Source organism: Amaranthus tricolor, chromosome 2 (assembly GCF_026212465.1).
Source record: "Amaranthus tricolor cultivar Red isolate AtriRed21 chromosome 2, ASM2621246v1, whole genome shotgun sequence".
Taxonomy (NCBI): domain Eukaryota; kingdom Viridiplantae; phylum Streptophyta; class Magnoliopsida; order Caryophyllales; family Amaranthaceae; genus Amaranthus; species Amaranthus tricolor.
Window position 1 is genome coordinate 37,183,857 of NC_080048.1, and position 260,371 is coordinate 37,444,227.

General features: G+C 32.5%; 23 protein-coding genes, 1 long non-coding RNA gene, 3 other non-coding genes and 2 pseudogenes across 36 annotated transcripts; 17 read left to right on the forward strand and 12 right to left on the reverse strand.

The window, feature by feature from the left end:
* Positions 1 to 647: 647 nt before the first annotated feature.
* Positions 648 to 14,448, forward strand: LOC130805725 (uncharacterized). Its single transcript, XM_057670510.1, has 18 exons — positions 648 to 1,299; positions 1,562 to 1,645; positions 2,260 to 2,464; positions 2,568 to 2,676; positions 5,119 to 5,211; positions 5,293 to 5,374; positions 5,677 to 5,736; positions 5,817 to 5,869; positions 7,427 to 7,593; positions 8,930 to 9,143; positions 11,158 to 11,215; positions 11,303 to 11,359; positions 11,439 to 11,684; positions 12,910 to 12,974; positions 13,069 to 13,125; positions 13,211 to 13,304; positions 13,686 to 13,826; positions 14,005 to 14,448. The coding sequence occupies exons 1-18, from the start codon at positions 847 to 849 to the stop codon at positions 14,089 to 14,091; spliced, it is 2,325 nt and encodes a 774-aa protein (XP_057526493.1). The 5' UTR covers positions 648 to 846; the 3' UTR covers positions 14,092 to 14,448.
* A 1,212-nt stretch (positions 14,449 to 15,660) lies between these two features.
* LOC130806749 (cyclin-dependent kinases regulatory subunit 1) lies at positions 15,661 to 19,212 on the forward strand. 2 transcript variants are annotated; one of them, XM_057671948.1, is made up of 4 exons: positions 15,661 to 15,775; positions 15,926 to 16,017; positions 16,105 to 16,165; positions 18,781 to 19,212. In XM_057671948.1, the coding sequence occupies exons 2-4, from the start codon at positions 15,965 to 15,967 to the stop codon at positions 18,901 to 18,903; spliced, it is 237 nt and encodes a 78-aa protein (XP_057527931.1). In that variant the 5' UTR covers positions 15,661 to 15,775; positions 15,926 to 15,964; the 3' UTR covers positions 18,904 to 19,212. The 2 variants fall into 2 exon arrangements, with proteins under 2 accessions (XP_057527931.1, XP_057527929.1); XM_057671946.1 differs by having other exon boundaries at positions 15,678 to 15,775; positions 15,931 to 16,017.
* Positions 19,213 to 20,953: 1,741 nt separating this feature from the next.
* On the forward strand, positions 20,954 to 24,165 carry LOC130806853 (uncharacterized). 3 transcript variants are annotated; one of them, XM_057672074.1, is made up of 3 exons: positions 20,954 to 21,066; positions 23,188 to 23,308; positions 23,382 to 24,162. In XM_057672074.1, the coding sequence occupies exons 2-3, from the start codon at positions 23,226 to 23,228 to the stop codon at positions 23,512 to 23,514; spliced, it is 216 nt and encodes a 71-aa protein (XP_057528057.1). In that variant the 5' UTR covers positions 20,954 to 21,066; positions 23,188 to 23,225; the 3' UTR covers positions 23,515 to 24,162. The 3 variants fall into 3 exon arrangements, with proteins under 3 accessions (XP_057528057.1, XP_057528056.1, XP_057528058.1); XM_057672073.1 differs by having other exon boundaries at positions 23,163 to 23,308; positions 23,382 to 24,161; XM_057672075.1 differs by having other exon boundaries at positions 20,974 to 21,066; positions 23,193 to 23,308; positions 23,382 to 24,165.
* A 983-nt stretch (positions 24,166 to 25,148) lies between these two features.
* On the forward strand, positions 25,149 to 38,859 carry LOC130805957 (serine/threonine-protein phosphatase 5-like). 2 transcript variants are annotated; one of them, XM_057670818.1, is made up of 14 exons: positions 25,149 to 25,399; positions 28,237 to 28,371; positions 28,514 to 28,683; positions 28,908 to 28,979; positions 29,528 to 29,678; positions 31,574 to 31,732; positions 33,558 to 33,666; positions 33,889 to 34,006; positions 35,889 to 36,036; positions 36,595 to 36,843; positions 37,374 to 37,499; positions 37,575 to 37,675; positions 38,278 to 38,352; positions 38,438 to 38,859. In XM_057670818.1, exons 2-14 carry the CDS (start codon positions 28,293 to 28,295, stop codon positions 38,495 to 38,497), a joined length of 1,617 nt encoding a protein of 538 aa, XP_057526801.1. In that variant the 5' UTR covers positions 25,149 to 25,399; positions 28,237 to 28,292; the 3' UTR covers positions 38,498 to 38,859. The 2 variants fall into 2 exon arrangements, with proteins under 2 accessions (XP_057526801.1, XP_057526802.1); XM_057670819.1 differs by lacking the exon at positions 31,574 to 31,732.
* A 1,998-nt stretch (positions 38,860 to 40,857) lies between these two features.
* LOC130806892 (non-functional pseudokinase ZED1-like) lies at positions 40,858 to 47,673 on the reverse strand (annotated as a pseudogene).
* Positions 47,674 to 68,767: 21,094 nt separating this feature from the next.
* On the reverse strand, positions 68,768 to 76,277 carry LOC130806894 (citrate synthase, glyoxysomal-like). Its single transcript, XM_057672118.1, has 13 exons — positions 75,798 to 76,277; positions 74,474 to 74,654; positions 74,132 to 74,217; positions 73,901 to 74,005; positions 72,817 to 72,879; positions 72,190 to 72,299; positions 71,953 to 72,072; positions 71,788 to 71,863; positions 71,214 to 71,287; positions 71,014 to 71,134; positions 70,197 to 70,294; positions 69,912 to 70,035; positions 68,768 to 69,302 (listed from the first exon to the last, which is right to left on the reverse strand). The coding sequence occupies exons 1-13, from the start codon at positions 76,050 to 76,052 to the stop codon at positions 69,171 to 69,173; spliced, it is 1,545 nt and encodes a 514-aa protein (XP_057528101.1). The 5' UTR covers positions 76,053 to 76,277; the 3' UTR covers positions 68,768 to 69,170.
* Positions 76,278 to 79,322: 3,045 nt separating this feature from the next.
* On the reverse strand, positions 79,323 to 80,243 carry LOC130805787 (uncharacterized). Its single transcript, XM_057670573.1, has one exon. It carries the CDS (start codon positions 80,241 to 80,243, stop codon positions 79,323 to 79,325), a length of 921 nt encoding a protein of 306 aa, XP_057526556.1.
* Positions 80,244 to 83,242: 2,999 nt separating this feature from the next.
* Positions 83,243 to 86,040, forward strand: LOC130806751 (uncharacterized protein C24H6.02c). 2 transcript variants are annotated; one of them, XM_057671950.1, is made up of 2 exons: positions 83,243 to 83,526; positions 85,331 to 86,040. In XM_057671950.1, the coding sequence occupies exons 1-2, from the start codon at positions 83,448 to 83,450 to the stop codon at positions 85,846 to 85,848; spliced, it is 597 nt and encodes a 198-aa protein (XP_057527933.1). In that variant the 5' UTR covers positions 83,243 to 83,447; the 3' UTR covers positions 85,849 to 86,040. The 2 variants fall into 2 exon arrangements, with proteins under 2 accessions (XP_057527933.1, XP_057527934.1); XM_057671951.1 differs by having other exon boundaries at positions 83,301 to 83,508.
* A 422-nt stretch (positions 86,041 to 86,462) lies between these two features.
* TRNAN-GUU (transfer RNA asparagine (anticodon GUU)) lies at positions 86,463 to 86,536 on the reverse strand. The gene has a single exon. It is a non-coding gene; the product is annotated as a tRNA-Asn (tRNA).
* Positions 86,537 to 90,008: 3,472 nt separating this feature from the next.
* On the reverse strand, positions 90,009 to 103,236 carry LOC130805933 (actin-related protein 2/3 complex subunit 1B-like). The gene is made up of 15 exons (XM_057670777.1): positions 102,936 to 103,236; positions 99,268 to 99,353; positions 98,715 to 98,791; positions 98,464 to 98,558; positions 97,173 to 97,242; positions 96,130 to 96,199; positions 94,946 to 95,019; positions 94,808 to 94,850; positions 93,316 to 93,397; positions 93,043 to 93,131; positions 92,866 to 92,951; positions 92,551 to 92,614; positions 90,698 to 90,804; positions 90,555 to 90,613; positions 90,009 to 90,458 (listed from the first exon to the last, which is right to left on the reverse strand). Exons 1-15 carry the CDS (start codon positions 103,003 to 103,005, stop codon positions 90,397 to 90,399), a joined length of 1,134 nt encoding a protein of 377 aa, XP_057526760.1. The 5' UTR covers positions 103,006 to 103,236; the 3' UTR covers positions 90,009 to 90,396.
* Positions 103,237 to 105,225: 1,989 nt separating this feature from the next.
* On the reverse strand, positions 105,226 to 112,238 carry LOC130806652 (synaptotagmin-3). The gene is made up of 12 exons (XM_057671811.1): positions 111,887 to 112,238; positions 110,830 to 110,928; positions 110,692 to 110,742; positions 110,500 to 110,623; positions 109,786 to 109,904; positions 109,599 to 109,700; positions 109,449 to 109,523; positions 109,265 to 109,341; positions 108,509 to 108,758; positions 107,528 to 107,896; positions 105,924 to 106,052; positions 105,226 to 105,836 (listed from the first exon to the last, which is right to left on the reverse strand). The coding sequence occupies exons 1-12, from the start codon at positions 111,995 to 111,997 to the stop codon at positions 105,708 to 105,710; spliced, it is 1,635 nt and encodes a 544-aa protein (XP_057527794.1). The 5' UTR covers positions 111,998 to 112,238; the 3' UTR covers positions 105,226 to 105,707.
* A 1,046-nt stretch (positions 112,239 to 113,284) lies between these two features.
* On the reverse strand, positions 113,285 to 117,588 carry LOC130806209 (protein trichome birefringence-like 43). The gene is made up of 5 exons (XM_057671205.1): positions 117,213 to 117,588; positions 115,879 to 116,050; positions 114,993 to 115,168; positions 114,703 to 114,861; positions 113,285 to 113,776 (listed from the first exon to the last, which is right to left on the reverse strand). Exons 1-5 carry the CDS (start codon positions 117,578 to 117,580, stop codon positions 113,467 to 113,469), a joined length of 1,185 nt encoding a protein of 394 aa, XP_057527188.1. The 5' UTR covers positions 117,581 to 117,588; the 3' UTR covers positions 113,285 to 113,466.
* A 3,421-nt stretch (positions 117,589 to 121,009) lies between these two features.
* Positions 121,010 to 132,917, forward strand: LOC130805920 (probable sugar phosphate/phosphate translocator At1g06470). Its single transcript, XM_057670759.1, has 12 exons — positions 121,010 to 121,700; positions 123,157 to 123,326; positions 124,395 to 124,480; positions 124,610 to 124,659; positions 125,857 to 125,924; positions 126,363 to 126,463; positions 126,667 to 126,679; positions 127,121 to 127,305; positions 127,421 to 127,507; positions 129,809 to 129,903; positions 130,401 to 130,533; positions 132,489 to 132,917. The coding sequence occupies exons 1-11, from the start codon at positions 121,297 to 121,299 to the stop codon at positions 130,510 to 130,512; spliced, it is 1,371 nt and encodes a 456-aa protein (XP_057526742.1). The 5' UTR covers positions 121,010 to 121,296; the 3' UTR covers positions 130,513 to 130,533; positions 132,489 to 132,917.
* A 1,194-nt stretch (positions 132,918 to 134,111) lies between these two features.
* LOC130805061 (aspartic proteinase 36-like) lies at positions 134,112 to 139,561 on the forward strand. Of its 2 annotated transcripts, none has more exons than XM_057669673.1 (10): positions 134,112 to 134,684; positions 135,432 to 135,561; positions 135,832 to 136,082; positions 136,420 to 136,647; positions 137,500 to 137,662; positions 137,951 to 138,024; positions 138,145 to 138,241; positions 138,703 to 138,769; positions 138,884 to 138,955; positions 139,084 to 139,561. In XM_057669673.1, exons 1-10 carry the CDS (start codon positions 134,443 to 134,445, stop codon positions 139,239 to 139,241), a joined length of 1,482 nt encoding a protein of 493 aa, XP_057525656.1. In that variant the 5' UTR covers positions 134,112 to 134,442; the 3' UTR covers positions 139,242 to 139,561. The 2 variants fall into 2 exon arrangements, with proteins under 2 accessions (XP_057525656.1, XP_057525657.1); XM_057669674.1 differs by having other exon boundaries at positions 134,159 to 134,679.
* Positions 139,562 to 141,066: 1,505 nt separating this feature from the next.
* Positions 141,067 to 149,228, reverse strand: LOC130805060 (protein argonaute 5-like). Its single transcript, XM_057669672.1, has 22 exons — positions 148,402 to 149,228; positions 145,978 to 146,174; positions 145,727 to 145,876; positions 145,507 to 145,637; positions 145,326 to 145,435; positions 145,138 to 145,241; positions 144,467 to 144,599; positions 144,258 to 144,374; positions 144,035 to 144,145; positions 143,873 to 143,944; positions 143,675 to 143,794; positions 143,461 to 143,602; positions 143,250 to 143,371; positions 143,022 to 143,159; positions 142,789 to 142,931; positions 142,645 to 142,707; positions 142,490 to 142,553; positions 142,134 to 142,260; positions 141,879 to 141,952; positions 141,671 to 141,765; positions 141,543 to 141,574; positions 141,067 to 141,443 (listed from the first exon to the last, which is right to left on the reverse strand). Exons 1-22 carry the CDS (start codon positions 148,954 to 148,956, stop codon positions 141,265 to 141,267), a joined length of 2,979 nt encoding a protein of 992 aa, XP_057525655.1. The 5' UTR covers positions 148,957 to 149,228; the 3' UTR covers positions 141,067 to 141,264.
* Positions 149,229 to 154,878: 5,650 nt separating this feature from the next.
* Positions 154,879 to 158,834, forward strand: LOC130806583 (uncharacterized). The gene is made up of 4 exons (XM_057671718.1): positions 154,879 to 155,392; positions 156,483 to 157,415; positions 157,867 to 157,914; positions 158,028 to 158,834. The coding sequence occupies exons 1-4, from the start codon at positions 155,201 to 155,203 to the stop codon at positions 158,454 to 158,456; spliced, it is 1,602 nt and encodes a 533-aa protein (XP_057527701.1). The 5' UTR covers positions 154,879 to 155,200; the 3' UTR covers positions 158,457 to 158,834.
* A 2,328-nt stretch (positions 158,835 to 161,162) lies between these two features.
* On the reverse strand, positions 161,163 to 170,496 carry LOC130805271 (protein TPLATE). Its single transcript, XM_057669966.1, has 7 exons — positions 169,195 to 170,496; positions 168,261 to 168,857; positions 167,048 to 167,409; positions 165,452 to 165,755; positions 165,245 to 165,367; positions 163,379 to 163,831; positions 161,163 to 162,010 (listed from the first exon to the last, which is right to left on the reverse strand). The coding sequence occupies exons 1-7, from the start codon at positions 170,314 to 170,316 to the stop codon at positions 161,468 to 161,470; spliced, it is 3,504 nt and encodes a 1,167-aa protein (XP_057525949.1). The 5' UTR covers positions 170,317 to 170,496; the 3' UTR covers positions 161,163 to 161,467.
* A 1,828-nt stretch (positions 170,497 to 172,324) lies between these two features.
* LOC130805382 (exocyst complex component EXO70A1-like) lies at positions 172,325 to 180,653 on the forward strand. The gene is made up of 11 exons (XM_057670155.1): positions 172,325 to 172,644; positions 172,722 to 172,817; positions 174,700 to 174,905; positions 175,208 to 175,420; positions 176,344 to 176,482; positions 176,565 to 176,777; positions 177,500 to 177,705; positions 178,173 to 178,370; positions 178,450 to 178,549; positions 179,465 to 179,709; positions 180,289 to 180,653. Exons 1-11 carry the CDS (start codon positions 172,474 to 172,476, stop codon positions 180,404 to 180,406), a joined length of 1,905 nt encoding a protein of 634 aa, XP_057526138.1. The 5' UTR covers positions 172,325 to 172,473; the 3' UTR covers positions 180,407 to 180,653.
* Positions 180,654 to 181,122: 469 nt separating this feature from the next.
* Positions 181,123 to 184,893, forward strand: LOC130805383 (uncharacterized). Its single transcript, XM_057670156.1, has 4 exons — positions 181,123 to 181,411; positions 183,001 to 183,180; positions 183,507 to 183,566; positions 184,231 to 184,893. The coding sequence occupies exons 1-4, from the start codon at positions 181,229 to 181,231 to the stop codon at positions 184,522 to 184,524; spliced, it is 717 nt and encodes a 238-aa protein (XP_057526139.1). The 5' UTR covers positions 181,123 to 181,228; the 3' UTR covers positions 184,525 to 184,893.
* A 1,231-nt stretch (positions 184,894 to 186,124) lies between these two features.
* Positions 186,125 to 186,197, reverse strand: TRNAR-UCU (transfer RNA arginine (anticodon UCU)). The gene has a single exon. It is a non-coding gene; the product is annotated as a tRNA-Arg (tRNA).
* Positions 186,198 to 189,216: 3,019 nt separating this feature from the next.
* Positions 189,217 to 195,833, forward strand: LOC130806519 (BTB/POZ domain-containing protein At3g44820-like). 2 transcript variants are annotated; one of them, XM_057671640.1, is made up of 4 exons: positions 189,217 to 189,740; positions 190,538 to 190,607; positions 192,793 to 193,992; positions 194,377 to 195,833. In XM_057671640.1, exons 1-4 carry the CDS (start codon positions 189,691 to 189,693, stop codon positions 194,950 to 194,952), a joined length of 1,896 nt encoding a protein of 631 aa, XP_057527623.1. In that variant the 5' UTR covers positions 189,217 to 189,690; the 3' UTR covers positions 194,953 to 195,833. The 2 variants fall into 2 exon arrangements, with proteins under 2 accessions (XP_057527623.1, XP_057527624.1); XM_057671641.1 differs by having other exon boundaries at positions 190,552 to 190,607.
* A 1,019-nt stretch (positions 195,834 to 196,852) lies between these two features.
* Positions 196,853 to 202,252, forward strand: LOC130806723 (protein RETICULATA-RELATED 1, chloroplastic-like). The gene is made up of 7 exons (XM_057671917.1): positions 196,853 to 197,483; positions 198,469 to 198,567; positions 199,157 to 199,377; positions 199,633 to 199,702; positions 200,239 to 200,318; positions 201,117 to 201,181; positions 201,595 to 202,252. Exons 1-7 carry the CDS (start codon positions 196,989 to 196,991, stop codon positions 201,786 to 201,788), a joined length of 1,224 nt encoding a protein of 407 aa, XP_057527900.1. The 5' UTR covers positions 196,853 to 196,988; the 3' UTR covers positions 201,789 to 202,252.
* Positions 202,253 to 206,673: 4,421 nt separating this feature from the next.
* Positions 206,674 to 214,619, forward strand: LOC130805788 (DNA repair protein RAD5A-like; annotated as a pseudogene).
* Positions 214,620 to 221,984: 7,365 nt separating this feature from the next.
* On the forward strand, positions 221,985 to 223,567 carry LOC130806787 (uncharacterized). Its single transcript, XM_057671988.1, has 2 exons — positions 221,985 to 222,578; positions 222,982 to 223,567. The coding sequence occupies exons 1-2, from the start codon at positions 222,200 to 222,202 to the stop codon at positions 223,149 to 223,151; spliced, it is 549 nt and encodes a 182-aa protein (XP_057527971.1). The 5' UTR covers positions 221,985 to 222,199; the 3' UTR covers positions 223,152 to 223,567.
* A 938-nt stretch (positions 223,568 to 224,505) lies between these two features.
* LOC130806788 (uncharacterized) lies at positions 224,506 to 226,712 on the reverse strand. Its single transcript, XR_009040373.1, has 3 exons — positions 226,661 to 226,712; positions 226,110 to 226,519; positions 224,506 to 226,027 (listed from the first exon to the last, which is right to left on the reverse strand). It is a non-coding gene; the product is annotated as an uncharacterized LOC130806788 (long non-coding RNA).
* Positions 226,713 to 228,320: 1,608 nt separating this feature from the next.
* On the forward strand, positions 228,321 to 231,629 carry LOC130806740 (histone deacetylase HDT1-like). Its single transcript, XM_057671936.1, has 9 exons — positions 228,321 to 228,482; positions 229,467 to 229,537; positions 229,627 to 229,835; positions 230,076 to 230,134; positions 230,219 to 230,361; positions 230,605 to 230,691; positions 230,780 to 230,864; positions 231,123 to 231,240; positions 231,327 to 231,629. The coding sequence occupies exons 1-9, from the start codon at positions 228,461 to 228,463 to the stop codon at positions 231,385 to 231,387; spliced, it is 855 nt and encodes a 284-aa protein (XP_057527919.1). The 5' UTR covers positions 228,321 to 228,460; the 3' UTR covers positions 231,388 to 231,629.
* A 3,154-nt stretch (positions 231,630 to 234,783) lies between these two features.
* LOC130806306 (splicing factor U2af small subunit B-like) lies at positions 234,784 to 239,110 on the reverse strand. 3 transcript variants are annotated; one of them, XM_057671324.1, is made up of 6 exons: positions 238,737 to 239,110; positions 237,328 to 237,414; positions 237,148 to 237,229; positions 236,913 to 237,039; positions 236,325 to 236,778; positions 234,784 to 235,053 (listed from the first exon to the last, which is right to left on the reverse strand). In XM_057671324.1, the coding sequence occupies exons 1-5, from the start codon at positions 238,971 to 238,973 to the stop codon at positions 236,340 to 236,342; spliced, it is 972 nt and encodes a 323-aa protein (XP_057527307.1). In that variant the 5' UTR covers positions 238,974 to 239,110; the 3' UTR covers positions 234,784 to 235,053; positions 236,325 to 236,339. The 3 variants fall into 3 exon arrangements, with proteins under 3 accessions (XP_057527307.1, XP_057527306.1, XP_057527304.1); XM_057671323.1 differs by having other exon boundaries at positions 234,784 to 236,216; XM_057671321.1 differs by having other exon boundaries at positions 234,784 to 236,778.
* Positions 239,111 to 239,189: 79 nt separating this feature from the next.
* TRNAL-UAA (transfer RNA leucine (anticodon UAA)) lies at positions 239,190 to 239,272 on the forward strand. Its single transcript has one exon. It is a non-coding gene; the product is annotated as a tRNA-Leu (tRNA).
* Positions 239,273 to 246,435: 7,163 nt separating this feature from the next.
* LOC130806679 (uncharacterized) lies at positions 246,436 to 250,251 on the forward strand. Its single transcript, XM_057671844.1, has 2 exons — positions 246,436 to 246,671; positions 248,938 to 250,251. Exon 2 carries the CDS (start codon positions 249,038 to 249,040, stop codon positions 250,085 to 250,087), a length of 1,050 nt encoding a protein of 349 aa, XP_057527827.1. The 5' UTR covers positions 246,436 to 246,671; positions 248,938 to 249,037; the 3' UTR covers positions 250,088 to 250,251.
* Positions 250,252 to 260,371: the final 10,120 nt, after the last annotated feature.

Sequence of the window (260,371 nt, forward strand, 5' to 3'; positions counted from 1 at the left end):
CAATTTGTTTTTTTGACAATGTTCATTAAATATTATTACTTTGTATTTTTATTTGTAATATACTTCTTTCATATCTCTCATTTAGTATCATTTTGCATTTTGGATTGTCTATTTTCATTTTGCGTTATTTCTATTTGGAAATAAACCCACTATTTTCTTTTAATCTCATCTGTACTATATTTAAACTTTTTTTTTTTAATACTTTCATTCATACAGTTCAATCTCTCTTGATTTATTATCAAATACTTCTATATAGTTTTCTTTAAAAACAACTCACATTTTCTATGATGCTAATTCAAGGGGCGGTGGAATATAAGATAAAAAATAAGTAATTGAAAATTTATTTGATTTATTTGAATGTAAATTTTATTATTATTAACTTTTTCTAATTACTTTTAAACAATCATAATTATAGAAACTTAAAATTAAAATATTACATCGAGAAATATGTAAAATTAGAATAATACGTTGACAAATATACAAAATAGTTATTCTTGTGAGAGAGCACTGTCTCTTAAAGAGACGGCTTCAAAATAAAAAATTTACATTTTAATTTTTTTTATCTTTAATTTGTAAAAGTTAAAGTTTTTTTTATTTAATGCGATGTCTCAAAAAGAAATATTTCAAAATTAAATGGGACATTTCCAATATGAGGTTAATATGGTCTCTAACAAGAAAACCCATAAAATCCTTTTTTAGGAAACAAATCATTAAAGTTTATCCTTCTTCCCCAAGAATTCTTCATTTTCCCCATTCTCTAATTCTAAAAACCCACAAAAATTCTCTCCTCATTTCTAGGGTTTGTGAGAATTGTTGTCTGAAATCATCAATTAAGTTGATATTGCAATGGAGATTGAAGGTGAAGAAGAAAATTTTGTGCTATTATCGAAGATTAGAACAGGGCTTAAGAGAGAGTTTCAGTTTGCTTTGAAATCCCAAAACGAAGTCGCTGGTTTACTCACTCGTACCCGAATTCGAAAGAGTCCAATCACTGAGTTGAACGAGTTTTCGGCAATGAAAAAGATGAGAAAGAGTAATCAAGTTTTTATGTCTCCTCATCAATTAGTGGAGAGTGAGGATGAACAGAAGAGTGATATTGTGGATTTGACAATTGATGAGGAGAGTAATCGTCAACACACTGTGGAAAGTCAAAGGAAAGAGAATGATAATGTGGGTGGAAATGAAGATGACCCTATTGTTGTTGAAGATGATGTGAAGAAAGTTCCTACTAGATTGAAGGAGCTTCTAGAAACTGGGTTTTTGGAGGGAGTTTCGGTTAGGTATATTCGCGGATGTAAGGTACAATACCAAAATAACAAATAAAATTCCATTACCCTGAATCCTGATGCTAAGTATGTGGCTCCCACCTAGGGTTTGTGATCATATGTACCCAAACTTACGCTTATTAAACATCCTATAATCCATCATAATGGAAAACCAAAAACCTACAAAAAAAAAAAAGCATTTTGAATGCTTGAAATGGGTTGATAAATTTATGCTTCTGTTTTATTCATATTTGAATTGAAATGGGTTTAATTTATTTTTGGTGGGAATTTGACAGAAAGTGCCAACAGATAAAGGGCTTGCTGGAATAATAAGAGGGTGTGGAGTACTGTGTTTCTGTGACGAATGCAAGGGTGATCAAGTAAGTTGTTTTTATCACTTTACTTCGTATGTTAAAGAGTATTGTTTGGATGTGTAGGAAAATTTTTGTTTATTTTAATGGAAGGAATTTATGATTGTTGCTTGTGAATATTTAAGTATATTTGATATTTTAAGTGAGTTGAATAATTAAGTATATTTTATTTTGAACATGGAAGGAATTTATGATTGTTGACTGTGGTATTGAAATTTTATATAGTAGGAACCAGGAAAGCTGGAAGTGAATGAAGATAGTGACACTTTTTCAGTTATTTCTGTTAATTGCTTGGTATACCCAAGCTATGTTATATGGATTTGGGTATTTGTGTTGGATTCTGGTATGGGCCCAAGTGCCCATTTTGGGAGTATTTTTATAATTTTGGCCAAATTGTGGTATTAATTTTCATATCATATTAGTGTTATGGATTCGAGTCGACTTCGGTACTTGAGGTTAAAGGAAGAGTTTAAATAAACATAGAGCTCAACTTGTGGGAACCTAGCTGTGGATGGTGTTGTTAGCATTGCTCTATTTATTGTTCTGTTTCTTTTTGCAATTTGCTCATCTTATGGGTTTTTTGATTTCTTGTTAATTTTTTCGTCTTGTGCTTATTATGGCAGGTTGTGACACCTAATCAGTTTGAATTGCATGCGGGTAGTTCGAATAAACGTCCAGCAGATTACATATATTTGGAGAACGGAAGGACCCTTCGGGATGTTATTTCTGCTTGCAAGAATTCCAATCTTAAGTGTTTAGAGTTCATAATTTTAAATGCCATTGGCTCTCCAAATGAGAAGGAATCCTCATTTTGTGTTGAATGCAAAGGTAGAAACATAGATTTGTTGGATAAAAATTACTTATTAGCTATTTTTTTTTATGAACATTAATTCAGATAATTTGATAGAAGTTGGACTTTTTTCACATTCAGAGCCTACATCTGATGCTAGTATTGGGAGGAAGACACAGGTTTTCTGTTCATGCTCGGAATTGGAAGCCTCTCATACACCCCCATTTCGAAGGACTGAGAATTGTGAAAGGTATGCCGTATGGAAGCATTTTCTTTGGAACATGACTTCGAATTTTTTTATATTGTTCTGCTTAGTGTAGTGTGTAAACTTCTTTATTTCCTCTTTCATTTTACTATTTTTTTGTTGCTTTCTTGATGCAAGCTTATTTCGAAGATAGTGTGTTGACTAATAAAATTAATTTTAAATATCGGGCTTCCTCCAGTGTATGTTAGCAGAACTTTCACTGTTTTTGAATTAAAAATAAGGCTGTAATTTTGTGTTCGAGGTTCTTCGTTATGTGTCTGCATATTTATTAAACCATATGCAGTCTTTGGTATTGCATTGTAAAATTTGTGCACTTGGTTACTAAGAAGTGGGGAGACACTGGCCTCATGATTTTTTTTTATAGCAAAAGTTGTGCTTAATTGTTGAGATTTGAGAACATTGTATTGAGGTTGGTTTTGGAATTGAATGTTATTGTTTACATTATTACGATTAGATTCTTTATATGATGGTAATTGGCATTTGTTTCCCATGCTGGTGAAACCTAACATCTCTTAGTTCTTCACTCTGGTATCACCCGGTTCTTACTTATTTCTTTATATGATTTTTTTCATATATGAAGATGGCTGAATTTGTTTCCAATTCTTTATTTATGAGTATGGCTTTAAACACTAAAACCAGATTGTTTGCTGAGCCACTATATATGGTTTCTCATCTTGTCTCATTTGAGTATTGCACTTTTAATATACTGGATCTCTTCACTCCATATTTTATGATTTGTTTGGTAACAGCAAGGTCTTAGTGTGATCTTACTGGTTTTATCAATGAACCATGCTCATCCAGTAGGGAATTTTTGTCATTGAGGTTCTTTGATATTCTTGAAATAAGCTCCTAGTTCTACTTGATAAAATCAGCTTATGGTTACCCTGATTTAGTTGCTCATCTTGTTGATAAAATCAAGTGATTAACTTATGGTTATTTACTTACATAATTTATAATTTTTATTGAGTTCGTTATTTACCTTTTTTTAAAAAACTTTTTTCATATTATTAAAACAAAGTAGGAGTCTAGGACACATTTGTGAGGTTAGGATTCTTAATACGAGGCCCTTTATTGTAAGTAAAGCTTAAATTTTTAATATATTAGCATGCACATATATATTATTTGGTAGTCAAAACAAAAAATTCCATCCATAAGAGCATATAAGATTTCTTAATTTAACTAATACAGCTTTTTTTAATTTAGTATAAACTGCGTAACTTAATGATATCATATCCCACTAATCCTATTTCCAAGATATACCCTCTATGCATAATTAATAACTTAATACTTATTACAAGTTAACACAAAAGTCCAGTAGTAAATAATATTTCCAAACCAGATACTCAAGTTTCGTTTATATGTGACTTGCACAGGTACAAACTACAACTCCCACTTCTTATCAAACATGATTAAAACATTGTCATAAAGGTCTTGATTTCCAAAACTAGTCCTTACCCTTCAAACTAGACTTAACACACAACTAATACATGTAAAAAAATATCAGATATTATTAACAGTAGGAAAGAAGCAAAAATCGAGCCCTAAATGGGTTGTTATGCAGCGCCTGTTCAGTGCACACTGGACAGGTTTGCTGTGTTGTTTTCTTAGCGAAACCATTTCTATTTTCATCAATTTTGTATACTATTTAGACTTCCTATAGCATGTATATACATGTTGTCATCAAATACATATTTAAATGGGAATGTATACCTTGGTTTATAGTGAACAACGACCCAAACTCGATGTGGTTATGGCCTTCGATATCACCTGAGTATTCACGTATTAATACAAGTAAACAATATTATAAGTTATCTTTTAGTTATTCCAGTTTTTATGCTCGATGAAAAATCATCCTTGTCCCTAGAAATAATGCTACAATTTATGTGTTTGGGCCTTTGGGGGTAATTGAGAAAATGAGATCATAACACATTAACACATAAATTAGAAACAATAATCTTTACTGAACACAATAAAGGTAGTAAGTGACCTCCCATTCTTGACCCTCTCACTTCACCGCTTTGGTTTTGCTCTTCAGATAGTGCACAAAAGTTCTTGACCAGTTGTTTCTGGGCATCTTATACTAGCAACATGGAGTGTTTTTGTAAGGTTCATGTCCTTGGTGAGCTGTTGATGTGCCAGAAGATTCTTATAAGTTTTGCACTACTACCATCTGTAGTCTTTACATTTCATAGCTCTACTTCTGTATGGTTATCAACTACCATTGTACAGAGCTATGAATATCAATGATTTTCCCTATGTGCTGTGGATATGTATCTGTTACCTATAGTTTTCCTGTCTTGCAGCTATTGTATGAATAGAATTCATTAAAATAATTTTGAGTCGATTACCCGTGATTTCATATTTCTTCTATTTCAAAACTCAGATATGCTTGTTTTAGTATGCTGAAGTACCTAATTAATGTTTCAGATCCAGTGATCTTGTTTCTTTAGGAAAATCGTACGCAAATTCTTCAAAAAGTTGCTTGCAATCTGCCAAAAGTCAGGGCAAGGTTACACTTAAGTGAGTGTTTTCAGTTTTGTGAATTGCCAAGTCTTTTGAGTTATTAATCTGTAGTTCACAATTTTTGTTGCTTTTTTCCAGGGACCTGCGGTTGCATAAATTGGTTTTTCAGGATGATATTCTGCCTGATGGTACAGAGTTGGGATACTATGGTCATGGAAAGGTCCGGATGGTGTTGATCAGCCTTATGGTTCTATAGAATAATTGTTTCAGAATAGTGGAACATTTGTGACTACCTTTTAGTAAATCCACTCCATGAGTTTTATAATGTGTGCTAGACTGGTAATGGAATTATTAGAAGTTTAACTATACAAGTACAAATAGTGATAGCATTAGCAATATTGTTCTTATGGTATATAGTATTGCAAATTTTTTATTAATCGATCAGGGCCTTTATGTTGATATGCATCTTGTGTTTCTGTAATTATGCTAAAGTTTTCTGAATCCTTATCCTTCTTTCAACAGAAGCTTTTGTCTGGCTACAAGCAGGGTTCTGGAATTTACTGTTACTGCTGCAAGTCAGAGGTAAAATTGTTAAGCTGGTGTAAGTTGATGTAATTGGAATCCTTCATGGGTACTTAATATACTTTGTAAACAATGGACAGGTCAGCCCCTCTCAATTTGAGGCACATGCTGGTTTTCCATTCCGCAGGAAGCCGTGAGTTTATATAATTATGAATTTACTTTTTTCCATAATTTCTGTGCGTTGTTCATATGCTTTCTATTAACAGTACTATTGCGTTTTATTCCATTTTATTACCCTAATGCCATATAGTGGCTTCCACTTAGGCGAGATTTTGAGGGTTAATATTTGCAACTATATCCTTGTAATTACAAACAAAGTTTGTTTACAATTAACCCTTGACAACAAACATAAATAAAAACAACCCTGGGCTAGAAGACTTCACATAAATAAAAAGTGCACATAATTTAATGAGTCATTTAACCATTGTCCATTTATAATCAAAGCTTCAAAAAATGATTTTATTTCATGCATGAAGTGCTGAATAACTTTCATGCTGATAGTGACAAACCTTTTTTTTTAACTTTAACTATGAACTGTTTATTTTGTATTGAAAAGTCGTCATTGCATTTCACTTGTTAGGAGTAAACTTTAATGTACAACAACGACAACATGCCATTACTTCAATGCCAAATTGGCTCCCTTTTAGGTGAGTTTGAATGTGCATAACCTCACACTGGTAATAACAAAGAGGTTGTTTTTGATTGACTATTGAATACAAATGTAATCAGTAACTTCATTTAAAAATGAGCGCAAATAATTAATGGTGTTTAATGGAAAGTCATGATAAAACGACTTATCGAATCGTGTTCATTTATAATTTTTGTAAAGTTGTATATGAATTTTTTTTATCCAGTGTTGATTAAAAAACAAGGGTAAGGTTGTGGATATACGACCCCTTGAAACTCTACCTAGATGGGATTCACTTAATGACAATGGCAATGGGTAATGAATGAAGATTGATTTAAATATGTATTTTTATATATTCCTTAAAAATTTGAAACCAAAGAACTACAAATTTTTTGCTCCATTGAAAACAGACTCAGGGGTATTAAGTATACATAAATGTAATTTTTATTTATTTATGAGGAACCTACCAATATAGCTGAGTGGTAAACCTCAAGCCAAATAGCTGAAACCCACACTCCATACAACCAAGTGAGTCTAAAGGGTAAGACGGGAACCACCATCGCATGGGATATATTGCTACGGCCTCAAGGTCTCCATTATCATATGTGGTCTCATAATCACCTTCCATTGGCTAGATTGGTTGACCGAGGACTCTGAAAGGTGATTAAAGAAATTTCTTCCAAGTATCCTCACTAGGTGGCATTTGAATTTCGAACTCTTGACCAAGTTTAGGGTGGATTTTCTACCAAGTGAGCCCAAAGTACTTGGTTATTTTTAGTTAGCAATTAATTATGATCTTTTGGATAATATGATTAGCCTTAGAAGGAGTTTCGAGTTTGAATCAGAATCTTTAAAGGCATGCTTGCTGCTGTGGTGGTTAATCCGAGTTTTAAGCTTTTTTTTACTTATGGTGTAAAATATTCTAGTACAGCTCAGTAAATCAATTTTCTGTACATACTAGGAAAGTATATACAAGGCACACAAAGTTTTCAACCTATATTAGTACTTGTAGCATCATTGATTCATTTTACTTATGCTGATGGTCTTCAAATTTTCTGACAGTTACGACAATATATACACTTCCAATGGTGTATCTCTGCATGAACTGTCACTCACTATATCAAGAACAAGCCAGTTCTCTACAGATGAGAATGACGATCTGTGCAGTGTTTGCCATGATCCTGGGGATCTTTTATGCTGTGATGGCTGTCCAAGATCTTTTCATTTAGGTGTGTTGTGTGTGTCTAATACCCTGATGTTGCTTAAATGTAAAATGCTACATGCTTGTCTTGTTACTCACCTATGAAAATTGTCTACCGGAGTTTTATACTTTTATTTCTGTCGCTTGGGTGCATTTTTTAGTAGTTTAACATAATAAGGCAAAGTTAATGAGTAGGAATATACTGATGAAGGGAACTATAAGAGTTTTTTTGTGAAATTGTGATGAGTTGTGTAGCATCTATGAGTTTAAATTCTAATTTGTTGATTGATCTAATACAATTTTTTTTGAGGAATTAGAGAGGTCTCAGCTCAAAATATAAACCGTGTGTTTCTGTGGGCTCTGGTAGACAATAATGTTTTGTAGTAATCTTATAGCAAAATTAAAATATCTCTATCGTTGCTATAAGGAGTATATGATATCTTTGAGGAAAATGCAATCCTCTTAAATTTAAGATGTTTAATTCGTAAGGGTCTGGCAGAGACTGAGGCTCTATATTTTATGGTAATTGCTAGTAGCTTTCTTGTGTTTAAAGGAAACATTATGAATATTACAGTAGCTCTTTCGGCTTTTGAGATTTCTTTTTTCTGTCATATCTTTTGAAATTCCACTTGTAATTTTATGATGTGGATAACTTCGTAAGCAGCACTGGAGCAGACTTCTAGTCTAAAAATACTTATGGTTAATGTTGCAATTAAAATTAGAGAGAACTACCCCCTTCATGAAAGTTTTGCTATGTCCTGTTTTGTGAAAATAATTGAAATGTTAGAGGGACTGACAACAGAAATACGAAGGCCAAAGCCTTAGTCCCAAAATATTGGGTCGGCTACATGAACCAACAAACTAGTCCGTGCTGGTCCACATTAACTTTCTTTCTCCATTCATTTCAATTATCTACCATCTCAGTCTATAAATGTAGATCCTTCATATTCTTTTTCACCCCTTACCTTTTGGCCATCTTTGGCCATCCTCTCTCACTTTTTAGACCCCCAAGTTTCAACTTTCTACCTTCATTACCGGTTCGCGAACTCTCCGAGTTATTGAAAGATATATCCATATGTAATAATGCAACTATTTGGGGGGGGGGGGGGGGGTTTGTGCTGTTCTTTTCCTTCACATTTGTGTTGCATATGTTCACTTCTGCTACTTAATTTTCACAAATTATTTGAATACAGAACTCTCAGATTCTATCTTGTGTGTTTTTAAGTTAATCAATTTTTGTTGTAACTTTCAGGCATATAGTTAAAATTTTGGTCTTTGAATCTTTCGGATCATGTTTGGTGCATTTGTCTGCGTTCTTTAGAACTTTATGCCTGACTGGTGCTTCTCTGTGTTCATTTACTCAGAATGCATCTCAATATCGGAGATTCCTCCAAATAAATGGTATTGCAAGTACTGTGAGGATAATTTTCAGAGGGAAAAGTTTGCTGAGCGCAATCCTAATGCAATAGCTGCAGGCCGAGTTCCAGGAGTTGATTCGATAGAACAGATAACCAATCGGTGTATTCGAATCGTTAAAATCTCTGATACTCAAGATGTTGGTGGGTGTGCTATCTGCAGGTAAATCATGGGGCCTTCAATTTATAGCCTTGATGGTTTTTTTGCTATCATTTTCACTTTTAATTGTTCAAATATGTATAGCTGCGTGGATAGTTGTAAAATGCTCTTACATATGCTGCTTCATTTTAAATATGAACTGCCTGATGTTGATTTTTGAAAAAAAAAATGCTGATACCTAGAGGTGGCCATGAGGACTGGTTCCTGGCCAACTCAACTAAACATGTCCCTGGAATCCGGCCACGCTGGTTCCAATTCAAGACTGTCCAGCTTTTATTTTTTATACTTAAAAAATATTTTAAAAGAGAAAAAACCTGTATACTATAAACCCTACTATCTACCCTGCCATTTCAGTCCTCATCTTGTTACTTTTTTCTCTCTCCTTTGTCCCCTGGTTCCTTCTCTCAGATCCAGAAATTTTCTCTCCTTATTTTCATGGTTGTCCCTTCCAATTCTGTCAATGTTTTTTTTGGTAAAGAAAATTTTAATTTAATTTGATTAATAAAAAGTAAGAATACAAAAATAGGGATAAGGAATCCCCACGATAATCACTACTAAATACAATAAAATCTGCGATTTACTCCTACTTAAATCATCTAAAGTAAAGTCCTCAAACAATCATTTTAATTCGTTTGTTTCTTTCGATCCATATTGCCCAAAGAATAGCAAGAATGCAACAACTCCATAATATTTTGAGGTCTCTTTTAACCCCAAATTATAATAATTAATCTGAAAAAAGTTCCTGATTTTCACATCCCCTATCCAAGTTAGTGTGCTTAGATTTGGGTACTTGTTTTATTTTGACTTGTAAAATTTATACACGAGAATTGAGTTTTTTTCTAGCACTGAAACTAACAACATTTGGGAATTGGATTTATGTAATTTTCTACTCTGGAATTAGGCGTTTTTTTTAAAAAATATATATGGACTGAGGTAGTCTTTCTAAAACTATAGTGACCCTAAATCGGATCGACCGTTTCTAAACTGTTTTTTGGATGGCAAACCGGTGTAGTTGTTTTACCGGGCCGGTTTAAGTTTGGTTTAGGGCTGGGTCCATTGGCCACGCCACAATGTCTGTTATTGTTGGTTTTGGTGTTGGTTTAAATTACTACTTTATTTGGACTCTTTATTTCATCTCAAGTACTTGTGACGGTCCTTCGACTTTTCGACATGGTACGGATAATTAACACTATTTTGAACCAAACTTATGAAAGTTTTACACATAATCGCCAAGTTGGGCACTTGGTTATTTATGCACTTGACTTGGGCTCACGTACTCAAGTCAAAGAAGCAACAACAATGCTGAAGCTTTAATCTCAACAATATGGTGTGGTGACATTAACTTAAACAAGTCAGTGTGAGGGATCGTCACTAAAAAAGATTATACTTTATTTGCTTTTCTTTAATACTGATCTAGAACTTAGAAAATCTATTCTATGAAGTATGAGAAACATGGGTTATAATCATAATTTTTGATAAATTTAGTTCTATGTGGTACATATGATGTATGAAATATATTACAAATAGGAGCTGCAATTGATGATATTGCCGATTGTGGCAAGTCATTATGAGTTTAGCAATGTATAAAATAGGCAGCTGGACACTGAGGTCTGAGGCTCAAACTGCAGCCTGTTCTAATTCTTAGAAATGCCCTATTGAGATGTTTTGGATCTGGTGATGGCTGCAATGATTTCATGTCCTCAACTTCTTTCTAGACACTATTAAATAATTTTAACCATTTTGCTTCAATTAGATTAGACGAGAGCACCTAACTTGTATGACCCCCAATTGCCTTAGAACACCTTCCGCCTTTTAATACATTGGTAGAAACTGAAAAAAAAAATTGATCTAAGGCTGATATATATGATGCTTTTTTATTGATTAGTTCATTCTAGTTAATTCCTCTAGTTATGTAAATCATGCCATCATAATCAATAACATTGTATGGAACATCGTATGTTACAAATACAGATGAATGTAAATTATGTCCATGGTTTTGCCTTGTTATGGTTTGCAGAGTCCAAGATTATTGCAAATCTGGATTTGGACCTCGCACAGTCATTATATGTGATCAGGTATATACATCTTGCTCCATGAATAAATTTCTTTATGCAGTTTGCGATATTTATGGACTTAATGTTCACTGAATGTGTTTTCTACAGTGTGAAAAAGAGTATCATGTAGGGTGTATGAGGGAGCAAAAGATGCAAAATTTAAAGGTCTAAACCATACCTTTCTTTATTGCCTTAGCAGAACTCTGAAGGCTGTCTAGCTTTTTAAGTTATCTTTCTATTGCAGGAGTTGCCAGTAGGGGATTGGTTTTGTTGCTCAGCTTGTGAAAGGATCAATTATTCTCTTAAAGAGTTGATGAAAGAGGGGGAGAAAACGTTGCCAGATTATCTCATTGATAGATTAAAGAAAAAGCTCATAGAAAAAGGTTCAAGTGGAGTCCATCTTGATGTAAGATGGAGGGTTTTGAATGGTAAGAAGTCTTATGTTGATGAGATACGAGCACAACTTGCAAAGGCTGTTTCTGTATTCCATGTGAGTTTTGTCTCCTTGTCTTCCCTTGTTCTTTCTTTTAAATCGTTTTAGCACTTATCTGCTCTTTCCTTTGTTTTCTCAACTTGTCAAACGTCTAAATGATACATACTTATATGTAAGCACTTGAAACAAATATATCATAGCCATCTAATTTCCATTTGTTACAATACATCTAATTTATATGTGAGCACTTGAAACAAATATATCATAAAACATGTAGTTTCCATTTGCTTTATCATAAAACATCTAGATCCATTTGCTTGTCTGCTTTCTAATTTGGCTTGTTAATATGTTTCTATGTGATCTTTGACATTTGCACCTTATAGCTTTTTCCTTAATGTTTTCTTCTGTGGTTATGTCTGACTTATGCTTCTAGAGGTACAATAATGCCACAACTTTAATCCCAAAAGATTGGGGTTGGCTACATGAACCAAAATATCATATCTAATGGTCGTCTATATGGATTCTTTTTTTTTTTTTTTACATTTGTTTCGATTTTCAACCATCTCAACCTGTAAGTCTCAATCCTTAATATCCTTTTTTAGCCTTGCTCTCCAAATCATCTTCGGCCTTCCCTACCCTCTTATTAAGTCCCTCAAGTTTAACTTTCTATCTTCCTTATCTGGTCGTTAATACCCCGTCTTTGCACATGCCCATACCATCCCAAACGATTCGCTTTCATCTTTTCCTCAAAATTTGCAACCCCTAGACCCTTATATCTTTGTTTCGAATTTTATCCCCTTAAGGTATGCCCACTCATCCACCGAAGGTTTTGCATCTCCGCTACTCCCATCTTCCTACTATGATCCTTTCTAAAAGCCTAATATTCCAATCCATATAGTAGCGCTGGTCTAATAGTTGTTCGAAAACTTGCCATCTAGCTATAGGGGCACACCTCGATCACATTATATCCCAGTAGCTGCTCCCATTTTTAATACCCACACTTAATTCTATGCGTTACATTTTGTTCGTATCCCCGACGTTATTTGAGCATCCATTTGGAGCGGTTTTTTCCTCTTCAACTTTAAAATGTCTCTACTTATTTCATTTATGCTAAAGTGACACTTTCATGTACTTTGTCTTACTCTGACTTAATTTAAACCCTCGTGACTCTTACTCTTGTCTCCGTTGTTTGAACTTAGTATTTACACCCTCATTGGTCTCATCTACCAAAACAATGGCGTATAATAGAACTATAATAGCTGTTTCATTGTATGTATCTCAGGAGCAATTCGACCCAATCTGCTATGGTGAATTAAAGCAAGATCTTATCCCACACATGGTATATGGGTGAGTAAGATTACCTTCTCTTTGGCTTCTCTTTTTTCTCAAAATGAAAAAAAAAAAAAAAAATCAGTCTTGCAACTTGCTTCTGTTGCTGCAGGAGAAATCTGAAGGATAAAGAGTTGAGAGGCATGTGTTGTGCAGTGATTAGTGTGGAGTGAGTATTTTTTTTCTCTTTTTTTTTGTGATTAGCCCTTTAGATGTTTTTCTTTTATTAAATCTCTTATTGCCTTTTTCTGCAGCTCCAAAATTGTCTCGTCTGCTGTTTTTCGTGTATTTGGAAAGGAGGTTGTTGAAGTTCCTTTGGTCGCAACAAGTAAAAATAGTGAAGGAAAGGTGAGGACGCTATTCTCTGTTGAAATGTCTGATGTACCCAACCTTATCCTTGTTAATAACTAACAAAGCATTTTTTTCCGATTAACCTTTGGTAGCAAACGTCATGTGTAACTTCAGATAAATACATAGTGCACATGATATAAATCAAGCATAAATTGTGTATTTTGCCAAGATCTTATGACCTTATCTCTTCATGATATTTTGACATGCCACCTTATTGAATGTATGACTGGCATAAGTATAATGGGGCTTGTGATGTATAAAGATGACTTATGAAGAGGAAACAAACGATCACTGAACTGTACGGATTTTAAATGTGGGAGGAGGATGTTGATTGCCTATGTACTTGTGTGGTGAATTATTTTTTTCTCAATTTTGTAGGGCTATTTCCAATGTCTATATTCTTGTATGGAGACATTGTTCGAAGAGCTGGGTGTAAAGAAAATTCTACTGCCAGCTGCTGAGGAGACGACATCGCTGTGGATGAACAAATTTGGTTTCAATGAGATACCAAAAGTGGAGGTTAGGTTCCTAAAAATTGATACTCTCAAGTCTCACCCATCCGTAAATAATGTTTTAACTTCAACGCCTAGAGTAAAAATGCCGTAACTGCCACTCCACCAGTATATACACCGGCTATATTTTGTCCCATGTTATTTTTCATTCAAAACAATCTTACCTTTTGCTTGTTTTCATACAGTTTGCTGATTTGAGTAAGCGTTACACTGTGATGAATTTTGACGGAACATCTATGCTGCATAAGCTGGTCCCTAGTTCTCAAACTTGATCTTTCGAGAAAGGCTGCTCGAGGATCAAAATCGAACTTTTGGTGGATATTTTTGTATACATTGTATAGTTTTGACTTTGCACAGGCAAATTAGACCCCAAGAATTGGGAAGATTGAAACTACAATCAGTTAGAACAGTAGAACCGAAATATATGCACTAGCAAGTAGCAACTAGCTAGTTTCAGAAAGATATAGGATTACATTTTTTCCGCGGCGAAGCTCCTAAAGGCGTTTTCGTGTAAAACTTGCAGCAACTTTTGAAAGGCAGTTTTGCAAACTGCCACATATATTTGTACATAGTAGATTTTTAGTTTCTTTTGATAGTAAACTTTTGTGATGGCTTCCTTGTCAACTGGATTTCCGTTGCGTAATGCTGCATTTGGTGCTTTTTTACGTGGTATGTTTCGATCCGACTGATTGTATGATTTTTCTGGTTCGTGTGAGCCATCAGGACTTCCTCCTGAAATTTTTTTACTCATCACCGACCATTTATTGCGAGAGAAATTCTCAAACCCATGTCTGTTCACGAGGGTATGTCTCTATGAGGAGTTAGGATCCTCTCCATTATTCAATCTAGTGGCTAGAATTGTTTGATGGAGGTTAAAATGAGGGATTTAAACATTTAGTTTTTTTTATTTAAAATAGGTGTCAAAATCCTAATATGAGTAATAGAGAAAAGTAATAGAGAGGATCCTAATACCTCTATAGGGAGTATCTACTAGCCTCTATAGGGAGTATCTACTAGTATCGTTTATATTCATCATTCAAGTGATCGTATTTATGACGCTTGTACTTGCCTTCTATCCATTTAATTTCCACCTTGTAGACTAGTACTCCCTCCTATTAGAATTGCAGTATTTACTTTTAAAAACTCTTACATTAATTTGTGTAATATTGCAATTTCAATGGAATAGATGAGTATGTTTTATTATGTGTGTTTAAATTCAATGGAGTTTTACATTTATATCTATGCTTACAGATTTTAGCCAAGATGGATTCAATGATGTGATGAGATAAATAAAATAAGATTTAAGGTTCTCTCCATATTATTCGCAAATTTATTATATTCTAACCGATTAAACATTATTAATTTTCATAGATAATTAAATCGCTACATATCAAACTACTACAATAGTATACTCCTTCCGTTTCATGATGAAGTTTTCACAAGGAATGTTTATGAAAATAAAAAAAAAATCTTTTAGATAATGGAAATACTATATTATTTTATATAAATTTGATGGAGGTAAAGAAAAAATGGGAATCATAAACATTAAAAAAATATTTAAAAAAAAGGTAAAATATGGAGATCACAATTCACAAGTAATAAAAAAACATATTTAAAAAGCTACTGGAAAATATATGAGGACTTTAAGGAATATAAAAATATTTAAATAAAATTAGTGGATGACATGTGAAATCATAAACATTATTATGAGAAGATTAATTGAAGCACTAAAGATGGGAAGTAAAAATTTGTTACGGTGGTAGTAAGGGTCATATATAGGAATCATTAAAGTAAATTCAAGCAGCTTCATTTTCAAATTTCAAATAGGATTTTCTTTATTTAAATAGTTTACGTTGCAAAACCGCCCTTAAATCCTACACAGACCATCCGAATCCTAAAATAATTCGTACAATTTCCAACATATTTCTCCTCTTGCTTTTCTCTCTCCTCCTTCTGGTACGCACCTCTTTTCTCTCTCTTAACTTTTTTGATAAATTTGATTCCGTTATTCGATTGCTTCTTTTCTTTACTTCATTATTGATGTTGATTATTGTTTTCTTGATCACTGATATATGATTTAATTTTGTGTTTGATCGAAAACCCTAGTATAGAAAGTCAAGCTTAAAGATTTGATTGCTGAATAACATGGTTCAGATTCAGTACTCCGAAAAGTACGTCGACGATACTTATGAGTACAGGTTTGTTTTCATTTTTCAATCTCTTGAAAAAAATTTCGGATTAGGGTTTTTGCAAGGAATTATTTGATTATGTTTTCGTAATTTCAGGCATGTTGTTCTTCCAGCTGAAGTTGCCAAACTTCTCCCAAAGAACCGCCTTCTTTCTGAGGTTTTTTTTTTTTTTTTTTTTTTTTTTTTTTTTTTTCCTGATTTTGATTACTATATTTTCTTTTCCTTTCACTTCATTTGATGCTATTTTTAAATTGCTTGTTTTTCAAGGTAATTCTTGAAAACAATGATATATTAGAGTTCAAACAATGCCTTTCAAACTCCAATATTGCCAAGATCGAGTGTATGAAGTTTAGTGACAAACAAATTACGCTATCAATGATATCGACGTTTGTAAGAGAAAGTAAAGCAATAAAATGACACAAAGATTTAACGAGGTTCACCCAACTAAGGCTACGTCCTCCGTTGTGTAGTATCTCTTATATTATCAAAAGGAGTTCAAAGAACTCTCAAATATAGAGAATTAAGAAGAGATATGAGATATAGGCTAGTGTTTGGCTTGGGGTGTATTTTGTGGATCATTACAATGTGAGTATGAGAGCTCTATATATAGTACTAGATACAAGAATATCAATAGCTCACTTGAATACATAGTTAATATTGAGTAATGAATAATATGAAATAACTCCAATAATTTGAAAGGTCGAAAATCAGCATTCCATGCACGTCAGACGATCCCCTCGACCGGATCAGAAGCTCGCTCGGTCGAGCAGCTGGGTCGAGCGAGCATCAGCTGCATTCTGGAGCATTCTGTCTGACCGCTCGACCTATCAATATGGCTCGCTCGGTCGAGCGGGTAGGTCGAGCGACCTCTCTGCTTCCTCTGTCAGAATTCTGATCGAGCTACAATAAATCAAACCCTTTCTACTTCTTCATTAATCTTCATTAACACCCATAATTCTTCATGAATACTCTCCACATAATTACACCCATTTGGTTTCCACAAAATCAAGAGTCACACACACGAATACACACTTCAATTGTGCACTCAAGTCACACCAATCACAACAATTCTGATTAAAAATTGGATTTAAAAATGTCACTTGTATCATCTCCAAACAGCTAAAGAGATTGCTGCTTATCTTTTGAGATTTTGTTGAAAGAATGATATTTGACAGTGAGATTATTCTCTTATACTGAAGCATCCATATGAGAGAGGTTTGATTGATTTTGAATATGTTAGGGCTAAGTAGCTAATAATCTAGAGTTTAGGTGCCACAAACTATATTTGCACATAAAGTCAAGGCATGAACAATTTGAGCTGTAAACATGAACAAGAAACAAATAAAAATGAACAATAAAAGCAAAGAGTAACAAAAGAAAGAACACAACAATTTGTGAGATGGAAAAATCTTTCAACTTAATCACTTGAAGACTATAAAATATATCCAAACAAGGGGAAGCCTATCCTATATATGGATGCTTGAGTATGAGAGATTACAAAAACTTCTTTCTAATCTCACACTCAAAACCCTTAAGAGTCGTAGTGTTTAATCTTATTCCAATCTTCCCTTTTGTGGCTATTGATCCTTTTATACAATCGCTCTCCAAACCCTAAGTGAAGCTCTCTCCAACTTTAAGATATAAGGACTTAATGTATGTATAGGGGATGAAGAGAATCGGGACTTCGCAACGTTTCCATAGTCATTCTCACTTGCTCGCTTGAGCAAGCTCAACAAAGTACATTGCAACCGCTACAAATCTCTTATACACCCCATCCTATTAGATACATCAACCATAAGATAAGATCACCAATGCATACTACTCCCTTCAAATTGCCCCATTTACATTTTGCACTTATCCAAAGCATTTTCAATTCGAAATATCTCTAATTGTGCATAATTATAAATTATAATAAATTGATATTGATAAAATTTCATTGAAACGAATCAAATAAGATATCTTTTGACAATGTTTTAATTTATAGATTAAGTATAAACTATATATTTAGAATGATCGATGAATAGTGTAAAAAAAGCAAATGAGACAATTGCTCTGCATTGGAGGGAGTACAATGCATCCGGCCAATCTACCAAGATAAATTATTGAGTCACACTCAGAATTGGTAGCACTTTGTATTTTGTTCATTTGATATTGGACTGGTTTGAAGTATGAGTTGATGATTTGAAATGAAATTTTCATTTTTTTCAATTATAGAGGACTTGATTATCCAAAGAATGTAATTGAGCTGAATGATGTGAATGAGTTGAAGAAGTTGTGTTTATTTGAGTTATTTTCATTATTTCACGCGTTGCGCCTGGTGCGCCTCCTCATTGGTCTGGGTAATCAACAATTGTTTTTTGTTTGAAAAAGAAATAGAACTTGAAACCCAAATTCACTTAAATATGAAGTTAGAGAAGCCCTTGCTTATGGGCTATAGTAGTGTTCATTGTAATAATAATTAATGTTTTGAAGCTTGTTGTTATTATAATATGATTGTCATGTTGTTTATAGTATTATATGATTTTAAGCTTTTTACAGAAAAAGTGTGCCTAACTAGAACCAGCTCGCCCCTTCACCCTGCACTTTGTGCCTAGAGTCTAAGAACCTTTTGTGCCTTAGTGCACCTTGCGTTTTTTAAAATTAAGACTTGAACTGAATGATGTGTGAATGAATCAAGGAATTTTAGTTTGTTTAAATTATTTTTCATTCCTGTTTTTATGTGGATAAGTTTTTGGTTGATTCTAAATTGTTAATACGTTGGGTGATTTCTAGAATGAATGGCGTGCAATTGGAGTTCAGCAGAGTCGTGGTTGGGTGCACTATGCCATCCACCGCCCTGAGCCACACATTATGTTGTTCAGGAGGCCACTCAACTACCAGCAGCAGCAACAGTAGGGGAATCGAGCTCAAGGCATCATGGCTAACCGAAAAGAAGAAGCCACTACAACACTGTTATAGATCATTTCTAATACTCTAGAAATGATGCATTAATGCACTTATCATGAAGCATAGTTCAAAAATATTTAGGTGTTGTGAGTTAGTAACAATTATTATGGCATCAAGCAGTATCCTTTCAAACAAATTGGGCCATCTAAAACTTGATAAAAATACATATCTTTTTGCTCTCTTTTCTGAAAATGTTGTGCAACTGTTACTAGCTGTTTACCCATCAATGGCTATCGTCTTATATTTGATGTTGGTGTAGTTTTTGTGTTATTGTCACAATTCTTTCCGTCACCTTTTGGTTGGCTGTGTCCGAATCTGCGTACGCTTTTGTCATCAAATTTGAGTTTGATAGTTTGGTGCGGTTTTACTTGTGACTGCAGGGTGGACATCTCTGGATTACCTGAATGATAGCGTCTTCTTGATTCTTATGACTTGCTAAGGCTGTGTTTTTTCTAAAGGAGATACTCTGCGGATTGTTTATGTTTTCTTGTTTTCAGCTGTCCAGTCGTATAAATCTTGCGTGCTGCAATGTCTTGATGTTAAATCCCAACAAGAATAGACTTACAATAATAATAATGTCAAAGTCTTAATCTCAAGAGATTAGTGTTATGAACCAATATAACTTGACCTGTGTTGTTGTGTTCGTTTCCTTGTTCTTCTACAATCAAGCAATAATATATAGGCTGTATGTACTCAGAGAATTTTATTATGGAAAAAGCAGTTGGAATTTTTTCAATTATTATCTTAAAGTGATCAATTAGAGACATAAGTTAATTACATTGGCTCGTCTTATGGTGAAATAGTCTTATACAAGACTTGTTGGTTTATTTTTGACATAGACTAAGGAGTTGGGTATAATGGATTAACTTAGTGCGGCATTTTAAAAATAAGAAAGAATTTAGTGATAAAAGTGGTAGTATCATATCTAAAAATAAAAATGAGGTACATTCATTTGAATAGAATAAAGTAAAAATAGGAAAGATTGAGTGGTACGAGAGTATTTAAAAAGAAAAAATTACCATGGATAATATAATTTTTTGCTTATTTTCCTACAATAATACCAACTTTTGATTAACTATGAATAAAATCAAATTATAGGAGATTATATGACAAAAAAATTAGTAAATTAGCTAATAAATTAAAGTTGGTACTATTATTCTAGGAAAAAACGCCACTAAGTTGATGTTATTCATAATTAATTAAAAGTTGATATTATTGTAGGAAAATTAATAAAATTTTGTATTATTCTTGATAATTTTTCCTTTATATTATAGCTCGTAGATTATAGTTGATTAAGTATGTCAACAAAACACTTGTTAATTGTGATAGACCATGCTTTCCTTTCGTAAGGTCTTACCGAATGGAACTTAAATCACAATTTCATATTGCATTGCATAAAGTTTAGTTTAAATTGCAAAATAAATCAAACTTCCATAACAAAAAAGATATCGATCAAAATGTAAAATGTTAGATTGTTATGCATATGATACAATTTAAGTGGTTTAAATGAAAAATTATGCCCGAAATATTAAACAATTGAGATATACCACTTAAATGAAAAATTCTACTTATATTAATGAGAAAATCGACTAATGGTACAACACGTCAAATTAAATTGTATTAAAACGATTTGGTCCAATCGAATTTACATGCCAGAATGGTTTTATAGGTTTGATTAATTTAGGTGTCTAACCAAACTCAACATGAACATTTTGAGCCCTACTTTCATTCTTCCAAAATTTGAAGTATTTGGCAATTAGGTTTTTTTATTGACTTTTGATATTTAGTTTTTTGATTGATTGAATAATCATAATAAATATTTGATAAATGACTTTTAAACTAGCTAAAAAGCTAGTTTTTTATTCAAAATAAAAAATAAAATTATTCATAAGTAATTTTTTTCATTATCTTTTTACTTTTAATTTATAATTTTTACCAGATATCTTCTTACAAATTTAATTATCGACTAATAATTTTTAGCCGATCAAACCAACAAAACGTCCAACTAACAACAATTTGCGAAATAAGCCCGTGTATCCCCATTTGTGACTAGCTAGTGTACGAGAGTTTCTTCATTCAGCTATTGAGCTGCCAGAAAGATAGTAAATTAAGGTAAATCCTTTCTCCCACCATTTTTTTTCCAGCTGAATAAAATCGATTTCGTCTGCATTTTGCATTCAATATATCTGCTCTACTCCTATTTCATGTTTTGTGCTTTTTTCCATTAAAATGATGGATGTTTTTTTTACAGGGGACTGGATGTGGATTAGGGGTTTGTTTCTTCTGTTATTAGATTCGCTGTGCTTTCTTTTGTTTTTGTCATTTGATTATGTCCAAATGAAGGATTAAAGGAGAATTTTAGCATTGATTATAGGTTTGCTAATATGAGTATGTGTAATTAGATGCCAACTTAAAGGTACTTTTGATTTTCGGAGTAGCAAACAACCAAACAATATGAAACCCTAGTTCGTTAAGTTAAGGATGAGAATTTTGTATCAGCAGTTGGGTGACTATGGACATTTTCATTCAATGTGGAAAGAAGGTTATAGTTATGGCATTGACCCGTGTTATTGGGACAAGGATAGAAATAATTTGTTTGCGTTCATTTAAAAGCTGAATTCGGAGTTTTAGGTCTCATTTGAAGTGAGTTAGTTTTATTTGTAATCACATATTGGGTGAGTGCTCGTATTGGTACATCGGTGTGATCGGAAGAATTGAAATACAAGGATTTTTTGTTAATTACTAGGGTAATAGAGACTGAGATTAGCTACATAGTGCCACAATGTATTTGTAGTTTTAGTACTTTCCTTATTGATTGTCGTTGTGAGCACCACGCACGGGTAGTTTTCGGCCTCTTTTATCATGGATGGAAGATCTATGAAAAATACAACATTCCAATCCCATCAATTGTGAATCATGGATACAACCATACAGGATTTGTTGGGCTAAAATGTGTTTTACTTTGACTGTGAGTATGTAACTACTTGTTGAGTTTTGTCGGTGGAGTAAATTCTTTTTGGGTACAAAAGAAGTATTAATTTTCCTTTGAATGAGGGTTCCTAGTTCAGTATTAACAAATCATTTTGCTTTTATTTTAATGAGTGAGCCTTTTAGGTATATCATGGATTTTTAAAATGAGGTATATGTATGTGGAGTGCTTTAATGGATCATGACCTATCACTTATTTTAGGTCAAGAATTCGAGATATTGGTCTATTTCTAAGCCAAAACTATGCAGACTTGATTGCTGATAGGAACTGAGAGGTTGTCATTCTGAAGGTTATCCTCCCTCAGATAAAGCTTTAAAAACCCTTTCCCTTGACGTTTTGCTGGTAGATTATAGAATTCGATTTGCAACAATGAAAAGCTCATGTTTATCTAGCTACTGTCAAATGTCAATCTTCCTTTTCTTTATAGTTTTTGAGTAGAGAAAAATCACAAAGCTTGCCTATGTTTGAAAGCTATCTTTGACTAGGACCAACCCATTCATTCATAGCATAAATGTCAATTCAAATGTCAATTCAAATTTCAAATTAGTTTTCTATACATGTTTCTCTGCTGGTTCTGAAGAGAAGTAAGGGATAAGGACACTGCAAACTCCTAGATTGCACTCATACCTATGGTTGTCCTGGCTTGCCCTTATGTACACTCGGGTTAGTGCTTCTTATACCCTTCTCTGTTGAAGACTTGCAATCTACCATCTATCATAAGAAAAAGAATGTTAGATTGAATTTCTTAGGAAAATGGAGATTTTTCTTTCAAGTGGTGCCTAATTGGGCTACAATGAATTGGCTTGTCACTTGTTCTGGTTTTTCCAGTGAAAGGAAATTTTAGTAGTATTTTGATGCTTCAGATGATAATTCTTAGTGACTAGGAACTACTGTGGTGGAAGAAGTTTGCTTAGATTGTTTTTTTTTTTTTGAAAATTGGGAAATATATTGAAGAAAACACTGAAAGCGGGAGAGCCAAAAACCGCCGGCATAAAAAAACCCTAGGGAGTGAAAAAAGCCATTGGAGAATGGCCCCCGAAGACAGGCCACTCAAATAAACAACATAGGAGTGAGCTATGCTACAAACACCAATTCGTTAGAAGCTTCGAAAAGCCGTTAAGCCTTGCAAGGCTAAAACCACCAAAATAGACCACCAACATAATAGTTTGCTTAGATTGATATTAAGATAATTAACCATGATTTATGTTTCCAATTTCAGTTTCCTCATTTCCGCATCTTTGCAGAACAGGGACATCACGATTTGGTGCGGAGCAGGTAACTCATGTCTCGAAGGCGTAACGCAATTGTAGCTGCAGGATTAATAGCTTTTGCTGCAGCTGGCTTGGCGTTTCCTTTTTACATGGCGTAAGTTTAACATCATATACACAGTTTTGAATACATGGATTCTCTGGAACTGATGTGTGATTTGTTTTTTTAGATCCTCGTCAAAGAAGCAACCTGTCATCGATTCATCAAAGCCCTTGCCACCCCAAGCTACCTTCCGAGGACCATATATAAATACTGGTTCACGCGATGTTGGACCTGACGATCACATTTCTCCGAAGAAGTGATCGTAAAATGTGCTTATATTTTCTCCTTGAACCTCCCTTTTTTATTTTTATCAGAGTAGTATCTAGAATGTGAATACAGTAGCTTGGAAACTTGTTTTTCAGACTGACAGGAAATATCAAATTCCAATCAATTTATTACTGCATTGTAATTCCAGTATGAAATTTTAAGCATAAGTCATTGTTTTTGGTGCTTAATTAAGCATGCAACATTGGTATGTCAATTATACACCGAGACAATGTCAGAGTCTTAATTCCAATAATACAAATATTGCATATTGCTATATTGAATTGTTCTGTACACATTAAAATAAAATGGAGAAAAAGAGAAGAGGAAAAGGAGGAAGGGGAGATGGGAAAGAAAGAGAAAGCAAAATGAAGGTTTGAGCCTTAAGCAAATTCTACCTTGTGGGGTTAGGAACGACCCTGACTCAATCCTTATATAAATGTAGGAACTATTTACTTCAGCGCTAAAAGAGTGAGTCCATCACTGACTTGTACTCAACTTTATTCGTTAACGTTTTGATTTAATCACGAATTCAATGTTTCATCGATGATAAATTTAGAGTGCTAAGAATCTCCAATAAAACTTTATCCACATTTTGTAAGTTTATTGAGCTTAAATGTACCTAATTAAATTCAATTTATTACTATCTATTTCTTTTTATTTATCCATTTTATTTTTACACGCTTTTTAAATTAAATTTGTGCGTTAATATATATAAATAAGCATCACAAATAATTATTAAAACTATGTAATAAAAAATTTGCATTATAAAGAATCTAATAAGATCTCACATGAATATACTTTATCTTCAATATATACTAAAAAAAACATTGTTAAATTTATCTCTATTAAAGTGAAAAAAAAAAAAAAGAATGTTAGAGTTTTTGGTCAAGGATAAACTACAATCTCAATAGCAGTTTAGTTAACTAAACCCCTTACACTGATAAATTGTCCATTTGAATTTTTGACATTATTCATTGATTATTCTTACTTTGTATATTATTCTTAATTTAGACGTTAAAATATAATTAAGTGAAATTCTGTTTGATTCATAACAATGTAAATTTTATTAATATTAATTTTATAGTTTTTAATTATGCACAATTAAAGATATTTAGAATTAAATTAATGTATCAATTAAAGTGAAAAAAAATCAAATAATGCAATTAGTGTGAATTGAAGGGGATATTATATTAAGATTGCTAGTTGAGATAGCATTTTATATTATTTAGTTCAAACAATTGGGGTGTTCATCGAATTTCGAATATAATATCATTAAATTTTTACTTATTTGAGTTAATTTGATTTTTTTTTTTTGAATCAGGGTTATACTAGAGATTACTATCAATAAGTGGAGACATAACTATTACTTATTATATGTAATCGGAGAATCACACCCAATCACTAGATTAATTTATTATAATTATTTAATTTTAATTATTGAGTATAAATAAATATTAACGTAATTAAATTTTAATTTTTGTATACATATATATTAAGTCAGAGGATCATCTTCAACTTTAATTATTGGTCAATTTTAGACAATTTTATCGATACTAAATTAAATAAAAAAAAATTATCATTTAAGAAAAAAAAAAAGCTCGATGAAAATAAAACCCATAAACTCATACGAAAAACACGATGCATGCTTCAAATGAAACAAAATCCTACTCTCATTTAGGGGTAGAAGTTAGTGTGAGGGTAGTTTGAACGTCAGTTAACCCTGAGCAGTGAGCAAGCAGCCAACAATCTCAATGAACCCTCCTTAAACCTTAATTAATGATTAGGGTTCTTTTTCTTGGCCTTCTCTTTCAATTCATTTCCCTCCATTGAATTCTTCTTGTGCTTTTGGTTTTGTTGAATCCACACCTCATCTTCCATGTAAGTTTCTTGCTTTATTTTATTTTCTTCCTCAATCGATCAATCGTATTATCCATTGTTATTGATTCATTTTGAATTTTCTTCTGTTTAAATGTGATTGTGAATCATTGCGTATCTCTTTAGCACACATTTTATGGTTCTTCCTATGGGTCATCTTTCAATATTTTATAAGTAATCCAGATCTTTATGAGTAGAAAATCAATGTTAGTTTTTATGTGTTTTTCCATGGCTTTTTTTTTTTTTTTTTTTTTATTTTTTATGCTGGGATCAAGTTAACTATACTGTTTTTGGGTTTATTTTTTTCATTTGTATTGATTTCTGATATTGTTGAGTTTTCATTTGTAATCTGCATGTCTGAACTATATCACGTTAACGAATAATGATCATGTAGCCATAGGCCATATCACTGTTTTGCTGGCCTACAATCAAAGTTTAGAACTTTCTTGTTGATTATCATAGACCCTCAGTCTTATGAAACTTGCTATGCCCTTTTTTTCAGTATTCCTTTTGTCCCTCTCATTTTGCACCTAGTGTAAAAGTAGTGAAATTTAGTGGAATGGAAAGTTGAGTTTGAGAATGAGACAAAAAATAAGTGGAGGATAAAATTGAGGGGTTAAGATGGAGAGAGAGAGTATGTTTGTGGATGAGATTAAAAGGCAGTGGGACTGTGTCCATTGCCAAAAAAGAAAGGGTCAGTGGACAAATTAAATGGAAAGTGGTGCAAAATGAGAGGGGCAAAGGGAGTATGTTGCTCTAGCATGTGTGGCCGAAGGCGAGTCAGAATTCGTAAAGTATCCACTATCCAGGCTTTAGAATTTGGTTCTTTGGGTTTCAGTTCAGTCCTATATTAGGATGGTGAAGTCTTTGAGAAATGCATGGTTAATTTGACATGAATCATCAATAATTTCTATTGAAATTTTTTTTTAGTGTTGTATAGATTGGAAACATTGTTAAGTTAGCTGAGACAAGTGTATGAATAAGAGATGGTTTCTTTGTTTGTTTAAGTTTGTTGTATCTCGTTGTGTTCAAATACTGCGTAGAGTTTAATTGGATAATAAACATTTTCCACTGATCCTCTTGGCTTTTTTCAAACAATTAGTATATATGTTTTTCAATACAATATGCTTATCCTACTTTGGGGTTAAAACTTTGAAATAGACCATGACAATATTAGTCATGCAGTTATAGTTGGGCATAAGTTAGCTCAGTTGGTTAAGATCTAACCTTCAAAGGTGACATGGAGGTCATAGGTTCAAATGATGTACCCAAACTTGAACCTGATGGTGCTCCTTTAAACTTCTTTTTGAGATTATCCTTCTATCTGTACATGGTCTAGTACTTGCATATACTAAAGGGGAATCTTGACATTGAGATGGATTGGGTTATGGCATTAGAAGGCCAAAGGGAAGTGGCACTCTAGGTGTTGATGGCTTAACTATGTTGATCACACCCCCTTGTTGCAGAGATTTGTTGAGCTATCCTTTCCATCCCATTGTAAAGATCATTTTGAAACACTTATAACGTTTAATATCTTTGGCCAGGATAAATGTCTTCTTGATTATTTTTTAACGTATAGGATGCGCCTCGCAAATCCATGGGGTAATTGGGTGACCTTACGTCATAGGGTGCAATATATGGTGGTTAAACATTAAAGATTTGCGTCACTGCCAAAAGAACCATAGGAATGAGTTGGGTCTGAGATGGCTGTGAGCCTGCCGAACAAAGTCATGAAATTGCAATTTCCCTGGATTTAGTCTTGAAGTGATGTAAATGATCATCTACAGTTGGCTAGGTAAAACAATAACAAAATATAGTTCAATGCATAATCACTGAAGAAGGGGGGATATCCGGTGCACGGTCATTGACCCCCATGGGGACAACTTTAGTAACCTTTGCACTATTATCCACAACATTAACATTATCACTGGAGACCCCTTTAGTCTCATAGTCCATGACCTTGACGGCAGTAGATTCCTTCTCATAGAAAGCAGCCTTGAGGCCATCAAAGAATGTCCAAGACGATTTTTTCAGGGGAATTCAGACAAGATTCCCTTAAGGTCAATATATCGAATGTGATTGAAAAGAATCTTTATAGGTTCCCTAAATTGCCCGATCTCCTTCTTTGATGACACTCCGCTTCCACTTGCACCCTTTCCTTTCTAGATTTAGCAAGGTCTATCTTGGCTCAACCTTTGGATTCATGTGCTGATTGATGTTCTGCTTGAACCTTCTTCAAGCTCTTAGTGCGATTGATTACTTCCATCAGCTCAACCCTTTCCTTTTCATAGTTCTCCTTCAAGGAAAGCATATCTTGTGGTGATGAGGAACTGCAAAATAGAGAAATTTTTTACCAAAGGATCTGAAAGATCAATCTCTTATTTTCAGTCTTGCACATCCACTGGTAACCACTGGAAAGCAAAGTTAGGGGAAGTGCAAGATGGTTTCAACATTGGAGAGACTAGCAACCTGTCGAGTTTTTGGTAGTAAAGAGTCTGGAGCCTTTGAATGATGACTAAATGAAGGTGAAGTGGAATAAAATGCTGAGAAGGGGGATTTATCAATGAAGTGGGAAGAACTTTTGTGATAATTTTCTTAAACTCTTTTCATATTACCATTAATCTTTCCGCCTTTCCCTCTCTCCTTTCTTTTTTTTTATCTGGGCGAGGGTTGATAATATGTGTTGATACTTTTGATTACACTCCTTTCTGATTAGGAATGTTGGCTTTGTTGGATGCTTGAAATTGTATCATACTTGCAAATCCTACTTTGCATTAGATTGAAGTTTTCACTTACAATGTTACTAGTTTTGACTTTTTATTTTTTGTTCATTGTTCTAGCGGGATCAGGACATGGAAGCTGTCTTCTAAATTATTGAAGCCCATATCTAACTTCTATGCCCACTATGGAATCAGAGAGTTCAATAGGATCAAATGCTGAAGAACTCAAGTCTTTAGCTAATGGAGCTTTTAAAGGTACTGTATATTTCTGTTATAAATTGCTTTAATCTTTTGAACTGTGCATGATATGTGAAATGTGTTGTGAAATGTTCGAGGGATGCTTTTAGGCTGTGTTTTTCTTTTTCCTTCTCATTCTGATACGATTTTGCGTTTTCAGCTCACAAATATTCTCAAGCTATTGATTTGTACTCTCAAGCTATCGAACTGAACAATGAAAATGCTGTGTACTGGGCAAACCGTTCATTTGCACACACCAAATTGGAAGAATATGGCAGTGCTATACACGATGCAACAAAGGCTATTGAAATTGATTCCAAGTATTCAAAGGCATGTTGCTTTACTTTCCAAATTTCACTTTAGACATCCTTGTGGTCCTGTGGCTGTTTTTTTTTTTAATATACATGACAATTTCTATTATATTCTAAATTGATTTTTGAAAGACTGATACAAATATCTCCGTGTTTATTTGTTTTGAAAAAAGGTATAAAGCATAATTATATTTGTCCTTGTAGTGATGGGATAGCTAATTTTGTTTCTGCGGTGTAAAACAGGGTTATTATAGGAGAGGGGCAGCTTTGCTTGCCATGGGAAAATTTAAAGAGGCCCTTAAGGATTTTCAACAGGTAATTTTGTTTTGAAGGTCATTGCTTTCATTAATAATGTTCAACCATATTTTTAGGTGATGCCTTCTTAGTTTTAAAGCGCATCAGGGTTGTGCCTTGGCGCAAGAACTCCATGTGCACAAGGCACACAAGCCAAGGCGCAAAATATGTATTTTTTAAAATTTAAAACTTGCATGTTTCGGCATGCACCTTTTCCCCAAAGTGCAATAAGGCGCTCAGAGGCTCATGGAGGTGAGACACAACCCTTGCACATCCTAATATTTTTTTTATATCTAAGGCCTTTTGCTTTACCTATTACGTATTAAGTAATTGAACTTTGTGATTTTTTAATGGCAAGTTTAGTTGGTCTGCTTTCTGTGTTTTTTAAAGTCCCTTTTACTTCATTATTTTGGTAAATATATGTATTATATAATCTTTTTTGTTTTATGCATAGAGTTTCGAGACCAGGAACTAACTCTTCCACTAAGGCATTTTCCCTTGTCTTCTGTTACTTCTTGGTTGCTCTTTCATTGAGTGGCTTCACTTGACCCTCTTTATTGCTCATTCAGGTAAAAAGATTATGCCCGAATGATCCTGATGCTGCAAAAAAATTGAAAGAATGTGAAAAGGCTGTGATGAAGCTAAAATTTGAGGAGGCTATTGCTGTACCTGAGGCTGAAAGGCGATCTATTGCTGATTCCATTGACTTTCATTCTATTGGTAATCCCCTTGACAAGTAGTATCATACATTTCATTTTTATGAGTTTCTTCAGTACTATATTGAAGTTGTGTGGCATTTGAAATTCTGTCCTTTTGGTATCTTAGTTGTGTCTTTATTTCTATCATTATTTGTGAACTTCTGATTTGTTTGAGGAAAGCCACTCCAAAGATCTATTTGCATATTTTTGATTTATCAAGCATCTGAAATCTCTGAAATTATTTTTTCCAACCGCTAAAGGGATCATAGGAATGAGGAGATATTACTTGGCTGGTCTTACATGGGTATGGGAAAGAACAAATTGTAGGATTGTATTAGGTGTGATTAGCGGAATTTCAAATAATAATTATTTAACATGTAATAATAGGATCACAAGGATAAGTATACTATGAAATATAAAAGTAGTCGAATTACAACCTTTGATGCATGAGGAAAGAATACTTTAAAGTATTATCTAGTCTAATGATTTCTTCCTGTATCACCAATTGGGATTTCAAACCTAGTCCCTCTAATGAAGCCATGTACGCTGAATTGATTCCCACGTATGCTAGTATGGACAAAATAAACGATTCACTCTTTTAATTTTATGGGAGATTAGGTTTTCCTTGTCCTCCATCAATACCCTTACTATGTATAGGAGATATTAGACTAGAAATTAGAAGGTCCTAATTATAGCCCAATCTATTAGTAATTTTAGTCAATTCAACGTACTTATGTGTGACTTAGGAATTGAAAACTTTAGTTATTGTCCAATCTTATTGGTCCAATTATAATATTTATCCTCTAACAAGTAAACATTAATTAATAAAGTATCACCAATTATTATCTCTAAATATATTCCCAACTATATTTAGTGATTCCGGGAATGTTTTACGACACAATTCCTTCCCAAATAACACTTGATTTCTATTATTTTCTCCGACATTAGTCTCATGTATCTTTTTCAGTAATCTAAGGACTACAAAACAGCTTATTCCTTAGATTTGAAACAAATTAAACATCTTATCATCTATTTTCAGGATGAATACAACCCATATTATTGTTGGCTCATTGTATTTTCATTTGTGGCTTGCAATACATAATGTGCTTGTGTCCTTTGCACTTCAGTTTTCCATTTGTGCGTGGTAGACTGTCAGTGTTTGCTTGAGTGTGTATAGAAGGAATGCATCACTTATACTTAAAATAGGAGTGAAGCTTATTCAATTTTCATATCATGTTGTCTATTTGGGATATGCTGATTTGCTTGAATGGAACTTAAGAAAGCCATTTCTCATTCTTAAGTTCCCATTTTAGTATTGCATATACGAAGCTAAGAGTGGAAACAATGGGTATTAACTGACAATTAACTACACCAATTGACGTGTGATTTCGTTGTAAAATCCTAAATTAATACTCTATTAGTAACGTGTTTAGTGGCTTGTCACTTAAAGAACTTTTCATATGTGACTGATGTGTTATGATTTGGGAATCCAGAAGAAAAAAGGTGCATTCCCACCTTATCTTCATCCTTTTATCACCATGACATTCCAGTTCTTAGCATTTGTATAGTGGTCTATCACTTGATATGATACGATTTGAGAATTCCAGTAGAAAAATGGAGTAACTCTCGGTGATCCTCTTTTGTGGGAAAATTTTCTGGGATTATATTTTTGTATTTAATGTTTAACCACCTATTCTCATCATGGTTAATTCATTAATTATCATACGAAATCATCATTCAAGAGATATTGGCATTCCTTTGCTGTAAATGTGAACAGTTAGAAATTGAAATGTAGTGTTGTGTAGTGGAAGAGTGTTAAGTGTTAACAATATAATGAATGGGTTATAATGATTGTATTTGTGTAAAAAAGTAATTCATTGTAGTATATCTCAAGTTATAGTGGTATTGTTGTGGCAGTGGCAAGAATGACCAGCAGTTCAATTTTGTTGACTGCTACTGGTGCAGTAGTGGTTCTGGCTGCTGCATTGATGGCTGGAAAGTTTATGTCAGTTGGAGCAGTGTTAGCAACTATGGCTTTGGCAGCATCTATCATGGTCATTGTTTTCCCTTTGGCACGTACGATTTCATTATTTGGACATATGCCCTTGGCAGTTGAATTATTTTTATTTAAAAATGTTGATTTCATTGAGGTCTTGTGTGCAAGCCATTCTTATATTTTTGGGGTGAAAGTGTGAAACTCAGGTTGGCAGCAAAAGACTTTGAGCAGTTTCTATGTGGTGCTTCTGTGCTGCCAGATTAAGCTTTTGGTGAAAAGTTGTTTCTTATATCTTTCTTATTCGCAAAACCAATCTAAACCAAGCCAGCCTTTAACGACTTAAAAGCTCTGACATAGTTTTTGTGTGCTTGTTGGGTTTGAAATGCAGCTTTTCTTAACGGAGTTTAAGGAGTTCTAGCTTCCTTGATGTTGGGTTTTCCTAGTTCTTTGTCTAGAGGTCCTTGATCCATTCTAAGATTGTATCATGCACATATAGTTCAATTAAAGGAGTTCTGCTATGTAAACAAGATTTGTTTTTTTGCATCCAACAAACACTTTCTTTTTATTTTTTCGATAGTTTGTATCTACTAAATGTCATTTTGGATATGGAAATTGCTTTCTCTTTGATGTAGTTAAGGAGAAATACAAGCAAAGGTGTCTGTGTGTAGTGAGTGTTGTAAAAAAACTGCAAAATAACAAGAACATTGTTACCAAAGTTTAGTTGAGTAGCAAACTATGTCGCTCTCTTTAGAGCATTCTCAATACTGCCCAAAATTTGTGCTAGCATATTGTCACAACCCGATCTCCCTAGGCTTAAACTATAGAAGAAGGAAGAGAATGATTTTTTTTTTCTTTTTTTGTGTTATGTTTAATATTGAGTTGCAAAGATGGTTTATATAGCCAAAGAGATGCAAATAAAAGGTTTTGCAAATGAAAGATTTTCAATTGAAAGGTTTTTAACTTTCGTTACGTACTATGATACAAAACCAAAAGACTTTGCAAATGAAAGGTTTTATACCAAAAGTTTTTGTAAATGAAAGTTTTCTTTACATAACAATACCAAAAGACTTAGCAAATGAGAAGACAATCATTTGACAAAATTCACTTTGTTCCAACAATGAAGATTACAGTGGAATGCTTGATGGGTCAACTGTCCTTAGTAAATACTACACAGTTATATTAGTGATGTGATGAAACATATAAAAAGAAATATAAGTTGGGATTGCAGTTCTATTGCTTAAATGATAATAAATTCATGACTCACCCAAGGAATGTATTGTCATTATTTGTAGTTATTTGGCATAGATGTTCAATTTTCAGGCTTGTAAGGGTGTTTCATTGTTTGACATTATTATGTGTTTTTGCTTCCGATGTTATTTGGACCTTAGAGGGGTTCATTTCTGTGCTGTCAAATCTTAAAGTTTCTAGGTTTCTAATGAGACAGTCATGAAGATAAATTGGTGAAAGATTTGTTTTTTGGTTAACTTGTGGAATCTTTTCAGTGTTCTACATTTTTAAAAAAATGTATTCTAATATTTTCTGTTCCTAATTGATGACTTCCTGTGTCCAAAAGGAAAATTGCTGCTATTATGTGTTTATGCGGACAAAGTTGTGCCACTGTTCATTCTTTTCAATCCGTCCACCAGTACAACTTGAACTTACACACACACATAAGCATATTTTGAATCCGAACTACTATCAGATGCTTGTGAATTTGATCCAACATTTCTAATCTTCAGTTTTCACCCACCATTTTTGTTTACCTATTGCCGTTCTTGTTTGCATTGCCTGCATTTTTACTAGTTAAAACTTGAAACTAGGTTAGGAAATTAAATATTGAACTTTATCATTGTTTTTTGTCTTTTGGGCATTGAAAGATATAATTCTTGATCTTGATTGTCTCAGAGGTTGAACCACAATATTCTGGGGCTAAGATTGAGGAAGATACAGTAACATTAGAGTTCATCAAGAAGATGATAGAGGATTTCAAAAATCAGAAATGTTTACATAAGCGGTATGTTTAAGATGCTGATATAGTTGGGTTTTTACTTTTCCTTTGCTTTTTTCCTTCTTTCAACAGTGCCAAAGCCTTAATCCCAAAAGATGGGGTTGGCTACCTTCTTTCTTTCAAAAAATTTAGTATGCAGTATGGATAGTGTTAGAAGACGATGAACAATCTTTTTTTGTTCTTTGTTTGGCATTGAACTTTTTGATGGTTTAATGATTTGTGCTCTAGATATGCATTCCAGATAGTCTTGCAAACAAGAGAATTGCTACGTGCCTTGCCTTCTCTTGTTAATATAACTATCCCAGATGGCAATCGTTTTATCGTATGTGGTGATGTACATGGTCAGGTAATTTAGACATTCTGACAATTACCTTATTATATTTTGTATGAACTATTTACATATTATTTAGAATGCTTTCCTTTACTCTTACCAAGGGAACCTGATCCTCCGATGTTGTCCATGCACTAGTTCTCCAGTTTTATTTATAATTAAATACATGCTTCTTCACTAATTGAATGACTATCATAGATGGAATCCTTTTTACCCCTTTTACTTTTTCCTTTTCTTTGTCATTTTTTCTTTAACCGATTAACCATTCTAGTACACTTGTGTTCTCCGAACACCCAAAATGAACGGAATTAACTGTGGCCACAGTTAAATCTTTTTATCTTTTAGATGTAGACCAGTTAGGGCCTGTTGAACGTCTTATTTTCAAGGCCATTAAGTTGTAATGAGGGTTGACTCCCAAGTTAAATTAACAATTACAATAAGTTTAAATAAGGACCAACAAGCTCAGATTAGGGTCATTAAATAAGATAAGTCATATAGAAAATAGCCTCAGTTGATGCCTATATGTTTTAGGACATTTGGATCAGACTGTTTTGTCTAAAGCTTGTCAAATTGGGTTTTGCACCATTATGTTTATTTCAGTGTATAAAAAGGTCCTGCTGTGTAGTTTTTTTTTAAAAAAGGATAGTGCTCTTTTTTTTGTATTTGGCTTTTAACAAGATGAAAGAATGACATTTTTCTTGGACAAGCTAACTTAAGTTTCATTTCTGTACATTTGAACTATCATCTTGGAAAAGTGGGTATTTTTGGAGACTAATATTTTTCATATATGGGTGTGTCTGAGAGTAAGATAACTTTCATCGTGGAAAAATGGGATTTTTGTCAGCTGCATGATTAATAGCAGGATCGTTGCCTAGGCTATTAGAGTCTTGTATTTTCTCTATCACTGCATAGCTTCTTTCTTTACTAAATGAGTTTAACATATGTTTAGACTAGACTTTCCCCAATCTGGACCTAGATTGGGATGAGAAAGATGGCTCCAGGCCTTGAACTATTTCTAATCTTCTACTCTACCCCCTTCACCATAGATTTAAGGTGATTCGAGGATTGCTTTTCCTTCGAGTCACCTGATTTTTTGGAGGCTTCCTGAATAGAAGCTTTTTCCAATAAGTTTTTCAGTTTAGTTTGCTGATGTTTATGAGCTGCTCCTGTAATACCCCAAGATGAGATCATAAAGTCTAGAGGTCCACGTTTGTTTGTGGGCTAGTCTACAAGCCCCATGAGAAGCGTCTCCAAATCGGTCGAGGTTGGGGCATCACAGGGCCAATCTCTAAACTGCATCTGCATTAGATGGTTGACTGTGATACATTTCTTGTCTGTTTTTCCTGTTTATCCCTCTTGAATACAGCTTTACTCTTTGATTCTCCCAAGTCTTAACTCCCAAGTAGTCAGGATAATCAAAATTAAAACACATGGGAAAAGATTAAATCATTACTCTTTAGCTTATGCTTTTTTTTAAAAAAAAAAATCTTCTTTTTTATTTATCAACTGCATCTTTTTCTAATTTTTTTGCAAATAATTGACACTTCTATGAGTATTGCAAGTAGCTAATACACTCATCATACATACAAAACGTTGGGCATACTATTGTTATACTTTTAAATTGAGACTATATGTAAACAATAGTTGCTTTTTTGTCTAATTCTTGAAATAAACTGCAAATAGTATTTATTGGGCTATGCGACACTTGAGATGAGTTGAACGCATATCTAAAACTTGGTCTACGCTCATTTGATTGTATCCCTGTACTTGATAATAGGATCTCTACTTGTTCCCGACATTTCTAAACAAGTTTGAGTAATCACATCAGTCATCACATCTATTATGGACTCGCTTCCCTTGTATGTATAGTGATTGAGATATTTTCTTCATGTTGCAGTTTTATGATCTTCTACATATATTTGAGCTCAATGGACTCCCTTCAGAAGACAATCCTTATTTGTTTAATGGTGACTTTGTGGATAGAGGCTCCTTTTCCCTGGAAGTTATCCTAACGCTTTTTGCATTTAAGTGCATGTGCCCTTCAGGCAAATCCTTAGAACCTTTTTACTTCTTTTTTGTTATTTGTGCACAGTGTTATTAGTTACCCCTTCCGTTTTGTAATGAATTTCCCACAAGGAATGTTCACGGGAACTAAGAAAAATAGAATCTTTTAGATAGTGGATATATTATTAAATAATAAATTTGATGGAGGAAAAGTGGGAACTATAAACATTTAAAAAATATTAAAAGAAAGTGGAAAAAATGTAGGGACCATAACTAATAAAAAAATATTTTTATAAAGTTAATGGGAATTATGTGGAGACCATAAGGAATATAAAAATGTTAATATGAAGTTAATGGAAGATATATGGAACCAAAAGCATTATTAAAATATTAAAACGATGATGAATAAGATTATTTTTGTCCAATGTTCAGTTCCCGACTAGTACTGCTTTAGCGCTAGCAATAAGCCTTGACATTAATTTTTTTTTTTTGACGGAAAATTTTGCTCTGGGACGTCTTGTATGTTTTGTTAAAGCTTAGCAATTTGACAAGAGTAATACTGTTTCTCCATTGACTTGATTTCCTTTTTGACTAGCCAGCTATGTATCTATCTAGAGGGAATCATGAGAGCAGGAGCATGAATAAAATATATGGTTTTGAGGGGGAAGTCAGGTCCAAGTTGAATGAAACATTTGTGGAGCTTTTTGCGGAAGTCTTCTGCTGTTTACCGTTGGCTCATGTCCTAAACGAGAAGGTATTTGTGGTTCATGGTGGTCTTTTCAGCGTAGACGGTGTCAAGCTTTCTGACATTAAAGCAATTGATCGATTTTGCGAACCTCCTGAAGAAGGTAACTTCATGGGTTTGTTTAAGTTGTTGTTTCCATTCTTTTTGTCTTGAACTTGTTGAAAATTCAAAGTCTCTCAGTTTCCACTGTTAAATTAAATATGGAATTTGGACATTTTTTGAAATGCTAATCTGAAAATGCAACGCAAACAAAAAAACTATTGTGTTTTAAGACATGTGTGATCTACAAAGGTAATGGTTCCCTTTAAAGCTTTGAATTTAATGTGCACTCCACCAACAAAGGGGTTTTGGTCTTGGAACACAATAATAGATCTCGACAAGAGGCCATCCTACTGAGGATGGAGCAGTGTAACATAATTCGCCAGTTAATTCGTTTTTTTAAATTCGCGATTCACTCAAAATGACCCTAAAATAGCCAAAACCGACTATAATTCGCTTTTTTTTATTCGCGATTCGCAAGGAGATTAGTGAATCATGTGACAGGCAGATGGAGAAAGTGGTGGGCTTGTGAGTTGCGATGCTTTACTTATTATGTGATTCATATATGAACAATTTTCTCTTTTCGATTGACAGGATTGATGTGTGAAGTATTGTGGAGTGATCCGCAACCCAACCGTGGGAGGGGTCCTAGTAAACGTGGTGTTGGCCTTTCATTTGGTCCTGATGTCACCAAGAGGTTTCTGCTGGACAACAATTTAGGTACATTTTAAATTTTGGATAGTAATTTTATATGTTGACTCTGTCTTATATCTGTTGTCACTTATACTCTTCCAGATCTAGTTGTGCGATCTCACGAAGTGAAAGACGAAGGGTATGAAATTGAGCATGATGGCAAACTGATTACCGTTTTTTCTGCACCAAATTATTGCGATCAGGTAACTCACTCATTTTTCACTTGCATAAAGTTCATAAAGTCAATATATATATATATATATATATATATATATATATATAATATATATATATATATATATATATATATATATATATATATATATATATATATATATGTGTCGCAACCTTCCACCTTTTATACGGTGGATGTTTACTACCTTTGTCGCACATGCTAAAACGATTGAAAACGAACAAAAAATTATTGTACTTAGTAATGTGATTATTTTTGTCCATTCTCTTGAACCAAAGATTTAAAGTTCTTGATGACACATCCGTGATCCATCCGTACCTGGGTGAGAGCACAAGTGGAGTCACTTAATGGCATCAGAGTAATGAAATATTGTTAAGATATGATCATTTGTTGATTTTTCTCTTTCAAACAGGTGTTATTTTAATCGTTTAATTTCATCGTACATGCGCGTAAATTCTCTCTTGATAATAAAAATCAAAGCTTACTTTTAGCTTTCCACGCTGGTTTGATACAAATTTAGAATCTACAAAATCGGTCTAGATTGGTTACTGTCCGGGCTGTTGGTGAACTTTTGTTCGCTCATTCTTCATTGACGAAATTTCACCTTTGCAGATGGGAAACAAGGGCGCATTCATCCGATTTGAAGCCCCAGAATTAAAGCCAAACATCGTTACATTCTCCGCAGTGGTTAGTAACCTTTCCTATTTTGTACTGACTCATCCTGTGTGTGCTCAGTATACACATTCATTCTCTTCCGTGCACTTCATTGCAGTCTCATCCTGATGTCAAACCAATGGCGTATGCCGAAAACTTCCTTAGAATGTTTTCGTGATTATCAAGGTTCAACTACATTATCATGTACAATATTCACACAAAAAGAATATGGTACGCCTGAATCAGGAACCAGTTTTCTGGGCAGAACTCGTATTCCTTCGACATTTTGGTTCAAAATCACTTTCCCTGCATGCTCTGGTGAAGAAGTTACTAGTGCCATGTAAAATTTTGTGGCCTTTTTTTTCCTTTTGATTTATTTGCAGTTATTTTGGATAGCTTATTAATTCTCAATGGAAAAATAACATTCAAAAATAATTTTAAGGCGAAAAATATTCCATTGTATTTCTTGGATTTACTCGTCTAAGGATTTATTTTTTGTATCCAAGTCGCAGTATGAGCATGTCGGGTTTTCGTTTTTCCATGTGAATTTGCTTTATACATTTTGATAGGCCGTTTTTCCATGTGAATTTGCTTTATACATTTTGATAGGCCGTTTTTTTAAGTTTGCCCCTTTTTTAAGCAAATTGGAAGAGTATCCGGATGGGTCGGAGAAAGTCTGATTGAGCCTTTGATGCCTTGCTACATTGTTAATAGGAGATTTTGTTATGAGATAAGCAAAAACATGGAACCTACAAATTATGTCATATTGCATGAAATATGGAAGTATAGAAGGGCACGTAGAATTGAAATGCTGTTATACTATGTTTGGATGGAAGAAAATACAAGAAAAAATATAAGGAAAAGAGGATAATATTTCCTTGATTTAAATACCAAAAATAAAAGGGGACTGAGGGAAGAAAGTTTGATACAATAATACAAGAGTTCTATATATTTTATGTAGAGCTGTTTATGGGCAGGCTTGGGCGGGTAGTGGATCGAGTAATGCCTTAAAAATTTATCCGTAGATTTAAATATTCAAAAACTCGCCTGCATTTGCTGGCATATTTTTTTGTCGCTACCTGCCCGTTTCCTTAGCGAGCGGGAATTCCGGGTAAGCAGGTATTTTTTATATAAAAATTAAAATATAATATAAATTATAAAGTTAAGTCTTAATAACAATTATAATAATACAATACATTGTCCAAAATACTCTAAATACATAAGAAAAAATCTCAAAATACTTGAATTACATAAATGTAAAGGTAGGAGATTGGAAAATGGGAATTAGGTGGCGGAAATTGAGAGTTGTAGAGAATATATGAGAATTGAAAAATAAGAATTATTGAGAAATTAGAATATTAAAGTAAGTTGGATAATATAGAGCTAACATGAAAAATAATATAATTATTATTTAATAATTAAGATATTAAACTAAGCGGGTGGGCAAGTATATGCGCAGTTTTTTTTTTTTTTTGCATCACTATTCGCCCAATTATCATGGCGGGTGGGTATTACCCGTCTAAATTTTAATTTTTTTTCAAATATGTTGTCCATATCTACCCATTTTCAAGATGGTGGGTCGAGCTTGGGAAGTAGCCCGTCTATAAACAGCTCTAATTTTATACGAAACAAATCCTTTTAAGTTTCGGCAATGTAAATTGATGTATTTTTATTTCACTGGCATGAACAAAATAAGTTTTTGATCTCAATTTTAATTGGCGTTAGCTATATACTTTTGATAATCGTTTTATTTAAAAATTGAAATGTTATTAAAAATCATTTGTTAAAAAGCCTTAAAGTTGAACTTTTACAAATTATAGCTGCCAACTTTGTTTTTCATTAGTTATAATCACTATAAATATAAAAATGTAAGCATTGTAGCCAAGTTATTGGAATATGATGGCTTTGACCGAAAATGAACTGTTTGATTTGAATATTACCTTTGACTTTACATAAGTGACCTTTAACTTATTTTAAAAATTATACATTTTTTAAAATCAATTTCTTATTTATTTTGAATTTAGTTATACGTATTTAATTTAATATTTAAAATAATTCTTCAAAATACTTGTATTTTAAAAATTCGTTTACAATGGGTATAAACAACGTCAATTAATTTCTTGATTAGCACCAGTTAAACAACGTTAAATATCTTGTCAGTCTGCATATCAAGATCATCACCATATGAATACTTGTATAAACCAAATTTTCAAACTAGATGCCTCACAAGAATGATCATAATTTTCATTTATCGTAAACAAACGATTGATACTGGTAAAAACATCGTTGTATATCTTCTTAGTTTGCATTTCAGGAAAATCAAACAACTTAGTTATAGAGCTATAACTCGTAAAACAAACTTTGCAACTATATTTTCAAAAAGCCTCAAAATTCTAGGCTGTTTTTTACCAAATAATTCTTAAAAAGTTAAATTATAATGTTACTTCTTTGAACATTTGAATTTACTACATAATGCATATATGAAAGGTTTTTGGATGTTGTTTAGGGAATTTAAAGGGATGAAGAGAATAAATGTTATGCAATCGCAAGGTTCTACATATAATCAAGTGGACTCTGCTCAGATGAGATACATGAGACTTAGGTGAAAATCGAATTCCATGGCATAACATCAGATAGCAGCATAACACAACATTTCCCACTCCATTCTCCACCTAATACGAGCAAGAAAGAGATACTCTGCTTCATCATTAGAAATTCCAAGAATTTATGTATCAGTACAAGAGGTCAAGTATGCAGCCTTTCATCAAACAGTTGTTGAGAACGGTATACAGACTGTTCAAAAAATAACTGTGATCCCACATGAAAGAATTAGAGAGTTTGACTACATATAAGCAGTTGATGGGTTACTCTTCCTATAACCAAATGGATTTGGTTATAGGATGGAACCTCATCGGGCTTGTATGCAGTCAACTCTTCTCTAGCACGAGTCCTATTGTGTACAAACTTAATTACAAATCTATCACAATCGGGTGGAAGTCCCCAAGTAAAACGATCGAGAAAATGTCAATTTTAGTGATCATTGTTACTTGCACATATACATTCAGAGAACCTGATCATGAGATCATCCCCTTGAGTTGAGTTGCCACTTCAACCATAGTCGGCCTGCTATCTTCTTCCGTTTCTGTGCACCCGAGTGCAAGCTGTATCGCTCCTCCTAGTTTTTTTTCGAGTTCTTCATTGTCCGGCAGTCTATCTCCAGCAATCGCAGGGTCCAAAACCTCGACTGCACACTTGTCTCGAGAACTGTTTCTAACCCAATGGCGCAGATGCGTTTCTACTCCACCCTCCTTAAACACAACTTCTCTTCCTGTCAAAAGCACAAGAAGAAGCATGCCAAATGCATAAACATCTACACTTTCATACACTTTCCCACTAAAAGATTCAGGTGCCAGAAACCCACATGTCCCCACAATAAGATCTAGATGACAATACTTTTTACCTTCAGGAACAGAAATACAAAGACTAAAATCTGACAATTTAGCAGCATAATCCCGTCCCAAATACACATTTTGAGGTTTTAAGTTTCGATGGATTATAGGCCGGGGAAAACCAGTGTGAAGATAAGCCAACACATGAGCGATCTCCCAAGCAATCCTTAGCCTTTCGGTCCATTCTAGTGGCGGTTTTCCTATCTCCTTTCGGAATACTAGATCATGTAGATTAACATTTTCTACTCATTCGAAAACAAGTACTGTATATTTTGTCTCGAGACAACATCCAAGAAGATTATGGACATTCTTATGAGTACTCATTTGTGCTGCGACAAGAATTTCTCGAAAAGTTCCTAGTGTAAGACTAGGATCCCACTTATCAGATTGTTCCTTCACCAATACAAATCTTCCATCCCAGAATCCTTTGTACCATTCAACATTGGATTCCTTAAAAGAAATTACATGTTGTTCCAAATTCATGGTGTTGAGCTCATCGACTGAGAAGTATCGAATGGGATTAGTCCTACCACGAAACAATGAAATGCTTTCCCGTAATACTAGTGCGCCATTCTCCACAAAATTATCGGTGCTTCCTTTGAATGATATCGCGTACTTGCCTTCTTCCTGTACACAACATTCCATTCCATTATCCCAATTTCATTCGTGACTCCTACCTAGATGGGGCTTGATTGGTCGAATCTACATGACCTTACCCTTGCTAGTGATAGCAAAGAGGTTGTTTCTGATCCACCGAACCATTGAAATATAGCAAACTCATATGCTAGATGTTTTACACCCCAAAAATGTGTGTTTGAAGCTAGGTGCTTAAGGAATTCATTGTTATTCATACCATTCCATCTTTCATTAGTTTTTGACTTGTGCTCCAAATCTTTCTGAATGAAGTAGATGCCATATGAAACCTTCTTGGTTTATCCGATGCTTATTGAAATTCCCTAGTTACCAAATTATATAGGATTATGCAGGAGAGAATCCCACAACTGTGAACACCATTTTACCCTGAGGTGTTCAAAACAGAGTCGATGATCCAATATTTACACAATCCTTGTAACCGAAGCCGATTTGACCCGACATAAAAAATAGACTAGCAACTATGTAAAAACCAACATGGACACAAAACCCGATTTTGAAACGAACCAAAATATTTTACCCAAAATCAAATCGATGACCTAAATAAACACCCCTACCTTATACTCTATAGACCTCCTATTTATTCAATTTTTTTAGTAAAAATAACGACAACATTATGCCTAAATAGTAGACATAGGTAATGAATAAGATAACACTAAAGATTCGAGTCACAAAATTTCTCAATTACAACCCAACGTGTTGATTAAATCAAATAGAATGATTTTGCTTTATCCAGATTAAGACTAATACAAATCCACCCATTTCATAAATATTGGGAATTAATCTTTTTTCACGCGAAAATCAAACCCTTATCACATATATAAAATGTTTGCCCTAAATTTTCAAATATTCAATTAAAGGAGTTGAATTATGTTGGGTTATTCCCTCCTACTTGGAGGAAGAGCACATTTAGTATTTAATATTGGGCTTTAATATATTATGGGCTAATATATTAATCAAAATAAAAACAAAAAGTTGGAAAACTATAAGCAGCAGCATATTATATGACATAAGACACACACAAAAAACAGGAATCAAGAATATTGAGAGGTACGTGACATTGCGTCGATTTGATCGAAGGCCATTCGTATTCCGTTTTGCGTCAAATTTTGACACGGTGTTTCTATCTACCCAACCTACATAATCAACGTTTGGATTGTCGTTTTGTACATTGTAAGTAGGTGATTTGTATTTTGCCCTAATTTACTCTAATTGTTATTTTACAACTTTTGAGTAATGTTTTAGGGTTATTTGGTGTTTGCATTGCCTATAGTATTTTCTAGAGAGTATTTTGGTTGTACCCATTAATCTTATTGATGATTAGTAGAAGAGTTTGGTACCACTTACGGTCCCGTGGTTTTTTCCCGCATTGGGTTTCCACGTAAAATATCGTGTGTGCTTTACTTTCCGTATTTTTATTTTGTTGTACTTGATTGTGGGGTTATTATTGTTTGTTTGATTGGATTGATTATTTTTGTTCATCTAACAACACAAAGGGAGAAAATGTGTGCGCTATATTGCCACTTTTCTCAACATAGTGGTATCAGAGTCGGGTTTCTATTGACATTCTTGTGTTGTGTTTATGATGGATGATTAAACTAGTATGCATGGTATGATTTATTTGGACTCGACTAATTATGTTGTGTGGAAAACGAAGATGGAGGACGTTCTTTATGTGAAAGATTTGTATGAACCAATCTTAAATGAGTCTATGCCCACTGGTTAAGATGAAAGTAAATGGAAAATTTTGAATCGAAAAGCGGTAGGAACCATCAGACAATTTGTTGATGTTAGTGTGCTCCAACATATTGCCAATGACACGAATGCTTATGAATTGTGGATGAAACTTGAAGCTATGTATGAGAGGAAGAATGCCTTAAGTAAGCGTCATTGATGAGAAAATTGGTAAAGTTAAATTTCACGATGGTATAGCATGGTAGTACATTTGAATGAATTTCAAGGTTTGATTAATCAGTTGTCTGCAATGAAAATGTCTTTAGATGATAAGTTGCAGGCACTCTTGCTACTTTCCTCATTGCCAGAGAGTTAGGACGCACTATTTGTATCACTTACCAATTTTGCTCCTGATGGTAAGTTGACAATGGATAGTTTCAAAGCTAGTTTATTGAATGAAGAGACTAGGAGAAAAGAGATGGGTTCCTCTAATCATTCTGAAACTCATTATGTTGCACAAGAGTCTAGTAGGGGGAAAAGCAAAAGTCGAACTTCTTGAAGTAGAGTCAATCCCAGAGACAAGTCTAAATCCAAGAGTAGAATTATTTGTCATTACTGCGACAAACCGGGTCATATTTAAAGATTTTGTAGAAAGATGAAAAAAGACAAGTTAAAAGAAAGAAAGGGTGATTCCTCTGAGTCGAAGTCTAAAGAGAAAAATACTACAGCTCTAGCTATTAGTGATAATTATTTGCTCTTCATTGGTGATAAAGAATGCTTGAATGTAGCATGTCATGATTGCAATTGGATGATTGATTCGGGTGCTTCATATCATCTTACTCCGCATCAAGACTACTCGTCCTACACTAGTGGTGATTTTGGTAGTGTTAGAATGGGGAATGATGGGTCATCCAAGGTTTTCGGCAAAGGCACTATTTACTTGGAGAGTTCCACCGATTGCAAGCTGATTTTGAGAAATGTCAGACACATTCCTGATATCAGATTGAATCTCATTTTTATAGGTAGGCTTGATGAAAAGGGTTACTTCATCCACTTCAATGATGGTAAGTGGAAGCTTTGTAAGGGGAATCTTATAGCGGCCCGAGGTAAGAAGTAAGGTTCATTTTATATGATGCAAGCTAAGGTTTGCGCGGGTGAGGTAAATATTGCAGATGATTGCTCTAGTGAGTTATGGCATAATAGACTTGCTATATGAGTGAGAAAGGTATGAAGATGCTCTCTAAGAAGCAATATCTCCCTGATGTCTTAGGAATGTCTCTTAAATCCTGTGTTGACTATTTAGTTGGTAAACAAAATAGAGTTGCTTTTCATTCTCGCCCCCATCTAGAAGAAAGTATGCTCTTGATCTTGTCCACACTGATGTATGTTCTATGGATGCTAAATACCATAGTGGTGCTCTTTACTTTGTTTCTTTTATTGATGATTATTCTAGAAAAGTGTAGGTTACTGTTTTGAAAACCAAGGATCGGGTAGTTACTGCTTTCAAGGAGTTTCAGGCTAGAGTTGAGCGAGAAATAGGTAGAAAGCTCAAGGTTGTTAGAGCTGATAATGGTGGTGAGTACAGAGGCCCATTTGAAAGCTACTACAAGAGTCAAGGCATCAAGCTTGAGAAAACAGTTCCAAAGACACCTCAATTGAAGCGGTTGCAGAGAGGATGAACATAACAATTGAAGAAAGAATCCGATGTATGCTCTCTCAGGTAAAGTTGTCTAAATCTTTTTGGGCTGAGGCATTGGTACAGCTGTGTACTTGATTGATCTTTCACCTTCAAATACTCTTGATGGTGATGTTCCACAGAAAGTTTGGACCGGTAAAGATGTCTCCTACAAGCACTTGAGGGTATTTTGGTGTCGTGCTTCTGTTCACATTCCTAGAGATGAGAGATCCAAGTTAGATAAGAAGACAAAACAGTGCATATTTTTGGGGTACTCTGAAGATCTGCTTGGGTACAAGTTATAGGATCCAGTAGACAGGAAAGTTCTCAAAAGCAGAAATGTTGTGTTCTTTGAAGATCAGACTATTGAAGATATTGACAAGCCAAAGCAACAAACATCAATCACTTTTGATCCAATCTTACCACAGATGACTCCTAGAGTTGAAGGGGGAGATATTCAGCATGATGATGACAATGTTGGTGATGGTGGTCACGATGATGAACCTGAGCTTGAGCCACCAATTGTTGAACCGCAACCACAGCCTAATGATGTGAGAAGATCTACTAGAGGACGGCATCCGTCTATGAGGTATCCTACGACAGAATTTGTGTTACTAACTGACGGAGGAGAGCCGGAAGATTTTCAGGAGGCTATGTTACATAAGAAACGCAAGGAGTGGTACAATGTCATGCAAGATGAGATGAATTCCTTACATAAGAATCACACTTATGATCTGGTAGAGTTGCCTAACGGCAAACGAGCACTCAAGAATAAGTGGGTGTTTAAGTTAAAGCCCGAAGAAGATGGTCAACCACCTAGGTTCAAGGCTCAGATTGTTGTGCGAGGCTATGAGCAGAAGAAGAGGGTTGATTTTGATGAGATTTTCTCTCCAGTGGTGAAGATGTCTTCAATCACTTAGTTTGGCTGCCAACATGAATTTGGAAATGAGCAACTTGATGTGAAGACCGCTTTCCTTCATGGTGACCTAGAGGAGGAATTTTACATGGAGCAACTTGAAGGGTTCGAGGTCAAGGGAAAGGAGAAACTTGTGTGTCGCTTAAAGAAGAGTTTGTATGGTCTTAAGCAAGCGCCTTGACAATGGTATAAGAAATTTGAGTCATTTATGGTTGATAATGACTTTCATAAGACACATGCCAATCATTGCGTGTTTGTGAAGAATTTTGCTGAAGGTGCTTTTCTCATTCTCTTGTTAAATGTTGATGATATGTTGATTGTTGGTCGTGATTCCAGCAAGATTGCCAACTTGAAGGCTAGTTTGAGCAAGTCCTTTGCTATGAAGGATCTTGCCCTGCAAAGCAAATTCTAGGCATGCGTATTTCTCGTGATAGGAAAAATAAGAAATTGTGAATATCACAAGAGAAATACATTGAAAAGGTGCTAAAAAAGTTCAATATGAACAATGCTAAGTTTGTGAGTTCTCCACCACCAGTGCATATAAAATTGAGTTCCGAACAATGTCCTACAATAGGTGAAGATAAGAAGACGATGAAAAATGTGGCTTATTCATCTGCCGTAGGTAGTTTGATGTATACCATGGTATGTACTAGGCCGGATATAACTTATGCTGTTAGGGTAGTTAGCAGGTTCATGTCTAATCCTGGAAAGGAGCATTGGGCAGCAGTTAAGTGGATTCTAAGGTATCTCAGGGGTACTTCTAGAGTTAGTTTATGTTTTGGTCCTGTCGAACCTATGTTAGATGGTTACACAGATGCTGATATGTCACATGATATTGATTCTAGTAAGTCTACTTCTGGTTACTTGATGACATTTGCAGGGGGAGCTGTTTCTTGGCTATCTAAATTGCAAAAATGTGTTGCTCTTTCGACTACTCAGTTAGAGTATGTGGCAGTTGTTGAAGCTGGTATAGAATTAGTGTGTATGAGGGACTTTCTTGAAGAGTTGGGCTTGGAGCAAAATAATTATTTGTTACATTGTAATTGTCAGAGTGTCATTCGCCTAGTTAAGAATGCTACCTATTATATTCGAACGAAACATATACGAAGGAGGTATCATCAGATTCGAGATCAGATAGAAGAAAAAACTTTTGAGCTTGTGAAGATCAGTACTCATGAAAATGGATCGGAGATGTTGACTAAGATTCTACCAAGAGAAAAATTAGAGGTGTGTCGTTTGAAAGCGGGGCTTTTCATACCCTCCAAGTTAGAGTGAGGGGGAGATTTGTTGGGTTATTCCCTCCTACTTAGAGGAAGAGCCCATTTAGTATTTAATATTGGGCTTTAACATATTATAGGCTAATATATTAATTAAAATGAAAACAAAAACAAAGTTGGAAAACTATAAAACAAAATAAGGCAGCAGCATATTATATGACATAAGACATGCACAAAAAACAGAAATCAAGAATATTGAGAGGCAGGCGCACAAAGGGGTTTTACGTGACATTGTGTCGATTCGATCGAAGGTCATTCGTATTTCATTTTGCATCAAATTTTGACACGGTGTTTCTGTCTACCCAACCTACATAATCAATGGTTGGATTGTCGTTTTGTGCAGTGGGTAATTTGTATTTTTTCCTAATTTACCCTAATTGTTATTTTACAACTTTTGAGTGACGTTTTAGGGTTCGTTTGATGTTTGTATTTCCTCTAGTATTGTGTTTAGAGAGGATTTTGGTTATACCCATTAATAATTTTATGAGTGATTAGTAGAAGAGTTTGGTACGGTCCCGTGGTTTTTTCTAGCATTGGATTTCCACGTAATATATCGTGTATGTTTTACTTTCCGTATTTTTACTTTATGTGTTTGATTGTGGGATTATTATTGTTTGTTTGATTGGATTGGTTATTTTTGTTCATCTAACAACAAAGGAAGAAAGTGTGTACTTATATTGCCAATTTTCTCAACAAATTAGTATACTTCAATCTAACCTAAATCATGAAATCTACTGAAAATTATGGATTAACCAAGTAATTGAATCCTTCTTTTTTCAACTTTTAACATAATTCGATTCCCGCCCCCTACCTCCCCGCGCCGTGTTGGTATGCATTCATTCCAATGGATTCTCTAGCATACTAACCTTAGCTTGAAGATATTCAAAAATTGCAGCTGTTTGGGTGTGTGAATTAGGTTACATTCTGCAGATTTCAGAGTGTAATGCTTCATGAAAATTGTCAAAATAAGATCAAATTAAAGATTTAAATTCAAGTATGTAACCGAAGAAATTCGAAAGTTTACTTACCGTTTTAGAAGGGATCACATTCACATCAAATTGATTTGCACTTTGACTAGCTACTTCCTCGATCCTCACTAGCATCTGATTTTTTTTGTTATAGGGTTGTAAATATGTTAATTTGTAATATGCGAATCAGATTAAAAGTGATATGAATTTATAAATGAGATTTAAAGAGACTTATAAAGATAATTACTTAAAAAAAGTGCAACACAGTATAAATTTTTAAATAATTTAGGTTAATTTTTTTCCTTAATTATTGACGATTTTATTACCTTGATTCTTATGATTTTAGTTGTTGATTTTGGGTTTTCAGTTAGGCTTTGATATTTTTTTTACTTTTTTATTGATAATACACCCTTTGTTTTTAACTGTTGTTCCCATTTAGAATATTCTATTTTGAAGTGAAATATTTGATTAAGATTTTTAAAATATATATAGATGATAAAATATATCCATGCGAAATCTCATTAGATTCGTCTTAATGTATACTTTTTTATCATATATTTTTATAATTTAATGTACACTTTTTTATCATATATTTTTTTATAATTTTTTTTATAATACGTATTTAGAGATAGAAGTTCGAAAGTTGCTTTGAAAATTGTGCAAAAAGTAAATGAAAAGAAAAAAAAAACAAAAGGAGTATTAATTAAATTTAGGTAAATAAGTAGTTTTATTCTTCATTTGTTGGTTTTTTGTTTTTTAAATTAGATTAGTTGAGCAAATCAGTACTTAGATTAATCGATATACTAGTAGTTTATCATTGTCAATTAAAAATGAAGGACGTTCATACTACAAAAGTTCATATTTAATTTCGCTCATGGCCCAAAAAAACTCGAAGACAGCCCAGAGTCTTTGTCCATTTATAATCTAAATGTACACAAATAGTATTTGAAGTGTTAAGAAGCATCTGGTTACTCCAATATATGGATATTCCACAAAAGAAAATTTGAAAACAATAAGATAAAAAATTAAAAAAAGGAACAAAATAATTCAAGTTTCAACTTATTTTCAAAAGTAAACGTGCAATTTTTAAATTTGTGGTTTGGGGCTGTTCGCAGTTAATAACTGTGAACAAGTCGAAAAAAACAAACTAGTTGTTTCCACTTAATAACTGGGAATAACTTTGACTCTTTTCTTTTTGACCTGTTCGCAGAACAACTAGAATTTTGAGAAATAGGAACACGACAGGGAAAGGAAGCTGTTACGTATTTGTACAGCTATCTGTTTGCAATTAGTAACTGCGAACATGTTAAAATAAGTCAAAGGGCTGTTCATAGTTATTAACTGCGAACAACTGTTTGACTTATCTTGACTTGTTCGTAGTTAGTAACTGCGAACAGACCCAAACTACAGATTTGGATTTTTACGCTTAGTTTTAGAAATAAGTTGAAAGATATATTATTTTGTTCCTTTTTCTGATTTTTTGTCTTATTATTTTCAAATTTTCTCCATAAAATAGACACGATTCATAATAGTTATACAAATCTTGTTGAATAGATGTTTGTCCGCAACAAACGTGAACCAATAACAACCCATATTATTGCTCCAAATATTTAGGATTTTACAAATTTTTATATGAGACGGTTTTATGGAGAGCTCATCTTTATTTAGACTAGCTCATGTACATTTAGGAGGTGTTTAGTATAAAAAAAGTAGAAAGGGAATGAAAGGGGAACTCTTAAAGAGGGGTAAGGGAAATGATTAGGGTTATTGTTGTTAGTTGTTTGGTATAATTAAGTAATGGAATGAGAGTGGAAACAAATTGGAGGAATCAATTATCAAAAGGTAACGGAAATCGTTACTTAATTATCTTAATAAACGCAAAGTAATGGATTTGCTTATCCATTTTCCTTACTTGACCCAAAAAAATGCATACCAAATACACCCTTAATGTATTAAAATGATCACTTAAAATTTTAAAGCAATCGATTAGAGAATAAGTTAATTATATAAACTTGTTTCATAATAAGGCGGTCTCACAAAAAGACTAACTGTAAGGTTTTTAGGTTATTTTATTATAAATCCCTTTCAATGACCTTCTCACTGATTTTGTACAATTTTTTGTTGATAATGATCTCACTCTATGTCTTATATTAACTTCATTTCTTTATTTTATGTACCTCAGCATTTGTACTAATGTGGTATAAATAAGGACAATCTAATTAGATCACTTACTATCAAACTAAATTAGTGATAATCTCAAATATAAACTTCTTTATTCCTTTTAATTTCCTATTTTTTATTTTGAAATATAAGGTAGGTTGAGAAAATGAAAAAAAATCGAATATCAAACTAATTAAAATTTTATCTAGTGAGAGTGATATATCTTTCAACTAAAATAAAATTCAATTGTCATTCCTTTTAGTTCCCTATTATTTACTTTAATTATATATATACTCTTTATATGTGAACTTTTTTTAATTCTCATGAATCATGATACAAATTCAAAGGGATAACGAGAGTGTCATAATAAACTAGTGTATATAATAGTATTTTGTATATCATTTTCTCCCATTTATATATAAATTTATATTATGTATAGACGTAAAACCATTTTTTATAAGTAACCATCAATAATTTCAAAATACTAATATAATAAAAGTATAATTATAAAACTCTACTTTATTTAATTTATTATAGTATAGAAATTAACTTTAAAAGACAAACCACCAAAAAATTCTCTCGAAATACGTACATTCTACATTGACAAATTTATACTTCCTTATTAAATATCATATTATATAATACCTCCAATTTATAGAAAAGAGAACATTTGCTTTTTGACACTATTCACTTATTACTCTTAATTTGTATTTTATTCTTAATTCATAAATTAAAATATAGTCAAGTGAGATCTTATTTGATTATTTTAAACTAATCTATATAATTATAACATTCTGTATCACTTTCTCCGCTTTATATCTAATTTTATACTTGCTCCGTTGTATTATGCTTCATCCACCACCACCATCATACCCAGTGTATCTCACCCATAGAAAACTATGGTCAGGATCTGGGGAAAAAAGGACGACGACAACTCATACCCATAAAGGAGAGCACGGCCAAAGAGTTCCTCGACTCGAAAAAGAATAGGAGCAGTTTCTACAACGGCTAGGGCCAAGTGAGGTTGAAGCTGACTCCGCAGGTTTGCATCATATCGCACATTCGTGACCCTTAAACATAAAATGATATCTGTTACATTATGGCTTTTAACACAATTTATCGTTCAAGTTTATTTTATGCATTGCGGCTAATGTATAAGAAAAAATATAGTCAAGTGAGATCTTATTTGAATCGTCTAATCACGTACTTTCATAATATTAACTTTTTATAATTTTTAAATGTGCATATTTCAATATATAAATGATCAAAATAACATATCAAATTGTGTAAAAAGTCAGATGTATCAAGTATAATTAATAAACGGGAGGAACTACTAGTTACATTTCACTTTACTACACAATCCAATATATTATTTTGTTTATTTATATATTAAGTTTTGTATAATTAAAAATTATAAAAATTTGATATTATGAAAATACACGATTAAACGATTCATACTACAATAAATACTAGACGTAATATAATACATAAAATAAGCTTGATTAACAAACAATATTAAAAATACTTGTGCCAGAAAGAAAGTAATTTTGTATTTCGACACAAAATTAACTTTGGAAGTAACCACCAATAATCTGAAAATATTAAATATAATATATTATATAATAATAAAACTGTAGTTTATTTTAATTTATTATAATCGTCTTATAGAAGTTGGCTTTGAAAGTCAAACCACTATAAAATTCTTCCAAAATACATACTTGTAATTCATAGAGTACGATGATAATACCAAATACAATATAAAACGTCAAAATACATACTTGTCATTTATAGAGTACGATGATAATACCAAATACAATATAAAACCTTAAAAAGTGCGGGATAATAGTTTGATAACTCTGACTTGCTCAAAGAACTTAGATGGATGCAGCGGAAGACGCATCCTCTAAAGCGACGAAAACGTCAAGAGGATAAACTTTAACATTAGCGTCATTACTGATACCAAAAACGTCACTATCAGGAAACTCATTTGATTCACCAACTTGTAAACATTTTCGAGAATCCAAACAGTACTCTAACCTATACACATAATCCCCAGCCATTTCACTATCAGAAACGCTAGCTTTAAAGAAACCCTTATAGCGAGGATTATCATACCCAGCAACCAAATAAAAAGCGTCAATAATGGATGATTTAAGGGGTTTTACGGACCATTTAAGGGGGTTTTTACAGGGCGTGTTTGGGTCATTAAAGGATATTTGAAAAGGGGATCCGAGAGGAATAAAGAGGGATTTTAGTGGGGATTGAATGGTGACGGATGTGTAAGATGGTGGGTTGAAATCGTTGAGGGAAATCGGCCAATGACCTTCGATTATGTAAAGTGGGCATGAATTTGTGGTGTTTTTCCAGGTTAGTGAGCCGGCGTCGGGAGCCATCATGTTGCGTCGGATTACGTAGCGTCCGCCGTTGATAACTGGGTTTCCGGCAATGTCGCGGAAAATGTTGTCGGCGGAGGTGGTGGGGTGAGAGGAAGAGACGAGGGATATGAGTAAAAGGGTGAGTGTAGTTGTTGGAATGATAAGGGAAGTCATTTTTTTTGAGTGTTTGTTTGATAATGTGATGATAGAGAAAAAGGTTAACAGATTGTTTATATAGAGCAATAATTGATGTGATGATAAGAATTTATCTTGCATCTCGTTTAGTAATCGGTCATAATTGTTTAGTCATTTACTTTTGGAGAGACCGTCCCTTAAAAATACGATCTTAAATCAAGAAACTCACATTCTTATTTTCTTTTTAATTTGTATTAATTAAATTATTTAGCCTATATATCATATGCGTTTCTTGGAAATACTGTCTCTCATAATAATTTGTATTATTAAATTGAGCTTGACTTATTGTTAATGTCATCATATTATTGGGAAAACATGGGGTGCATATACTCTATAAACTAAGGAGATCATACCATCCCAAAATCATATGGCAGTGAAAGATAAGGCTCAAATGACATATAAAATACGCATTATCATCTTAATTTATCGAAATAAGATAAATCATCTCAACACTGATATTGGTGATGAAATAATATTTTGGGTAAATTTTAATGAGATATGATATGTTCCATATATGATCAACCAATTAATTAATTTTTTTTCTTCACGCTTATGTATTATCACCTTGGTTGATGGATGAGAAATTGAGAATGAATTTTATAAAGAATAAATAATTATGAGAGAAAGACAAGTATAATAATGAAATTTGAAATGTATTTTCCTAGTAATTTAGCCTAAAATTTCATTATTATTAATCAATAATTCTTAATCAATAATCGTGATTTGTAAATTACCATAGAAAGACAAGAAGAATAATATTAAAATAAACAAAATCAAAAAAAAAAATAAAATAACAAAACTCTCATCATTATTTACTACTCCCTCCTATTCTTTTTACTTGTCTCATTTTCTTATTGGGTAAATTCACCTTATTTGTCTCATTTCCTTTTTTGGCACTGATTTTTTTACCTAAATGCTCTTAGTTCACACACGTAATTACGAAAATGTCCTCACTTAAATTACTTACCCAAACTGATTATTTACATAATCACTCATTAATAACCTTAATGATTCCCTCCCTTTTAAAATCAATCCCTCCATCCTCATCCCACTAACTGAAATCCTAATTCTTTTTCTATCTCATCTTCGTCCCTGATTGTGCCTCATCTTCATCTTCCTCCTTCATCCCCACTGTTACTGATTATCGTTCTTCATCTTCATCTTCATTTTCCTTCATCATCTCCCTTCCCCTCTCTCTCTCCTCTCTTTTGCTGGTGTTCGATTGCCTTATAGATCTGAGTTTTTACGGATCTGGGTTTTATTCTCCTCTGGGTTTTCGAATTTGGAGTCACCAAGTTCTTGTCTTTCTTTATAACGGACTCAAAATTCATAATTTTAATCTTCCGATTAATTATTCCGAATTTTCAATTCAAATCCCTAATCCTTTGATTATCCATTTCAAACCATCTTTAATTCCTAAACCTTTTCCGATTTTGTAATTTCTTTCAAATATTAAACTTTAAAATAGTATTTTGTTTAAAATCTTTTTATAAGCACTAAAATACTATTTTATTATTTTATAGCACAAAAAGTAAAATTTTATTATTATATTCACGATTTTGTAAAACATTACGTTTTAACTTTCTTCCTTAAACTAATATTACTACTTATTATTTTGACCTTATAATTTTGATTTAATTATTTTATACATAAAAATTAGTCATATTTTTATTATTAACATTAAGTATAGTTTAAGCAAAATTTTCTAAGTAAACTACATATTTTCATGATCAAATTTACCCATTATTTTAAAGTATATTCACTTGTACATACTAGAACAAAATTTTAATGAACCAAAATCCTTTCTATAGTAACCCATGATGTTCATCTCTTACACAAGCTATCACCATTTCCTTACACAAGCTAACTTTCTTCTACACTCCAAACTCTTACACATTCACTTACACACTCTAAATCACTTACACAAGTTAACCTTCTTAATACTCCTAACACTCTTTTTCATACAATCTAATGAACTACAAAGTTGCCCAAATCCATTATAAATACCACCTTAGCCATGAGATCACTTACACCACCATCATCAAATCTTTCTAACATTCTTTCTTATATTTTCACTTCATTAAAATCTTACTACATTAATACCTTTATTATTAATTGAAGTAATTCAAGAACATGGAGCTTTGAACACTCTTTATTTAGCATAGATCATCATCATTATGGAATATTATTGGGTTATTACTTTGGGTACTTAATGTATCATTATTTTTGGAGTTTAAATTTAATTATTTTGGGAGCTTAGAAGATCATCATTATTTTGGAGTTTAGATTAATTATCTTTGGAGCATTATTATCTATCTTGGAGGGTCTTATTTATTATTTTCCTAATTAGTATTTAGTACTAATCCTTGGTGTTAGTATGGTATAACTTCTTATCCTACTTTTTTTTTTTTGTGGAATTTTACATTATATTTACTTTATAATAGGCAAAGTATAAAATGTGCTAATATGTTTTAGTAGGAAGTTAGCTTAATGAAATTATGATCAATATTATATTAAGTATGTGTAAGCTAAAAGTATTTTTTTAGTGTGTTAATTTAATAATCTTTAAACAAGTTTAGGAAATTGGGTGCAAAATCATATTCTAGTGATATTAAGTTTGATTCATGTTATAAACTAGTGCTAGTATGTTTATAATTTATGTGTTACATTAGTAATGTTATTATATTTAAAAATTTTTAAATTAAAACTTTACTAATATGTTTATGTTAGCCTTCAAATTAGTTTATAAGGTAGTAAGTTATTTTATAAACTCATTTTTTATTAAGTATGGTTATATTAACAATATTGTTATTATACTTTATTTTAGATTTGTATTAAATTTAATACAAATTAAATTTAATACAAATTGATAGATTAATAGTGAGAAAACTAAGTAGATGATGAGTGTGTGAATTTAGTCGACATATAATTTATGTTAGTTTAAAAATTGAGTTTTATTTCATTTAAAGAGCTTTCTTTCTTTCTCGATGCACTATAATACAAATGAATGAATTAATTAATTAAAAGATTACAAAAGTAAATGTGTGATTGTTGACACAAATTAAGTAATTGCTCTGTTTCATATTACTTGTACCAAATTAACTTTTGCACTATTTATCATTTGATAGTAATTTACATATTTTAGCTATTATACGATAAAAAATATAATTATGTGAACTCTTATTTTATACGTCTCATCGCATTTTATAATATCAAATTTTTATAATTTTTAATTATGTATAAGTCTAAATTTAACATTCCGACAAAGACATTAAATTACGGGTTTGGTGTAATTAATAAGATCGTGAAAGTTGGGAATACCATTAAAATATTCATATAAATTTTGGTTTATTTCTCCTGTTCGGTCAAAGATGGCTTTCTTGTCAGTAGTCACTGAGTCACTATGCTAGTCAGTATAGTCATCACCTTAAGAATATATAAATAAAGAGAAAATAAAATTATGACGTAAGCCGGGGGCTTATGAAACGGAAGTAGTGAGAAACATGTAACACGTACTCCTCCCTCCCAATATATTAATCACTTTTGTTTTTTTGCACAGATATTAAATTATTAGGATATCTAGAAGATTATATGAATAATAGAGCGAATATTTAAAGTAAAAGTGGTGAATTATATCTAAAAATAATGAGATAAATTTATTATGACAAATTAAAATAAAAAATAAAATAAATTTATTGGTAGAAAAGAGTACAATTTATCGAACAATAGATTAGCATTCAATAAATACATATAGACTACAGAATATAATTATTATTACCTCAATTTTAAAATATTTGCAACTTCTTATGATAATACTTTTATAATCAATAATGATATTGGAGTATTATATTATATGGGAAAATGCAAGTATAATTGTAACAAGTTTTTTAACGGTGCAATTTCACTAATTATTCTCACTATTTTTCTGAATTTAAAATTTATATTTTTGAGTTATATGCTTTCTCTGTTTCATATTAGTTATAATATTGGTAAAAATGACACTATTCATTCATTATTTTTAACTTGTGATTAATTTTTAATCTATAGGTTAAAATATAGTCAAGTGAAATCTTGTTTGATTCGTCTCATTGCAAAATTATTAAAATTAAATTTTTATAATTTTTTATTATACATAATTAGAGATATTAAAAATTAAATTAGTGTATTAAATAGAGAAAAAATAAATTACCCAGCAACTCCTCGTCGAGTCCACCAATAATGCATTAAATGATGATTGATGCCTGTCATGCCTCCCAGCAAAACAAAACAATATCAAATAAATAATGCAATTCTTAAACATTGTCATCTTTTTTATTTTATCGTCATCTATATTTTAAAAAATTGATAATATTACCCCTGGACTATAATAATAATAATGATAATAATAATAATAATAATAATAATAATAATAATAATAATAATGATAATGATAATAAAAATAAAAAAAAAAATAATAATAATAATAACAATAACAATAATAATAATAATAATAATAATAATAATAATAACAATAACAATAATAAAAATAAAAAAAATTTTAAAACAAAAAAAGTTTAAAGGGGTGAGTCGCACAAAACCCGCGACTCGGCCGCGGCTCAGTCGCGGGTTTTGTGCGACTGAGCCGCAGTTGAGTCGCGCGCGACTCACCCCTTTAAATTTATTATTTTTTAAAAAAAAATTTTAAAATTTTATTATTATTGTTATTATTATTATTATTATTATTATTATTATTATTATTATTATTATTATTATTATTATTATTATTATTATTATTATTATTTTATTTTTTTAAATATTATTTTTATTTTTATTATCATTATAATTATATTTATTACTTCCTCCGTTCCATAATACTTGCTACATTTTCTATTTTTGGCAATTTCATATTAGTTGCTACATTTCCGTTTTTAGTAATAAAACAATCATTTAAAGTTCTACCTACCCCTATTTTTATCCTACTCTATACTCTATACTTTATAATAAAATATATACTATACTCTATAAAGTAACCTAACAACCAATTTTTCCTTTTCCTTTTCCTTTTTCAATTAACAATAATAAAATACTATACTCTATAAAGTAAACAATCAGCTACAGTGTAGGTCAATCACTTTTCTTAATTCCCGTGCCCATGCAAATGTAGCAACAATTATGGAACGGAGGAAGTATAATAATAATAATAATAATTATTATTATTATCATTATTATTATAGTTCAGGGGCAATATCGTCAATTCATTAAAATAGGGGTGGCGATAAAATGAAAAGGGTGACGATGTTTAAGGATTGTGTTTAATATACACTTATATTCTTAATATAATTATTTTTTATCTTAAAGCGATAACTTAAAATGATTAATTATATCTACTGATCACTTTTTATAAGTCTTAAGATGATCACCTACAATCTTAAAGGAAAAGTGATAGTTAAAAGTAGAGGTGCCCAATTGGTTTATCGGGCTAACTAAAATCAGATGGTTCGTATCTGTTCAAAATCAAGTTATATCTCCACATTAATTTTTTCATAACTTTAAATGCATAGTTAGATTTAAATAATTTAAAATTTAAGAGAAAATTCTATAAAACTACCTATTCTATACCTGAATTTGCAAAAAACTACCTTATCTAATTTTTTTTGCAAAAAACTACCTTATGTAATACTTTTGTTTGCAAAAGACTACCTTCTAACGGATTCGAGAGTTTGACCGTCAAAACTAACCTTTGACTATCACGTGTGACGCACGTGACCCTTTAATAAGCAAACCTTCCTTCTTCATTTCTGACATTCCCAGCCATTTTCTCCCTCTGCTGCTTCGGTCAAAATTATTCCCCTTCTTCTTCGATAGCCGCGTTTTGAGCTTGAAACTCGAGGTAAGGCCACTAAGCTAATTGTCCGTTTCAGCTTCGGTTGAGCCACTATAAGCTGTTTTCGAACTTCATCCGGTAACCTCAACGTGAATCGGTCATGATTCTCACCGGGTTGACTCAGTGAATTACCCGTCGAGTGTGACCTCGGTACACAGTGTTTCATCATCCTGAAACTCATTAAGGCAAATAGCGCTCTCCAGTGACTCTTTACCGAATTTCAAATCCTTCACATCGGCGTATAAAAATGTCGGAAATGTTTCTATTACGGATTGATCGAGTCCACGGATTTGAGCTCTTAACAAATTTTCATTTCTAGCAAAAGCAGCCGAATCACCATTTGAAGAATTATCGGAACATTGTTGGATGTAAATAGCAATGCATCCAGTAATGAAAAAACCTAGAACTAAAACAATAACAATTAAAGCCATGATGGACTTACTTTATTTCCATTTAACTCATAATCATCATCATCACTCGATTGTCGTTGCGCATCCACAATTTGCAATAAAGAAGTTGAGATTATGCAGAGAAATAATAGTAGTATACCATACTGGTTTGTTGTTGTGGATGTGCAACAATGGCGGCTCATAGTTTGGTGTAATTTCGATTTGAGAGGGAGAAAATCTTGCTTATTAAAGGGTCACGTGCGTCACACGTGATAGTCAAAGGTTAGTTTTGACGGTCAAACTCTCAAATCCGTTATAAGGTAGTCTTTTGCAAACAAAAGTATTACATAAGGTAGTTTTTTGCAAAAAAAATTAGATAAGGTAGTTTTTTGCAAATTCAGGTATAGAATAGGTAGTTTCATAGAATTTTCTCAAAATTTAATTCTAAACTTGTTTAAAATATACCCTTAGTGATTTAATTAAAAACTCAATTATCATTGCATTATAAAATATACTCAATTAAGACATAAGAATAACAACCTTCTATAAATTTACTGTAACACGTAGGTCACTTTTCATAACCATAGTTTTTCTATATATTTTCGACCCAATTTTTAAACTTCATCATCCTTTTTATTTTATCGTCATCCCTATTTTAATGAATTAACGAAAATACCCTTGGATTTAAAATTTTTATAAAACACTCCAATCACACTCATTAACTCGTTTCTCACTCTAAAAACACAAAATCAAAACCTAAAATTTGCATAGCTAAAGCTAAAGAATTCAAAACGCGAAAAACAATTCGAGGTAATTTCTAATCGAATTTCTTACAAAAATATTAAAAAAAAATACAAAGGAGGCATTCTTTTTTTTTTTTTTAATATTTGCGTTTTATATTATTAATTATTAATAATTAATATTTATGTTATTAAATTATGTTTGTTAATAATAATTAATTTAATATTTTTTTATTAATAATAATTAATATTTATGTTAATAAATTATGTTTGTTAATAAATTATTATTATTATAATTATTTTTTTGAAAATTAATTATAATGATAATAATAATAAAATTAAATTAATAATTATTAACTAATATAATATATTAATTAAATGTTTAGTAATTTAACTTATTAATTTAATAATTATTATTTTTAAATGTTTATTAGTTTATATTGTTTTAATCGTTCGTCAATCATGAATTAATATGTTAATTAATTATTATTTTTTTATTCATGTAATTAACTTAACGTAATATTTTATTATTTTAATTTATTATTAATAGTTAATTACCTTACTGAGATGGGACCCTTATGAGAGGGGGGTTACGGGTTCTGCTAGGCGGGTTACGCAGGAACAGGCGGCCAGACATAGTCAGACCCAACGTTCGAGTACGTTTCACCAAGTGCGCACTCACTTTGATGACCAGACTAGTCTCCAGAGTAATTCGGGAGGGTCCAGTGATGATGATAGTGAATACAAGGCTCAGTTGGACTGTCGTGCGCGGGCATGCCGGTAGTTTACACGGGCAGGCTGTAGTACTGCAGGCACTTCTGATCATGCAGAAGACAACCAGGTTGACAATGCGGCTCCACGGGGGAGAAGGTGCCCACAGTCCGCTGGAACGGACTGGCTGATCACATCACCCCAGCCCGGGGGCCCCATTAACGCTCGCTTGATACCCAGCTACGTGGGGCACATAGCTAAGGTAATTTTTGAGGGCTTTGAGCGTACGCCTCCGATTTTGGTCGCTTGCCATACATTATGCACCAACACATTGATAGTGCTTTAATTTCGGCCTTTGTTGAGAGGTGGCAACTGGATACTAACACCTTCCACATGCCCTGGGAGAGATGACCATTATGTTGCACGACGTGCAACGCATCTTAGGCATTGTTATTGAAGGTTTACTCCCTGTTGAACCCGCTGATGGTGAGTGGAAGCTCGCGTTGGTCATTCTATTTGGAGAGCCCATGTATGAGCTGCGAAGGAAGTAGTATTTCACTAGCAGGAGCATCAACATTGGTAAAGTTATGCAGATGTGCCACCGGTCCCAGGCTTTAGAGACGCAGTGTACAGCCTATTACATGGCTATTGTCGGCTAAACATTGCTGGTGGATAAGACCAGAACTAGGATGCAACCTCACCCTATACTAACTGTCAATGTCGATCAGGATGAGATCGCTTAGGGTGCAGTGAATCTGGCGTACTTGTATCGGCAACTGGGTATGGCGTCTAGGGCTGGTTTCAAAACCATTGTTGGTTGTCTTACATTGCTGCAAACATGGATCTACAAGTACTTCTCGGCCTTTCGCCCCCATCCTCGTTAAGCTGATGTGCCTAACAAGACTAGGACGGAGATGTGGTCCACGCAGAAGCCAATTCGTGAGCTCAGCAGGCTAAGAGAGTGTAGGAGTATATTGGATTCCATGAGAGAGACACAGGTATTGTACATCACATCACACTTTGTTATACATTTTATTTTAATTTTAGAGTATTTTGTTTATGCTAATTTTTCTTGTAAGTAGGTGAAATGGACACAATACAGTACTTCTCCTAGGGAATTATTAAATGAGCACCCATGCACCGCATTTATCGGGAGTATCAACTGTTTTGATATCGTCGTGGTGTATTTGCCTGAGAGGACAGTCAGACAGCTGGGGTTTGTACAGGCTATTCCCCCCTCCTTTGAGACCTACGCAAGCTCTGCGTCCGGCACCGGGTACCTATTTCGTCACCTTTGCTTCTCCGTCTATTTACACTGAGGCACAGAGTAGGTTCCCCTATTGTGCCCGCGTTAATGATCAGACACTTTGTCGGGCTTCTGTTCCATCAGAGGCTGTTCGTGACTACGTTGACTGGTTTAGAGTGTCCTCCCATCCATTTCTCCTCCCTAGCGAAGGACCTAGTGCTGGTTTTGGTGCAGCTGATAGCAAAGTTGAATACGTTAGTGTTTATATTTATGTGTTTCCTTTTATCTGTTTCCATTACTTAAATGGTGTCTATTGTGTGGTTAAAACCGTTATTTTATGTTTACAGTTTGCAAATGAATTTCCAAGTTGAATCGCACCACTGCTCAGGATGCCTGCCATCGTGGATATGACCCCCGGAAAAGACAGACTGTTAATCTTTATGTGGAAGAAGTTAGAGATTTATTTGCCGAATGACAAGCTATTACAGTGCTCGACCCTTCATAGACATTGATTTTTGTAATTATAAAGTATTTTGTTGGTGTTGTGTTGTCTTTATAAACGGCTCGAATTGTTTCCGTTAATTTACAACAATGCTCATTACATTTTTCATTAATACATTTATTTATACATGTTGAATGCTATATAAATACAAAGATAGCATAATTAATTACAAAACAAATACAAATCATAAATCAATATACAGTATTGTACTATGGACTATCTAAAGACAGTGTTGAAACGAAGTCCTACCCTCCATCTCTTCTCTACTGATTGATTGTTTTACATTATAAATTTGATTCATACTATCAAAAAAAACTAGAAAAATTTTGTTTAATTGAGGTCATGATGAACGCAGGTTGCATTTCGGTTGTACTAAGCTCTCGTATGTGCTGTCGAATATCTACAGGCAACCTATTTGCCCTTACATGACCATCTCTGTACACTAAGAACGGGTGGTTATGTCTTCCTTTTTCACCAGGACACACCCTCACCGTCCAAGGTTTTTCCCCTGCTTTACGACTACTACATACAATCATAAATTTACACCTACATGTTCTAGTTTTAGAACCAGGTCAAGTAGCATTATCTAAGCTATGCAAATCACCCCTAATATTACCATAGCAGTGACATCTTAAGTACAAACTAATTCTAGAATGTCCTTCTTTTTGTTTATATGAAGCAAGTGTAAATTTAAAACCAATTCCTATTGCTATCTCATCAGCTCAAGCATGTAATTTATCTACAGAATCAAATTCTCTATCCGTAATAAATCTACCAGAGTAATCTACATTGTCCCCTAAATTTTCAAAGTACTGCAAATGTAGAATAATTTTTCAATCATTAATAAATATTATTTAAAATATAAAATAAAACGTAGATTAGTTTAATAAAATATTATATGAATAAATATTAATAATAAAACTATTAAATGTTAAATAAACAATAATTTAGTTTAACAATTAAAATTTCAAATAAATTAACAATAACAATACAAAATATTACATAAATAATAATTAGGTAAATAAAATATATATAAAATAAAATAATTTAAATAATAATAAAATGTAGAATAATTTAAATAAATTAATACAACATAAATTATAAATTAAATAAATTACTACAACATAAATTATAAATTACTACAATAATTTAAATAAAAAATAAAAAATAATTTAAATAAATAAGAGTAATAAATTTTTTTTTAAAAAAAGGAAGACACCCAGTTGTGTGGGACTAGGCCGCGAATGAGTCGCGTAAAATGCGCGACGGGACCGCGGTTGGGTCGCATAAAACGTGCGACTGAACCGCTGCCCAGTCACACGTTTCACGCGATCCAACCGTGGCCCGATCGCGTGCGACTGGGTATTCATCACTTTTTAAAAAAAAAAAATTCGAATCGACTTAATTACTTACCGAATCATATTCATGCTTATTTTGGTTCGCCATTGTGAATCAATTTCAACTTTTAGCTTGTTTTAATTTAGAGAGTATTTTTAGAGAGATTTTAGAGAGATGTTAGAGTTTTTGAGTTCGAAAACTATACAGGAATAATATTGAAAATTTAATGTATAAGAGATGACGTTAAAATAAATAGGATAGCGAAGTTTAATAATAGCCATCATCGATGCACGTTCATGAAATACTACCGTGGGAACTCCTTATACATTTTTCTTCACTCCCAACTTTTTTTATTTAAAAATTCCATTTTTTGGTGTAATTAAATATTTTTGAACATAGGAATCAAAAAATTAAGATTAGTGGATCTCATAGAGTATAAAAGATTTTGACCTAGATTAGCCTAGCTACGCCTACACCTTAATAATTGAATTTTTTTCTAATATTAAGCTCGTTTTCTTTATTTTACTTGTTTGTAATATTAATTTAAAACATACATATAAGTTATATACATAATAAAATGGATATGATTCAATAATGTACAATTCTAGCAAATGAAAAATCAAAATAACACTTGTAATTAATATAAAATTCGTAATATTACGATAAAAAAAATCGAAAAATACATAATATAATATCAACATCGTCTCTTATTAAATTTTATTAAAAAAAAACTAATTCATACCGATACACCTTATGACATTACTCCTATTACATTCCATTAAATCATCCTTACTATAATTCAGAGTAAAAATATTTTTTATATTAAATGTAGCAAATTCAATAAGAAAGAATAGTATCCAGTGACAAATAAATCAAGTGGCCCAAAGTTGACATTAGGATTAGTAGTAATACCAAAAACTTGAATATCAGGAAACATATTTGAATTCCCAACTTGTAAACATAAGTCTAAATTGCCAAACAATACACCAATCTATACACATTATCTCCCAGCTTAATTTTTGTATTAGATTCCACAACTTTAAACGAACCCTTAAATCTTGTTTTTTCATCATAACCGGCAACTAAATAAAAGGCATTAATGGAGGATGAATTTATAGGTTTACAACCCATTTTAGAGGTTTTTTACAAGGTGTTTTTGGGTCATTAAATGATATTTGAATGGGAGAGTTTAGAGGAATGAATGTGGATTTTAAAGGAGAAGTGATTGTGACATTTGTGTAAGGAGGAGGAAGGAAGTGATCTTCTTGGAGTTGTGTTATAGGCCAATGACCTTCTATTATGTAAAGTTTGCATGATTTTATTGTGTTTTTTCAACTTAGGGAGCCCGTCTTAGGCGCCATCATTTTGTGCCTGATTGCGTAGCTCCCGTTGTTTATGACGGGGTTGCCTTGCCCGTCGCAAAAGACCGCGGCGGCGTTGAAGGATTGGGTGAGGGAGAATGAGAGAGTTGTGAGGATAGTTGAAAATATTAGGGAAGTTATTTTGTGTGTTTTGTGTATGTAGGGTTTGTTTAATGAAAAAGGTGACCTATTTAGTGGTTTATATAGGAAAAAATATTTTTTTTTTTAATTTTTTTTTGGGGGTTTTGGAAATTTTATAATTAAATGCATAATGTTAAAATGGGAAAGTTATGATTCTTAATTTGTATGGTGAGATGGTGGTTGAAAGATTTTCTTATATATTTTTTTCTTTTGTGATAAGTTACAAAATATAGAGATTAATATTCTCTTTGTTCTTTTAGGTGTATTATTTATAATTTATCTTAAGTTGAAATTAAAAAAGAAGGTTAAGATTTCATTATTTTTTAATTTAATGCATGATGTGAAAATAATTAAGAAGGTTAATAGACAATTTCAAGAAAAAGAAGGTTTATTTAGGTAAGGATTTAATTCTCACAAAATATTAGAAGATACTCAATATTTTCTTTAATTTCCATCGTAACAAAAAATTGAAAAACTCATTTAAAGTTGTTTTATTTCTTATTTTCAACAAAAATGACTCACTATTTATTAGCTTCGTCATCATCACATTATTATTAACATTAATAAGATTGTAATAAAGACGAAAAAAGTAATTACTTGGCCGACAAGAAATATCTAAGAAGTCAACTTACGCAAAATACACATCAAGATGGATATTATCATTGAATTAAAGCGACACCACCTACAGTAATGCATTAAATGATTGTTATTCTCAGTAAAAAAACTATAATAAAATAAAATTTGATAGAGTATAAAATTGTTAAGAAATCAACTCAATGAAAAGCTAAAGCTAATGGTTGGGATTCAGAATATGTTATATTTTCTAATGATTCCTTAAATGAGAGATTTTAGGTTAGAAATGTGGATACAATACATGCGTCTTATTTATATTTGTTGCAGAACACTCTACTTTAAATGAAAGTGGCTGAGATTCAAACTCGTGACCTCTTGTCATACAAGCTCTGATACCATGTAAAGAAATCAACTCTACTAAAAATTTAAGCTTATAATATAACTAAGCTCGTAATATATTATATATTCTAATAAATACGAGAAAAATAGACAAATTAAATCAAACTACTTCGGTCTTATATGTAACTGAACAGAAAATTTCAATAGTGAAAGTAAAGATACAAAATAGAGCTAATTTAATCTATATTGAAAATTTTAAGTTGAATAAATGAATTCTAAATGAATAAATTAATTCCAAATTTCCATGGATTATGTTATTTAGATCCTTATTTATTATATTTAATTGGAAATTTATATATATAGTCTTAAGGGTTGTATTAATAAGAAAGAATCTCGTATTTGATTTATGTAATTCAATATTATTTTTGCTTTGAAAACATAAGAATTTAATGATAATTTATTACTTTATTATTTATTCTTTCTTAGAAAGTTAAAATAATTATATAAAACATTAATTATTTTCTAATTTATTGATTAGATTCTCTTAAACAGTTAAAGTTATTTGTAATAATAAGAATTTGTTAATTTTTATGTACATCCCTAATTGTAAGGGCGGATTTAGGGGTTGACAATGATGTCAACTGACAACATTCAAGTTAAGTATAAAATTATATACCTATAAATATTAATATATGCGCTGAATAAGTTGATAGAAGTTTTACTATGTAAATGCATTGACCTAGCTTCAAACCTCCTTATACACATTTTTTAAATATCATAGACATCATATGATTTTGTTATAGATTCGTCACCAGGACCCTAAGGATTGTAAATATCATTACCCTATCAAATTTCATAATTAATTATTTGAATTTAAGTCTTTAATATTCATTTGTTTCTTTTTTTTCAAATAGAATATTTGAATTATAAAGTTGAACTTTAAATGTAAATTTACGTCAATTTATATAAAAATACTTTCATATGAAATTTTAATAGGTTCTTTCTAATATATAATTTCAAATATCAACTTTTAATTTTTAAAAAAATCACAATTTAAGTTATTAGACTTCTAAATTCATGTTAAATTTGCGGAAAAAAGTTAATAAAAAGAAAGGCTAAGGGAGTGTTATTAATATTATTATATATTGTTGTATTTATTTATTATCAAAGTGCAAAGATCCATTAATTTAAGTTTAGTCGTTGTCATAAAGACGTGAATTTAGATCGATTTCAAGATTCGAGAACGTATAGCATTAATGGATTTATGTATTAATTAATTTCATGTTCTCACTAATTTCCTACTTAGAGATTCAGGCTTATTTGATTGATGATTTTTTATTGGCTTATTGATTTTTTATCTGTCAAATAACAAATGAAAGTGTTTAAATTAAAATTTAAAAATTAATATATGTAGTCTTTTTATTTTCTTTTGGGTTTTTTACTCATATTTTTTTCTATTAAATAGTCAATATTTGATAATTAAACACTCTCATAACATCTGGCTTAAACAACAAATACTTATTAGCTAATACTTTCAGTTGGTCAATAATATTTATCTTGCATTATAGGATCATGTTTTTATGTATTGCCTTGTCTTTCTTTATTTTTCTTTGCATGTCTTTTTTGAACCTTGGAATTGTTTGATCACATCCTCCATAGTTTCATTGAAGGAAACATTGGGTATGATGATAATGTTGATTTTCTTAACAGAAAGACAAAACGCTTACAACTTGTTTGACCGTTGGTGTTAAAATGTGTGAATAGTAATGAAAATTTAGTGTAAATTTATTAGGAAAATCTTTCAATAAAACTTTAATCATCTGATTCACTCCAACTCATTACCATTTAGAGAGATGGTATTAGGTCAGAACCAAAATAGTAAGCGAAAAAACTTTTCACGATCAACTATTCATTATCATGGAAATGACATGGTAAATTTCATGAAAATTTACATCACATTTCATGTTCATTACCACTGTTTAGTACGACCAACCAAAAAAGCCGTTATTGAGAAATTGCTCCAAACATATTTATTTTCAGATAGGAATCAATAGATGCTATTAATATTTCTTGTTACACTAAAGTAAATACTAGCTACATACACAAATGAACATACTAAAATACCATTTCTTAGTAATACGAACATAATGTAATCAAAGCTAAGTTCAACAGAGTAGGAGAGGATAAGAGAAATGAGTATAACTTATCATTATTACTTAGACTAAGACATGCCCAAACCAAGTTTCCATTTCCAATATTGTTGGAACTCCTGACATTATTTTTCATCTTCAAAAGAAAAGCTCTCCCATTAAGCTCCAGAACCAGAAAGTCGTCGCCTTGTCGCATTTGAAACAGAGACCTCACCAAGCTTGTCTGCATCGGATGTCTCTGTGCGTTCTTTTAGAGGCGTGTAATGCCTCAACCAGACTCCTGTATACACCTGCAAGTCGAAACAACTCAAGAAAACGCTCCACCGCAACACACATTTGGTTCAAAAGAAAAGGCATGATATCACTTTTTAGTGCATTCGAATAGGCAAGTGTTAAGACATGTATTTGTACTACAATTAGCGGATTCTAATGATAGTTGAATTATATCAAAGATTTATCAATCTGCAAACTTGGGATAAGTTCCATAGGGATATTTGGCAAACGGCTGATAGCTGGTAGCTAATAGCTGGTTTGACCAACTAATTTTAAACCCGCTGCTATGATCGGTTTGTTCAAAAACAGCTTATTCATAACAATAATCAGTTTCAACCAGCTAGTTAACCAAATATTAGTATTGACTAATTTGACCATCCAACCCTCTAATTGTATCAAAATAATCAAAAATTGCCCAATAAGCTATCTTGCCAAACACCCCCCTATGATCATAATCGACGAGTTTGATGTCATTAAATAATCATGTACGAAATTAACCAAAACCGAGAATAATCTTTAAAACCTATGTAATTCAACTTTTTGGAAGCCACTAAATGCTAGCAACATTTGGTCATCAACATCCACAAAGCCAAAGAAACATGATGCAAAGCGTTTTATAATCTAACCTGTTGGGGTCGCATTATCTTCGTGTCAGGATCATCAAGTGACTCCCGCCAGTGGGCCAAATATCCAGCCATTCGAGGGATAGCAAACAGAACAGTGAAAAACTCAGGTGGGAACCCCATCGCCCTGGTTGCGACAAAAAAAACACAACTTAATAAGAAAATGATTACAACAATGCTGAAACCTTACTTTCCAAAAGAATAGGTTCGGCTACATGACCCAACAGATCAATCCTAATGGCCATATAATGATTCGATACATGAAAATGACTATGCACGGACAGCTACCTGTAAATTAACCCAGAGTAAAAATCAACATTTGGGTACAACTTCCGCTTTATGAAATACTCGTCTGATAGGGCAGCTTTCTCCAAAGCAACGGCCACCTACACGATGGTCAAATATATAGATGATACTGCATTCTATGGACGAGAACATAATTTCGTTTCATAAACTTGAAAGTCGAAAACCTCTTGTCAGATTTTACACATTAGAATACCTTTACTCCAGAAAACACGATGGACATCAATTAGTGTTTGGGAACGTGCATTTCATTTCAAATATTACAAAATCTAAAGACTATAAATCTTTTGGTAAGGGGATTGTCAAATTGTGGTCAATTCCATGTAATGGAGAAAATTGTTGACAATAAACCAACTTTTGCTCGACCAGCTGAAAATAAATTCAACTATTGTATTTTTTTAAATAAACTCACTTATACGGTATAATTGATGAAAATAAATCCAACTGTTGTTTATTTTTAATTGCTTGATCAAAAAGAAACTCCGAAGATAGTTATAAACAATAAGTGGACTTTTTTTTATGCAAATAAATCTAATAGGTAAGTTTATTTAAAAATAAACAATAGGTGTGTTTTCAGCAGATCAATTAAATGGTGGTTTATTATTGACAATTTCTCTTATTCTAAATTCTTTTGGTTTCCAATAAAGAAATTTGGTCAATTCCATATTCTAAATATCTAATTACATGTTTCCAAACACACATTTAATTAGTAGAGATTAAACTCACATTAATTAAGTATCAGGCTAGATAAGAGGGAGGGAGGGAAAAAGAGAGAGACATGTGAAGTCACAAAAGAAAGTACCTCGATGAGGGGATCTCTGCCAACTATGGAAAATACTTCATCTGCCAACTTCCTAATTACCTTTGCTCTCGGATCATAATTTTTATATACACGATGCCCAAATCCCGACATTTTCCGTTTTCTTCAAACATGTTTACTAGTAGTTAGCTTTGTGAAAAATAGAAATATAATGAATTAGGTTGTTCAACATGACTATTTACCTGCTTTTGACACCTTCAATGAAGTCCGGTATGTTTTCAACACTTCCAATCTCATTCAGCATTTTCAGCACTGCCTGCGTTCCAAAGCGAACACAATAAACTCATCAAAAACCAACAGAAGCACAATTATGACTCATGGGTAGTGACTACTTCTACGACCCGTTTGGTTAACGGTACTATTTTGTGGTAATGGAATGACTTGTAGTGTAACATTTTCATGATATGTATCATGTCATTCCCATGGTAATGAAAGTTTGATCATAAAAAAGGTTTTTTGTTCACAATTTTTCATTGCCATCTAATATCACATGTTCAAATGGTAATGCACTGGAATGGATCTTGTGAATTAAAGATTATTGAAGAAGAATAAGTAAGACCATTAAATTTTTTAAGAGATATTCCTACCAAAATTACACCAACTTTCCGTTATCATTCTTAGCATTTAGTACTGATTACCAAACGGGCTGCTAAATGTTACCAAATAATCACATGACTAGAATTTTATGCAACTAAGGTTTAACAGCATAGAACTATCCCATTTATGGTGTGAAAATTAATTGCGTATCACAGTTACCTCATTAGCACCACCATGAAGAGGACCATAGAGTGCCCCAACAGCACCAGCAAGAGCTGTGTACACATCAACACCGCTGGATGCACAATGTAAGGTTATTTCTTGATATGCTTCTTCAATTTAAATGGAAATCAGATAACCTTGTTTCACTAAAACATCATATACCTTGATGCTAAATGTCGGGCAGCAGCGGTGGAGCAGTTCATCTCATGTTCTGCATGTAGTATGAACAGAATATCTATAACACGAGCTAGACGAGGATTTGGTTTGTAAGATCTATTCCCCCTGCATATAGTTAAAGGGTTTAAATCAATATATATTAGTGATATAAAAATGGGTTTAAAAAAACACATTAGACACAAAAAAAAAATGCTACTTAACAGTTGTTACAATAAAACATACAATGAATCAAGCATGTAAAGAAAGTTCTCTGAATACGAAAGATTGTTCGAAGGAAGAACTGGATGCCTTCCCGCCAATCGCAAATAAGCTGCTGCTGCAATTGTTGGTGCCTGTAAAAGTAATCAGTCAAATCTAATAAAGACGAATCATTGATATGACACATCAACGCTTCTCTTTCAACAGAATTGGAACACCCTTACATAAAAGAAGGTCGTTTTTTATATAAAAGGAAAGGAAAACCAATATTTGTGAAGACAAGTGTCCCCCTATTATAAAAAAATGGGAAATTCCATATGGTGACCCCGAGTCTTTAGCTTTTTCACGTGGTAGACAATAAATCTACGTGGTGACCCTGAGCTTCCGAATTTTCCATGTGGTAGAAAGAATGTTAAATTTTTGATTAAATTAAGTACTCTTTTAGACAGGATTACAAAGTTTTTATTTGATCGAGTATTGATCATGTATATGGTAATAATTAGCATTATTGGGTTGTCGTTCAAAGTAGAAAAGAAACCGAATTACAAAAATTTGGTCTCGTCCCTGTATGAGTAATTGAATTGTCAAATTAAATTCCCGAGAAAATTTGAGCCAAGTAAGTGCAAAAGTAAGAAATAGAATTGTACTAACCTTCCCAAGAATTCTTACAATCTGTTTATCTCTCACTTGTTTCGACTTATAAAGATCCTGACCCTGCAAAACCGAGAGTACGAAAGAACACTGTCAATGGCCTTGCGATCAAGAGTGAAAACAGATTCAAAAACATTAATAACCACAGTCCTTAAGGCATATCTTTAAAAAAAATGTAGATGATTTCACGGGGTGGGTCGAAGACTTGATAGCCCAAAAGGCCAAAGGGTTGATTGTTTCATCACAATTAGACAGCTGCAGCAATATGGGGTTGGCTACATTAACCAAAATAAATTAGCGTGGGAAACCGAAGAACACCCCCCGCCCGACAAAAAACAAAAGCATACTCGCTGAAGGACCTATCAGAGGGGGAACAAAAAAGAATAAGCTATTTCACAGCATCAACTGTTTTCTAAGTATACTCGTCTACTAATCTTCTATTGTTAATTTATTTCAAAAGAAAAGACTTTGTGATCTTAACATAGTGATAATCGAGCCAGAATACTTCAGTGAGACAATATAATTTTTAGTTGCCCGAGAATTTATATTAACCCCACCGAAGATTAAAATAAGTTTTCTGTTGAAGGGGGAGTTCATAGAGCAAAATGCAGTTTTAGTTGTGATTGTGGTAATGGTCATGCATCTGCGGTAACGGGGGTTTTGCGGTTGATTCTCCAAGATATAAACCGAAACCATGAGATATCCCTCGAAGTGGCCTAAAATGTGGTTTGTTTACACCTCTATGATGCAGGTAGTAGAGACAGATTCTAAAACCTTAAGGACTTGGTCGTAATGATAAGATGCACCCTTGTTCTTACAGAACGAGGAAGGTGGGTCTGGAGGGAAAATCGGGCGCGGGGAGACTTCCGAGTGCACCACTATAGGGAAATCATAAATGAAATATCAAAGAAAAAATTCTTAAAAAAGCAACAGCAAAAAAACCAAATAAAGCAAATTTGCATATTTTATTAAGAGAAACAACCATAACGTCGTGGAATGATGACAAATGCATGCTTGTCTTTAAGAGAAGTTCTTGAACAAGAAAGAAAAGAATGTAGAATGAATAACACAAAATTTTACTTACTCTTAAAGCTGGATTAGCATCAGGGTGAAAAACAGAAAGAGCACTCATCGCATTAACAAGAACACCCATTGGGTGAGCATCATGAGGCATTGCTTGTATGATATCCTGTTAAAAAAAGGTTAGAATTTCATCAAATCCGTGTCGAAAGAAAATCATTACAGCACGCTCTAAGAAGAAAGAAAATATGCAAGGAAGCTACATATTTGCAGTTTGAAATGATCAATGACACACCAATACTCCCTCGGGAACAGCTGAATGTTGAGAGACGGCAAACTCCCAAGATGCCAATTGACTTTTAGAGGGTAGATTTCCGTACACTGTAAAGTACACAATTTTTTACAAATATGAATTGATACCTTCTCATCAAATTGACAGTTCATCAGTAACAATACCAAACAAAACAAATGTCAGAGCACGATGAATTAGATACCATTACTCAACTAACTTTATTCTTGATGTCATCGAAAATCCTCAAGGCCAATCTTCATAAAATATTTTAAAAAGACGCAACAAGCCAGTCTACTATAAGCCTATTATGCAACACAGACGCATATCAGGTTCAAGAGTACTTACTCAGAAGGTAGGCAACTTCAAGAAATGAACTACGCTCAGCCAACTCCTCAATAGGGTAGCCTCTATACCTAAGGATCCCTTCGTCACCATCAATATAGCAAATTGATGATCGAACAGGAGCAGTATTGAGATAACCCGGATCGTATAGTTTGAGTCCCTTGTCATTGTTTCCAGTTGTGACCTATCAGACACAAGAAATGTTAAAACACGAATATGATGCTCAAGTTCATTGACTACAACCTTCTTATCTTCTTTAATAAGGGTATAGTTCGCGATCTCCCTATCCTTCCCAGACCCTGATCATATAGCTTCTATGAGCGAAATATACTAAGTATGATGATGATGATACTCAAGTTCAGCAAGTACAGAAGAATAAAAAACAAACCACCCGCAAACAATTAGATGTATATGATAAGAACAACAAGAGATAACAACTCAGTTATAGCTTATAAGTAGTTCACATTACAAGTACACAACGCTAAGTAACAAGGAAACGCGCATACAAGCGTGACACACTAAAACTTCACGCTTCATTAATAGCGTAATTGTTTGCTATTCCACAAAAATTGTTGTACCCAACACTCATTCTGCAACGATTCAACACAACTCATTACATGATTTATCTCTATCCAGGTAAGAATATACCTCTATTTACCGTCCACTATCTAGAAAAAGGCATCTCATTTCTTGAGAGTTCCTCCTACAAAAGGCAATATCTATGCATTACAAAAATCTTTCTTTTCCAAAGCGTCCCTATATTGGTGAAAGGATGCCCTCTTAATATCCAATTGCTATGGATCCAGATTTGCTGAAGGAAATTTTACGACTGTTACCGTCAATCAGAAATAACCTCTTTGCTTTCACTAACAAGGTAGGTTACCTGAATCCAATCCCTAAACCCCGCCAAGTTAGAAGCTACCTATGACATATTGAATGACATCGAGCTAATGGAAGGTTGTTAAAAGCCTTCAAACTTATGTAGATATCATAAGAACATAATTTTTCTTCATATTTGCATTGAAATCTTCATTGTTGTTCAATTAAGCATTCAAATCATCAAATCAAACATAATTTCTCCAAAAACTAAATATCTACAACTTTCAATGCCATCAATAAAATGATGATATCAAAACTCTCAAACATTTCAATTCACCACTAATGATCATAAATCATAACAAAAAATGAAACAATTTTCGAAAAACATTAAACCCCACCACAAAATTCAACAAACCCAAATCATATAATCAAACACAACAAGATTTTTTAAACCAAAAATGGATGAATAAACAAAAATTTAAAAAAAAAAAAACATCTTGGATATTACCTTCTTCAAGTCCGTAGCTTTAACAGTCCCTTCCTCAGAAACAGGAACTTGGTACTTTTTGCCAGTCCTCTCATCAACAATAACAATAGATCCCTTCAAATTAGGAGGTGGGGGAACTAAAGATTGAGATGAAACATAACTTTTATCAAGAATTTCAGAAAAAGATTGGGGCGGATCAGCTGATGATGTTAAAAGATGAGTGGTAAGAACTGCTAATCTACCACGAGCTTTTGTGGAAAAATCTGTAGACTCCATTTTTGTTGGCGGTGAGAGAATTGAATTAAGCAATTTTAATTTATGATTTGATGAAAAATGGAAGAAAATATTTACAATTTCTTTTTTTTGGTAGGGTCGTTGTAAAAGTCTTTGTTGCTCGTTGCTTTTCTTCTCCGTCTAAAATTGGTTATTTTCCGACCTCGACCTCAACCTCAACCTCAACCTCAACCTCAACCTCAATCTCGATTTGTGTGCCATGAATCATCATGATTATCCGATTGAAATTATTTTATTTTAGTGAATTAAATATTAAGTAAAACATTTAAAAAACTAATATTATTAATAATTTTATATGTTTATAGTTTTAAATCGTCTAATTAAAAAATAATAAATTAAAAGTGTGGATGTTAATTTCTCCCCACATTTTATCTAAATATTTTTTAAACTTTATATTGTGTTTGAGTAATTATGAAATCATAAATGAAGAATTTGAGAATATAAGGTAAACAACTGATAGCGGGTAGTTGATACCTAATTACAGTGATTGATTTTATTAACTGATTTGACCAATTGATTTTGAATTCGCTGCTATTAGCAACTTATTTAAAACCAATTATTCATATTAATAATGTAACAGACTCAAAATTCTTAATTTTAATGTTTTGATTAAATTTATCCGAATTTTCAATTCAAATTTATAATCTGTTGGTTATCCATTTCAAACATTCTTTAATTCCTTCGATTTTTTTTCAATTTTGTAATTTTTTTCAAATATTAAACTTTAAAATATTATTTTCTTTAAAAATTCTTTTATAAGCACTAAAATATTAGATTATTATTTATATTACGAAACGTAAATTTTTATTATCATATTTACGATTTTGTTAAAAAGTTCGTTTTAATTTCATTTCCTTAAACTAACTTTAGTATTTATTATTTTAACCTTATAAATTTGATTTAATTATTTTATACATAAAAATTAGCCATATTTTATTATTAAATTTAATTATAGTTTTAAGCAAAATTTTCTAAGAAAATTTGATGAACTAAAATCCATTTTATTTAACCCCATGATGTTCATCACTTATACAAGCTACTACCATTTTCTTACACAAGTTAACCTTTTTCTACACTTCAATCACTTATACTCCCACTTACACACTCCAACTCTTACAAATTTACTTCCACACTTCAACTCTTACACAATCACTTACATACTCCAAATCACTTACACTAACCTTCTTCAGTACTCCTAATGCTCTTTCATACAACTTATGAACTAAAAGTTGTCCAAAATCCATTATAAATACCTCTTAGCCATGAGACCACTTACACTACCATCATCAAATCTTTCTAACATTCTTTCTTTATTTTTACTTCATTAAAAGTTTAATACCTTAATACCTTTATTATTAGTAGAAGAAATTCAAAAAGATGGAGCTTAAAACACTTTTTATCTAGCTTAATTTATCATTATTTTGGAGAATTGTTGGATGATTACTTTGGATATTTAGAAGATCATTATTTTTGGAGTTGTGTATTTATTTTGAAAGTTTGGAAGTACTAGCATTTGGAGCTTGGAGTATTTTTTTTTTTTGGAGCACTATTTGGAGGATCTTATTTTCTTAATTAGTACTTAGTACTAATCCTTAGTGTTAATATGGTATAACTTCTTACCCTGCTCTTTATGTGGAATTTTACTTTACACGTACTTTATAATATACAAAATATGAAATATGTTGAGTACGTTTAAGTAAGAGGTTGGTTTGATGAAATTATAATTAAGATTATATTAAGTATGTTTATGCTAAAAGTATTTTTAATATGTTAATTTAGTAATCTTTGAACAAGTTTAGGAAGTTGGGTGAACAAAATTATATTCTAATGATATAAATTATGATTTATGTTATAAACTAGTGCTAGTATGTTTATGAGTTATGTGTTACTCCCTCCGTTCCTTTTTGTTTTTCCACCTTACTAAAACGGGTAGTTCCATAAGTTTTTCCACCTTAGAATACTTTTCATTTTTGGAAAGTTTTTTCCCATTTATACCCCTCAAATACCCTCTTTGACCCTAATTAAATCTATTTTAACCCTTGGATTCTTTTACTCCCCTTGGGAGCAGCGTGGTCTGAGTTAATTTACTGAATATATTCTGCTTCCTCTCCCAAAAGAAGTCGTTGCTTTCTCTCTTTTCTTTGAGTTTCTTCCATGGCTTTCTTAGCTTTTATCCCCTGTTCATTCCTCATTTTTACTCAATTTTTACTGCATTAAAATGTAGATCGGAATTTGGTATGTTCGTTTTGTGAATTTTGGTTGAGTTTGATTTTTTCAAGCCCTCTGTTTTGCTTTCTTCTTCGACTTCCATTGTTACTGTTTGAAGCTTTTTTTTAAACCCATGACAACCGTCGAATCTAAGAGTGATTCGACCATACCATCATACCTTTATGACGGTTTGTGTGACCGTGGAGAATTTTGTTCTTGTTCCATTAATGGGAGGTCACACTCTTATTCAAATGAAATTCTTAAATGGACTAAAAAAGATCTTGAGGCATATCAAAAGGCCATGAAGGATGATGCTATATCTAGGTTTCGTGATTCTACCCCTTCTCCTAATGTTGAAGAAGAATTACCACAAAGTGTTCTTGAGTATTATTTGGAGTCTCCATCTCATGTTAATCATTCAACTCCATCTAAGATTCATGAAGACCAAGTTAATTTGGTTGTCCCTGACACTCCTGAGGAAGTTATTGCTTCAAGTGGTAGAAAAAAACCCTAAAAAACGCACGTGAATTATGTAAGGTTTTCTTGAATTTCCTTTTAATTGTACACTCATGATAAGTGCTGGTGATGTTTGCTGTTGGATTTGTTTGATTTTGTGATGTTTGATGTTGGATTTGTTCTGAACCTTTTTGATTTCGTCTTATTTTTTTTGGAAGTCTGTTCTTGAAATTTTTTTTAAACCCCTGTGATGTGTTTATGCAATTACTTGACTTAAAATCTGAAAAATTATCTATAATTACTTGGTTGAGTAGCAATTGTGTACAATCGACACATCATATGATTTTTTTTCATGTACAGTAATTTGCGTCATTTCTTGTTGAAATTTTACAAAACTGAGAGGTTCAAAGACCTCAATGATGAATCAGGGGGCAAAAAAACTGAAATGATCATTATATAATGACGTAAATACATATGCATGACCTTAAATTTCCATTTTGATGTTGATTTCATAATTAGTTGCTCCTAAGTTTTATAGAAACAATTTTGTTGATGATAAAAAATAAACTGAGGGGCTGTAATTTATAATCATCTTTGAGATTCTTCCACTGCTTCATCATATGCTTCAAGTATTTGTTGATTATGTTGTGCAGCATCTTCATTTTCTGTTTGTGTGCCTTGCTGATTTGTGCTTGGGTTAAGGAAACGTACACATTCCCTAACCAATTGTGATGGTACTCGCACTTGTATTCGTAACCTTCCATTGTCTTCTTGAACTTTCTTCCCTAGGTGTGGCTGAACATAGTCATTAGACCCTTTAACCTTTAGGATTTCATTTAAGTGGTGTTGTAATGAAATCCAAACATTGGTTAAAGTCTTTGGATGTAACTCTTCGAATGCATCTTCCACTGCTTTTATTAACTCATTCATGTTGTTTGGCATTTTCTTATGCATAAGTGATTGTATGCTCCTAAAAAAACCCAAATCTAGAATATTACAATCGGGACTATTTGGTGGTTGTTGAGTTAGAATGAATCTAAAGCCCCCTTGCCTATTGTTTTGTTGCCAAATTGGATCATCATTTGTTATGTGAACCCTTGCATTATCTTGTTGGATGAAAATTATCGATGGACCATCACTTGGCCATTTTCTAAGAATTGCTGGAATTAATTGTTCTATGAGCATGCTCCTATAAACTTCCTGAGTAACCGAATCAGTTGGTTTAATTTCTATAGACCCCCTTGGACGGTTAATTGAATTTCTTTGTGCTGCAACCCTACTTACGAAAGGGAAAATTCCGATTTTCCCATCAAATGTGCATTGGCCATATTGATTCCATCTAGACCTTGCAACCGCCCCTAAAAACATGGCTTTTGGAATGAATTTTGATGACTTTCCCGCCCTATATGGAATTTTTTCTTTGTGTGCTAGATAAACTCTTTGTGTCTTCTTGGTTAAGTAAAACCATTTTTCATCAATATGTATGAAGTCATACATACCTTTATACATTGGATGATGATGAATTGTATCTTTTTGAATGAGACTTAAAATCCACTCAACCCTTCTTGCCTTGTTTGCATCCGTTAAAGAAGGGTGTAATGGATTTAGATGGCTGTTACTCCCTCCATGTAATAATAATTATTCCTTCCTTTTTTTTAGAAACAAAAATGTAAATTTTCCCAATTTGGAAAGTGGTTACTTTCCTTCCATGTAATTTCTCTCTCTACAATAAAATCAGATTTTTTTTTTTGATTATTTAATTATATCTACAATTATTTTCTCTCTCATTATTCTAATACAATCATTACTTCCCACTATTATATAATTAAAATAATACCCACTACCACCAAAGATTCTCTTTTTCTTAATCTTTGTGAAATACCCAAATAGGAAGATCAAATAGGAACGGAGGGAGTACATTAGAAATGTTATTATGTTTAAGAATTTTTATTTTTATGTTTATGTTAGCCTTCAAACTAGTTTATAAGGTAATAAGTTATTTTATGAACATATTTTTTTTATTATTATTAAGTATGGTTATACTAAGAATGTTGTTATTATACTTTATTTTGATATTAAAGTTTATCCTTAAATTTATAATAAATTTCTAAAGTTTCAATTTTTTTATTGGTTATGTTAATTATTTAAATCTAGGATTTATTATAATAAATTAAATGAAGTTGTTTTTTTTAGTGAAAAAGGCCCTAAAATACTCATAGGTCATTCGACCATTATCATATTAAAAAGAAAAAGAGTTTGATTTACTTTTTAAAATTATTACAAACTGTTTTTGTGATAATATTAAAATACAATCTAAAAAGTTATTTTTGAGAATTTTTTATAAGTTATTAAATATTAAAGTGATTTTCTCGAATATATGAGATTTCATAATAAAAAGTAATTTTTGTGACATTTAATTATTATTTAGTACAAAACATTTTATTTGCTAGCTATTTGACCAAAATTTATATAAAAAGATGTAAAAGTATTTTTAGTAAACTTGCCTCTTAAACTATGTGTGAAATATTAATTTTTGTGAAATTATAAGTTTTATTTGTTTTATAACTAGAATGTTGATTTTTGCGAATCTAATGAGTTTACTTGTTTTTCCAAACTTGAAATAATTATTTTTGGTGAACTTGTTGAATTTTAATTAGAAGATTAGATTTTTTGAAGAGAATAAAGTTTTATTTGTTTTAAAGTTGAAAATGTTGATTTTGGAAACTTATTTCAAGAGAAATAGATTTTAGTAGCTACTTGTGGAAAATACTAATTTGAAGACTATTAATAGCATATTAAATTATTAGTGTGAATTTAGTGAGCTATTAAAATAAAGTTATAAATAAAATTTAATGTGTAAAAATTAAGTAATGAACATATAAAGACATAAAGGTAAATTAAACGTTATGGTTAAAAATTATATTAAATAAATGAAGTTACCATGAGGTTGGCCAAAGTCAAATTGAAAGTCAACTTGTAGTAATAAAAATGTGATGTACTTGTGTGAATGAGTATTAATTGAATGACCCTGATACTAAGGTAATGTTGAACCATGGACCGACATGTAAAATCCCGACGTTCGTGTTGGCCGGCACGTAAAATGCGGTGTAAGACAGGGGGTTCGCTACCTATCCTGTAGAGCTCGAGCATAAATATTGTATTGGAGGGGTGACAACTCCCACCACGGTTAGGGTTTAGGACTACGGTCCTCACCTAATCAGACCCTTACATATATCAAGTGTCATATTGTTATGCTTGTTGATTAGTTATAAAACTGATTACTGTTGATGTTATGATGCATGGTACGGTTATGAGTATTAACCAAATGAACTTACTTAAGTATTAAGATTACGAAATTGTATAAGTGGCAGTAACGTACTTCTGCCAAGTTTGAGAATGTTATCTTAATGACTTAAAAGTATGAAATAATAAAAGAATATAATAAAAGTATACAGTAGTATCAATTAATTATAAGTGTGTACTTAAATTATTATTTTGTAAATGTAGCGTATACTTTTTGTATTTTGAGTTGGATAGGAAGTTATGATCGGTGTTAAGCGCTGACCGATTTAATCGTCTGTCATCCGTATCATGGATGACAACATTTTGCAGGATTCTGTTTTAGGTTCCAATCTAGGCCATAACCACAATTTATTTATGCTATCGAGAATTCAACTGCATTTTTTGTATTCACTTGATGTTTGATGACTTTGATGTATTTAATTTTTAATTCTAATGTATTTTTGGAACAAATTATATGTATTTCATTTTTTTCAACCTTGATGTAATCTTTATCTTTCGCCATAAACAGTTTTTAGTTTTTTTAAAAAAGTTTTAGCAGATCGGCATTTTGAGACTTTCACATTATTATTGTAAATATTATCATTAATGTTAATTACGTATCGAGATTGACGCTTCTGCTACAAATAAGTTGTTTCAACTAGCTAGTTTACCAAATATTAAATCCTCTTTTTGTATTAAAATAGGCTATAATTACTCAATAAGTTTGCCAAAACACCTTTTTTTTTTTTATAATCTTATTACTTATTATATTATTGACAATTAACCAAAATATAATTAAAAAACAAAACATATGGTTAATGATTTGCTCAACATGTTCCATGGAAAAGATGTATTTTTCATGAGTATGTCGCATAGAACTTACTATTTTTTACTTTTTTGTCATAGTCATATTTTTTTTTTCTCACATCTTCACTTTTAAATAATTTTTTCGTTTTATTCACATTTTTTTTCACTTTTTAATAAAATATAAATTAACTTTTTCCTCGAAAAACACCAAAGTGTCCCATAAGACAAAAGGAATACAAGTAATATAAATTAACAACTTTTTGCATGCTGTAACGAAAACACCTTATTTTTTAAAGTCTTTCATATACTTTATAAAATTTGCCTATACTCTTTTCTCATACTAATTCGTATATATAACTTATTTTTTTATCTCATTTATACTTTAATGATTATAATTTGTAAAAAATAAATATTAAGACTGTAATTGAAAAAAATATTAAAGCTGTAATTAGAAATTATATACTTCTAAAAAACACCCAGGTGGTCTTTCTTTCGAGAGATTTCGAGAAGAGACGCCAGAAGAAGTTAGTGGGGCACCACAATAGTAGGAACAGCCGCCACTTTTGGTTCACACTTCCTTAGTTTCGAGAGGAGGAAGTCGAAGGAAAGCACATAGAATCAACCATGAGGAAGGCTCTTACAAACAGTGTTTCTTGGTGGCGACTTCTTAGACATCCACCTATTAGTTCTCTTTCTTCTCCTTGTAATCTCTTTTACTTATCTTGTTGTTGTTCTTTTCCATATCAGATTTCAGCTCAGGGGACTTTTATTATATATCTAGTTTCTTGATTTTTGATTGAATTTATTGTTGGTTGATTTGTCCAATTAATCTAGTCATATTTGGTTTTTGTTCTTTAAAATTATTCCTATTTTTTTTTATGGATTGATTGTATGCCTATAATCTGGTTGTTCTAATGAGTTTGTATCTAAAGAAAGTTGTTTAGTGCAAATTTTGATTTGGGTATGATTTGCCCTTAAGGTTAATGATAGGTCTCTGTGATATTTTATGTAGGGTTTTTGATTAACAAAAATGGGGAAAGAAAAGAATTTGATTTGTTTTATAGAGGATTTGATTTCAATGGTTCAAGTATTTTCAACCTGGAAATCTAGTGCCTAGTAGCTTGCTTATCATTTCACTTCTAAGTTGGTTTCTGTGTTAATTAGGGTAGTTAATTTTGATGGAAGGCTCCCTTTTTAGGATTAAAGATTAAGAGTTATGTACTTGATGCCGTCGAATGAAATATAATCATTGTTATGATGATCTTTCACGTTGATTTGTTTTGGTTTATGTATCAAACGCTATGTTTTTGGGATTAACTATTAAAGCTCTGACATCGTTTGTGTTAGATATAGAAAATGATTGATAATTTAATAGGTGTAACTGTGTAATTTAGTTTTAGTTTTGTCCTGTGCCCAATCTGGCTGTTGTTTTCAAGAAGTAGAGAGCTTTATTTGTATAATCTTGTGAATAGCTTACAATAGCCGTTTCTATTTATTTTGTGTGGTGAGGTTTTGCTGTTTTAGTTTTTTGAAATACTGTTTAGAAGGAACCTTAAATTTGTATTAGCATTGATTAACAAAAAGAACATTTTCAAAGTTCCAATGATTTCTGGTGGAATGTTCTCTGTGCTCAACATCTTATCCTTTGGTAAGACTTGTATATGCATGGTTTTTACTGTAGTAATTGCTAAAACAGATTTGTTTACTGTCTTCTATGCATGATTTTGAGGGATCACTTGCTTAATGCACTAGCTGATATTGAAACTAAAAGAGACATCGCCAATTGTATTTGATTCTTAGCACCTTGTCCATGTTCATTTGTTCTAGGGTTTAATTATGTATAGTTCATAACAGCCCTTCTATAACTATAGTAGGCGTAAGAAAAGAAATGAACACATGACTAAGAATGTTATAAACTACGCTCACAAAGTTATGATGCAAACATAAATAAGAACTATATCAATACAAGTATTATCATGTAAATTTACGGAAGAGATTGATACGAAGCCATGATGAACTAGGTCCTTATGAGTAGACTTCTTTCCGTCCTTCCGCTTTTGCGAGAAAAGTGAGTTCTTTGCTCTTTGTCTTGAGGGTTGGGATCAATTGTAATTATAAGGGTAAATGATGTGCACAAGCGGGAAATTTTAGGGTTCTTTGTGACTAGTACTCGTGTTTAGAACTAGATGACAATTTAAAGGGAGGGTAGGGAAAGGGAGAGAGATGGCAGAATAGTGAAGGCTCAACTTTTTCTTTTTGATTCGTTTGTCCTACTCTTTGGATTAAGGCTCTTTCCTGTGAATTTTTGTTACAACCAAGGTATGCAATGCCATAATCCGGTGATTCGTACTTGTTGATGCTTGTTGGCTAGGTCAAGAAGCATGAATGGCTTGCCAGCCTGCATTATGAATTGGTCTTAAATGATTTTCTTCTGGTCCCTGGAGAATGTGTATTGTGTACTTGTACCTGAATTCTTATGTGTCTCTTTCGTTTATGCTTCCTTTCAGGCTCATCTTATCGGTCTCTTCCTACGACTGCAACAATCCTAGAAAAATACTTAAATTTCTCGCGTGGAATTCAGACGCATTCACATTCATCTTATCAAGAAACAAAACCGACAGAAACTGCTGCAGAATGTTGCTCGGAGTCCACTGCCGACAAAACTCTAACACCATCCAACTTACAAGCCGATGTACAAACTGCAGACAGCAGCAAGATGAGCAACTTGAAAATATCAGAACGTCATAATCTTGCCATAGTTTTTACATGCAAAGTTTGTGAACAAAGATCAATGAAGACATGCAGCCGTGAGTCATATGAGAAAGGTGTAGTAGTTGTACGTTGTGGTGGATGTAATAATCTCCATCTCATTGCTGATAGACTTGGATGGTTTGGAGAACCTGGAAGCATCGAGGACTTTATTGCGGCTCGTGGAGATTTGTTGAAAAAGGGTTCTATTGATACCTTAAATTTGACGCTTGAAGACTTGGCCGGGAAGAAGCTGTTGGAAGACATTACTACCTAATATCATTGATAGCCAGCAACTTAGTTCCTCTGAATAGATAGATAGTTATGGTGGTTTGACGTCTTGGACCTTGTTTGTGTTGTACACTTGTACTCCTAACCTTATTTTCGAACAATACCTATTGTAAGTTGGTGCATTTCATTTTTGGACGATGGCATTTACATATAGTTGAAATGTTAGCCTTTGGTAGTCTATGTTACTTCACTCACCTTAGTCGTTAGTTTGTGGAAAACATCCATGGTGTTGGCCATTTCCATGCTAGGAAATTAAGAATCCAAACAAGTCTTGCTTGAGATAAAATAAAGAGAACAAGATCAACCAAATTTTATGAAAGTTTGTAGATCACTTTTTATGCAAGTTTTTGACTTCAAGCATACGTATATGATACTAGTACAGTCTTACAGGTCGTCGATCTGAAGTTGAAAAGTTATTTGAATCAAAAGTGACTTAACTATCTAAACTAAAATGACAAAATCAAAATGAGGTTGTAACAATGTTTGAACATAATACTACGGTTATTAAATACTTAGACTATAGATCAGAAAATAGTTTTAGTATCATATACAAATCAACCTCAGAAGTGTTCCTTGCTCTTGAAAAAAAAAAAAAATTAACGCTAGAAGGAGGGTTTGAACCTCCGACCTTGTGGTTAACAGCCACACGCTCTAACCAACTGAGCTATTCCAGCTAACATGATATTAACAAGCAATCATAATATAATAACAATAAACACATGACCTATGCCTTTTTTCCCATTCCTACTATAAAACTATCAAAAATAGCTTCTAAATCAATTTTTGCACCCGTGCTCCATATAGTATACTACACATATTTAAGAAAATTTGAAAAAAATAACATCATTTAACAACTTAATTCCAAAAATAAGCTTCGTGAACGTACATCCAAGCCTAGCCTCGGGTAAAATCGCTGTTACTAACAGCGAAAGAGGAAAAAAAAAAAATTAAAAGGCGACTTTGCCCTTAATTTTTTTTTTTATTTTTTTTATATATGAACTAAAGTAGCCATTGTTAATTAGAAAAATAGCCGTTAGGAACTTGAAAATAACCGTTGTAATGATGCTTTATAAATAACTCCATCATTTCCCATACTTCATTATATCCATTCTACATCATTCTTCTTCTTTTCAATCAATTTTTAAAGGTAACATAAGGTATTATGTTAGTTTTACTCTCAATTTATAAATGTTAATACTTTTTTTGAAAGTTCACTTACATTACTATATTATATGTATTATGTAGATGTCAAAGGAGCATTGTATTGAAGAGCTTTGTGATTGTGGTTATGAAGTTAAAATTAATACAGATTGGAGCGACTTCGATCCTGAGCGTGATTTTGTTGCTTTTCCTTTCTACTTGGTTGAAGGATTAGGATGCACATACTTTAGATGGATTGATCCGGAGGGTACCAAATGGCAGAGACACCTAATAATACGGCTTGGAAAAGAAAAACAAGAGCTTAAAGATGAGGATTGTAATCTCAAGAGACAAATAGATAATATGGCACATAGGAAAGAAGAGACTGAAAGGATTATGAGAAAGTTTAAGAAGCAATCTTAGTTAGCATCGGTGGTTTAAGTTAACGAATGAACTATGTAATTTGATATGTATTCGTTGAACATGAATGAAATATATACGATAAAAATATATACATCTACATATATATTACAATTTATACACAAAAGACCAAATGTTACAAATATTAAGTATGTACAAATGTTCAGTATATACAAACAGTATTCTAATGCTAATCCTCCTCTTGTACCCTGTCTAACTGTGACGGTTTACGACGCCTCCTACGATAGTAAGAGGCCGTCGCATGACGCTCGGGTAGTGGAGGTGATTGATAATGTGATGGTGTGGCACCCTGTGAGGACCCGGCACCGTAGTCCGGGCACGTTAAGTCAACCTCCTCAAGATGAACGTCGGGGTGATGAGGAGATGACTCGTACTCGTACGTAGTGGTGTGGGGTGCAGTCACTTCCGGAATGAAGTGTTGAAACTGCGTGCCTAGGAGTATGCCTTGGGCAATCTCCCGTACGGGCTCCTCTTGGGAGGAGCTGATGACTGATGCAATGCCTTGTGCCTGCATTAAGACTTAAGTATTAATGAAATGTATAACGTGTAAGTTGTATGGATAATAATCAATGTTGAAGAATACTTACAAAGTGCGTCATCGTCGGTGCTGCGGGAGCGTAGTGGGCTGTCGCCATGATACCTCGTGGTGTCATCCATCGACGAGTGATGGAGAGGAACCACGACATGTAATCCGCCGTAGTAGGTGCGCCTGCAGCGTCGATCGGCGCCTGCAGTGTCGCCATGATACCGTAGTAGGTGGAAGGTATGAGTCTCTTGGCGCCACCGCTCGACTAAAGCCGTGACTAGCGCCCAATCGACTCTCTCGTACGCGATCAGGTGGAAGTCATGCAACCTCGCAAGCTGAACGTACGAGACGATTCGTGCGTCAATCGCCCATGGAGCTGAATCGGGATGCCTGGTGTATATGGTATCCGTGTCGGACACCTAAATCCAAATATTATGTTAGCTTCAAGTTAAAGTATTATGAAGTAATATATTCAAAAGGAGTAAGTTCAATAACCTATACATCCCATAGCACACTGCTCCTATGATTCGCTTGCATCGTAAGGACACTAGGGTCGAGAGGGCCTGGAGCTGCTGGATCCATCTCTGCTGCAATTCAACAATAACTAGGGGTAGACCTTGAATACTCCCACATTGCATCTATAGCCTCCTCATCCTCAACCGGAAAAGCTAACAAATCTCCACTAAGATTGTACTTAAAACTTAAATTAACAGTACTTCTTGTAGTGTCAATGCCAATCTTAGAGCATATAAAATGTTTAAATTCATTCAAATCCATGTATGAGTTGCATACTTGCATGCAAACAGTTTACGTCTTCCCCCAACATACGTAACATTGTTACTAATTGATCGAATTGAACCATTCCAAAAGCATACAACAATGACACGAAATGAATCCATTTCTACAACAATACATACAAAATCAACATCACCATCACGTTCATTAATATATTACCACTATAGATGACATACATTTTAAAATCAACAACAAATTCATGAACAAACAACCTCATTATGAAGATCACTATATATGACATACATTTTCAAATCAACAACAAATAAAAAAATTTATAATAAAAACGTACCTTAATAAGTTGTAGATCAACAAGAAGTAGTAAATTGGAAGTTTATGAACCTACATTTATGTGAAAGTTGGTTAAAAGTTTGTAAACCCTAATTTTTCGAAAATGGAAAAAACATAAAAAAAAAAAAAGGTACCTTAGGGCAATGTAGGAAGATGACAGAACTAATTAGTGGTACAAACTTGGAATTTGATGAGTTTAGTTGAAGGATTGAATGTGATTTTAAAGGAGGAAAGAAGAAGAGAACTCGTAAGTGTGGCAAAGGGAAAACAAAAGCCGTGAACTGAAATGAGGAAGAAGGAAATTGGAAAAAAATATAAGACTTCAGTCGCTGTTAGTAACAGCGACTTTGGCCTTTTAATTTTTTTTTTCCTCTTTCACTGTTAGTAACAGTGATTTTACCCGAGGCTAGACTTGGATGTACGGAAGCTTATTTTGGGAAATAAGTTTTCACGAAACTTATTTTTGAAATTAAGTTGTTAAATAATGTTATTTTTTTCAAATTTTCCATAATTAACATGTTATCACGTCGCTGATGTACATGATTCTTCTATTGTAAGACGAGTCAAGCCTTCTTAATGCTTAGCAGGCTATGTTGTCGGCCAAAGAAGCTTTTCATGGGCTACATAATGAACGAATGCTAGTTAAGAGAAGATTAAGTCTTCGGAAGAAAATTCGAGCATTTCGTTTTATAAAGGCTACAAAAGCTCATAGATATGGAAGGTATCGACGACTGGGGAATAGGGAGTGGGGACTGCGGTTCTTTTGGCATGTTACTTTCAAAAGCTCACATTGCCAACCCAACAATTGCAAAATGCAACATACAACTAACATCTAAAATTCAAAGTTCACCCATCAAGTAGAGCAAGTCATAGGCACAACAACCATTAGAAGCCTTATAGTCTTAAAAATCAGGCCGACTGAATAGAGAAACATATAACGATAGATTAGTATTAGATAGGATCGAATAATCTTTCTTTGCAACGCTAATTTGATTTGATTTATATAACCTACCCCACATTATTGGGATTAAGACTTTGGTATTGTCAAGAGTCTTACAAGTCACAAATATTATAAACGTCGCGATTAGCCGACACGTTTTACATGAAAACAATAACAAAATATTTTTCTTGCAGGAACTAAACAATACTTCGAACGGTGTGACAATAATATTTACTCCTCATATAACCATTGTTTCTCAGCAATGGATTGATTATGTTGCTGCAAGTCAGCAGGTGCAGATGATTGAAACTTGGCTTCTTCAGTTAACAAGATGTAAAGAAACATCCAATAAGCTCTATACTCGTTTAACGGCCAGCCACACATCAAATGGTATCATATCTGTTTCAGAGATAGTCGGACAGATCTTGGTCTCCTAAATCCCAAATCACAACCTTACCATCAAGTCCTACAATTCGACAAAAACGAAATCCGTTAATACACCTCATCTAGCTCGAAACTTCCCAACAAGGGTTAAGGAAATTTAAGTTCGCAAATTCTCAACCTGAAGTACTGAAGCGTGTCACTTTTGAATCTCTTCCCTTTTTCAACGGCACGATGCAACTACAATCAAGTTCACTATATCAGTTTTATGTAAAAGAAAAAACTGGTAATCAGAATAATTGAGTTGTAGAGATAAGAAAATACGTAATGCAGTTTTCATGAGCGCGTGCATTTGAGTTAGAATCATTGCCATCATCGTTGGCATTGCTGTACTTTGATTGACCATATAGCTTTCCAAATGCTCCTGATATCTGAAACAGAATAGAGTTTTTTGCATCAGCTTAATGTTTCAAAAAAACTACAACCAGAAGTGTGACCTATACAAAATTACAACCCTTGCTAGTTGATATGTTAGATGTTAACAGCATTCTATCTCAGAAACGATACAAACATAGACAAACGTAAGGGCAGTTGTAGGAGAATGCACGAATGATTCGAGAAAGATTCAACAATAACAATAATGTCAAAGTGTTGATCCCAACGTTCAAGTCATGGAATATTTAGAGAAAAAAGACTTGCCAACACAACCAAAAAAAAATTATGTATTTCTTAGTAGAAACTTTTTTGAAATGATTATAAGCAATCTGGTAAAGTGACTTCCTACTTCTATGTTGGAAATTCCAACTGTGATGCTTTAGTGTGCCTTGTGCCAATAACTTGCAATATTTAAAAGGGACATAAACTATGTTCCAAATGGGACACTTTGCAAGAATAAGAGGGTGTAATATTTTATTTTTATCAATAAGCCACAAAATCTAATCAAACTATATGAACTTGACCTCCAAAAATCAGAGCTCACACCAAAAGAAATGGAAAAAGGAAAAAAAAAAAAAAGAATTAAAGATAATAGCATAAAGACAAACACATTTTCTTTTAGGAAAAATTGATTTCTAAAGGTCCGACCATTAACTGATTATCTTTAAATGTTTCAGACCTTTGCATGCCATCTTTACCAGTTTCTTCACATGCTTAGCAGGTTATTCCAAAAAAAAGTGCCACGTGTCCAATTATAATTAATTGTTTTTTGAAAATTATAAAAACTAAAGTAAGAATTTAAAACAAAAAGGAAATTAAAAATTAAAAAAAGCTTTTTGAATTAAAAAAAGAAAAAAATAAAAATAAACCCCCCTTTCCATGTTCATTATACGCACACACCCCACCTACCATCACCACCACCACCCACCGCAGTGTCTAACCCCCACCCCATCCCCTTTCCATGGAACAACCATTCCCGTTCCCTTTCGCAACCCCAGTCTTACCCCTTAGGCCCTTACCCTCCCCATTCCCAGCAAAATCAACATAAAACAAACCCTAACTTTCCTTTTCCTCACAAATTGGATCAACTGAACAAACTCTAACCCCAATTGACTGTATTTAGTCCCATATTAGACAGAATTTGATCAAATATGCCCCAAATTGGATATAAATTTACCCCGATTTGAAGGATTGATGGGCAAATTTGATCAATTTTGATTGTGTGGGGAGGGAAAGGGGCAAGGGTGGAGGGTGGGAGCGTGGCAACAGTACGATGGGTGGGTGAGTGGTGATGGTGGTGGTGGTGGAGGGGTGTGTGTGCATACAGTGAACAGGAAATGGGCATTTTTTTTCTGTTTTTTGCCAATTGTTCTTTTTTTTTTATAATTATTTTTTAAAAAGTTTTTCAAATAAAATTACAAACAAATGACATATTGACAGGCTTCTTCTTTTATTTTTTAAATGAGGCAACCTGGAGGTCATTTAGACCTTTAGAAGAAGATGGCATGCAAAGGTATGACCTTTGTAGGATAAATGAAAAGTCAGACCTTTAAAAAACAACCACCTAAAGGTCAGACTTTTAGAATTAAATTTTCCTTTTTTGTTCAAGAGAAACTCAAAAGGCTAAAATCATCCATTTAAAATAGACTTCACTCCCCTCCCTAGACAATATGGGTAAGCAAGACAACCCTACCCAAAAAATATATGGACACATTATCATGACTGATGACTAGTACTTTTACCTGAGACCCTGCCCTTGCAATAGTTGGAGTTGTCTGCCTTTGACCAAGAAATCTGATAAAACTCCTGCAAGAAGCCAAGTACAAATTTCCTCAATGCAAATCCTTAAAGAAAGCAAAACAGAGAAGTAGAACAAATTTCAATGTTCTTGTAACAGCTGCTTAAAAAGCCAGCAAAATCGCAGCTTTAGCAAAGAATTTGTAACATGTTGAATGCAAGAGCAATACACACAAGACCTAAGTACTTGCACCCTCTTCGAGCAAGAGTATAAATAACCAACTTTATCAAGACAAATAGAAAGGCAACTTATTAATTACCACAATCCACTTTCATCTGCAGCAAACACCATGGGATTGCAGTCATAACCCACACCTATGACCATTTTCTCCGACACAAAAAAGATCTACAGGATAAATGCATAAAAAATTAGCCATGCCTTTGAATCAAAGAACAAAAACAAATTTCTAAGATAATGAGAGAGGATGCTGACCCACATCACGGAGGGGCAAATCACGAAATGCAACACTTTGTGCCAGAGGTGACGGACCAACATCGTCAACAAAATATATCATTGAGTTATGACCTATTAAGACAAAGAAATTCATATTTTCAAGAAGAGAACTTAAAAAACTCAGGATCTTCAGAGATTAAAACAGCATATTCTACTTCTTGCATTGCTTTCTGTCAGCCCAACTACACTCACACAGAAAAGAAAACAATGTGTGCTACTGGAATGAACAAAAGTAAAAGTTTTGAAATTTTCTGACCTACATAAGCCAAGGTGTTGCCACTAGGAGACCAGTTTACACCAAATGCCCATGAATATGAGAGATCAAGCTGTATAATTTGCTGCAAGAGAACAATACCCGAATCAGCACTCTAAAGTCTAAACTAAATAATTAAAAGATTAGAAAAGATATAATAAGAAAAAATAATAACATGGAAGAGAAAAAGAAGGCAGAAAGGAATCAAAAAGAGTTTGGCACAACCAGAAAATGTTGGTTATTATGATGGTGGCAGGTAATATATAAGACCTCAAGATATTCAAGGAAGAAAGTGATTCCATGAAGACACAAAACGAGCAGACAACATAAACTAACTGCTGACTGGTGCTTATTCTGTGTTTAACTAGGTTGCAGCCTTATTCATATAGATAACTTTGGGAGGCCCCTCTACAAACTACAAAGGGACTCAAGTTATTCAGTTTACCTTCAACTTGACATCTCCAGTTTAGCACGATTCCAAATAGTTTGTTTTTTTTTTCTTTTGAACCAATCCATTTTTTCTCTTTCCATAATTTTGAGGGGCTTTTCGAGGGGTTTCAAATAATCAAAAGATGCCTCACTATTGGAAGCGAGGACCCTTCCACTACCAATAAAAGAATACCACTACACAATTTGCATGACGCTCACTTTAATACACCAATCTTTCAGAGTAAATGTCACGATTGACATTTAGCGGTCACCAAGACGCATCTTTCACCAACAACTTCAACTATTCCTCTTCTTAAAGGAAAATTAGAATTGACAGCCCCAACAATGCTCTCTTTTTTTAGTCCCCTCAATTCATTCAATGGAAAACACATTTTTTGGGATTCTCTTTCCAAACCCAAAATAGTCATGAAAGATCTTTGACCAGAAGAAAAGGAAATTCTTTTTGTTTTCCTCTCCCTTCCCAGTTCCCCCACTGCTCTAGTCACTCAGTAACTTACCCATAATCCAAGAGTACTATCATTAACCTTCACACCAGAAAAAAAGTTCGGCCAAACTTCTATAGATATTTCTTTTGACCACACTTCAGAGACCAAAGCCTGTCTTACTGCAACCAGGCCAAAGGACATGATTAAACAGCCTATCCAGTGGCCCCTCATAAAGCAAAAGCATTTCCACAGCTAGTTGGCTACCATGGTTCATCTGTACATTCACCTTTTTCTCAGGAACCTTTTGTTGAAAACAAAAAGAATTTTTGCAGTGCAAGAAAAACGCTTATAGGTCCATGTGAAGCTGGTTCACATTTGACAAGTACATTTGCAGAAATACAAACATACATAATTCCACAGTCCAAGCATTATAGAGACAACGAAAATAAAAGAGAGATCTGAGATAAAAACTCAGCTTTGATATTCCAGTACTCAATGTTACTTATGACCAATTTTAGAATACAGTCCACAAATATGTTCTTGAGAGCAGCAAGAACCAACATAACTTTATAACAAAGGAAATATGCACAGAAAATGCTAGAAGGACGTTAGATAAGGACCTCTCCAAATTTTGTATCAGATGAAGAGCCAGCTTCAGAATTCCTGACCACAATGCAAAAAAAATCAAGAGGGAAAAATCAATAAGGGAAGGTACAATCAGGTATTGATCAAAAGTATAAAATCTATTAAGGTAATACCTTGTATCGACACCCTTTATAAAAGTGGAAAATACTCTGCATTTTCCATCTGTTGATGTTGTTGCCAAAAGGATCTAAAAAAAGAAACATGTTACAAAAATGTTGCATTCATTCACTGAAATTCACCACTCCAAAATTACAAGTCCAAAAACAAAATCCAATTTTTTTTAAGAAAAAATCAGCTAGCATGATAACTTCAAAGCTAAGATAAGATTTAGCTTTGTGTTCCTCTCAAAATTGTTTTTAATGTTTTCTTTTTTCCATTGTCTTCTACCTTATATAAACTTAGCAACTTAGAAAATGACATGATCATGTCTATGATCAATAGTACCAGAAACAACAAGAAAATCCCTGTTTGGATAATTAGCCTGAGCTAAATCCTCCTGATTGCCGCTCCATATTCTTACTCTTTTAAATCTCCCTAATCCCCTAAACCCTCATTTCCCCCTACATTCCCTTTGTGCTGTTTATTCCCTCTAGTCACCATAAATCTTCATCGTCAAGTGAATGCACAATTCAGAGTGCATTAATGAAACCATTTTAACATTTGAACTGCTGCAGACTAAACTCCGTATTATGTAAGTAGGAAAGGTATAAGAAAACTTGCATACCACTGGAACAGAATAAGAATATACTACCCCCAAGATGTTGAATGTAGGAGTAAGAAGAATATAGATTTTTAACTGTAATTTTTAGCAGCCTTCATAGAAGGTCTGGGAGCTGAAGTATTCAAAAAAATACATATTCCAAATGTCATCCATCTCAACTTAATCTCATTGTTTGATTATTCAAAAACAACCTCAATTATTTCTTGTCAAAAAGAAATTTGAAGGGTGCCTTTGCTGCTTTGCAAAATAATTCAGCGTGTCACATTTCTATATACTTTCACAAAACACTTAAAAACCTAACATCAAGAAATTAGACGTTTCAGATTAGTTTAGGAACTTTCCTCAAAGTACCAAAAAATTCCTGGCTATTTTAAAGGAAGATTTAATTAAAAAAGACTAGATAAACTAGAATGATCATACCATTTTCTCCATAAAAAATGAGAATCAAACAAGTTTAAGGACATCATATCGATTACTGCAGTATAATTACAGCAACAACGCAACAAGAAATGCAACAACAGTCGTTAACAGATGTATAGACTCATAAAGCATAAGAAACTTGGTCAAATGCCTTACATTGTTGGGATGCCAGGCAACACTTGTAACAGAGGAGTTGTGCTTTTTCCTTATAAGTTTACTCACCCACCTGTAGCAATATAATTAAAAAAAAAAGTATGATATGCATCAAGAAAAGGTAACACAAAGTCATAATTTATTAACATCATGAAATTAATTGCATCCAACAAACATAAAATGCTTATATTTCTTTTGAATTGAGAGAAACAATTTCAGATAGCCAAACATTCAATAATAGTAGACAGAATTGAAAATTTGCCCAATTTTCTACATTTACCAAACAGAATCTTTCCAAAGAGATGACTGAATGTACTGCTCCTCAGTATCGCACTAATCCCCAAATAATTTTAACACAAAATAAAGGGGGTAGAGGAATAAAATTAGGATCAATTATAAAGTATTCCCTTCCTATCTATATCAATTCAAACGGGGGCAGAGGAGTAAAATTAGGATCAATTATAAAGCATTCCCTTTCTATCTGTATCAATTCAACGGCTCCTATCCAAATTCCTAAGCCCGTGTTAGTTCCACAAAGAGAACCAGAAAAGAAACCCACTCTTTCACCTGCAATTTGAGCAACAGCAACAATCCTACATAACTGAGTAGAACTATTTTATTGATCAAAGTTTTTGTAGAATAAAACTCCATACCAGTGCAGATTCAACGCTAATTGATTACTGTTATTTGATATTCTAAGGTTTCCACATTAACTAATCATCCAATTTGTTTTCAACCCTTCCAATGAGTATTATTTCTCCAAACAAGTGGTACATACAAAAAACTTGTTCCACAGTAGTGCCTATTTGAGCAATAAACAACCAATATAAATCATTTTCTAAAACCTTTTCTTTTTTTTAAAGTTAATTTTCTGGAACCTTATCATTTTAACTTAAAATAAGAACAAATTAAATAGCCAAAGTTAATTTAGTAACCAAAACACTTCAGTGTGGAACATTTAAAGATCAAGACAAGAGGGTTCATCACCCTGAGAAAAATATAAGAGAAGCTTTAATAAAATGCATCACAAAGGACAGCTTACTTACCAATTGTTTTCTTGCTCATAGTAACATATACAAACTGTTTTAGCTCCACTACCAACGGCAAACTTGTTTTCTGAAACAAGAGCAGGCAAATAGATCAAAATTTGGATTTACCATATTATGAGAAACAAAATTGTTTGCAACATGCATAAACCAAACAGTTTTTATAAACAAGATCCATAGAAACATAATATAGCAATTTCTCTCATTTAATCGATTCTCAAATGTGGTAAAGAAAAAGGGTCAAAGCATCATAATTAGTGATGCAGTGAAATAAATCAGATTGATAATATAACTTGTTTTAAACTTGGAGATACATGATTAATGATTGTCACACGTAACAACATGGACTTTGATAAACCAATCACAGAGCCAAAACTGAAGTGGATCCTCTTCTTCAATTGATATTTAATATTAATTCATATATTGTTACTCCTCCGTTCCATTGAGATTGCAATATTACACAGTTCTACGTGAGAACTTTTGAAAAAAAATATTGCAAGGCTTAGAGGGAGTATGAATTTGGAAAAAAGTAGTTTAAATTCAAACAAGACATTTGTGTATGTTATATAAAAAAACAATAAATTTTAAGACATGAAAATATCGGTCAAACTGAATGATGTGAATGGGCTTGTAGAACTTTCAACGTGTAAATTGAAAAAAAATGTAAAACTCATGTCTCATACTGCCCCATCACCACAAAGATAATGAAATCCAAGATACGGATAGGTGAAGGTACTAGAAGTCCAGAAGTATAATCATAATAAGCAAAATCAACAAGATGGTAGATGCTACCTTGGCATATACAAGTTATAGTACATTACTCTCATAATCCACTAAATAAAAGGCCATCTCCTAGAACAATACTCCTATGTCCCTTTGAATGTGCTACATAACATAAATTGAAGTGAGAGCTTTTTTAATTTTGTGTAGCAAGCTCAAAGGGACAAGGGTGTACTTTCTAAATTTTGTAAGAAATACATTTTATGCTTTCCAACATTTCATGCAATCCTTTGACTAAAAAATTTCAAAGGTTGAGTGCACTAACAAGGTGATAAATAAAATTCAGATAAATAATGAAATTTCACACATGTGACCCAAACTCCCAATCAAACATTGATGATAATTAAGAATAGCATAAAATACTAACAACCTCTTTGTTATGATTAACAAGGGTAAGGTTGCGTACATCCAACCCCTCAAACCCTACCTAAGTGGGAGACATTTAATGGCATTGGGGTGATGGAATGTTAAATAAAATACAACGGAGAGATAACGTGCTGAATTCAAATACCAGTCGGACTCCATTGCACACAGAGGGCAGCACGGTTTAGTCTTAGGATAACTAGTGTTGGCACCCACTCTCCTCCTTCTTGGTTCCAAACATACCTGAAATTCATAAGAATGAGTGCAAAATATAGAGGAAAAAGAAGATATCTCAATCATAAAAGTGAACTCTATCAGTTTGGCCTCCGGAGCAATATAGAAAAAACATAGGTTTCAAGGAAATAACATTCTAGGCTTCTAGCCCTAGAAGTCACTTACGAATTTCGATCATGAGAAACAGTCACAATTTTGTTTGTCTTTGAGCTCCAGTCTATTCCACATACAACTTGATCATGCTACAAACAAAGACAATTAAAAATTACGCCATCTAATCATGTTAAGGTAGAAAAAGGTATTCCAGAAAATAAACCATATATGCAAATGACATGCATTATAATTTCCAGAATAAACATTCTCAAAATTATAAATCCTAAATGAGAAACTCAAATTTTGCTTGTGCCACATCACCCAAATCCAATACAGATTCTTAAATAGATCGCGCAACTACAGAACTTCTAAAGAAATACTGGCTCAGGAAAAAAGAACAAACATAAAGATAAAATTTGGTTACAAACACTGGATGAAGCCCTCGGAAAATCGAAACCAAAACATTTAAGTGACCAAAAAGAATCATATAAGGCTCTCCTTGTCTAGAAACAACTTGTTAATCAAGTCAAAAGTGCATTTTTCCACTGCAAGCAGCAAGAATAAAATAACAGAATATGAGAATCACAATTCCAAAGAGAAGTAAAAAAATTCTATGTCATCTTACCTTTTGAAGAACATGAACTTTTTCCCATTTGTCTGCCGCTGATTTATAAATGTGGACTTCTTCAGTATTTGGGCACAAAGCAATCACTAAAAGAAAAAAAGAATGCTCATAAGCTTGAGTTGGATATAAAAACATAAAATGACGAAAAACAACAACATAATAGAAACTATATCTATCCATAATACAATGCGCATGTTATGAAACAATGAATAAAGCACAAACCTAGCCAAATATCAATACCCTTTCTGTCCTAGGAAAGATACTAATCTATGTGTCTTGGGAATTCAAATGCAAAATAACTAACAGTAACATAGCAGAGTTACTACATCAAAACATCAAAACTCCTTCCTAAACCCGCTCATGCTTAATAATTGAACAAAACACAGACAAGGCAGTGGGCACTAGGCATACTCGTTAATGAAGGACTTCGTAAACAATTCCGTGGTACAAAAGGCTTTAAGTCGAAGGGTCTCCCTTATCTTTGTCCTCTCTCAGAATAGTGTGAGCCGGAATATGAGAAAGGTGGGTAAGATATCCCGTTTTGGCCGTCATCCAATGAGATATTCAGTCTTTGATTCACTTTTTTGTTGATTACTTCAATTTCTTCTTGATTTCTCTTCTCAACAGCTTTTCTTACTTATTATCTAGCTTACGGATTAGTTACAAACCCCTCACAATATTTGTGTATTTTTAATCTGGCTCATGATGTACAACAAGAAGAATGCCAAAGACTTAATCCCAAAAGATAAGAGACGGCTATATGAAGCAATATATCAGTTTCAATAGTCGTCTACATAGATTATTTTTCCCCATAACATTATGATTTTCAATCATCTCAATTTGTAAGTCTAGATCCTCCATATTATTTTATACTCTTGTCTTTCACGTCATCTTTGGTCTTCTTCGCTCTCTTTTAAGCCTCCCAAGTACTTTAGATCTTCCTTATTGCTTCGCTAATACCCTGTCTTTGCACATGCCCAAACCATCTTAAACAATTTTCTTTTCTCTTTTCCTCAATATTTGCAACTCCTAGACCCTTTTCTTATATCCTCGTTTTGAATTCTATCTCTCTATGTATGCCCACTTATTTATCGAAGCATTCACATTTTCGCTACACCCATCTTTCTGCTATGATCCTTTGTAAAAACTCAACATTCTGATCCATATAGTAGCATTGGTCTAATAGTCGTTCGATAAAACTTGTCCTTTAACTTTAGGGGTACATCTCGATCACATAATATTCCAGTAGTCGCTCTCCATTTTTGTCACCTCACAATTAATTCTATGAGTCACATCTTGTTGGATGTCCCCTCTACTGTAAAATATAGACCTACGGTATTTAAAACATTTACTTTGAGCGATTTCTTTCTCTTTTAGCTTTATAGTGCGATTTGTTATCTCGTCAATGCAAAAGTTACACTCCATGTTCTCTGCCTTGCTCTGACTTAATTTGAAACATCATAACCATGTAATAACTATGTAATAACTCAGTATGAACTATGAAGTAACAGAACTGAATGCAATATTTCTCTCTAATATTTTGCTAAACATATTGCATTCTCAAAAGACAATGTAGCTCTTCATTCCTCGCGCCTCCTCCTGATATACGTGTGATTCAAATGTACGCTTGTATATTTATCAGTTATAACAGTAAGCATTGAAGCTTGATGCTTGATATTGTCAATTTAGTTAAGAAGAGAATTCACGCCTACAGTAGGAACTGTTGTCTTACCTAGAGCTAATTCTAAGCTTCATACTCCATAGTATTGGTAGAATGCATATTTGGACCAGTGAGAAGCATTGATCACTAATTACTTAGAAGTTCCATCTACTTAAATCTCATAAAAATTTGAGGAAAGGAGCATTAATAATTAGAATGTGGCAAATCAGACAGCAAATCCGAAAAAAGTCAACAACAACTATACCCTCTTGCAAAACCACAAAGCCAACGTTTCAAGCAATCGGATATGGAGAGAGCTCTGTGAAGTTAAAGACCCGTAGAGGAGGCTTTGCTCATAAAATTTGAACTTATCATCCCAGTTATCCACCATCTCCTGATTACTCTTGACTGATAAACAATCTTAAAAAAATTTAATTATCGTCATGGGTTAGGATTTAGGAAGAAGTTCATCATGGAACAACATAAATCTATATGCTTGTTAATTATGCACAAGAGGCTTCTGCCATATACGAGTTTGAGTGTATATCAACTGTGATTTAACCGATTGTGATAACCAATTGTAATTTGAACTATTATCTCATCACATAAATTCTCAGTTGAAGGACACAAGTTCAGAGTAGGGATACATTGTTCGGCTTTTGCTTGGTTGGAATACCACATCATATTGAAATGCTAGACATACAACTTTGTCCCCAAATATATTATAATGTCCTGTAATCCAGATCTTATCTTCAAATGTGTCAAGTTCAAGGTTACAGATCACATTGATATTATTTTATCTCAAATCTTAGATCTAAAGATAGGGTACGATTTATGTGGCAATTTGGAAAATCAAGTAAGTTGTCTTTCCTAGACGCTAACCTCAACTCCAAACCTTCATGGAGTGTAGTTACTTTTAGATCAACGTATTTCACTCCTTTACCCAAATAATAACATCCAAAAAATAGATAGACATATGGATAATATAAGCGCTTCATCTACTACGATGACATTTTTGCAGGAGAAAGCTATGTTCATTAGCCAGCTTTCTAGCATGAGTAAGGAGAAGATTTCAATATCCTTCTAATCTATATTATGCCCTCATGAACATGAGAAGCTATAATGATTTAAATCATCCACTTCATGTTTGAACCTCGAGCCCCACATCATTCCTCAAGCATAAGAATAACCATCGTTACCATCACCAAAATCAACTGGATGTCCAAACCTTAGTTTTATAAAGTGTGAGACTCAATCACCTCAACAAGCCTTTGGCCCGCTTTTGTGCACTTTTGGGTAAAAAAAATAGTCAAGAATACATTGTAACTACTAGTTTTGAATTTTACACTTAAGGCATGCCTTAAATACCGATGTTGTGCCTCCTAGGCTCCCGAGCACTTCTTAGGATTTGCCTCGCTTGGAGTATTGAAAGATTTTTCCTGATGTACATGAGTGAACCCTAAGCCTAAGTGCTCCCATATTTGTGCAAAATAGACCTAAAACAACCATAAATCAACTTTATAAATTATACCCTACTTAAACTCATCATCATCATCATACCCGGTATACCCTGCCCTTAGAAAAACAAATATACCCTACTTAAACTAGACTTTAAATTTGGCTTCTCAATGATAAGCACAAGACCCTTTTGACCTGACGCGACATTGTGATCTTTCTAGTTGATTATGTTGAACTTTTTGCCAGAACACCACACAATGCGATCACGAATTCAATTACTCACTTAAATTACCAATATATAAAATATGAGAACAAGGGAATAACCAAATTGAAATCACAATTGAAACCCTAATAATTTACTAAGGGCGTCAATAGATCAATTATAAAAATTTCAAAGCATGAAAATGCCATACAGATAAGCACGATCCACAACCAATGCAGGCATACAAGACGATATTACGGCATTGAAATGGAAATTCAGAAATAAACAGATACAATTCAAAATTACAAAAAACCCATTAGAAGTTATAGAGAGAGAGAGATGAAATACTGGAATGATCAGGACTCCAAGCATGGCAAGTGATACACTGTGCGAATTTATGAACTGAAAGAGTCGTCATTTCTTCAGCTGTAAATTGTAATACAAAAATGAGATCTAGGGTTTGAAATTGGAATTGAAATTGGAGAAATGAAATTGAGAAGATTTGGGGAAAGGGTGGTTTGCGGAATTGATTGAGCCTAAAGTTGCAACCAGATTTGATTGCTTCTAAGGCAAGAGAGATGGACGGGTGTTTTTTTCTAATTAGTGTGAACGTTCTTGCCCAAATTTTTTAGTGGTAGGATGGAGAACCGTTGCGAATAGAATTTAAAATAGATATGACCTAAAGTTTACTCACCTTCTTAATCGAATTTAATTTAATTCGACTTTAAAAATTATTTATGATTATGTAAAAAATAATACGGATACGTAACTCGATTTTAAACCGACCTGAATCGCCCAATTTAAAATCAACCCGATAATTCGAATAAACACATCTAGCGATTAGAGGTGAAAATTAATCTTTTGAGTCAAACCTATATCTCCGGGTCTTTGAGGTGAAAAAGAAAATCCTTAACCACTATATTAACTTGTGTTCTTTTTTTTGCCCAAATTAATGCAACAGTAAACTTAAATTCTTATGCTGACTTGATTAAAACTTTACTTTGTAGCATATGTAGTTTCATGTAAGGATTATGTTGGCTCAACTAGTGAATACATATTACTCTTGAGGTAATGTCATTTTGTGTAAGCATTTAAATAGACTTGTATAATTGTATAGTACGATTCACCTGGACATTTTGAGTAAAGTGTTCTCGAGTTGAATTAGCAAAAGTTAATTTTTTTTTTGAGTATATCATTGCGGAGAAAACGATATATTATTTCTCTAAAGTATTTTCTTAAACTTTGTAAAATAAAACTAGTTAATAATGTTACAAAGTGTTAACAAGAAAAATAGTCTTTGAAACGTTGAGATCAATAGGACTATAGCCCATGAGTTGGGATTATGTGATGGATACCAATTTCTTCGGTTAAAAGAAACCATATAATTCTTACATGCACCACATTTTCTATCCCTATGACATGTGGTAGTGATTGTATATATCGATAGCCTTCATGGTGGTACTATTGATAAGCATTTGATGTATTTGTGAGAGACGGTCTTTAGAGAGATTATCTCTAGATTCTAACTAGATTTGTCTATAAAGGAAAATATAAAGTAAGAATATGCATTAATCTTTAATGGATTGGGCCTAAAAGACGACTCTCAGAAAAACAACTTGACGTATTTATAATGACCAGGTTGAGTTTTGTGCTCTAAATAGTTCCATAGCCTAAATGGTGATGTTAGTGAGAAACAATTGATGGACTTCCTATATAAGTGTAAAGCTTTGTTCACAATCTATGAAAATTTGGACGATATTTCTATAACACTTTTGAGAACTGAGATTCAGGAAAAATACATTGTCTTAAATTTGCTAGTTATTGCTTGAAGATTTTGCACATAAGTCATAACTTAGATAGGTATGTGTTGTGGTAGTCTCAACTAAACTCGATCACGAGTAATTTCACTCATGGTAAGCAATCTCGAGCTCTTCTTGTCTTTTGCGATTCTTCGATTGGGCTCCATTCAAACCATACTAGAGCATAAATATAACCCAATAATAAACGTTGTAATAAGACTTAATTGTCCGATAAAATTTGTCTCACTTTTTTATAGTTCATGCTCGTTAAATCTATCTCACTTTTATTTTTGAGTTTGACCCACACTGTTTTTTAATTATCATACACACATTTCTTCAACTTTTTTATAAAATATCACTTTACTCACTTTTCTTAATTTTTCCACCAATTGCCGTTGAGGCAAAATTGGCAGCATTAAGAGAATGATTATAGCTCTACTTTTTTTTTTTTGTTTTTTATACCAATTTTTTTAAAAATTAAATTGTGCAAAATTATAGACATAAGGAGATCTCTCAACTCTTGGGTGAGACATATCTCAACAACATTTTGGTCAAATGAATTTTACTTTTAACTTTAAATTCAAATTTTCATTTTTTTATATTCATCTTTCTATTTGCATATCCGTCCTTTTAAGTCCCTAATCAATCGGTTAAATGTCGTTTCAGTTGAGAAATTAGTTTAATTCAACTTGAATTACTTTTTTGGTTACCCCGCAAGTCGAATTCATTTTGCGCAACTCTAGATTAGATCATAAATGAGTTTATCTATACAATGTTGCATTTTTTCAGTATCAATCCTTCATTTTTCGAAAAGCTCACTTATAACAGAGTGACAATAAGTAAAAATCTGCATTTATTCTGTATACATAAACATTATTAGAACATTTAACACTCCAAATTCTTGTAAATGATCATATGGTCTTTCATGATTGTGCATCCAATGTGTAATATATGTAAAACTCCCAGTATGTTTACATAATCAACTGTACATTCAATGGACACGAAAAATCTGTATGCACGACTCTTAGACTGGACACGAAAAATCTGTATTACCCGATTCTTAGACACATTACACGGAAGAGCATACATCGTCTCGAAACGGGCAAAAAGAATCCAATCTCGGGGACATTTATTTCGACATTTGAGATATACATATAGAAACTAAGAAGTTTTATTGGTAAAGTATGAACATGTTTTGGAAAACGTACCCTGAGATTGGATAATTTTGCCTAGTTTTGAGATCGGTTTATCATGATTCAGTGGCAATACAGGAAAAGTATGTATGAACGCGATAAGATGTCCTTGTAATCTTCTGTTGATTTTATGTAGTTTGCCACTCCAACGTAAGATGAATCGTTCCATGCTTTGAGTTGATTAGATTGTGTTTCTCGTTGATTCGTCCGTTGTGCACAACATCGGCAAGACTAATGTCGACAAACCCGAGTGATTCCTACACGAAACAAGGATTAATGTTCTTTGACATGAACAGCATACTATTTTAACTTTTTAACTAGGTGATTTATGAGTCGATTCTTACTTTTCGCATAAAACCGAAAGTTCTATGTTTGCTGAATACTTCAACATGCAACTTTTCTTGCAAAGGTGGTTCATCAATCATATAACTGAAGTGTTCGTCCCATCGTGGATTCCGATTCTTTTTGATAGTCTGAGAAATCAATAGAACAGTCAGGAAAATGAATACGTTGATACGAAAGCTAAACTCAGAAACTACACCAATTATCATCATCGTCGTCGTCATTATACCCAGTATATCCCGCATATAGAAGCTATAATCAGGGTTTTGGAAGGGTTGGATAACGTCATACCATACCCTTGTAAAAGAGGGAAGGTGGTTATTGCCAGTGAGACCCTCAACTCGATAAAGACTTGCAAATGAAAACAAAAGACCCAGTACACGTTATAGGCAAGACACAAATAACAAGGCCGATAACAGTACAAGAAAAAGGATGAAACATGCAATGATAAATATACTAAACAAGAACACAAGATTTTGACGAGGTTTACAAAAGATGACTACATCCTTCCTTAGGCTAGTGTTTGTAGTAATGTGTTTACAAGATTGAACTGAAAGCTATGAAGGTATTATAATGTAGATGTCTCGGAGCATGGAAGAGAATAGAGAGAAAGAGAGAGAGAGAATGCTAAGCAAGCTAAGAGAAGCACAAAATAAGAGTTTTGGCTAAAGTTTACAACTCAAACAAATGCACATTTATATACGTTAAAATAGGGGTACAACGTGTACGGCTTGAGAAACGCAAGGATGCTCGCTCGAGTGGATGTATGCTCATTCAAGCATCGGGTTCTCAAAGCTTCTCCCTGATTTTTTCAAGATCCTAGCTTGAGCTCTATAGGCGCTCGTAGAGCAGCAGCTTGGCAATTCTTCATGTGATGCTCCATACATTATAACGCCCAATGCTCCAAACAACTCAAAGCATCAACACTCCTTGGGCTCCCTCACCAAAGATCACTCATCTCCACAACACCAATACTCCATGTTTGATACTCCAAATCATAAAAATCCAAAGCTAAGCAAAAATTAGCCAAGTCATTTGGGTGAAACAAGTCACCAGTTTCAACACTCGGTGCGCATAAGTCCTTGAAGGGTGTACATTTGGTTCTGCTAGCATCTATGTTACTTGGACTCGGTAGTGTTGTCGGATACAAGTGTCGAATACGTCTAAATATTCAATTTTAAGCCTAATATGAAGTGTCTAAGTGCCATACCAATGTCCGAGCATCAAGGATCTAACACGGGTGTGTGAAGCAAAATAAAGAGTTTGAGTAACATAGGCTAGTATTCTACTACAAAACTAAAAGAGTTGAAAAGAGTCACCAGTCAAGCACAAAATACTTGCTGGCACAAGTAACCTTAAAACCGTTACAGTGCAGTTCGAATAAGTAGCAACTGCTAACTGACTTTAAAAATTGGTGGAAAAGGAACAAAAAGCACTTAGTTTGTGTGTAATCCTACTCAATTCAAATGTACTACATCAAATTTGTTGGTATAAATATGCAAAACTTTCAGATAAATATCATTATATGAATCAAAACTGATTTGATATTATCAAAAATATTTTAGGACACAGACTTTAATCTTAAAAAGGTCTTTAATAACTTCACCTTTGTTTTCTTCCTTTCGCCTCGGAATATGATCTGAGCATAAGGGTTGGTATGATCCTCCCCCTCCACATCCTCAGCTGATATAATGGTGACTAAAAGTACTCCCCCTTCACTGGTAACTGAAGTATCATCTAAATCTCTTTCTATGCTGCTTTGTTTTCGCATCAGTTCTTCTGATCCCTTAAAGCTGTCACTCTCCAATTTAAAAGGATCATAAGTGAGCTCCACCACGAGCTGGCCCCGAGGTTTGTCATAAGTTTCATTCTTATCAAAACTCTTAAGCAAGTCAAGGGTAAATTGCTTCGTTTCATGGGGAGTTAGCTGCTTCAATGGTACTAGTTGCATCCCCAGCTTATCATGTTTTCCAATCTGCAATGTGACAGCATTAGAAAAAGAGTTATATTTGGCTAAGGTCAAGAAAAGACATTTGCAAAACCATAAACAACGACAAAATCTAAAGGGCAAACCCAAGATATTAGTGTCAGGCGAGCATAACACTCATTTCTGTAGCTGTACTTAATCAACTCGACTACCATTTTTTCGTGTTATATGTTACATAATTCAATTTAATTTTTCAATCAAATGACTCGGGCCATAGCTTAGACAGGCGTAGACCTAGATTTCCCTCTAAATTTACATACATACTTATACAACCCATTAACTCATTTGAATAAGTGTGTCCAAAAAGAGAACCGAAACCATTAAGAAGCATATCAAGAATTTTCCAGTAAATCAATGAGCCTAATCAACCATGGACAAAAACAGTAGACAAAGAGAAATAATTTATGATATGGAAATCAAGATTAAAGGACAATAATAAATACTATATCACGAAAATCAAGATTAAAGGACAATAATAAATATTGGCATTCATAACATTTCTTTACAATAGAAGCCAAAAATAAGAAATAATGTATGATATGGTGATGTTTCATAGCTAAAAACAAAAACAGTAGACAAAGAGGAGCACATGAAAAAAACCTTGTCCCAGTCATACACTTTCAGCTCAAGAACTTGGGTTTCAGGATCCTTAACAATTAGCTTAAAATCTTCATTCCACTCTGGATTCAAGTTCCTCATCTTAATCGATGTTTTTCTCGATGGCCTTTTTTCTCCACTTAGATTTAATTTAACATAAGGATCGGAAGTTCCTAAAATGTCCATCTTCAAAAGCTTGATTGCCCGAACAATTTTCACGTTTAATATACCAACAGGCTTCTGTACAGCAACTCTGAAAATAAATATATAACAAAAATTAAAAATAGAGGGAATATGGAACACAAGATGAAACCATCTCACGGGGGCAAGGGTGTGAAAGGCAATGATATGATTTATAGTTCTTGGGTTTCGGATTATAGTTAAAAAGGGCCATTAAAAAAGGGTGCACTTTTTATTTATGTGAAGTTATAGATGATGTTTTCTACCAAGGGTCAATCAGAAACACCCTTTTATTATCGCTAACGAGAAGGTTGTGTACATTTGACCCCTACAAAACCTGCTTAAAATGGGAGCCACATAATGGCATTGGAGTAATGTAATGTTGTTGTATCTCTATTCTTTATAAAGCACATTAAAATACAATATACATCCGTACTACACAATTTCTTGCCTGCAACTGAATTAGATGAAACTACTACAAAAAAATGCAAAATTACACAAAAATTTCAAAAACTAAGATAATTAAAAGGAAATTAAAATGGAGAACTACTGGCATTATATTATGGAACGAAAGCTTACGATGAAGTATCAAGAATGGGAATTTCAAGTGATTGGGGCCAATGGTATAGACTTGCAACCTGTTTCTTGATAGTTTTCTGCAGGCAACTAGAATAGTAAGTTTGCTAAACAAATTTATCAGCAATTTGAAAATATGAACAAAAAAATATATCTCCTACCCATTAAATGGATCCTATGATTGCACCTGAACAAAGCGATAAACACCAGGTATGGACATGATATCTCCTCCCAAAACTTTTAGCCCGAAATCCACACGTGGCTGCCAAAAGTAATAAAGATCACATCAGAGAGTTGCTAACAAATTTTAAGCACTTGCCATTCAGAAAGAACCTACCTTTCCCACTAAGGAAACCACTATGTTAGCAAAGCATGGGAATGTTGGAACAAGGGGTTTCAAGTATATCCTTGGATTAATGAATATTTGTACATCCACAAGCTGAAAAAACGAAAATTAGTTTACGGAACAGTTCTAATATAAATAAGAAAAGAGATGTGATACGAGCTTCTCCATCAATTCTTACCTGAAACCAGATTTTCACTGACAGTAGCTTTACAGACAACACTACATTGGGATTTCCTGCCCATCTGATAGCTGGTTCCATGACTAATTGTTTTTCGTTCGTCTCATATATCTTCATACCTGCAAAGGTTTTACAGTGAAATTAGAGGTTCAGTTGAAGCTGCTTTGGAAGAAAATTGAGCTGAACTTCAACTTTACGGTTATGTTACTCAAACTCTTCATTTTGCTTCACGTACCCGTGTCCAATCCTTGATGCTCGGACATTGGTATGGCAGTTAGACACTTCATTTTAGGTGTAAAAGTGAATATTTAGACGTATCCGACACTTGGACAAGTACCAATATCCGACATCAGCACCCGAGTCCAAGTAACATAGCTTTAAAGTAACAACCACATTCCATTTCCCCCAAAGTCAATAAGTTGTTTGGTTTGGGGGTGTTGGATGTATATAGCCTTATTGTTAATGTAACAAAGAGGTTGGTTTCGATTGACCCTACATCTTTGTTGGAATCACCATCAACAATTTTACAAGAAGGGTGCATGATTAATAACCCAATTAGATAAACTATACAGCAACAATGAGAAATACCACTTTAGAATAGGACTCATGCTAGTTCGGTTTTGTTGTAGCCGAATGAATTACTACCTATAAAACATGTACGAGATACATCATAAATGTACTAACTAAGAAACAAAATTGGTCATGTACACTCACCATAGAAAATAGGTGGAAGGGTTCCAAGACTTAAATTCTCAAATTCAATCTCTTTTATCTGATATTTCCCTATGTAATCTGCAAATATAGTTTTTGCCATGCTTCGGATTGTATTGCAAATTGCCTGTTCCAATTTACAAACTCGACATCAGAGATTACACACTAAAAGTAGTTTCACTAAGAGAAACTCACCGTATTAAGATACGGCCACATTTCCAACACAAACTTGTTCATCCAGTCTACCTGTTAACATAGTTTAAGACTAATCAGAAAAAAATGAATCTTATAGGTAAGTGTCAAAGAATCCGAAAACAAAACAGTGCTACTTACTCGCTCATAATCAGGACTTTTTACCCAATTTGGAATATCCGGCAAAATTTCTAACAGAGAATTTGTATCAAATTCCTGAAGTGGAGTAATAACTGGTTCCTGTGTCCATACATAAATTAACTAGTTCATGAGTCTAATATCCACATCAAAAGAATTTAGGAAGGTGAAGACCTCAAAATTAAATTAGCTAGTTCATTCAGTTTTTATATACAATGACACATTGAAGAACATTAGAAAAATGACTAATATGATTATGACAACTTCAAATGGTGAAGCTAAATATTTTATATAATTAGCTTTACAATATTGAAGATCTCCACTAACATTGATGGACCACATTGATATTTTACATTTTTTCCTAATAAACATGTGAAAGGGGGGAGGAATATGTTCGAGAATAGTATATTATGGAGTATAAATTGTTTGACAAAATCAGGATCTCTACTGTCCCAGGTATGGTCATATACAAATCCCAGATATTGCTCCGCGTTCTACATGACCCATGACCCACTCCGCACCCACAAACATATTTTGTCCACCTACTTCCGACCCGCCTATTTTCCTAGGTTTTGTCCGAGATATGATCAAAGAACACAAATCCTTAGCATTGAGGACGAATCTCACCAACACAACATCACATCAGTGACAACTATCAAACGATCAAAAACGTCAACATATTCTATACAACAATTTGTACCAATAGGTACAAAGATCAATTTGTTTCTTCATTTCTTGATCCACTTATTAGGACTCAAAATTTGTGCATACACGCACTAAATTCTAATTGAATTTCAAAGATTTTACTATCGAATTCAATGGTTTCTGAATGCGGGACTAACTTTTAGTTTATTAATCAAATTGATGAATCAAAATATGTTAGAAATTAAAAATATAACATATCTTACGGCTTCAAATATCAGGTCTCAATTAAAAGTTTATGCTCATGGTTTAAATAGTAATTTAGGATACTTTGTACATCATCAAAACCATGAATATGTACCAAGTTACCAAGTAATAATTCATTGAATTAAATAATCAAACAGTTGGAATGCATTACCTTAACATCATAAGGCTTAGAATAGACAAATAAGAAAAACCCCACAACAAGTCCAATTGGTAGAGCAATGAAAAAACCCAGAATTCCTACCAATGTACTCACAAAACCCATCTCTATTTCTTCAAAATTTTGAATATTTCTTATTGATCAACAAGAAAAAGATCATTCAGTATGATAGAAAAAGATTTTTTTTGAAATGGGTTTGGTGGAAATAGTTGGAATTTGTTGGAGAAATTTGAAAGAGTTACGACAGCTTGGAATTTAGTTATCAAGAATGGCCGCGAGTTGGCTTGTTATTGGTTGATGGTTTCCCTCTCTTGGTCATCTGTTTGAAATACCCCACCTTATGATATTGAAATTCTGATTGGCAATGAATATGCCAGAATTTCAAAGATACTATCAAGCATCTAGTGATCATGATTTCATCCACCAAATTTAATCAAATTTTATCAAATTTAATTTAATTTAATTTAAAGCTCTAAGTTTTTTCGATTCAATGGCACCCTCGTGTTATTGAGCGTCTTACAATCGTATTCTTTTCTAATTTTTTCAGTCCAAGACTGTTAACTTTTTTTTTATTTTTTTAATGTTTTAAATTGAAAAATAAAAGAAAATAAAAGTTAACAGTTTTTGACGGAAAAAATTAGAAAAACTTACCATTGTAAAACGCTCAATAATACGAGGGTATCATTGATAATCGAAAAAACTTATGAGTGCCATTAATAAAGTGTAAAAACTTAAGGGTACCATTGATAATCGAAAAAACTTATGAGTGCCATTAATAAAGTGTAAAAACTTAAGGGTACCATTGATAATTTCCCAAAATAAAAATATTACAAAAAAATGTGTTTACATTTTATGACGAGTATCTATGGCTTATTCACTTGTGCATTTGCTCGAAACGTATATTAATGCACTAATTTAATTCTTAATACTTATTACTTATTTTGTTTCACCAATTTTATCTCAAATACTAATTGATCTTTGGATAAAATAAAAAATTAAGTCTAATGAGTGGTTGGTAATTAAAGAATGATGGTGGTTCACTCGTGGTTAAAACTAAAAATATAACAAATTCAACAAAAACTCAGTCAAAATGAAAATGAGGCTAATTGATCTTTGGGACAGAAGTATATTTTTTGCATATATGAATAAGATGAAAATATAAGTTAAATATGTAATTCAAAAGACAAGAATTGGGTAATTACCAAAATTAGAAATTGAGCAAATTAGAAAAAATTTTCATGGAACAGAAGAGCTTCTCTGATTGTGCATAACTAAATTTTTTTTTAAAATGCAATATTAATAAAATTATGTTGAAATAAATAAAAAAAACTCACTTAATTAATAGATCAAATATAAAATTCAAACAAAGATCGATTGGTGAATAATACATTCAATACAACACGAGTTATATGGCTCATAATCTCCTAAAATTTTAACTTTTTATTCAAAAGAGCATAACCATATGAAAAATTATCAATCGACTCAAAAAAACAAAGTTTAATTATAAAAAACAAGACTAAATCAACTATAATTATTTATTTTTATACTAAAAAGTTATTAATTATAAAAACTAATTAAATGTTGAAATAAAGAGAAGTATAAAGAAGGTGATTCCAAGTATCAGGAAGGCCAGGAAGACACCAATGACTACAATCGGGAAGCCTTTGCCTACCAATGCCATAAATCCCAGGGTGAGCATCCCTTCTTAATTGGGATAGAGGTGTTATTCTTAACAAATGAACTGGCCTTTTCATTCTTTGCAGTACTTTCTCTACTATCCTTTCTGCTGGGTGTTGTTGTATTACTTCATAATATGTCTCTCTTACTAGAGGTTGTGTGGCTCCTATACATGTTCTTGCATTTGGAGCTGTCCAGTTTAGTGCACTGCAATACATTCACAACAAATCTTGATCAATATGTTAAGGGTAGGTCATATGCAATGGCGGATTTAGAGTGATGTCGTTAACATCACTTAAATTCAAAACAAAATCAAATATTACTTGTAAATATACCTTAGATGAGTTGGTTAGTATATTGTCTTCCACACATGTGACCAAGGATCAAATCCAATAGGTGCATTTTACTTAAATTGACATCACTCTAAATCCACCACTAGTCATGTGCATTATTTCAGTGAAGTCAAAGATTCATAGTTCTTTAATTTTGGATTATAACGAACTATATTAAAATTGTTAAATTAAGTATATAACATATCCTAAAGCCTTAATTGTCAACTTAAACTTTTGTTTAAATTGATGCCTTGACAGAATGTTCACGGGTTTAAATCTCATGTACCCCTCATTTCGAGCTGAAGGGAACACATGTGAGTGTTATAGTATATAACATATCCTGGAGTCTCAACCATTAGCTTAAGTTGTTGGTTGATGAATTGGTTCCTTGATATGGTATCAGAAGCCAGTGTGACAAGAGGTCACAGGTTCGAATCTCAACCACTCCTCATTTAAAGTGGAATATTCAACGTCAGGTATGGCCCAAAGGGCTCTTGTGTGAGGGGACGAGTTAGAGTATATAACATATCATGAGGCCACAACCATTAGCTTAAGTTGTTCGTTGAGTTGGTTTCTTAACAGTGAGGGGGAGTGTAAGAGTATTGAACATATCTTAAGGCCTCATCAGTTTAAGCTTTTGGTCAACGTTCGATATATGTTATATACTCTAATATAAATGACTTGTTAAATTATACATAGTTATGCACTTTTTATTTATGTGAAATTGCAGATAATACGTGACGGGTCAATAACAAAAATTGTATTAAATGAGGAAGGATTAGATCAAGCTAACGAACTTACTTCATATGATCCGGGGATACTCCTTGAAAAAACACTTTGGTTTTAGTAGATTTCAAATTCAAGTCTACCCATCTAACCCAAGTCTTCAATCCCTTCTCATATGCAACAAGTCTATCCATGTCTTTGTACTTCTTATCTCCATCTAATATAAGATCCCACCTAATACACAAACAATTAACCAACAAATTTGACAAAAATGTGTTACTAGCATAATTAAAGGCATGGATCATCAACCATCAGCATAAGTTATTGGTTCAGTTGATTCTGCGACATTAGCTAGCAGTACTTACGGTTGTTTTCTTCCGGTATGAAGCCACCAATGCCAAGAGTTGAAGATTAAAATGTCAAAACCCTTCCAAGAATTCCCTTGGCTTACTGAATTGAGAACCAATACCCTTCTAACATCTTCTTTTACAACCTTTATAAGAAAACCATCTCTTAATAGCATCAAAGAAGTATTGTATGCCTGCATACATGCATATAATCAATTAAGTGTTATTAATAACGTTGTTTGTTCTATTTAATTTGCTACATTTATTTCTGTAATGTGAAAGATAACGAATAGGAGGGGGAGTACTAATCAAAACAATATTTAATGTTGCAGGGATAAATATGAAGTGTTGGATATGAAGACTCTCAAAATGATGAAAAATCAGGCTTAAATTGTGAGTGGATCCAACTGGCTCCTTTGTCCGTAAGTAAAGGCACTAACATTTTTGAAAATATATAAGTTTGCAAGGAAACGTTGAGGATCGAACTCGGGACCAAAGGTTGCACATAAGCTAATAACTAGCTTAAATGCCAATAAAAATAACTAACATCTCAGATAGTCGATAAAGCCAATTAAAAAAGTCAACAACCAACAGTCAAGAACTATTTGTCAAGCCCACCCACCCACCCACCCACACATCATCATCATAATTGTACTCAGTGTATTCCGCTCATTGGTTATGATTACGGTCTGGGGAGAAAAAAAGACGACAACTCATACCAAAGAGTCTCTCAACTCAGAAAAAATCCTTATTAAAATCCTCAGAAAAAGAAGTGCATGCAACGAAAATGACTCACACCATAGTGTTTCATTATAAATTCTTTCATTATTTGTGCATGAACAAAATAAGGGTGAGTGGATATCATAGAATTGCAAGTTGCAACAAACAAGTAAGCAAAACTAACAGGGAAAGTGAACTCAGAGAGGGCCTCAGTCCTGGTTAACTTGTAATGAGATTGTGGCACAGCTGTGTGGAGCATGCAAGCCAGAGATTGCCATTGATTAAGGCTTATGGAATCTCCTACAAATAGTAATCTTTTCCCTCTTAATCTTCTCAAAAAATGAGCACCATCAAACCTACACAATTTTTATGTAACAAAACCTCAATATTAGTTTGATAAATTTGTCATTGGACGTGTACACGCATAAAAGAAGAGTTGACTGCACACAAGCCTAATGATGCTCCATCCTAAAACAAACTAGTTCGTTTTATATGAGACCGTCTCACTGTGAAACGACCTCAAAACAAAAAACTCATAAGCTAAGTTTCTATATTGGGCTATTTAGCCCAAATATGGGGGACACGGTGAGACCGTCTCATACAAGAATTTATGAAAATTTTCGATGTGAAATCACATGTGGGTTATTTTTTCAAAGTAGTTCATATTTTAATGTTTTCTAATCATAATTTAAGATCAAGGATAGCGTAAATACTGACATGTCTATTGTATAGTTGTACTACGTCTCAAAGATATGTCCTACCTTTTAATTAAAGTGTATTATTTTATTAAAAAGGAATATTTCCTTTGTCTTTAAAAAATTGTCATAATTATATATTGCACAAAGATTAAGAAGCGATATGTATTTAAATCGTATAGATGATATTAAAAAAGAATTAAAATGAGTGGGTGAGAATAAACGAAAGGAGACGAGAACATTTGCATAAAAGGAAATTATAGCACAGTAAAAGGAACGGACTAAAACAATTATAGTATTCTCTAAGAAATGGAAAGAGTATATCTTGAGAATTATAGATTGGTTTAAAGTTTTTTCTTTTAATTACACAATATAATAACAAGAGTTTAATTCTCAATCATAAAAAAATATAATTTCTACTTCCCTCGTACGTTGGAAATTCTTAAATCTTACCGGAAATCAAAAGGCATAATCTTTGGGACGGAAGCGGAAGTTTAATTTTTAAAATTATTACTTCAAGCAGTTATTATATTCATGTTACATAATATTATATTTTAACTATTATTATTATTATTATTATTAAATTAAATCTCTAATTTTAAGAAGGAAGTTAACATATAAAATAACATTTCATTGAGAATTGAATTCGAAACCTTTTTTAAAAAGTGTAATTGTTCTTCAACTAAGATAAAATCTAATTCTTGGGTTTTAGAATTTATACATACACAATTTTACTCATATTAATAAATACTTAAAAGATTATTTTCAATTGACCCTTAATAGCAAACATAATCTGGGACTTATAAAAATACATGATTATTACCTTGGTAAGTGACATTCAAAAGGGTCCCATCTAAACTTAAGATAGTTAGAATCCGGTCTTCCATTCATCTTACAACCAAATTGTTTCTCTAAGAAAGGACACTCAATTGCTTCATACAAAGGATATGAACTATCATACACCCAACTTCCATTATAAATATCACATGATTTGCTCATAATCATGTGATCTTCCTTTGTAGTAATATTTTTGATCCTTTGTCCTTCTCCCTTGTCGACGACGTCGATTCTCTTTTGGTAATGATCCTCATTTGTTGATGCAAAAATAGGTGTAGCCCTATTTACTACCATAACCATTTGTAGAAGCAAAGAGATGATGTAGATGTTCATTGATAGCAGAGTGTTTCCCATGTTGAGAATTTTTTTGAGTTGGTTATGACTTGAAAATGGTGTGAACTTGGTGTTTATATTAGAAACCGCACAATACTAGAGGTGGTTAAGCTTTTAAAAATAGAATTAGAAAAAAACAAATTTTTAAGTGGGACGGTTTTATATATAGATTATGTTTATTGGGCTAATTTATGTATATTAATTTAGTGTGTTAAAGTGAATAGTTACAATTTTAGAGTGATTAATTAGAGAAATGAGTTAATTATATGAATGTGCTTGTCTCATGATGAAATGTTCTCATACTAGACGAACTGATTAGAAAAAGGATTAGTGGGTATATAAGGAAATTTCAGCTCGTCTTTAACATTATAAGTGATCACTTTAAAACAAAAAGTGTGTATTGAGTCAGCCTAATAAAAATGGTCTCACTGTGAAATCGTCTTATTTAAGAATTAGTGAGAAAATTTTGACAAATTAATTATGAGGTTAAATGACTTTGGAATAATTCGGAGTTAGTTGTTTGAATAGATGTTAAGTTGTATATAGTTATGTTATGATTGTGAATGTATATGTATTTAACGTTCGTGTTAATCAATTTTTTATAACTCGAGTATTATGGGCTCAGCTTGCACACATGACACACCAATAACTCCAGGGATCCTGATATTTATGACAAGGAAATCTACAATGGCCTTAAGGATACTAAAACATGTGACTTCTAGAATACTCAAATGGCCCGTTTGGTATATGGTATTAGAGGGCGGTAAAGGTAATAAAATTAAGTAATAAAAAATTTGGTTGTTTGGATGCCTTCAATGGTAATGGATAGTAATAAAATAAGGTAATAAAATTACCAAAAAGGGCCATTTTTATTACCATCAAACAACCTGATATTAGGCTGTAATGGTAATGAAGTATTACTGTGGTAATAAAATAAGGTAATGTTGTTTCGAGTTGAAGAAAAAAATAATGAAGAAAAAAAGGTAAAGTATGTAATTATCCAAAAAAATATTATTATAAAAAAAAATCATTAGATAGAATAATTTAGATACAATAATGCTTTTAGATACAAATATACAATAATAAAACTAAGAGTCATTACCATTTTTTATTACTAACAACCAAATGCAATCAATGGAATATTATCTTCCATTACCATTCTTTAGTCATGCACACCAAACAAAAGAATCTTCATTACCAATTCTCATATCCATTCATTCATTACTATTGCCATTACAATATTTCATTTCCATTACTTCATTACCATCAACCAAACAGGCCGAAAGAGCTCCGCCAGTATAACTACTTTTAGGGTTAATTAACTGTGTAAATTATCATTGTTTGGTAAACAAATAGTTGTTATGTACTTAGTAGATAATGTTGAGAATAATGTAGAAATAATTTTAAGACGCTACTTTTAAAGTTGGCATACTAACGTTTTGTAAACAAAAGCATGGACCAACAAATGCTATTTAAATATTGCTATGTTGTCGATTAATGATATTTTAGTTTAAAGGATTTAGCCTTATTGAACCACTGACAACTATATTAAAAATCTAAAAAAATGGTGAAATTTTTACTATATACGAATTTTTTTTCACAAATTTTTACTTGAGACCGTTTTTATAAAAGACGCGTCTCAAATGGGCCGACCCATTATTACTTAGAAAAACGTGCACTGTGTAATTTTATTTGTAGTTGGTGTTATAACCTATTGAAGTTGGTATTATAACCTGTTAGAGTTGATATTATAACATATTAAAGTTGATATCTCCAAACAAGTTATAATACCAACTTAAATAGATCATGACACCAACTCCAAATACTAACTTTAATAGGTTATAATACCAACTTTAATAGGTTATAACACCAACTTTAAATAGGCTCAACTGCGCGCATCAGTTTTTAGATTTTTTTTCTTTTTTTTAATTATTGGGTCTGAGTCTGAAGAGCCGTCTCTTATAAAGACAGTCTCTCAAGAGAGGCGCTTTCTTTTTTATGAACAATTGATAACATGTACTTCTTTTTATACAATTAATACAACTTGTAAATCTAAACATTTATAATTGAAGTATCATATGAAGTATGTTTTTTTGTAAATGAGATATGAGGTGGGTAATGAATGACGAGCCGACAGACGGAAAATGTGTCTCAAGTCTCGACTGTTTAGAAATGATAAAACAATTAATGGTTAAAGCATCATGTTCGCAAGTTTGCGTGTAGAGGTTTGTATTTGGACACAAATTTTGATATGATAGTTTCCTGGTAGATTTTATAACTTAGTATTAAAACAAAACATTGTTAATATAATCACTTTCTAAAATTGCTTACGTATTACTTTTTGAATAAAATTTTTTTTTCTAAAACTCAATTATGATGTCATTGTTATTATGACTAATGTTTATGTCTTTGATTTTTCAACTTTCTAATTATGACTATAATATATTCATATTGATTGATTTTTTACGTTTTAGGTCACATTGTTTAATGTATTATAAAAAAAACATATTTTTTCAATTATTTATAAAATCTTTATAATGTTATTTATTAAATGAGCATATGATATTTTGAAATGATTAAAATATATAGCCGTAAATTTTATTTTTTGTTTATACATATGTTAAAAAATTTAACAAAGTCGTGCATTAAACGGTCATTATCTAGTTATTACTAATTTAATATTTTAATATATATTTATAGTCTTAAAATAATTAATTATAATTTTAAGGTGTTCTCTCAAAAATAGTATACTATATTTTTTAATACTTAAAAGACATCCTTATGATTTACAAGTAGTATTAGCTTACCTATTTTCATGAGTTCCCTTTAAAAAAATTAGGCTTTGTCTTTCTTTTTTAAATTCCTTTTTCCTTGTTTGGGTGGTTGAGCTATCTATCCAATGCTATGAAGTATGAACTACTCACATTTAATTCCTTAATAATCCAGCTTCCAAGGAACTCATCATCTCCTATTTCCACACTATACTTTCTAACTTACACTTCTTTCACATACACTATAAATACCCTACCCAAACAACCCTTTTCCCCTACACATATAATCCAGCTTCCAAGCAACTCATCTTTGAATTTGGGAGGAAAAAGTACGATTTGAATGAAAGATGGTAAAGTTAGGGTTTATGTTTTGGGGAAAAAAATTGATATTGATGGCATTTGAAATTGTGAGTCGCATAAATAGGCGTACAACAGCCTTAAAGCTTCGAAATTAACGTTTGCTAATGTTCTATGTGCAAAAAAATTATGGTAGAACAATTTGGTAAACCTCAGGTTATTACATGGATTTTTGTAAAGTTTTGATTACTACGTGGAGAACCCAAAATATCAGAATTACCATATGAATTTTCCCATATATTTATCCATATTCTCGTAAAACACAATCTCTCAATACATAACCTTAAATAATAAGATCATATTTACATATCAATCGGACCATTACCCATCTCACAATGAGACCCTAATAACCAATTTGTGGCTAAAGGAGTGTATTTTGGAAGCAATATAGAGGCTAACAACCAAACCAACCGACAACGCTTGAACTCATTTGACACCAACAAAACAAAAACCCTCCCAAATCATAGATCCGATCGTCTTTTTCAATCTTCCCTCCTATTCTGAATACTCATTCTCATCCTCCTTCAAATCTCGTAATCCTCCTCATTTTTCCTCCATTATCGATCTACAAATTCGCCATTTCCATACCTCGATTCCTAATGGAAGGATATGAAATCCAACGACTTTTCACTATTAAATACAGAGCATAATGAATTGTTAAGCTGTACATCTCTCAGTCGCGAGCCGTCCTACTCCAACTGGCGTGATTTTAATCAGCTCGTAAATACTCAAATTCAACCAGTTGAAGTAGAGGAAAGTGACGATTTCGAGTTGCCATTAAATCGACAACTACAAGCAATTGGAATGGATAAGCACGGTGATTTCGAAAGAGACGATGATGTTGTTGTTTATAATGGCAAGAACAGTTATGTACCTTTCAATGTTGAAGTTAGGGATGAAGAAGATAGGAATCAGAGTAGTGTGAGTAATACCAGTGAAATTACAGCTGCTAATGTGCTTAGAACTTTGTTTTTCATCTGCGTTTGGTATACTTTCAGCTTGTTTTTGACACTGTAAGTAATTATTTGCTTACTGTTTTATTTTCTTGTCGATTTTGAGGTTATTAGCTGTTATTTGAATTTGGTAGTGCATTAGGAGCTGATTTATGAATTGATTATAGTTGAACGATTAAAACTGAATTGAAACAGCATATTGATTGTTATTGTACGAATTTAGTGCGCAAATTGTGGGCAATCTAATTTGTGAGTGTAAATTTTGTGTGCCGTGCCAATTTATATGGCCATGTCAACTAAAGAACGGTGATCGCTAATAAGCGCTAATATCATGTTATGGGGCGAGCTGTTAATGAAATGGGAATATTCAACCTTGTTGGAGTTCAAAGCTAATATATTTGCAGTTGATAAATAAAATCACAAGTTGTTTATGGATTCGATATTGGAGTTTTTGTATATTTAAATGTTGCCATGCTGTTAATGGACGAATGGATCCTAGTTTGATAGTTTTGAACAATGGGGCAACTTAGATTGGAGAAATAATGATGTTCTGTGTTATGGTTTCAACAAAGTCGTCTTTTGTTTGGTGTTGTTAGAATTTAATGTCTTTAGTAGCCATCTTGGGTGTAGCATAGGTGATGTAATTGTGTGAGAACAGAGATAGTTTGCTTTAATTGTATGAGAATTGAGATAGGATATTATCCTGTCTGTATTTTTTTTAGGATGCTTTAAATTAGAGGAAAACGGGGATATGGTTGTGTGAAAACCGAGGTGCTATTGCTCCCTAATCATGCACCACTTTATTCCAATCTTATATTATGGTCTTCCATAGTGCAAACTATTGATTGTATAACCACATTGTGGCCACATGTTAATTATTTTTGAAATTACTGCAACCGCAATATAGTTCACGAGAACTATGAAACCATAGTCCATACGCATTGACTGCGGAACTAGTTTCACAATTGTTATCGCAACCCCAACTGTATCCTAGATTTTTAACTATGAGTTCCTCATCATTAACTAATCTTGGATATACTAGATTATTGGTTCTTTTAACCAATCATGTTTTCCTTGTGTTCACCCCCTATGGAGACTAGTGAGCATCAATTGGGAATAGAGGAAACATGTGACACGTTATGTGATTTATTTGGAAGCATTCTTATGCGATGCTAATGGGACTAGCATGTCATATTATCATTGTCTTTCATATGTAATGGCTATACATGTTCTTATCATATAAAAACTTTTATTTGAGGTGTGTTGTGAATTAAGTAGTGAAGTTTCATGTTATAAGCTTCTAATTACGAAGAATATTTCCTAAAAAATTTCCCATTACTATGTAAGTGAAGAAATAACGAAGTCACTTTTAGTTCTTTGGCTATTTGATTGATCGAAATATATTAATATTTAATATGTATAGTATAATTTATAACCATTTGTTCTTTTTTTTTCTTGTTTAATGGTGGTGGATTATTTTGTCTCTCAAAATACTCGTTTCATTTGCTGCAACTAGGTATAATAAATCCTTGTTAGGGGATCACATGGGGAAGTTTCCAGCTCCCTTATTGATGAACTCATTTCACTTTTCCATGCAAGCTGTATTATCTAAAACTATTACTTGGATATGGCATGAAAGGTTTCACAAAGGTGTACGAATGACATGGAGAGATTACTTTGCTAAAGGTATGCGAGTCAGTCTTAATTTAGCTCATGTTTTGCAATGAGTTTCTCTGACTTAAGATTTGATTTTATTCTTATACTACATGACATGCTGGATACATTTTAGAAAATGAGTTAAAGGTTTTCCGTGAATTATCTTTCTGTCACATATGTGGCCATAAAGTCCCTTGTGGATCTCGACTGTGGCTAGGGTTATCGTTTTATTTTGAGGAGTTTGGCCTTTTTCATTTGTGTAATACCTTTTTCCTTAAACTCATACTTTTTAGATTTGCCATATTTTCGAATGAAACCTTTTACACATTTCCTTGCATTGCTTGGCTTTTGGGATTAACAGTCTGAGGTGAATAATAGAGATAGAATAACAGGATAATGCTTTTCAGAAGCTTGAACTTGAGTAATTTTTATGCTCAGATTAATGTATCACTTGTTGTTCATCCCAATCATTTTTGTCTTTTTAAATTTCCCTTACCATTTACCTTGAGTTTAGTGTTGTCATGAAAACATTGCAGTACAATACTTGATACGTGATAGGTATTGGCGTATTGCCGGTACTATGGACATTAGTACAATAATTGAAATGTTGCATGTATACATGGAAGAATAGGTTGGCTACGGGCCGAGTAGGTCGAGTTAGTGTCAGTTTTGGAGTGTTGCTTGTTTATGAAAACCTGGCTCTGAACTGAACCTGTCCACATGCTCTGTCTTGATTTTCATATGAATTTTCATTTTGTTATGGGAGCATTGTTCCTTCTTGATCGATGTTTGTAGAATCATAGTAGTGATTTTTGCAAGTTAGCCCATATTTGAAATTATTTTGAGCAAAGCAAGCTTATTTGTACATAGAATTGTTCCAGTCAATATTCTTTAAATACTTCTCTTTATTGTCAATTATTACCAAAAGGGGTGTAGGCACTGTTATGAGTTTATCCGTTTTATTGTCTTTCATTCGGTTTCTGAGATGATAAATCAATATTTCATAATGAAATTTAAATATTGCCTAACTGAAAACTATTTCTGTTAATATTGACGTATCTAATAGCTAATGCTACAGATGGCCTTTGCCTTTCACAGTTTTTCCAACAGCGCTTGCGACAGCACTGGATATTAACCTAAGCAATGCCTCACTTGTTTTCATATCTGTTACATTTGCCACTATGGTCCGTTCCTCACACTGGATATTAACCTAAGCAATGTCTCACTTTTTTGAAACTTTCCATTATTCCTGCCTTTTGAATAATGAGACACTTACTTCCATTTCCTTTGGATATTGTCCCCCTTTTTTGCAGTGTAAATCAGCGTCTCCAATATTTCTTCTTCTCTTTGCTTTTGCTTTCAGGTATGTGCTATCTTGCCACTTTCATTTCCTTGTTCTGTCTCTCCTCTTAAGATAACTTAGTCTTGTTACCCATTTCTGTACATCTTTGCATTTCTTTATGTTTTATGTTGGGAAATGGATAACCGGTATTTTTAGAAATATTTTGTAATTGTGACATTCACATATGTCACAGCTCCTAGTTGCATTAGGGAGAAACAAGTGAATGACCCGGTGGTTTTCAGTTTTCAGTATGTGTAGCTAAAGTGTTGGAGGCTAAATCAGATTTTTTTTGGAAATGATGTTGGTGGGACCCAAGGTGTTTCTATAGGTTACATTAGGGAGAAACAATGACAGGAATAGTATGCATTGGTGGTTACTAATTACTTATGTTTTCTGTTGAAAGTCCTTGATCACCGTTTCGATATTGGTGTGGGTAATTGGTGTTAACTTTTAATATATTTTGTTTGTTTTACATGTCAATTGAACTAAGGTACCCTGAATGAAATTTTTAGTTAAAAGCAAGTCCTGAAACCTCATTAGTGATATGTCTAGCATAGTGAAATTGTTGTGATCACATTAATGGGACGATGATGTGTTAACGAGAATGATGCAAAGACCCTAGAGAACAAGGCGGATGCAATTTGAATCAGCATTTGCGCTATGACTGTTAGTTGACAACATCCTTGTTTCCCCTTGAATTCCATGAGGGTAGAGAAGGGCGAGGGTAGTAAAGTACAGAATCAGGTTTGAGGGAAGTGCTTTCATGAATGAGTTTAAGAGATACTGCTTGAAATGCTTGAAATACTACTGCAAGGGCTAATTTTAGTTGTCTAATGGTGATTACAATATGTTCGGGAAAAACCAGCCACTCCCCCCACTAGAAAAACCACATGCCCTTAATGTCACTACGTAATATGGTTTTGTAGTCCTGCAGGATTTTGAAATGTGACGCAGATGTTCACTTGTTTAGTGTGGTATTGATTCTTTAGTTCAGCATATTTATCGAAGAGTATCCAATTATTTCCAATTTTGGTTGCTACAGGTTTTGTTAGATCTCTCAATATTCTCTTGTTCTTAGTTAGCTACAATGAAATGTTTGTTCCAGCTATCACTTACAGTATATAGAGGTCTCAACGTTTATGTGCCTATTTTGTCTTTTTGCTTGCAGCCTGATCTAATTTCAAAAGGATTTAAATTTTTTATTTTTTGTTGATTTAGGTTGGAGTCTCCAAGTTATAACCTTTTTGGAATCATTCTAGTTATCTCATTTGGAGTTCTGTTGACTGGTACGTGCAAGCAGCTGTGTGGTTTTTGACTGTCTACTGTAGTTTCCTCAATTTTCCTATTGTAACAGATGCAGCCATATTTTCCTATTAGTATATGACACTGTCATTTTACTTGGCCCTGTTCATCAAGGAAAAAAATAGAAAATTATTTTTTAGCACAATTCATCATCATTGATTTTCATTTTCCTTTTTTTCTTTAATGAACAGTGCTAAGATAAATGCAAAATGTCATATACTCGGTTTGAATATATGGCTGCTTTTTTAACAGTGGAAGAGTCGAATTTAAGGAAACAGCACCAATAGCCACACCTCTGTTATGGTTGAATTAAGGCATTGAGAATTGTGGCCTCACTTCTGCTATTTTTTGTGTGGCTTATTGCTGATTGAGTTGCAAATCCGATGAAATAGTGACACTTGCATAATACTTTTGGCTGGCAGTCGCGAAGGATACAGAATTTGAGATTTGGGGATTTGTCTTTGTTATGCTTGCTTCTGTTATGTCTGGCTTTCGCTGGTGTATGACACAAATTCTTCTTCAGGTATTACAGTCTTATGCTTGATTTCTCTAGTTTTACGCTTAGCTAAAAGTAGCAACTTGTGAATAAGGTATATGATGAAATTGGGTCGCTAATTTGTTGCTTGTGTTTTTTGTTTTTGTTCATACAAACTCTTGTGTCTCTGGCCTTGGATGGTTGTTCTGCATTGTGGTTGTATTTGATGCAAACAAAATCGTGTGCTGAAGAAAGAAGCCTATGGTGAGTACCTAACATGTTGCGGATTCATTATGAATGGGAAATTTATGTGACGATAATGCCAACTAGTTTATAATTCATTATGAATGGAAAAATTATGTCAATAATGTGAAGAGGTCTATGTAATAATGCTTTTCTAGTACTTATGAAATAGTTGTGTATACGGTATTCTATTTTTGGAAATTAGAGTTGTAGTTGCGACTTGGGTAACAACAGTCACCTTTTCTTTAGCATACTTGATGAAACTATAGTATCCATTATGTTTCATGTCCTTTTTATGGCTTTTCAGCCATGTTGGTACTTGACCATTTTTTTCATCTTCTATGATTCTTGCAAATATTTTAAACCATTGAAGCTTTACTTATTTTGATCAGGTGACATTTGACACTCAATTTGAATTTTTAAATGTAAACTACTTAAATTTGCTTTTGTTTTTGCTTTCAGGGTTAAAGAATCCACTTACCTTTATGAGTTATGTGACCCCAATCATGGCACTTGTGACTGGTTTAATGTCCCTTCTTCTGGATCCCTGGGATGAGTTTCCTCAGAATGAATATTTCAATAGCTCCTGGCATATCACAAGAAGTTGTTTGCTTATGCTTTTTGGCGGTTTTCTGGCCTTTTTTATGGTAATATGTGGTCACTAAGTTACCTTGTGCTTTTTGTTATAGAGTTTAGGCCTTCATAACAGTCCTACATATATGGTTTGTTTTGATACCTTTTATTCCCCTTCTTCTGTTTCAGGTACTAACGGAGTATGTCCTGATATCAGTAACTAGTGCAGTAACTGTTACAATAGCTGGAATTGTTAAGGAGGCTGTCACCATAATTGTATGAAATTTTTAGAGTTTTTAAAAATCAGTTCTAATGTTGTCATTTTTGATTGTTTGCCTGTGTTCTTCGTTTCCTTATTCTACCCCCTCCCACCTTATGAGTTCTTGTTTTCAATATATTAGTACTTGGGCAAAACATTTTCACGAAATTGATACCATAGTATGCTTATGTTTGGTCATGAGTTCATTGCTATCAGATGCGACTTGTACTTCTGAAGCATTGATGGAAGGCGCCTGAAATCCTTTTGCTCTTAGAGTTTACCGTGGAATATGATTCTTTTTAATTTCATGGACTTGAGTTCCTAGTTGATAGCCTTTCAGGATCAAGTTGTAGTTTTATTAACTCATATTATTGTAATAAAGTATAAAGCACGAATAATAGTGCAAAACTCAAAGCCAACCTTAGTATTTTCCCTCCAATTAATAACGAATAGAAGATGGAACTTAATTCCACACCGATCATTTACCTTTATTAGATTGCTCATTCTCTCCACTCATCTTAATTTAACCTGTCAGTAATGTTATACCAACTTTGCCGCTGCTGCCAAATACACCCCTAACAATCACTGGACTTTGCCCAACACAACAAACAAATCCGGCCTCCCTAGTCCTCTCCCTTAGAGTGTATTAAACAATTATCGGTAATAGTCCTCCCTTGCTTTTGCATTTTCTCTCTTTTGAATTTATTTCGTCTGCCCATAGTATAGCCATTATTGCTGTCTGCAAGCTATTGCTAGCCTCTCCTGGTTCCCTCTAGCCTCCATATCAAATTCCCAGTCTGACATAGCAGAAGCATAACTTAGGCTTGCATGAAATAGGTACTTGTCAGTTGTAAATTTCGTCAAACATCTTTTGCACATTTTATTAAAAAGTATACTAGTTTATGTCTTGAACAAAATAAACTATAAAAGTTGAAAGTACGTACAAACCATTGCATGGAAATTATCTTACAAAAAACGAATTCCACCGCAATGAAGAAGCATATCAGGATTACCCGTATGGCTGTATCTCGAAAGAAATAACTATTAGTTTCAGTTAAAACAAGGGATTTACATCAAACGAAAAGTAACCAAGGCATGATGAAACTTGGTAAGATAATTCTGGAACTCAAACTACGATATGTCAGCACCATTGGCTATTATGGAGATTCCCAAGGTCTTGTTTCGAAGAAGGGCTTCAATTTGAGCCTTGGAGTACATACTCTTTGGGTTTGATGTGGAAGGTGGGGGTGGGGAGTGAGCGGACTGAAGGAGAAGGGCTCAGCTAAGGGTTGATTGAAGTATTTTTGACAGCAATGCCAAACCCTTGACCCCAACAATATGGGGTCAGTTAGGGAGCTAGGGGTCATTTATTGGTTAAACAAATCATGACAGTTGATTCTAAAAGTTTTGAAGAATTAGCGCCCTACTTACAGATGCCTTTTGATTATTAATCTCTAATAGAAGTTACACTATATGCCCTCCCGTTTTTACTGTAGGTACTGGGTAGAGAGATAACAAGTTTGTTTTTATTTTTAATATCATTTATTTCATGTCTTTTATGGCTCAGATTATTGGAGGGTCTTTTTCCCTTCTTTTTCTCAGTGTCTTTTCTGAATCCTTGGTCACATAGACTTTGTTAAAGCTGCAAAAGTGAATTTGAAACAGGCGCAACATGATCCGCTAGCTAATTCGTTTTTTGAATTCGCGATTTGCTCAAATTTGTCCAAGAATAGCCCAAAACCGACCATAATACGCTTTTTTCAATTCGTGATTGACAAGGAGATCAGCGAATCATGTGACACTAGGCGCAACTGTCAGGTTATCATTTGTTGTTTGAAGAGGAAAGGAACCATCAATTTATTCTTAAACAAGAAAACTTTTGAAAGCATCAAGCTATCTGATCATATACCACCTCCTTACAAGATTTGTGTGTAGCTTGTCTTTGCTTTGGGATTGTCATATTTGAAAGTACTATTCTAATGTCATTGCTTGATTCTAAACTATAAATAATGAACTGGTGAGAAAACTGAATCATGTGATTGTCGCTATTATCTGATGTGTATTCTTTACTTTCCCTTCTATTTTACTCGTTAGTGGATGCATGATGCTATCTGATGCAAGGACTGGTTGTACTGTTCTGCAATCGATACAGTATTACTGCTCTGCATTGGCGTTACATTATAATGATTATTTGTTCTTACTGAATTTATGTATCCTTTTTGTTTATGGAACTGGTTTTAGTTTTGAACAAATAACCGGAGCTTTTTTTGGCAAGACAGGTGGATTACTGCTTCTAATATCCCATTTACTTCTTTCAGGTTGCTGTCTTTTACTTCCATGATGAGTTTACATGGTTGAAAGGGATTGGTCTTCTGATAATCATGATTGGTGTCAGTTTATTCAATTGGTTCAAGTAAGTATACGCCAATATGCTTCTGATTGGTTAGCTTCAATTTATTTTTTTGGCTTTGGTTTAACGATTGTAACATCTTTGTTATTACTTCAAAGTAAACATTCATGACCTTTCTACCAATATGCACGGTACTGTGGAGTTTTATATGCTATGTTTATATATGAAATCATATTGAAATCACTAGTTAAGTAGCATATCACATTCTCTCTACATACTGTGCCCCACCAAGGTTTTAACTATTCATCGGCCACAGTTTCCCCGATAAGGAAATAATTTTCTGTCACCCCAAGATGATGATGTACTTCTGGTATCTAATAATCAAGTATCAAACTAGGAAGATTTGAAGTATAGCCTGCAAATTATTAACTTGAGGTAGCTGGATTTTAGTTATAAATGGTTGATAACAACAGGGAAAAACAAGGGAGAAAATAGCTTGAATATTCTAAATGAGATAGCATGTCTAGCTTCTTATACTAACAATTCTGCTTTCCTTATAGATATCAGAAGCTTCAGGAGGTTCAAGTCAGTGAAAATGCAGGGGAACAGCCAGTTGCATCTAATATCCCTGCAAAATATGTGATTCTTGAAGAGGCAGATGATCATATCTGAAAATAATATCTGTTGTACTAGGTATGTACTTGCATCAATGTGAGTGAGTGCATTCTTGATATGTTCTTCAATCTCCACTCCCCCAAAGCGAAAACTGAAAGTTTTTTGAGTTCCTTCCTTTTTATTTTGTAGTTTTTTTTTTTTTTGCTTTCTGTAGGGTTAGGTATCCTGGTTTAGTTGTCTGTATGCTTTTGGTATTATGTATTATGTTTCATTTGCCAATAATTAGATTCAAAATGGAATCAAGAAAGTAAATCCATTACCGGTTGTCTGTTTTCTAACTCTAATAATAAACTTTATTACAACAAAGAAACCAATACCTTTCTTTTGTTACCTTTCCTCCACTACCTTTGACAATTGATCTTTCTCTTTCCTTTGTTTTTCATTGTGTCTCCCTCCCCTTTATCTCTACTCTCAAGTGTTTCCAAACAAATAATATCAACTATCCTTGTCATTACCGTTTCCATTTCTCAAGCATTTCCATTTGGTTCCATTTTTACTATTTATACCAAACGAATTTTGAGCCTACTTAGAAATAGTAGGCTTTTGAAAGGGGAATTCTTTTTTTTTTTTTATCTTGAGGAATCTATTGGAAGTTGAATAGTACTTGAAATACTAAATATACATGATACGAAATAAATTTGCAAGTTTGATCACAATCAATTTGATAGTAACAATATGTAGAGTAAAAAGTTGACTCACAAATAAAACGGTATCGAGGGAGTTCAAAGTGCTCAAAACCTATATTCTAAAGTTACTTCTACTTGAGTGTTCTGGAATTTTCACACACCGTGAAGATAGGACTCGGCCCACCATTGTTCCTTACTATTAGGTTGTATTTATCCAGATTGTAGAACTTACACATCCATGATCCATGTTTTGTAGAATTAATCATGCAATTGAAGTTCTATGTGCGTCCTTGAGGAAGTGAAAAAATTTAGATTAGTTGAGAATTTACCATTCTACAAGTGTGAAACCTTAGCTCACTCTATGGGCTCTTTTCAATTTCCAAAGTTGTGGATGTCCTTGCTATTGAGGTAAGGGTCGCGATGTCGCAGACGCGGCACCTCGTGGCATAGTGCAAACATGCGGTAACGGTCGCGACAGTAGTTTCGGGAGTGATGCGGTTATTATACGCCAAATCATCGGTCGAAAGCATCACGTATCCCTTGAAGCGGTCCCAAAACACAATTTTTTTTTAGACCTTCACCACGCGAGAAATATCGGTTCATTTTTTTGGAAAGCCTTTACAATGCAGGCATGCAGCCGATGCGATGCGGCCTTGTTTTTGCACTATTCCTCACACATGACTACTCGTTTTGCGTACATCGCAATGTGAATTGTTAATTAGAAAAAATCATTTTATCATAGTAATTCATGTTTTTCTAGAACATATATCTAATTAAAGATTATAATAGACTTTTTAGAACCAAATACACTTTTTAAAAAATAGTGGCTAATTCGTTAGAATAACAACTTATAATGGTTATGAGTTGTGACTCTATAGTTTTAAATTACAGGTATGTGACCTGGTTTTGCGCTCATAAGTCGTTATAAAGCTCCATTACGTAACATAAATGGCCTCATTTTTATGCCATTTTGTAGTTGCTTTTTACACCAAGCGCCTGTTAGCTGTGCTAAATTAATATTCCTTTTGGAGTGCTGGTACTGGTACTAATCAATATTAGGAGTTGCATATTTCTGCTTCTTAGATTGCTATTCGTTTACACGTAATCTCCACCTTTACATTTTTGAATGTAGTAATTTGTTCGGGTCTCAGGTTAGTTCATATATCCGCTGTTTTACCTGTACCTCTCGAGGAGGCTTTTCTAAATTTGATTTTTAATTATCTTAAATACTTCTATACAATCAAATGTTCGCAGGATTCATGCTTTGAAATCAGTTTTGAACTATTGAGTCCCCCTTTGTCTATTATTGTAACCGTGCTGAAGTTGGCCTTGCTTTGCACTTTGCAGTTTACTCGAGAGAGATCTCCTTCTACTAAACGTCAACCTGTGAAAAGAGCACATATCTCTCTTAACAGACTGTAAGTACACCACATATCTCCTCAACCTTCCAGTTGAACTGTTGGCAAAGCCTGCAGATGTTCGTGGGAGATTCAGTCGACGTGATTCGTTTTTATATCAAATATGGACCTCCTCGCCTTCTGCGCCTCACCAATTGTGGGAGCATTGTACCATCAAGCTGCTTGTTGTACCGTTTTTGCCTTTTGTGTAACCTTTGTACTAGTCACTAGCTTGTATGTACACTATTAAAAACATCAATTTTTTTTTCTGCCTTTTTGAACTAGGCGAAACTGTTAGCCAACTTGTGTACATCAATGTCGTTGCCAATTTTGTCAATCTTCGATTTCATATAAATTTAAATAACATTCTTTAAGTAAATTATGATTGAATTTTTATCGCTTTTTGACAAGAAATTAGTGAAGTCAATTTAAATGAAAAACTATTTTAAATCAATTAACTTGTATTTTCACTTTTGATTTGATCAATCAAGACAAAAAAAAAGAATTTTGTAAAAGGAACAGGAAAAGAGTTCTCAATTTGAGCACAAATGTACAATGCACTTTTATTAATTACAACAAAAGAATTTACTATTTCTACGGTTTTCAAACAACTCAAAATATAACTAATTAAAATATTTCCTTCGTTTCATTTAATTCTCGCCCTATAACAGAAAAATATATCTATGAGTGAGATTAAAAGTGAATTATAAAGAACTATTGTCAAAATAAAAAATGGTGTGAAGTAAGTGAAATATATTAAAATAAAAACCGAGCGCATATCAATGAAATAGAGAAGGTAACATATGTCATGTTAGATTGCGCAAAAAAGTAACATGTTGAAATGCAACCGAAAAATAGTACTCACTTTGATTCACACTAACTATCCCATTTAATTTTTGAGCATCATTCAATGCACTAATTCATATAAATACTTGCACTATTTGACTTTTCACGTACTCTAATGCTCTAATTTAATTCTTAGTATCTCTAATTATGTATAATAAAAAAATTATAAAAATTTGATATGAATAATCTTTGCATTGAGACTAATCAAACAAGATTCCAATTAACTATGTTTTAACTTATAGGTGAAAAACTAATACAAATTGAGGGTAATAAATGAATAGTGCATTATCTTGTAATGTTGCAAGTAATATGGCACATAGAAAGTATAAATATATCTCATAATTAAAAATTATACTCTCTCCATTCCTTAATGAACTTTTCATAAAGAATATTCACGGAAATTAAGAAAAATATAATTGTTTATATAGTAGATATATTATTTTATTGAATAATAAATTTGATAAAGAAAAAACGAGAACCATAAGCATTAAAAAAATATTTAAAGAAAATTAGTAAAAAAATATTAACACCACAATTAATAATTTTTTTTAATAAGTTAGTATAAACATGTGGGTACCATAAAAAATATAAAAATATTAAAAGTAATGAGACCATAAATATTATTAAAATAGTTTTTATAACAACAAAAAATAAAACATTCAAAATAAATAACAAACGAGCATATCTTTAAAAAGTAAAAAAAATAATATTGAAATATTATAATTTACGTCGATACAGATCAAATAAAATGTCGTCGTCACGAATATCTTGTTTGAGTTCAATTAGCAGTTGGCGGCTATTAGCCTAGTACCTTCTTCTTCACCCCATACTCCTTCTCCCTCTAACTTTCTCTCTCTAAATCATCCTTCTGAATCAACATGCTTTCCTCGATTCTCGATCTTTTCATCATAATTTAATACTCCAATTATTTTCATTTATCCTCAAATTACTTTATTCTTTAACCTTTTTTCACTCCTCAGTTTCTAGTTATATAGTTAGTGAATTTAAAACTAGCAAAATAAAGAAAAGCATAATTCACAATTGTAGAAAGAAAAATTATGAAATTTAATGTAATTTTATTGATTTGGGTAATCTTCTCCGGCGTCGTTTTAAAAAAATCGGTAAGTTTCAGCGGTTTTCCGATGACTTTGACGCTTCACCGATCAATTCCACTAAAAGACCGAGTTGAACTGAGTCAACTCAGAACTCATGACCGAGCTCGACATGGCCGTGTGTTGCAGTCTATCAATGGAGTTGTTGATTTTCCTGTTTCTGGTACCTTTAATCCTTACCGAGTTGGGTAATTTTTACTGATCCTCATCAATTTTTATTTATTTTTATTTTTTCAATTTTTTATGGGTTTATTTGTATGAGATGTGAGAGTTTTGATCTTGTAATTTTTGAATTGGGTTCTTAAATTTGTACTGGGAATTTAATTTAACTTTATTTTCTTAATTTGGGTATTCTAAAGGATAGAACTTTTGCTTAATGTGGAAGTTTTTGCTGTTTTATTGCTTAAACACTACAGTACCCATCAAACTTTTGTCATTGGTGTCTGCCAACTTTTGATTGTTCTTGTTTTAGCATTATACAATTTTTGGATTATGTTCAATTATGAACCAAAATTTTAGTATTATGTGGCTATATTAGTAGCTTTGATCAATTCAATTGTCTTATTATTTACTTTTAGTGTTTATACTTTTCTTTGGTGCTGTTACTTTACTTTCAGTTATGTGTCACTGGATTCCACAGTGGAATTCATAAAGAGAGCACCACAACAACAAATATTTCATTACCCCGATGTGTGGCCCCCACCTAAGTGAGTTTTAAGGTCAGATGTACGCAATCTTATAGCTTGTGCTTGTAAGTGATAACTAACAGTTTGTTTCCGAGTGACCCTCAGTAGCAAATAGCATCTAGAACTTTACATTAATAAATATTTTTAAATAGTCCATTATAATTCGAAACCATAGAACCCATTAAAATAAGGAACATGTTATAAAGAAAGCAATTCAACTGATTTGTAGAGCTTAAATTTGTGTATCAGGTTATACTATACAAAGGTGGAATTAGGAACTCCAGCACAAGAATTCAATGTACAGATTGATACAGGAAGTGATGTTTTGTGGATTGGTTGCACTGGCTGTTATGGTTGTCCTGAAACCACTGGCCTTCAAGTATTGTCACTCTTTGCTTTGTAAATTGTATACTTCCTTCTTTTCCATTGATTTATCAAAACTTAGATTAAAGGACTTGATTCACATTATACTTTCAAGGTTTGATTTTTAGTGCTTATTCATTACTAATAGATTATAAACTAAAAATCAATTCTCGTGGGAGAATTTTCTGATTCATATGGATGACCATTGAGACCGATAACCAATCATAATTTTTTAGGATTGAAGTTTTGGCATTATTGCTGTAATACTATTAGATTCCTTTTACAGGACATTCAACTCAATGCTTTCAAACCAAGAAGCTCATCATCAGCATCGGTTATCAAATGCAACAATAAACGGTGTAGCATGGGAGCTCAATATTCTGATGCCATTTGTGACAACTCGAACAATTGTGCTTACCAGTTCCAGTATGGTGATGGTAGTGGAACTCAGGGTTATTATATATCGGATTTGTTGCATCTGGAGACCATTGTTGGGGATACTCGGTCATCTAACAATTCAGCTAAAGTTATCTTTGGGTAGGCAACTAAGCATCAACAAATGTTTTGAAAGTTTTGTTTAATGTTTTCCTTTATGGGCTAACTATGAAATGATAGAACTTGAAACAAGAAATGAATTTGAGTTTCAGTATGTCTAATTAGTTTTGATTAGCATATTGATATCGTCATCATCATACCCATATATTCGCTTATGAAAGCTATGATTAGGGTCTGGATATGGACAGAACAACATATCATACCTTATTAAAATAAGGAGGTTGTAGCCAGTTGATTAACATATTGATATGAGTTTTGGTTGAGTGTCAATTTTTGTATTAGTAATTGACTGGTTTTGTTTTGCAAATCTATGGAACAGTTGTAGTGTGGCTCAAACCGGAGACTTGACCAAAACCGATAGAGCAGTTGATGGGATTTTTGGCTTCGGTCAGCAGGCTATGTCTATTGTCACGCAGTTGTCATCACAAGGAATTGCGCCTGCAGCATTCTCTCATTGTTTAAGGGGAGATGATAATGGTGGGGGGATATTGGTTCTTGGAAGTATTGTGGAGCCCGGCATAGTGTACACTTCTATGGTTCCATCAATGTATGTTCCTTTCTTCTTCGGTGTGAACAACTGCCTTTTTTAGCTTTGCTTTTCTTCAATATATTGATATATTAGGAGGAAAAAGCTGACAAAAGTGAAATGATTCTAAAGCCTAAATCCTCTCATTGGAGATACGGTTTGCTTTATATTCTAAGCATCAGTTTCAGCCTTCTGTGAGTATATTGTGATATTATATTCTCGAATTTTTGGGTTATTCAAGATTTCCCGTTAATGATTGACAAAATTGACAAAATTGACAAAATTGAATAGGGATTTACTATAGGATTCCCGCATAACTCAATAAGTATATTATTGAGTTATGCGGGAATCCTATAGTAAAGTGGACTTAGTATGCTTAAAGAAGAAAGTTCCTTCAAGATCAAAATCACCCATCTAAGAGAGCCAAATGATAGAACCTGTTTTTACTCTTCTACAAGATCCAGCTTCTAATACACTCCCTTCTCTTACTTTTTTTGTTACTTTTTTCCCATTGATGAAAAGAATGATGCAAAAACAAGGCCGCATCACCATATTGTAAAGATTTTTGAGTTAACCGCATTGAAGTTACCACGACAGTGTCCGAAATCACTTTTTTTTCACTAAATGTCAACAAGATTTCCATTTGGTTATTGTATTATTTTTTCTAAACCTTGCTTTTAGACTTGTACTATTTTGTATAAGCTGGTTTGTGTAATACAATTAATTTGGAAGCCTTTTGGTGTTGTAACTGTTACAAGTCCTCAGTCCCTCTCCCTTTGATTTGTTGTTGTCATTCAAATATGAGACGTAGCGTAAAACTGATATATAAATTGTATTAGCTTTTATATCGCTGTACTTCATTTGAACTTGCAGGCCACACTACAATTTAAATTTGGAGAGCATATCTGTCAATGGTCGAAAACTGCCCATTGATTCTTCAGTTTTTACTACTTCGTCTAATTCTGGGACAATCATTGATTCCGGAACAACCTTGGCTTATCTTTCGGAAGAAGCTTATAATCCGTTCGTTAATGCGGTGAGTTTAATTGGTACCAAACTAGATTTTTTTTGTGTGTGTTTAAAAACCTTCGACATCTGGATTTATCTACTTGTGATAAGATTAGTGTTGCTAATTCTGGTTTTGTGTTCTACACGCCGACGAAGCAGTTTTTTGAGTAGCTTTAAGCTTTTGAATGAGGGTAGGCGTTAGCAGTGTTTCATGATTCGCTAATTTCCTCATGAATCGTGAATAGAATAAAGGTCGGTTATCTTGGAAAACCGGGAGCTACAGCATATTTGAACCTTCTACATCTTTTTTTTGCAGATCTCAGCAGCAGTTTCTCAGTCCGTTCGACCCTTGTTGTCGAGGGGAAACTCATGCTATTTGATAACATCCAGGTTATATATCTGCCTTTATTAAAGAATTATAAGAGAAGTCGAGTACTTTTCTTTTTTTGATTGATGGGGCAAATTATCTTGTCAAATTTCCCCGTTTCTAATAGATTACTTGTGATGCAGTGTCGATGAGGTATTCCCCCAAGTTAGCTTAAATTTTGCTGGTGGTGCTTCTATGATTCTTAGACCACAAGACTATCTACTTGAGCAAAGCTCCATCGTAAGTTTTCGCTCTTTCATCCCTTCTTATGTTGTGAAGAAAACTTTATATTGGAGTTATTGGCCTAGCTGATCATTTCGCAACTCATCAACAACAATGTCAAAGTCTTAATCCCAAAAGTTTAGGGTCGGCTACATGTTCATAAGATGTGACTAGGTTTTACCGAACTGGTTATCAAAAACCTACTGCTCGCCTTTTATTTGGGCTTGAGACCAGCAATTATTTAGTTTGATATAGTAAAATTTATCTTTTCGCGGTACTCATGAAGCGTCTCTAAAAGCTTAACTAGTAAATATTTGGTTCGATAAAGTATTATTTTTTGGCTTCTTTCCTTATAACGTGTCATCACCCCATTGCCTTATTGATGATAACAATACGGTTGTTTCTGATTGACACTTGGTAGCATAACATTATTTGCTTCTTTGTTTATGTTTAACGAAAAAAGTTGAACTTACATTCAGGCAGGAGCTCCCGTTTGGTGCATGGGATTTCAGAAAATGGATGGACAGGGGATGACGATATTAGGAGGTAAGTTCTTAGTAAGAGATTATCCTTTTTTTGTGTCTTTATTTTCCGTTTCTAAAAGAAGACTCGGTTTATGTACTTCACCTAAAAATCAAATGTTCGTCTATATTTTTGCAGATCTTGTCCTGAAAGACAAAGTAGTCGTATACGACTTGGCAAATCAACGGATTGGATGGGTCAATTACGATTGTAAGTCGATACTGATTTCAACCACCTTTTTCCATTATTAATTCGTGACCTATTTGAAAATTCAAACAAGGGATTAACTCAGTGTTCATCACATCGATGACCAAGTGCACGTATGTTTGCGTTGACAGGTTCGCAATCCGTAAATGTGTCAACAAGTACGGGCTCAAATTCGAACATGTATGTGAACACAGGACAGCTGAGTGACAGCATCTCGTCAATGATTCCTTCATGCAAGAAAACACTAATCGTCTTGTTGGTTTTGTTGGCCGCTTGGATGTCTATGTGACGTTGAAGAGACGAGTTCACGTTGAAGAGACGAGTTTATATATATATTATACAAGTTAGCCTATATTTTCCCTTCCCTCTCCTTGTACATGTTATAGTTTGTAGCTTTAGTTATACATCATTGAGTTGGGATTTTCTGGTTATATTCCAAATATTGTAGATACTTGAGAGTCGGTTTTTAGCGTTCTTGGGAGGTGATTATGTGTTCGTACATACGATTTGTACAAATAATTAGAGCAAAAAATTTGTTAGTAACAATCAATTGTTTATCCTGTTTACGTTGTAATTTAAAGAACTTAAGAAAGTTTTGTGTTTCGTTCTCACTTCGAGCGCTACAGGCCTCCCCTTGAGGAGGAATTGCTAGGGATGTGGGAAGTCTTAGTAAATAATAATGATTTATAAAAGTGATAAATTATCCTTATGTGGTAGGATTTGATAGGACGAGAGTTTTGTGATTTTAATTTACTTTTTCAGTTTTGTTTATTTTCCTATTATTCTTTTTGTCTTTTTATATTGATTTAAAATTACGGACTACGGTTATTGATTAAAAATTATTGCTAGGGATGAGAATAGAAGTATATCGACATTTTTGTAAAATCTCGACAATGAGTAGTATCAAAAAACCTAATGGAACAACAATAGTGAATAGGAGGGAGTATATAATAAGTATAAATAGAGTGAGCCTTCAAACCCTCTATTTTATCCACCACCCTGTGGTATGACTTCTATTGATGAACCACTCATTGTATACCCAACAAAAAATACCAATACCCGCCAAAATTGAGGCAGATGCGTGGTAGAAATTGTAAATAAAAATTCTTACCTGCCCAGCGTAGTTAATATTACATTAATTTAAAATGGACATAATTTAAGACAATTGATTATTATTAATATTAATATTAATATTAATAATAATTATTTAAAAAAGATTTATAGCAAAAAAATGGACACAAAATGAAATGACAAATTCTTATATAAGACGGTTTTATCGTAAAATATGCCTCACATGTGGGTTAAATAGCCTAATAATAAAAACTTTTAGCTTATGACTTCTTATTTTAAGTTCATCCAACCATGAGACAGACTCATTATTAATAGTGAGAACAAAGATGGTTAAATAAATTAAAAGTGGTATATAAAAGTAAATCCTTTAGAATCACAAGGAAAGAGAATGAAAGAAGAGTAAAAGTTAATTTGTTTCCAAAGAGATAAATAATACTCCCTTCTATTCATCTAAAATGTTTTTTTTGCTTTTGAAACACTATTTATCTATCACTCTTAAATTGTATTTTATTATTAATCTATAAGTTAATATTAATTTTTTATAATCTTTAATTACATAACTCGATATATTAAGGATCAAATAAGTGCAATGAATAGAATATATAAAGTAAATGGGACATTTTAGATGTATAGGAGAGAGTACTTCTATAGTACTCTTGACAGGTACTGAACTCTCAAACTCGGTGCATTAAAAATTAATATTTACTTATCGTATTCTTAATACCTACTTACAATATCTTAAATATTTACTTACATATTCTTAATATCTATATGCAATATTTTAAAAAATAAATGAACCCGCCCAATTAGAAATGGTCTTTCAAAAAGTCCTTCCTTCTCTCACAAAAATTTGTGTAATCTTAATTACTTGTACTTCCAAAGCAGTGCAATTAATTTTTCTAAAAAATTATCATTACCCTAATAAATAATAAATAGAAAACAACAATTTGAGACATTGAGATTAAAGAAACGAGTGGATGCGAATTTTAAAAGAGTATGGGGAGTAATACTTTGAGACAATAACTAGTCCTAGGGGCTAGGAGTATGGCAATTACGTTTTCCAAAAATTTTATACCAAAAGGGGCCCCCCAGAGTGCCACTGCCACTGATCACAAATCACAATATTCACAAACATAGAAAAACATCATTTGTTACTAGCAACATTGTCCTTACTTTTGGTTTAATCGTGGAAAGCTGGAGTTACTTTTAATTTAAGAGAGTTGAGATTTTGAAATCATTTGTTAGCAGTAAAACATGACTTCCTTAACATTGTCCTTGATCTGTGGGAGATTACTAGCAACCTGTTCTGCTTTGTCCTTGATGTCCTTTCCACCACCGGAACCACTGTCTGATGCTGTTGTCCCTTCAACATAGTAACGAGCACGGAATGCAGCAAGGTGAGCGTAATAAGCTGGCGGAACTGCATGTCAAAACAAACACTTCAAATTAGACTCTAAACACTTAACAAAAATAAGCAACCAAGGTCACGGGAAAAAATGCATCAGAACAAAGGCTTTACCAACAGAGACGGAGCGGGTGCATCGAGCAAATCTGAAAAAGATTAGACACTCAAGTTCAATAAACAGAAAATGGTAACATCTTCCAAGAACAATCAATGATAAACTGGTAAAGAGTGCGTTTACTTACGTGTAACACAAACTATTAGTCAAGAGCTGCAGCAAATCCGCTGTGAAATTGTTTTCATCAAACAGAACATGATAGTGAGTTGGACGGCTTGTTCCCTGCACACGTCAATCAAAAGATTATACATGCAACAAGATGGATCGACAATGATATGAAACTCTACCACGATTAAAATTAAGTGAATAAACTCAAGCAAACCAAAAAAAAGTACCTGTATTCCTGCATGACTGCATAGGTAAAAGTCAAACTCTGAAGGATGACAAATTTTAGTATCCACCACAGTACCTATGACAGAGAAGATGACAGAAAAGATAAACAGAGAACATGTCAGTACACGGATATCAAGCAACATGAGCCCGACTGCATGAGATGTGTAGCCACTCTTATCAGCCAAGACACAATATGATCACTAAAATGCAAGTCGTCAGATTTGAATATATTAGAATGAATGTCAGTCGTAAAAAACCTGGTAGTATGTTCCCACTCCTATCGGTAAGATCTCGATTAACTGGGAAAAGGCGGGTGTGATGACGTTTTTGCACCACCACAAATGTTACACGGGGTAAATAGTCCGCTTGCAAGGACAAACAAGCCTTGCAAAATCAAAGATTAGACAGAAGTGAGCATTCAATTTATACAACCTGGCAACACTTGAACTATTTTTAATCTGTTAACCAATAATATACTGATATACCTTCTGCTAATAGACATTGCTGTAGTTTTATATGCAACTAACCGCAGGTTTAAAGAATAGGTAACAAGTTCTCAGGAAAGAATTGACCTTGGAAATACATGATTCTAATTCTAAATCTAAATACACACCTTCCGTATGGCATCCATCTCATGCAGCAGAACATGAGCAAATTGACCTTCACTAACCCCATCTCTGCCAAAAAAAACAATGTACTATGAGTTTACCAACACAAAACACAAAACAAAAAAATGATAAGATGTGGCACTTTTAGAAACGCTTGTACCTAAAGAAGATAATTCTGTCAGGAATTGTGTTGGTTGATTTTCTGAAAGATATCAGCAATTCTCTGGAAGCAGAAAGAACCAATCAAAACTTCCGATTAAGATATTGAAAATATTTTTCTGGCAACACTCATAGCTATATATACCTGATCATCCCACTATGTACTTTACCCCTCTTTGGATCATCAACAATTTTGTAAAGATCTTGGATTATTTCTTCACGATGACCCTGGGCAGAAACAAGTCCCTTATATCTTGTCACAGCAGGCCAGTCCATTGAAGCAACTACCTACAAAAAAAACATTCATGGATAACTTCCACCAGTACCAAACAAAGAGCAGAAAGTAGACTTGAAAATATTCAAGCCACATAACCTTACCGCAGCAATAGAGGCACTAGAATCCTCTCCTGGTTGCGCATGCGTAACATCAGCACCAAAAATTATAGTTGGGCGATCAGTTAACAGAGGTATATGCCTCAGAACAGCATCTTTCAGAACAGTATTTGTTCCTCCAGCCTACATGTTTTCAACATTTACATCAATGAGCATACAGGAATGTAGACCAAGCTTAATTAGATACTACACTGATATATGATTCATAATTACCTTCACATTGATTTTCAGAGCAACGTTTTCAAGGTATTGCTTGCTAAGCTTGGCAGCCTGCTTGGGTTGACAACATTGAGAAACTATTCCCAGCTCTGTTTCACAGATTCTTTTGATTGTTCCTACATGCCAAATACATACTAATTACCAACAAGCAAATCATAAGCAACAATCACAATATCAGATCTACAAAGTAATCATGACCGCATACCATATGATCCTGTAGAATCAGGTAATATAATAATCAACAGTTGCAACTGTTTGCCAGTCCGGGTCCATACTTCTGATAATGTTTTCTCAATTTGAGCAGGATGCGCGAAGCATGTAGGAACACATGGGTTCTTATTGAAAACCTGAGCAATTAAAAAAAGAAATCAACAATAGCAGCATTGCTGTAACCAAATTATGAGCTCAACAAAACATACCATTCCCTTGCTAACACACATTGCAACCAGATCATTTCCAAAGTGATTTACTAAGCCTTGTTCAAGATTTGAAAAGCTAACTATAGCCCAGAAATCCACCCTGGCACCGGCATACATTTTCTACAAAGAAAGACAGCCTATGAAAACCATTGATGGTTACTGCAACTGAAAGAAAGAGCCAATAGCCACTACACTTACCTTATCAATCATATTCCACTGACCTACCCCCGGGGCGACTTCTTTTTCCTTCCCACTTTCATGATACTTGAGCTTCATAAAACAAACATCAATGGGTTAACAAATAAATTAAGTCAAAAAGAGCATTGTGTTCAAACAAGAGTTGCAGCAGAACCAGTATACCATTGGTGGGGGCAACACTCGAGCATCAATAGTTGCACACACTTCAGAAACATTCATTCCAAACTCCTGCTTGACCATCTGATTTTGACTAAACTTATTGTCCTTTACCATCTACACACCAATTCCAGCAAAGGATATTATGATGTAAAAAATTACCAGATATTTAAACGAATACAACATTACAAAAAAAATTGCACAACAAACTCTCAGACATAGTGATTACCTTGTTGATGTTCTCCTCTCTTTCATGAGGTCGTTGGCAAGTTGCCCTAAGAAGCTGAGTCACCTGTCTCTCATTTAACTTCTTCAGATATTTCTGGCCCTCTGAAATCTTGCATACCTTTTAAAAGCCACAAGAATGTGTTCAAATCACTTTATCATATAGCTAATATAGAAAGGAAAAAACAGCAATAAAACCATGAAAAACAATACCTCCATAGGAAGATAAGTTTGCCTCTTAGGTTGTCCAATTTGGATACATGGTAATAAAGGATATCGCAGTGGAATTTTGTACTTATTTTTAAAGTACTGAAAAACAGACATTTCTGTTTCGCCTGCTGTAAACCTGCATTTTGCGCGCAGCATAACAATTACTCCTAACAATCAAGATTGTTTTCTGTAAACTTCAAAACAATACGAGAGTTTCCACTTTTCAGTATCAGAAGAACATATAGGCAAACAGTTGTTCAGGTAATGTTAGTATAAACAAATGCCAAACTTTAAGATCCATCATCAGATAAGAATAATTCAAATGGTGACTGATATTATACTATGCTAAACAGTGTACGAACTGAAGTGGCCAAATTAAGGAAAATATAACACCATGTCAGAAAAGAAGAGCACATAGCATAGTATCAAGTACAGAAACAAACACTTGCTATTACGTGGCTCTCAATCTCCAACCTAGGAAATTACCTTTGTATTAACAAAAAGATTGTTTCTTATTGGTTCTTAGAATGAGCCTATTTACTGATGTCGATATAATCCAAAACCAAAAACACAAAATTTGTTTGACAAACTTCAATTATTCACCAAAACAGAACATAATGGAAGGGTAATCACAATTCAAGCCTAAAAAAAGAAAAAAAATTTGAAAAGCATACATCAGATGGCTTGATGGTTCATTTGACAGACCAATAATTTTGCAGGATTTTTTGTATCCCGCATGAGTCACTTCCACTGTAACACCTTTCAATGCCCTCTTAACCTGAAACAAAAAGAAATTTGGGATAAATTAAACAAATAAATATCTACAAGTAGATTACTCATTATTCAGAATTGACATTCGTACCTTTACACGGTTAGCATCAGATAATGGCCGAGAGAGATCTCTCAAGTTCAAATAATTCTGAACAAACTCAGGAACCATTACCGCCTCCAGAAATGGCCGAGCAGAAGAATCTGCAGGAGCATTATTCCACAAGATCACAATCAAAAATAAACTGACAAACATATGCAAGCCATGAACTTACCCATATTTAAAGACAGTCCCATCTGAGTCGGTCGAATGCTTTGATAGTAACCCCTCCAATATTCTAAACCTTCTCCAAGATTTCCTATACCCAGATTCACAGAAAAGAACGATCTTCCAATCACAGCATAACTACAAAAGCAAAATCATCAACTTAGTCAACAAGACAACCAACAACACATAATTATGCAAGTTCAAAACATTGAATTATGGGTGCTTACTCTGGTGGCTTAGTAGCACGAAGAACAATGTCAAGAACTTGTATAGCATCTTGCGGAGACTCTGAGCTTCGACCAGAAAGATACTCTAGAAGATTATGCGTATCAACCTTAGTAGCAAATTTGATGGTAACCTGAAACTTTTGAATGTCCCTGGCAATAGAATGCATAACAAAATTAAATTTATCCAAAAAACATAGTAGTATGTTTCAGCCAAAAAAATATCAATTATCTTAAATACAAAAATGAATTACATCTTTCCTCTTCTTTCACGTTCTATCTCAACAGAAAATTCCTTGGATGTGAATGGCAATGGTCCTGCAGTATACAGGCTCTTATTACCATCATATGCTGGAATGCGTTTCCCCAAATACGCCTTGTGAACCTGTACAAGTTTACTCAGTATTTCTCTGCTGAATTTCTTAGAGGTAACTTCTGGATCAATTGACACCTATAACAGTTAGAAACATCATTGGTAAGTTCCGAAGCTTGAGGCCTATAAAGAGAATATGCAAATAATGTAGAAAATTTGGATCCAATTAGCTTTCACCGCTTCCCAATGGTCAAAAAACTATCATTTCACCAGAATAAGGTTATCACTTTTGTAATCTAAGCATTTGAGCAATATATGGTGGAGCCATAGGATGAACATATTGAAATGCATATTAACACTGTAATTCCACCAAGTTAATTAACCATAGAAGCTATATTTAAGCTTGCGCAAAACATTAGACTAAAAAATAAAGTTCAAAAACATATCCAGGGTCTAGAATGACACTATCAATGCACACAACACTGCTAAAATGAACCTATATCAATGCATCCAGTAAATATTCACAGTGGTAATAGAAATTGAGTAGTAACTTGGATCCGCTTAGTAATTGAGCAATATATGATGGAGGCTAGGATGAACATATTAAAATGCATATTAATACTGTAATTCCATCAAGTTTATATATCATAAAAGCTACCTTTAAGCTTAAGCAAAACATTAAACTAAAAAAATGAAGTTTAAACATATCCAGAATCTAGAACGACACTATCAATGCACACAACACTAGTATAATGAACCTATATCAATGCATCCAGTAAAAATTCACAGTAGTAATTGAAATAGAGTAGTAACGGATCCGCTTCAAAGAGTAATTGAAATCCTGTTTTCACAAAAGACACAACATCACACAGTTTGCAAAACCTCAATCTGTAACTTATTCATAGCTATAAAGAAATTGAACAAATATAAAGCTGCACGAGTAAAAATAAAGAGACCCTCAAAGAAACAAAACAGAGCAAATAGTGGCTACCATATACACGCCTTTTGTGTTAGTGGACTAGTATACCCATGTCTGCCACAAAAACATGTCCAAGTGTCTAATTTAGCTATTTTGTCAAGATTCCCCATGTTCTAATTCAACACGAAAACTGGAAGTAAATAATAGAATCTAAACAACAACGGGTACCCTAAGCTTCAATACATCTTTGAAAATCAATGTAATTCACCAGCAACCATCTTGACAATATACAAAATCATTGAATGAGAACAACGTTCCAAAACAAATAACAAATTACAGTTATCAGAACAAAACATGTAGCAAAGAAGAGTGTTACAATTTACACAATTCAACAACAGAATACATATTCCACTAAAGAGAATTGAATGTACAAGAAAAACACAATATAAGCAAATAAATACATAATACTCTCTTCAATTTACAATGTTGGTTACGTATTTCAATTTGGGTTTTTTCTTTTATTGGTTACATTTGGAATTAGTCTGTTTATGGAAAGTTTTCTAATTAGTTCACAAATTAAATAAAGCAATTAAAGATCTATTCATTATTGCTTACACAAATAACAAAGTCGAAATTAAGTACTCATATTCCAAAGTTATCCCTAATTTCCAATTTCAATTGGAGAACATGAAGTAAACATCTCATAATTACTTTATTAATTATCGTGTAAGATACCAAATGTAAATAACTTTGTGTGAAACAGAGAGTACTATTTGGAGAAAAATGTATAAAACCCACAAGTTATATCCATTAGATAGATTCTACCCAAAGAATATGCCTAACCTCACCAATTTCAAAACTTATTCATGATTCTACTCAAAAGCACCAGCGAGAAAATCCTCATTGCTAATTTCTTAATCAAAATTTTAGAAAGTTTCAATGTTGAAAACTCAGTATATACATCAATTTTTTAAATGTTCAAACAACCCGCACTTACTAGATCTATTTCATCTTATAGAAGAAAAGAAATATTTAGCCATACATAAATAATGTAAAATCTAAAACAATGTGAAGAAAATTTTTAGTAAGACCTAGGCATTTCACATAAGAGATTTACCATTTTTTAAAAAATTAAAATATATATATACTTCTATATACCTATCATTGAAGATTTAAAAACTCGTATCACCAACTGCACAGCCACAACAAAACAAGCCCTACAAAACTTTCATAATCAACGCAAACAAGCCAAAAATATAAAAATACAATGACATGGAAGTATATATCACCAAAACCAACACGTCAAAAAAACACAAAAGCAAACGAAAGGCTGACATAATCAAACTTACGAAAGCAAGAATAAAAATAAATCATCAAATCACCAATATTATTTCAAACAAAAGCAGGGAAAAACGTACGGAAAATAAGAAAGAAAAGAACATATACATCATAGTGATGAAAATCTCGATCAGCAAGTTCAACGAGAAAATGATTGGCTCGAACAACACATTTTAAACCAATCGTTCCGAATCCAGGTCTCTTTGGAAGTGACAACGCCTTCGAAGACGACGGAGCCCCCGATACTTTCAAGTTCTCCGTCTGTTTAGCGACACCACCTGCATTACCACCACGACCCGCCGCTAACTCCCATATATCCTTTGTTAAAAGTCCTACATTTGGTGGTCGGAAACCTCCACGACCTCCACCGCCGCCTCTTCCACTAGATTCTCCAGAATATCCGCCGCGTCCCCTACCTCCACCGGAATCGTATCCACCGCGTCCTCTACCACCGCCGGAATCGTATCCACCGCGTCCTCTACCACCGCCGGAATCGTATCCACCGCGCCCTCTACCACCGCCGGTATCGTATCCACCGCGCCCTCTACCACCGCCGGAATCGTATCCACCTCGTCCACCACCACCGCGTCCACCACCGCCACCAGAATCATATCCACCGCGACCTCGACCACCGCCTCCGCCACTACCACCGCGATGCGACATCTTGGATAACAATAAAAGTACGACAAATGATTTGGATTGTAAAAATGGAAATGGAGATACGAATACTTAATATAGAGAAATATAAAAGGTTTTGGTGCAACGGAGGTTGAGGAGAGAGAAAGACAGGGAAGTAATGGAAGCGAAAATTAAGGTGAGATGAGGGAAACGTGTAGGAATTGGGAGAATGTGCTGCAGGAGAAGTGTGGTTATTTGTAGTATAAAATGGAAGTTCAATCGCTCTAGCTTGACTTACAGTAGACCTACTAATAATTTTAGGACGATTTTACCCTTGGGCTTGTTATGCAAGCTTTGGTTAATAACTTAATATAGGAGGTTACTTGCTTTCATTAGTCATAGTCGCCATTTTTTTCAATAATATATTCTCCTACTTTACTTCTTTAATTAGCTTTTTGACTACTAACTTTTCTTATGTGGAGTATTAAGCCGCTCTCTATGAGATACTATCTTTCATTGAAACTAACATGAGTAATATATAAAATTATTGGTACGAAATATATAAAAATATAACTTTAAAAAATAATAGAACTATATATAATCGTGATTAAATTAACGAATACATGACTTTTATAAAGCAGCTGTAAAAGACTCAAAATTCTTAATCTTAATTTTCAGATTATTATTTTAAATATTCAATTCAAATTTAAAATTCTTCGGTTATCCAATTCAAATCATCTTTAATTTCTAAACTCTTTCCAATTTTGTAATTTCTTTCAAATATTAATTTCTTTAACATTTTTTATAAATACTAAAATACTCCATCCAATTCACTATTAATGTATCATTTGATTTTTGAACACTATTCATCTCATACTCTTAATTTGTATTTTAGTATTAACTAGATAATGCCGTGCGATGCACGGTTTTATTAAATTTTTTTATTTAATCAAAAAAATTAAAAATTGATGACTTTATATTTTAACCATCTCAACATATCCTATACTCATTTAATAAATAACATTATAAGGATTTTATAAATAATTAAAAGAAAAATAAAATAAAATATATGATAGTCTAATATATTAAATGAAATGATAAAAAATCAATCAATATTGATAATATTATAGTGGTAATTAGAAAATAAAAAAATCAAAGATATAAACATTAGTAATAAAAACAATAACATCATCATTGAGTTTTAAAGGGAAAATTTTTATTGAGAAAATGACACATAAGCAATTTTTTAAAATGATGACATAAACGGTGTTTTGTTTTAGTAATAATTATAAATTTAGAAGTTAAAATATAGTCAAGTGAGATCTTGTTTGATTCGTCTTAATGCAAGGATTATTTATATCAACTTTCACTAGTGGAAAAAACCTCATTTGCTGCGGTTTTTTGGCCATTATTTGCTGCGGTTTTGGCCCCAAGCAATAGTGATAACAGCAAATAGCCTATTTTAACCGCAGCAAAAAAAAGGCATTATTTACTGCGGTCAACACAAAACCGCGGCAAATAAGGAGGAGTATTTGCTGCGGTCGGCCCCAGAACCACAGCAAATACTCCTTATTTGCTGCGGTTTTGTGTTGACTGTAGCAAATACTTTTTTTTTTCGTTTTATTCTAATAATAATCCAATAATAATGTACAATGTAATAACAATGATTAATCAAATAATAATCCAATAATAATCACAAATAATCACCAATAATCTCTTTGTAATAATAAATCTCAATCGTATATATAATATAATATTATGCACGTACATATATATATATATATATATAATAAACATTAAAGCCCTAAAAAAATCTATACTAATTACAATTTAACAAGGAAAAAAATTAGCAAGATACGCGGCAATCTTGTCTTTTAATTCGCACATCTCTCCACTTCTCAGAGGGCGTGTTTCCCTCGAAATGTCGTGTAAAACCTATAATATATAGTATAAAATTAAAAGATTAATAAACATTAGATTTTACCAATAATAATAATTTAAGAATGTAACAAATACTTACGGCATCTATATTTTCGACTCCAAAATCCTTAACGGATTTTATAATACCGTCCATGTACTTCAGCGTGTAGTAGCCGCAATCAACGGAACTAGAAGGTTGTTGAAAGCACTAAGAGAAAATAGATGTTAGTGCCAAAAACGCGTAAAAACGCATAAAATCGCCACTTAACATGTAATTTCTAGCATATGACTATGATTTTCAATACTAACCACTTCAAAACAATAATATATACCAATTAGTGTTGTGTGCCAAGTTTCGTGCAAAACAAACCAAGTTTGAGCTACTTTATGCGCAAAAGTGCAAAAAACGCTTAAAAAACCCTTAAAATCGCAACTTAACACGTAATTTCTAGCATATGACTATGATTTGCTGCGATCATCCCACTAAAACGCAGCAATTAATTGTTTTTTTTTCTAATTCTTTTTCCTATTTATTGCTGCGAATATACAAAAACGGCAGCAAATACGTTTTTTGCCACTAGTGTTTTCATAACTTTTAATTATGCACAATTAGAGATATTAAGGATTGAATAAGTGCATTGGATAAAGTACATAAAGCAAATGAGATATTAGTAGTGAATCAGATGGAGTATTATTATATTATTTTATAGGAAAAATTGTTAAAAACTACCTATAAAAAGTGGTCTTTTGTGAAAAATTACCTACAATAAATTTTTTTGTCAAAACTACCTAAAAAATATAATTTATTTGTCAAAGACTACCAATTAACATAATCATTCATATTGACCGTTACTTTTAACATTGACCAACATGTGATATGCACATGACTTCATCTTCAACCTCAACTCACCTTTTCATTCCCAGATTTCAGTAGCATTTTAACCCCAATCTTCAACAAAACTTACAATGAATGTCCATGAATAACATGCATTCCGCCTCCAATAGATGAACAACTATCAATACAAGACCATTTATTCTTCTTTCTCATTATTTCTTCTTTTACACTTACTCAATTTATTCTCTTCTCCTACCTTTTAATTAAATCTTACTTTTGTAATTTAAAATTTAAAGTTGAAAATTGCCAATTAATTACTGCTACAAACTATTTTGTTTGTTGGGGAAGGGGAAAGCTAGAGATTGAAGATGGAAAGGGGGTTAATTTTATTTACCCTAATTTTGTTTTTTTAAATTGTTTTGTTCATTAGATATAATAGTTCTTTCCTTTATGACTATAAGTTGTCGCCGTCCTTCCTTCTTCAAACCCTGCCAAAAGTTTTCTATGGGCGGAATACACTGGGTATGAATTGATGATGATGATGATTAAAAGTTACGTTTTAATTTCCTTTTCTTAATCTAACTTTTCTACTTATTATTTTAACTTTATAACTTTGATTTAGTTATTTTAAACATAAAAATCAACCTTGTTTTTATTATTAATTTTAATTATAGTTTTCAGCAAAATTTTCTAAGTAAAGTATCATACTTTCATAATCAAACCTTAATCAAATTTATCCATTATTCTAAAGCAAATCCACTGGTACAAACTAAAACAAAAATTTGATGAACTAAATATTTTTTATTTAACCCCATGATGTTCATCACTTACGTAAGCTACCACTATATTTCTTACGCAAGTTAACCTTTTTCTACACTCCAATCTCTTACAAATTCACTTACACACTCTAATTTCTTACACAAGTAAAGCTTTTTTTATACTCTTAACACTTTTTTTCATACAACTTATAAACTAGAAGTTGCCCAAAACCAATTATAAATACTCCTTAGCCATAAAATCACTTACACCATCATCATCAAATCTTTCTAACCGTTATTTGTTAACTTCACAAATAACCGTTATTTACTAAGACTTTCTCTACAAATTCGTGTAATGTACGAAGTTGTTAGTATAAAAGTATATATAAATATAAATTTTGAATATAGATCTAAAAACATATTATCTGTATAATATAGATAAATAATTTTAGAAAATATAATGCTTTTAATGAAAAAATTTAATTGTTTTTTGTTGACTAATACTAATAAAGAGTCGTACGATATTTACATCAGAGATAAAAAATTTAATTCTTAATATAAGTACAAATTAAAGTTCTCATACTTTTTTTTCAAAAAAAAAAGGTTTTCTTAATTTTCAAGAAAAATCTATGTAATCTTCCAACAACATCATACATTATACTAAAAAGTCTGAAAATTAAAAGTGTTACAACTAAATAGAGTTTGTCAAATAAAAATTATTCATTGGCTAAAGAAACACGACATCACATTTGATCTTAATGAATATCTCTATCATTAAACTTAAAGTATATTTGACTAACATTTATTAAGGAGGTTTTAGTAAATAAAGGTGATTTGTGAAGTTAAACAAAACACCATTATATGGTAGGATTTGATAGGATGAGAATTTCGTGATTTCAACTTACCTTTTTTGATTTTGTTTATATTATTATTATTTTTTCTTTTTGTGGTGATTTACCAATTATAGTTATTGATTAGAAATTATTAAATATTTATTGGGAAAATTTTAGCTGGTTGGGTGAAAGAGAAAGTTGGATGGATCAAACAAGCTAAAAAAAAATATTTGGTAAAAAAATTTATTCATAGAACTTGCTGGCATGAACAAGTTGATCGAATTAAGTGACTAAATTACACCTAATTTCCCTTGAAGACGCTACAAGCTTGCAACTCATTTGGGTAAGTGTTATTTTTTAATTTGTTTTTTGATATTTATGAGTAATTTTTTGAGTATTTAAATGATGTTATTTTTGCTTTTTTCGTAATTGAATGAATATCAGTAATGTTAGAGTATCATAACCTACTAATTATCATAAATAAATCATACTATGATTTTATAATTTTGACTAAGAATATAATTTACAATTTTACTAACATCTTATTAATGTTTTGTACGTGATTAGTTAAGAGTATTGTAACACCTTTGAATTTCCGACCCCTTATACAGTATTAAAACTGCAAAGGATGGAAGAAAATTTGGGTGTTACATTAAAATAAAATCTGTAAAATAATAGGAGTAATAAACTTTAAAAATATGAGTAGAAATTTTGGCAGCATTTCCTCTAAAAATCTAGGGTGTGATGGAATATAAGGCACAATAAAATAACTAAACTCATCCAAGGCATCATCACCTTTAAAATCCCGTATCACGACGGAATGATTCATCATTAGCTCCCCAAATCATCATGACAAGTATGGATCGTGGTTCCAGTATCAACGCTTGAGTTTTTAAAAAGAATAAAACACTTCAAAAACATACAAGACCATAACTACGCAACGAAATTATGAAAATACAACGGAGGACACAATGCCTCATACCAAAAACATATACAACCTAAAGTTTACAAAAGACATAAAAGAGCTACGAAGTCAAAAGACCAATGCATAACTCGTGTTATGCTTCGTACTCATCACTCTCCCCCAATGCAATGTATAAGAAGCTCCAATACCTATTACTCCTATCTAGGATAATCCTGTTGCTCAACATAAGACCATAAGCCAAATGCATCATAACGAAAACATCATAGAAAGTGATAATAAATCAAACATAAACACAAACAGATACATGTCAGTGACTAACACCAAATATAATAAGGTCAATAGAGCCAATATTATATTATACAACTGTATAAAGATGATTTCATAAAATACAAAGCATGACTAGTAACTATTTATCATCCTTCTATATTTCTTAATCTCAATTCTTCTTTTCCAACCTGAACCATGTGTTCACGGGTGGAATGTATATCTTAACACTCCTCTTCTCAAAATCATAACATCTCCATAAGACACGTATGATATCAACTTAACTAAAGGCGTTAACAGACTACCTGACGCCTAATGATAAAGCATTGCCTTGCAGCGCTTGTCTACCTAAAAGTAAGTGTGATCATAGTATATCTTTAGAAATTTTAACTCCCATGAGGTAACTCAACTTAGACATAGACTTTCTTTGAAGGAAAACCGTTAAGGTTCGCAAGACTCACGGGAGCACTTCTGACTAGCATACTATTTTCGAATTTGTATACTAGTTTTCCTCAAAATTAACCCATATTAAATGACATTCGTCCGTTGTTGGGGAATAGAGATGCACTAAGTACTACTACTTGACTAGAGTCAAATATTTCCCGGCAAACTCCTTAGGCGGCGCTCTGTTGCTTTCGTCTCTCTTATTGTCTCTCTTCAGCAAAACCCTAATTCTGCCAATCAATTCAATTTATCTTTCAATACTAAAGATTCAGGTAGGTTTTTAACTGATTAATTGTTGTTGATTGCTCTAATGGCGGAGAGTGATAGAAACGAGGAAAGCGATTACTCTTCGGAAGATGAAGGAACTGAAGATTATCGAAAAGGAGGCTATCATGCTGTTCGTATTGGTGATGTTTTTAAGAGTGGAAGATATGTTGTTCAGAAGAAGCTTGGTTGGGGACATTTCTCCACTGTTTGGCTCGCTTGGGACATTCAGAAATCTGTATTAATTTTTTACTTCTCTTTTTATCTCTCGATATGTTGTATGAATCTGTTTTATTTATGTTGTTTCTTAAATGTGGTTTCGAAACTTTGTTAAGTGCTCTGCGTCATGATTTTAGTTGGACTTCGTTTTTTTAGATTAGTGAATTTGATCCTCATATTGAAGATTTTTGTGTGGTGCTTGATAATTTTTGAGCTAGGCAAAAAACGTTTGTTGAAATGAGATGCGCGAATTCGAGTTGTATTGAAATATGAAAAGAATGAGTGTGGTGACATCTTTTGTAGTGGAGCAGAAAATTCAAAGAATATCTAGCTGTGCGTAGTCTGATGAGGCTGTTGATGAGTTCGTTTTAGATGCTTAGAGCTTTATTACACGAAAATAATCACTTTATTAGAGTAGGAAAGGCGGAGAGAAGTTAAAAGATAGCTTATAGAAGTACAAACTAGAATGTATGCTATGTTATGGATAACCGAAACATCAGAGAATCTGGAGGCTAAGATCAGCTTTTGAATGTGGCAAAAGTTCCTTCAACAAAACGAATTCTGATAGTGGATATGAGGTTTTTTCTGAAGTACCTAGTGAGAAAATGATGTTTTATTGATTAAGAATCAAAGGTGAAATGCCTAGGTACAATAACCTGTTTTGAATTTTTTAGATTTGTGATGATAAATGATGTTTCCATTTTCAATAGAACCAAATATACAATATAGTTTTTTTTGAAATCTGATTATAAGGTTTTATGATGTGCACTTATTTATGTAAAGTTATTGATGTCGTGTGTTTTGAACTTTGAAGGGTCAATTAAAAAAACTCCTTGTGTTTTTTATAAGGATAAGATTGCCTACTTCTAACCCATCCCCTTTAACACTGGCTATATGCCAACCTAGGTAGGGGTCATCTAATGACATTGGAATGATGAAATGTTGTCGTGAATTGGATTATTTTTGCAATTTAATATTAATATTAGATAAATGCTTATAAAATGCTTCACGATTTATTTCTTGCGACTTGATTACTTGATATGGGAGAAAAAATCTTTTCCGCTACAAAGTTGGAGTAACTTGAAATTGCTGTCACTTGCTTTTGGTAGATGTATGTGGCTCTAAAAGTTCAAAAGAGTGCAAAGCTTTACACTGAGGCTGCAATGGATGAAATTAAAATTCTCAAACTGATTGCAAATGACGATCCCGATGACACAAAGTGTGTTGTGAAACTTTTGGATCATTTTAAGCATTCAGGTTCAAATGGACACCATGTATGCATGGTGTTTCAATATTTAGGAGACAACCTGCTGACCCTTATTAAGTATTCAGATTATAAAGGCATCCCACTTCAAATGGTAAAAGAAATTTGTTTCTATATATTAGTGGCTTTGGATTACTTGCATCAAAAGTTGTCCATGATACACACTGATCTCAAGCCAGAGAATGTCTTGCTATTGTCCATGATTGATCCATCTAAAGATCCTAGGAAGACAGGTTCAATTCCACTCCTTCCAACACCTAAAAGTAAACCTAAGCCTGAGACACGGCCCCTGGAAGTGGAAACTACTGAAATCACAAATGCGAACTTGACGAGGAACCAGAAGAAAAAAGTCAAGAAGAAGGCCAAACGGGTTGCGCAGAAGTGTGCAGGAGAAGAGGCATCTGGGGATGTTGAAACAAACACAGCATTGCTAAATCAAGATACTCAAGAAGAATCGAGTCCCATACCGAAATCAAATGAAAACTCTGTTGAACAAGGAAAGAGGAGTTATAGATGGCACAGCCGAGCTACTAGACAAAGACTTTTGAAGTCAGTGGATCCTAAATGCAAATTGGTTGACTTTGGAAATACTTGCTGGACATACAAAAAATTCACATCAGATATTCAGACCAGGCAGTATAGATGTCCAGAGGTTATTCTTGGATCCAAATATTCAACTTCAGCAGACTTATGGTCATTTGCCTGCATATGTTTTGAGCTGGCCACTGGTGATGTTCTGTTTGATCCCCATCATGGTGACAACTACAGTAAAGATGAGGTATGGTTTTCAATACTCCCTTCTGTCCTTGGATAACAGAGGCTCTTTTGTTGATCATATTATGGAATTGCAAATATGAATAAATAAGTCATGTCAAAAGGATATTATAACAATTTGTTGATGTTCGGTCATGCATATTGCTAATTCTGGTAACGGAGAATGCTACATATAGTTTTTTAATTAAAATCTCCTTTTGAACACTTTGTTGAGTTGTTTTCAGCTGATGAGTAACTGAGTTGTTAAGTAAAACTTCTTGCGACTTGTTCATTGCAATTGCTTGCCATTGATTTTTTGTCTCCACCCCATATTGTAATTACTGGGTTGACCAGTAATCTGTTTTTGGATTATCTTGATTGATATGCTTCTTGGTGACTGCTGTTGACACTTCTGAATATGCTGATCTTTTTGTTACCTGTCCATGTTAGTGACTTCTCACATTTCTATTCTATAGGACCACCTAGCTCAGATGATGGAGCTGCTGGGAGTGATGCCTCGCAAGGTTAGTATATATGCCCTATTCTATCTCTGCTGTTTCTTGAGTATTTTTATCTTGTTGATATACCATAAATCCTCAAGATGAATAAATTTCCTATGCCTACCCAATAAATGCAGGTAGCTTCAAGTGGACGCCGTTCGAGTGAGCTCTTCAACAAATATGGAGATCTTAAACACATCCGGGAACTAAAGTTTTGGCCTCTTAATAAGGTGCTTATGGAGAAGTATGACTTTGGGGAGCAAGACGCGAACGACTTGGCAGATTTCTTGATCCCTATTCTTGAATTTGTTCCTGAGAAAAGGCCTACTGCTGCAGATTGCCTTAAACATTCATGGATTAATCCAGGTCCTCGGCTTCGTGAGCCTTCTGTGTCTAGTGTTGAAGTTGAGGGTGCTGATCATGAAGTTTGTGATGGTAAACGAGCAGGGATTGAAGAGATGGAAGAAATCAAAACAGGAGTGAAGATTCTTACTCTTGCTTTGGACTCCAAGTGCATGGAAGAGTTGAAACAAACCCCAATCTCGTCAACAACGGCTAAAGAGTAATCTATGTTGCAATGGGTCCTAACTCCTAACTGTTTTGAGCTACGTGTTTTTCTCAATATGCTGCCATGCTTTCTTGGAACTAAATCACTAATTGTTATATCCTTGACAAATGACAAATGACAAATGACAAGTGACAAATGACGATACATGTTGTGATGGTGTCATAGACATGGCTGGTGGAGTGATTATGGGTCATGTACGTTCGATACTTTCTATCTCCCTATTACCCCACCCCAATGTAAAGGAAATGGACGAGAAGGTCTTCTTGCGAGCGAACCCGATTTATTATGGATCAAGTGAGGCTCTCATTTTTTATGATCAAATGTTCATTTACGCTATAATTTTGAACAATTTTGGAGCTTTTTTCCTTGCGTTACATTATTCTTTTCACCTTCCTTCCCCTTTGTGGGAGGCGAAGATTGTAGTGAATTGTGTTAATTAGTCGGTTTTCGGAGAGACCGTCTCTTTGGGAGACGTCTTTTAGGCCCAATTCATTAAAACTTAATTAAAATAAAAGATAATTATGTAAAATTAAGAATGATTTTTCAGAGAGACGGTCTCTCATAAAAATTTGTGGGTGTTAATTTATGCAAAAATTTGTAACCAATTTACATAGGTCTAAACGTTTTTTACCGGTATGGGTGACTATTTTTGGCTTTGTGGATGACACATTCAATAGATATATTCTATAATGTTGTGGAAGTATTTAAAGGCTTGAAGCTAGCTTTGCATAATATACTAATATTTGTGAAGGAAGAGAACAAGCTCTAATTATTAATGTTGTGGAAGTATTGACTTTTGGCTTGTTTAATTAGCCGGTGGCTTCATTGGCTGTTAAGCCAATTATACAAGTCTATTGCTAGTGATGTTGGTTTAAATTAGTTACAAGTTGTTTGTTATTTAGTAGTATAAATAAATCATTGACCATCATCATCCTACACAGTATATCCCACTCATAGAAAAACTATGGACAGGATCTGGAGAGGAAAGGACGGCGGCAACTCATACTCATAAAGGAGAGCGTGACCAAAGGGGACCTCCGGCTCGAGAAAGATAAGAGGACATAGCTACACGAGAAAGATAAAATAAATACATATAAATAAAATAAAGAAGTAGAACCAACTACAAAAAGAAAACATAAAAAAAACAAAAACTAATAATAAAAGAGATGAGAGAAGCAAGATGGCAAGAACACCAAAAGATAACCTAAGAGGATATTAGTAGTCTAAAACATGAATATGGCGCCTCCAATTACCCTTATCCTTAGTCAGATTCTCAGAGAGATTTAACTCATGTAAGTCAACTTTTATTTGCTCATCCCAAAATCTCCTAGAACAACAGTAGTCTAAAACATGAATATAACGGAGGGAGGCAAAGAAATCAATCTAGATTTCGCCTAACCTTAAATGAGACAAAATTAGATTCTTAGCTTACTCTAATAACTCTCTTTTAAAACAACGTGTAAGAGTAAACTCCTCATTTATTCTAAGATTACACAAATGATTAATCTCATATAAATCTAGTTATTATACTTTATTGAGCTCTTCAATACTAAAAAGGTTACAAATGGTTATTCTCACATGAACTAAATGAGCATAAAACACTACAAGGTTTAACTCTCACTCAAATGAAGCTTTACTAGATTACTCGAATGGTGTCAAATTAACCACCCTAATTGCTAATGTATACTGAAAAAAATAAACACATCAATCATTACAATACTCAAAACATCCCGTACAGATCTGTTTGGCGCAAAATAGCTGTGAGATAGTTGTTAGCGGTCTAAGTAACTATTGGTAACAGTAGCTGTCTAAGTAGTTGTGAGTAGTAATAGCTATTTAACTAGCTAGTGTGTTACATCAAAAGTGTAACATCCCACCTAAAACCCAATATAACTCCTCATTAAAAAGTAGTTACAAAATGGTGTTTGGTATGAAGTTTTCTAATATTAGAAAAACGAAGCATTTGATATATTCCCCGTATTAGGCATTTGGTATATATAAGAGTAATCACAATTGAAAATGGTGGCTTAAAAGATAATTGGTGATTTTTTTTAACTTATGATTAAGAAAACTATCATTATTCAGTTAGTGATAAAATATATATCACCTTGTACTTTTTACTCATATTTTAAAATAAATTTTCTTATAATAAAATACAATATGAGTGTTTATTTATAGAGAAGAAAATTTTGAATTTTGATATGATTTTTTAAATTATTTTTAATTAATTAGTATAGAATCATTTATATTAATTTTGTAATTATGTAGGCATAAAAAAAGCATGATAATGTTTTTGTTTTTTGATAAGAGAACCATCCCATGGTTTTGTTGATTACCATTGGGAAATTGGGATGCTTGACAGCTTGAGTGTACAAGTTTTCCTCCAAAAATTTATTTGTAGAGGAGAAAATATGAATTTTGATATCATTTTGTATGATTTTTTAATTTGAAAATAGACTCATTATTTTTTTAATTAAATCTATATATTTTAGCTTTCTTTTAATTACATTTTTACAAATCAATTTCTCGCTTTATTTTAATCAAATATTTACTTTTTCCTTAAAAACACTCATACTTGAGATACACTTAAATCTTTTACAAGAATCAAACCCCTATCACATAAGTAAAAGAAAAAAATCTTTAATTAGCCATTTGGTCAGCCTATAAATCTATTTGTTCTATACGTTTTAGTTCAATCGAAAAGAACAAATTACTATAAATCGTAGACAATAAAATAAAAAAAATCAAGCAAATTGAGTACGCGAAAAAGATATTTATGAACACCATCTCAAGTAGTTAAACAGTAACTGTCCAGCCGATGCAAAGTATTCAATGAATCAAAAAATGAAGTGAAAAATACAAATTGCAAATCAAATAATACAACACTAACAATGATATGAGAAACTAAAATCAAATAAAATAAGTAGAAGAAAAGGGCAAAAAAAAACTTGGCAATCTAAACTAGATATACAAACCAATGTAAAACAATATTCAACTAATTTTAAGACATTAATAGACTTTAGTGTCTCTATCCTTGCACAATATATGCCACTCCTGAATAACAGCTGCTTGAAGAGCAAGATGTTCCACCTCTTCAGCTGTAAGTTTCGACAAGTATGAAGGTCCTTTAGTTTTTTCATCCTCCTCATCTTTTTTCTTATCCTTCTTTTTCTTCTTCTTTTTCTCCTCATCTTCCGACTCTCCTCCGCTACTTCCTTCTTCCTCTTCACTTTCAGACTCGGCTTTAGGGCGTGGTTTAGCAGCCTTCAAAAGTGCTATCCGTTCCATTGATATTCTCAAACTTTCGGCAGCTGATGTTTTTACCTCGTCTTCTGGCATGTATTCACAGCCACCTTCTGTAAGGTCATCCAACCAACCTTGCAAATCTGACTCGATTTCCTTTGTGATCGAGGCGTCTGATGCTCGGACTACAAATTTGCACATCATGGTAGTGGTTTCATCACCCAAGTCAACATTTCTACTGACTTCGCTAGCACCAAAAATCATCATCCACAAGAAGCCTCCATGCCATGTTTTAGCAGCAAAACATAGCTGTTCCATAAAAAAATTAAGTGCCAAAGATTGGTGTTATTGTCAGACGAAATATGAAGCAAGAGTGAAGGAGGAACCACACAGAAGCTTTAGAAAAAGATGCAGACAAAAAGCTGCTTAAAGAACTATCGGCTACATACCACAGAAGCACAAGCAACGATTAATCCATAAAAGTTGCACCTTGGGAGTTGGGAGTCAAGAAAAATAGAGCTAAGCAGTTTCCCTTCTTTTCTACTAAGCTCTAGCAAGGCATTTCTATGACCACCAAGAGTAACTTGTTAAACCTTTTAATTTCAAACTTTGCACCAGCAGCAATTAACTAAAAATTAAGCATTGGAGCAAATTTTACACCAATACAGAATTCGGTTGGAACATGGCCATTTTCTCCCTCGTTAAATAGGAAGAGAGGAAAATGTGCGAGAAATTTCACAAAATACAGGTATAACAATATCCACCAACCAGCCATTGATAAATGGTTTGCACTCGAGGTAACCCTAAAAGACATAATCAAAAACTCACTTTAAACAAGAACCAGAAACTCTAGTAACTTCATAATCTAAAGTCATAGTTTTTTGTTTTCCCCCCAAATGTCAAAATGTTACAATAACTTTACATAATTGTTGTTCTAAAGCCACACTTTCCCAAAATCTATAATAGGATCACTGTATTAATACACTTTCACAATGAATATTGATTACAAGAAAAATTTTAAATATGGTAAGATTTGCTGAAGAACCTTTTTGATGAAATGAAAACACAAATTTAGAAACTATACTAAGATTTGCTACAAATACAAATCAACAATACCTCATTACCCCAAAATCATTAAGAAGCTCCCACCTAGGCAAGGTTTGGGAGTTAAATATATGCAACCCTATCCTTGAACAAATAGATTGTTCCCGATTGACCCTTGATAACAAACATGACATGCAACTCTACATAAAAAAGAAGTGCACATGATTTAATGAGCCATTTTGTTCAACCATCTAAAGATATATTTGCTACTGTCTGAGAAAATTCATATCCATCAAGAGGTATTCTAAAGTGTCATAGAGATTCAGGTTAGTAAAGCAATGTATTCAACAATAAAGATAACTGCCAAAAGAAATTGTTGACCCAATGCAACCTAACTACAAAGGTGGAATATAATGTTACTTTCTAGAACATTATAGCTATCAAGAACATTTTTCCGTTTCTAAAAACTCAAAGCAGCCTGTGAATTCCTACGGTGAATTGATGGTATACTAAAAACTCAAGTTCTAAACAAGTCAAACAGAAACAGATGCAAAACGGCAACTAAATAAAAAGAAATGTCTTCTGAAGAAAATTTGACAACACGTATTGCCAGTTCATAGATGTTTTCAGTACCTGAAATCCAGCAACTGTGCGGATGATGTGAGAGCAAACTTTGTGAAAAGGCTTCAATTCCAGAGACTTCAAGCCACTCAAGAAAGGTGAAGCATCATACTGCTTCGCAGCAGTTGCCATAAACCCACTTCCCTCGTAAGTATATGTACCAGTGTACTCCACAATAGCAGGCAAACTAGGCCATAATCGAAAAAACTCTACAGGGGAGATTTTATGTGGCAGCAGCAGCTCAGTCAGAGGAATTTTGTAAGGTTGGCACCTCAAAATCACAGGCTCTCCCAACTCTTGCTTGGAACTCTTTTTTTGTCGAACAATTTGGGTATCTTCTTCTGCATACTCACCTTCATAATAAATTGGACCAGTTCCATAAAATGGATAATACAGAACCTGAAGCCAAAGGGCACATCTCTCAAAGTGGGAAGCTCCTACTGTAATGCTACAAGGTAAAGGATCCTACAAAAGAATAGAGTAATTGATATTAGAATCCCACCACGATTGAATATTTGCACATATATCAAATATATCACTTCTACCAAGTAAATCCGCATACGTGATGTGAATAGCTATGAGCGGGATACATCGAGTATGATGATATGATGATGATGTAATGTGAATGAATGATACTATATCTTTTTTGCTTGCAACCACTCAGGCAATTTGTCAAAATACAGCAATCTAAAAGTTGATGAAAAACAGCTCATTCGCAACATGTAGGTAGAACTAATGAACTGAGCTGAATGTAATAAAATAAAGACTAAAATGCCAAATAAATGTTTCACTTTTACGCTTGTTTTAGTTTTCTCCCTAAAAAAAATTTAAATGTTGGAAAACATATGTCATGCTCCTTTGTTGGTCTTGCTCCACTAGGAGAACAAAGTTCTCACATCTAAAAAACAGGGGGAGAGGGGGGAACTAAAAGAAACAGGGAGTATTCTTTACATTATGACTTTTTTCAGTTTTTCTTGTTTAATGGGTTTCTTTTCCACTATCTGCAAAATTAATAGCTGTTTGGGTTTTATTTACCTCCTCAATTAGATGGGTGCCCAATCCACTATAGGATCATATTGCATACCAGCCCCAATTCCCCAAAGAAGCACTCACATGAAATAGGTATTTCTACAAACCCTACACAAAAATCCACATGGGGTCAAGGTAAAGGGGGTGACCATTTACTAGGGTAAATGACCACTCTCTCCTTGATCCACACTATTTCTCCCTCAAAATACATATTTTGGGTATGACTGCCTCAGAGCATCCTCCTCCCAAGATTTAAGACTTAAGACTCGCTAGAAGTCTTTCTTATCAGGTACTCCAACTCCTACAAAATTACACATACTATTATGATAAAGACGTTCATTTTCCATCAATTTGGGCATAATTAGTTAGTCGCACATGTTTTGTATTCTATAATATTGTATGGTTTTTTCTTCTTTAGTGCAGATGATACTGCAAAGTTAACTGCATAAGAGATTATATGTTTTAAAGAGGTGTTGATCGTGATAAATAACATCCTTTTCAATGAAACCTGCATTTAGAGTCTTCATCAAGTATTACAGTCAAACTTACTGAACTGTCATGGTAGATTCAAAAATTGTAATGTCTTTGGTCTTGTTATTGGGCATAATAAATTTGGGAAATACGATTTTTCATTAGCAAGAAAGGGCTTTTCATCAGGCTAATCATTTAATGGATGTACGTGGGCTTTTTCTTTTTTTTTTTGGTGGGGGGAGGGTTTGAAGAAATAGTTCAACACACCAGAAACAAAGAAATGTTTTCAAGGCAACACTACAGTGATTTATGACAATGAGCTAACAATTAAAAGAAAACGAATTGAAAGACACATCAAACAATGTTTTACAAGAGAACCTGCGATACAAGGTTACGCAACTGCCGCACAGCCTGTGGTGAACCATCCATGAAATACAATGCTCCAGTCAAACCAACTCGTATATCAACTCGATTCAGTTCGATGTCAGTTAAATTTATAACCTGAAAATATCAATTTATCAACTGATTATATCAACCAACTAAAGGAGACTGAATAGTTATGCTTTATTTGAACAAGTATTCAACCTTCAGATGCAGAGTGATCCTCCCATCACTTGGATCTGCCAAATGATATGCTTCAACATAGCACGGATCACTACTTCCAGTCAAAGTATAAGCTCTTGGTGCAATCTTAAGCAGACTTGAATCTATTTTACTTGTCAGCAGGAGTGTCAATTCACTAGGATCTGGCCTCCAAAGCTCTAAAATTGCTTTATGTACCAAACCTTCTAGCTTTCTGTCCTGGGCAGCAGCTACTTCATAAAACTGGACGGTCAACTTGTGGTGGCTAAAAGGATAGTCTCCTCTAGCTTCACTTACCCCAGCCCATCTGCAAAAGAAAAAAGATAAATATCCATAGACATGTTCAAACTTTTATGCAAATTCCAACTCGTCATTACATATTGCAAAGTCAACAAAATGAAGTACCGGTGACAACCTGATCTTAATTAATCTTACCATTAATGTTTCACCCCCAAAAAGGCCCTAATTAGAGTTGATTTCACGAGCATACTACAAAGATAAACCTATACAACAAGGCCACTAACACAAATTGCCTATCTGTTTTTTTTCTCTACTAAGGAGGATCAATATACGCAACCTTAGCCTTGTAAAAACAAGAGGTTGTTCTCAATTTACATGTGATTCGCGTAAACAAGTGCACATGATCGTGTAACAATAAACAATCTTTGCAAAATCGGTAAAATGCATCAAAATCAGTAGAGACACAAAAGATTCTGCCGATCCTATCAATTCCATATGATTCTACTTGTGATTGTATCTAGTTAAGATTTTACTTACAATTTGAATCATATGGATCTGATGCAATCATCAAATGTAAGATTCTAAGTAGATACAGAGTACTATGCCATTGATCTTTATGTCCCTCCATCTTTGAAATAATTTCTCAATGAGGTTATAGAGCCACCAAGGCTTCGAATTAAGCAGAACCAAGACAATGGGATTGGAAAAAAAAATTCAAACTAAAATGAATAGTACACCAAGGACAGTGTGTTTCACATATCTAAGGGTTGTTGAATTGAACATTTATCTATGTTGCAACTATCAGCCCAAAAGTAAAGACTTTCCTTCAAGAATGAAAGAAATAACCCAGGTCAATCACTAACATAAAATCTGTCCTTCAAGGATTCAACAACATATCATGTTGTCATTTCAAAAATGATTAACCAATCTATTCCAACAAAATGTACGGAAGTATCAAAGTGGCATCCACTTCAAACTACAGCACAACAACATCAACTACTACAACCCTCCATTAATGCTGCTAAATGTATTGTTACCATTGAGTTTAAACATCAAAATTTCAACTCATATTTAGTCACAAATGAGTTTTTATGTTTGCACAAAGTAACAAGATAAGGTTGTAAATTCTTGTATTTCACCTATAATCTAAGAAAACATCAGAAAATCATGTATATCCTGGGAGGTAAGGGAGCCCATAAGACAATAAAGTACACTCAACTCTAAAAAAAACACTAAACAATGAAGGAAAAAGAAATGGAGGTGAAAGTAAGTAATCATTACATGACAGCAAAACAAGGGGTGAAGTTATGCCCATTACAACTTTACAAGATGCTCATAAGAGATTTAGAAATAAATTACCTATTATCAGGATGTAAGGTAGCATACTTGATCCTCTGCAGTATTAAGCGACACTGATGCTTATTAACAGAATCTGCCGAGCCATTATTTCTAAATTCTTCAAGCTCTTTACTCAGCAATTGACCAGCCCTTGCATTTCGAGATCCCAATCTCTGAGCACTCAGAAGAACTGCCTGGACATCTTGCAGCCTATTTGTCGTCATAGCAGATGAATCCATGTTGAGTAAAACCTTATGTATATTTGCCACAATAATGTTTAGCGGGTCTTCAGGGTCATCAGCCAAAAGGGGATCTAAACCTTCAAGATCTATGTGCTCTGCTAGAGTCCAAATGAGACGGGCTGATATTCTAGGTGTATTCACCTACAAGCAAAAAAAGGTTAAATGGAAAATCTTACTAGTTAGCAATTAGACCATCGCTATCATAGTGTAAAAAACAAGTCCGCATTGCATGGCATCGGCCGCATTGTAAAGGGGTAAAAAAATTCGTATTTTGGGCCATATCAAGGCATAACATAAAGTAAAGGGTTCGAAAATGCAAGTGTTGAAGATAAGATGAAAAAAATTATCTTTGTTATTTTGGGCATGCGTGACAAAGGCCAAAAACAACCTCACTAAGAAAGGTCGAAGGTTGGAACATGAGATATTTCAAGAGAATGTGGAGACCAAAGACAACTTCAATTGCAAGATTGAAGGAGGATATGAGATATTTAAGCTCTGTAGTCCATATGACAAAAAAAAGGAATGCAAGGTGGGGGAGAATTTATGTTAAGGATCACTAAGATTAATAGTTCATGTAGAAGACACTACTTTATAAAATTAAGGCTTTGACTTGTATTATTGAAAGCTAAAATTTGGTTGACTTTCTCTCTTAGTGAAGACCATTTAGTGGTGGTAGTATTGGCGGCTACTATATATGATGCTAGGTGACAAGCATCAATGAGAACCTGACTCTAATTTGCATTCACTATCTAGGAACTTCCCTCCTGAAGGTATATACTCAAAGAGTTTAGGTGCGGAAATTCCTTTGGAAGTATATCAAACACCATACGTTGAATTTATGAATTCTAGAAGAGAGCCACAGAAAAATGCCAACAAATGCATGACACATGTAAATGGTAAGAATTCGATAGTATTAACTAAGGAAAAAAAAAAGAATGTTTATGGCCCTACCATCTTCGAAAGAGAAGAGAGTTCAAGGGATGCCCACTAACCTCACGTAAATCTTTGACAAGTTCACGTTGAAGATTTTGCAGCCTCGTCTCATTCAGAATCTGATCCTGTGAAGCACCATCTTTTACTCTTTTAACACCACCTCTCGTATCATATATATGGCATAGTCTGACCAGTAATTTGAGATAGCAATCGATTGCATAAGTTCTACCTCCACAATCCCACTTAACACATGGCCTACAAACTTCAACAACTTCCAATGCTGGCTCAGTCCAATTTAAAGCTCCATACCCGGTACCATAAGCAAGGGCACCAATAACTCGACTCTCCATCCCCGAGTTCTTCTGTTCAGGGAGAGGTAAAGACAACTGGAAGCAGCTTTCAACTAGTGAGGCCACCAGCTCTTCTCTGAACAAGCTTTTGCTTGTAACACTATTAAGATCTTCTTTTATCCTCACATCTTCGAATAGAGAAGCAATGTCAGTTCCAGCCAGCGGCTTCTGACCTCTACGAACACTTTCCTTGGCAAAAAGATCAACACAAAGAGCTGTTCGACAGATACATGCCAAAGCATGCATACGATCTGATTCGGCCCTCAAGTTCCTCACCATTGAAAGCAACCTCTTAAACAATGAAACCTACAGCAATGTGGCCAACTCAGAATTTTCTAATGGATATAATACCATCTCGACAATATATACAAGTAAACATAAACATATGAGTATCATAAAAATCCAAGATAAATTATGCCATCAAATGTAGAGGGAATCAAATAATCAACCAATCTCATGCTGGTACACAAACAATCAGTAGAACTAAGCAGTAAGCGGTACTATACCAAACAAAAATGATACAAAACCATTATGATTACACAACACAATAACATCAAAGCTTTAATCCCAACAATATGATCCCACGTAACAGCAAAGATAAAAAAAAAATTCAAAAGTACAAGGGGAAATTCAAAGTATAAACCTGCATATTAAGATCGAGTAAGTGAAGATTGGTTACAACAGCGTGAACAATACTCTCCCTAGCAGACGAGAATTCCTGTCGATCCCAGAGTGTGAGTATGGCAATAATGGAAGTAGAAGCCCACTCAGTCTTGCCTCCAGGGACATCAGCTAAATACAACATATTAATGGCAACCTCAAATATCAATGCAGGATCCAAAGACTCTAAAAATGGTGATAAATGCATAACCACGTCCGAAACTCCCACAAACTTCTCAGCATTGCCAGACACTAATGAACCAGTTCCATCCCCCTTCGACGAGAGCTTACGAATAGCTTCAGCAGAACCGGAAGCAACAGCTTTAACACCATAAACAAGCGGAAAGACTGTAGCACGAAAGCTTTCAACGGGAAGTACAGTCGCCCTAGACATCAATGAATTCCTCTTCTTCCAAACAAAATCCACCATAGAAGAAACCCAATTAGACCGAATCGCAACAGAATTCTCACTATCAACAAGCTTATCCCCAGCTAACCGACTCATTTTCTTTGATTCGAACTCCTTAAACAACCTCCCAACCGATTCAAATGCAACCTTCGCAACCAAATCCGAAGCATCCAACATATTCTCCCCGATCCTCCTCCACCAATTGGAAACCCTATCAAGCAAATTAACATTATTTTCACAAAGAACAACAAGATCATCCCTCGCAAGAATACAACCTAGTGTTTCTGTAATCGAAAACCGAAGATTACTACTATTTGAATCAAAACAAGAGGTAATTTGTTGATGCGAGTTGGAAATCAGAGTTGATAGAAGATGAGAAGGAATTGCAGAGAGGAAGGAAATGGCGGCAGCGGAAACATCAGGATCGGGAAAATTGAGGTCAGATTTGATGCCTGAAATGAGCGAATCCCACAGATTTGGAGTGAGACGAGGTGATGAACGGATGAGATCGAAAGCGAGTTTTTTACATACGGCGGAAGCAGGTGCCGCGACGATTTCTTCGACGGCGGTTTTAGCGATGACGGAGGTGTCTCGGCCGGCGGCGGACTGTTGTAAAGCTTGTAGAAGAGCGCCGGATTGCCGGAGAGCGTCGTTTGACCGGAGGTCGGCTTGGATTTGGGCGAATAGGATGTCCATTTTTGGTGGAATTTAGGGTTTAGAGAGTGTGATTAGTTAAGCTGTTTAGAGAGATCATTGCCGGCAGGGACAATTGTCAAAGTTCATAGTTCACCGGAATTATTTGGGGAGTTAATATTTGAACTTTCGGGCAAAAAATAGATTGTTTAATGATGTGATTATTTGCTAAACGGTCTAATGATCACTCGTAACAATAGTTTATAATTTTAAAATGATCACTTATATCTTTGTTATAATTATATGAATCTGTCTCATAATAAAATTATAATTTATTATAGTGCTAAAGACTATTACAATATTTTGATAATAGTTTTAGAAAGAAAAAAAAAAGAAAATGTATCAAACAACTTAGTTAAAATCAACCTAAAAGTTACTGCCACAATCATTTGTCAAACAAATTTTATATATAAGATATTTGAAAATAACGTGTGAAAAAATATATAATTTTGAACTTATAATACAATTTACAGTTTTAAAAAATGATGCTATATTAGAGATCAAACGACGTATTTCAATCTCTAATATCACCAAGATCGAAAGTACGAAATCTTGTGACAAACAAATCACGCTATCAATTAAACCGATGATTGTAGGAGAAAATAATGCAATAAAACGACACAAAGATTTAACGAGGTTCATCCTAATTAAGGCTACGTCCTCCGGTGTGTATTATCTCTTATATTATCAAAGAAGTTTAAAGAACTCTAAAAAATGAAGAATTACAATAAATAAGAGATTAGGCTAGTGTTTGGCTTAGGGTGTATATTTGGGGATGTGTTTGATGAGCATATGAGGCCTCTATATAGAGAGGATTATATATTTAATTAGATTACACATTTAGTACTAAGAATTTACTATACAATAAAACAGTCCAAGCAAGTGAACTGATGCAAAACCGAATCCAAGTCTGCTGTTGCCCGTCCGCTTGTTCAAGCGGTTCTTCACAGAACCTACTGCTTGCTGATTTGTGCACTTGTCGTTCGAGCATGGCTTTCCAAGGATATTTTGCCTGTCTTCTGTTTTATTGCTCGATCAAGTCATGGTTTAAACTTCAAGTGCCTTGTTCAAGGCATCTTCAAGGACCTTTCCAATTCTTCATTAAATCATTCATCATGCCTCATAATAACACCCATGTTTAAGTCCATTCATCAACATACCATTTACTCTATGCATTGATCATCATCTTAAACACCACATTAAGTTACAAATTTAATCACCCATTAAACCTCCAAGAGATACCATCTCTATGTGCATGACTTGATTGTGTACTCAAGTCACCATTAATATTAACAAGTTTAAAATAAACTCGTAAGAAATCGTGTTACACTTTAGTCTAGTGTAAAATTTTTCAAATATAGACCAAACCACAAACTCAAAAAAAAAAAACTCGGACTACAAATTTTCATGATTTTCTTTATTACTAACTTGCTTACTTTTGTGCAAATATATGATCTATCATTAATTCAATCATTACTATTCGGTTATATAAATAAATAAATTTATTTTGTTATTGGGATATGCATATATATATATATATATGTCATTGAATATCATATTTACATATTTATAATGAACTGCATTTTAATGTTTATTATGAAGATTAATTTAATTAATATTAATGAAAATAAATATCTGATGTTGATTTGTCATAGAGAATAATGTTTGTAGTAAATTAGTAATATATTAACATTGCCCCAAATTAGATTGAAGATTTAGAGGGTTTTCTAGAGTCACATGTCTATCACCTTAGATAATCTCATTTAGTTATTGTTTTTATCCACTTTCCTAACCAACAATATTTTTAAAAGTTACATACCCAAATTACAAAGAAAATCATTAGGGGTTGTTTGCGTCGAGGAATTAACTCAATCAGAAGCTTAAGCTTATGGTTGAGGTCATAAGATATGTTATATACTCTAATATGGAAATTATAATATTGTGGGAGAAGAGCTGTACTTGCTTTTTAAATAGGATAAAAAACAATTAAAAAAAATAATTTTAGAAATAATTAGAAAATCGTTTCCTGGTTTATCGTCATAAGCCCATAACTGTCTTAACTGTTTGATCAAATTGAACATGCAAAACAATAGTACCATTTCATCTCAATTTTCCATTTTCTCTCTTATTTCAATCCGATCAATAATTTGAAAAATTAAAATGGGGATTCCGGTTCCATTGCCAACATCTAAAGAAACCCTAGGAGATCGAGTCATATTTGTGAGGGAATCGCTATTAAAAAGCCAATTGATTACAGATAATATGGTTTCCATTCTCGGTTCCTTCGATCATCGTCTCTCTTCTCTCGAAACTGCCATGCGCCCTACCCAGGTTTCATTATATTTTTCAAAAAATTATAATCGGTCATAGTTTTGATTGTTTTGTTGAATTTCTAGTTATTTTGATAGATTCGGATGCATTCAATTAGAAGAGCGCATGAAAATATCGACAGAACTTTAAAATCTACCCAGAATGTTTTGGAACAATTTGATATCGCTCGCAAGGTTTGTTATTGTTCTTGTACCTTTTTTTCTTTAATTTTTGGTTTTTGATTAAATTGGTTAGTACTTGGTACGAATTAGTGTATATAATACTACTACTTTAGTCTTAATGGAACCGTATCCTCTATAACAATGACTACATTATATTGTCCTAGTGATACTAGAGTGGCTTGTGTCTGGACAAGATCTACTGTAGGCAATCTTATACCATCCTCCGTCTCTTTTTTGATTGCTACATTTTTTTTTGAGAAGTGTTGTTAAAATAATCTAGAAAAATTTAGGATTTTATTTAAATATAAAAATATCTAAAACTAAAAAATTAAAAAATAAAAAATATCTAAGATAATATAATGGAAGTAACTAGAAAAGTAATTAAAAAATTAAAAATATCTAAGATATTTTAGTAAACTTGCACTATAAATACCCATTGATGTAATTAATTTTTTGTGCAATGAAGAACAATATCCATTCTACATATTCATTCATCTTCCTCTCCAAATAAATCCATTCACTATTTTACCATCTAAATTTTTTTTTGAGAAGTGTATGATAAATTTGTTAAAAGACTTGTAGACAATAAGACCCACATAAGAGGAGTTGGTTGCACATAAACCTGATAATGTTTCACCCCTAAAACCAATTGGTAATAAGAAGAGTAGCCCATCAATTATATATGATAGTCTGGGTTATTTTTCGATAGTGTATTTAATAAAAAGAAACCGTAAAAAAATGATAGTATATTATAGAAGTAACAATTAATTAGGATCTAGCTAGCCATTTTTTGTTGCAATGTGAGCTAGTTAATGGGACAGGTCGGCTCATTAGGCTGCGGGCTTTAGCGAGTTGTTTATGGGGCTGGTCGTTATTGGATTTTTTGAAAAATGGGTCAATAGTTGGTCACCAGCGAGTAGCGGGTCTAAAATATACTCATTGAAGTATTCAATTGAGTTGTGTTTCCTTAAAAGAAGGGAAATGGGAGTCCATTGTTGAAGGAAGAAAGCTGATGAGAAACACTTTCTTGGCTTGGAGGTAGTGGGACTATGGAGTGACATATTGTGGGATTTATGGGATTCAACCAATGATGATTTTTTGTGAATGAACTATTTTGATTGATTTTATTGCAATTCTTATTAATGATGAAGTGATTGTGAAGTTGAAAAGGAGTCTTTTACGAAGAGATTGGTGTTGCAATGTAGCTAGATATTTTTGTGTTGATTCAATTTCTCTTTTGTTGTGATACCTATGTAGCTAGACATGATATTGTTTAGAAACAACAAGTTTTGCATTCTTAACCTCATGGCATTCAGCTAGGTTTATTGTTGGGTAAAAAATAGTTACATCAAGCCTAAATTATTGAGAACTAGTTATATTTTTTGATTCTTTAGAACTAAGTAAGAATTTAACTAGTTTAGAGGAGATTTGTAGTGGTTTGGCCTCTAACCTATGTAACTAACTTTAGAATGACATTATTGAATGCTTAATGAAAATATGAGCACCTTATTTCCAAATTACTGTCAATATCTTGACCAATTAGTGTTGTATAACCTTTTTAATTCACATTGACGGAACCTAATATTTTCCGAAGATTTTTGTTTACAAGAATCATTAGGATTACTTTTAGTGGTAGGACATGTGCGCAATGATGCAAAAATCTTGCAAAAATATAGGCACCTTAGGATAGGAGGGTCTTTTGATTCTTAGTCTCGAGTCTCGACTCTTGACATATTTTTTTTATTGCACCTCCTTATCAACTTTATGCAAATGGCTGTTGTTTTCGTATTAGGTATTATACATATATATATATATATATATATATATATTGTTTTAGAAAGTTTTGACGTGATCTAATTCATTATAACATTTTCAATTGAATTGCAAACTACAGGCCGAAGCTAAAGTATTAAGAGGGCCTCATGAAGATTTGGAAAGTTACCTTGAAGCTATTGAGCAGTTGAAATATGTCCTTATGTTTTTGAGTGGTAACAAAAGCTTTAAGCATGATAATGAGGCTTTAAATCGTGTTCACAACTTGGTACAAAAGGCAATTTCAAAGTTGGAAGATGAGTTTAGGCAAATTTTAATGTCTTACAGGTTTGTCTTCTTGCCTATTTATTTTCAAAGCTCAGTGTTTGTATGATGAGCATTTTAGATAAGAATTATGTTAAACCAAAAGTGAAGGTAAATTTTGTTTTTCATTTTTAGTGGATGATTTTAGACTTATTCATGAAGAAATGAATTGCATTTATTTTTAAGCATCATTTTTGAGTAGTTAGTGTAAAGATTTGAATTTGAATTCATGTGTCCATCAAGGCTTAGTTTATTTTTGAAGTTGCTAAATTTACTTCATGTTCCTTATGTCATGCATATTCAACAATTATGTATTCTTGTATCAGTAAACCAATTGAACCCGATTGCCTTTTTGACTGCCTTCCCAATTCATTACGACCCAACTCGACTCAGGGAGATGCAGAGCAAAGTAAAAGTGCGGAAAATTTTACTTATAAGCCTTTAGATCTTGTTCCCCCTCGTGTCCTACCATTGCTTCATAATCTGGTCATTCAAATGATTCAAGCGGGCTACCAACAACAAGTTCTCAGTATTTATAGGTAACAGATTTTATTTTTCATTCCTTTATCACTCTCTTTGATTTGTTTGTAGCATTCTTTCACAATACTAGATTATCATTCCTCATAGTCTCCTTTTGGTACTATTAGAAGGTAAAAATGTTTTGCATCATTTGGAATTTGGGCGCAATCTTTGAGGAGTTTGGTCAACATAATGGCATGACATCTTCTAAAAAAATAATTTAGTATTTTTTTACTTATCAAAGTTGAAGAAACGTAGAAAATTGGAGCATTATGACTTAAAGTTATTTATACAAGGACAAGAATGAATTGAGAAAATTCGAGAAAGATTTGGGAAATAATTTATGGCTTTTGTTAGTTTTATTAATTATTCTTATTAGCTACTTCACATAGGAAATGCTTTGAATCATTACATCTTAGACTCTTAGACTATATCAGTATGGACCAGATGTTAGAGTAAATAACATATCCCGAGACCTCAACTATTAGCTTAAACTTTTGGTTGAGTTGGTTCTTTGACATGGTACCACAGCCAGTGTGATAAGAGGTCATGAGTTCGAATCTGAACCACCACTCATTCATAGTGGAATATTCAACGCCATGTATGAGGAGCGCCAGTGCTGCATCCACACTTTTATCCCAATGGGCTCTCGTGTGTTGGGGCGTTTTAAAGTATATAACGTATCTTGGGGCCTTAACTATTGGCTTAACCACATTGGTTGCCAGGCATTGCAGTAAAATATCAATATTCTCCTATTGCTGTAAATTTGCAAATCTAGTGAGTGAATAGTTAAGACTCAGGAAATGTGTTAGTTTTACACTGAATTATTTTTTAAAAAACTATAACTAAAGAGGCATATGAAAAGGAAGAATGATCCATTAAATAGGAAATGGAAGAAGAAATCATTGGTTTGTATTAACATCTTATAATATATGATACATAGGGAAACACGCTCGACTGTTATGGAAATCACACTAAGAAAGCTTGGGGTGGAAAGACTTACCAAAGAAGATGTGCAAAAGATGCAGTGGGAAGCTTTAGAGGCAAAGATAGGGAATTGGATACATTACATGCGTATATCTGTAAGTACTTTAAGATTGGACTGTTTCAAACATTTTAACCTTTTTTTGCTTGTTTTTTAATTTAGTCGTGATAATAATTCAGGTCAAACTGCTTTTTTCTGGGGAGAAGAAGGTGTCTGATGAGATATTTAAATCTATTGAATCTATTAGAATATTGTGTTTTGCTGAAGTAACTTCAAGTTGTGTCTCTTCACTCCTTAGTTTTGGGGATGCAATTGCTAGAAGTAAGAGATCACCAGAAAAATTATTTGTTCTCTTGGACATGTATGAGATCATGAGGGAACTGCAGCCTGAGGTAAGATGAATAAACCTCTTTTTGCAATCTTTTGACTTCTAACCTTACAAATTTTCTGGTTTTTTTGTGCATATGTAGTACAATGGTTTGCTGATTATTTGAGTAGGGGAATGAGAAAAAAATTTGTAAGAGGGAAAATTTTGGGGGAACATGATGAAACCATAGTAGAGAGAGGAAAGAATGGCATGATGTAGGATAAACCATAGTGCAAAATATGGTTTCGGCCACGATCACGGTAGCGGTCGCGAAACGGATTTCGTGTTATAATTTTGCGGTCAATGCGGCCCATATTTCGGTCGCGGTAAACTCAAAATCCTTTACAATACGGTCACGATACGGTGATGCGGCCTTGTTGTTGCACCATGGGACAAACCGTTAAAGGCTTTCACAAGATTAGAGTCGCCTTTGTCCTAGGGTTGGGTTGTTTAAATGAATTAATAACGAAAAAGTTTTTTACGTGAAGAATATGAAATTATTACGTGCGTTTATACTGAATTAATTGCAATTTTCGTTTTTTTTGGGCGATTGAGTTTACATTTCATTTATCTTTATGGAAAACAATGGGTACTCTTTTTCATTAACTTATTTTTCCTGATTTTTTACTTCTTTAATGTTAAAACATTCAAAACACTAACAAAATTGTTTGATTCTCAATTTACTTCCTTTTGTTTTTTAAAGTAACTGGCTGAATTTGACATGGACATAGTTGGTTATTTTAATAGATAGAAAGAATTTTTGAGGGTAGACCTTGCACTGAAATGAGGGAATCTGCAGCCAGCTTGACGAAACGACTAGCACAAACAGCCCAAGAGACATTTGGTGATTTTGAAGAAGCAGTTGAGAAGGATGCCACAAAAACTATTGTGATGGATGGAACGGTGCATCCATTGACAAGCTATGTGATCAACTATGTGAAGTTTTTGTTTGAGTAAGCCTAATGCTCACTTGTCTACTTCAGCTTTAGGCTTTATTTTTTCTGCTATATTCTTTATGAGATTTTATTGGAGGGAAATGTGCTTTTAAGTTATGCAAAGAATGAGAAGACCTTAATATTATGCTACAAAGTTTTCTAGATGAAGGATACCAAAAGTGACGAAATCAAACTACTTTAGTGTGAACTAAGTCCGCACAAGACTTACTTGTATTTAAACTGGTCAAGGTCATTGTACAGCAAGGAAGCTACTCCTTCCGTTACCCTAAATGAGAGCCAGTTAATGATATTGAGTTGATGAAATGATGTGGATTTGTGGTGTCTATCTCACTAAAGGTGGGAGTATAAGCCATTCACAAGGCAATTTGTCTACTGTTAGAGTCATCTTGGCTCTTTTTTTTTTTTTTGCTCTACTAATGTTGAATTTTTCATGGTTATACTTAGTTAATGTGAACATTACACAGTTATCAGTCCACTCTCAAACAACTGTTCCAGGAGTTTAGTGCAGAAGATCCAGGAGCACAGTTGGCTGCTTTAACAACTCGCATAATGCAAGCACTCCAGATTAACCTAGACGGGAAATCTAAACAATATAAAGATTGTGCTTTGACACAGCTATTTCTAATGAACAATATTCACTACATTGTTCGATCAGTTCGGAGGTTTGCTATTGATATTCGTTTTAACTCTTAAGATTATTTTCTTCATTGTTCATACCTTATTCTTTTCTTTTGGTTATAGGTCCGATGCAAAAGATCTACTGGGAGATGATTGGGTTCAACGACATCGGAGGATTGTCCAACAACATGCAAATCAATACAAAAGGGTTTCTTGGTCCAAGGTATTGTTCCCCTAGTGAAGTCTAGAGTCTAATACTGAACATGCTTGCAAAAAACTGTTTGGACTATGTGATCTTCTATTTGCCCTAGTCTCCTCTCTCAAATTTGTTTTTGATGTTAGTTTCCATGTTATGTGCTTTCTGATTTTGTTAAGAGCCTAGTTAACAATAACCTTAACTTTGTGTTTTTATAATCATCATGATACATAATGTATCCCACATTCCCACTCATAGGACATTAGGGTCTATGGAGGTATGGAAACCAACATACTATACCGTTATCAAGGAGATAAGGAGGTGGCGGCCAATGAGGCCCTTGACTCAAGTGTGTTGGTGTTTTATTAAAATATATAATAAAAGATGGAGAAGAGATAGAAGAATATAAGAAAAGTTGACTTTTGAATTTCGTGGAATAAACTGTTATATGTAGTCTTTGTGGTGCATTGCCTTGCTAGGCTTATTGGCTTACAAAGCTTGTAACGAATTGGTATTTGTTGCATAGCACACTCCTATGCGTTTTTTACCGTGTTGAGTGACCTATATTAGGGGTCCTGCTCCAATGGCTTTTTTCTTCTCCGAGCTTTTTATGCCGGCAGTCTTGTTTACCCCGTTTATAGTGTTTTTCTATATCTTTTCCTAAACTTCAAAAACAGAAAGCTATTATAGGTGGTGGATAATTAGCATGTGATGTTTACCAATTACCATACTATGTTACTTAGACTTAGAGGTACTGGTGTCGGATATGGGTATGTGTCGAAGTGTTGGATACGTCTAAATATTCATTTTACGCCTAAAGTGAAGTGTCTAAGTGTCATACTAATGTCCGAGTATCAATGATAGGGCACGAGTAAGTGAAGCAAAACGAAGAGTCTGAGGAACATAGTTAATAGAAGTATGTTTTTTTTTCTCTGTTTGTAGATCCTTCAATTTCTGTCAGTCCAACCGGCCGGTTCCACAGGCAGCGCTGCTACACCAGATGCTGCTCCTCCGCTTCCAAGGGCAATGGTTAAAGAGAGATTCAAAAATTTCAATTTGCAATTCGAAGAACTTCATCAAAGACAATCTCAATGGACTGTTCCTGACAGTGAGTTGCGTGAGTCTTTGAGATTGGCTGTAGCTGAGGTCTTATTGCCTGCCTACCGAAATTTCTTCAAACGCTATGGGTTTGTCATCTTATATTTCTTTCTCTTCTCCTCATCTGTCTCATTGAGATTTTGCAATATTTTGTAAATATATATCATAACTTTTAAGGGTAAATGTTGCAATTCTAATGAGATGAAAATAATATTTTAAATTTTGTGGGATTGGGTAAACTTTACCCAAGCGATGTACTTATAAATAAGCATCATATCATATTATATTATAAAAATGTTGATAGATGACAAATATCGTTGTTAAGGAGTTTTGACAAATGAAATTATAATAGTTAATAATAGTTGATTTCATAAAAATATTTTCTTAATTAACATTTTTATTTTCTTTTAAAATTGGAGCTAAATTAGGTAAACTATTTATATAATTTATTATAGCAATTCTATATGTCTAACTTAGAATTTGATACGTTTAATTATGAAAAAATGATGTATTCGATAAATAATTTTAAAAAAAAATCAGTAATTTAATTTTTATTTTAAAAATCATGTATTCGATATATTTAATTAATTTTTAAAATTATATTTTTATATATTTGATACTAAAACCCATAACCTTGGATGTCTGAATTTTTGCATTTGTGGTTGTAGGCCTATGATAGAAAGTGGAAAGAACCCTCAGAAGTACATTAGATTCAGCGCAGAAGAACTTGAACGAATGTTAAACGAATTTTTCGAGGGCAAGAACTGGGGTGATCAAAAGCGATAGGTTATTTGGACCCAATCATGTTCAAGAGAGGTTTTTTTTATTTAATTTGTAACACAAAATCTCATTGAAGACGATCTCATCGTGATATAGTTTTAAATTTGGCTAATAAGTCCAACTAAATTGATTAAAACATTTATTTTGATACTTAATTTTATACTATTAATCATCATAAATTGTTTGAAACGGTCTCAAAGTAAGATGTATCTTAGACATGAATTAATAACCAAGTTTATACATATTGTAAAAATATTGACTCCTTGTGTGAGATCGTCTCATTGAGAGAAGATCTCTCACAAAGTACCTGTTCATTGTTTTATGTTCTAAAACGTTATTTTGAATGTTAAAATTGACTTTGAATACTTAAACAGTCCTAATTTAGACACTTTATATAAATATGTCTGACATAATCTCATACTAAAATTGGTCAAAATATAGAAAAAGTAAGTCAAGCTCAATTGTGATCAAAACCCAACCATTTTGATCTATTATATAAATTTTCAGTCCCATTTCATTATTTTTGGTAAAAACCAATTATATTTCGAATTAATTTTCATATTTTAAATGAATTTTTTCTTATCAAAACCGTATTGGACTAAAGTTTGATGATAAAAAAAAATCGTAATTTATTAAATCTATATAATAAAAATATTTAAACCTGAATTCCAAAACAATCCAAAAAAAAAATGTACTCAATTTATTCAAAAATGGGGTGTCGTCTGAGTTGTCCCACAAAGAGCACTTTCTAGGTTTCTAACATCAAACTTTGTAATCTCCTTACAAGTCGCTAGAGAAGTACAATAATGAATCAGAAGAAGATAAGGAATGGCGCAAATAATGTGGTCAGTGTTAACACCCACTCCGACCACATCCTCTGTGGTTGCTCTTCATCGCAATCAATGGAATCATATTCTGCCTACCAAATTCAGAACTTCCTGTTCCTTACGAGATATTGATGTCGGGAATCCAAATTCCTCCACTCCTGTTTTTCAGCACGATCAATCCAATGTAATGCGCTATCCTTTGTGTTTTTTTGTTCTTAACTCACTTGTTGGAATTTTTTGTTGAATTTTGTTGTAGTTTAGATGATTTGGGATAGTTTTGGACTTTTGGTGGATGAGAATTTTACCAGTACTGATACTCAATTGATTGATTCATGGTGTATTTTTTGTTTGGATTAGAATTTTTACCAGAACACAAACAAAGCAATGCAAGAAACACACACAAAAGTTTATGAATTATGGTTATCTTAAACTTTTGTTTTTACAAAACTCCTATTCAATGGAAAATGCAAGTGATAATTAGTTTTTGTTTTTTTTTTGTTTGGTTTGATGGAAATCTATTAGGTGAAGAGATAAAAAAAAAATGAAATATTGGGGATGGAAGAGTGGAGTAAAATTGGCTTCTTCCCAATTTTGGAAGAAACTGTTTGTAAAGGGATGAATTCAGTTTTCCACTGAAATTCTCCATTTTAAATCATTTCTCAAACCAAAGAAGGGAAAATAGGGAAAACAATTTTCCTGTAACCAAACTCCCCCTTAGATACACCTCTCTACAATCAAATGATTTTATATTTCTTTATATAATTTCAACAAATCACAACTCATACAAACTCCCTCAAGTACCTAATAAGTGTTTACACTTAAAACTCAAACACCTTAATGGTAATCGCTCACAAAGACCAACTCTCACTCTCTCTTGGTTCAACAACCCCTAAAATGAAGCTTGCACAACTCCTCATGCAATTCTTCAGACCTTCAAGGGTTTCTTTATAGACCAAAGGAATCAAACTTCTGACTCCTGGAGGTCATCAAGCGTGCTTGGCATGGTGCACAACATTCTTCATTGTGTGCTCGTCCGAGTTATCTCTTCTTTTGTTTAAGTAACAGTCTCCTCACAAGGCCCAAGCCTTGCTCGCGCCACCAACACATTGCTCGAACAAACTTAGCCTCGTGCTCGCCTCAGCTGCTCTTCTAAGAAGCTACATACCGAAAGTTTCGTGCTTCTGTCCCAAGCTTTGCTATATGCTTGTACGAGCTATTGCAATGCTCTTTGAAGTGTTCTCTAATATAACATTTACCTGCTTTTCATATGTTGCTCGTCTTTGCTCGTCTAAGATTTTTTTCTTGCGCATTCAAGAATCGTGGTGAGCCAGCATTACCTACCTCTCGCTACACACCTTATATTCCTTATCTACTCATCTTTATCTTTTGTCATATGCACAATCAAATTCAAGTTCTTCATATCATTCTTACTCTTTTTATCCAAGTCATATATGTTCCACCTATTACTCATAAAACCCTCAATATTCCAAACCCCATTTTTTAACCGGTGTATTTTCTGATTTTCTTTGCACATGACGAAACCAACATAAACAATTTTCTCTCATTTCCTCCAAGGTACACTAGCAATTTTACTACAATTTTCATGTTGTGTTTTTTCTTTTTTCCCAAAAGCAAGTTCAAAATGTTGTTATGTTGTAAGATTGTCAAGGATCAGAAATGTGTTTTTCAGGTGTGTGAGTAACATAGCTTATGACTGATTATGGTATAGGATGTTGGTTTTGGTGTATGATAATAGTATGCTATTTGATATAGGTAGAGGAGAGTATTAAAGTTTTGAAGAATGCTGCAAAAACAAGGAAGGTTGATAAAGAAGAAATTCTATCAGCTCTTGCAGTGATTGAGAAGACAAAACTTGACCCTTCGAATTTTCTGGAAACACTCGGAGGAAATAAATCACCTGGCAGAACCTGGATGCTTATTTTTACAGCTGAGGTTTAGCTTTTACTTCTTTGTTCTACTCTAACTACATTGCATCATTGTGAAATTTATTTTCCGATCTAGCAGTAGATTCATAGTTGTTGTTTCATACTAAAATTGATTATAGTAGTATCACCCATATAGTCATTTCTCTTTTTGTTTATGTGAAGTAGATTGTATGGGTCAGTCCGAAACTTTTGTTATTATGAGGGTAAGGTTGTGTAGATATGACTCTTCAAACCTTGCTCAGGCGAGAGCCACTTGACACTGGGATAACAACATAATGCTGTTCCATTATTGCGTACATGCTCACTATGTGATGTGACTTGCATATTGTGCAGAAAAAACTGAATGGTGGGCGATATTTTCCTTTAACAGCAGTCCAGAGATTCGACGCAGAGGTATGCATTTCATTTTTGGGACAAAAACTGATGTAACTAAAGATAGATTACAATTTCTATGGTCGAATTCTTCAAAAAATTTTGAAGTTAACAAGACTTGCTTTAGTAATTAAAGTGGAAAATTTACTTGGAACAGGTATAGTGGATTTTTAACCATGGATCATAAAAATGCTCTATTCTATTACTTGACCTGAATCAAATCACCCTCAGTTCCACATATTTAGAGGAAATTTAATGATTAATTTTACTGCTTTGCTGTTAATAGCCATTGAGAAAGCTAAACTTAGTATTTAAACATAAAGAAACAGGTTTTGATCAAGTTTGTGCAAGGAAAAAACAGGTTACTTCTTTGTCCCAAGCATAAATTTTTACTTTATTAAGAGTTGGGGAAAAAGTTGTACTTTATTAGGGTTGGGGAAAATGTGTGGATGAGATGAAAAGATTGTGAATCAGAATTTAAGAGAGGGTGTGGGGCCATAGCCAAAAGTAAAATCGTAGCAAATTCGATTTGACAAACTAAGGAAATGTTGCAAATTTCATGGGACGGAGAGAATAAATATTAGTTAGTCGTTTGCTTTGATTTACCTTGCATCCTTTTGTTCATATTTTGATTGTGTTCTTTTGGGTGTGTATAATGAACCCATCATTCTGACTTGAATAACAGGCAAAGAGGATAGAAAATGGTGTGTATCTGGGGCCTTTAGGTAGTTTGAGTTTTGAAGGAAGATTTTCATGGAAGAACAGAGTACTGGCATTCATTTTCGAGTGCATTCGTATCAAAATAGGACCATTCAATCCTATACAGGTAAACCTAGGAAGTCCAGATGATAGGGAGCCAAACACCAAAGATCCATTCTTCATATGGTTCTATATTGATGAGGAGATAGCCGTGGCTCGTGGTAGAAGCGGAGGAACCGCATTTTGGTGTCGTTGTCGGAGAGTAACAACTAATCCTTAACTTTCTCCCTAGCCCAAGACGACATTTGTTTGATTCAATTCTTGTCCTTTTGCTCGAGTTTCAAGCTATAAATGCTCTTTGATAAATAGTTTTCCAGACGTATATACTCTCTTCGTTCTATTCATTTTGCTATCTTCTTGTTAAAAAGCTTTTACATAGAAAGAAAATGTAGCAAAATAAATGAAATGAGGTAATAATGTAATATAGTTTATTTGTAAATTCTCATTCTTGATGCTATTGGTGATAACAAGAATTGTTTGTTAGTTCATACTATGTACTAGAAGTACTTGTTAGTAAGGTTGTTAATTACTTGTTCATATTCAATAGTAATAATGTATACTTAAAAGACTACTTCCTCTTTCGTATTTTGTTTATTTTTCGTATTAGTCTATTTGAATCTGCTACATTTTCTCTTTTAAAAAACGATCCACCTCTCATCTTCTCATCTACATTAGTTTGTTAATCATCTAGGGTTGTTTGGTATTACAATAGCAATGGAATTAAATGGAAACACTTGAGAATTGGAATCGGGAGGATCGAGGAGAAAGATTAATTGTTACTTCTAATATAATTGTTATTGATGTTAAAAACAAACAATCAAAAATGGATTTACTTTCTTGATTTCATTTCATCTTTAATTTTTGGCAAACCAAACATGTTTGTAATGCCTTTTATTCACCTACTAAAAAGAATAATTCTCATTCTTCCTGTGTTTGTCCAGCCTTATCTCGTTATCAAAAAAAGATTTATCATTGTTTCCGATATGATATTAAATGTTGAATTTTTTTATTATAAGATACAGTGTCGGAAGGAAGAACTATGTAAAAATCAAAACTATCTGAGAAATGTAATACTTATTTCAACTTAGATAAAATCAAATTCCGTTAAAATTATTAGTTATTGCCTTATTGGATACCCTACTATTTACAATACAACAAAACACTTGTACAAAACTTGGCACACAAAATAATATATTTAAGAGTTTTGCGCTCTAATGAATCTTTTTGTATGGAGTCGGTTGGAACTTCAATTTTCAACTTGAAGTTATGTACTTTATGTACTCTTTTTGTCCCTTTTTTCATATTAAATATAGTTGCAAGTGAATGATAAATAAAGTGATTAAGATGGAAATAGATACGTTTTTGGATGAGTTTAAGAAAGAAAAAATGAGACCATTGTCAAATGAGTAATTAGGGTGATACTTGAAAAATATCACAAATTATTGTATGAGATGGTCTTAAAGAGAGAAACTTTTTAGGTTAAATTGCCTATCTATTGTAAATCACTAATTTTTTGTTATGACCGTCTCACGGTGAAACGGTCTATATTGGGCTTTCAAATTATAATTGTTTAGAAAATGATAAAAAGAAAGACTTAAAAACGATTTTAGGAAATTAATATAGATCAGTTAACAAATTTCCTTTTTTATAAAATGAGCAATTTTTAAGCCTATCTCATGATAATGCGTTCTCATACAAGAAGAGTTGAATGGATATTCTTGAGGTCATCTCATTAAAAAACAATTTCTCACAATTGTATCGCTAGAAATATAGTCCATAAAAAATGGAAATTCCATAATAAAAAATGGCACAATGTAATGCACGCCCGGTGGGACTCGAACCCACAATCGTCTGATTAGAAGTCAGACGCCTTATCCATTAGGCCACGGGCGCTTTGATGTATATAATAAATATACTTAAAAATTATATCATTCTTCAAAATAGCATAAACCCTGGGGAATTCACTCTAAAATGAACTGAGCTTAAAAATGAAAAGTGTTAATTTGCAAAAGTAAAAAGGCATGATGAAAAAATAATTCTAAATTTTTACCCGTTCAAACTCTTGAATGTTATTATTACCACCAATTTTTTTTAATGTATTTTATCTATTTTATCCTGCATTATTTGTACATTCTCTTATGGTTTTAATATATTTAATGTATCTTTAAACCATGACTACACACATATTGAGGGCGTTTGGATTTCTGTTTGATCATAACTTATATGCTTTTAGCTTGTTATGTATCTTTGTAAAAGACATCTTATCTTACTATGAGTTAATCTAGGATACCAATATAAAGTGAGTAGAACAATCAACTCTTTATGTCTCTTTATGTGTGTTGAATCAACTCGATTATCATTTTTTATGTTTACATCGATAATAATTCAATATAAATAGAATTGTTTTGTCAAACGATTTGTGCCATATTAACTGGGCAGAGACAAACTTAAATTTCACCAAGCACCTTAAAAGGCGACTCATTTGATTATTGATGTGGCGGTTGTCTTAAACGGCCAGGAGAATATAGATTTTTAAAAATTTATTAATTTCTATTTAAATTTAAATTTAATTTATATTTTTCTATTACTTTTGTCAACATTTTTTATTTTAAAATACTGAGGTTCATGTCATAGCTAAACATACGAATACCCATTAAAAGAAAACTACCCTAAAGTTTGGCCAAACTATGGTTATTATTCAAGTTGGAAAAAATAAAATTCAACATATTAGAAGTTATTTTTTAAGAAATTTGTAAACTTAGAATTGACTTGGGTGATATTTCTTCTTACGCTATAATTAAAGATCAACAACTACAAGAAATGACTACGTTAAATGTAATAGACAGAAGACAATCTAAATGTGACACACCTCGAGCTTGATCTAGCAAGGGCACACTGAGGCACAATTTTGACACTATGTATGAGGAGTGTGCTTTAAAAGAGTTGCATACTTTGAGTTCAACACACCACAATAGTATGTGTCCGATGAACAACCCAAAATTTGTAATTAACCCATTTGGCTTAATAGTGCTCACTTGACAGTCCACAAGAAATGTGTTGATCTATATAAGAGCATCATCATCATCATTCTTAATATGTCCCGCCTATAAGAATACTGATCCATGTAAGAGCCTTACATTTAAAATTTTGGCCTCATATACCAAAAATAACGAATGTCATTTCAGCGTAGCATGTTTACAACTATTTACACAAGGCCTAACGAATTAATTTGTAGCGTTGCATGATCATTGAAACTAATACTTTCTCCGTTCTTTAATGTTCTTTTCGTTTGGGTTATTCCATCTAGAGGAAAGAGAAATTTGATTAATATTTTTTAAATATATTTAGAAGTTAAAATATATTTATGTGACATATTGTTAGATTCATTTTAATGTATACTTTTTTATTATGTATGTTTTGTGATTTTTTATTATGCATTTTTAGAGATATTAAGACTCAAAATTTACTTTGAAAAATGTGCAAAAAGAAAACGAAAAAAACCAAAAAAATAAAGAAAATATATTAGTTCAAATAGTGGATTTAAAATTTTTGAAATCAAAACTATGACATTATTGTTGTTGCTTATAGTATAAGTTTGAAGAGGGGACACCAAGCATGAGGCCATTAAATATGATGATGTTGGAAGTTCACATTCAACACATTAGAGTACACATGAATTTGAGCTTCCACATTACTACTTCACCATGCCAAGTACACTAACTCCATTCCCACTTCCCATGAGTTATGGGATCCACGTGTCATCATCTCTTCCAAATCAATCTCTTCTTTCGTTATCAAACATCACCACCATCATCATTTATACTCTGTGTGTCTCATATTTTGCTTTTTTGTCCAAATTAAAGTATGAGGTTTTTTTTTAAAAAAATTTCCAAAATAATTTCATCAGTCATGAATAATCTATATTATTGATTATTTCTAAATAATTTAACCTTTGTATATTATTTGGTGACAACATCTCTTTTCACATTTTAATCAATTATTATAGGTACCTATCACTAAAGAGGAGTAAGATTGGACCAACGAAGAAGCTTAAGGGGGAAAGAAGTGAGTGTAACGACTAGTAGGTACCTACAACAGCAAATTAAAATGTGAAAAAGGGAGATGTTAACAAAATAATATACAAAAGTTAGATTATTTAGAAATAATCAGTAGTAGAAATTATTCACAGCAGATAGGCAATAGGTAAGATTATTCTGAATAATTTTTTTTATTGTGTAGCAAAATTAAAGATTAAAGGGAATACTTTTTTGTTCTAAATCTTTTTTGTTATGGAGTTAACAAATAGGTCAAGAGAAAGAAAAGATCTAACGAGATTTAAACTTAGGGTTTATTGATATAAGGAAGTTATACTCTCTTTATTCCGTAAAGTTCCTATTTACTACTATTTTAGGTTGTTTTACTTGTTCTCATTAAAAAATTTGCTATTCATATCATAATTTTTTGACAAAATTCATATTTTAATATTTAAATAATATTTATGGTCTCATATATTTTCCACTAAATTTATTTTAACATTTTTATATTGTTTGTTAGCGCCCTGACATGTTTTCTACTAATTTTATTAAAATATTTATAAAACAATATTCCGGCTTAATATTTTTTTCATGAACTTTATTTTAATATTTTTAATATTGTGGTTCTCGCATTTTCTCTATCAAAATTATTATTTAATAAATAATATATCCATTATCTTGAAGATTCTATTTTTCTTAATTTTTGTGAATATTTTTTAGGGAACCACGTTGAGAAATGGGGGGAGTATGCTTATTCAATTTTTTTTATTTTTCTTTCAAAACCCTAAAAAGAATATACTTTCCAATTGTAATTTATAATAATTAATAAATCACCAATACTTTCTAGCAATACTTTAAATTTTCAATTAATTACACCGTACCGTGGTTCATGTTCACTAAACCTCTTCTTAATTCTTATGAATTTGCTGCACTAAACCCCACCTGGGTATTTTTCATTTTTGTTGTAGCTGTAAAGTACAAAGTACAGAAACTATTTCCTCATTATTCACTAACTTCTTCCTTTTTCTTCTTTAATTTTTCAAATGTAACCTTCACAGTTCACACACAAAGAATTTATTTCTACCTTCTTGTTGGGGGGACCGAGTTGACTCAGTAGTGGGATGTTTGGTGGCTCAGAAATCAAGGAATATGTAGTATTAATACTTCTATTTACTTATAGATGCACGATTACTTATTGTAATCAAACCCCAATAATCATTTATTTGATGTTTGTTGGGTTTTGGTTGGTGGGTTTTTGATTTTGAAATGTGGGATGTTTTACCTGCTTGAATAGTAGCTGGGTTTTACAGTTTGTAAAATCATTGAAGCTTTGATTATTTTCCCTGAATTTCATGGCTTCTGCTGGAAAAATTGCTGAATTTCGACGAGAAGGCATTGATTGGTACTCCCTTTTATTTTTTTAATTTGTTAATTTTCATTTATGGTTTGGTACTTTGTTCTATTCATTGTCCTAGAGAATTGTGCTTCTAGTGTTTTCCGATTTTAGTTATGGTAAATTGTGGTATTTTTGTTTGAAATGTTGTTGTATGATGAAGAATGTTAATTGGGTTCTTCCTCTTTTGGCTTGAGATATTGAACTTTGATTCTATGCGAATTCACGATAGAACACTAAACTCTAGCACACATGTTGAACCAACTCGGCTACCATTTAGTTGTCTTATACATTTCTCCATGCACGGCTCTCATTATTTGGGGTGAAATTGACCGCATTACTTTGACCCTCTCTTTGGAGGGGTACGGGTGTGGATTTTTGTCCATACCTTCTCTCACCCAGACCCTGTTTTCGAGCGAGCGAAATATTGGATTGATGATGACGATACATTGCACAAATCAAGTTTATTGGTTTTTAATCAAATGACCCGCGTCATGTCCTAGGCAGACCCGAGATTAGATTCCCCTCAATAGTGTACATTTGTGAGGTACTACCCTACTAGGTGTTTTATAGTCATGTGATTTTCAGGATTGAGGTGAGAAGTTTTGTGATTAGGAATGCATAATTGTGGTTATGATCCAATTTTATTCTTGTGTCTTTTGCTTAGGAAAACTGTTTAGAAAGGTTGTTTACATTATACAATTTGATAGCCATTTTTTGTCTGGGTTGAGCCTTTTTTTATAAATTTTGATCATTGTCATTATTTTGTATGTACTTTGGTGATGTGAGTTTCATTATCTTCACAGGTTCTGTAATGCAGGTTTGTCAAGCGATATAACTGTTATTGTGGAAGAAGTGAATTTTCATCTGCATAAGGTAGTAATTTTTTCTGGCATTTTGTCCCATTTTTCTCGATTTTGTTGCTGGACTAGTGAAGAATTTCTTTTGCTTATCTGTATGTGTGTTATTGTAGATCGATATATTCATTTTTACTTGGATATTCATATTCTCATACATAAAAACAATACATTTTATTTGAAGTATCTATTTAAAAGTCAGGCTAGTTTTCAAATTTCTGAAATTTTGGCAGATGCTATGTGCACATGTAAGTCTATAGTCTACGTTACTCGAACTTGGGAATTTAAGTTCAGACTCGACCGTGTGTCCATTTTAAATAATTAGCTATCTTCCATGATTTAGATGTGGATCTGGGTCTAGGTCTGGACTCGCTCCAGACCCGCCCCATGACCATCCCTGCCTTACAAGGAATGATGGTTTGACTCGGGTGCTTGATCTGAAATGAAGAGTTCCCGTACCTTAGATGCTTTTGTATTGTGTTCCAAATAATTTGCTTACATATACTATATTAATACAATACTTATACCTTAGAGTCAAAGTGAAAATTAATTTGGGCCATTAAAGTAATGAATAGTATACTCTTATGAGTTATATTGCCTAATGGACAAGTGAACATTTGTAGGGCCTATTCTAGTTCTGCAATTGATGTTCAACCTTTTCTATTGAGAGGTTTGCTTAATTTTCTTTACAAGTCTTGATTTTTGGTACCTACTAGCTATCATTTTGTCTTTCTGTTTGCTTTACTTTTTGAGCTTGCTATCTTTACAAGCATTTACCTTGTTTTTTTTCCCTTTAAAACCAATGGTACTTTTGTAGTAGACAGAAATGACTAATGATTCCCTAAGGTTGGGAGACTGTGCATTGTATTGCACATATTGCATTGCAGTACTTTTGTAGGTAAGTTTTTATTTTGGTTTTGATGAGGTCAAGAAAAATTCCTCTTTGGTAACACGGATAACACTAATGTTACTAGATCGCATCTAAACCAAAATAAAAACTTACCTACATTCGTACATCACTACCATGTTAATAGATCCGATAACTTGTCATTTAACAGTTTTGGTAATGGCTCTGTCTGGTCAACCGATTTGATGCAAGTTTCTTCAAATTGTTTTCTCTGACCTTTGTGCAGCTGCCAGTATCTGAATAGGATTCTAATGCATAAACTAATATAGCAGTGATGGTCATACAATCAATTGTATGTTGGGCTTCCCCTAAAAGCAGTGGTGAAACTTAAACAAAATTTTAGGGGGCAGAGTTAACAAAAAACATTGAATTCAACTTATAGCCAATTAATACAAACAAAAATTATAACATGAATTTTGAATTAAAGTAAAGCTCAACACTCTTTTAGCACTTTAAAATTGACTATAATCTCATTGACACGATATGTCTTTGCTATTTGTCTATAATGTATAAACTATCAGCAAGATTATCGTCGCCCATTTTGTTACGAAATCTTGTCTGTAGTATCTTCATAATTGATTGTTTTATTGTATGGGTTTTCAGTGATTTAAGTATTCACTTATTCAAACTGATTATTAAATAAAGATAAGAAAATTCAATTAAAAATATAAAACAAATCTTTATCCTTCAATTGTGGATGGTAAGCTTAATTTTTTATTTTGTCGATTTCTTCCAATCGCTTTCTTCTTTTTTCGTTTTTTACAGTTGTTAATTGATAATTTCATTCCTAATTTGATAATCCATCTTTACTTATAAGATTCTTTTTTTTATTTCAGTTATTTTCTTCCTTTAATTGTGTTGCTTTTATTTGTTAGGCTGAAATTATAAAAATATAAAATCACAGTTGTATATTAAAAAAATTTGCCGAAAATCTTGGGGGGCAAAGCCCCTACCCGCCCCCAGCTAAGTTTCACCTCTGCCTAATAGGACTAGGATGAGGATTGTTCGATATCGACGATTTACATAACATCAATCTTTGATATTAGATTAGTTATATTTCATTTAATTGATTTCCCTCTCCTTCTTAAAGTGTATCTTAGGGTTTAGGGCTGCCGAATATAGAGACCATGTCCATGAGAGCTTTGGAATTGGATGCAACTAAATTGATCACGGAACAGTTTAGGGATATTGTTTTTCAGTAGTTTCGATTTGCTGGACTTCTATAATGCATGGTTTTTGAAAGAAAAATTGGTTGTTTTTGTTGTACCTCTGGATTAACATATGCATTTTACCTCAGTTTCCTCTTGTGTCAAGATGTGGAGAATTGGATCGAGAACTGGATTCTTCTGAACACATACAAAAACAACCTTCTACCATCTCGCTAGACGGATTCCCTGGGGGCCCGGACACTTTTCTCGTAGCTGCCAAGTTCTGCTACGGGCTTCGTATTGATTTGAACCCAAAAAACATAATGCTTTTGTATTGTGCCGCCAACTATCTAGAGATGACAGATCAATACGGAGAGGATAACTTGTTATCTAGGTGCGATAGCTTTTTTCACAAAAACATACTTCGTAACTGGAAAGACTGTATTGTGGCCCTTCAAAGTTCTGAACCCGTCATATCGTTCGCAGGGAAACTTCAGATTATCGACAAATGCTTAAATGCCTTGTCCACTATGGTTTGTACCGATCCAAGTTTGTTTGGATGGCCTATGATGATGTACGGTAAATTACAAAGTCCCGGTGGAAGCATACTATGGAATGGAATAAACACCGGTGCTAGAATCAGAAGTGCGGAATCTGACTGGTGGTATGAAGATACTTCATATCTTTGCATTGATCTATTCAAACGGCTTATAAAAACAATGCAAGCGAGAGGCATAAGACCTGAAAGTATAGCAGGTGCTATAATGTACTACGCTAGGAAATTCCTACCGGGCCTTGAAAGATGGCAAGGAGGAAAAACTCGGGCTGTTGCAAGATTTAGCTCAACTCCGGTAAGTGTCGATCAAACAGCCCTGTTGGAAACTATTGCTACATTACTCCCCGAAAAGAAGAGCAGATCGTATTGTCGCTTTCTGCTTGGAATTCTTCGTACTGCATTGATTCTGGATGTTAGTGAAGCGTGCAAGGACTGCTTGGAGAAAAGGGTTGGAATGCAGCTCGAATTTGCAAGTCTAGATGGTCTTTTGATTCCTACTTACAAAGATTGTGACACGTTGTATGACACAGATTGTGTTCAGAGGATCGTCCAACATTTCGTGTCATCGCAATCAAGCGTTCCAACATTTTCTCCTTGTTCTCCTGATACAGAAACAACACCGCCATCTGAACCATTAAGAAAAGTAGCAAAATTGGTGGATGACTATATTGCAGAGGTTGCTTCGGACGTGAACTTGAAACCCGACAAGGTACGCGCTCTTGCAGAGGCTCTTCCAGAAGATTCAAGATCATTCCATGATGGCCTATACAGAGCTCTTGATATATATTTCAAGGTTTGTTTCTTGAATCTTGATTGAGGTTTAATACTCCTAGAGAATGTTTTTATTAGAACTTAGAAGTGTTAAAGATGAATGAATATGCATGTTTCTTCACTTGATTCAACGATAATCCATTACCCCAACGCCATTAATGGCTCCCACCTATGGGGTGGTCTGGTGGGTCAAATGTACGCAACCCTACCATTTGTAGCAATGACTAAGACATTTCCGATTGACCCTAGGAGCAAACATTTCACGTAAATAAGAAGTGCACATGATTTAGTGATCTTTTGCTTTTGCTTTTTCGTGATCTTTCCCATGCCACTAGGTTTTCTTATTCCCGATTCTGTTCGTTTTAAATTCACTGTGAAACCCATAATTTATTGTTGGATTATATAGGCTCATCCATGGCTTCCAGACACAGAGAAGGAACAAATGTGCAACATAATCGACTATCAAAAGCTTTCCATTGATGCATGTGCTCATGCATCCCAAAACGAAAGACTACCCCTTAGGGTTGTTCTTCAAGTCCTATTTTTTGAGCAGATGCATCTGAGAACTGCTCTAGCCGGTTGCTTTCATGTTGCGGACCCTGATAATGGCCCAACTAATCCTAATACAACACAGAACGCATTGGTAGGTCAGATCGTCCAGAGAGACGGATGGGTGTCAGTTGTGCGCGAAAACCGTGATCTTAAAGGAGATATGGACAGAATGAGATCGAGGGTTCAGGAACTCGAAGAAGAATTCAGTAAAATAAAGCAGGAAATGAGAAAAGTAAGCAAATCATTTAGTTCCCTAAGCTCTCCCCGTTTGGTTTCTTGGAGTGCGTGCAATTTGCTTCCTCGATCTTCAAATGCACACCGAGATGTGGTTAAAGTTGGCGAATCCTCTTCAAGGGTATTAGTTGATAGACCTCGTTCTTCCCAAGATTTGAGGCATCGCAAAAGTTTTCTTTGTTCCGGTGAAAAGTGAGGTAATACAAGCTAACTCGTTGGTTGAAATGATAATTTCTCTTTTAATTGAAGATAATTGGTTTCTATAGAATTAGTTTTCTTGGTGTTTATGGTCTTTAGACTAGACTAAGTCATAGTTCTTTTGGCAAAGTTGTATAACGAGAATGCTACACGAAGCTTTGTGTCGTCTTCTGGATAGGTGAACAACAACAATGCCAAAAGTCTTGATTCCCGAAGACCAGTCAACTACATGAATCAATAGATCAGTTCCAGCCTTCCAGGGTCGTGAATTCTTCTGGATATGGATTTGTGCGGAATTATTGGCATAGATAAGCCTTCAATTCCACTTAATTCCATTTCCAGAGCGAAGCTTGAGCCAGGTATGAAGTTACTCTTCAATGGTTCTGGACACCTTTAGACATGAATATTGTTACACTAGGGAGGTTTTACAAATGAGTTTATTACTAATTTAGCAAAGCAGAGATATACTCCCTTCTATTCTAATCAAATGTCTCATTTCCTCTTTTAACATATTCACATCGAGTGTCTTATTTCTTTATTTGGTAACTTAAACCCTACTCATACCCTCATGGGATCCGACAGTTACACAATTGCCATTAAAATATAACTTTTTCTCTTACTTTTTCCGTACTGTCTTCTCCCATGTGGTCCTTCTGGTGCTAAATCAAATGGGACATTTAATTGGAATACTAGGAACTACATGTTTCTTTGGTATGGATAGAATATATATATACATTATGATGTACAGTACTGTAGCTCTGAGGATCTTGTTGTTTGCAATACATGTAACAATATCAGATATTTTGTTGTATACTTGTTGAATGAGTTTAATATTGTATGAGAATATGTTTATTAAATATATGAATCATTTTTTCTTTTTAGGTATATTTTTATCAAAGTAGTCGTCTTAATATTTGCGAGACTATTAAATATGAAATTCATGTCGTGTTATCGTGGGTCGTGTCACCGTGCGGCTATTTCAGATTGGGTTGCATGTAGGGTAGTCGTGCCTTTGCAGGCCGCAAAAAGTAACGAGTAGTGCTATGTTGTGTTGACCATCTAGAATAAATGGCTCGAGGCATGGCAAAAGTACGCATGCCATAATGCGAACCATAACACAAATTAAAAAATTAATTACTTCTTGAGCTTTAATAAAGAGCTAAATGTTGTCTATGGTGGCGATTGGCGGTGGGTTGTGCCGAGCTATGAGCTGATTGCGCCCATGCCACTTGCGTATCAACCCGATTCCTGTCTATTTTAGAATTGTAGAATTTTAAATATGAATTTTGTGAGACTATAAAACATACACATATACATATATAACATAGTTACTCTAACAATTTAAGCTTTTGTTGCTTAATATTAACCTTCGATTTTTTTTTTAATTAAAATCAACAATTAATAGTGTATTAAAATTCTTATCCTTCTTATTTAAACACACTTCTTTTTGAATCTCACCCTATATATATACATGAGTTATTTCTAGAAATATCATACGCTTTCTAAGTCACTATGTAACAAATATTCAATCATTTACAAAATTATTATATAAATATGTACAGCTAAACTTGTGTTATATTTATTTTTTATTTTCACGACTTTAATTGATTTTCAATTTAATTTTATGCACAAAACCAATATTCTTTCCTATTCGGTCTCATTTGTCAATCTTAAGGTCTCATTTCTATTTATAACTATCTCCGTTTTTATATGTTCTTTTCGAATAGAATTTACGAATTTTAGTGTCAAACTTTGACTATGATTTCTCATCGATCTATAAGATTAAACATATTCATGTGCGATCTTATTAGATAGGTCTCAACATATACTTTCTAAATATTAATTTTTTAGAATTTTTAAATATATACTTTTTAAAAATTATTTAATTTAAAAATTTGCTTGAGATGTGCGAAAAAGTGAATAGAAAGAATCAAAGAACAATTGAAATCAGAGGAACTATTTGTTTTGCATTTTATATGAGCAGGTAGTTAAAACTTAAAACTTGAAACTAGTTTTGTATATCGCCGAGCCGCCATGCCAGTTACTTCTTTGAGCTCAAATCTTCTATACTTTTACACCAACGAGACCATTTCCAATCAACAATGGAGTTCCAACTCTTCGAGTCTCGATTCTAGGTTTTTTACCTATCTTCAAATCAGGGCAACTCTTAAAATCTCCAATTCCAGAAGAGAGTTTGCTAATTTTGTCGTAAAATCCTCTAAATCGGATTCTTTCAATACGATTCCATATGAAACCGAGGTTTTAGAAGATACTTCTCCTACATTCGACAATGGAGGTTCTGACGATGGTAATGGAAATTTTCCGCCTGAAAATAATGGCGGAAATGGCGGCGATGGTGAAGAAGAAGGAGACGACGAGGAAGAGAAAGAGTTTGGGGCTGTGATGAAATTTGAGGATGTGATGAGAGAAGCTGAGAAACATGGCGCAGTTCTTCCTTCTGATTTTCTTGAAGCTGCTAAAACTTCTGGGATTAGAGAATTGATATTGATGCGTTATTTGGAGTTGCAGGTGATTTCTTCCAAAAATAAGTCTATTACTTTCTGATTATTGAATTTACTCATGGTTTAATATTATGCTGTTTAATGAAATTTTGCTGATTACACCTTCCTACTTATATAAAATTTTGTAAAGAGTATATAGAGGAAAACAACAAAATACAATTGAATGAAGAAATGTGTGGATAAGATGTTGGGAGTGCATATTTACGGATGAGATGAGGAGAGTGTGTGAATTTATAGATTAGATGAGATGATAAGAGAGAATGAATTAAGCCATGTTTAGTTCACCTGATTTTTAACTATTCGAAACTGAGTTTTACTGATCACAACTAATTTTTACTTAATTGTAACCGTATTTTTTACCGATTAAAACCGACTGAAACTGACTTTTACTGATAGTTCTGATTTTTAGTTATAAATTATAGTGAATTGTAATGATTAAAACTTATTTTTGTTGATTGTAATTGATATTTACTTATTGTAAATGATTTTTGTTGATTAAAATAATATTTACTTAATAAAAATGATTTTTACTGGATACTTCTTTTAAGGTGAACTAAACATGGCCTTAGTAGATGGAATGATGATATAGTGTGAATTTCCAAATGAGATAATAAGAGAGTGTACGAATTTGCATATAAGATGATGAGTGTGTGAATTTGTTCACGATATGATGAGTGAGCGAATTTGTAGACGAGATGACGAGAGAGTGTAAATTTGTAGAAGAGATGATGAGAATATGAATTTGTAGATGAAATGATGAGAGAGTGTGAATTGTAATGAAGAGAGAGAATGCAAATTCATGTCTTTATATGTAGCATATAAGCTTGGATAATTCTTTTAAGAGATGTATGGAGTAAAATGTATTGATTTACCCACGAGCTTTAAACAGCTAACGTCTTTAGCTTCTTTTTTATCATTCATCTGTCTTTGGTTTTGATTTGCTTATCAATATCTTTTGTCGATTTTATTGACGATTTGGTGATTAATTGTAGGGAGCAGCTGGGCCGCTAGGGTTTTTGATGCGACATTGTGCAATGCTTCGTAATAGAATGTTGGCTGATCCTGCATTCTTATTTAAAATTGGGACTGAGGTATGTTTTGCCGTGCACTTTTCCGTCTCAGTTGCTAGAATATTAGGTCTTCAAAATTATGATTGATGAGCATGTTGAGGTTCGAAGAAATGTGGAACTGTTGGTAGAAGTGAGAAAATGTCAAATTAATGCAATTTTTGAGACCATTTCCTCTGCTTTATAAGTGACTTTCATAGTTATATGAAAATGTTCAATCAGTTTCTATAAGTTTTACCCATCATCATAATTCTCAAGTTTTCCCAATCGGTCAGTTAATGGCATCAGGGCAATGATATATTGATGTTGTTGTGACAACCAATTAGTTCTAGTAAGTTGTAATATGTCCATATGAACAGGTTCTAAGAATCAACATGTATCGATATGCGAAGTTGAAAAATAAGATTGTGTTAGTATTTTAGACTGATACCTCATAGAATGTAAGGTTACGGAAGGAAATTAGAAATGGAAATTGTTATGTGGACGAATTGGTATATAAACTCATTAATTACAAATAATGTGTCAAATACAGTCCCTGATTTTTTTGGCTTGTATGTCATTCTGCTGTGTGAAATGTATTGCTTTTTTATAATGAATTTCTAAACACATGCAGATTGTAATTGATTCCTGTTGTGCTACGTTTGCGGAAGTTCAGAAGAGGGGAAAGGATTTTTGGACAGAATTCGAACTTTACCTTGCTGATCTTCTTGTTGGTGTGGTTGTGAATGTGGCCTTAGTTGGCATGCTAGCACCATATGTTCGTATTGGGAAACGATCTGCATCTTCTGGTTTTCTGGGAAGCATCGGCCGTGCTTGTCGCGATCTTCCCAGTAGGTAAATAGAACTTTGTTTTGATACTAGGATATATGATTCGGCAATTTGTTACATGCTTTTGTAGCTTTTAAAACATTCTTAGTCCTAAATCCTAATGATGAAATTTTTTTCACTAGAAGTGAATCTGCCTATTTTTAAAAGTACATGAGATAGAGCAAATATGAAATATGCATTGTGATGCTGCATTAGTTTGGATGCAAACTATAGGTGCTTGATTTTTTTAAATTGATTATTTTACTTCTTTTTGGCTTGTAGCGTCTTTGAAGCTGAAAGGCCAGGATCTAGATTTTCAGTGAAGCAGCGATTGGCTTCATATCTTTACACGGTATAGAGACTTCTTGTGTTACACAAATAATTAAGCTTCCTGTTTTTTTAAATTATTGTATTTACTAGCATAAAGGATAACTTGATATGTTGATGGTTGGAGGCTCAGAAAAGAGATGTTGGTCATTGTTGTAGCCCTTGCACATCTTCACAAGAAATCTTGTTTGTTTTTTTTTTTGTCTTTTTTAGCATGGCTGAAAAAGTGCTACTGGTTTGCTTCACTTATTGGATTTGTTGTTAACAGTAGAGCCTCTTGATTTTCCCTATGTACACTCTCAAATGATGTCCTAGAGTTTAATGCCCCTCTAGGGTGTGCTTAACTGTTAGGCTTTTCATGACCAGGGAATAAGGATATCCGATGATGGCGTGGTGTAACTGCATGGTTTTTCTTATATTTATTACTATTGACTTCAGTTTTTATTGAAGTGTTTGTTGATGCTGCAATAGAGAATTTTTTCACTTAATTATTCAATCTTTAGTCTTAGTGTTTTTCATATTAGTTTTACAGTATTTGTAAAGTAATGCATTGATTGACAGGGAGTACTGCAAGGGGGAGTTGGATTTGGATGTGGAATTTTGGGCCAAGGCATAGCGAATCTGATTATGACTGCCAAAAGGTGAGATGCTAATAACTTATTAAATGTGGATTTTGGTATTCATCGTATATAAAAAGGTATGTTTTTGTGTTGTTTCTAAACACTGTTTCGTTAAGGTTTTGTTCATGACTCATTGCTTATTGCATTAAATGATTAGTGACTATGATGGAAACAGACTTGTGTTGAAACTAGTCATATTAGGTGAGTCCATAAGTGCATATTTGGATTTTAATGTATGAAGTTTACACCCTTGTGAAGATTATGGCATGGCCGTATGGATGAAGTGCTCATCCAAGCAACATAGACAGTCATTCTTTTTCACTCATATATGTGTGCAATACTCCCTCTAACTCTAACCCCTCTTTAAGATTGCCCCATGAGGTAAAATGTTATATTTTTGTATGGTAGAGCGGAATGGAAGATGTGAGAGTGCAGAAAGATTTTGAGGGAGGGGGGAGGGATTTTTTTTTTTTTTTTTTTTTTTTTTTTTTGTTTTGGAAGAAGTTGCATCATAATTCATATCATACCTTACTCTAGAAATTACCCAACAATTCTCAACTAAAATGTGAAAATGCTCAATGTAATGTCCATTATTAAAAATTATAAATGTCATAGGTAAGATTGTGGTCAATCTTAGATGGCTAGATGTTTACCATCCAATTCGTTCTATGGTCAAATTCACCTAAAATTTTCAGACGCTATTTAGAACCTTTCTTCCCTCTTGTATTTAGTTCCAAAGTTCTTTGTGTACTCTGTTTTTTTGTTTTCTTGAGAGATTTAAATACTTCTGATCAACTTCTTTCCGTTTATTTATTTTAGGAGCATAAAGAAGTCAGATGAGGATATACCAGTCCCACCACTTATTAAGAGTGCTGTACTCTGGGGTATGTATAATGAGATTAGCTATTAAACTTCTATTTTCAGGTGTGATATTATATGAAATTTTCAATTCTTTCTTTGCTTTGCTCGAGGATTTTCATGAAAATCTGATTACTGATATGTAATCTGTGAATCATCTTTCTTCCTGATTAAGGTTTTCTAAAGCTTTTTGATTCAGTATTTCTAATGAGTTTTCAAAGAACAAAAATAAATTCCATATATGGTCCTTTGGATGCATATCTCTTAACAAATTGTCTTCATAAAATTGAGTCGCTGACACCCCCCGCCCCGTTTTTTATTTGCCCCGAAGTTTTTGATTTCGAATTGAGCGAGGGACACATTTTTCGTGTTGCATCTGCTAGCTGCCTAGCCAAGTCAGTACTGTGGTGTTCTAATAGCAGTTTGTACTCTTCAACAGGGGCCTTCCTCGCTATTTCATCCAACACTCGTTATCAAATTATTAATGGACTAGAACGGGTGGTCGAGGCATCCCCATTGGCAAAGAACATACCACCAGTTGCTATGGCTTTCACTGTTGGTGTGCGATTCGCCAATAACGTCTATGGTGGTATGCAGTTTGTTGATTGGGCTAGGTGGAGCGGCGTACAATAAAATCCCCTCACTTCCAGGGGCAATCCGTCGACTTCATCCCTAACCCAGGCAACCTCTTTTCTTCTTGGCTTGACAACACAATTTGAAACCCGGGTACCGATTCCTCGTCACATGTACAATCAGCTCTGGCCAAATTTACCGCTCAGCTCGAGTCTCAGCGAATCGTCTCTCTGATAGTATTTGCTTCATCGCAACAGCTGTGCTATCTCTCAATAACATTGGGCTGAATTGAAATTTTAGCATTATGGGGTGAGGTCTAATAGTAGATGTAGACTAGTATTAGTTTTAGAAGGTTTGAAATCTTTGAATTAACAGATTATCAATCAATAAAGAAGCAAGTATTAGTTTTAGAAGACAGACTGCTGTTCAAAGTAAGCCCTTGTGGTTTTTTAATTACTTCTCTGCCCTAATGAATTTGCTTTATTTCCTATTTTAATTTATCAAATTGTATTATTTCTATTTTAAATATGATTTTACTATTTTTACTCTTTATATTCTGTTTTTTATTTTTAAACATTTCACTCAGTGTCAAAAGTTAGGGGCTAATTCATTGGACAGAGGATATGACAATTTCTTCATTTGATCCCTCCATGTTGAAAAATTGCTTTATATTCTGTTTTATTAAGGCTTTGATATTAGTATTATTGATGGTTTTTTTCCGATGTATACTCTTCAGGTTGCATTAATTTTACCCCAATGCTAATTGGTGGAAAAATTAAGAAAAATAGATAAAGTGGTATTTTATGAAAAAGTGCGAAAAATATAAATAAGATGAAAATATAAGTTAAATACATGGATGAAAATAAAAAAAGTATGTATATAACTAAATAGAAATTAATCAAATTTAATAACGAATTAAAAAGGAAAGTAGAGTAACTTTGATGAGCTAAAAAGTGGAAATTTGAAACAAATAAGTAATTTTTAAAAAAAAAAAATTAAAAACTAAACTTCGGGTAAAAAGGTGTTTGGTAAAAGACTGAAATTGAAATTTTCTTAGCTTATTGAGTGAAGTAGTTGATTAGTCAAATAAGCTAAAAAAGTATTTGGTAATGGACTTATTGAAGCAAATCAGCTCATTTGCTACACGCTAGAAAACGGAGCGTTTTCAATGTGTGGGTTGATCAATTGTTTCATACTCCCAAGATTACCCTTGTGTTATACCATTAAAGTTAGGACTTTGTATTATTTTGTTTCCTTAATTATATGTTATTTAGTTTTCTTGTTATTTAATTTTGGATATTTATTTATTTTTAAAAATTTATTAATCTTTATTTATTTTCAATTAGTAATTTAAATTTGTAAAAAAATAAAATTAATCTTTTAAGAGTATAATTCTTTCGTACTAATTATCATAAATAAACCATGACATAAAATTTACAAAAAATATTTACAGATTACTTATTAATAATTTACCAAATTGTAATATAATATAAACAAATAGAAAATAGCAATAAATGTATCATGTTCATATATGTCTTTTTATGCAAATCAACTTTCAACTATCAGCTAAATTTACCAAACACTCTTAAATAGTCAGTTAACAAAATCAGTTGATCAAATCAGTTCATAAAATAATCTATTCAGATCAGCTCCTCTTAGCAGCTACCAGCTACCCGCTACCCACTATCAGCTGTTTACCAAACATTTCCAAAATTAATTCCAAAAATAAGCATTTTTATGTCTAAGGCTAAGGTCAAGTATGTTTGTAGTTACTAACAGCGAACAAAAAAATTGGTCAAAAAAAGTCAAAATTATTTGTTCGTAGTTATTAACTGCGAACAAAAAGGAGACAATGTCATAATGTTAAATGGGACAAAAAAATAAAAGTCATGTTTTGTTCGTAGTTATTAACTGCAATCAACATATTTTTCAATTTTTTGTCTCATCTAACATTATGACATTGTCTCTCTTTTGTTCGCAGTTAATAACTGCAAACAAACAATTTCGACCAATTTTTTTGTTTAATGTTAGTAACTGCGAACATACCTGGTCTTAGGTTCAGACAAAAAATCGCTTATTTTTGAAATTAAGTTTACCCAAAACTCTTTTTTTTTTCTTTTCTTAAAATTACTTAACATTTTAAAAATTTCCTAAAGAGTGTACTTAAATTTGAAAATGTAACTCTTCCAACGATATTATATACTTCTATTAGTGCAAATGAGTAATATGGAATATGGTTAATTTTTGTACTATTGTACTCACTTTAATTCACATAAATTATGGTTTTTATGCTCTATCTAATGCATTAATTTAATTATAAATATTTTTAATTGTATATAATTAAAAATTATAAAAATTAATATTAATATATTTTACATTAAAATAAAATAAATAATATCTAAAAATCATGAGCTAAATAAATTGGTTTACTTCTCGACTTTAATTCCCCTTGAATTGTACACGAACTGCTAACTCTGGATATCTGCTCATTTTCTGTCAATATAACTACACATGATTATTGACAACTACAAGGATAAAGCTGATTGCTTCTTCTTGCCATTGGATACAAGATTTAATTTGTGGTAGTCGTAGACTTTGATTTGTCATACTTGCACTTGGATCGGTTATTCTGGGTTTGTTTTTGGCCGGTCAGAATCTGACTAAAAAATATGAGAGTTTTTTGAGTTAAATAGTGTTATTTCAAAAAGACGAATGAGGTACATTGTTTTCTATTGTAAATGAATGTTGAAAAGATGAGTCAACTTAGTTTCTTTGTACTTTATTTTATCATTTTGTCTATTACTCCCTTTATAGCACAATTTGACTCAAAAATGTGAATATTTTTTTTTAGTTAAATGGTATTATTTTAAAAAGACAGATGAGGTACATTGTTTGTTATTGTAGATGAATGTTGAAAAGATGAGGCAACCTAGTTTCTTTGTGCTTTATTATATCATATTGTCTATAACTCCCTCTAAATAACACAATTTGACTAAAAAATGTGAGAGTTTTTTAAATTAAATGGTGTTATTTCAAAAAGACAAATGAGGTACATTATTTGTTATTGTAGATGAATGTTGAAAAGATGATTCAACTTGGTTTCTTTGTACTTGATCAAATTGTCTATGACTCCCTCTAAATAGCACAATTTGACTAAAAAATGTGAGAGTTTTTTAAGTTAAATGATGTTATTTCAAAAGAACAGATGAGGTACATTATTTGTTATTGTAGCTGAATGTTGAAAAGAAGAGTCAAACTAGTTTCTTTGTGCTTTATTATATCATATTGTCTATTACTCCCTCTAAATAGCAAAATTTAATTCAAAAATGTGAGAGTTTCTTAAGTTAAATAATGTTATTTCAAAAGGACAGATGAAGTATACTATTTGTTATTGTAGATGAATGTTGGAAAGATGAGTCAACCTAGTTTCTTTCTACTTTACTATATCATATTGTTAGAATCACAATCACTATCGCTACTGTTATCATATTTTTGTACAATGCATCAAACTTTTATTTTTTTCCCCATCTCTCCAATTATATAGGTCGTTTTTCTATGAATTAGGATCTCCCATTTCTCTATAATTCAAACCTCTTGAAGCTAGTCAGCTAGCTAAACTTATTACTCATTCTTATTATTTATTTTTATATAAATCTAGAAATTCATATTAGATGGTACTACTTTTTCTTGGAACTTATTCTTATGGCTTATACTTGGTATCGTAAATTGGCGTCATGAGAACCCCTTCTTTTCCCTCACTAATCTCTGTATATGGTACTAACTTGGTGTTAGTGCTGTTGGGATGAGTTATCCCACATCGATAAATTGAAAATGGTGTGTACACTTTATAAGCTATTAGAGACCTTCTTCCCATTGCCATATGGTTTTGGGATGGTATATATCTCCTTGGCTTATGAAGTGTGTGCACTTGCGTCCCCCCGTTAATATGCTGGCATTCACAATAAGTCCAGCCTAATTTAACAAGTGCCTACAGGCATCGCCGTTGGGAGCCTCTCGAGATTCTTGGTGTTATCTCGTAGGAATGTCGACATTTTTAGGCTAATACCGTCATCCACCAAAATAATCCAAAAATACCCCTTCTTCAATAGTATCCTAATTTTTTTACATGAACAACAACAACAATAATAATAATAATCCTCTAATTTCAAACATTAGACAAAAAATTATAAATAACTAGTATAGAAACTCATGCAATGCACGGATTTATTAATATGAAATATATTAAAATATAACTTTAAAGAACTATTTTAAAAAATCAAGCAAATAGTCAAAAACTAAAAACTATTTATAACAAACAATCAAAAACTAGTATAGAAATTCATCCAATGCACGATTCTAAAAAACTATTTTTGAAAACCTAGTTTTTTTAAGTCAAAAACTAAAAAGTATTTCTAACAAATTTTTCATTAGGTTTTGGCTTTTAACCTAATTTTTCTCTAATAAACAATTAGTTGTCAACAAATAATTTAGACCAAATATCTTCTTAAATAATTAACTTTAAAAACTATTTTAAACAGTTGTTTTATCAATTAATATTTCCAAATAGCTAAACAATTAACAATTTTCTAATTAATAGTCGTTTAGTCTTTCCTCTCTACAATCAAAAATTTTCACACAACTAACTACAATTAAGAGATAAGACAACTAATTGTGAAAGCACCTTGTTAATTGTTCCTACCCAAAAAACAAACTTATTAAAGAGGAGAAAATGGCGGGAATTTAAATTAGAGTATTTTAGGCGCCAAATAACGATTCACCGCCCTTTTCAAAACCCTAAATCCCTCCAAATTATCACATTTATATTGAAATTTAACTCCCTAATCTCTGTAAAAACCCTAAATCACTTCATTTTCCTCATAATTCCAGATTTTAACCAACAATCACAAGAAGTAGGATTTTTAGAGTTTGATTCCGAAGGGAAGAAATGAACAGCATGATCACAGACGGAGTAGTAGAAACAATTCGTTCGGTTATAGGTGAAGATTACTCTGAATTGGACATAATCAGAGCTCTTCACATGGCGAATAACGATACAAATGGTGCAATCAACATAATTTTCGACACCCCTGATTTCATTTCCCGAAGTCAGCAAAATTGTAGAATTGATTCGAGAGGAAGGGTTAAAATTCCAAGCTCTAATTTGATTGTAATTGAGGAGAACAACGACATCCTAAGCGAAATGGGGAATCAGCTTTTAATGACTTGGCGTTGGTAATAGTTAGTGTGCAAGAAAAAGAAAATCGGAGTATTCAATTGAACTCTGTCGGCAAAGAATGGTTTTTTGTTGGGTATGGTGAGATTTCTGGAATGTCAACCAGTAAAGGGAGGAAAATTAAGATTGGTGATGAAGTAGATTTTTTCTTTCCCTTGAATCTCAATACATAATTAACATATAATAATAATGTTTAATACAAAAATATTGCAGAAGTCTTAAAATCCTGAACTGTTAAAAACTTTAAATCAAATAAACTGAAATTGTTTAAAACAAAAGTAAAATATTACATCTGATAAGAAATATTGTTTGCTCATAATGAAAAAAATACATCATCATCAAGTTATCAATAAAGATACAAAAAGTAGCTAAGTTCTCGATAAATAGTAATTGTTGTTGTTTGGATCGGAACCTGAACTAAATTCTGCAAAATGCTGCCATCCATGATACGGATGGCAGCCGATTGAATCGGTCAGCGCTTAACGCCGAGCATAACTTCCTATCCAACTCAAAATACGAAAATTAAACGCTACATTTACAAAATAATAATTTAAGTACGAACTTATAATTAATTGACACCACCATATACTTTTACCATATTCTTTTTCTGTTATATACTTTTAAGTTATTAAGATATCATTCTCGATCCTGACAGAAGTACGTTACTGCCACTTATACAATTCGGTAATTTTAACACTTAAGTAAGTTCATTTGGTTAATACTCATAACCGTACCATGCATTATAGCATCAACACTAATCAAGTTTATCAGTGATCAACAAGCACATCAATATGACACCTGATATATGTAAGGGTCTAGTTAAGTGAGGACCGTAGTCGTAAACCCTAACTATGGTGGGAGTCGTCATCCTTCCAATACAATTTATGCTCGAGCTTTACAGGATAGGTAGCTAACCCCCTATCTTACACCGCATTTTACGTGCCGACCAACATGGACGCCAGGATTTTACATGCCGGTCCATGGTTCGACATTACCTTACTATCAGGGTCATTCAATCAATATTTATTCACACAAGTACATTACATTTTTATTACTACAATTTGACTTTGACTTTGACTTTGATCAACTTCGGTGATAACCTCTTTTATTTAATAAAATTCTTAATCATAACGTAAAATTAACCTTTATGTTTTTACACATTCATTATTAAATTTTATTTATAACTTTATTTTTAATAGTTCGCTAAATTCACACTAGTAACTTAATATTCTATCAATAGTCTCCAAATTAATATTTTTCACAAGTAGCTAATAAAATATATTTCTCTTTAAATAAGTTTCCGAAATCAACATTCTCAACTTTACAATAAATAAATCTTTATTCTTTAAAAAAAAAACTCAAATATTCTAATTAAAATTCAAGTTAAAATTGCATCATTTGGATAAGTTTCCAAAATTCTACAAGCTCATCAAAAATCAATATTTCAAGTTTAGAAAAATAAATAAACTTATTAGGTTTGCCAAAAATCAACATTCTAGTTATAAAACAAATAAAACTTATAATTACACAAAAATCATTATTTATAGTTTTAAAACAAGTCAAACTTATAATTTGTAATTTTCACAAAAGTCAATATTTCTAATTATAAAACAAGTAAAACTTGTAATCTCACAAAATCAATATTTCACACATAGTTTGAGCGGCAAATATACTAAAAATACTTTTATTACATCATTTTACATAAATTTTGGTCAAATAGTTAGCAAATAAAATATTTTGTACTAAATAGTGATTAAAAGTTACTTTTATTATGAAATCTCATATATTCAAGAAAAACAATTCAACATTTAATAGCATATAAAAATTTCTCAAAAATATATTTTTAAATTGTTATTTTATTATTATCACAAAAATAGTTGTAATAATTTAAAATAGTAAATCAAACTCTTTTTTTTATATGATAGTGGTCGAATGACCTATGAGTGTTTTGGGCCCTTTTCACATTAAAAGAACGACTTAATTTAATTTATTATACTAAATCCTATATTTAAATAATTAACATAACTACTTACAAAAATAAAAGCTTTACGCAATAACTAGAAATTTACTATAACTTTACGGATAAACTTAAATCTCAAAATAAAGTATAATAACAATATTCTTAATATAACCATACTTAATAAAAAATAAGTTTATAAAATAACTTACTAGCTTATAAAGTAATTTGAAGGCTAACATAAACATAATATTAAAGTTTTAACATAAAAATTCTTAAATATAATAACATTCCTAATGTAACATATAACTCAAAAACATACTAGCACTAGTTTATAACATGAATCATACTTAATATCACTAGAATATAATTTTGCACCCAACTTCCTAAATTTGTTCAAAAATTATTAAATTAACATACTAAAATTTACTTTTAGCATAAACATACTTAATATAATCTTGATCATAATTTCATTAAACTAAGTTCCTACTAAAATATGTTAGCATAGTTCATACTTTGCATATTATAAAGTTAATATAATGTAAAATTTCACAAAAAAAAGTAGGGTTAGAAGTTGTACTATACTAATACCAAGGATTAGTATTAAGTACTAATTAGAAAATTAATAAGAAATAAGACCCTCCAAGATAGATAATAATGCTTCAAAGATAATTAATTCAAACCCCCAAAATAATAATGATCTTCTAAGCTCCCAAAATAATTAAATCTAAACTTTAAAAATAATTATACATTAAGTACCCATAGTAATAACCCAATAATGCTCCATAATGATGATGATTTAAACTAAATAAATAGTGTTCTAAGCTCCATGTTCTTGAATTTCTTCAATTAATAATAAATGTATTAATGTAGTAAGATTTTAATGAAGTGAAAATATAAGAAAGAATGTTAAAAAGATTTAATGATGGTAGTGTAAGTGATCTCATGGCTAAGGAGGTATTTATAATGGGTACGGGTAGCTTTGTAATTCATTAGATTGTATGAAAAAGAGTGTTAGAAGTATAGAAGAATGTTAACTTGCGTAAGTGATTTAGAGTGTGTAAGTGAATGAATAAGAATTGGAGCGTGTAAGTGAATGTGTAAAAGTTTGGAGTGTAGAAGAAAGTTAGCTTATGTAAGGAAATTGTGATAGCTTGTGTAAGGGATGAACATCATAGGTTACTATAGAAAAGATTTTGGTTTATCAAATTTTTGTTCTAGTATCTAAAAGTGAATATAGTTTAAAATAATGGGTAAATTTGTTAATGAAAATATGTAGTTTACTTATAATATTTTGCTTAAACTATACTTAATATTAATAATAAAAATACGACTCATTTTTATGTATAAAATAATTAAATCAAAATTATAAGGTTAAAATAATATGTAATAATGTTATTTAAGGAAGAAAGTTAAAACATAATGTTTTACAAAATCGTAATATAATAATAAAATTTTACTTTTCGTACTATAAAATAATAAAATAATATTTTAGTGCTTATAAAAAGATTTAAACAAAATACTATTTTAAAGTTTAATATTTGAAAGAAATTACAAAATCAGAATAAGTTTAAGAATTAAAGATGGTTTGAAATAGATAATGATTAGAGATTTGAATTAAAAATTCGAAATAATAAATCGAAGAATTAAGATTAAGAATTTTGAGTTTGTTACAATTTTTGGCAGAGGTAAACAAGTGAAAACTTGTTCTGAGATTGTTAGATTTTCGACCAAAAGCGGTGGCGAGGTAACTGTACTTACTAATTTTTGTATATTATGACTAATTTCGTACTGCTTTCGTCCCTTGTGCTATGTTTTATGGAAGGAAATAAAGAGAAAGTAAGGGGAGGGAAATGGAGGGATTGTATTTCATGCGTCTGGATACCAAAAGGGGAGGGGAGGGGAGGGAAATGGACGGAAGGGAACTTGAGGGGATAACTTATTCACGTTTTGTACAAAAAAATTCTTCCGACATTAAAAGACTTTATTTACATAAATCTTCCTCCCCCTTTCCCTCTCATTTCTCTCCTTCCTAAAATATTATTCAAACATGGTGTGAATGTTTTTGGCAATCACACGATAAGTCGATAATGTTAAAGAACAGAGGCAGTATGTCTGCATCCGATATTATTGTTTTTGTTATTGAGTTCCATGTGGGTATTTTGCAGATTGGTCGACTTCCGAACGAGTGGGCAAGATGCTTGTTGCCTTACGTGAAATATAAGAAGGTTAGAGTTGAAAGATTTTGTAAAATGCTCCCGAGAATTTGAGTATCATGGACACGATTGCGTTAAATGTGAGGTGGGTATTGATTTAAACTTGGAAAATAATGATTTATAATTTGTGTTTGTTTAGTAAAGCGTTGTGAAAATTGATATGTTAAGTGAAAATTTGTGTTTGGTGTTGAGAACTCCATTGATTCTTCACATAATACAAAGCAAGCTAACCACCACCGAGGAGGACGTAGCCCACATTGGGTTAACTTTGTAAATCTTGTGTCTTTGTTTATTGCATTGTTTCTTATTGCTTTTCATTGCTAGATTATTGAACTTGTTGTTTCATTGCATAGAACACTCCTACCATAGTTCTTGGGTGATTTTAGGAATAAAGATTGAAACTTTAAACCCTAGTGTGCTTAATATTTCATAGCTTATCTATTTTTTTTTAATTTAGGAATGAAAACTATATTCTTTTTCAAGTGTATAGAATGACTGACCTCTATGTCTTTGATTTTCAGAACAACCTTGAGGACATATACAGTCTTCTGCGATTTCTAAAGGTGGAGCCTTGGGGAAACTGGGCATGGTAATCTTTGTTTAATTTTTTCTTTGCTCTGAAGAATTATTTTCATGAACGTTCATGTTCATGAGCTGTTAAATGAGGCTATTGTTGAACATTAAGTTGGACACTAAATTTATAGGTGCAGTGGTGCACTGTATTTTAATATAATGGCATGCTTATACTTTGTAGGTGTTAAGAAATGAGATTGCCGCAGTAAAACATTGTTGCATTTTAAAACATGCTCCCATCAGCAACCACTGCACTTCCTAAACCCAAGTATAATGATAAGTATGAAATATTTCTAGTGTCCTAGAAGCAATTTGATACATCTCTTGAATGTCGAATCAAATAAGCATGTGTTTTTCATTCATGTTACCCCTATATATATAAATCAAAGTTTGAACTGTTTGATCTGCACATATCATTGTATGTTCTAAAACACACGAGGCTTACACTTTTGTGAAGTTTCCTGTTTAGTGTGCTCTTTGCTCTGGTTTATCTCCGATTACTTTGATCCTTTTGCTCGAGATTTAATGTATGAGTGTAAGCATGAAAGTTTGTTCAACTATGCTTTCGAATAGCCTTTTACTTATATCTTTGGAATCCATCTTTATACTGCATGTGAATATGTGATACTGTAAAGTGGAATGCAGTTGTGTTCATTTACTAATCCAACTATCCAGCAATGGTTGTTATAAGTTTGTTGGAGTTTTAAATTTGGTAGAGTTATTAGTTTAAGAAATTTATTTGCTGCTGTTTATTTAGTGGGGATGATTTCTAAGACATCTAATGAACCACTTTCTGTTATAGGTGGAATAAGCTCGTTCAGAAACCCTATGATGAGGGTGATGAAAGAGGATTGAAACTAGTCCAAGCCATTTTAAGGCCAATAATGTTACGAAGAACAAAGCACAGTGTTAATATTAATTAGAGGTGGCGACGTTAGTTCTGAAGACCAAGAGAATGTGCAATCGAGAGCTTATATAAAGGAGGTTGTAGAAGAACTAAAAAGGGAGAGCCGGGAGAGTGTCCAATATGTCTTGAAACCTTTGAAGATGCAGTTTTAACTCCTTGTTGCTCATTGCTTATGCCGAGAGTGCCTTTTGGCTAGTTGGCGGAATGCTGCTTCGGGGTCATGTCCAGTCTGCAGGTATATTAAAGTATTCATGACTGACACCGAATCCCCCTACTTTTGGACTGCTATCTCCATCATTCTCGTCCTTGATACACAAATTTCCTTTGTCTGATGAGATGCTTGCCTTACTGCGCATATTCCCTTCCTTACATTAATTTTGTTATCATTTTCTTGTTGCTCATGTAAGCTTTTCTTGTATTGGAGTCTCAAAAGCTTTGAAAATCTTCTTCAGGAAACTGGTCAGCAGGCAAGATCTCATCACAGCTCCTACTGGAAAGTAGGTTTCGGATAGATGTTCAGAAAAACTGGGTTGAATCTACGAAAGTTTCAACATTGCTGTCTGAATTGGAAAGTCTTCGATAATCAGGATCCAAAAGCATTGTCTTTAGCCAGTGGACCACCTTTCTGGATCTATTGGAGATTTCTTTTGCTCGGTATTTCTCTTGCTTTTATTTTGCTAGACACTTTTGTTAGCTTGTGCATACATTTCGTGGAAGAGATCGCAATGATCTCCCTGTTAAAAGGTTTATTGTGCGTGTTATTAAATGATTTTTCTGTGTGGAGAGTGACTTATCATCTGTTAGAGCATTTACGATAAGAATATTATGTAATTTCCCTATGGAGCTATCTCCTGTTTCCTCGACATCAATGATTTCATGACAAACAAATTTTCAATATTACTAAGGCTTGTAGCACAGATTTCTGTGCAGCCCTTGTGTTGCGACTAAATTCATGTGCTTTTAGATTTCTGCTGTTAGAAAAATACGGTTTATATTAAAAAAAAAAAATTATTGCAGCTTTGAAAAAGGTACTTGAGTCCTGATGTTACTAAAATATATGCGTCCCAGAGGAATGTTGAGGGCTATGGTCTTTTGGGATTGAAACTTTTCTGCTTATTCTGCATATCTGATTTGAGGTGCATTATAGTGTGGAATATCATTCATTATGTAGTCCTCATTTTGTATTAATCGACGTTGTTGGGAATTGTATAGGATGCTCTACTTGTGGGCTAAGCAAATCCGACCACTTTGTTTGAAGTTCAGCTTCACTGAAAAACACTATTTCTTTGGGACATTGCAACTTTGTGGAGTGAAATGTTGGACCCCTTTATTGTGCTCTTTGCTATTGATCTTAACATCCAGTTTCTGGTCTGATTCTGAATGACTGTAAACAACATAACATGGCAGGGAACAGTTGAGGAAAGTATGGAGGCAGTGCAGGCGAGAAAACCGAGGATGATTCCTGGTGCATTAACTGATCAAGAAGTCCAGAGTGCACGCATACAGGAGTTGAAGATGCTTTTCACTTAAAAGGTAAGCATGATTATGCGCCTTAATACGCGTTCAGTGTTGGAAAGATTCATTTCTTGGCGAAAGCAATGAAACATGTCGATTGTTGAGCTACCCCTAACCTCGAAATCTTTCATCCTTAGATGTGTTGTGTCAAAAATTTCAACAAACATTCGCATTTTATAGGAATTTGAGTGCTCAGTTCTACTCAACATCAGCAAGTGCGGGAAATTTGTGCCAGTGTAACATGATTACCTAGTTAATTTGCTTTTTGAATTTACGATTTTTCAATTTGCAATTTGTTAGAAAATTAGCGAATTGTATCATGTGACATTGATTTGTGCATTTCGATCGTTCGTTTAGGGATTGTAGTTCTGGATGTAAATAATGTTGCTGTTTAGCTCTTGTGCGAGACTTATTGTCTGTTTCACTTTAAGACGATCTCGTACAAGTAGCTCATATTCTAATTTTTTTAAAAAATAAAAACGAATGTCACCCTTTTCTTACAGCTGAAATTAAAAAAAATTAAAAAAAAAAACATAAAAAGAGCCTTTCATTGATGAGCTATTTTTGTGAGAGACTATCTTTTGGTGAGATGACCTCAAAACGAGAAATATCTCACAGTAAGATTTCACACAAGAACTTGTGCTAATTAGCACTCAACCCAGCTTTAGATGCTAATCATCCATTTGTCACATGGTTGGTGAGTATTCGGAATTGGCTACATAATTATTATGTTATTGTCAACAAAAAAATTAATATGAATTTAAGAAGAAAAACTGAATCAGATAAGTTCCTAATAACATGTGGTTGTTGTTGCAAAGAAATCTATTAGGAATTACAGATTTAACCAAATTCCTATAAATGTTGTCAATTCATGAAATTGATGGGTTAGTTTGTTCTACTTATCTCTCATCACCCTTCCATCAACATACCAAATATAATAATAATATTAACATTACAATTTACATGCATTATGCATGTTTTCCTTGAATGTGGAATGAGCCAACACTTGTTATTGCAACTCTGACGGGTAGACAGGTTTCGGGTATAATATCTCAGATTATGTTAATTTTAATTGTTGTTTATATGTTAGTATTTTGACAATCTGATTTAATTTTTATATGCGGATTTTTGAGAATTGAGTTGAGTCATACTTAATTTCGGTTAATCAAGCAATTTTAAACAGCTCTATTTATAATTCATAATGTAGACAATCAAGCAAGGATTCAAAGAGAAATTTCTTGGTAATATATACTTACATTTGTCTCCTTCAATTTTTATATTTGTTTTATTTCTTGCTTCCTTCATTATTGTAGATTATTTTTATTATAAAAATAGGGTGAAAATACTATTTCAATCTTTTTTATGGAGAATTTATATAGAAGTTTTTATTTTGGGATGAATAGATCATGAACTATGATTGTGAGCATTTTATGTCTTGCCAAATATTAGTTGTTTTTTTGTTCTTCTTGATTATTGCCAAGTTGCCAACTTCTTAGAATCAATTCAGTGATTGGTGGTGAGGATTCATTTTCAGCCTCAACTTCAAGCAATAATTTCTACATCACCATCTCTTTGACTCTCTTTAGACCCAAAAACAAAGTAAAGTAACTAAGTAAAACCACAAATAAGATCATTATGGATAGATTAACTATTGTTCAGATTTTTCTTATCAATTAATTGTTCAATAAACATTATTATTATTATTATTATTATTATTATTATTATTATTATTATTATATTGTTTGTATAAAGCTTTAAAAATCTTGTCATTTTTTTATGCTGTTATTATATTTTGTTATAGTATTAAAAGTCAGTAAATCGTAAGGTTATGATTCAAATCTTATTCAATTTTTAAATGTTCAAGATGAATATTTAGTATAAGGTATGAGGAATGTATGTGATATATTTTGCACTTCTAATCGAAAAAGCTTGTGTGTTGCGTGATGAGATGTGATAGAGTATATAATTACAACTATCAGGTTAAGTCATTAGTTATTAAGATTGTCTCTTTATAATTCTTATGGTTGATAATATCGATTCTTAAAAATAATGAGGTATATGCCTAATCCTTATACGTAAAATGCCAAATCTTATACAAAGAGAGGACATGAGGAATGCATGCAGTCAAGTAAATTTCAATTAAAACGAGAGGTGAATGACACTAAGGGTGTATGAGAAAAACTAGGATTTGACGCCTCTAAATACAGGTGCATCTCATGCAACTTGATTTTTATTTGCCTACCATATTCTTTTGGGTCTACCTCAACATTTTTTACCCTCTATTATAAGGCTTTTCACCATTCTTGTGTACATCGACAGTTTTTCTCTTCACATGTTCAAACAATCTAAATATATTTTCACCTGTCCAAATCAACTCAATATATATACATCTACCTAATGAACACTTCATGTGGCATTGTCCTAAAAATGGTAAACATCAAAGAGTAAATTGATAGTCACTTTGAACACTCCAACTAGCAACAACCCATAACATGATAAGATGACATGTTTGGATGTTATTTTCATTTGGTTGGTCTTTAATTAAGGATAAGTTAGTGAGTTATACCATGATTGATTTAAGGTATATATTTGCTTGTGACGTCTAGGTATACCAATTATCTTACGTAATTTAGGGATTAAGTCGGTGATTCATACACTAATGGCTATATTTTTGTCAAGATTACTATTATTAAATTTGTTAATTACTTGATTAAGCCTTAATCGTATGGAATCAAATGAGTTATTAAATTAATTAATTACGTATTGTTATAGCTAGGTATTTTTGAAAGTTTAGTAAACTACATAATCATAATGTCACCTCATCAAAGTTAGTTATTTGACTCGTCCAATGTAAGAACTTATAGCTCTAAGCATCTAAGTCGTCATTAGTCATAACTTATAAGTCATACTTTGAGTCTGGTGCATATATTATACTGCTTTGTTTCAGTCATTTAACCCTATTCAGTTTGAACACGAAGATTAAAAAATTGGGTATAATAAGTCAAAATAGTAAGATATTTAAAAATAAGAGGGAATACATAGAGTAAAAATGATGGTGTTATATCAAAATACAGAAAGTAGACAAATTTTTGAGTCAGACTAAATTGAAAAGTAAAACAAAATGAGTAAGACAGAAGGATGGTATCTAACTACTAAATTGTTTCTCTTGATGATTATTATGTCGTTGACATGGATAGATTTAACTTAGAGGACCCGATAAGATATGCAATAAGAAAAATAAGACGAACAACAAATCAAAACGCTAAATGACGAACCAACCATTTAATAGAAGGTTGTATATATGTGTCTTTGGCCTATTCTCTAACTATAAGATTGGATAATAGACTCTTTCATTACTTTAAGTAATGAAGAGATTTTTAACTCTGACCACACATGTTATAAATTATTAGAAAATGTATATAAACAATATAACTATTGAATAATAATAATAATAATAATAATAATAATAATAATATTAATAATAATAATAATAATAATAATAAGAAGAAGAAGGAGGCAAATTCTTATATGAGATGGTCTCACTGTGAAACGTGCCTTATACGTAGATTAATAATTCAGTATTAAAAATTAGTTGTATATGAATTTCTCATTTGACATCGTCTTACAGAGAGAGAGTCTCTTAGAAGAATAACTCTAATAATGATAATAATAACAATTATTCTTGTGAGAGACCGTCTCTCATAGAGATAGCCTCAAAACATAAAGTTTACATTTTTCTTTTTTCTTTTTAATTTAAATTAATTGAGCAATTTAATCTATATATAGTCCGTCTTTTGAAACAATTTGTTTAATAATAAAATCCATAGATGGGACTATAGAAATCTTGGCGGGCCGTGAAATGTATGGTTGGCTTTTGCTTCCCCTTTAAGACCACAATCGGAAAAGCATGCGGGGAGTATGAAACTCCCTTTTCGAATTAAGTAGAGTATTTGACAAGATGGAGTATTCATTAATTATTATTATTATTATTATGATTATTATAGGTTAGAAATTACTGTATGAGGCAGTCTTACCACATGATACATCTTTTATATATGTTAAATATAAATTATAAAAAACTAAATTCTATTTTAAAGTCGTTTTACTGAGATATAATCTATTTACAAAAAGTTTTAGATTTTATTTTATGTAATACTTTTTTAATCTTGTGATTTTGTTATTTGAGATAAACTTCTCAATCTCAATAAAAAAATTTGTTATTTATATGAGTTTAGATGATGCACAATAAAATTATCCTTCATTTTCTCTATTAAGCAATTTTGAGTTTGATTTTCCCTGTTACTCTTATTGGGTCTCACATGTAAGTGAATTTCCCCCAAAACCAAAAAATAAGTTATTTGGCAAATAATTGATAGATGATTAAAATGGCTGATTTGATCAGCTTATTTTATCAATAGCTTTGACTAACTAATTTGAATACACTGGTGGAAACAATTTATTGTAAATTAGATGATTCATGACGAGTTGTTTCCACTAACTAATATACCAAAACATTTGCATTATATTAGTTTGACCATCCAACTATATATTTGACTCGACATAAACTAAAATTATCCAACAAATTATTTTGCCAAATACCCTTAAAATAAAATAAACGTTAAGTAATCAATCAAAATATATACTTCTTTGTTGCTTTATATTTATTTATTTCAAGGTATGAGCTTTTTCCAATATTGACCTCTCAATTTCCCTCATTTTAATTCATATATCATTTTGGCATGTCTCACATGATTTTGGCTCATTATCCTATTAAACCTATTATTTTCTCTTATATTAAAATTTATATTTTTTCTACTAATTGACAATACCCTATATATATATATATATATATATATATATATATATATATATATATATATATATATCCCACTAGGATTGTAACTTTTTTTCATTTTTCTTGATTTGTGCGCAAATACCCAAAAAAGTTGTTTTAAAGATAAATATTGTAAGAGATTGTCTCTAACTAAATTGATTTTTAAATAAAAAATACTCTTATATATTTCATAATTTGTGTTAATCCAACTATATAATCTATGTATTCAATGCAGGGGTGTTTTTCACAATTAGACCACCTTATACCACAATTTGTGTACTACAATTAAAACTTGTCAATTAGTACTAGTTAGAAAGTGAGTCTTACTTTAATTAAAGTAAATTTCATAATTTCCCATATAAAATTATAAGATTAAATCTCACCTAGTTCGCCTTTTCTTTCGGCCTCTCTATAATTCAAAAAATAAAAAAGCTAGTATTTTTTAATTTCTAAAAACATCAAATGATGTCAATAATTATTTAAAAAAATGTTGATTAAGATACAAATATGTAAGTATTCTTTCTAGATTTTAAAAATTCTTAATGCTTGATAAGCCTTGAACCGAAGTCAATACTGTCAACATATTAAAACTCATACAAACTTAACTATTATCTTTTAATATAAAATTTCATACATAAGTTGAAAGCTATCAATTAAAACGGCTATAAATCCGTCACCCTACTATTATCATATTTTCCATACAAGATCATAAGACCAAATCTCACGTATAATCCGCCCTTTCCCTTGGATTCCCTATAATCCAAAAAAATTAATATTAGTTTGGTAAAAATTATTTAGAGGAGGATCTAAAATAAATGAAATAATGTTGATAAATATTAAAAAATATTGATTAAAATGCGAATATGTAAGCATTCTTTCTAGATTTTAAAAGAAAATTTATGCTTAATAAGACTTAGTTTAAAGTCAATATAGTAAAATTCCAACTAATTTAATCACGATATTTATTAGTATCTTTTGATATATAATTTCATACTCCACATCAGTTGAAAGTTGTTAGTTAAATTATTGAACGACAATAGATCCCCCCCAACTACTAATAATCCCAATACATTAGAGACTAATGGTTACGTCGGCACGAGGAATCTGGATGAGTCATATCTACCGTCCATGTGGACATCCAGATATTTCTATAACAAAATCTGTATGGACAGCTTTTGTTGTGTCCCGCACACGTCAGCATGAAAATCGAGACCGCCGCATCTATTGTCGTTTTTGGTTATTTGAACTGAAGGGATCTTTTTATTGTCTTCCTAATCCTATGTTTTAGTTATCACCATTGATTTTGATGATCAACAATAATTGCATTGATTCAATCTTTTACTTTATTTCAAAAGATCTTTACTTAATAACGGTAATTTATAAAGTTAATAAATTATCTTTATGTAGTAAGATTTAATACAGTGAGAGTTTTGTGATTTTAATTTATTTTTTAAATTTTATTTATTTTATTATTATTTTTGTCTTTTTGTGGTGATTTATAAATTATGGTTATTTATTAGGAATTATTTTTATTTTATTTTATTTGATGTTTTTATTTTTTTTTATTTTAGTCGATTCTATTTGTTTATTCATAACATTTCTATTTATTTTACATTTTTAATATATTTAACCTTAGCTATCTCATTTTAATATTTTTTTTCTAATGTTTATATGCCTATAATGCTTGTAATCGTCACATGTTTTTTACAAACTAATTAACTTTTAGGGCTCACTTTGATTGAGTATAAATATTTAAGGGGTAAAAAATCAAACTTATAAAATAAAGACAAATAAATGTGCAAGCAAAGTAATTGAAATAATTATGAAAAAAGTAGAATGGTAATGTTAAATTAGGCTTAACTTATTCAAAACCATATGGCAATGGGAAGAATGATTACAATAACTTATAAAGTGTGCACACCATGTTCAATTTGTCGACATTTTTTTCAAACCTACCATTTTTAGTTTTTGATCGAACTATCGGTTCTGATACCATGTTAAATTAGGTTGGACTTAGTGTGAATGTCAGCATATGTCAAGGAGATATATATCATCCCAAAACCATATGGCAATGGAAAGAAGGACTCCAATAACTTATAAAGTGTGCACACCATTCTCAATTTGTCAATGTGGGATAAATCATCCCAACAGGTAAAAAAACTAAAAAGATGAACAAAAAATAAGAATGATTTTCCTTATTTAGAGGAATGTACCAATTGCTATTTTATCAATTTTATATTACTTTATAACCAATTTTTCTACCTCTCTAGCAAATTACAATTAAATTCCTTTAATTTTTTATCTAACTAACTTTATTTTTTCACTTTGACTTACATTTACATTCTTTAATATTTACACTCGGTACAAGTGAAACCTTACTTTACAAAATTTTAATTCAATTTCATTATAAAAAAAATCTAAATCCATCATTTAGATTTATGACTCATCCATATTTTTTATAAAAAAAACTATGATCTAAATCCCAATACCCCTGGCCCTACTCCCTCGTCTTATTAAATTTTGTAATATTTTTTATTTTAATTCGTCCCACTTAATTTGCATTAATTTACTATAATAGTTCACTATATTTTTTATATTTCATCCATACATTTAACTTTCTTTTTTAATCTACAAAGTTTATTCTCTCTCTTTATTTATTTCCAATTTTTAAAAAATAATAGGAGTAAAATTTATCTTTAATGCAAAAATAAAAGAGAACAGATAAAGTATAGCTCATGAGAATAAAACAAATAAAATTAACCAATCATATGTTCATATCCTTTGAAAGTTTCACCAATAATGTCGAATGTAATCACGTCTTATTTACTCCCTCCGTTCTCTAATGTTTTTTCATTTGAAATATTCAACGTTAAGGAAAGAGAAATTTAATTAATACTTTTGACACATATTTAGTCATTTAAATGATAAAATATATTCATGTGGGGTCTCGTTAGATTCGTCTTTATATATACTTTTTTATTATATATTTTTTATAATTTTTTATTATGTGTATAGTATTAACTCTCTATGAACATCAAATAAAAATTAAAAAAAAAAATAAAAACACCATAAAATGCTCTCTCATCCGGTCATCCTCATATAAAAACCCCTCTTCCCTTCTCCAATCCTCTAAACTCTTGCATGTTCTTCTTCTCTTACTTTCTTCCTTCAAAATCATCACTCTTAATCAATCTCACTGACTTCCTTCTGTGATAATCCTCAATCAATTGGTTTATATGTCTTCCCCTGTGATGAATCGAAACCCTAGGTTCTACGAGAGATCGAACTCTTTCAATGGAAAATCGGGATTATCTCCGACAATGGAGAAACTCCGACGACCTAAAACGGTACCGGATTTAAAGACGGGAATGAGAAACGGTGTAGTTTCTCCGTCAATGGAGGAATTTAAGTCGAAAAGGTTAACGAAAGTGTTGGTGAATGTGACGATTCAAGGAAGTGTTGGTACAGTTCAAGTTCTTATTAGTCCTGATTTAACTGTTAAGGATTTGATTATTGCTGCTATTAAACAGTATGCTAAAGAAGGTCGTCGACCTTTTTTATCTTGCACTAATTTGGAGGATTTCAGTCTTCATTACTCACAATTTAGCCTCGAAAGTAATTTCCTACCTCCTCTGTTTCATTTAAAAAAAAAACTGTTTCGTAATGATTTGGGATCGAATCATAGTTGGAAAAATTATTCGTTGTTTGGACTGATTATTTTAGTTGGTCATAAATTATTTGTTAGTGGAGTTGATTGCGATTTAATCATGTCCAGAAATTGGAGTACATAATCTTATGTATGTAATTAGTAGTTTACATTTTATTGACAATTTTCGAAAAGGAAATTACTCATAACTTCAAAAACACTCTTATTGTAATAGCAACCAAATAACTTGTAAGTTGCTATGGGTCTCTTTTCTCCATATAACATTTTCTATTCAATTTTGTTCATGGATTGTTATCAAGTTGTTTTAGTGGAGTTGATTGATGCTAATGAAATTGAGATGAACTGTTTCAGGTTTGGATAGAGATGAAAAGATAGCAGAGTTAGGTTCTAGAAACTTCTTTTTGTGCAAGTGGAATAAGGAGGTTGAAGAAGCTTCGTCTTGTTCGACACAGGCAGAAAAGGTTACAAAGCTTGGTTCTCCATTACCACCTTGGCTTAAGTTCATGAATTTCTTATTTTAAAATCCAAACAAAAAATTCATTTGGTAAAAATGTAAAAAGAATTTCAGCAATTATATCGACCTATAATTCTCTGAATTTTGGACTCTGAAAGAACAACTACTTGCAAGATTCTTTTCTTCGGTTCAAGAAAACCATTATCAATATTTTTGCTTGTAATTTAAATTTTATTTTTAGTTGTATTTTTGTTTTGAAGGATTTAAAAAATTGCATAGTCTAGAAGTAGTATAATTGTACAGGTATAGATAGACTAAAAAATTAGAAATGAATGGTTGTTTTGATTTTTTGAATATACTCTGAATATGAAGATGTGCCAGATACACAGTTTATTATTTGTAACTTGATTGAGAGTAATTTTTTATGTCATGAAAATTGCAAGTATTAAAGAAAGTATTAAAAGGAAATTACTCTTTGAGAAATGAAATCTTGTCATAAAAATACTATGTTAAAGTATATAACATATTATGGGAGTTTCAATAAAGATTTTTATATCATATACTAAAGCTGAATAAACAACGCTAATTATGAAGAGGCCTCGTGGTGCATAGTTGAGGCCACATATCACATAGAGTTGAGGCTTATTAGGAAAGTGAGGCCGAATCAAGTGTAGGGTCTATTGGACATGTTCTACTTTTAAGGTTTGAGTCTAATTTTTTAGACTTAATGAATTTGGATTCAGGTTCGTTCCCAAAAAAATAAATGAATTTGAGTCCGAGTCTGGGCTCAATTCGTTGTAAACATATTTCTATACATATTTCGACTCAATTCAGATTTATATACAACCTATATATCCTTTTTAGTACTACTAAAACCTACAAAAATCAATTATTCAATACTCTTTTAAAACCCATTTATCAAATTTGACGAGTTTACATCAAAGTCTAAAATTTTCATTCCGTAGGGGTCCAAATATGGATTTATTAAAAATTAGTTAATTGGGTCCGTATCAAATTTACCCGATCTATGATAATTCCGAATTGAGACACGCATAAACCCCAACACTTCTATTTTAACCATCAAAGGTGAATCGATACAAAGCTTCCTTTAAAACAAACATTATTAGTGACATGTTAGGTGGAAAAACATCCGTCGGAATCTTATTAATATAATAGGAATGAACATGTTTCAATTCTAATTCTATCAGTGGAGAGACAAAGCAAAGAGTAGCAGAAGGCGCTTTGGCACTTGGAGAGATTTGCAATATTTCAAGGGAAAATTGATGAAGCATGCAAAACTTATGAGTTATGATCTAATTCAACTGTTTTTAATTTCTCTATATAAATACAATTTTATGATGTTACTCTTCAATGAAGGAATAATGGAACCAATTTTAAATTAGGTATTCGTGTGAGAGACCGTCTTTCAATAAGACGATTTCAAAATAAAGTGTCCATCATGCTAATAATTTGTATTAATTAAACTATTCAATCTATGTATATAGCACGTCTTACAATGAAACTGTTTAATACAAAAATTTGTGATTTAAAATTAGTGAGCAAACAATAATTCTAATCCCAAGTCCACAATTATATCACCCCACCAACTTTAACTCAAAATTAAGGTGGAAGCAAATAGTACCTTATTTATCGGACCTAAATGAGCAACATATAAAGCAATAATTTTTAATCATTTATCGTAATTTATAAATAATCATAAAAAGACAAAAAAATAATATTAAAATAAAAAATAAAAAAAAGATAAATTAAAATCATAAAACTCTCATTCTATTAAATTCTACCACATAAAACCATAAAATTAATTTGTTAACTTTACAAATTACCATTATTTACTAAGACATTTTCAAATAAATTCATTTTGGGCTGAGTTGCGCCATGAAAACTAAATTGTACGTATTGCATAGCCCAATGCCCCAACATGCCAACATGTGAAAGATTGAAAAAAATAAGATAAATAAACAATTTAATTCCGAATATAAGATTCGAGAAAACTTATGTCCCAAAATAAGCTTCCGTACATCCAAGCCTAGCCTCGGGTAAGTCGCTGTTAGTAACAGCGAATTAAGAGAAAAAAAAAAAAATTAAAAGGCCCTAAGTCGCTGTTACTAACAGCGACTTAAGGAGTGGACCAGTCAACCCCTTAAGTCGCTGTTTAAAAAAAAATTTTTTTTTTTAAAATTTTAATAGTATTGAACTTGAAGTAGCTATAATTTAATATTTTTGAAGCAGCTCCTTTCAAACAATTAATTAATAGTAGATGAACTAACTATATAAATTTGTTATTGTTTGATAAATCTTCCGATGTGGGACTGTTTTCTGGAACACATCAAAATAAATGAAACCAAAAATTAGCTCACGAATAGAGCACCGATGTGGGACTGAGTTACTGAAGACGAAGACATCCACCATTGAAGAAGACCACTATTTGTTCTCCCTCACGCTTAATCTACTCTCCCTTTCACTGATGACTAATCACTCTAACAAAATGCTTGGTCTTACATCAAAAGGGAAAAATGACAAGAATTTTCAAGTCTCCGTTTTTCACCTCCTATGCTCTGGAAAGTTACGAAAACGAAAAACCAGGTTTAGAAGTTAGAACCTTGTAAAGTAAAGTTATTCTTTGTTCACAGAACAAGACTATAAGCTAAGGTAAAACAAACATTTATCACTACATAAGAGAAGAACAATCCATAGATGTCCAATGCACACACCAAATGCACTAGGGTGAAGTGGAAATTCTTGAAAATTGCATTATCATATATTCTAAATAATGTAACTTGAATACAAGTAACAAGCACTTACAACAAACCTGAAACCAATGGAAAGTTTGAATGTTGAAGGTCTGCAAATCTGAACAGACCAACTGCTCAACCAAAGTTCACCAATAGGTTCCCAATGAAAAATATCCTACACAAACAGAAACTGCAACAATGGCATAATAAATAAATTCTGTAAAAGCAACGACAAGTACATGGTTGTTAAACATGAAAGAAGTTTTTTGAACCTATGACTCCTTTGGAAATGGAAAGTGGTTATATGAGAATGTTTATCAGCAAGACAAACTCGAGTGTTCACCATTTCTGTTTTCAAACCAGAATAGGATAATAAGGCTTCCTACTCCAGATCATATAAACAAAATTTAAAGCATCTAATGTCTATACCAGTCTTTAAATCCACAACCATACATAAAGTGTAAGTATAAGAGAAGTTGGTAGAACCTGACAAACATCAACTGAAGTTTGGAGTCTCAGAAAATTTGCTACTGATATTTGAGACGTAACAAGTTACGTATGTTCTGCTGTTTGATCCCATCTCTGAAGCACATGCTTGCTGTACTCTCTGCTTCTTCAGAAAATAAAGATTGTTTAAGGTTCAAAGTCTTCTTTCTCATGTACTCTGCAGCTTGACCTTGAACTGATAACCAACAATTGAAACTTGGAAATGTTAAAAAGGTACAGGTTAACAAACAACAAACCATATTTCTATGGGTTACAATGAAAAAATCATTCAACCAGATAACAGAATTCAGATGAGAGATTAATCAATGAAAAAAACCATATTTCTAGGTGAAGTGTACGCCTCCATGGAAAGTGCATCTATTGCAACCTATACTGGTAGGAATTAATCAGTGAAAGGGAGAGTAGATTAAGCGTGAGGGAGAACAAATAGTGGTCTTCTTCAATGGTGGATGTCTTCCTCTTCAATAACTTAGTCCCACGTCGGTGCTCTATTCATGAGCTAATTTTTGGTTTCATTTATTTTGATGTGTTCCAGAAAATAATCCCACATCGGAAGATTAATCAAACAATAACAAGTTTATATAGTTAGTTCATCTGCTATTAAATAATTGTTTGAAGGTTAAAAAACAAGCTGCTCTAAAAACAAAAAAATACAGTTACTTCAAGTTCAGTACTATTAAAATAAAATTTAAAAAAAAAATATGTATATATATTTTTTTATAAGTCGCTATTAGTAACAGCGACTTAAGGGGTTGACTGGTCAACTCCTTAAGTCGCTGTTAGTAACAGCGACTTAGGGCCTTTTAATTTTTTTTTTTTCTCTTAATTCGCTGTTACTAACAGCGACTTACCCGAGGCTAGGCTTGGATGTACGGAAGCTTATTTTGGGACATAAGTTTTCTCGAATCTTATATTCGGAATTAAATTGTTTATTTATCTTATTTTTTTCAATCTTTCCCAACATGTGGTGCTGTGTTGTAAATCCATGCCTAGTACTAAAATGATAATTTTTTATTTTTTATTCTAAATTTACAGATTGATCACTATTTAAAATAATACTCTTTATTTACAAATATCAATAATTTACAATAATTAGTTTAAATTAAATCCATTTTGAATTTTTGAACAATTAAAACTAAATGATGAGACTGTCGCAAGTTAAGACGAAGCGTGGGCCGGCCCATTTTTACGCGCGTGTAATAACATTTTAATTTTCTAGACATTTATCAATTTTGAAAAATAATAACTTTAAGGTCAAAATTGATACATTTTAAGATAAAAATTGAAAAATGCCCATAAAATGAAAAAAATACCCAGGTTGTTATACGCGTGAATTGGGCCGACCTAAATTGACGGTCTCATTATGAGGCAGTCTCGTCCAAGACTAGCTGAATAAAATATTAAGTTTGAATTCGTATTTAAGAATATGTGTCATAATTCAACATGAAAAATCCTAAATAAGAAGAAAAAAATAATTAGGAAAAATAATTCATTAATCAATATCAATAACATCAAAAATTAAAATTATAATAGCAAAATATAATAAAGATAAAAAGAACATACTCGAAATTTGTGGCAGATCGTTCAGTGTTTTTGTGCAAAGTATATTGAGTTGTGTCGTGATAGACTTCATCTCAAACCATGCTTTTGTGACCCACAGGCTAACCCAATATGTGTATACTTTACATCTAAAGTTGCGAAATTGAAATTTATTTAATACTCTCTGTACCTATGGATTTTGCACCGTTTTTATTTTTAGTTGTTTCATATATTTTAATCTATTTTTATTTTTAAATTTATTATCGTGACTACCTTTATTTACTTTTGCAATCTCCAACATGTATATATTTTATACAAATCAAAAAAATGAGAAAATTAAAAGGATAATAATAAGGCTTGTTTCTATGTTTCATTAACTCGACAATAATGAAAAAGATATATAAGACAAAACATAAGAATACTCAAAAATTAAATCCAAATATTAAAAAAAAAAAAAAAAAAACCCTAGTAGGGTTGAGGGAAATTTAATCAAAGGTTTAGGCGGCCGCAGGCCCGCAAATGATCTATAAATTTGCTCTAAACCCTTTAAACCCTAGTGCTTCTTCATCCTTCTTCAATGGCAAACATGCAATTTTGGGGTATGCTTTTTCCCTATTTCGTTCTTTATGTTATTCTGAGTCGATTTCTCTATTAATTATTTTGTTTTTTTTTCATTTTGTTGTTTTTGTATCGTCTGAATTTGATTTCTAATTCTTTGTTATTTAATTGCTTTTATATTCGTTGTTCTTCTCAATTGTTTGTATAGTTCCTGCTTCTGATTTTTTTTCCTATTGGTTTCATTTGTATTTAAACTTCCATGGATAAATTTCATAATAAAAAGATTTCTCTTATGTCAAAATATTTGCAGAAGATTTTTCTTCTGTTAACCCTAATCAATGGCGGATCCGATACTGAAATTCTGTGAGAGCACAATCCCTACAAAAATAATTCAATAATTTTTTAAAAAAATCATAAATATTTATATATATATATAAAATAATATTTCATCAATTCTTGAAAAAAATGACTGAGTAATAAGATCATTAACAATACTACAAAATACATTATTATTCTCAATAAAAATTACCAATGTGTGAGTTTGTTTGTAATTTGTGATTCATTAAATGTGCTTATATATAAGTTCAACATTTTGTTGAGAATTATTAATTATTATATACACTTATATTTAAAGAAGTTTGGTAGTGTAGTTGGTTTATTGAGAGCATAACATATTTGCATTGTGATCTCCATCTAAACTTTTAGTTTTTATTAAAATATGGGCCTAGGAGCCAACTGGATCAGCCTATGACCCAATTAAATACAAATGTCTGAAATTGGAAATCTTGGGTGTTAACATGCTTACGAGTTATTCTTATGCTAATACCTTAACTGATATATAATTAAAAGATTGTTGGGATATTGATATAGGAATAGGACTTCCCTTTTTGCCTAAATGTAATTGTATTTATATAACATGTTCATGTATTATGTAAGACATTTTAGTAAACATTATGTATGTTCAATTTGATGTACAAATTTTGAGTTAATTATGTTCCTATCTTGTCTGTTCTTGTTTTGTACAGGTGTTGACGTGAAGTCGAAACAGCCTACCCAGGTAGCCCTTGAAGAGGGTCAAGTTATTCACCTTTCTCAGGTAATTGAGTCTAAAATTATAGAGTTTAGCAATACGTATTAGTGGATGATTGAAGATTTTGTTAGTTGTACTGATTGTGGTGTCTTCAGGCTACTCTAGGTGAGGTGAAGAAGGATAAGGAGACTGTTACTATTCATGTTAAAGTTGGAGAGCAGAAGCTAGTGCTTGGAATGCTAAGCCAGACTACCCCTCAGTTAACTTTTGATTTGGTTTTTGATGAGGACTTTGAGATTTCTCACAATTGGAAACATGGAAGTGTTCATCTTATGGGATATCAAACTGCTATGGAAGATGATGAATATCCTTGTTATAGCTGTTTTTAGCTTTTGCTTTTATCATTTTGTCAATATGGTTTTATTTATTGCAATTATATATCTTGATAAATAATTATTTGTTGTACAATATTCTTGCTGAAATTACTATGATTCCTTAGTCATACTTAGATGACTGATAGTGATGACTAGTATGTCTTATTTTGTCATATTTTCTCTTAAACTGAAATATTGGGAATTCCTTGACTCTTCTTTGCTGGTTCTACTGAAATCTTCTCAGACTCATCTGATGACGAAGAAGTCCCTGTTTTGCAGAAAGAAAATGGTATATGATGCTATATTTGATAATCATGTCAATTTTTTAAGTTTCGTATTCTCAAAAGCTGCAACCAACATTTGGTTCTCGTAGGTAAACTTCCTGAGGCTGCCAAGCCCAAGGTTGCCGCAAAGCCAGCAAAAGAAGTTAAGCCCAAGCCAGAAGAGAAAGATGACTCTGAGGATGATAGTGATGACGATGAAGATGATAGTGATGAGGATGGTGATTCTGATGAGGTAGTTGATTATTTATATATGCTAGCAGATTTGAACACCAACAGTCAATTTGCTTTGATTAGGATTTTGCTAAATTATTTATTATTTATCCTGCTCATTTTATTTATGTAAAGTTGTACATGACCTTTGCTACCATGGTTCAATTGGAAATAACCTTTGTTGTATCATAATTGGAGTTGCACACTTATGTTGTTTTGTGATTCAAGCTTTCCCTTGTTGAGTTTTTGTGCTACGCTTTGGCAGGATTTGATGGGCATCAGTGATGACAGTGAGGATGATGACGACGACGATGATGATGACGACGAGTCAGAGGATGAGAAACCCGCAAAGGTGACATTGAAATTGAACTTGATGGTATTTGTTGTTTGGAGTTGAATATTAAAAGCTTTGGCTAACTAATGTTCTTTTGTGATCTTAGGCTGAATCTGGGAAGAAAAGACCTAATGCTGAAGCTAAGACACCTGAGTCCAAGAAGGCTAAACTTGCTACTCCCCAGAAAACAGGTAAATTTTGTTGCTTCAAGTTATGATTTGTTTTCAATTGAAGGTCATTCTCGGCCTCCTTATCCCTTTTGATAAGGGTATGGTATGGAACCCTAATTGGATCCCGATCATAGAAACTATGAGCAGTATATATGAAAATGATGATCAATGTTCTGTTTAAATTATGCATTCACATGGAATATTTTATGAGTTAGGTGGTTGAAGGTTGTAGTTACCATGCCATTTTCTTATCCAATTTCATAATATGTTTATTTGCAGATGGAAAGAAGGGCAGCGTGCACATAGCAACTCCTCACCCATCAAAGAAAGGCGGAAAGACTCCTGGCAGCGACAAATCCCCCAAGTCTGGACAAACTTCTTGTGGTCCTTGCAAAAAGTAGGTCGATAACATTGTATGCATTTAGTTTTGCTAATTCGTAAAACCCAATTGACATGTCTCGTATCACCTGTTTCCTGGTATAGGAGCTTTAATTCAGACGCTGCTCTGCAATCTCACAATAAGGCAAAGCATGGTGGCAAGTAAATTGTTTACAGTCTTGACTGATTTGATGATTGTAGCATGAAGGGAGGTGAGGAGCTTAGTCTCGAATTTTGTTAGCCTTCTATCATGTCTCGAATTTTTCGTTTTTTCTTTTTCTTAGAGGATTGAGTATACTTCGGGAGAATGTTGCCTAGATAGAACTTTATATCAAATGCTATTTGGTTCCTACAGAAAATACTGATATGGAAATATTCAGTCGGAAATGATGTTTTGGCGCTCATATATTCTCAAGTTTTGCCCTTATATTCTTAGCCGATGCATACTTTGCTATTAACGCAGATTGAGTTTATGCTTTTTCGATATTATCTCTTTTAAAATTAGGTAAAAATTTGAGTTAGCGGAATTAAAACTCAAAATTAAGATCTTGCGTGACTATAGTTCGAGAAAAATTAATTTCCCAGACTGCCAATTGATTAGAAGAGAAAGAGTATGTCGGTCTTAATCATGGCTTAAGTGACAATATACTTTGTAATTTTAGATCATTTTTTGTGGTGTTTATTGAACTGGTTAGATGGTTGAGATCATCTAAGATAAAGAGGCCCCTTAGAAACTTCTATTATTTGGTCAATATTTTCCTTGATGTTTTCATTTGGGTTATTAGATCGACTTTGGATTAGGTCTTTGTGTTCATATTAATTTTTTACATAATTTTGATTTATTGAGAAGTCGGATAAATATTGAATTGACGGATTTTTAACACCTCTAGAACTTTCAAATGAGGGCTTGATGGCCTTCTACATTCTAATAACTTGGTGAACATTTAGATTTTTTTTAACATTCTTAATCTAAAAGTTTTCTTAATATAGATTTTTTTAACATAGAAGTTTTTTCATTTGATTTACGTTTTTATTACATTAAATTTGTATTTCATTAAATAGTCTTCTTAAACACTTATTTTCTATTAAGGACATCTCATCATTAGACGATTTTAATTGGGTTAGTCTAAACTACTTTTTAAAAATAAAATCGCTACCTGTATAAGTGAGGATTGAGTTTTCGTTGTTTTTCAATATTTTTTTACTCTGAACCTTACGTATAGACCCATTTTATAGTGAGATAATTTCAAATAAGGGGTTGGTACATAGTCTCCAAATTTTTTTTATAGTTCATTTGTTATCTTTTATTTTGATCTTTAAATATTAATGATTTGGGGTGCATGGAGTCGGGTCTGATCTGATTTGACACAAATATTAGACTAGATTAGAAATTTCGGTTTGAAATGTTTTAAACTAAATCAGATCAATTATAACATCAGATTGGACAACCAGACAGTTCTAAAATAGTTTGGTTGATCTCATCTCTACGGTTTTTTTGCTTTTAACACTTACCACAATGTACATAAAAATATCTCATCAGTTATCATTAATAAAAATTTAAGGATTCTTTTATGGAACAAATCAACACAATTTCTTTTAAGGAACATATCACATTCTCATGCTAATACATAAACACTACTACATCACAATTATAAACATAAATTCCAAAAATCTAACACAAACTAAAAAATCTGAGAATTCTACTAAAATTTGAAAATAAAAAATACTATGAACTCATTACATGATTCATCTAAAAAAAAAAAAAAATAGAAAAATCAAGTAGAACCCTAACAAAAGCACAGAACAAAACTCAAATAAATCAATAAAAAAAATCAACAAACATTTGTAAAACAACAAATATGAACTGAAAAAATACTTTAAGAGAGATTCTACACTTAAATTCATCTTGAAAATTAGAACTTGAGAATCGATAAAAGAAAATTGAAAAGGTTAGAAGAGAGGGGCGCCACTTCAATTGAGTTGAAGATAGAAGATTGTGGGTTAATGTCAGTATTCACTATTCAGTAGGATTTTCAACTTTTCTTTTCACAATTTCCATTTTCATGGGCTTATTTAGTTAGTTTAGTAGTTGGGCTTACTAGCATATGCCATTATTATTATGGTCACAATATTACGGTTTTCAGTCTGGTCTAAAAATTTCAAAATCGAGACCAAACTGATAATTTTAGAAGAAAAAACCGAATTAGATTAGACTATTTAGATTGTAATTCAGACAAACACTTAAATTAGGGTTTAATATGTTTTGGTTTGCAATTTTGACCAAATTTTAAGCAACCCTAACAACTAGGTTAAAAAAAATTGTTTAAATTTTCCATTAATTGTTGTTTCAACTATCTTATAACAATTATAAAATGATAAATTTATGATTAATTGAGTTAAATTCTACGTTGTATATGCGTTTGTGTTTAGTGTTCTTGCTTTTTGATTGTTTATATTTCTTGTTATACTTATCTTTCATTATTCTTTTGTATTGTTTTGTCTATCTTATTTTGCTTTCCTTGAAAAGTCTCTCTAGCCAATAGACTCTTTGGATGCATCTAGATATGTTAAAATTTTATCCAATCTGAAATCCAACCAAAATCCTAACTTGATAGACACGTTTTTAGTTTCATGTTATCATTTTTAGTCAAAAATCACTATCTTTCTTTACCATTTTTAGTTTCACGTCTTAAAATAAGTTTATTAAACCTTTAATTTAAGAAAATAGTTTCTTTGAAATAAAATATTTAACCCATTGAGTTGACCCACACTTAGACAAGTCCCAACCCAAAAATAATCCAATTCAAAATCAATTAAACTTTCAATCCTATGGTTTTTTGACAGCTCTATTGTATCTCGCCACTCAAGGAGTACTTAACAAATTTTCGCAAAATGCCTAAGCTAGAAATCTTGTATAAACTTATCTAAACCTTTACATTTAAAAGTATAATCAAGTAACGTACTTAGAAAACGAAATAAATTCATACAATTGATAAATTTCGTCGTGAGATGATCTTATAAGTGCAATCACTCACAAATCTAGCCTATAATTTTAAAGTTATTATTTTAAAGCTTAAAATGAAAATTTAAGACCTTGAGATAGACATTTTAAGTTTTAAAATTGACAAATATTATTCAAATATATTCTAAGTCTTAATGTGGAAATTTTACAGTAGGAGAAAACTAGGAATTATAGTGGTTTTAAGAGTTAAAATTGATATTTTAAGTAGTGAAATAAGTCTTTTAAGAATTAAAGTCGATAATTAAAAAATTAAATTAATCCTATGGAGATTGAGGCTTGAAATAGGAGTTTTAAATATTAGATTTAGCTTTTTAAGTCTTGAAATAGGTATTTTAAAGCTATACAAATTTTTTTGTCACACGCGCGAGACAGCTACATACAAGTTTTTGTGTTATTGAAAATTAATTTTCATCTAACCTCACTTCATGACTCAAGCAAGGGAAAATTCATCATTAAAGAAATATCTCTTCCTATCATGTACTTCCCTAACAATACCGAAACAGAGAGCGTTCGCAAACAGCGTCATAAAACCGTAAGAGGTAAGCATAGTAATGAATCATAATCTGAATATCGTCTGATAATGAACACAACATAACATAGTTCAGTCAACAATATGTTTTTCCAGCAACACGAAGAAGTATAAAAATATAATTCACCATCTAAATCCCCTACAGGTTTAGATCCAACTCTAACGAAACATACTTCTACAACTAAAGGTTCACAATGGGTGCACTGAGACTTCTCCATTGTCAAAACATCACGTAAACCTGCAACCTGCAAACGCAACCCTCCGATTGCCAAAATAGATACCTGTACACACAAATGCCACCGTAAGCTGAGAATATAATTGATGTTTGTTCCTGAGCAGGGTAATCTGCACCTGCAAAACTCACAATTGTCTGTAAGATCATCACCCAGGAATTAACGAAATAGTTCAGAAAAGTGCGCAAAGTAAATGAAACCGAATAGATGGTCATGTGTGAGAAACTGCTGTTACTATTCTGGAAGTGCTGTGCCTCGGTCAGCCCTGACTACATAATCATGCAAGACTCTTTGGATAACATTATGCAACAACTGAATCCTTGAGACTATCTCAGTGCCCATGATAAAGGCAGAAAGAAAACATAAAATCCACACAATCTTTTTATTTTCCTCAAAATTATGAGGTAATATTAAGATTTGACCAAAGTGAAACTCCGGATGCCATAAACATGAATAAAAAAATTGATATTAATAATCCAAACGTTTGGCCATCGTCTCAAAATACACATTTATTGGTTAACTCATAAAAAACCCATACAATTGTAGTAGCTTTCTTTCAAAAATCTAGACTAGACAGTGTTTTTACTAAAAAAATTGTATTAAAAAATTGTGTTTTTCAAACGAAAAACAAAACTATGCATTATCAAGAATAAGTTAGCTCAACAGTATGGAATTTTGAGTTAACCAATATTATGGTTTATTTTGAGAAGATAGATAAAATTTTGGAATATTAATATTAATTTTTCCAATGGAAAAACAAAATCATTTCAGGTCAGGCTTGATTGCTAGTCCACTTACTTGATACTCCTGCTCCTAGTCCTAGAAGATGTCCATATAAATTGAATTTTCAAATACATCAGGAAAGCAAGAAAGCAATTACAGAAAAGCCACAAGTAGAGCATACATCGTCATCTTAGGAGACAACATGAAAACACACAGGGGAGATTAGCGATAAAATCCAGATCTCAAGACAGGTGTCACAAAACCGGACAAAAGAAATGAAGGACAAATTAAGTTGGCTTCAGATTTTCTTGAGCTTCAAAGCAAAAATTGATGGTTCTATAATTCAAACCAGGAAGGGTGAAAAACAACATTTTGAACATCATATAGAGGTAAAACATGAAAAATGCAATATGGAAGAATGAAGATGCTTGTTCATAAAAAAGGGAAACACATCAAATTCCATATGGCATAAGTGTGAACCTGCACACCTGCACATCGGAAAATGGGCTGTAAGAGAAATTTATAAGTCTTATGGCTTATGCCAATACGTAAACTTTTTACTAGCCACACCAGTAGAGACAAAGTAAAAAACGAACCATGCTGTTAGCTGATTAATAACCAAATTCCTCCTGATGTTGATCTACTGGTTGTTGGAGACCATGATTCTCTTCATTCTGAGCAGCCTTATCATAATGGTGGTTGTCATTGTTTCCATTGCTAGCCTCGATCTTTGTCGAACGTTCAGCTTCTTCCTTTTCTCTATTCCACTGCTCAATCTTTGCACGTCTTTCTTCACTTCCTTCCCTGACAGGGCTCCTGTCCCTCCTACCAGGACTTCTGCTCTTTCCTCGCCGGTGAGGACTAGTGCTTCTATGTCTCTTGCTACGGCTTTCATAATACATCTCCCTCTCATCATGTCTTCTGCTGCTGTGACTACTGTGCCCATGGTGGCGGTCATCATAGTCATAGCTTCTATGCCTGTATGGGCTTCTGCTTCTACTTCTGCTGCGTCTTCTCCTATACCTTCCGAACAAATGACGCTTCAATTCCCTGATTATGTGAAGTTACAATTTGACATGTGTTATAACGATATCTGAATATATATATATATATATATATATATATATATATATATATATATATATATATAAGGAAGGGTCTTAATAGAACACCATTGAGCATACCTGCTAATTTTCTTAAGATGCATGAAGTTACAATATCCACCACGATTGCAAGTGTTCTCTTCATACTGTCTGCACGTGGCTTCACGAAAATCTGTAACTGGAGAGAAATCCACAATGATAGGACGGCCTACATAACAAATTGCAAGAAAATAGCGTTTGAATTATACATTGGGGAGAACACCAAAATTAATCTTCCTAAATTAAGAATTCACCATCTTAGAAGAAAACATATTACCAGCATAGAACCTTCCACTTAAATTACGGAGTGCATTAGAAGCTTGCTCTTCTTCTCTGAATTGAACATAGACATTTCCCACCTGCCAGGGTTTGGATGATAAGAGTGGCAAGGACAACCTAGATTCACTAATCTCAAAGTAAGGTTCTATGGGGTGTGAAAGTCCCAAGCAATACTCACCATGTGGTCCGCCAAGTTGTCACAAATGTTCAGAGACTCAATTTCTCCATATTTGTTGAGTTCCTCAAATAAATCCTCATAAAAGTCCTAAAAGACCCCATCACAAAAAACAAAACAAAAAATTCAGGACAAAGTAATGGACAGTATCCAACAACAGAATCCTTTGCGAAGTTATTGACAAAGGAAAACCCTAGACAGAGTAGACACTATAATACAATGAGAAACTTAACTAGGACGAAATTTTTTTTTACAAAAACAACATTGTAACATGCAAGAAGATGGTTTCCGAACATACATCCTATAAGCATTATAAAGAGTCTAATAAACATATATGCAACCAAAAATAAACTTAAACAAAGATGTATTACATATATAACAGATATGTACATGAATGCCCATCATGTTATCATGTATATAAACAATGAAGTCAATTAAGTACCAAAAAAATTCACAGCACGCTATTATAAACCACAAACTACCCTAAGGTACTATTACATTTGGAACATGATACATTCCAATTTGCAATAAATAATGAATGATATTTCTCGCAAGCCAATTGATACATAATTTCAGTCTCAGAAGCACTTTTACTGACCCAATTAGCTAACCATGGAACATTATTTCCACCAAGCACCTACCTATCGGCCAACGATGAGCATTGGACTCATCACCGGAAAATGAGAGCAAGGAGTCAAAATTCAAATCATCTTCTTAAGCTAGAATATTGACACCCCCACATCCACAATCCAGAACAACTGTGAGAAGATTCCTCAACATCAGCTCACAACGCTCATCAAAGCTAATCTAGCACCATATAACCCATTTCACTAATCCCAAGTGAACGGCCAGCTGAAACATGTTAATTATAAGTCACTTGGGCTAATTTTGTGCAGACTTAGGTAACACTGACGTAGCAATCAAAGCAAAAGCAAAAGCAAAAACGAGATTACCGCAGTAACCATTTTAGCCTTAAGACATTACACAACAAAACATAAACTTCAAACAATAAATTATCCTAATAACTAACAAATTTAGGAATTACAAACAAAACAAGAAAAATGTACATGAATTAGGAACAAATAACAATCAAGAGATTGAAGCCTTAGACGTTAAAATACACTTACAAATGTAATTAATCAATATAAACTTAATTTAGAATCAATATTAGTTCCACGACACGTTCTTAAATCAATTAAATATCCAATCGGCAAATCAAATTTAATACCTCAAAATGTTCTTGAATCAATTAAATATCCAAATGACAAATAAAATTGCGTAAAATGATAAACACAACAATGAAAAATTTAAATGAACCAGAATCAAATAAAAACTGTATCAGTTGCAGAATTAGATGTTAAAAACTAACACTTACAATTTTATAAAAACTAAATTTAGAATCAAATTAGTACCTCAAAGTGTTCTTGAATCTTACGAGGATCAATAGGATTACCCTGAGCATCGACGCCAGGAGTAATCATATCAGGTCGTTGGTACATGTTGGAAAGCAAAAGAGTAGGGCTAATGCTAGGCTTAGTGTGAAGCCGCGAGCAACGATCGCCATGTCTGCATGCTCCGATCTTGAAGTAGAAAGGACAATTAACTCTATCCTTTTCTGTACCGAATATCGATGCCAAATGTTCCGCCATTGTTGAATGATTCGAGCTTCTTTCTCTCTCTACAATTCAAGTTTGAGGATAATTGATTTTAGGGTTTCAACTTTCTAATGGAATAGTATCGGAAATGGAGATTGTTCTAGAATTTCCAAGAACCTGTAAGTTTAAGCGTGCGTTCTAGATGTTTCTTTTTTTATTTAAAGATTTATTTGATATATATAATAAAAGTTTACTTTTTGAATAGCAATAGCTGGTTTGCCCGAGTGGTTAAGGGGGCAGACTTAAGATCTGCTGCACACAAGTGCGCGTGGGTTCGAACCCCACAGCTAGCATGAGTTTTTAGTGAGCAAAGAACTCTAATGCCCAGTTTGTTTTTAATGCATTTTTAAAATAAAAGCCTATCATAATCTAAAAAGATAGATTTGTTAAAAGGTATGGAGAAAAGTAGTATAAGAGATAAACTTATATCAATTTTCTTCTATTTCATTATATGTATCAGTATTCAAGATCTTGCACATATATATAGTGCAAGATGATCAAAAGAGACAAATATGTTACTTTTGAAAAAGATAGAATCCCACAATCCAATGCATTCAATGTATTGTTCCATCAATCACAACACTCCCCCTTAAATGCATTACATATATGTGAAAATTTGATTATGACATTCATAACCCTAAAACTGTCTTATTAAAAACCTTTATCAGAAAAAAAACCCAGTTGGATAAAAAAACTGATTAAAGGAAAAAAGAGTACAGTGAACATATTCCCCCCTGAAGTTAACATATGTCTCGAAAACGGCACATTCCAATCTTGCGTACCAAATACTTGAATTGCTTTGACAGGAGTGACTTTGTGAATAAATCAGCGGGGTTTTCACATGATTGAATTTCTTGGACTTTTATCTTTTTATCTTTCTGCAGATCATGTGCGAAGAATAATTTTGGTGACAAGTGTTTTGTTTTGTCTCCCCTGATGTCTCCTTCTCTGACTTGGTTGATACATGCATCATTATCTTCATAAATTGTAGTTGGTGCCCTAGTTGTATCGTTTAAGCCACAATCTTTTTGGAGTTGGCCGATCATAGATCTCAACCATACACACTCTCGGCTGGCTTCATATAAAGCTATCAGTTCTGCATGATTTGAGGATGTAGCCGTTAGAGTTTGTTTTGTTGATTTCCAAGATATTACGGTTCCTGCATATGTAAATACATATCCAGTTTGTGACTTGGCCGTATGTGGATCAGATAGATACCCTGCATCAGCATATCCAGTGAGTATGGCATCATTTCCTGATTGGAAAAATAATCCAAGGTCTATAGTCTAAATAGATGTTTTATTCCATTCCAATGTCTTTCTGTTGGTGCATTGCTATACCTAGCTAATAAATTTACAGAAAATGCTATATCAGGTCTTGTATTATTTGCTAAGTACATTAAAGCACCAATGGCACTCAAGTATGGCACTTCCGGGCCTAAAATTTCTTCGTCTTCTTCTTGTGGGCGGAATGGGTCATCTTTTATATTTAGTGATCGTACCACCATTGGGGAACTTAGTGGATGAGCCTTGTCCATGAAAAATCGTTTCAAAACTTTCTCAGTATAATTGCTCTGATGGACAAATATTCCACTTTTCAAATGTTCAATTTGTAGACCAAGACAGAATTTAGTTTTTCCTAAAACTTCATCTCAAATTCTCTCATCAAATATTTAGCTGTTATCTCAATTTCTATTGGGGTTCCAATCAGATTTAAGTCATCTACATACACAGCAATTATTACCAAACCGAATTGAGATCTTTTGATGAATACACATGGGCTAATTTGGTCGTTTTTGAATCCTGCTTTCACAATGTATTCACTCAAACGATTATACCACATTCGCCCAGATTGCTTTAATCCATACAATGATTTCTTTAATTTTATAGAAAACATCTCTCTACGTACAATCTTTATTGGTAAGTTTAGTCCTTCAGGGACCTTCATATAGATGTCTGTGTCGAGTCACCCATATAAATACGCAGTTACGACATCCATCAATCTCATGTGTAGGCTTTGAGAAACTGTTAAACTTACCAGAAATCTGAGTGTGGTTGCATCAACTACTGGGAATATGTTTCTTCATAATCAATTCCTGGCATTTGAGTAAAACCTTGAGCTACAAGTCTTGCCTTGTATCTGACAATTTCATTTTTCTCATTTCTTTTTCTTACAAATACCCATTTGAAGCCTACGGGTTTTATGCCGTTTGGAGTTTATAAAATTTGCCCAAAAACTTCCCTTTTTTCTAATGATTTTAAATCTGCCTCAATTGCTTGTTTCCATCTTGGCCAATCAGGTCTTTTTCTGCATTCATTTATCGATATTGGCTCAAGATCATTTTCATCATTTATTATTTCAATAGCTACGAAATAAGCAAAGGATTCATTTGGAATGATCCTTTTTCGATTCCGTTTTTTCTTGGAGAAAATATAATTCATTGAGATTTCATAATTTTCATCCTTTTCATTATCGGAGATGTCTTGATTTTCTCCTTTATTTTCATTTTCATTTTGAATATTATTTTGTGCACCTTCTAGTTTTCTCAATTTTCTTGGATTTAAATCTTTTGAACTAAGTGGCATTCCACGCTTTCTTTGCACAACAATTTCATCACTTTTTGCCTTTTCATCAGGATTTTTTTCTATTCAAGCTGGAGTATTTGCTGCTAGTATATGTGATTTTGTAACTCTCTTAGTATCTGTGAATGTATCAGGTAATTGGTTAGCAACACTTTGAAGGTGAACAATTTGTTGTACTTCTTGTTCACATGATTTTGTTTTTGGGTCTAAATATTCTAAATGTGTTGCTTTACAAATAAGTTTCATATTTCTTTTCTGTAAGTCCACATTCTCTCCCCCTAAGGATGCAAATATTGTCTTATTAAAGTGGCAATCAGCAAATCTAGCTTGAAATTGATCACCAGTTAATGGTTCAAGGTACCGAATGATTGATGGAGATTCAAAACCGACATATATTCCCATTCTTCTTTATGGACCCATTTTTATACGTTGAGGGGGAGCAATGGGCACATATACAGCGCATCCAAAAATTTTCAAATGTGAAATATTTGGTTCATGACCAGTTACTAATTGCATTGGCGAATATTTATGATAAGCTGTAGGTCTTAGCCTAATCAATGATGCTGCATGTAATATTACATAACCGCAGGCCGATGATGGTAATTTTGATTTCATTAGAAGTGGTCTTGCAATTAATTGCAATCTCTTAAGGATTCAGCAAGACCATTTTGTGTGTGAACATGTGGCATCCTTTCAAGGATAATTTTCGTTCCATTTCTTTCTGCTGTAAGGCATAAGAATTCTCTTTCATTTATGGTTTTGGTTTCCATATGGTAACCATTTTGCCGTATTGCTTTGAAACTGATATGATTTCTTCGAGATTTACTCGAGTATAGTGCATCATTTATTTCTAATTTTGTCCCCATAGGGAGTATGATACATGCTTTTTCAGTGCCTTCGATTAATTTTATTATTCCTGATATGTTATTGACATTTGCCTTAAGTAATGTTAGGTTTGAAAAATATTCTTGATTTTTCAATATCGTATGTGTTGCTCAACTGTCCAGGAGGCAATTAAATGTTGATCCATTTACTGACATTTTCTTCTCTAAGATAAGAGGAAAAAAAAATATATTATTGATATAAAGCTAGAATACTCAATACAAAAACATAAGTAGAGATTTACAACTTATCAAATGAAAAACAAGTCAAATAAACAGAAAATGCCTCTAGTCATCTCAAAAGATGTAATTATCTTCTTCTTGGGGATCAAGTTTATGGAGGTTCACATCCTCATTAGAGAAATCGGAGACATCTAAGGTGGGCCCAGGTGTACTTGCTTCATTTACAAAATTTGCTTCTGCCCCTTTTCCTTTGTTTTTCTGGGAAGTTTGATATAAATCCACTAAATGTTTGGCGGTACGACAAGTTCGTCCCCAATGTCCAGTCATGCCACATCTATTACATGTGCTTTTGTGTTTCTGGACTTGTTTAAAATTATCATTTCGGGGGGGGGGGGGAATATAATTCTTTCATAAACGTGGCTACGCCCACGGCCACGACTAAGTCCACGACCACGGCCATAGAAATTACCTTGTTCAAAAGTATTCATGCTGCTCTTTTCGTGATATTTTCCACGACCTCTGCCTCTTATGAAATAGTTCCCACGACCTTGATGGTGCACATTCCTTTCAATAATAGTTCATTATTTTGCTCCGTAACAAGAAGTGTTTTCAGCAATTCATGATATTTCTTGAAATGTCTTTCACGATATTGTTGTTGTAACAAAATGCTATTTACGTGAAATGTTGATAATGGTTTTTCTATCATTTCTTCATTTGTTATTATTTGTTCACAATAGACTAATTTTGATTTTATCAGATGAAGGGCTGAATTATAATCACTGATTGATTTGAAATCTTGAAATCTTAACTCTCACCATTCATCGATGGCCTTTGGGAGAAGTACACTTTTATTATGGCCAAATCTTTCATTTAGTTCTTCCCAAAGTAATTTTGGGTCCTCATAATTGGTATATTCGTGTTTGAGACTATGGTTAGATGATGTATAAAATTTTTCCTTTTAGATATAATTTGACATCTGAAGCCCATTGTATAAAATTGTTTCCTGTTAATTCCAGGGAATTGAATTCTCTTTTTTTGAGATCAGCCATTATTTTCTACAATTGAGAAAATGACAAGGTTATTTAATGATTTTGTGTATCATTAGAGATATTAAAGCATATTAGTATTATCTCCCCCTGATTTAATATCTCAAACATAATAAGCACAATATAATCATAAATAAAAATAAAATAGATAATATTAATAGATGATAAAACAAAAAAAAAAATATATATATTGCTAAACAAATGCAAGATTTATAATTAATTTTTGGATAATTAGGTAAAGCATTAACGCTACGAGTAATACAATTAAACCCATAATGATAAGGAATGCTTCTAGTATTTTATTTATATTATCGGAAATTGGATTGATGTGGGTGTTTGTAGATGTATTGTTTGCCATAGATAGTTGAAGGAAGAAGGAGATAAAGAAAAAAAATATTTATTTATTTATTGTGTTTGGGATAAGGTGTGAGTGGTGTGTGTGTGTTTGTGACGGGTAGAAGACCCTATTTATAGGGGTTAAAAAGACCATTTTCATAATTGATCTCCAAGATAAAAAAAATGGTAAAAATTATTATTATTATTATTATTATTATTATTTTTATTGTTATTATTATTATTTTTTTTCAGAATTGAACCCTTGACGATTTACTTAAATTATAATTTTCGGACCACTCTGGCATTCATCCCAGGGTGATATTTTTACAATTAGAAAAGAATTTTATGTTGTGTAGAAATTATGTAGTCATGTGTGCTAAAAATCTGTGTTATAGGTAAATTAAGACTATTTATTATTATAATGTTAAACAAAATAGAATCAAATGAAATCGTGATTTATTATTATTTGAAGGTGAAATTAAATTTTATGAGTTTATTAAGTGATTACATAATTTTATAGACTAAAGTAACCAAATGCATATGCACATAATATGATGACATGATCAGATAAATAGAGATAAAACTGTCCATAAAGGCGATAAAAATGCTAAACTAGCTAGTACATAAAGGCGGTCATTACAAAATAATATTAGCCAGTCCATATAGGCGGCTGAAAAAGTAAAAACGAACATAAAGATTAAACGACATTATTAAAATAAATTATTTATGGGTTAATAGTCTGAAAACGTTTACTACTAGTTTCTCCGCCTTCGTCATTTTTTCTTTTATTACTTTCTTGTGGGACTGTAGGATCATTAGTAGGTTGGACTGGTGGGTTATCAGTAGATTGTGGTAGCTGATTAGTAGGTGTTGTGCTGGTGGATTAGTTGCATTATTAGGACTTGGCATTGAGCTTTCATTTATATGTGTATTATTTGGATTATGTCTTCGCAGTTGGTTTGAATCACTATTAGCTGGGTTGGTAGTAACATATATACAATTTTCTTCAAGGATAAAGTATAGAACGGTGTTAGTAACACCTTGAATAATAATATTGATATTGTTTAATTGTTGGTCCATATTGTGGCTAAAAAAAATGTTATAATGTTTTGAGAAAAAAAAAATTACCTTTTTGGGTTTTTGAGAGCAAAAAATGGTGCTGATAACATGTTAAAAGGTAGGGAGAATATAAGGAGAAAAGTAGTATAAGAGATAAACTTATATCAGTTTTCTTCTATTTCATTATATATATCAGTATTCAAGATCTTGCACATATATGTAGTGCAAGATGATCAAAGGAGACAAATATGTTACTATTGAAAAAGATAGAATCCCACAATCCAATGCATTCAATGTATTGTTCCATCAATCACAACAAGATTTTTTTAAACTAGAATAAAAACTTAACACAATTTTAGTTTTAAGTTCTATGATAATACAATTTTAATTTTAAGTTTTATGATTAAACAAAAAATAAATGCAATTTCTAGCTACATTAAAATAGATGTTGATAAATTCAATATGCAAATTCTTCTTCCGCTCTCTATATTTTTCCATTAATCTCCTCAAACCACAAATAGCTTCAGTGGTTGATCTTCCTATCATGAAATCAAATCAGTTTTCTGTTATCACTGTCTCTTCTCAAATTATTCTCTTCTCTCTCTTTCCCACAATTTAATTGAGTATAGAACTTTAATCCCTTTATAATTTTCGCTTATTTATGCATCATCTTTGTTTTTATAAAGTGGTGTAAATGTGTTGCTCCTTTATTTTTGTGGTATCCTATGTGTTCTCAAGATAACATTAAGGAGGTTAGTCAGCCAACAAATAACCTTTTCTCTTAAACTCATTGACACCTCAATCGGGTTGTTATCAGGACTAACTACCTTAATGCTCTTTATTATTTTGAGAGCTTCTTCTACTTCCTCCGTGTAATATCACTGTTTGACCATAATCATGTTTTCTTTGGATGTCGAAAGTCTATCGACCCTCCTCCTTTGTCTCCTAGTCTCATTAAGTAGTTGAGAGAAATATTAACACCATCACGTCACCTCATTTTGATGTCCTCTTATCTCAAAAGCATTCATCCATCCTCAATCTTTCTCGAGTCGGGGGACTCCTTTGGCCGTGTTCTCCTCCAAGGGTATGAGTTGCCGCCGTTCTTCCCTCCCCAGACCCTATCTATAATTTTCTATGAGCCGGATATACTGGGTTAGATGATGATGATGATTCATCCGTCCTCATCCTTGATTTACTTCACCCTCTAAATCTTTCTGCTGTCTGAATCTGGCCTTTGTAAGCTTATTTATTTTTAATAAATAAAAAAAATAAATAAACTTTCCTCTAAACTAATTCAAAAATTAAGTAGGGCGCATGCACATGACTCATTAGGATGAGTTATAAAAAAAAAAATACAATTACATTGAGATCCGATCTCGTATTTGGCATCATAAAAATTAAGGAAAATTAAAATGTTAAAAAATGTTAACGGCCAAACAAAAGGAGGATGGATCGTGGAGCGCAGAGAGGCACCGCAACAACCTCAACCCGCCGCGTCATCATCTCTCCAAACCATTTACCCTTTCGTCTCTCGCCGGCGACATCGACAACCATAAAATCTTGGCATCAATTCGCCGCCGACCACGGCTGTTATCTTTAAAAATTGTAAGTTTCTGTTTTCGTCTTTTTGTATAGTTTTCGATGATTCTTTTAAATGCTAAATTTTTTTTTGATGAATCGAGTTGAAGATGATAAATCTGATGTATTTTTGTAAGTTGTTTGATTCGACGCATTAGGTTTGATCTGATGACTAATCTTTGAAACAATTTTAACATCATTTGAAATAATGTTTATATTTGTAGGTAATTATACTCCTAATTAATTTTAAAAATATCGGCGAACAATTGTTTGTTGCAATTGTTTTTTGAATCAGGATGTGTTAGCATATTGTAAAATGTAGGGCGCATAAATACTGTTGATTAAGATTTCTAAATTACCGTGACAAAAAACAATCCACAGGATCTCTGACTCTTAAAGTGGTTTTGCAACTATTTTCGCGATCATTATAAACTCATAAGTAGGACAGGTTGCTTCTATGAGGTAGAGGAATATATTCCTGCTTTTCTGATGTTTATAGCATGAATTTTGTTGAGTTAGTGTGGGCGGAGGCAGATATTAATGTATGCCTAATTGCCTATATTTAGGAGTCCTTTTGAGTCTTGGGTCATTAAATAAAATTAATTACAGCAAGTCTTATATGAGACGAGACACGTATCACTGTAAGACGAGCCCATACAAGCAGCTCATTAGTAAAACAAACATAAAAAAACAGTCAAATATGAATTCACACTAGTACATGAAGCAATTTTTTTTAGATAGTTTGGACTGACCCAATTGAGGCCGTCTCATGTCTAACCATTTCAACATTAAATCATTAATAAAAAGGTGTTTACGGGTTAAGAGTATAATTTTTGAATTAGTTGTTGGAAATTAAATCTTGTCCGTCTATTTTTAATTTGATAATAACGTGACCTCCTCTAACTTACGGCTTAAATCCACTATGGAGTATGGAGCCTTTTTAGCCTACTCATGATGGACAAATTACACTTTCAATTTTCATATACTATAGTCTTATTATGGGTTGTTTGGTTGGTTGTCGGTATTAGATGATGGAAATAATATGGAAAGTAAATGTAATTTTGATGTAAAAATGAAAGAAAATAATTTAGACCCCAACAATGGTAGAATAATGGTTAGAAGTTGAGCGTAAAACAAGGGATGAACAAAAGAACAACAAACAATCAACACAATGTGTATCCCCTCAAAAGATGATTACTTTTATTAATATATTCAACAATACGCTAATGACTAACCACACACACTTGGGAACAAGCTCTCAAGATATTAATTCCATTCAACAATGGAGATCACTCATAAACTAATACAATGAAGAAGACAACTTGATTGGTTTACGCAAACCCTAGTTTTTCTCATGTATTAGCCTTACTCTCATGTTTTCTAATGATGTTCTAAGCCCTCTTATATAGCATACAACACATTAGAAACCCTAGGACAAAATGTCTTGCTCCCCAAACCAAAATCCCGCAACATTAGAATCGCGATTTTGGCCTGGACAAGCCTGCTCGAACGAGCTCCAATGCTGCTCGAACGAGCAGATCATGCTCAGCAGCTTCACGTCTTGATCAAGCGATTCCCCTTTTGTGCCTTGCCTCGTTCAAGGCACTCTATTGCTTACTTGGTGCACTCTAATGCATTGATCAAGGCTTCCCTTGCCTTGCCTGATGCACCCCATTTGCAACACACTCTTGTTCTTCGTTGCACCATCACTATGACACATCGAAGACCTTCTTGTGTTGCTCACAACACCTTGAGCATTGGCTTGAGTGATGAAGCCATTCATACTTGGTTGATTTTGTACTTGCTCTAACAAAATAGTTCTTGACAAGTTTAATAGTCATATATCTCATTTCTTCACAAAATTCGTTCGAATGTATTATCAATTGCAGGTGCAATATTAGATGGTAATGAAAATTGTAAAAAAAAAAACATTTTTATGATCAAAGTTTTATCATCATGGAATGACAATTTTATGAAAATTTATACCATAAATCACTCATTACCACCATTTACTAATTACTACCGACAACCACACAAAATGCTAATATTTTTTAGCATGTATTATAGTGTTTTATATAAAGACATCGAATAGCGGTTTAAGGATGGATATGTTCATCTTTATAACTGGATTGTTGGAAACTTTATCCTTTGAGATAAGTTGGAAGTTGTTGGATGTCGTTGATCTTCAAAAGTGAATTGTTGGAAACTTCATTTTTTGAGATAAATTGGGAAGTTTGTCAAATTTCAGTTTAGTTTTGCCTAGCTACATTTTGATTCAATATGTTTGTTTCAGCTTTTGCTAATCTGGAGCAATGTTAGCCGCATGCATACAGAAATTCTCTTAGAAGAGGGAAAAATTTTCCTGGGAAGTGTTTTTAGTCATATAGTCGACCATGTTCAACAGAGGAAATAAATCACTTTTTTCATGGCGATCTGCTCAGAGATGTCAATTGCCAACTTTTGCCATTGTGCTGGGTTTAGTAGTTATTGTCACTTTACTTTTTGCTCTATGCAGCAAGGAAAATACAGTCATAGATGTAAGCACACATGCTCATACGAAGCAGAGTCTCGAGTTTCAAGTACTTCCCAACCCTACCGTGGAATTTATCAAAGGAACGGAAGTCATTTGGCAAATACCATCTGATCCTAAAGCAGTTCTTTTTATAGCTCATGGGTGTGATGGCAGTGCCCGTAACTTTTGGGATAAATGTTCTAGGTGTCGGAACTGCGTGGGGTTGCCTGAGGAAAAAAAAATCGTACTTGATGCCCTCGCTCAACGTTTTGCTGTACTTGTCGTAACAAGCACCGATGCTTGTTGGTCATATGCAAAAGATGGATCGAGAGTCAAGGAAATCACGAGTTGGTGGTTAAAGAAGCATAATTTAGTTAAATCTCCATTAGTTGGGTTAGGGGCTTCTTCGGGTGGCTATTTTCTTTCGGTTCTTGCTACGGAGGTTAGATTTAAGGGTATCGTTCTTATGATTGCTGCCGGACTTTATGACAAGATGGGTAACATCCCATACGACTACCCTCCGACACTCTTCGTGCACATGCCTAAGGATGTGAAAAGGAAAAGGAAGATCGATAGACATATTGAGATGTTGAGAAAGAAGGGCATAGAAGCTAAGGAGATCAAGTGCATGGAATTGGCCTTGACACCGCATTGGCTTGCTGATAGAGTTTCGGGTTTAGATCAAACCACATCTTTGAAGTTATTCGAATTGTTTTGTTCCAAAGGATTTATTGATGCGAAAGGTTATATGAAAAAGGACGGCCGAGTGACTCTTTGGAGAGAAGCTCTCAAGCAAAGCAACATTGGTTTTACATATAAATCTGAAATGATGAATTACATTCAAGAAGAACTGAATCTTGCTTATGCTTATCATGAAATGACAAGCTTGCAATCGGATCAGATCTTTGAATGGCTAGAATTCCACCTTTAGCTTATTACCATGATGAACATTTACTCTTATTAGTTGTACTCTATTTTGAGCAGAAAATATTCAAATGTTCTGTTAGAAAGCTGTAAAATTTTACCCAGGCATAGCATAAGGACCCATAAAATGTTTGAGATAAAAGAGAAATGTGTAAGCTTTGTAGGAGTCATCATCATACGCGGTATATCCGCTCATAAATGCTATGATCGGAGTTCAGAGAAAATTGAAATACGATATATTAAACCCTTATCGAAGGAGATAAGAAGGTTGAAACCAGTTAGATTGTCGTTATAGAAAGACCAATTAAGGAAGGTAAAAAAACCCGAAACACGCTATTAACAAGACAAATGATAAGAAAAAAAATGTAAGCTTTGGTGTTACTCTCATATAATGACTTAATGAGTATCGGCTTAGTGTTACATGGTTAGTTAATCTTCTCGCGAATCACAAATTAAAAAAGCAAACTATGATCTATTTTAGGCCATTCTTACCACATTTCTCTATTATCCCTTAAAAGGAAGTACGGTTATGGATTGTATCAGGGCTGACCCTGAGATTTTAAGGGCTCAAAGCAAAACTTAAATTATGGGCCCTCACGATAAATCTTTTCTATTTTATTTTACTTGCAACTTTATGATAAAAAATGTCGCAATGTGATACAACGAAAAAAACAAAGAAAGTATAAAACAGATTAAAAAAATTGTATATCTATAATATTGGATGTAAGCACCCAAAAAAAAAATTAACTCAAATGAAATTAGTCAAATAAACACATAAGCAAAGCAATTTGAAAAAGGAAACAAATGGAAAATATAAAAATATTCATATATTTATGAGAATTATAATTCTAGAAAATGAACACACAAAAAAATTATAAAGTACTTATTAGGAAAATTAGCTAATATTTAATGACTTAAAGTCCATTTAAATTTCGCATATGTCAAATTGTGCACACTATATTATAATTATTGCAATAATACATGTTTAAAATCAATAAACAATGTGTATAAGACAAGAATTGTAGCTTAGCTTAATGGTTAACAATCTTATCTTTCACATAATAGATTTGGATTCAAATCCTCATAAAGATAAATTATAATTTTTTATTGATGAGCCCTAGGCTTGGCTTGGCTTGCCCTTGCCCAGGACCAACCCTAGATTATATTTCACCTTTCCTCACCTAGACGATATATTTTTGAGCATAATATTAAATTGTTGATCATGATGATGGTGAATTATGTGTATTTAAATACTAAATACACTTAACATTTTATCATTTATTGTTCCCACGTATTTTACAACAACATATATCTGTCGAACATATGTAATTATCTTTTGCACCACATTTACCAGTGGCAAAACAAGTATCAACTGTACCAACATAGAGGTTTTACTTGGTTTACTCCTTTCTCTTGAAGAACCACTTTATCATAACTAAAGCTCATTGCAGAAACACCTATATTTATCATAATAATAATTCATCATGTAAATTAATTCAAAAATATATTTAACTATAGATCTTGCTAACAAACGCTTTCGAGGCTTTGTTTTTAGAATATAATAATTTAAATTTAAAATTATATTAGCATTAATTATATTACCTAATATAGAATAAAATTTAAAATTTATCATCAAATTAGACGTTTAAATATATTATACTTCCTCTTATTCACCATATACATCTCATTTAACTGCGCATTATTAAAAATTATAATAAATTGATATTAATAATAATTGTATTGAGATGAATCAAACAAGATCCCAATGACTTTGTTAAAACTTAAAGATTAAGAATATAATACAATTTACGAGTGATTGATAAATAGTGTTAAAAGTCAAATGAGACGCTTATGATGATTCGGAGAGAATATTAATCTTGACTTTTATTTTGTTCCATAATTTGCTCTATAGAAAAAGAAGTATTGTTATGGATTCTCATTAACAAAATAAAAAAAAGGTTTGTAATAAATGTAACAAATATTTTATGTAATTAAGTCAATTAACATTAAAAAATTTCATGCAAATTTTAATAAAATAAAGAAAAACAATAAAATGTGTGTAAATGTAAATTAACCATTATTAGTATTTTTCTTTTTAAGCATTAATGACAAAAATTTGGTAAAAGATGATAATAATATTTATTAGTTAAATTAACATTAAAACTTACCACACCACAAGATGCATAGTACCACTAGCATGAGGAACATACATGATATCTTTTGAGCCATTTATAAATAAGATTTTAAGAATTATAAAATGGGTTGAAAATTAGTTTTTTTACTAAGTTGTGTGAGATATGTAAGAAATGTATTATAACTTTGTCTATTTATAAACTTGTGAAATACTACTAATTAGGAGTATAAATTATTATAAATTATTTGATATTAATCTATATGATTTGTTTCTTTTTTATACTTATATTATACTCCCTCCGAACCAATTTAGTTGTCCCATTTTCTTATTTGGTAAAGTCTTTTTAGTTGTCTCATTTTTATTTTTGTCAATTCTAAATATCCTTAGTTCACACAAGTAATTACGAACATACCCTCATATACTTTACTTACCCAACTACCTTTCACTATTTACCCTTCACTACTTACCGTTTACTACTTACCCTTTTTAATGGACCCCACACCATCCTTAATAACCGTGCCCAAGCAAATGGGACATCTAAATTGGTTCGGAGGGAATATATATTATGTTGTTACTTTCTTAGTCATAGATGATCCGTTAATTAAATAAATTGATATTATTTAATTTTTATAGAAGTTAATTGATTCCTATTTTACAAATCTATAATAATATGATGATATTTTTTATTTTCGAGGTAAAGACAATCTCTTAGTGGTACGAGGGCGAAGGGTATAAAATCTTCTTGTAGATGGTAAAAATAATCAATTAGATAGTTTATCACATGGGTGAAAGAAAAAATCTTTAACAAGGCTAACTCATATAATCTAACATTATAAAATGTATTTGGAATTGAAAATTTATGTTACCATATTAACTTCAATTATATATATATATATATATATATATATATATATATATATATATATATATATATATATATATATATATATATATATGATTTTCAATGTTCCGTCATTTAATAGTAGTCAATATAATAACCATAGAGTAAATAACATAATTTAATTTAAAGGGTTTAAGTTTTTAAGTGAGTTCATTTTTGACATAATGTATATATCAAAAGCTACATCACGAGTTTGATTCTCATTTATGACTCACTTCAAATAGAATATTTTTTATAAAAAAATTGGTGGTTATTGATTTTGATTAGTAATTTATCAAGGTAATTTTAAAAAATATTTATTAGACAAAATTGTGTGGTATATTGCTTTCTATTCTTTTTATACCCTGATCATAATTTATATATAAGTATAGTTTGTTATGATGATTATTAATTTGCGGTGAGTTGAAAAGATAAATGAAATACTTTTAAAGGGTAAAAGATATAAATAAAAGAATTAATTGCCCAAATTTGTGATTAATGGACACAATTTTCAAAACCAGCAATTTTTAGTTCAAATTTTTTTAGTGCACGTTTTTCTCAGTTTTTCTAAAATAACACAATCTAATTTAAAAAGACTTTTATATATTTGAATTAAATGGCGCAATCTAAGGAATTACATTGGATCAAATTAAAAAAAATGACTTAATTTAATGTTTATAATTCAGATGTTTAAACGCAAAAGGTAATAGAATTATCTAATGAGTGTCTTGCATCTACATTTTCAATTCAAAAAACTCTTGTATAAAAGAGTACATGAGGAAGTATATTGTAACATCAATTTGCCAAAAATGGTATATAATATATTAGGGACCCTCAATTATCAATATAAGTTATAGGTTGATTTTTATTTTTTGAAATATATTGATTGATTCATTGATAAAAGAATCATAGGATATCTATATTAGAAATAACAATTTAATTAAGAAAACCATACAGATGATATTTGGCACTTTTGTATACGCTCATTTTGTATCGTTGTTTTATACAACTTTCAACAAGGAATCATTCGATCTGATATAGTTTTCATGTAGAATTGAATCTAATGCAATTATTGGCTAAGATATTTTTTTATTAAATGGTGACATTGTTTACTCATTACTCATTAGGCTTAAACAAAGGGTCTAATGGAAAATCGAGTTTTTTCTAAGTTAAAATACATATCGCAACTTCTGAAATATAAAAGAAATAAACAAATATAATCTTGTTGTTATGGTTAAGTAAATTCTTGGAGTATAAAAAACACTACCATTAGTAACTTAAATCCACATGTAATTAAGTATTGGCAACAAGAAGAAATCATATATTATTTAAAATGAATTACATTTACAAAGTCGGCCTATTTAGTTAACTTACCTGATAATTTTAATTTATTTTGACACAAATAGATAGTTGTTTGTTCAAATCATATAATTCTGGTATTTGGTAAATTAATTGAATGAAATCGTTTATTGCTATAAATTAACTAATTTTGAACAAACTGCGTCAAGCAGCGAGTCTAAAGTCAGTTAGTAAAACCAATTGATAGTATCAACTAGTCAAATAAAATTACTCCCCATAAGGATGTGTTCGGATGGAAAGAAATGAAGGGAAAGAAAGGAGAGGGATTGGGAGGAAGGAAGAATCTCTTGTTTGGATTGGAAAATGAAAAGGAAGAGATTTGAAGGGAAGAGAATTGAAAGGATTTTATGGATATTTTTTGTTAAGACTCTAATCACTACAAAGTTGAAAAGATTTAAAGGGAAAGATCCCATCTCCCTTTCATTTCCTTCTATACAAATAAAATTTATTTCCCTTTCACTTCTTTTTTCTTCTTTTCCCTTTCCTTCCTTTCCCTTCCCTCCCTTTTTGTTCTCTTCAAAAATATTATTCTAGCCCATCTTATACTCTTTGTGTCGGTAACCCAAACAATGGGCTTCATATTCATAATAAGCTTCGTGTCGGTAACCCAAACAATGGGCTTCATATTCAGGATAAGCTTTGTGTCGGTAACCATTAGTGATTAGGACAGGTTAAGAGAAGCGAGGACTTGTTTAGAATTAGACGTGTTTAAAATAGATTCGATAATTTGATATTTATTCAACCTCGTAACCGGATTCGTTTTGACCCAACTTCAAAATCAATTTAAAATGATGTAAAACCAATATGGACACAAGACCTGATTTTGAACCGACCCGAAACGTCGAACCATTAATCTACCCAATAATCCGAATGATCACCTCTACTTAGAATCGAACTCATAAAAAGATTATTTACTCTCCAAGTGTTACAAAACATGAATCTACGTAATGTGAACTTGCATTAGGGAATCAATCAGATTTTTCTGGTTTTAGTATTTAGAATTTCTATTAATGCAACGATAATAAAACACAATCTTCAATATGATTGTTTCTTTCATATCTCAACAATAAATTGAGAATCATCTGGATTTTCATAGTTTTAATTTTCTAATGTTAACAAAATAAAAAATTCAGTTTTTATATGTTATATTTTTAATATTATATAAATGACAAGTTTTTCTTTTTCTTTTAGTTTTATCCTAAAATTCAATCTTTTAAAATTTCAAATGTATAACGATCTAAACATGAATTTGTATAATTGTATTACTACAAAAAGGTTGATTTTCAACTGACAGATCAGTTAGAAGGTATCCTTGTATACGAACTAAATTCTGACTAATTTGTTAGTCAGAATAAATATATGTAAATTTCTGATTGTCTTCCTTCTAAATGTAAGAAGATAGTCAGAAATTTAAAAACTAAAATTTGAAATTTTTTCTCAAATTCACCTATTAAAAATTGACAATTTAGATTTTATATATCTGATCTTGTCAAAGATATCAAATCATATTCATGACATTGTCATTGTATTTTGTATTTCTAATCTTAATACTACTATATTATATAGTAAAGTCGTTAATTTCAATGATGATCATCATCCTACCCAATGTATTTCGCTCATAGAAAAACTATGGACAGAGTTTGAAAAGGGAAGGACGGTGACAACTCATACCCATAAAGAAGCTGATACTAATAATTGAAAATTAGATATTTCGTTGCACAAGAAGTTAAGCTAGTATGTTTGATAAAGGGATTACTAACAAGTTCAAATAAAAACTAAGGGGGTGTTTGGTATGACAACTTAAAATGTAATGGAAAGCAAATGTATAAATAGAGGTAAGGTAATAGTAAGTAGTGTTGTTATTATTTGTTTGGTATGAAGAGAGCAAAGGGAATAAGGTAAGGGAATTCGTTACACCACAATTACGAGCGGTAAAAAATTAGAGGATTCCATTTCCTGAAAGTAACGTAAACGATTACTTTAGAGTTGAAACAAACAATATGTAACGGTTTGAGTTAGACGTTTCCATTAGTGACCTTCAGAAAATGGATACCAAACAAGCCCTAAAAAGTTAAGCTATATCATGAATTAGTATATTTTTAGATTTATTCTATTTAAAAATAATTATATAGAACACACCCTTTTTTTTCTTTTTTTTTTTTTGAAAATTCATACAGAACATACCTAGATGATCATCTATTCTAAAAATAAAAAGCAATGTATAATTTCAAATGCGAATATAGGCAATAAAAAGCACACAAATTAAAGAAGAACAATTAAGATTGATAAGATAAAGTCAAACTTTATATGTAGAGGACCAGAGAAATTTCATATTAACACTATAAAAAGGTTTTAATTAAGGTGAAGTGGATTGAATATTTACTAATATTTGAAATGTTATCAATTTGTGGACAATGTGTATTGTAATTTAAATATAAAGTCAAAATAGTTTGTGCATCAAAAGTATTATATAATTCATCCATTAATTCGTTTTTGTATTTGTGACTTGCTCAAAATAAATTAAAAAAAGTCCAAATTAGATGTTAATATTATTAGAAAGGATAATCAGAAAAATCTAGAAGATGATTATCCAGAACTATATAGTGTTAAGTAAGAAGTAATAATTAAAATCTTACTAGAATGTAAAGTAAGAAAAGAGATATCTAGATAAAATTCTTGGTAAACTACTAAAGTGTTCCAAAGCAAATATAAATAAAGTATTATGACACTTGCATCTTATAGAGCAAGAAGCTCCCATAAAAACAAAGTATTGAGCCATGAGCTCAAATCACAAAATATTTACACAAAAATAGAGAGATTGATAAGTGAGACATGAGCTCACATACAACATAAGTGAAGAGTGTATAGGTGTGGAACAAGCGCCCACCAAAAATATTCTTGTACAAATTATGATGTAACTAAATATTTATATTCAATAAATATAATACGATATTTATTTGGGTTCAATTATAAATTTCGCATGCGTCCAAAATTTCTATCAAATATTTGCTTTCTTGGTAAGCAATTCACCATAAAATTAGTAATTCATGTCCCAATAATATCAAAAATCCAATATCTCATATATACCACATTTTATTGTAGTGATGTTCGGCTTAGAGGTGTTCAAAAGACCCAATAATTTGATAATTATTCGACCTTGTAATCAAACTTAATTTGACCCTATTTAAAAATGGTTTGCAATTATGTAAAAATCAATGTAAACACGAAAATTCAATTTCTAACCGACCTGAAATACATGACGCAAAATCAATCCGATAACCCTAATAACACCTCTACTTCGACCAATTGTAGGTCCACGATAAAATCAATACAAAAAGGAGAAGCTCCAAGATAGGCAATTATATGGGGAAGGTGAAGCCTTCTCTGAGACTGAAAATTTGCATGTTAGTCTCATGTGATACGTCTAGTTGTTTTCTTCAATTTTCTAACGATTACTAATCTGTTCTATATATTTCGTTACTTTTAACATGAAAATTTAAAATTAGATATAATAAATTAAAGTAGTAATATTCTAGCGTAGATTAAAGAAAAAAACATAAAAATAATGTAAAAGTGGTTAAATTATTATTTAACCAAATATAAAAATAAGAAAATTCACTATCAGCAACTAAATGGAGTACAAATTTTCAAAGAATATTTATTCACAGGGGAAGTAATTGGGATCACTAGAATTAGGGAGCAATGATTCTGCTTCACTTATCACTCATCTACTGTACAATTTTTATAAACTCCACTCTATTATGCATGATTAAATGAATATACTAAATCTTATCTATGTTACTATATTATATATTATATTATATTATATTATATTATGTTATAGAAAAAATTACCTTTAATAATATAACCTTTCATTAATTTTCCTATAATAATAGCAACTATTGATTAACTATAAATAATACCAGCTTAGGGGTTTTTTTACTAGAATCATACCAACTTTTGTTTATTAACTAATTTACCAAATTTTTTTGTCATATAATCTCCTGTAGTTTGATTTTTAACATGTTAGATATATTCTAGGAAAACACCCCCAAAGTTGGTATTATTCATGAACTCAAGGTTAATCAAAAATTGGTATTATTATAGGAAAATAAGTGAAACGTTGTATTGTTCTTGGTAATTTTTCCTATATTATATAATATTATATTATATCATATTATATTATATGATATTATATATTTAAGGGTGTTTAAAAAAGAATGATAAGAAACATGCTACATCCTTGATTTCAAAAAGATAAAAAAGTTAAAGGTCACGATCGAGTTAAAAACACTAATTGTTAAAGTTACTATGTTACACAAAGAAGATATTATGTCATAAATCTGAAAAATGTTTTTATTTATAAAATAATATCCTTTTCTGTATATATGGTGACTAAGAAAAATCAATAATTATCAAAATAAAATTGTATGAAATTTCATGAGACAAACTTGAAACATGTTGCAAAATTTGTGGGATTAATGGAATATGAATAGTGAATTACTCTGTCCTATTCTAATCAAACATCTCATTCTTTTATGTAGCATATTCACATAAAATGACTTAGTTTCTTATTTAATAATTATATTTTTTCTTGTTTATACCCTCAGATTTAATTATTTATACAATTATCATAAAATATCATTTTTCACTTATTTTTCCCTTAAGTCACTTACTCATTTTATCTACTTTCCTTTTTTTTTTTTTGAAATTTAATGTATTACCTTATGAGACATTTAATTAGAATTGATTAATTTTTCTTGTAGAAAAAAAAAGCGTTGTATTTGAGTGAACATTACTCATTCTATCATTATCATGTGCTCAATATAAATCTATGTATATAAGGAGTACACTAGTTAAAGAAAGGTATAGATGGACTTGTGACATCACTGGCTCAAAAGATTTTCATGTTATGACTTATGGAGTAATGGGTATATTCCTTAAAAGTATATGATATAATATTTTTTGGACTCGAACCCGGACTCTTAGAATAAAAAAAATAGACTCTTACCCTTAAAATAGGGTAGGGTCTAATAAGGTTTGGAGTAGGGTCTTAGACCCTTGCCCATCCCTAAGTATATCCCCGCGGGTTATGTGTTGTGTTAATTAAGTAATTACACTAATATTAGTATATTTGACTATTTTACATATTTTATTCAGTTATTGATATGTTAATGGTTATTAAGCTATAATTGCGAGAAATATGAATTAGTTTAATGGTGGAGACTTTTCTTATTTCTTTGTAAAAGTGATTTTAATTTTCTATGTTTGTAGACAGGAGCATAGCAGAGATTATAGAGGTACTACTATTTGCAAGTTCTTTAGAAATGGGTCCTTACACCCTTACAAATGATTTAAGAAAATTATATTAATTGTAAAAATATTTAACATCAAAATGTAAAATCAAATTCTAAAGTGAAATAGTTTATAATTAATTATTCGTATATAAACAACATTAAAAACTCAAAATTCATCTTATATTTAAATGAATCTAATTATAAGAAAAATCAGTTATGCACATTAAATATTCATTATACATAAAATGCAATTAAAACTAATTTTAAATTGTATAGATTAATAACTAAAAGAAATATTAGGTATTAAAATACTTGATTTTGATCTTGCTGTACACCAGACTACTCCTATTTGAAATGAATGAATTTATGTGGCAAATTTCACTTTAGGAAAATTGGAAAAATAAAGAGGCTTTGGTAAATAAGGAAAAAAAAGAGGAGCGGGAGAAAATTAGACAACCACTAGTTATGAGAAATGTTATTTGAATCGAGATTCTATTTATGATTGAAATCAGATCATAGGATCGTTTCTACGTATAAATATGAGATGATATGCTATATAATAATTCATTATCAGTAAAATTTGTCCATATAATTAAGAGTATTTGTTTTTTTTTTCTTTTA

Excerpts from the sequence above, each read along its gene's own strand:
- LOC130806749 (XM_057671948.1), top strand. The coding sequence starts at position 15,965 with ATGGTTCAGATTCAGTACTCCGAAAAGTACGTCGACGATACTTATGAG. Across the intron at positions 16,018-16,104 it reads GACGATACTTATGAGTACAG|GCATGTTGTTCTTCCAGCTG; the intron begins GTTTGTTTTCAT and ends TCGTAATTTCAG. Across the intron at positions 16,166-18,780 it reads AGAACCGCCTTCTTTCTGAG|AATGAATGGCGTGCAATTGG; the intron begins GTTTTTTTTTTT and ends GGTGATTTCTAG.
- LOC130805787 (XM_057670573.1), bottom strand. The coding sequence starts at position 80,243 with ATGTATAAAGGTATGTATGACTTCATACATATTGATGAAAAATGGTTT.
- LOC130805725 (XM_057670510.1), top strand. The coding sequence starts at position 847 with ATGGAGATTGAAGGTGAAGAAGAAAATTTTGTGCTATTATCGAAGATT. Across the intron at positions 11,685-12,909 it reads AGGCTGTTTCTGTATTCCAT|GAGCAATTCGACCCAATCTG; the intron begins GTGAGTTTTGTC and ends TATGTATCTCAG. Across the intron at positions 13,126-13,210 it reads TGTGCAGTGATTAGTGTGGA|CTCCAAAATTGTCTCGTCTG; the intron begins GTGAGTATTTTT and ends CTTTTTCTGCAG.
- LOC130805060 (XM_057669672.1), bottom strand. The coding sequence starts at position 148,956 with ATGTCGCATCGCGGTGGTAGTGGCGGAGGCGGTGGTCGAGGTCGCGGT. Across the intron at positions 143,160-143,249 it reads CTCTGAAAATCAATGTGAAG|GCTGGAGGAACAAATACTGT; the intron begins GTAATTATGAAT and ends GAAAACATGTAG. Across the intron at positions 142,708-142,788 it reads GTACATAGTGGGATGATCAG|AGAATTGCTGATATCTTTCA; the intron begins GTATATATAGCT and ends TTCTGCTTCCAG.
- LOC130805271 (XM_057669966.1), bottom strand. The coding sequence starts at position 170,316 with ATGGACATCCTATTCGCCCAAATCCAAGCCGACCTCCGGTCAAACGAC. Across the intron at positions 167,410-168,260 it reads TTGTCAAAGATTTACGTGAG|GTGAATACACCTAGAATATC; the intron begins GTTAGTGGGCAT and ends TTTTGCTTGTAG. Across the intron at positions 163,832-165,244 it reads TGCGTAACCTTGTATCGCAG|GATCCTTTACCTTGTAGCAT; the intron begins GTTCTCTTGTAA and ends ATTCTTTTGTAG.
- LOC130806894 (XM_057672118.1), bottom strand. The coding sequence starts at position 76,052 with ATGGAGTCTACAGATTTTTCCACAAAAGCTCGTGGTAGATTAGCAGTT. Across the intron at positions 72,073-72,189 it reads CTTTACATGCTTGATTCATT|GGGGAATAGATCTTACAAAC; the intron begins GTATGTTTTATT and ends AACTATATGCAG. Across the intron at positions 70,036-70,196 it reads TACTCTGGGTTAATTTACAG|GGCGATGGGGTTCCCACCTG; the intron begins GTAGCTGTCCGT and ends TGTCGCAACCAG.
- LOC130806652 (XM_057671811.1), bottom strand. The coding sequence starts at position 111,997 with ATGGGTTTTGTGAGTACATTGGTAGGAATTCTGGGTTTTTTCATTGCT. Across the intron at positions 109,701-109,785 it reads CAGTGAAAATCTGGTTTCAG|CTTGTGGATGTACAAATATT; the intron begins GTAAGAATTGAT and ends TCGTTTTTTCAG. Across the intron at positions 107,897-108,508 it reads AAGTGTATGACTGGGACAAG|ATTGGAAAACATGATAAGCT; the intron begins GTTTTTTTCATG and ends GTCACATTGCAG.
- LOC130805383 (XM_057670156.1), top strand. The coding sequence starts at position 181,229 with ATGGCGCAAATAATGTGGTCAGTGTTAACACCCACTCCGACCACATCC. Across the intron at positions 181,412-183,000 it reads TTCAGCACGATCAATCCAAT|GTAGAGGAGAGTATTAAAGT; the intron begins GTAATGCGCTAT and ends TATTTGATATAG. Across the intron at positions 183,181-183,506 it reads TGCTTATTTTTACAGCTGAG|AAAAAACTGAATGGTGGGCG; the intron begins GTTTAGCTTTTA and ends CATATTGTGCAG.
- LOC130805920 (XM_057670759.1), top strand. The coding sequence starts at position 121,297 with ATGAAATCCAACGACTTTTCACTATTAAATACAGAGCATAATGAATTG. Across the intron at positions 125,925-126,362 it reads ATTTGGAGTTCTGTTGACTG|TCGCGAAGGATACAGAATTT; the intron begins GTACGTGCAAGC and ends TTTGGCTGGCAG. Across the intron at positions 129,904-130,400 it reads AGTTTATTCAATTGGTTCAA|ATATCAGAAGCTTCAGGAGG; the intron begins GTAAGTATACGC and ends CTTTCCTTATAG.
- LOC130806209 (XM_057671205.1), bottom strand. The coding sequence starts at position 117,580 with ATGGGAAACACTCTGCTATCAATGAACATCTACATCATCTCTTTGCTT. Across the intron at positions 115,169-115,878 it reads TCTCTGAGTTCACTTTCCCT|GCATACAATACTTCTTTGAT; the intron begins GTTAGTTTTGCT and ends GCATGTATGCAG. Across the intron at positions 113,777-114,702 it reads GTATCCCCGGATCATATGAA|TGCACTAAACTGGACAGCTC; the intron begins GTAAGTTCGTTA and ends AATGTATTGCAG.
- LOC130805933 (XM_057670777.1), bottom strand. The coding sequence starts at position 103,005 with ATGACGACTCTTTCAGTTCATAAATTCGCACAGTGTATCACTTGCCAT. Across the intron at positions 94,851-94,945 it reads ATAAAGGGTGTCGATACAAG|GAATTCTGAAGCTGGCTCTT; the intron begins GTATTACCTTAA and ends CATTGTGGTCAG. Across the intron at positions 90,459-90,554 it reads GACACGCTTCAGTACTTCAG|GACTTGATGGTAAGGTTGTG; the intron begins GTTGAGAATTTG and ends GTCGAATTGTAG.
- LOC130806519 (XM_057671640.1), top strand. The coding sequence starts at position 189,691 with ATGGCTTCTGCTGGAAAAATTGCTGAATTTCGACGAGAAGGCATTGAT. Across the intron at positions 189,741-190,537 it reads CGACGAGAAGGCATTGATTG|GTTCTGTAATGCAGGTTTGT; the intron begins GTACTCCCTTTT and ends TTATCTTCACAG. Across the intron at positions 193,993-194,376 it reads CTCTTGATATATATTTCAAG|GCTCATCCATGGCTTCCAGA; the intron begins GTTTGTTTCTTG and ends TGGATTATATAG.
- LOC130806853 (XM_057672074.1), top strand. The coding sequence starts at position 23,226 with ATGTCTCGAAGGCGTAACGCAATTGTAGCTGCAGGATTAATAGCTTTT. Across the intron at positions 23,309-23,381 it reads GCGTTTCCTTTTTACATGGC|ATCCTCGTCAAAGAAGCAAC; the intron begins GTAAGTTTAACA and ends TTGTTTTTTTAG.
- LOC130806740 (XM_057671936.1), top strand. The coding sequence starts at position 228,461 with ATGGCAAACATGCAATTTTGGG. Across the intron at positions 228,483-229,466 it reads GGCAAACATGCAATTTTGGG|GTGTTGACGTGAAGTCGAAA; the intron begins GTATGCTTTTTC and ends TGTTTTGTACAG. Across the intron at positions 230,362-230,604 it reads AGGATGGTGATTCTGATGAG|GATTTGATGGGCATCAGTGA; the intron begins GTAGTTGATTAT and ends ACGCTTTGGCAG.
- LOC130805382 (XM_057670155.1), top strand. The coding sequence starts at position 172,474 with ATGGGGATTCCGGTTCCATTGCCAACATCTAAAGAAACCCTAGGAGAT. Across the intron at positions 175,421-176,343 it reads CAAGTTCTCAGTATTTATAG|GGAAACACGCTCGACTGTTA; the intron begins GTAACAGATTTT and ends TATGATACATAG. Across the intron at positions 177,706-178,172 it reads TATGTGAAGTTTTTGTTTGA|TTATCAGTCCACTCTCAAAC; the intron begins GTAAGCCTAATG and ends AACATTACACAG.
- LOC130805957 (XM_057670818.1), top strand. The coding sequence starts at position 28,293 with ATGCCCACTATGGAATCAGAGAGTTCAATAGGATCAAATGCTGAAGAA. Across the intron at positions 28,372-28,513 it reads AGCTAATGGAGCTTTTAAAG|CTCACAAATATTCTCAAGCT; the intron begins GTACTGTATATT and ends TTGCGTTTTCAG. Across the intron at positions 33,667-33,888 it reads CAGAAATGTTTACATAAGCG|ATATGCATTCCAGATAGTCT; the intron begins GTATGTTTAAGA and ends TTTGTGCTCTAG.
- LOC130806679 (XM_057671844.1), top strand. The coding sequence starts at position 249,038 with ATGTTCAACAGAGGAAATAAATCACTTTTTTCATGGCGATCTGCTCAG.
- LOC130806723 (XM_057671917.1), top strand. The coding sequence starts at position 196,989 with ATGCCAGTTACTTCTTTGAGCTCAAATCTTCTATACTTTTACACCAAC. Across the intron at positions 197,484-198,468 it reads TGCGTTATTTGGAGTTGCAG|GGAGCAGCTGGGCCGCTAGG; the intron begins GTGATTTCTTCC and ends GATTAATTGTAG. Across the intron at positions 201,182-201,594 it reads TAAGAGTGCTGTACTCTGGG|GGGCCTTCCTCGCTATTTCA; the intron begins GTATGTATAATG and ends ACTCTTCAACAG.
- LOC130806787 (XM_057671988.1), top strand. The coding sequence starts at position 222,200 with ATGTCTTCCCCTGTGATGAATCGAAACCCTAGGTTCTACGAGAGATCG. Across the intron at positions 222,579-222,981 it reads CTCACAATTTAGCCTCGAAA|GTTTGGATAGAGATGAAAAG; the intron begins GTAATTTCCTAC and ends GAACTGTTTCAG.
- LOC130805061 (XM_057669673.1), top strand. The coding sequence starts at position 134,443 with ATGAAATTTAATGTAATTTTATTGATTTGGGTAATCTTCTCCGGCGTC. Across the intron at positions 134,685-135,431 it reads TTTAATCCTTACCGAGTTGG|GTTATACTATACAAAGGTGG; the intron begins GTAATTTTTACT and ends TTTGTGTATCAG. Across the intron at positions 138,242-138,702 it reads TACTTGAGCAAAGCTCCATC|GCAGGAGCTCCCGTTTGGTG; the intron begins GTAAGTTTTCGC and ends ACTTACATTCAG.
- LOC130806583 (XM_057671718.1), top strand. The coding sequence starts at position 155,201 with ATGGCGGAGAGTGATAGAAACGAGGAAAGCGATTACTCTTCGGAAGAT. Across the intron at positions 155,393-156,482 it reads CTTGGGACATTCAGAAATCT|ATGTATGTGGCTCTAAAAGT; the intron begins GTATTAATTTTT and ends TGCTTTTGGTAG. Across the intron at positions 157,915-158,027 it reads TGGGAGTGATGCCTCGCAAG|GTAGCTTCAAGTGGACGCCG; the intron begins GTTAGTATATAT and ends CAATAAATGCAG.
- LOC130806306 (XM_057671324.1), bottom strand. The coding sequence starts at position 238,973 with ATGGCGGAACATTTGGCATCGATATTCGGTACAGAAAAGGATAGAGTT. Across the intron at positions 237,415-238,736 it reads AGATTCAAGAACACTTTGAG|GACTTTTATGAGGATTTATT; the intron begins GTACTAATTTGA and ends GGGGTCTTTTAG. Across the intron at positions 237,040-237,147 it reads AAGTGGAAGGTTCTATGCTG|GCCGTCCTATCATTGTGGAT; the intron begins GTAATATGTTTT and ends TTTGTTATGTAG.
- LOC130806751 (XM_057671950.1), top strand. The coding sequence starts at position 83,448 with ATGAGGAAGGCTCTTACAAACAGTGTTTCTTGGTGGCGACTTCTTAGA. Across the intron at positions 83,527-85,330 it reads TAGTTCTCTTTCTTCTCCTT|GCTCATCTTATCGGTCTCTT; the intron begins GTAATCTCTTTT and ends GCTTCCTTTCAG.